Source organism: Trachinotus anak, unplaced genomic scaffold, assembly GCF_046630095.1.
Source record: "Trachinotus anak isolate AG129_WGS33_773 ecotype Australia unplaced genomic scaffold, CSIRO_AGI_Tana_v1 ptg000008l, whole genome shotgun sequence".
NCBI classification, from domain to species: Eukaryota; Metazoa; Chordata; class Actinopteri; order Carangiformes; family Carangidae; genus Trachinotus; species Trachinotus anak.
The window spans coordinates 21661566-21884143 of record NW_027273859.1 but is presented as its reverse complement, the minus strand read 5'-3'; the positions used below and the strand labels follow the sequence as shown (position 1 = coordinate 21884143).

The following is a 222578-nucleotide window of genomic DNA, read 5'->3' as shown; positions in this document are numbered from 1 at the left end:
ATAACTCCCATCAGGCCTCCATGGACCTGACCCACCTGATAAACGCATTGGGATAATTATGGCAACACATCATGATTCAGAAGGAAGAATAATCTATGAGTATTTAAATATTATAGTTAAAAAAAAAAAAGTGGCCCCCATACCATAGCATAACACCCGTCGTTGCAGAGAATCACGATGTCGATAGGACTGGTGTGATTGGCGACACAGATGCCTCCTTTTTTGGGTTTATTTTCCCTGTGAAGCCACAAAGTCAGAATCAGGCTATAAGGCTACTTCTGATTTTTGTTATAAAGGTACAAGGGGAGCGGGTTCACCCACCTGTTGTGATAGCAGATAGCAGCAGAGAGTCCTCGAGCGCAGATCCTGTAGCACATGACATGGACCCATTCACTCAGCCAAGACTTAATCCTAAAAATCAACATAAGCAAACAAGCACAACTGAGGGGGCAGCCAGCATGAAAGTGTTTAAAAAAAATATACACAAAATGATTATTTTTGGACTAGGTATATGTTCTGGTCACCTTGAATTTGGAAGCAATCCAACTGTAGACGTTCCTATTACCAGCCAGCTCAAGCCAATGCAGGCCAGTGTTATCCTGGAGAGAGGATCACATTCAGTTTTTAAAAAAATTAAAAAATAAATAAAAATAATAATAAATGAAATCAACTTTGACTGAATAAAAAAAAAAAACTAGACACATGTAAGTGTAGCAACGTTATTCACTGAAGCTAATAAAACTCAATGGGCAGAGATGAACATATGGTCTTTGGTGCATAAAATGCATATAATCCATTTCATTTAACAGATTTAATTTTTGTATTTTTAGGGATATTTTCATGACATTAACCTCTTCCTCCTTCACACCTTGCTTTTTTCAGTACGCTTCACTCTCAGCTCAAATGTAAACATTATTGTTTTTACCAGGACAAAGTACTCAAGCTCAGCCTCTTGACATTATTTCTGCCTCTGTATGACTAGAACTGACTAACAGCTCGATGTTGCAGTGAGCTGGTGTACCTGAGCGGGGCGAGGATGCAGTATCTCACAATGATGCCGAGGCCGTAAACCAGTGTCAACCTCAGACTGATGTACTGGAAGTCGTTGTTGGTGCGAGTGAGTAAGTTCCAGGACACCAGCTCCTCTGAAGAGAACCGCTGGGTCACCTTCGTTTCAAAAAATGAAACCAGATCACTTAACAAGATCATTTATTTCCACTGACATAACATAATTGTGTTCTCGCTGATAAAATTAAGATGTACCTCATCCTCTACAATGCTCTCAATTCCTTTCCGGCTGAAATAAAAACAGTCACTAAGTGTAAAATCACCACCCACTGGTGGCTTGGGGCGACTGCGTCTAAGTTCCTCTAACTCTTTCTCCATGGAGCCATCTTCCCTCTGGATAAGACCTGATTCACACACACACACACACAAAGACACACACACAGACACAGACACACAGTAAATTCTGAGAAGAATCATAGTCTGCAAAACAATCTGGTTAGAAGACAAAAGGGTTTGAGTCACCAGAAGAAAAAGCAAAGTTCATTCAGGAATGTAGGGATGTGTTTCTTTGAAGGACAGGAACTCTGCATCACACACACATACACACACACACACACACACACACACACAAACACACACACACACACATATACTGTACTGTAAATATAAAATTAATACTGTTATAAATGGCTGTCAATCTCATGACATACCAGCACTGATCAGAGACCAGATGGGATATTTCATGAATAGTTCTCAGCAGAAACTTTCCATGAAGCTTTCCAACAACAACTCATCTAAAACTTTGACCTCAGATACATAACAATATCTCAAGAGCAGTCCTAAGTGATGAGGACTGCAGCTGCCCATCCAACAGGTCTCAGAACAGTTCAGAGTTGGTCTCACCTTAGACTCCACATTATCTGATAACTCAGAGGGCAAAGTCCAAAACCTTAAGTAACAAACTCTGCATTCAATATTCGATTAAAATGTTTCGAGCACAGTCCTCTTTATCTCTGTTATGAAGCCCTTTCACTTCTTGTATTCGTCCTCCACATTTAAAAAAAAACACTTACATACTTTGAACTTTGCAGAGGCCACATTTTGCTGACATGACCTACATCTTGATGGGCTACACCAGGAGATACCACCCTGAGCAGCTTAGTCCCTGATAAAAAGTTGTGTAATTGCGTCTTGTGAGATAAGCAGAGCTTGCAGAGAAACTTCACCTTGTTACCTAATACATAAAAACTTCTCAGGTTAACTGAGTCCCGGTGCCAGACAGAGACTGCTGTAACTCCTGTAGCAGAGAAATAAACCTTCCATGTAAGGTCATGGTGCTATTATCCTGTTAGCGTTTATCTGTCTGCGAAAAAGTAAACAGTCTTCATTCAACGTCTAAATCAATTACTCCTTTAAAACCGGGCAATATCATTGCAACATACCCACCCAGACGTGTAATAAAGTAAGTTATGTAATCCAGTATTACAGCTCAACACGTATGTGTCACTAAAACCCCATCTTTCACAATAAAGGATATGACAATATCTTCTCTTTAGAAGAGCCCTTTTTTAATTTAGTTTAGATCTATCTATCTATCTATCTATCTATCTGTCTATCTATCTGTCTATCTATCTGTCTGTCTATTTCTCACCATTAGATGCAGAGGCTTTCAGTGTGTCATCTGCGTTTGCCTTCTGTATCTTCAGAGTAGCCCACTGCAGAGGAGCACAGACAGGAGACATTCATGGTCATGTCTTACATGGATGTGGATGAGAATCTGAATATTTGCACGGTGGGATCATCTGTCGGAGGAATCTGAATGACAGTACCTCTAAGGTTTTGACCAGGATGGACATGTAGGTCTCAGAGATGCCCAGTGAGAAGCCGAACATGGCTGGGATCATGATGAGGCTGATGATGAGGTACAGCCAAATCTTCAGAGCCCAGAGGGCCGCTGCCCAGAAATCCTCCATCTCCACCTTATTCCCTGAGGTAGGCTATACGAGTGCAGCCCTGTGGCTCAGATGTAGTGCAGTCCTGTATGTAATGAAAAAAGGTGTTATCTGCTGTCACTATTGTCAATACGAAAAAGATTAAGCCACACTGTGTCAGGCTGTTGGTCAGCATTTGAAGGTCAACAGAAACAACAATGACAAAGGGGGGAAACTAATGTAGAAAAACATTGTGGTTCATTTAATCAGGAGTTAAGTCTCAACAGGTCACAGTACACTTCACACACACACACACACACACACACACACTGACACAGAGCACATACACACTGAGGATCAGTACCACATGCACTCCCTCCAACATAAACAAACCCATGAATAACCAAACTATGACAGGGCTTTCCTATAATAACTACAAGACTGCGAACAATACCGCATTATTTCTTTCAGGTGTCTACAATAGAAGCGCCTTTGTTTCCAGGTTACACCGACTCTCCTTACCTGTCAAACTTCAGTCCATGTCCTTAACTTCCTGAGGAACAACTCAAATGAGTGAGGGAGCGAAAACACGCCCGTTTACAACTGGTACAAAGTTCACGGAGGTGAACCCGGCAGCGCCTCCTCTGCACCGAGAGGGAAACGCAGACACGTAGACGCGGGACGGATTCCAGCAGCTCGACAGTCCCGCTGTGGTGGGGGAAATACTTGGCTCAGCTTCCCACAGGATACTCTGGACACTGAAACCTATACTCGTTGCTAAAGCATGAAGAGCTTAGTCATTAATTAGAGCTTAGAATAATTACTGCATGAATTACAAAGTACATTAAAGCCTTAAAGTCTCAACTGAGTGGAAGGATTTGAACTTATATTTTTTTTTGTCTTATCTCTTCTGCTGTTCTCAGGTCCCTCTGGCAAAGGGGATCTTAATCTCAGTGGGACTGGCTGATTGAATTAAAAGTTAATAACACTAGAATGCAATCAAATGAAACAAAGTTTGGGCTTGTGCCTTGGAAATGGCAGAGTGGCAAAGGTCTTACAACAAGGTCCACGTAGTTTTCTGTGAGAGCAATTTGCTCTGAGTTAACACTATAAACTGGTGACGACCGCAGGATATGGCTGAAAGCTCCTGAAAAAGTCAAACTAGTGGTGAGATGTTTTTGGACAAAAAAATAAAAGTATATCTGTACTGAAAATAGAATAAAATAAAACATGTTACACTGGTGCTACAACAGTTTTTCATTGGACAACTTTTTTAAAATTATTATTATCTTGGTTCCTACAATAATTGTTAGTTTCTCTTGTCATTTGAGAGCAACAATCACTGACCCAGCTGCTAGAAGGCTGACCTGAAACTGGTGCGTTTTGGAAAACGGCTGTAATACAATGCCCCAAACCTCTCAGACCTGTTACTCACCACAACACAAGGAAGCCTTTATGAGGAATGCGGCCACAATCTCTCTGTGTTAAATCCTCTCTCTCCCACCTAAGACTAACAAAAGGTCCTGATTATTTTCCAGGTTGAGACATTTCACAGTCTGTTGCACATTACTGTAACGGGTTACTTCAGGGGGTCAGTTTGGGTAATGTCTCTGAGGATGGTAAAAGGGCAGCTCATTGTGGGATTGAACCTAATCCAGACACTTTTCTGGATCATAATCTGACTCCTTGGTAATACATGCATTTTCAAAAAGACAAACTGGCTGCCTGGCACAGTAACGTGCAGGAGTGTATGACGTATGATGATGCAATTCATGTCTAAAATCCATCCTCTCATCCAAATATATGTGATTACTTTGATTTAGCGAGATTGTTGTGAGCAATAAGGTGATAAATCTTCATCCACTGTTAGAGTAAAATAAAGAAATAAATAAATCAAATCGCCCATTCCTGCGATTTTTATATTCCAGATGTGTAGTAAAACACTTGCCAACAACACACTATTTGTCCTTTCATGTCAGGGTGTGTTGGTTCCTGTGAGGCAGGGTTTGTTAGTTCTCAAATAACAGTTTTTTTTTATCCTCAACAGCCCCAACACAAAGAGCTTACTGCTTTCTGTTTTATTGGGTCCTTTTGGAGGAAATACCCCAGTATGGTCCATTAGTGTTGTTACTGTTGCTTTCTCTTGTAGGGGAGGGAGAGGTTAGGTTAGGGTTGCCTTAGATCTACTCAAAGCTCATGTGTTGTAATCTGGCTGGAAATGTGGGCTATCGGTGGTTTGCTGAATTATTTTTTAGCGGATTCCTAAATCTTTCAAAATGACCTCCAAGCCAGATTCCTGAGACACTGAGAACATATATGTCATTATCCAGCAGGCTTTGCTGACCTTTGAAAAGCACTGCAAAAGATAAGTCTGTGGGAGGCCAGATATGTTTATTTATACAGACTTATTTTGTTCTCATGCAGCAAAGAAAGAAAGAAAGAAAGAAAGAAAGAAAGAAAGAAAGAAAGAAAGAAAGAAAGAAACATACATACATAGATACATAGATTTTTAGGTTAATGACTTCACTGCATTGTCTCCTCTGTGTCTCCAGTGGTATGAGACAACACAGGAGAGAATGTGTCATGTCTCTGTGTCCACTGAGTCACACACAAATCTATTCCAGGGATAAACATTAGACAACTGCACTACAACAATACTCACTAAGAGGGGGTTTCACCCTTCAGAGAATACACCTCAGAAAAGCCTTTAACCCTGAGCTACAGTATGCCATGGTCAGCAGGGAATTGAAATGTTCTGTGGAAATACATATATATATATATATATATATATATATATATGTATATGCTAAGTGAATACCTCAAGCAGCAGAAACCTGAGGTTGATGATGAAGAGGAGGATGACCCATCATGGAGGGACAAGCCCCTACATGGCATGTACCACCGAAAAATAGAAGAAGTGGCTGATATCAAGAAATCCTCCCATTGGCTGGAGAAAGCTGGACTAAAAGACAGCACAGAAGCACTAATCATGGCAGCACAAGAACAGGCACTCAGTATAAGATCAATAGGGGCCGGGGTCTACCACACCGGACAGGACCCCAGGTGCAGGCTGTGCAAAGACAGTTCAGCATATAAAGGCAGGGTGTAAGATGCAGGCAGGAACAGTGCACATGGAACGTCATAACCAAGTGGCTGGCATAGTGTACAGGAACACTAGTGTGGAAGACACCTCCTAAGGTGGTTGAGACCAAGCTAAGATCCTGTGAGACTTCCAGATCCAGACTGACAAACTGGTGATGGCTAACCAACCAGACATCGTGTTGGTCGACAAACTACAGAGGAAGGCAGTGGTGATGGATGTAGCAATCTGAAGCGACTGCAACATGAAGAAGAAGAAACACGAGAGGCTCGAGACGTACCAAGGGCTGAAAGAGGAGCTAGAAAAGATGTGGAGAGTAGAGGCAACAGTGGTACCTAGAGCTTGAGGAAGACACACCACCACCCCAGGAGGGCTGAGAGGGAGATATATATATATATATGTAAATATATTCATATATATATGAACACTTTTTCTTGAATTCACAAAACCCACAAACTGGAATTCAGTTCCTGGTTGTTTACAACCCGATATCAACTCTGTCAGCAAAAAGGCAGAACATGTCTGTGTAGAAATCATTGTTCAAAAGCTGCAGCAACAGCAATATGGAATGAATAAATATTTATCCTTTCACCTTAAATCAAACTTAAGAATGCCTGTGTTTGCACAGGGTTTGCCTATTGTTCGACTCTTAGAGATGTTTTGAGTCATGGTTTAAAGCGATCTGCATTGATGCTTACACAAAACAACTAATGCATTTCATTTAGAGTGGTGTTTAACTCACTTTTGCAAGTCTATGTCTTCTCGTGCACCTCCGTGCTGCCCTGTCTCATAACTCAGGTGATGAAGTCTTTTCTTCATCAGATCAGAGACATGGTTGTTAGATGAGAGAGGGAAGTGTGCAGTTTCGGTCATATCACCAAAAAGTAGCAAAACTAAACTTCTGGCCCAGCAAAGGTCCTCGGCCCATGTCTGGCCCGCACACTACCACCCAATTCCCCCCTGTAATTCAAACCCTGGCTGTAGTGTTGCACTATGCTATCCAACCATATGAAATTACTAAAAAACTACCATTACATCATGAAATATAACAGTCACTGGGGCCATTCTGGTGCATTATTTAAAACCACACATTTTGCCTACAATACTAAGGCTACATACAGTTCAGTAGTTTTAGTTTTTAATGCTGTACTTCTACTTATAATGGAGCAGGATTGCAACTTGCCAACTTGTGGTCGAGTTCAATGACACAGCTTCACAATAAAAGGGAGGACAACGCGATGCTGTCAGACACCTGTGCGCTTGACAAGCACTTGGTGCCTTTTACATTTTCAGCCTAATTAGACCATGGAGTGCATGGACAGTATGTGTTAGTCATTCTTCTGTATTTTCACAATATACAGACGTATGCACGGTGTTTGCAGGTGTTGAGACTGAACGCGAAGCTGCCATGAAATATGTCATTTTGGCCATGAAGGCTGAGGAAGTTTATGTTTTGCGCGTTTTATTTGCTTGTAAAGCAGTCCCGTTTGAGCGCTGCGATTCTATTCTCCCTCTCTGCAAATAGACCCAAGTAATTTGCTCATGCATTTTTTTCCCCCCTTTGGCAAAAGCAGTAAATTGTGGCGCATTAATTGCACAGCAGAAACTGACAAGTCTGGACAGAGACGAGGACGAGCTGCTTCTTCAAATCAATGGAGCTTCCTCCTCAGCAGCGCCGACTCCGCTCTGCTCCCCCTCACTCGCTCCTGCAAGGAAAGTAGCCACTGGCCCGAAGAAGAACACTCCTCCCCTCCTTCCCTCCGTGGAGCCGGAGCTCTCTCCCTCTTTTTAAACTATGATCTGGCTCCCAGTCCTTCCCGGTGCATGTAGTTTGCCTTCGTGAGGGGGAGATTTCTGAGCTTGTTCAATGTCATGACACAGTGCGGAGCGGGATCGAAGTGGTCGCCTCTAACGCCACTGGAGCTCCGGTGCCCAGGACTCTTTTGCAGGGCTTTGAGTTTGGTTACATGAAATATGCGATGTTCGCAGGAGTGCCCGGTTCTTTCTCTGCTGCTGCACTTTGTTTTCGTTTTGGCAGCCGGCCACGGAGAGCTCTCCGAGTCCGGCAGGCTCCTCTCCTTCTTTGCAGAGCGAGGTCAGTGTGGTGCAGTTGTTATAGAAGTTGCATTTCTGTGCATGTCTGGATTGCGTGCGCGATTGGGTGCATATTAATATCAGTGTGCTCTGAAGTTAAACATTTCAGGTGGACTCAATGCATCACAGCTGTGTGGGCCTCATTGTACTGTGTTGTATTGTACTGGGCTCTCCTCTGCAGGTCAGTTGTCTCCGTCAGAGTCAGATCTGTCCATTGTCCACCCGGAGAAAACCAACGCTGATGGGGAGTTCATCTCCCACTCTCTGTCTCACCACTTCACGGGTGGGAGAGTCAGGCGTGACCTGCGACCCCTTGCATTGGAGGGACAGGTTCACTATAAGGTCAACTACAAGGGTCGAGCTTTAATGTTCAATCTGACTGCAAACAATAACCTGGTTTCCAATGACTACATCCTGGAGAGGAGGAACGGCAGCGCCGACAGGACTGAGCATCGCCTCTCTGGGGGGAATTCCTGCCACCTCCTCGGCACCGTGGAAGCCTCGGATGTGCGAGGAACTGCTGCCATCAGCACCTGCAAGGGACTGGTAGGAAATCAAATTCAGTTATATCCATAACAGGGCAAAAAAATCTATGTTAACTTTAGTCTCATTCATCAGATTTACGCATGAAGCTTTTATGCAGAGTCCTCCTTCCTAAATCTACACTGAAGGTCATATCTCTTTGAGAAATATAGTTGCTTTTGGCAGAAAGGTTTTTTTTTTAATACACAGGAGAGAGGGGGGCATCACTCTGGGGGAGCTGGTGTGTGGTTTAGACAGTCTTAGGCTTTTTGAGCAAACCCTTACATCTGACAGTGCCCTTTCTGTTAGTTTGCCTTTCAAAGACTTCCTGACACTATTTGCAGAACGACTGTGCTGCAGACCCACTGACGGCTGCTGCCTTTCGGCCAACCATGAGACCCCTTTTGTCTTCTTTGTCTCTCAGATGTTTTTCCTCTTTACTTTCACCCTCACACATTGATTCATTCGCTGTCAGATCTGCAGAAATTCCCTGTAAGCCCCCCAATCTTGGACGTGCAGTGTTACTTTGTTCTATGCTATGATAGAGCTTCAGTAATTGATTTTGGCACATTTTTATAGACTGGAACAAGAAAGTTTGACATATGGAGAGACAGGAAATAGGGCCATACGTTTAGTTCAGAGATTTTTTTTTTTACTTTGGCTTTAATGTTTCTAATCAAATTGAGTTGTTAAACTACAAAAGAAAATATGACAGCTGGACAGCAGAAAGACGAGTGAGGGGCTCAACATATGAAGAATTTTAATTATAAAAAGAGATATGCACCATATGAAAATTTCTGGAGGGATTTCTGGGGCACTCACTGCTGCATATCTGACCTTTTAAGATCTTTATTCACCCACTAATAATCATTCAAAATACTTTACTCTGCATTTTCGAAAAAGCAACTGATTCATTTCATTTTCAGTTCTATAACAACCAAATAGGAAGAGGATGTGGAAAAGGAGGAACTTGGCGCCTCTGAAATGATGGGATGTGTCAGCTTTAGTCATGAAGAATGTTTCGGTGTTCATGTTTGATTGTGTCACAGCAGGAATGCCTCTTCTGCAGGGTCTTGCCTCCTGCTTCGCGGTTGTGCTTGTGCGGGTTGCACTGCCTCTTCCTGCCACATTTTGTAAATGCAGTTCATTTGTTACATCTGACTCAGACCAATAAGACCATGATGACAGCCATCCCTCCACTACCATCATTTATATCTGACCTACTTTACATGCTCTCAAGGAACCCTCAGTGGAAAATGTGTTATGTCATTGAAAAAGTCAATTTATCTACAACCTGCTGTGTTTAGAGTTTTTTTTTTCTTCTCTGCAATCCTGAATGCCCCAGTTTGTCCCTTCTCTCCAACCTACCAGGGAAACCACTGTGATTTATTGCCCCTGATTTTCTGTTCAGAGGTTTATAGCAGCTAAAACCACAGAGAAACCACTAAACACCAGACAGATGTGGGGAGGGAAACCCTGCCAGCTGCTGTGGAGGTCATTCACCCCCAGGGAACAGATGGAGATGGACTGCTGCAAAAAATGAAAACATGATCACTATTCATTTATGTAGAGTAAAACACAAGTTACTGAGGGCTAAATAAACAGGAAGCAGAAGGAATATACCAAACATTTATAGAGGCTTTGTAAAAAATTCAGGGGGTGTTTTTTGAAATAGAATCCAAAAATCTGAAAACTGAAAAATCCAGTTTGCAAAGTGATGTTATCAAATATCTTGTTTTGTTCAACCAATGGTCCAAAACCCAAAGATGTACATTATCTTACATACATACATACATACGTTTTTCACCTGATAAATGACTGAAAGGATTAATTCATTATCAAGAGAAGTTCCAATTAATTTTCTGTCAATAGACTAATTGATTAATTATGTCAATGTTGCAGCTGTACTTGGCACAGAGCAGGCAATGGAGCTGAATGATCCCATTTAAATGCTGTCGAAGCCACAGCATGGTCCCTGCTGCTACATTAACGTCTCTACATCCTGTCATGTTAACATCCAGCCTCTGGCTGCAAAAACAGTCACATTTGCTTAAATAAATACAGCTGTACTGCAATGAGCTATACTTTATTTACCTTGCATTGTGTCCTTACTAAGTTAACTTTACCTCACCTGTCTGCTGCACATGTGAAACTGTGTGGACAAGAGCGACTGTGTAGAGGTTGTTGTCACTGTCCTCTTTTCTTTCTGTGGGAAAAAACCTTCAGTTCAAGCAAAGCTGGAGCTTTCTCAGTGGAGTCTTTGTCAATCCCTGAGGCACAATACAAAGCAAGAACAAGCAAGTGCAAACCTATTATATTGGTATTTTCCTCACTGAAATGCATGTTTCTTCTCACTATGCAGATGAAAAATGATAATGTCTTTGACCTCTGCAGCAGAAATTAGCTTGCAGGCAGGATTATCTTGTGAAAAAAAAAAAAAAAAAAAAAACTTAAATAAGGGCAGTGAAACCTGTAATCATAAAGAAACAGTTGTTTAAAAATAAATGCAGGTTTGTTTGGTAGAAAATTGTTGTGATTAATCATATTGCAGTAATGAGCACCATCCGCCCCCACCTCTCCTTCTGTCCCACTAATCACTACTGAGGCCACAGGCAGTGTAACAGCAGAGACTTTATTCCAGACCCAGTTGGCCAGCACTGCAAAGCCCACAGAAGCAGGAAACAAAGGTAAAGCAGTTCCACATGGCAGATGTATTTGGACACAGACCGGTGTTATGGTAACCTCCCCTGGCTCTGGCACCTCACACCCAAACATGCTTCCTCTTGGTCAGAGGAGGGGGATTAATGGAGAGGAGGAGAAGGGCAGGAGGTGATGGAGGGAGAAGAGGTGGCAAAAGTGCAACGTTAACTCCAGTCCGAGACTGTTTCAGCTGGCAGACCAGTCAGGATTTAGAGCAAAAACTGTGCCAGCGTAATCCCCTGTTTTTATTCTGGAGGGAAACAAAGTCCTAGTTTGTATTCTCTGAAGTTGCCTTTGTTGGTTGAGCACAGACATCTGACAGGATCGGCACATGGTAATTTAAGGATCAGAAGTAACACCGTAACCATCCTGTACAAGCAAAGCCTTGCAGGCTGCATTGCACAGTAGGTCTGCATTTGGTATGCAGATCATACAGATCACGCAGAGCAGTGGTCTGCATGTTTGGATGGGCCTCACTGTAGCATTCCTTCCTGGTCGATCTGCACTTCCACCGCCTGCTTTTCTCTGCCGGGACTCAACTTGGCTTAGTTTAACACTGAGGAAAACATATAGGAGACAACTGGGAGAAATGATAACAGAGAATATGATCATATCTCTTCATACAATGTGTGTTTTGTCCTGCAGGGAGATGATGCAAATGCAAAAACAAACCTTACCCCTGTCAAATAGAGTGTGTGTGGATGAGACACAGAGCAACAGTGAAATCAGCTGAGTGTTTTCTGAGCAGGACCTGTGGGAAACTTCCCCAGCTGACCGTACACATATCAGTTTGCGTGCTTTGTGGATGAGTCCACCACGGCTCTGGGACCTCTGGCTGAGGGCCACGCTCTGAGATAGTGCTGGAGAACCCTTTCTCAACACTCAATTTAATCTGAGTTTACACAGAAATAATCAGACTTCAGAAGAGAGCATTTGTTTAGCATTGGCAATGTTAATGTTGTTCTCATGGTGGTTTTACATGGACAAACAAGCCCGGGCAGTTTAGTTGAATCCTACGGGGTCTCTGTTCCAGTTGGCATACACACTCTGTCTCATTTTACAAGATTCTTTGCAACAGGTGGAGTTATGTAGTCGTTCCAAAGGAGGTGTTACCTCAGATTTGTACTTTCTGAACTCCCTGAATGGGGAAACAGGATACCCAATCAGAGCCCTGCAGATTGCTGAATGAATGTGGTCGCAGAAGCTTTTTTTTTTTTTTTTTTCTCCCAAGAAACACATGTAAAACTTGTCAGAAAGCACAGTGGTGTGTAACTGCAGTAGACAGCAGGGCAGACCCTTGGAAGCACAACTGGCCAAACTGTATGGCCTGAGTATGGCCTGATTTTTCACATCTGCCTTTGGCTGATCAGAATTCCAAGAATCAGATGCAGCACTCGTATTCTAAGAATTCATCATGTTGGTTTTGTTTGACTCAATGCATCTGCATATTCAGTGATTTTTTTTTCAATTGTGTGTTATCACCTGCATGTGCATGAACATTTTAACATCTAAAAATATTGCTGAAGAAAAATAAATGATTTTTTTTTCTCTTTGCTCAATTGTACTTGAAGCAGACCTTCCTTCTCCCATCTGCTTGGCTCTTGAAAGGATTATATATCCCTCTGTCATTCCCTCCTTTTGCAAGTTGGTTCAGCGAGAGAGGGAGGGGTTCATCGCCGAACAGTCTGGGCTTGTTTGGACGCAAATCCCACATACACACACACACACACACACACACATATAGTCACCTTAATGAAGACAACTTGCAAACAGTGAGCTGGAGGTGGAACATTCATAACGTGTGTGTCTACAAGGAGCAGTCAGGGGTTTGACAGGAGCCTCTCTCGCGTGTCTGCATGCATGCATTTGTTTTCATGTAGGTGTATTTGCATTGTGTGTGAGGGCGCGTATCTAGGCACTTGTCTACGTGTGTGTTCACAAGCACACCTCAATCAGCAAGTGCACAGCCTGCACCAGTAAGAACATGCATGGCATACTTAGGAAAAAGTGGTTGTGTTGCTGCTGCAGCAGACGGAGAATGTGCCTCAGGGAAGGAGAAAAGTTCATATTCAGATCTGTTGACTAATGATGGATTCCACCACGATGGAAATCACTGAGGAGTGACCTTTTCAGCAGGCTTTATGAGGGAACATCTACCCTCTTACCTTTTATGTGTTGGAATTATTGAAGCACTACAATTTTTGGTGATTTGTTGGCCCTCATAAATGTTACAACAGAAAAGCGTGCTGGTTAGTAGGCTGCTACTTTTCTGCTTTAGTCACAGCCTGAGAATGTGCAATGTGAGAGACTTAAAGCTGTGTTAGGAAATATTTTGGGATAAGAAATAATCTTTTTAATTTTAATTAAAGCTTGGAGCTGTGACTGAGTAGAATGTCACGTCCCTAATAACGGAGACAATATAGATTTGCTCTGTTTTACAGATGTAGTTTTCTGTCTTTTCAGTGCACAGGGAGTTAACTTATGAAAACCTAAACTTGTTCTTTCCCATCTCAATGTATATTCATCTGTGTCATTTTTTTTTTCCTCAGAGAGGCTTCTTCTCGCTGCCAGAAGGACAGTATTTCATCGAACCTGTCCAGAAATCTGCTGATGATCCTGCAGGGACTCCAGAGCCCCACATCGTTTATCCAAGAGTTACAACAGAAGGTCACAGAAAAAAACGCAGCCTTGAGTCCAAGGAGACACCCAGCCCCTGTGGAGTTCAAGGTGTGTATCTGAAATTGTGTGTCTATGTGTACTGTGCTGCAGGTGTTTGCAAGTGCGCACACGTGAGCATTTTTCTCAGTCTGCGCCTGTGTCAAGTAAGGATAAGCCACAAGCGCGCGCCAAGTGATGTCTTCCATTATCCACGCTTTAGATGCTCCAAGTGACTCTGTCCAGGTGGAGAGGGAGAGGGAGGAGTGGGAGAGGGAGCAGCAGACGGGGGAGGGGCGGGCTCAGTCCCGCTCTCAGCGCTCAGTCAGCAGAGAGCGGTGGGTGGAGACCATGGTGGTGGCCGACTCCAAACTCATCGAATACCACGGCAGTGATAATGTGGAGTCCTACATCTTCACCATCATGAACATGGTGAAGGCTTAGAGTTGACATGTGGTTTCACTTTTTACATTTGCTCTCATCCATTTGCAGTTTCTGCACAACTGCCAAAGTCCTTAGTTGTGAATGATCTTTATGTTTACAGGTGGCAGGAATCTTTCATGATGCCAGTATTGGGAATGCCATCCATGTGATCTTGGTGCGCCTCATTTTGCTGCAGGGAGAAGAGGTAACCCTTACCCAGAAGAAGTACTTTATGACATTTCGATGGCTATAAAAATTTTAAATGTGGAACAACAGAAGCAAATGCTCATCTATGAAGTGGTCAACAAGAACCCAATGGACCGGCCACAAGAATGATCCAAATATTGTCAGATCACACTGCAAACCTTGTTTACAACATGTTGCATTGTGTATACTTATTTTGAAACTTAAGTTTCCTCCTTTTCTCGGCTTGTATCATAAGGAATAGCAGACCTGTTGGCATGTCGTCATAGGAAAAGCACAGATGTAACTGCTAACCTTCCACCTGTGTTTTTAACTGCTTCGACAAGTCAAAATGTCAGCTGTGAAAAAGCTGTGTTCCGTCAGCAGCAGGTGTGTAATTGACACCTGCTCACAAAGGAAAGTGAATGAAAGTGAATGAAAGTGAACCGTTCACGTTGTAAGTCATGCGTGGCGGGCCCCTGCTGGAAAAGTCCTCAAAGTGAAGACGATGAATCTGTACGGCTACGTAACCGACACTGCACTAAAAAGTCCCCTGTGAAAGACCAAAAAAACAACAGAAATGGAACAATTTTCTTCAGGGTTAAAAATAACCATGCTTAAAAATGTCAGAGCTTAAAAAAAGAATATGCCAAAAATGTGCAGAATGATATTTCTGACTGTGCTGTTTGTTGTAGAAAGGGCTGAAGATTGTTCACCATGCAGACAGCACGCTGGCCAGTTTCTGTGCTTGGCAGAAAAACCTCAATCCTCAGAGCGACACACACCCTGCTCACCATGACGTGGCTGTGCTGGTCACCAGGCAGGTCACACATACACACACACACACACACACAGTATATACTGTATCTGTTGATCTGTTGGTCAGCAATTTAATTAGATAACTTATTACTATACTACTATAATTTACTAAAGGATAAATTGTATGCTCTGCTGTTAGCCCCTTGTGAAGATACAGCATGTGCACACTTAATTTGCATTTTTAACCCCCCCCCCCCCCCCCCCCAGGAAAGACATCTGTGCAGGCATGAACCAGCCCTGTGAGACCCTCGGTCTGTCTCACCTGTCCGGAATGTGTCAACCGCACCGCAGCTGCAACATCAATGAGGATTCAGGGTTACCTGTCGCCTTCACCGTCGCTCATGAAATGGGCCACAGGTTTGTGTGTGTGTGTGTGTGTGTGTGTGTGTGTGTGAGACCTGCATAATGGAATATCGTAACAATGGGCTATGTGACAAAGAAAGCATCTTGTTCCCATGATCTGTTACTATAGAGGAATGTACAGTTGTGTTATTAAATCTCCTCGCATTAGCGCATCTGCCCATTAGTGGTTTGTCTGTAGGCAAATAATGGCTAGTATCTAGTGTCTAGACATAAAAAAACACATTGATACTTGAGAGGACTGGTGTGGTGTGGGTGTAGATAATTTAGACACAGATTTATTTTTAGCTTTGGATTTCTGTGACACAAAAAAAAAACATTTTTTTATTTACTGCCATTTTTCTCTGCTTTGATGAGTTGTAGCTTTGTTGCCAGTTCAATCAGAAGACACCAGTTTACAATTATAAAGTCTTGGCAAGAGTTGGTGCAGCTGCTGATTATGAGGACTGTATGACTGAACAGTCCACACTATGTTACTAATAAAATTCATAAATTGTGCAGAAACCTTCACAATATCCTCTTTGGGCAAGAAATTCAAGTACTTTTCTGCTTTGCAGGAAATGAGGTAAGACATGCACAAAGAAAAGTCATCCAGTGACCTAATTCAGATGTGGACACAAATGTATTACTTACAAGTATCAAAGGATTGGGACACACTGATGTTGAATTCGACTGAGATTGACAGTGTGCAAGACCTGAAGGCCTCCACCGTGGCAGCCTATACTTGTAAAGCTTTCCTCTGTGTAATGATAATGTAATAATCAGTCACACTGGTTGTGTTTTTGAGTGCAGCTTTGGAATTCACCATGATGGCCAGGGGAATGACTGTGAACTGGAAGGGAGACACCCGTTCATCATGTCCAGACAGCTGATGTATGACAGCTCGCCCCTCACTTGGTCTTCCTGCTCCAAAGAATACATCACACGCTTCCTTGAGTACGTCTGAACTCGTGCACTATTCTAAAGCCATTAATGATAACATATAATACGTAAAAACTGATTTCCTCTGTGGGGAACACAAACTGTGTTGGGGTTGTGAAAACATTATCAAAATGAGGGAGATGACAAGTGGATACGCTGGTGCAGATTTGAATGGAGGCTTTGAAGATGATCCAAAGAACACAATGGGTGTGGTGCGTGCTGCAATAAAAGACAGTTATAAAAACACTGATGTGTAGCAAACCGCCACGAGCCATGTTTTTTTAAAAGAGCAACAAAGAACAGAAGTGCAAAATAAGCTGAACAGGCCCAAAGATAATCCAGCACAGTGACAGAAGCAGAGCCTGAAGGAGCTGCACAACTATCTGCAAATGTTTGCTTTGACTCATTATTTTCTATTGAACTATGTCAATGATGAATTCAAGAATTCCTCTCTGACAACAACAATTTCACCTCGAGCTCCTGCAGAGTCAGAGGTCAGAGCTCGTGTGTGTTGAACTCCGACCTGTGAATCTGCATATTTTGCGATTAGAACATTTGCCTCTTCACAAGGAAGTTTTTCTGGTCTTTTTTCACCATCCTACTTACTGTAACACTGAGAGACTCCAAAGTCCACTCTAAGAGAAAACGGTTAGCATGTTCCCTGGCATGTTTTGACATGACATCAAGTTTGTGTAGGTGTTTTTTTTATTTTATTTTATTTTATTTTGCTAAATGTTCAAAGCATGTTTGTCTGCCTTAGTCGTGGATGGGGATTCTGCCTGGATGACCGTCCCTCCAAGAGGGACCTAACCACCCCACTGGCTCGCCTCGGTGTCCGCTACACCACACACCACCAGTGCCAGCTCCAGTATGGCCCCAATGCGACCTTCTGCCCCGAGGTTGATGTGAGTATCATTCACCTGAGCGCCAACTGAAAGCTGAATCTCAGAAATCTTTTAGAAAATAATCTTTTCTATCGTTTTGTGTCTGTCTTTCAGAACGTTTGCCAGATTCTTTGGTGTTCAGTGAACGGCTCCTGTCGCTCCAAACTGGACTCACCCATAGATGGCACTCGCTGTGGACCAGAGAAGGTGGATGGTGCCGGTTGCTTTGTCTTGTTAGGGTTTGGGTTTCATTTCCCTGGGGAAGGAAATGGTTAGCACTGCGGATATGAGTGTGATGCTGGCGCAGAGTCTTGAGTATTAAATGTATCATATAACCAGTGTTATTTGAGTGACCTTATGAGCCTTTTCTCCTTCAGTGGTGTATCTCAGGAGAGTGTGTCATTGTGGGAAAGCTCCCGGAGACGGTGAATGGAGGCTGGGGTCAGTGGAGTACCTGGTCTCACTGCTCCAGGACGTGTGGTACAGGTGTGCAGTCAGCGGATAGGGAATGTAACAATCCGAAGTAAGAGCACATATGAACTCTTTGCTCCCACTTTTGCTGTTTTATGTTTCAATCATTGTCAAGTCTTTAACAAATGGCGACCCGAAGCAAAACTGATCACCTGGTTGATTCAAAGTGTTTCGCTGTTTTTTCTACAGACCAGAGTTTGGAGGCAAGTACTGCACTGGAGAAAGGAAACGTTATCGGACCTGTAACACAAAACCCTGCCAGAATAATAAACCTACCTTTCGAGAGATGCTGTGCAGTGAGTTTGACACCGTGGCCTACCACAATGAGTTCTACCAGTGGATTCCTGTGACCAACCCATGTAAGTGGTCAAAGCCTCAAATGTAGAGCTTGATACCGCAGACAGACAAACAGCTGCGGGTATTTACTCCTCAGCAGTTGTGTGCGTCACCCAACAGAGGGCAGCATTTACACTGGAAAGGCATCAGTGATGCAACGTCTCTGTCTCAGTGGGGGCAAAAAACATTACAGTACTGCGGTTGCTGTCCATGCTGAAGTTCTGTTTGGGTCAATTCATGTGTTCAAATGAGCCGGCAGTGATTTCAACACTGTTATATATAACGCAATATATATTCTGTCACAAAATAAATGTAATTTTAATTTGATCATGTGTGAAAAGAGAGGAAACAAAACAAAAATGAGCTCCATCTTTGAGGTTCCCAAGACAGTTTGACTTGACATAAGTAAAACTTTACTCATACTCATCATTCAGTTAAACGGAAAATTCCCTTCCCCCCCCATCTCACAACCGTCTTCAGTAAATCCCTGCGAGCTGCACTGTCGACCAGTCAATGAGTATTTTTCGGAGAAGATGTTCGACACTGTGACTGATGGAACGCCGTGCTTCATGAACAACAAGTCCAGAAACATCTGCGTCAACGGAGTGTGCAAGGTAGTGTGGCTGGGTAAGAGACTAAATGAGGCTGGAGGGGGTTGTATAGTGGGGCAGGGGATGAGACGTGCTGCAGTGTAACTACAGTAAAATAGAGGCAGGAGATTTTCTGTGTGAACCTCCATCTTATGTTAACACGGTAACATAAGTGTGTTTGTCTGTGGTTGTATTGTTATGTTTGTGTGTGTTTTGTCTGTAGGAAGTAGGCTGTGACTATGGCATTGACTCAAACGCCGTGGAGGATCGTTGCGGAGTGTGTTTGGGTGATGGCATGAGCTGTGAGACGGTCTACAAGTCATTTGATGAAGCGGAAGGCTTTGGTGAGTTCAACACAAAGGATATTGGAGCAGCTGGAAACAAATTCAGTTATTGAGACATAAGAAATGACATAATTCTAAAATTGTAGTAACACAAAACAGACAACCTCTTAATGGGAAAAAGACTTTGATGTGATGCACCAGAGTAGTGTGAAAAAACACATAATTCAGATTTATGTCTGCAGACTGAAAGTCATTTCAGGACAGTTCATTAGCATTACGCCATTGTGTTGTTTCTTTGTTGTCATGGCAGCCTTCTTGTCCACACCGTGCAGCTGTTTGTTCTGCTGTACTTGGCTGGTGTAGTGTGTGTGTGTGTGTGTGTGTGTGTGTGTGTGTGTGTGTGTGTGTGTGTGTGTGTGTGTGTGTGTGTGTGTGTGTGTGTGTGCGCAGGCTCATGTTTGCATTTGTGTAAAGATACACGTCTTTGGCTGACTTTGCTATGCTTGGAAAAGTGTAACTCACCCGCTGAATCAACATACCATGAAGACAGATTAATAGAGAAAGAGGCTCTAAAACAATAAAACCGTCCCTCCTTTCTCCCCTTCTCCCTCTTTCTGTGTGTGTTTGCCCCACACAGCATCCTTTCCAGATAACCAGCCCAGATGTGTAAGACTTCAAAAGGCTCAGACCAGGGGAAAACCTCCCCCCTCCTTTGCACAAACACAGAAACACACACACCTTCCCACAAACATCATTAAACTCCAGAGACCCACTCATAGCTGCTTTCGTCCTCCCCCATCCACACACAATAAAAAACAGAGACAGGGCAGTGCCCCCCACGCCGAATATACACACGTACACTCACACACATACACACATGCCAACCGCCCCCACAGACTGAGCCCACCCTCTATTAAAGATCAGAGAGAAACTGTCTGGTAGTCTGGATGTGAGTGTGGCAGCAGCCATGGTGGCCCATCCATTACCTCGCTGTGACTCTCACTCCCCTCCCGACTCTCCCAGGGTACATGGACGTGGGGGTGATACCTGAGGGGGCGCGGGACATCCTGGTAAAGGAAGTAGAGGAGGCAGGTAACTTCCTGGCTCTGAGAAGTGAGTCGTCGGAGGAGTATTTCCTCAATGGCAACTTCATCATCCAGTGGAACGGGGAGTACGAGGCCGGTGGGACAACGTTCTACTATGAACGCAGCGGGAACATGGAGAACCTCACAGCTCCAGGACCCACCAAAGAGCCAATCATGCTCCAGGTAGGCCAACATACTACAGAGGCTGACTGTGTTTAAAGGGAGGGAGGGAGGGGATTCATTTTCAGTTATAAATGTTTCAGTAATGTGAGATGTATAGAAGCAATTTGTATTATTTCCCAGTGTCATTGTAGAGTGATTTTAACCAATCAGAGACAGAGAAGAGGGACAGACTTGGTTGGATAGCCAACCAATCTAAATGTGCATGTTTTCCAAATGAGCTTATACACTTGAGTCAGTGAATGAGTCTAAACAAAAGTAGACATGTTTCAAAGACTGTATGAGAGTATGAAATATTTGTCTTTATCATATGTCTTTGTGTGATTGTCAAATATGTAACACTGACAGTCCAAATATAATATTTCGTGTGGTTGTCCAGTTGCTGTTCCAGGAGAAGAACCCGGGTCTAAAGTATGAGTACACCATTAGAAAGCCCAAAGAGACAGGAAATGAGATCATCGAACCCATTTACAGTTGGAGACACGGGGCGTGGACAGACTGCAGCACCACCTGTGGCTTAGGTTGGTGTTGCATTTGATAAAAAACACTATCCTATAAATGTGCAACTTGGAGGATTTCAGTGACAGTGGAGTTATGACCTGGCCGTCTGCTTTCTGACTTCCTGTCTGTTTCAGGTGAGCAGTACCAGCCCGTGCGGTGTTTTGAGGTGGATGTGGGCGTAGTGGATGAGTCGCTGTGTGACCAAGAGAGCCGTCCGAAGGACAGACACAGAAAGTGCAAGACAATGGATTGTCCTGCAAGGTACTTACTCTCAAATTCCCATCGACTGTTTTTCTGTCACTGTCAGTGTTATAATGACCTCAAAACATGTTGCACTGTGGATTTAGTTTTATAAATATGTTTTCATGATCAGTGCATGTTGATCAAGTTGTAATATTTGCAATTGACCAGGTTATCTAACCAGCTACTGTAGATACCCATACACTATTATGGCTGGTTTCAAAGCAGAGGTCATTTCACTGCCACATTGTTGCAAGTGAGACTGAGTTCTCTCCGCTTTACCCTGGCTTTCACTGTAATGAGGAATAGCAAACATTCACTTGCTGACATTGTCATCTTTAGGGCTGGGTATGGTCTCTCAGTACCTTTTCAGTCATTGTGTTAGTAGGACATATTAAAAAGTTTTAAGTACAGAAGGTTGACATTGACGGCCCGCTCAGATTTCTAGTCCTACTTACTCTCTGATCACATACTGTAGTTCCTGATTTAAATCAACATTTTGCCACATTTATTTAGACAATGTAAAATTGGCAGTTTAGGAAATTGCTGTACAATTGCTTGGGTTTTGACAACATCTAACATTTTAGAAATTTAGCCTCTTTTGGTGAATGAAAGATTTAGTCGGGATACTCTGGTAACATATTTGCAACACTATTAAACATTCTCAAATGGTACCCATCCCTGTTCAAAGACAGCAATCTTATCCGCTTACCATGTGGTCGCCATTTATTTTTTGAATGCCAACAAATCACTTCTATCAGCAACCCTCTTTTCCTGTCCACCCCCCCTCCCTCAGGTGGTGGGTCGGGGGTTGGCAGCAGTGCACAGCCACCTGTGGATCAGACGGCGTGAGAAAGCGAACAGTGCTCTGTGTCCGTACAGTTTCAGGGGAGGAGAGGGTGCTCCACCCCGTGGAGTGTAAGCATCTCCTTAAACCCAAACCTGTGGTGCCGTGCAACAGAGATGTCCCCTGTGGACAGGACTGGGCGGTCGGGAACTGGGAAGAGGTAAACCTTCTTTTTTCTGATGTCTATTTTATTTTCTTCAAAGCCTTTATCTTCTTGACTTAAGTCAGTCCTCAGTCTTCCTTGCATTTGTCTCCTTCACCTTGATACCTTCTTTTATTTCTTAGTCAATGTTTTAATTGTGTTCTGTATTTTTCTTTGCAGTGCCCGGTCACATGTGGAGGAGGGGTTCGTTCACGTACAGTCACGTGTGCAGTAGCACTTAAAAAGACCTGTGATCTCTCAACCAAACCTCGATCCAGATCACTGTGTGGCCTGCAGAGCTGCCCTAACTCAAGTCTACGTAGGCGACCTGGGCCTCCCCCTAAATACCGGCGCATTTACCCACCTAAGAGCCACCCCACCAAGCATCCTGGTTCACCTACCAGGGCTCCCACGAGCACCACAGCTGCACCCACGGCTGCCATCACCGTGAGGAAGAAAACTACTACCAAAGAAACTACAACTGCTTTCATCCCTACCACCACCACACCCCTTTCAACCCCCGAAACCACAATCCCCGAAATCATAGACACAGATGATTATGAGTTCAATGTTGTAGTGAGGAAAAATGGAGACAAGAGAGGGAAAGTTTTCCCCTCTAAACCCAAGGAAAAGAACAAGAAAGTAACTGATGTGGAAAAGGAAAACATGGAAGGAGAGGAGGGAAGTACGCCGAATGTGGGGGTGTACACTCCAGGATATGATTATGTTGTTGAGGACAGGACGACAGAAGAGGAGGCGATTATTGACCTGGATGTTTTCACCACAGCTACGTCACTCAGAAATCCCCTTAAATCAACCACTTTACAGACAAGTCTGCCAACCATGCGCACAACCAGAACACCCACCACAACTACCTACTCCACCCCACACACCAGCACTGAAACATGGGTGAAGACCACTCACCACTTATCCAACCCCCACACCAGTCCATACAGCCACTGGACACACAGGGTTCCCTTCACCCCTCCCACATACAAGAGCCACTCAGCCCCTTCGAACATTGGCTTCTACACAACTCAAGCTCCCGCCACAGCTGCAAGAAAACTCTTCACCACTGCAGCATCACCCCAGCCAACAGTGAAGATTATTAAACAGAAGAAACCTGCCGTAACACCCAAGAAAAATGGTTCTGCTTCTCGTGGTAAAAAGCCCTCTTCACGGTCCAAAGGCAGTCGCTCCAAGAGCCAAAACCAGCAGCCAGAAAGTCCCATGAGCGGCTCCACCAGTGGCCAAAGTAACCTGATGGCCAGACAACCAGTCAGCATGGATGTAATCTGGGTTGTAGGAAACTGGAGCGAGGTGGGTGCCAACGTTTTGTATTCTCTAAAGTACCATGCCAGTAAATTGACTTGTTTTAGCCGTTTAACTACAAGCTTGACATTAAAACTTTGAAAATTCACCATGAAGTTTAAATTTTTGTTTACATGGAAATAGAGTCACCAGTGGGGACTGAAAACTCTCCTCAGATGCCCACATTTGGAGAATTGTCAAAAAGCATCAATAAGCAAACATGGATGTTAGGAAAATAATATCAGTTTTTCATCAGAAGGATGGACATCATTGAATTCACTAAAAGAATTTTTAAAACTTTGATTTTTGACTTTGATCAGGCTGGTTGTTGTTCTGTTGATTCCTAAAACATCTACTTTATAATATTATTGCCTTACATGTCACTTTAATTAGTGCACACATAAGATAAGTTAAGATAAGATAATATTGGAGAAATGTATAGTGTTACAGCAGCAAAGCGGACAGTACAAAAAAGAACTGTCAACAACAAATTCAAAAAATGTAAAAAGGCTAAATAACAAATAGTAATACAGTATGTATAAATCAGATATTTAAATATAGTAAAAATAGGAGCAGATAAGGAATATTGCACTATTGGTGTTTGTTAATTACTGCAAGTGAGTTTGTCAGATTTTAAACCCATAAATCCAATCTGAGTTTTAACCCTTGCTTCCCCAGTGTTCGACAACATGTGGGATTGGCGCGATATGGCGAACAGTGTTGTGCAGCTCCCAGAATGATGAGGACTGTGCCAGCATGAAGAAACCTGAGCCTGCTCGTACATGTCAGCTCCAGCCCTGCGCCACCTGGCAAAGCGGCACCTGGAGCAAGGTGAGTAACGTTACATTTCCTCCGGTCACTAAATCTGATAATTACACTTATTACTTGTTAATTACACTTAATTACAATTCTGCTGTCATGTTTCCTGATGATGAAATGGATTTGTCCTCACAAGTCATGCATTTCTGAGCCAATCATTGCACTGTGATAATAAATCCACAGTGTCCAGATGACTGTGCAGTGGTGGGAAGGAGGTACCGTGATGTCCAGTGTGTCGATTCTCAGAGCAAACGTACCCTCAGACCTTTCCACTGTCAGGCTGTGTCCAGCAGACCCCTCAGCACCTTGACCTGCCCACACAGGCCTTGTATGAACTGGAGTGTATCACCCTGGGGACCGGTATGAGCATTATACACATTAAATCTCTATATATCACACTTTTTTAATACATTTTCACAGCATTAGAGTGATACATGTTTATATTAATATGCATGTTTATTTTCTGTCTTACTTCAAGTGGTATCCAGCCATGCAGACAACTTTTTGGTCTTTTTTTTTTTTTTTTTTGGGATAACCACCTTTGAGATCTCTGCCATCAACATTTATGTAATTTGGTGGAGTTAAGCCTTTAATATTGAAAATTATCACTGTCATTAAATTGCCTAATTTTTGAACCTTCTGAGAACTAATTTTCTGTATATGGGGATGATTTGTTTTTCATTTACATACATTCTGGATATAGATTTCATCACATTTTACTAACCCTTTCCACTAATTATTGCTTCTCTGTTGCAAGCTGTAGCCTCTACAACATTACAATGACAATCGAGGCTATTTCACATCCAAGTCCACAAATTTATGAATGTTGTCATATATATGTCCTATACTACACAGACACAGATGTAGGGAAATAAAATGTTGTCCTAATCTCAGCGAAAAGATTCAAGATTCACTTTAGTTGTCATTTCTCTGGGTATTTGCATACACAGAAAGAAAACAAAAGAGTGTTTCTCATCAGCATAGTGCAGTGCAATTAAAAAGGCACAAATAAATAAAGTTAAGGCATAGATAAATAAAGTTAAAATACAATCAATCAAACGTTCAGACACACCTTTAGCAGCCAAGCTCACAAACCATTTAAAAAAGTGGATACCTACCTGAAGTCCGTGTGTTTTCCTCAGTGCTCTGGCAGCTGTGGTGAAGGCATCAGGGAGCGACTGGTGTACTGTCCCCAGCCTCATCGCTGTAGCACCACACTGAGGCCGGACCACACACAGCCGTGCAGTCTAAAGCCCTGTGCTCAGTGGAAGACTGAGGACTGGGAGGAGGTCAGTCACACCCGATCAAGATTTCCTTTAAGCTTTGAGGGTTTTTCTAAAACGTTGCTCGCAATGAATAAGACTTAAAATAGTCCTAGAAGTGGACTTAATTTTGGCTGTGTGTGTGTGTTGTGTATGACTTCACAGTGCTCTGTGAGTTGTGGTGGGGGCCAGCAGCAGCGTCAGGTCAGTTGTGTGAGTGACCAAGATTTGGCTGTGATACCAAACAGCCTCTGTGAGAAGATTTCCAAACCAGAAACCCTCAGGAAGTGCAATACGCAGGAATGCAAGACCAACACAGGTTTGCACCACTTAACACTCAATCTGTCTTTCTGTTTCTTTGGCTTAGTGGAAGATTTGAAAATTCAAATTCACCATCCGCGCACACACATGCAATTTCATTACTTTACAGTATGCCTTTTTTGTGTGACACACCTCTTGGTTAAATCACTCTAAATAAACTTGACCTCACATATTTTCTGTATTTCATGTTGCTTCTCATGCAGGTCCAGTGTGCAGGAAGAACACTATGTCCTCCCGCTTCTGCGACAAGCTGAAGCTGCTGGGTCGCTGCTCTCTCAGGTCGGTCCAAAGACAGTGTTGTGTCACCTGTGGGCCGTAGCCGGGGTTACGCACGCGCACACACCACAGTAACACTTACTGTATCCTCATGCAATACTGGCATAAAGCCAAGCCATCCACAGACTGATACGTCCAAACCAAAGTGCTAGTGACCACAGCACGACAACAAGCACAGCTTAATCAACACAAACAAACCTGGGTCGACCTAGATTATTTTATAATTATTTTTCTCCACTTTTTCTAATGAAAAATTTTTGCTCAGAGGCATTAAAACAGTGAGCAAGAGAACAAGCCAAAAACACTGGTGATGAGTACACATTTGGACTGTAACAAATGTCAGAGCTTAATGTTCATAAAGTCGTGTTGAGGTGAGCAGAAATGCTTATTGACTTAAATTCATAGTTCCTTTATAGAAATAAATTTGGTGAATTTTTTGCAATAATTCGGTCAAAACCCTGTTAAAAATCATTCCAAAATTACAAATGAAAATAATCAAGAAGCACAATTCAATGATACAAGACCTTGTCCTTCACAGTTGTGATGAATTGGATTTTAATACAAAGTACAATATGCACATTCTTTATTCAATAAAAAAAAAAAAAAATGACCTACTGTACAAATCTCTCTGGGCCAAAGGTGCTTTTATAAGTCGAGGTGCTGATGACGATTCACAGCTCAACAGTTTAGATACCAGCTCTATTGTTCTTTCAAAGTGAATTCTGAAAACAGAATGTAAATAAAGATTTTTTTTGTGACCTCTTTATTAAATTAATCGTAATGATGATCTGTGTTTTTTACTCTTACGATATATTTTGTTTTTTTTTTTTAGCTTGAATTGTGTTTTGTCCTCAGAGCTGGCACTGTGTGTTTACATTATTCTGGGTACGTGTTTTTGCTTTAGTCATTTTTGTTTTACAGTTGTCAGTGATTTAAAAGAAAAAAAAAAGTCAGCTGCAGAACCTTCGCAGCTTTCCAGCTGAACCTGTGGTGCTCCTCCTCTGGTGTTAGATTGACCAATGAGAAAGAGGTGTTGCAGGTCATCCCTCTCAGGTCCCTCTAAAGATGGCCGCTATGTTTGTATGATATTGTACAGGCATTGCCGTTGTCATTGTATCCGGTGCGTCACCGTGACTGATTCGTCCTTCACATGTCTCCATCATTAAATGTTATGGTAAAGATGTTTGTGACAACACTAGCTGAGACACGAAATAAAAATGTCTTTTCATATTTGTACTTGTGTGTATGATGCATGTAAGGTAGTCTGGGTCATTTCCACCAATCAATCCCAATATTTTCATTCATGTTTCATATTGCAATACTCACAGCCACAGTGTTGCTTGAATACCACAGTAATAACAGTGTACATAAGAATATGAACATGTCACATTAGCTGGGAAATCATACCTGTCTTTGCATCGTGCTCTTCTGCTTTATGACCTCTTATGTTAACAAGGTCATTCTCGCCTTAGAGTGCCAGGTGCTGCTGGATGTGTAACACCGGAGTCAGCAGCACCAGGCTCTGTTTCAGGAATCAGGTTCAGCTGGCCCCGATTTCCCAGGCTCCACTGTGCCTGATTACTTGACACGGACGAACGCTGGCCTGCTCCGCACACCCTGCTGCCGTCATTCAAGCCACAGACTGAGAGTTAGTCAGCAGTAATGGAAGGAAGTAACAAGTAACACAACACTGTGTCAGTGTGTTCTGAAAACCGGCAGTACGTGTGTGTGTTATCATGACGGAGCAAACACCATCCAGTTGTATCACCTAACAACATCTCTCGTTCTGTTATGTCATTGTGTGTTGCTTAATTTGTAGAGTTGTGCAATGGAAAGAAGCAGTCGAGCTCAGAAAGTGCCTGAAAATATATATTTTTTTAATCTAAGACTCTGACTTGATGGTGGCCTCAGTCCTGTGAGCAGTGAGGCTGTATGAACCTAATTAGTTTTATAGTTTATTTGTGATTTAACATTTCCCAACCTGTGTTCTACAAACATTTTGTACATTTCCTGTTTGAATCCTGGATGAAGTACAGTCAACAAAGCAGGCAGAATTTTTTTTTTCAATAGTTCATTCAAATCAAAACATCACAGCGTGGATGTCAGTGTGCAAAGAGCAACTGAACTGGCATTACTAAATTTTCAAAACAACATAAGTGGTTGATGACTGGTGCTTTTTTAAAAAGGGCAAACCTGACCATAGAAATTACTCTTAACAGCTTGTGTAACACAATTCAACTGTTCTAAAGCCAAACAATAGTGGTTTTGGATTCAACTGTTGAATGTTTACTTCATTATTAGTAGATTTTCCAGACGTTCTCTGCACAGTGCCAACAGTAGCAAACAGATGTTGCCTCCAGAACCTCCAGAGAATAAAGGTTAGAGCATGTCTGATTGGCAGATAAGTGGTAAATATAAAATGCAACAACGTGACAACTGTTAAAGGTTAAGGTTTGTAGGTATTACACAAGTTGATTCTATTTCTGACTAAAAGGTTCTCAGATTCAGGAGGATTTCCACTGACAACCTGGACTTATAAGAAAATCAAACCACCAAATTGCTGTCGTACAGTTGCTCTGTGAACACAGAAAAAGTGTAGGAAGCAGTTTAGGTAAACATTGGGCTTAGGGGGAGTGTGAAGCTTCATAGCACAATGCAAAATTCTCATTTGTGGGCAAATAATAGCTATTTAGCTATTATATATATTTATAATATATGTTGTAATATAGCTATATAGCTTTTGCTATTTATAATATATTATCCCATGGTTTCATCTGATTATTACAATCTTTGATACAGTTTGATACACTTTTATTGACTGCCATAGCACATTTTTCATCCGTTCTGTTGTCAGGAGTCATGAATAAAAGTATCTGATGCTTATTCTTAGGGATGGGCAATTTGGAAACAATCCTTGCTACAAGTGCAGTAGCAATGTACATCATGAAGTAATACATTCTCTGTAAAACCACTTGACAAATTGTGACTGGATAAAGTAACCAGATGTCTGCTTTTGGCTAGTTCATCAAATAAATATATGACAATACAAAATACTTAATGATACTAATGCAAAAATACTAAAAAATCCACTGCTGCCATAAAGCAGTCCTGCTCATTAACTTACAACTTTTTCTGCAACACCTAACACAGCCAGAGATATTAAAGAGACGGCTGTCATGGTATAAACAGTATGACTGTGATGGTTGACAAATACAGTATCGTTACTGCATTGTCATCTCATGTTGCCCTGAGAAATACAGAGCACAGTTCAGTGTGGAGCAGTTGATCCAATGTCTGACCTGTAAGTAAATTCCACTACCCTGCTGAAACTGACACTCAGCAGAGGAGGATGATGTAAGTGCCTGTCAGGACAGGGTAGATAACATGACAAATATCTATTGATCACTGAAAAAGCAGGAAACAGCAACCTCATCTAGTAGGTTACCAGACACCCCCCCCAACACCACGGCCAGGAACACATTAAATATTTACATTTGATGACCAACAGAAAAAGGAGGCCTCGAGTGCCACGCCAAGCCCACGTTTGGAAGTTCTCTCTTTGGGACAAGAGGTAACACATTTTCCTGTGATCTGTGAAAAACTTTAAAGAACCATTAAAAGAGGATGTTAGTTTAATCTGGCTACTTACCCCTCAAGTCCCAGTTTAAACCCAGAGAGAGGCTGAAGGAAGAAGGCAGTGGAGCGTCATGCATGCACCAACTGGCTGTTAGTTTGGAGGAACAAGTCCAGTCTGGTGGCTCTCATCTGGACCCCATCAGGTTGTATGTCCCCAGGCAGTCAGACTGGCATCTCTGTACCAGGCCTGTTCCTTTATTAAAGCCTCGGCCTCCTTTGACCCAGCACACACAGTGTGGGCCCCAGGGAATGCAGACAAAGACACACACATGGTTCCCATAGGTCAGTTTGGTTGTTTGTGAGTTGTGCGTTTGATTCCCTCGTAGACCACATACAGCTCTGAGCTTTAGTAACTCAGAGTGAGGTGCTTTTCTTCGTAGAACATCTGCCTAATGATAGTGTACCAAAAGGGAGGGGCCAAGCAAAATCAGAGACACATGACACGAATAAGTTGAATTTCCACAGTTCAACTTGCTATGTGATACAGTATGTTAGCAGACAGAAGGAGAGATTGTGTGGTAGTGGATCCACCTGCTGCCACAAGGACTGGGATTAAGCGAACTCAGGGACACAGGCCACAATTTCACTTCAGTATCAAACCAAAGCTAATAATGATTCACTTGGTGTTCTGCACTTTATAACAAAAGCTTCAGATGTGAGATTCTGTCTACAAAATGCCTTCTGTGTTGGAATAAATGTAATAGTTTCAGTCCAATGCTAACATCCCCATTCAACCGGTTTCGGCTTTGATAAATACACTGGATGATTCAACCCAATCCCAGCTCATGAAAGCTATGTCATTGTTGGCTACGCTAAACATTTTTTACTCAAGCAGGTCTTTATTTAGAAAATAAAGTCATGATACACAGGAAGTGATGCATTTTATGCTGGTGGGCAGCAGCTGTTTAAAAAGAGGAAACTGTCTAGTTAGTACGAAAAACAACACAGTCATGGCTTTGTGGGAGGAGAAAACGATACCAAAGAAAGTCAGTCTTTTTCAACAGAAAGAAAACTTGTCAGTTATGGTATTTTGCTTGTGTGATTCTGTTCAACAATCTTTTTTTTCAAAGTGTCTTTTTATAACCAGGGTTACAAAACACCACACAGGTGCACATAAAATACAACAAGACTTCAGAGAAAATAGAGAAATATAAATTATAAAGTAACAAATAATAAAAATACTATTCAGTGCAGGTGGGTTTAGTACTTTACCTCCAAGTTACAGTGCTGTCCAGATATGATGAGATTACCTCTACCCGTAACACTGCTTCTTTTAAAGTGTCTTAAGAGATCATTTTTACAGACAGGCTTTTACATTCAATATCAAACATGCATATTCTTCATCCAGTGACCAAGAAGCTGCAGTTTGCCTGTTCATTTCACCTTGTTCCTGTGTCTGAATGTGATTTTTTTTTTTTTAAATGTGATCACATAAATAATGAGTTAAGCTCAGTACTGTCACAGTCTACACACCTGAATACAACCAAAACAGCACCTGATGGTTTTACTGCTTTCTCAAAGACAAGATGTGGGGGAAAAAAAGCATTTTCTTCTTGGGAAACTCACTTCCATTACACACTAAAAGGAATAGAAGGAACCTTTCCATGTGTTTCGCCTTGATTCATTTTTCTTCTTGGCAATTGGAACTGTGTGAAATCAAATCTCCGCTGACGCATATAAATTTCCGGTATTTGACTTTTCGTTGCTTTTATTGTAATGATGTTTTTGTTTTTGAGAATAGTGTAAGAACCCAGCTAGAGCCACAGCCTGTAGGGAGGGATCAGAAGCACATTGGTCTGTTCTATTGCCTATTGTTTTGAACTTTGAAATGCAATTCAGGGAGATAGATCTATAAAGATACACTAAATTCTAAAGCTATAGAGCTGGGAAGAAGATGAGACCATCTCCAGACCCTTCAAATCTCACTTATATTGAGTTTAGGAGAAAAAACACAGGCACAGTTACGTTCACAAAGAATTTGCTCCTTGGCCTCTAGAGAAATCCTACAAAATCTGTCTGTCAGCATCATTGCAGGCCTACATCCCTCTGAGGCACCTACAGAGGACATTACTGTTTTAGTGGTGAGAACACTAAGAGCTGAGTCTGCTCTGAACCATGATCTGAGAATTTGGCTCATGCCTTTAATGCCAAACTCAAACTTGACGCATAAAAGTGGTCTTAGGTGTCAGTGAAAGAATGTCACAGTCTGGGAGCTCTCTGCTTGGTGAAAGAATAGAGCTTTATTGCATGCAATTGTCCAGTGAACAAAAATAAATAAATACACTGACAAATGAAGGATGTCCAACTTAACAAGGTATTTTACCAAGTATTTACCCAAAAAATGTTATTTTTCTTAAACGTATTTCAGAAATCTGGATTATTTGAAGATGTCACCAAAATTAGGTGCTGGAAATTAGTCAGTTTATTTAACCTAAGTGGGAGATATCTGGATTAAATATTAGGACTCTATGATTAAATGGGTTAAAAACATTGTGCAGAGGTTGCAGACAAATAGTAGACATTTGAAATATTAAATAAGGAAGTAAAAAATCATGTTGGTCCCCAAACTTTAAAGTTATAAACCTTTAATAACGTTGGAGAAATCACAGTGCACAAGCCCAGTGCCATTTAGGTGAGGTGGATCATTTTAGTGAAGCATGTAATCCTGAAAAACTTATCACACTGTTATAATCAATATAAATGATGCCTGCTCCTTCCAGCCCCTCAGCAGCTCCCTCTGCACAGATTCAGGCTATCACAGTGGGAAGGGACACCGCAAAGGAAGCGCTGATAAGATTACTTTGTTTGTATCCCCAGATAAACCCAAGCCAAGACCAGAGTTAAGACAAGACTGTTCTGGCCATAGATCGTTGACAGACATTAAAGCAGGCACTAAAAACTAGGACTTAAGGGAAGGAAAACAGGGAACAGGACAGATCCTGACATTAAAGACACGAGGATCAGGGAAAATAGATAAGACTGCCAGCAGCACATTTTGTTTATTACACTGGCGTGGATGCTGACCATCCCTAATATTTTGCACGTTCAGTGCACATACTGTACATTGTTGGCTAGTCCACTATGACATTGTCCATCCTGTGCCTGCCACTTGCCTTGAGGAGTGAATGATGCATGGTCCATAAGACAGAGTCTCATTGGCTGAAGTCCACTCAGACACCTGAGTCACAGAGGAAGGCGGAGGTCTGGTGAGTGAAACTGGAGAGCTTCATTGCATTACAGCGCTGCAGGAGAGATAACACACTACGATAAAGTGCCTCGAGGGAAAGAGAGAGGCCTTAGCAAGATGGCCATGATAAGGCAGCATGCAGACTGGAACCGGTAATAGTAACTTAATATGATTTTTATCTGAAGAGACAGAGGAGGATGGCCACTTGTCAGGATTATCACACCTTAATGACAAACAAGTGGGTCCATTTCAATTTGTGATATTTATCTCCCTCACCCTCAACCATACGGGCAGATGAATGTACTGGATAAGAAAAATTCACATGATAGACTGGGACCCCTTTTTTTGCAACCCTAACACAACCACTCTTTGATTAACCAATGAAGCAATCATCACAGTAATCTGTAGCCATGGAGACTAATCCAATACTACCAGACTGCCTCACCCTGTCCTGCAGCATCTATTCAGATAAACCCTGGTATCACCTCTCACCCACCCTCATAAGTTAGATCTGCTTGTAAGTAGGCAAAACACACACACACACAAGCACACACATATGCAGAGCAGTACTTGCTCCCATATGTGTGAGGGGAAGTTGAGTAAAGGAGGGAGGGATCAAATAACTAACAGAGTCACAGAGCTACACACAACACACAGTCATTCTGTGTGATCAGCCTTCAGGTGAGGAGATCACCACAGAAATCTTCATATCAAGAGAAGCAGAGGAATAATTCTGAATTAATCCCGAGACGGAGAGAAAGCCCAGCCCATACTGTTACCTTGATGCGGTGTGAAGGTGGAGTCATTTAGGGTGAGAGAGAGAGAGAGAGAGAGAGAGGGAGGGAGGGAGAGAGATGAGGAGAGAGCAAGAGGAGCAGGGGCAACAGAAGAAGACATGGATTATCTGACATGCGCCTGGATTGACCAGCGTTCCTCTTTAAATCTTGAATCCTGTTTTCCTCCTCAGAGCGAAATCTGAAAATGCTTTCCTGTACATGTGGAGCGTAGCAGCTATCGGACAGGTAGATTGTGTGCTGCATTTCTTTTCATTTCACTGGAACTAAGGAATTATTTTCACAGATGTCAAACTTTCTACCTGGATATCAGTGAACTTTATATTTTCTTTTCTTAAATTGCGCAACTGCCTGGAAATGCAAGGGTGACACTGGAGCAGCCAAGAATAATTTCACAAACAATTTAGAAACAATTAGGAAGAAAATGTAAAAAAACAGGCTTGTTACTGGAATGAATGTGTATTGATTTTTTTTACGTAGTCTTTGTTGATTCCAACTGATTTATTTTTGCATAAAAGACTTTTATGGCAGACGTTCTAATCAGCAGCCTAAAACCTTTCAATATCTGAGAAGAGAAACAGTGGAGCTCAGCCTGAAGCACAGTGACTAGTTGAACGGTCTTTACAATAATTCAAAGGGAAATCTAAGAATTTCATACAGGTGCTAAATAGGTTGGACTCTTCAGGGGGACCATCTCTCCCGGCCTGGACTGTGGAGGGCTCCCCTCCCTGCCCTCCCAGCCTATCCTCGCCCCCAGCAGCATGTCCCAGGCTCTGAGGCTGCCTCTAGTCCTCCGCACAGCACACTACCATGATCAGATGGGCTGCTGGAGGGAGTAAGGCTGCCTCTGCCTCGTCCTGCTCCAGGGCTGGGTTAGGGGCTCGTTCTAGTTCTGGAACCAACTCCAGACTTAGGTCATCAGCACTGCTTTCCTCACTGTCTTTGCCTGTCCTGCTGGCTCTGGTGGTTTTCTCCTCTTCCCTACCCGGGGCGTCCTGCCATCAGCTCCGCAGAGAAAGACTGAGGCTTGCCAACCCGCAAACTCTCAGAGTTCCACTGAACATCTCAGAGACTGAGCTCGTCTCCAGGCCCAGGGCCACTGGGGGTCCCCTGGGCAGGACTGGGGGACCACAGGGTAGGCATGTGCGCAGCTACAATCATCTGCAAGGGGATATACGGAGGAGGAAGCTGTTCTCTTTCCAGAAGTTCTTCCTGAGGATTGATAAGAATGGAACAGTCAGTGGAACCAAGAGCAAGGATGACCCCTTCAGTAAGTAACTCAATGACTATATAAATGTAAAAAAGAAAACCAGTTACCAAATTAAACCAGAAACAAAGTGGGTCTAAGCCACTCTTATGTCAGCAAAAGTTAAAGGTATCCAAACCTGTAAAAGGAGTTTACTTTTCAAGTTGCCAGTGCAAAGTAAAGGTTTTTAGTCTCTACAACCAAACCTTCTGACCTTTCTTCTGACCTTGTTTGCATTATGAGGCATTTGGATATTACAGATAACAAAAAAGCACCTGTTGATTGTTTTGAGTCAGCAACATTTCTGGCACCAAGAGACCTTGCGCATTTCTAATCTAAGAAATCAGCCATTCATGCCCCTCTTACCCAAAAGAAGTTACTAACAGCAACAAAAATACATCAATTGCATGTATTAATACACAGCACGGCTAAATCATTGAATTTATATTAAAAACCATAATTCTTCGCCAGCCTATTTATGGGTTAGTGTTTTGAATGAAACATTCCCGATTAGAGTCGTCTTTTTGTTTTAAACCAGACATCCCTATGATATCTCTCCTGTCCAAACACTCAGCACAATGGTGGTAGCTCTCAGATTGCTTAAAAAGGAGCAGGGGCAGATAACCCAGCCATTATCAGTCAGTCTTCACAGCCCAGGGTAAACAGCAGTGATAACAACCAGAGAAGAACAGGGCTGGAGCGGGGGGGGGGGGGCATGGTTGTCAGTCTCATTGATGCTTTTAGACCCTCTCTGCCTCTCTGTGTGTCTGCGCCTGTGTCTCTCTCACTCTCCCACTCAGATTGCCCGCCTGCAAGCCAGCAAATTACATGTCCTCAGTCAAAAATCAGACGTTTGTTTAAAGCAGTTTGACGTGGTCACTTGGAGAAACACGTCTTTAAAGTGATTGCATGTTGTATGTTTCGGCATATCAGTCAGTCGAATAGCGTTCTCATTAGTGTCCCAGCGTTCCCACTAAGCTACGTGTGTGTGCCTATCAGCCAGCGGGCACTCACATGCTCCAGTGGGTGTGTGATCATATAGCAGCCAACGACGACACATGTGCTCACTTATTACTGACAAACACACACGCGCACACACACATACACACACAATTACTGTATACATCTCTCGCCTTCTCCCATGCTCTTTTTCCTCCTCTGTCTCTCTCTTAGCGATCCCATAGTGAGTGTGTATGGAACCTTTTAATGTTCCTCTTGGGAGTGCTAAACCACACATTCAATCAAAGTGACTTAGGGGAAATGGCACAGGGAGGCAAAATGTCAGGGGAGATGTTTGTTTTGACAAGGTCACGACAGAAGCAGCTTTATTTACTGACCATATTACACTTTGATGCCTTTACTGCCGCTGTTGTTAGCAGTTTCTTTTAAGTTGTAAAACTGAAGCGGTGTGAGGAAGTTTGCCTCAGTTTATCATAATAGTGGTCTGTGTGAATTCCCCCTGAAGTTTATGTATGTTTGGAAGATGATTTACCCCCTCTGTCTGCTTTTTCCGCCGACTCACAAATTCACACTTTTGGAAGTGTGTTGCCTTTTTTCAAAAGTCAGTTGGAGTAAGCATGACCTGAGCATCAGGGAGGGAGGTGAAAGAGAGATTCTCTAGAGGTACAAGTTCATGAATGACATGGCTGAACATCATAGTGGCCACATCAAAGACATGTGTCTTCAGTATCAATGGTGGTGCCATCAAAAAGCTGTGTCCTGCGGGGCTCTGGGGACACTGTGTGTGGATTATGTGCTCTCATATCAGGTTCACATGGTAAAGGATACTACACAACAGCGGCTTCAGTCTTTGCTCTGGCCCCTGGGGCTAGACATGATCCCAGGACTGACATCTTTTGTAGACCTCTGATGATCCCTTGAAGTGACAAAATGTTTTCTTTATTAATGCGATGAGCAGTGGAGAACAGCTTGCCTTTTCTTGAGGCAGACGTTGCGAGGCAAAGACACACTGCATCTAAATTTTATGATCAGTTTATTAATATATATGTCATACTTTGTCTCAGAGGTGTATGAGATGTGGAGGCTTTGGTTTTAGGTGCTGCCTGTGGCCCTGCGAGGACCCGGCTCACTGTCTGTTAAAGAACCGGTATCCAGCCTCCCACAGATTTACGGGGATGCCAGCGCAAAACTGTCCCACATGGCTTTCCAACCCGCTGGGAGCCTGTGCTGAGGTTACAGAGAGGCAGAGAGAAATGGATGGAGATTATGTTAAAGTCAGCTAAGTAGCTATCTGCACGGCCTAAGTACGCAATTAAAATATCTATGATTCACAGCTGAGTTGTCTTAAAGACAACTAGCAGCTCTGAGTGACTGGTGAGTTATTGCTAAATAGGATTCAGGATTCAAGGCTTGGCGGTAAAAGGGTTTGGTTAATTAGCCACGGCTGTGTTGGTGTGAGAGGGTGAGTCTGTCAAGATCGAGTGTGTGTGTGTGTGTGTGTGTGTGTGTAGTTGTGTCAGGCCACTATTTGTGTTTCTGTGCTGTAGGGGCCAGGCATTTGTGCAAGATGCTTCTGGACATGGCTAAAGAAGTGTATATAGTATATATGAATACATGTGTAAGTGTGTGTCTGTGCACGTTCATCTCCTTTAATCAAAGCAGTGGCCTTTTACGAGGCAAAAAAAAAAAAGAAAAAGGAAAAACAGATGGCGCTCTTATGTAGGTTTGAGGAGAGAGATGTATAGCTTTTCTCAGAGGTGGGGAAGAGCCTGGATATCCCCTCTATGTAAATACACTCAGTGTGGTCCTTATCAAGTGTTATTACTATATATCCTGATTTACGCCTCACTCCACTCCATTTTTCTCCACAGGAACGGTACCAGTCGAAATTTACATTTGAGCTTATTTGCCCAAGTGTTATTGTGAGCAGACTTGAACATCCAAGAAGCAAAGTAAAGAGAGAGAAAGAATAACAATACAAGCTGCAAAGCACATGCTTTTTTGGCATCCCACTGTGGAAAAACCACCTTTAATTCTCACTGGCATTGTGTGCCTCCATTCCACAACCAACGCACCATTTACTGTTGTAACTCCAAACAGAGCGTATCAAATAAGCCACACATTAGGAAAAAGCAACCAGCATGCAAAAGAAAATCTGCTGTCTCCCCACGTAAACAGCTGAACCTGGCTGGCTCACTTTAAGCAACATTTTACAGGAGTGGTTTGAAGAATTGACCCCATACAACGCACCACTATCACCTTTAAGGCGTAATGTTGTAATCTTGAGGAAGCGAGATGAAAAGCATATTCTCTGTTTTGCCATTTTCCCATATTTGCAGCCATAAGCTCATTACTCTCCACCTCTGGGCCAAGCTGAGCATTCATTCATCAGAGAACAGTGAATGGAGATTTTGTAGTTTCACAGCCAGGTTGAGTTTGTAAGTTGTCTGCAAGTGCACATTCACCTGCTACAGCATTAACCATGTGTGTGCATGTGTGTGCGTGCATGTGTATGTGTGTGTGTATGTGTGTGTGTGCGTGCGTGTGTGTGTGTGTGTGTATATACAACCTGTCTCGCCCCTGCCTCCGGTGGCTGACTTTGATCAGTGATCATTACAGCCTTTCTAATCCTCACTCCACCCCCAGTCTCACTGTCATGGCTCCTCTGTCCTCCTCTGTTCTCCTTCCTTTCATCCCTCCCATGTTTACAGAGCAGCCAGAGACTGCCATAGATTGTCTTACATCCTCACTCCATACCCGACACCCGATCCTATACAGAAACCAGCTCCTCTCAGATCTTCAATGGCCGTTGTGTCACAGTCCCCACCACCGCCTTGCCGCATCAGACCTCACTGCCCCAAGGTGCCACTGTTTGAACTAGAAACTGATACAGTCAAGACCTCACAGACGAGGAAAGAAGCTGCTGTATTTTTATGAGAGGGATTGTTCTTTGGGGGCACACCTGCATCCTCCACTGTCCACTCATGTGCGAGGCTGGCAACTTCAGAGGCCCCCCAGCCACCAGAGAGTGGGTCTGACAGCAGAGCAGGCTGCCGCACAAACAGTCATCAGGCAGAGGAGGGACTGCTGATCTGATCAAAGGATGTCGTCGACTCTCTGGAGTTCACACCCCCACGCCAATGTGTGTGTGTGTGTGTGTGTGTGTGTGTGTGTGTACACATATGTGTGCTTATCAGGATAAAATAACGACAGCTCACAGGAAGTGTGGAAAGGAAGTCAGGGAGGGAGGCATGAAATCAAACATGCCATGGGAACCGGGATGGTTCACTCACACACACGCACACACACACCAGAATAAGATGAGACGAGTGGGTTCTGTGGTCAAAGGACACATTAGGAAGTTATATCTCTCTGACCTCTGATACTGAGACCACACAAATAACCACAGCTGTCTGTAGCAAAAGCATGCCCTTGTTAACTGGCGTATAAATTAGCCTCTGTAATAGCCTGTGAGAAACCTGAATTATTTGTATAGGGACTTGGAAACCTAAATACCAAACAGAACATAAACAACCTGAGAATCTCTGTGGTATCCACCTATTAATTTTCAGACTAAATGGCCTTTGCAGCTGGAATCTGTTACACAGGTGTAGGTTGTAAAGGAACTTTATAATATCACTGAAATGATAAATGTGCTCAAACAGTAATTGTGACCTTACACAGAATCCCTACACCGCATGTTCCCACATGGAAATGTCCTAAATGAGAATGCAGGCACATTGCTATTCATTATCCTGTCACGTACGTGAAATAAAAATGTATGGAGTTACTCCAGTCTGTATCTAGGCAAAGATGATGAGACACATGATATAACCTCCTTTTTGCTGAATCCTAGGTATCCTGGAGATCACATCAGTGGACGTGGGAGTGGTGGCCATCAAAGGGCTGAACAGCAGCTACTATCTGGCTATCAGCAGGAAAGGAGACCTGTACGGAGCGGTTAGTATCCGAGTCAGGGGTCAATCTGGATGCTCAAGAGAGAGAGATAGTGTTAGATTCTTCTGTTCTTATCAAAGGAGGCCCTATCTTTATTTCACTGCGCACAAACCAGGCCAGTGCACACAAGTGAACTGTGCAATTTTCAAAGTGTACACTAGGTTCTACAAAAAGCACTCAAAGTAAAACATTCAATGTAGATTAAGAAGGAGTAAATAAACATGGGACCATGTGCAACCGCAATGGATTTGCACGAGAAAATGATCTGTGTTTTGCCTGAACCTCAGACGTCGGGGTTAGAACACTGAAACATGATACGTACTGTAAATCTGTTTTTTCCAGAAAGAGTTTGGCGTCGACTGCACCCTGAAGGAGCGGATTGAGGAGAACGGCTATAACACGTATGCATCAGCTGAGTGGAGGAACAAGAAGCGGCAGATGTTTGTGGGTCTAAATGTCCACGGGAAGCCGCTCAAAGGGAAGAAAACCCGCAGAAAGAACACGGCCACCCACTTCCTTCCAATTATGGTGTGAGCTGAAGAGCTCGACAGGAGGGGGGAAGAGTATGCAGCACTGGACAGAGAGGTTTTCAATACTGAAACGCTGTAAAATAAAGACATTCACTGGGAAATCTCTCATTTGGAAACAAGGCACTAACACTGTTAAACATAACATATGGTCTCTGCTCCTGAACTTTGATTGAGATCACGCTCTTCATTCCGTGGGAGAAGGTGATATCTGTGTTTTCTGTGGCACGGGATTCAATATTTATCCTTTTTTTTTTCTGTGCCAAACAGTTTGCAACTGGAGTATGTGTGTGTAAGGTGGACAACACACTGACACTGTCCCAGCTAATGAACAGTAGTAGATGCAGAAGTATCTCATGAAGTTATTTATAATCTATATTCTCCTGTGAGACATTAAGGGGAGAGATAGAACATGGCTACAGGAAGATGAGGGAAGTTTATCATGACAGCATTAAATAATAGAGGATCCCACACATTTAAAGCAAATGTTTGATACTTAACCACTGTGTTTTGACTGTATTGTAATGATTTATTTATTTTGTGAAATATTTAACTGGAGGGGAACACTTACAAGGCAAGCATTCCTTTGCATGCTTTACTTTTTATAGGATCTATTATGTGAAAATAAAATTACCATTTTCTCCTCTGCAACGTAGTGGTCTTTCTTTACTGGTGTTGAGGTGCAGGGGTTTTTGCACAAGCACTGAGACACCCTGGTGAACGTTCAGGTCATGGTAAGTCTTTTCTTATCTGGGTCTCTGAGGTAGGAAAGGACAAAAGGCAACCATTAATGCCTAGCCAGATATTCCATGTGGCAACCATTGCACTAATGATTAGTTCCCAAACAAACGGGAAACATACAAGACCAACCACAAGAAAATAGGGGGGGAGGTAACTTCCTTGGTATGGCATGTAGATTCTGACATCACTTGCTAATATCACCACATTACTGTGGAGCTGCAACATTCCCCGATTGCTGCGGGCCTTGCATAGTAAAGATAGCTGCTAAAACACCTGCTGATATAAAAAAAAAAAAAAAAAGACACATACAGCTTTGAATGTTAGTCTGCATTAATACTGCCTATAATGGGGTTTCACTGCAGGGCCTTGGAAGAGGATCTGAATGTGTGTGAGGGAAGAAATGTGAATGAGGGAGAGAGATATGACCTGTGTCTGACCACCCACTTCCCTCAGCAATCATCTACAAACACACTAATCAATGACAGCTGCCTTGATGCCAGATCAAAAGACCACGGGGAGAACATTAACACCACAGGCTTCCGGGCTTCATGTTCTCTTATCCCGCATCTCTGAACATCCATCTCAAGACAGGCATGAAAAATTGGGAGAGTGGAGGAAGACAGGGAGGCGGGAGAAGGACTGGAAATTCATCCAAGTTGGCCTGTGAGTGCGGTTAAAAAAGTTCTCTGAATCATAGGAATCCAGAGTAGAGGAAAGCTTTTGCTTTAATATATAGTATATTGTCTTTTAATAGCTGTTTAAGGAATCAGGGCAACAATAGATTCATACTGAGGAATGCAACAGTGCATTCCACCAGAACGGTCAGGGCCAGCGGCAACATATGGAATACTTTCTAAAACTTTCTAATTTCACAAGCATGTCTGCACCGAACACATCACTGTTTACTACAGTTGCTCTGCTCTCTAGTGATTGTGCAACGTGTATGGCTGTTGCAACTTTGAGGCCACATTCTTAAGTACGATAAATCTTGCTCAGTTAAATCTTACCTAAGACGAAAGATTCGGAAGTTCAACTGATAGTGTTTGTGTGCAGTTTTTCCAATGGCTTTAGTTAAATAAATTTAGATGTTTTCTTTCTGTTTTTTTTTGTTTGTTTGTTTGTTTGTTTTGGAAATGTTTTAATGTTTTGTTTTTCTTTGTCTTAACTCATTTCTAATTAGGTTAAAAGTTACCAAAAAAGACTTAGCATATCAGAGGGAGGAGAAACCACAACACATTCAGTAGCACTGATTTGTTTTTAATCACTCTAATGAAACAGCCAATAAATCACCAGAGATATACATGATGTGAACTGACGAATATTAGCCTCATAGTAATCTAGTCCAAAGGCATTTGTCATCCAGTGCATTTGCAAGACTTGTGAATGTTTGAACTCTCTCCAAGACACGGGCATCAGGGGGAAAAACAGCAATAACTGAAAATAGGGGCAGTAATCTTTTATCAAAGTGGGTCTCTGCATTTCTGGCTCGGGAATTCTCTGTGGCATAATGTGATCCAGCTTTGGGAAACAAGTGGAAAATGACTGGAGGCTAAAACAACTAATGAATACTTACACTGAGAGGTCTGGTGCAACACATGTTTGTAGTGGGCAGCTACTGAGAGAGCTCGGGGAGAGAGGCACGTCTGAGGGGGTTACACAGGTTCAGAGTCTTCTCTGGGAATGTGTCTGATATATCCGTTAAATGTAATTATCCAACCTTTGGTCCTTTAATAAATATCTTAGAAGAATATGAGGTTATTTAACCAGACACCTACTGCCTGACCCCACAAATAGAGCAGCAGCCAACACTGAGGACACTGAGGTCACATCCTCAATATTTTGGGGAGGATGGTGATTTAAAAAAGTAAACCACATAGGCTTTTTAATGCATAAAGAGACACGTTGTTTTTTTTTTTCTCTAAATGTGACTGAAGCCAAAAAAAGTTAAACTAAAATAAAATCAAGAGATTAAGTATTTTTCTACCAGAATTCCTGTTTTTTGAAACAGCATTTAGTAGGTCAATTCATAAATACTACTGAACACTTCAATCAATGAATATAATGTGAACAGATATAACTCACAGATTTTTCATGTGGGTGCGATTGTGCTGAAGGACTTTGGACTCATGACCTAATTTCCGAAATCCCACCCAGTAACTTACGCTGAATGATAGTCAGCAGCCAAATGTTTCAGTATTCCCATTTTTTGCTTCTTTATACTTCTATTCCACTATATCTTAATCCTAAAAATATTATACTTTTGAAATCATTAACTACAACCATAAAATGCTTTTTATACATGGAAACTTCATAATAATAATAATAAAATAAAACAATTAGTGATAATGTAACAACCACAGGGGCATTTGTTTTTCATGGCGAGTGCTTTAAGTTTTGATATTTTAAGTAAAATTTTATACCAATACTAATAATGCTATACTTTTAGGGGTGGTATTTTTTTTTTATTATTGAGATGCTCAGAGGGGCAGAATCTTATACTTTATTGTATGAAATATTAGTTTTCTTTGACCTATGTCATATTATTATTATTATTTTTATTTATTATTTTATTTTTTTTGTTTTTTTTTTGTTTTTGTTTTTTTTTGTTTTGTTGCAGTAAAGGGAACAATGAATGTGAAAGGATAAAAAGATACAAGAAAAAGTTACCCTTACCTATCATGAAGAATATAAAAAAAATACTTCACCCTTTTACCTACAAAGGAATACATTTCTACATTTATTTAAGTGAATACTCTTACCACCGCTGATGATAACCTGATGTATTTTGCAGCGGCTCCACGGATGTTTTGGCCTTCAGAGCTTCCACTCCGCGCCACCAGAGGGAGGCAGTTCTATTCTGAGCTCAAACGCTGTCATCGATAATCACCGACGGCGAGTTTGTTGTTAAAGGAAGTGGCCAAAAAAAAGTTGTGTATAAACTGTGATACTACCCGATCGAGGAAAAGCCACCATGAAAGAGAGATAGGGCGTGTTTTGCAATTGCCGCTGCTCAAAAGATAAAAAAATAAATAAAAAAAAACAGCAGCTGACACGGCGAGCAGCATTTCTTCATCTTTTTCAGATGCTGCTTAGAGAGTAGAGCCTGACAGTCATGAACCAGAATTTCGACCGAGCTCCAGGAGCAGGGAGAACCCGCAATCTTCCAGCAGACTCCGGGGTCATGTCTACCGCCAGGGACGGGGACACCAGAAGCACCACGCTTTTCAACCAAAGGGAACCGCTGAGACAGCCGCGAACATCCCCGCCTTTTGCCGAAAACAACATTAGCACAACCAACGACATGGTTGGTGGAGGTAGGGAGCTGTTAACTAGCTAACGCCAACAATAACGGAGCTAATCTGAGTAGCTAGCGTTACTTTTAGAGTCCATTACACGAAACTTAAATGGCGCAGTGTTTTCCTCAGTATAAAAGTATCCACAAAAAAATAATAAAAAAATAATAATAATAAATAAATGTTCAGGTTGTTTAGTTCCTCTGAGAAGCGTAGAGGTTTACTCGCTTAACCTGGGCTGAGTCTGGAGCTTTCATTAGCAAGCTAGCTGCTAAATGCCATTAATGTTAGCTAACCTTAATATTTTGGCGTTGCGACGTGCACCTGTTGGATTGTTATTTCATGTGAGGTAGCGCTGCATCTAAATAAAGCTCCCACTCGGATGTCACATAGTTGACTAGTTACGTGCCACAGTTAAGGTTGTCTTACTCAGCTAAAACCTGAATTTCGCCACAGCTAACTTGTATTAGCAATGCACAGCAAAGGGGAAGAATCAGTTTCCTTTTCAGATCTGATGCAGTGGCTGTCGTTCAGGAATCGGAAAGGGGTTGGAGATATCACACATTTGGTTTCGATTCAGTGCCAAGTAAAACCATGGGCAGGATGCTCGATATCAATACCGATATCTATACCTTTTATTATTAAAACAGCTAATATGCTGTCATGTAATGGAGGAAATTGTGTCATGATTTATTAGCTAAATGCATCATTAACAGGCTACTTCTGATATATTTTAATTTGTAAAACATAACACACAGCTCTCAGTGGTATATAACAAATGTTCGTTATGTGAATATTCTCAACTAATAGAGATGATTGCTGCACATATATGCACACCATAGCAGCAGAGATGCAAATATTGCAGCAGTAAGAAGAGTTTTCATGTGTCTTGACATTTGAGATTTGTCTTGACATGTAGTGGATCTTTTTTTTTTTGTGGTATTGATCCTGCTGAAAACCAGACTTCACAACAGTAGTATCAGTACTTTCAGGATTGATCCAGCCACCCCAAGTGTATGGTAGAAAAGTACCAGAGAGATAGTTTAAAAAAAAAAAAGTTGTTATTATTATTATTATTAAAAATGTATTCTTTAGCCATCAGCTGCTAAACTCTCTATCAGAATGAGTCCATGTGACGCGTGTGATCTTCCAAAGGCCTGTTCCATGTAACACACACCAATATTGTAACAATAAAACTATGTCATGGTCAAAACCATGTGATTACATGATCAGGTCTGAAAAGCACAACCAGTTTTTAACTGCAAGTCTCCAAAAAGTACATCAGTATCAGCCAATATTGGTAAAAAATGTTGGATGTTGGTATTTGCTCCTGAAAACCATATCACTCCATTGCTACACTTCATAGCCAGCCTGATTTTGAATTATATTCATGTATATATTCAATTCTGTGCTCTAACTGCAAACCAGTTTCCCTCTGGGATAATAAAGTTAATCAGTATTTCTCTTACTGTTCTTACCGTCATCAAACCCCATGAAAAAAGTAGTAACCGGCAATTAACTGATTCGGAAAACAAGCGCTGTCTGTGTATCCAAAGCCTAGTATAGCTTTCTCCTCTGTGCCACAGACGTCATTATAGTCCAAAGACTATAAAAAAAAACACATCAGTGAGCTACATCATCATCCCTGGATGACATGTTCTATCTTTACCATGAACTTGGAAGTTTATTTTGAGTCGAGCTCACATACATCTAATTGCTCAGAGCTCAGCTGTTTTGTTTATTTGCTGAGCCTTTTTGAAAAGAAGATTCATGTGACCCATTTTTTAAGATTTGTGTTTTTGGTTTTAATTATTGTTAGTAACAGAAGAATTTTACCTATGTGGTATGAATATTTTCATAAATAAGATGAGCTTGAGAACATCTTTCCTCTTCCTTTTTCAGACTGTAAAAGACAAAGCAAACCCCAACAAAGTGCAAATACCAACAGTATGTCTGCCTCCAAAGACTATAACGAAGTGGATTCTTTGGTCATGTCATCAAAGCTTTCAGCCAGTGCTCCAGAGTTTGTCCCTTCTGGAATTATCCCGTATGAAGTAAGAGGAATTTTTACATTATCATTACACTTACCTGGACAGTGTTACTTTTTAAAGAGTTTTTAAACATTATATGTTCATTGTTCTGGTAATATGTCTGCTTTTAGTGTCCAAGTAGTCAGAGTCCAAAACTATGTCAGTATTGCTTCCATCATTATGGTTGTAAAGATCAGAATATCATGTGAATTTAGTTTATGGATAATGTTATTCATTAATGGTTCTGCTATGGAAACCATGACAAAGTGCTCTGGATTTTTTTTCCATTTTGTTTTTAATGTTTTGTGTTTTTGTGTGTGTGTGTGTGTGTGTGTGTGTGTGTGTGTGTGTTTGTGTTTGTGTAGGACCCTACTTGTGATGACAGTGATATTTATTACGGTGAACCAACTTTGGCTGACATGGTCACAGACTTTCTTGGCCACCTGAGCTCCTCACCAGGGTCCTTTGAGTCGGATGTCGAATACATAACTGGCATACTCAATAACTGGGTTACTACTGAAGAGTTGTTGCAGGAGCTGGTGGAACTGATATACACACAGGTAAAAAAGGAGATACACATCCAGTCCTCTTTTTGTTCTTTGTTTAAATATGTAATAGCAATTTTTTAAACCAAACCTGTCTAAGCACAGCATACATATTAAATATAATATACATGCACTTACACACAGTTGTAAAGTTGTGTAAGTACCCCACTGGGTATTGAGTTTTCTTTTCATTGCAGTCCACTGCCATTCCAAACTTCTCTTACACGGGTGCCAGACTCTGTAACTACCTGTCCAAACACCTGTCTATCAGCCCACCAAGGGGCAACTTTCGTCAGCTGCTTTTGAAAAGGTGATTTTTTTAAATTTATTTTTTGAATGTCTTTTTTCACTGCATTTATGTATCATTCATTCAAATTCAAATTGCCTTTTAAAAAGTAAGACTGTCGTCTGCTGCAGGTGTCAAAAAGAATATGAACAAAGGGATGTAGCTGTTCGAGGAGACGCAGACACTCAAAAGAAATTCCACTCTTTTGTTCTCTTTCTGGGAGAGCTCTATCTGCACTTGGAGGTAAGATGTCACGCTCATTTGCCTGGTGTGGTGATGTATGTGAGGTTTTCTTTTAAACAGCATTATCATTCCAGAAATTGAATTTTCAATTTATTAATTTCACTACACATACCACATGCTTCTTTTTTGGAGCCATTATTGAGTTGACATTTATGTCATTGTGATTTGATTTGATGTTTGTTTAGGTAAAGAGTGCAAAAGGACAGCCAAACAGAGCAGAGGTCCTCCTCACTGCTCTGAAAGAGCTGATGATCAGTCTGTTCTCCAATCCTGTGGATGCAAACCTCATCTGCGCTGTCAAACTGCTTAAGGTTTCAAATCTCAAATGGACACATTTACAGATTTAAATTGTAAGCTTTCCAGGTAATTTTATCGTCAAGGGAGGTAATGAGAATGTGTTTGAATTTAAAGCTTACAGGCTCTGTCCTGGATGATGCATGGAAAGACAGTGAACAAGCACACATGGAAGAACTGATTCACAGAATAGAAATTATACTACTGGACGCCGCCTGCAGCAGGTGTGTATATCACTATGGTTCTTCATGTGCAGCCGACACTCAAGGGGTATGCTTGAGCTAACTCCCAGTTTCAAAAGACTGAAACTGCATACAAAAGTGCATGGGGTTTTAGCTTTTTAACATTGGCGCACACACACACACACACACACACACAGGGCATAGGGAACATGTTCCATCTTCTGAAAGACAAGCATTAACAGTGAAAAGGCTGTTAAAGTTAAGATTGTGATTTGAGCATTTTCCTCCTCAGGGATGTCAGACAGATGCTTCTGAAACTTGTGGAGCTGAGATCCAGTGACTGGGGCAGAGTCCGTGCTGCTCCAGCAGCTAGCAATGCCACACCAGACAACGACCCCAACTACTTCATGGTGAGTGTTAACTGTAGTGTGCTCCCCATTTTTCTTCTTCTTCTTTTATTTTACATTTTTTAACAGTCCCTGTATTTCTGTATTTCCTCTCAGAATGAGCCTACTTTCTACACAGAAGATGGGACACCTTTTACAGCAGCAGACCCAGGTGAGGCTACACAAACATCTCCATGCTCTATGGTGATAATAAAAGAAAACATTAAAATAATGTAAAATGGTTTCGGTAGGGTCAGAAATGGATTAATCATCTTTATAGACAGTATTGTAAGTTGTGCTGCCCTCTTTTTTTTGTGAAACCTTTCCTAGATTTGAAGCCTGTTATCATCTTAGTGAATAATGTAATGTTAAATATATCTATATTGCAATCATTTGGAAAAAAAATCACCATGCTTATTTATATTAGTTGTGCCCAGTCGATTTTGGAGGTATGTTCTTTTTTTTTAAACTATGATATAATTCAAAATAGAACCAGTGTTTATAGAAATATACTTCTCATTTGTACGTACTCATAAGCATTATTTCTTTTAAACATTAGCACAAAACAAACATACTAGTAATAAAATGGGCGAGTCAACTGTCATCATTCATGAACATTTCCTCACTATTTTAGACTCATGTTTTGATTTGACTCATTGTGGCTACTGTCGTTTGCCAAGTCACTGAATAAGTCATTTACATGCTCGTAAAAATCAGATTACTCCCACTTTGAACGGAAATAACAATGTTGCAACCTGTCGTGTGCCTGAATGTCCATCTCTCTGCTTTTACAGAATATGCAGAGAAATACCAAGAGATCCTGGACAGACAGGACTATTTCCATGATATTTATGGTGAAAATGGAAATGAAGTGTAAGTACACATTGTAGAGATTAAAGATCAAACATGCTTTTCTTATAGGTCAAAGCCAACAGAGCTTGATGTTTGTCACTATGGATACCATTCAAAGATATAACCGCCCCATCTTATGTAGTTTCTTCCTTATATTAAAAAAGTAGAGTGAGATGGGCAACATCCTCAGAATAAGGAAAAAAATCTCATGTTATGCTGTTAGATGTCAGAAGAAAAATGCAAAGAATAGAACACAAAGTTGTCAGAGATGCTTCATTGAAGCTAAACACAGATGTTTATGGCTGCAATCCATTGAACAGACACACTGGAATGATGAAATCTTTGCTGTTCATCACACACAAAGGCGAAATCAATGATGTTGTTATTAATGATAAATTTGTAACAGCGCCGATGCCACAAAGCTGCCATTCTCTGTTTCATGGTGGTAAACACCACTGACCAACGTTAGCAATATTAGCCTGTAAGTAGAAGACAGTTTTACTCAGTATTTATTCAAGCATTTAACGAATGAATGGGCCATATGGTAATCTTTTATCAGTGATGTATGACATTTACTTTACACTATGACTCAAAACAAACTTAGGGAAGCCTTGGGACCACATCAGCGCATTGTTCAAGTATTCACTTATTTAACCTCTCTTCTGCTGGCAAACCATTGAAATAATTGGAGAAGGCATCAAGTTGATCCACATTGCTATGTTCTAAACTGACACCGCTAGCTGTCACTTTGTGCCACTAGTTCAAAACACATCATCGCTGTTAGTCTGACCTTCAAAATAATTCCACCCAAACAAGTTACTGACTGGTTTAATGAGTTCTTTCTTTTAATAATTTTTTTTATTGATTTTGTTAGCAAACTAAAGCATCTACAGTAGAAATAAACTAATAATCTGAGTGGAAAACAAAGATGTTTGTAAAGCATTAATATAATAATCCATTCTCCTGCTTGGACACAGAAGCCAAATGTTTCTGTCAATTAAATTTTTTTATATTAAAAACATATTTAAGATGTATTACATGTATTCAGGATAAAGTGGAACTAATTTCAGTATTCTTTGCATTTTGAAGATGAGATTTTCTGTTAATAGACTGATGTTATAGTTATTATCTGGGTTACTCATCACTAGTTTATGGTTTTATGTAAAGCAGTAGAAGTTCATCAGTACCACTGTGCTGGCACATTGTCTGTCATGTGACTACATAGCGGCTTCACACAGGTCATATGACCACCACTAACCCATTGGCCCCTGAGCTTGGCAAATGTGTATGACTGGCCCACAATGCAACAGGGTCGACCATGGCCTCGGATTCAGTTTAGTCAGCAGTTGGGTGTGAAAGAGGGCTTAACTTGCTCCTGTCCCCCCTTCAGAACTGTGTGTGTGTGTCTGTGTGTCTGTGAGCTTGTGTTTTTGTGTGTCTGTGCATTGTGTATCTGTGTATTAGTTACAGAAATCAATTATATTGAGGAACACATTTGTCTTAAAGGTCTAAAAAGGAGCCTCTAAATCCCTTGTTCTGTTGTGTTCACAGATACGACTTCGAGGATGAGATGGAGCCTGAGATTGAAGAAGCTTTTGAGACTTTTTGTTTAGAATCAGAGAGGAAACGACAACAATGACGTGACAGTGAAAAATCTGTGAGACTCAACAGGCACATACTGTAATTTTCCCACTCAACTTGCTGGAATGTTGAAAAGCAAAGGAAACTAGGAGAAGATAGGTTCAAACTTTAATTTTACTGCAAACAAGCATTTTAACAAAAAGCTGTTTATAGTTGCACTTCTGACACTTTTTTCTGTCAGTGTTGCTTAGAAAATGGGGACAATCAATGGGATAATTGTTCAAAATGTTGAAGTATGAAGACCTTTCTGGACATGGAAGTTTTCTCTTTGTTGTTTTGAATTCTTTCATTTACGCCTGAACTAAACACCAAGAGGGAAATAGTGTGCTGTGGATTTTTTTAGAGTTATTTTCTGAAAGGTGGATAAGTTTAATCAAATTGTGTGCACAATTTGTTAGATTATAATTAATAACCCCATGCCATGGTAGTTAAAGGCCAAACAACTCAAATCAATGTCAGAGATGCATCATCTTTATGTGAAACGCACTGTAGATGGGTGAGGTAGTTGTTTTTATTACATACCTACATAAAATGCATACACAGCCTACATTACAACTGTCGTTACATTGTGTCTTTGGTCAGGTTGCCAATATTAATTACTTTATTCAAGGCTATTCACTTGTCAATCTGGCTGCAGTTCATTTAAGTGGTCAGAAACTCTGTGAAAGGCTGAGCAGTTTAGAAAATGAGTTATAGCACGAACATGAACAAATATTTTAATTCAGTCACAAACTGGGACAAAAGAACTTTTTTAACATTTCTTTTGGGGGGTAAAGTCAACATTTTAAGAAATTTAAGTCCACAATTTCCAGTCTTGATAATGCTGTGCATCTAAATCCATTTTATTTTCTGAATGTAGCTTTGAATATCTACTCATCTTGCAGTTTGCAGCAGTCAGTGTGGTACTTGGTAACTGAACTGGAAAAAGGATTAATTATTATCCCTGAAAGACTAAAAGACTGTTTATCAGCAATCCATGGAACCCATAAAAAAGGAATGTTGTTCAATAGTTTGTAAATATTATTTATAGTACATTGTTTGCCTGCAATAAATTCTTTATAATGTGACATCGTATTTGCTGGATTTGTGTGTGACCCATGCTGTATTTACTACAGCTAAAATAATTTGACATAAAGTGAGCTAAGATACAATTATACTTAGTCGGCAGTTTATAGGTCATCAGAACAGCTTAATACAAATATGATGGATAATAATTAAGCTTATAATTTTGAGTTTTTAGTGATTATGGTCGAATAAGATTTGAGACTTTACTTAGTGGTGGTGTTGTATTGGACTGCATTACATTCAGATGTATTCCTAACATTCTGTCCCCTCACACCCCCTAATATATGTAAATTGGGGTGAGCGAAATATTCAAAACATACTTCAATATAGAAATTATGCTCAATACAACATTTTCACAGTAACCTGACTTGAATTATCGCCTGATTTACTTCTGAATGTTTTAACAGTGAATATGATTAAAGTGATCATTCTGTCCATCCAGTTGTTACTACCTATGCTTGATCTAGTTCCACCATTTTCTCCACTCAGATTCAAACATCTATCTTCTCTTCATGTGACTCTGAATTGAGCAATGCTGTGTAAAAAATAAGGTGAAGCATACTGTATTTCTGAATAAATGTAAGAGTCACTGGGTGATATTCCTCACGCAAGAAAAAGCACATTTTGCTTAGGACCACTGAAAATATTCAGGACAAATAATCTGACCCTGCTACAAACTTCAAGCGGATAACAAGTAAGAATCATCAGATTTTATTTTGAAAGTAACCTAGTCTGTTCTACTTCCTTCTGCTTTGTAACCAATACATAAATGTCCAAACAAATAAGTGCATATCTGTAGTTTACAAAATTGGATTAGATCAAATCACACTCATACTTTGCAACACCGCCTGCTGTTAACACAACTCTCTACCAAACTTCAGAAATGTGCATTGTATCTTGAGAATAACTAGAATAAACATAAACATCATTTTTCAGATGAATGGAATTTACAGATCTTTGAAAGAATTGTGCAGAGCTACTCCTATTTGCTGATTCATAGTAAACCAGTAGGCTACATGAAAAGAAAAGGCTGATTTAATTCACGGGTTTCAGGCAGTCAAACTGTTCTGTCAGCCGTTGTGTTGTGTATTGTGCAAACTTTGACTATTGTATGTTTTTGCCATGCCAGTAAGTGCTGAGCTATGAGCTGTGGCAAGGAATATTTATACAAGTATGCTTAAAAATGTACATGTATAGTTTCTTAATTGATCACATATTTTGGTTTTACACCGTAACTGCTCTGTAGTTTTCTGCCATCCAACTATATGAACTTTGTAGTGGATGAAAATTGATGGTTAAGGTTCGCCAAAAGTCAACTCACATCACTAACCCAGAGATCAAAAATGTTTAAAATACCAGGTAATATATATATATATATATATATATATGTATATATGTATATATAAACGTAATAACAAGTACTGTAATTGTTTCAAATTCCCACAAACCAACATCAGATGGAAGGATGGTGAGAGAAGCATTTTAGAATCTGTAGATTTTATGAGCCTTTGCCACCATCTGGTGACCAAGTTGAGTAATGTTATAAAAGTCCGCAGTCATTCCCTGTAAAGAAACTTCATCAGTGATTAAACCCAGGAATTTGATACTTAACTAACTTTTCATTCAAATCTGTCTTTATTTTTAGCTTTCGTCAATGTTTCAAATAAAGGACTTTAAATGAAGCGTTTTTCCATTTGAGTGAAGGATTAAAGAAACCACCACTGGTTTTAGATTTCTGTCACGTTGCTTTGTGTTACAAACAACGTGACAGCGACCCTAATACTTTATACGTTCAGTTTCAGCAGAGAAAAACACATCAAGTCAGTTTATTGTAGCAGCTATGGACTGATTGAAAACAGGATGGTGACCAGCTCTGTTTTTCTCGGCCTTTGTTTTCCCAAAGAGCCCAAGCATTAAAAATGACAACCTCGCATCTCAGCTATGCCTCTCTTACCACCACGTCCTTCTATTAACCATCACACCATTTTTTTTAACTGCACAAGGCCATGCAAGCTTCTTCCCTTCCCCCAGTTCATTTTCCATATAAAGAAAAGATAAGGAAGTTCTTTGTCATGTCAGAAATGTGTAACGTGTGTCCAGAATGGCCTTGCTCGGTGGTTTCCTTAATCGAGAGGAAAATTACAGTCATGCTATGTAATTCTCTTAACCTCAATTCCACACCACAGATATTTTTTAATGCTACAATGAAACTGTTCTTTTGTGCTTTGTAACTCTCAGCACCAACATACCTCATATTGAAATTGTAAGACGTTTGAGTTACCTTTAAGAACATTGCATGCAGTCTATAAATCTTTCATGTCTGTCAGGCGTGCGGTTAACTGAGGCGTCCTGGTGACACAGTGATAAAGGTTACATGGTTTTAAACCACTACAATCCTGGCTCGAGCCGTGTTGGGGACGTTTTTCTGCATGTCACCCTGCTCTCACAGAGTGTCAAAAATAAATATCAGTCATGCAAAACTACTTGAAGCAAGGTAGCGCACTTTAATGTGGTTGTCCCATTCTATATTAAATGCAAGATATCATGTAGTTAACAAACTGTTGCATTGTACTTCAGGCTAAAAAGCCTTGTAGTGAGCTTTAAGTAAATGATTAACATCTGCCAGTTGTTACTACTGTAAACGAAAAACCAGACCCACAAGTCTTTAACAGATTCATCTCCAACAAGTATTAGTATCACTTATCTAGAATGAGGTATTCTCATCATGTATTGTTCTGCTGTAAATTTTATATATCCAGTCTTTTCATTCTTTGGGAAAACAGAAACAACTAATGAATTTGCATGGCAGTGCATTTTGAGCCTGTGTGTGTATGTGTCACACATAAGGCTGCCGGACATGAACACTGCACAAGGCTGATATCTTAAATGGGAAACCACTGGATGCCAGTCCATGACTTGCAAAAGATAATGCATCCTCTTCCTCATATTTACAAAAAAAACTGTACTCTTCACTTTTTGTGCTTCTGCAGCATTTAAGGTTTGTTAGAATCGTCTCAAGCCAGGAAATGTACCCGTGCAAGTCCAACAGAGCCTCTACACAGGTTGAAATAAAGTCTCTGCTCATGTGACAGGGTGGTAACTTCACCCACAAGTGGCAGTACCACCGTGTCTGCGTGCAGTCATTGACTCGTGAGCCCCTCTGAGCCTGCTGGATGTGACTGTCTGGCTCACAATGCAGCAGGGCAAACCAGGGCCTTAGATTCCCATTGGTCAGCAGATGGGTGTGAAAGAGGGATTAGCTGCATGCTACAATCCACTCAGCCAGAAGTTTGTGTGTGTGTTTCTGTATTCATGTCTCTCCATTATACTGTATAATGTGGTTTTTTAACGTGCTCATCAGAAACAAAAGTCCTGAAAGAGCAATACGTTTCTTCATTCATTCATTCTTCATCTTCAACACACACAAATTTTACTATTGGTGATACAGAACCTAAGACGGAAGATGTGTTTGGAAACCATTTCCTTCCTTCCCAGACAACCACTTTGGTTTGGGAAAATCTAAGAAAATTTCTTTTACAATTTTTTGATGGGACATTTTATTAAAAGTGTGATTTCTGTTTTTGGTCATTAAATTTGTTGTTTCCATGGTGAGTGATGTTTCTGAAATGACTCATACTGGAACAAACAAGGAGCGGACAATAACATTAATATCTGTGTTAATGTAATACCACTGGCCTGTGATAAAGAGTACATTTTATGAGGCTTGTTTGTAGGCTTAGGGTTAGTTCCGTTAGCTTGTGGGTAGCCTGCTGAGTTTGTAATTCTTTGTACCAGGGAGGTGTCGATTCAACTCTGTGATAATTCTTGAGGTTGCAGTTTTGTGGTGGTGATGTATTGTACACAGAAAAAATCCATCATGCAGCAGCACAACCTCACTATGAACTCTTTTAATTCTAGTTCTCTTGTGGACAGTAGTTTAATGAAATCTGTTTTGTGGATCATCTACACAAACAGAGACAAAAAAAAATGAAAGTGTATGTTGCTGTTTTATTTTTCATGTCTGTGAGGTCCACAAAAAAAGTCATAGCACAGGAGTAGTGGTAGAACTCTCAGAGATGGATTTCTCAAAACCTGAAGACATTGTCAAAACAAAACTATCTCTATGACTGTGTGGCTCACCAAATATCTTTTTATGATGTGGGTCAGAAGACAAAACTTAAAATAAACAGTAAAAAGACAAAGGCTCGTCCTGTGATTATAAATGGTCTCCGACCCTCCAGACCAACTTCAAATGATTCATGTTCCTCCTCAGAGGGGATTTTTAATGACGCGTCCATGCTGCGCCACTATTCAGGGGCCTGACAGGAAAATACACCGTTGCTGTTTCCAGATCCTTCCTTAGATTGTTCAGCATGATTTCACCAAGTACGCTGCCTAAAACTCTCTGCACTTTTATCAGTGAAATAACGTGTACAGATGAAGACATGCAGTGTCTTGTTGAAAGGAGAGGACTGAATGGTTTGGTCTCTCAAAGCAGATATTGTCAACACAAATACATATATATATAAAAAACCAAAAACAAATAAACAAAAAAAAAAAAACTTGCTTTTTCCAGGAACTACTCAGCATTACACAACACAAATGTTTCAACTTCTCAAGGTGCTCTGCCTCATCAGATGACTTACACACGAATCATGATGGCACAACCAGAGGAGTGGGCGAAGGGACTCAGCAGCTGAATAAAGTGGTGCATTGTGTCTTCCAGGCTACCCAAAAAAACAGTGAATCAGCTTTACAGAAACACAAGGCTGAGGGTTATGAGTCTGTGGCCTGCTTGCTTCAGTGTATCATTTACTGCTAATTTATATTTCAGCCTCCAAGACCTCAGCCAATAACGGTGAAGAAGTCTTATTAAACAGTTTTTATAAGTCCTGAACGAGGTCTGCATTTGCCTCATGACTCCTCGCAGTGCTTCTCTTCAATGCAGACATTTAAAGGCTGATTTTGAAGATAAGTGAGAGCTTTGATATGAGCTAGATTTGATATGAGCTAACTGGGAGGGTGGAGAAAGGAAACGCTGTTCAACTCATATTTGTTGTTAGACAGCAAGTTCATCGCTCCAGTAGAGCTGCTCACTGTCCGGCAGATCGGACTCAGGTTGAACTGCTCTGCTTTCAGATGTAACTGTGTGAATGCTATCATGGCATTCCTGCCAAAGACATTTTGTCCAAAATTGTAGAAGCAGACACTGAGATATGCTGACTTCCGCTCCCTTGTATCTGTCAAGTTCAAAAAACACTAGATCCTACGTTTCCCATAATGCAGCCAAGAGTTCAAATTCCACAACCTCAGCTCACAAAGCAGCCTTTCTGTTAAAAGCCTGTAGCAAAGAAGACGTCATCAGGGTTTTTTTCTCAGACTTCCTCCAGAGCCACAGAAGACAGAGGCTGAGTCACACGTCCATTGATTGCTAAACCGATATTTATTTGTAAAATCAGTGAGATTCCCTTTGATGACAACTCACCAAACAATATGACATCAGAGGATGCAATAACCACCTGGGTATTTGAGCAACATCCACAAGCTGTTGTAAAGCAGAATGTTGATAATAAAACCACTCATTGACAATGAAATGTTTCAAATCTTTCAATATCCTGCCCATTTGTTTTACAGTCTCTCTAACATTTTCCAATGAGAAGTCTTACATCACTGTTGTCCTGTAAAAAAAAAAACAACTTAGGTCATTCTTTAAAAATATCTCATCATAGACTTTCTATTGTTTGGGCTTCTCTTTACAGACTCTTGATACATGTCCTTCTAGTCTCAGCTATTACTCTGAAATGACAGGGTTCAGGGAGATGGGAGATGAGACAAGTCTCAGACTGTTAACTCTTTATTGATGATGTCTTTTTGACATCTGGCAATTTGAGTGTTGTTTTGTCTACTTATGATGTGGCTCTGGGATGACGATTAAAAGAGATTTAAATGAAGGCTGATGGGTGTGGACTTGTTTTGCACGCCACCCTCCTTCTTTTTGAATCTTACATTTGCTTCTATTCGAACTTAGAACTTCACTTTATTTTTAAGATTTCAACCTTCACCTTAAAGCATCAAATGGTCTGGATATTAAACTTGAGAGGACATTCGTCTGTCTGAGCCTCCTTTTTTCAAATCCTCTGCCCGCTAATAACTGAGTTTGGTCGATTTCCAAAACTTCCACTTCTATCAGCCATACTTCATCACAGGCTTCACTTCACACCCTTTGACAATACTTGGCTCAAAGTTTGTCTCGGCAGGTAAGAGGAAGGGCTCAAGTCCTTATTTGGAAAGTCTGTCCGGTGCGTCACCGCTGACTGAAGTGCGGCGGCTTCATTTAGACTAATCTCCTCATACAAATGGAATAAAGTCGACGATGGCGTACGTCTGGGGGAATATCTTCTTCACTATAATAGTCATTAGTAAGTAACCAACCTCTTTTTGGACTTTGAACTTGTTATTTCCACTGTTAGCCTTGCGACGCTGTGCTCTCACCCTGAGAGTTAAAAAGGTTGAAAGCATCTAGCAGCGGTTTTATATTGTTTTCATAAGACTGGCGTGGGTAAAGATCATTGAAGTCATTCTTTACAGCTTGGAAAGTGACTGTTACATGTTTCCACGCACTTTAAACCCACCTGAAGCTGAGTGCGAACTGACTGTCTGGTAGGCACCTGCCTGGTAGTGCTCTTGTTTTGAATTAGATTTCACATCATTCCGCAGGTATTCCTCATCTACTATTAGATGAATGCAACCCAGGTGGATTAGATGAGACCCGATTTGTTGTTTTGCTGTTTGCCATGTGGCTCATAGTGGAGAAAAGTCACAAAAATGGTGTTGCTGGCTGTCTCCTCTGTATAAAAAGTGGAAGCTTTCAAGCAGCCGCCAGAGACTTTTAATTGTTCTCGTATATGCACACACTTCCTATTTGTGATATGAGAGAAAACATTAATATGTTATGGGGTTCACAGAGCCCCTGCAGGTAAACAGGCGTGGCAGGAGGCAGTGCTGGAGAAGGTCTCCTGGGTCCAGTAGCCATCCACATTCCTCTGCCTGCTGATTGCTGGCTGAGAGCAGAGCTCTGCCTGTACAGGCTTGTGGGTCTACTATTGCAGATAGTCACAGGTAGACGAGCAAATTCCATGTCCTGAGGGGGTTCAGAGGGCTGTGTTTGAAGATGAATTGTCTCTATGGAGAAAAAACACTATTCCACAATGATCAATGTCCATGAACGTGATCGTCATCTCTTCATAGATAGTATGACCTTCATGTGTTGCAAAGCTTTTTCAGTGTGGAACCCCGGCTTCGTGAGTCAAGCTGATATGGTTTTTAAAACATTCGACTCTGTGTCAACAACCAGCTGACACCAAAGAGGAAGCAGAGTGATGATGACAATTTTGTTTTAAACCTATAGAGACACAAATACAAAAATGAAAAATAATGAGCATATACAGTTATTGGCAATGTTTACAGTAGGTGCAACTGCTTTGACAGGTTCATTATTACTGTCAAAGAGAATGATATGATGTTGTTAAGATGCTGTTATAAACTATCAGTATCACTGTCATCTAACCTGAGCTTTCTCCCCCACCAGCTGACAGAGTCTGGCAATCACAGACCTTCAACGTCGGCACTGCAGGTGCCAAAATTTTCAGTGGTCCAGCAGTGGAGGAGTTTGGCTACACAGTCCTGCAAACGACAAACCATGAAGGCAAATGGTATGAATGGCGAATGGTTTTGTTCAATGGGATGGTCATTTTAATCAGTGTGTCCGTTGCTGCAAACAGATGACGAGGTCACAGTTTTGGTGTAAAGAGTGCACCGGAATGCACCGTTTCTAATGCATATGACAGTGACAGTAAATGTGAGCTTGATCTTGAAGGGAGTGTAACAGTGTGGAGTGTTGTTAACATGCCTCCGAATACCTACCTAAACATTGCGGCTGACTTTTCCTGTTGCACAACCATGAGGTTGTTTGTGTTTTTGTGGTTAGCATACCTATGTTAGCATTTACTGCACCAATGTGCCTCACAAAGCATGACGTCCAACATTTTGTCTAATTCTTGAATAAGTTTTTTTTTCAATGTCCTCCAAATCCTCTCATTTACAAAACTGTGAGGAAATACATTTTCTCATTTGCACTTGCAACTGATAAATATAGCAAGCCTGATACTGTCTGTTACTGACATTGATATTTTATTAATTTTATTGGTCTAATTCTACTGACAAGTTGATTTTGCAATTCTTATAACACCATCCTGGTTAAATTCCTGCAATACTGTAGTCCCAAAAAAACCCTAAGTGCTTTGTTTTGTCTGACCTGCTACAATCTGTGAGTGTGTCACAAACCTATGTTTAAAGTGTCTTGTGTCTTACCTCACTAATTTAGTTAAACAGTAACTGAACTCCTCAGAGATGTCTGGATGTCGTACACTCTGAGTCACACTCTCATAGAGTAACTCATGTCTGGAGGAGTGTCCCGTTTGTGTAACCGGGGGAGGCGTACAGTGTCTGATAACTGTCTCTGACTGTACTGTATATTCCACAGCAGCATCCATGAGAAACCAACAGTGACACATCCTGTTTCCTGTCTAAATCAGCTTTACCGCCAGCCAGCAACATGTAAACTTTGTGATTTCAAAATAATCTGGGATTTTAAATGGATATTTTTTTGTGTGAACTTGTAGAGTCTTGTTTGCTGTTTCTGAGGAAGTAAAAAAAAAAGATATGACCGTCTTGTTGGTACATTCTCAGAATAAGATAACACAGATTTAAAATGATAAAGGCTGATAGGACGTGTACATATAGTAGTAAAATGACTCTGAATGAAAATTAGTGTTAGCTATAACATGTTGTCATCTGTAGATAATTCTGTACTCATTTTCCAATAAATTGAACTGCTGCATGTGCAGGTGGTCACACACTGCGCACAAAAACATTCAGACATGCCTCTTATGGTGGGTGTTTATGAGAGTGAGGAGAAGATGGATATTGTTGTTCTCTGTAGGCTCCTGGTCGGCGCTCCTTGGAGTGGGTTCAGTCGCAACAAGAAGGGGGATGTTTACAAGTGTCCAGTCACTGGGTCCAGAAACAGCTGTGACAAGCTCAATCTTCAAGGTAAGATTTTGTGTTGTGCTGTTTAACTTTTGACCTCTCTTCCTCCCTGACATTGGCCATGTACTTCAAAAAGCCTAAACACAACTGAAAAGATGTGGCATCTTTAAAAAAAAAAAAACATCCAGGATGTCCCCAGACATTTGGCTTTTTCCTGTTTTGAAAATTTCAAAATTGATACAAATAACAGAAGTGTATAGCAACGCATGTGTCTTATTCATACTATGAGGTTATGATAATTGTACACATTGTGTAAGTTCCAGATTTAACAACTACAGTCTGCACTCAAGTGTTGTTTTTGCCACTTTATTTACAGATTCTGTCAGTATTCCAGATGTTAGAAACATCAATGACAACATGTCTCTGGGTTTGACCCTCACCCGGATGCCTGCAGTCAATGGTTTGATGGTATGTGTGTGTGTGTACACATCTTTCTCTGGTTGTGTGGACATTTTGGTAAGGGCAATGGGGGCTAGAGAATGTATTTGGTCAACTAATATAAGAAAAGTGTGTGTGTGTGTGTGTGTGTGTGTGTGTGTGTGTGTCTGTGTTTTCACACAAAAGACAGGAAGTAAATCATGTTAGTTCAGAAACTTGGATTGTATGGAACTATGGTCATGAACTGATTAATTCATGACTTCCTTTAAAATTTACATTAAGGTCTTATTTTTAGGTGGCAGGAAGTATGTAAAGTGCTTAAAGTAAACTTACTGTTGCAGCAGGAAGTGCCAGCCTTGTAGTTTACTAAATGAAACACCATCCACTGAATGCTGTTGAAGGTTCCACTCTGCTGTTATATCCCATCAGAAGCCCTTTAATATGAGTCAAGTTAAATTTGCAACAATTAAACACAGACACAGGAGCTTTCTCTGAGATTTTAAAGGCAGTGACAAACTTGAACGTTCATTACATCTCTTCTTCTGTGTTCATCTAATACAGACGTGCGGCCCTCTTTGGGGACAGCTGTGTGGAACTCAAGACTTCTACCCTGGAATATGTACAAAAATGACCCCGCTCTTTAAGCCTCAACCTGCCTTCTCTCCTGCCGTCCAGAGTAAGACGCTTTTATGTGATTATGGATGTTTTAAGTTGTGCAGAGTTAAGTATCTTTCAGACAGAATTTTCCTTTAAAGACACGTGTCAGTTAATGTCAGAAGTGCATCACAGTGACATTCAGTCTGTCTATAAGTCTGTCAGTATTGATACAGTTGAGTTAAAGAACTGCTTTGAAAAATGTTCCTTCAGGTACAATCATGTGCTTGTGGGAAAAAAGTGACATTAATGATTATAGAGTTTCCTTAAAAATAAAATGGCCATGTTTCAATTAATGTTTCCATTAGTCGGTGTTAATTATATGTCTTCTGGGTTCAATTATTTTTTATTTATTTATTTTTTTGTCTCTGTGGTTGACAACATGCTGCTCTGCATTTTAACTGCTACTCTCAAACTCTGAAAATTGGAGATCTCTTGCTTGCAGCTCTTTAAGCACATTATACATTATATAAAATTAACAAATAAATAATGGCCACTAATGATTACAAGTTTAAAGTCTGCAAAATGTATGTATGTTCTACTGTATTGGCCAGTGGCTGCATGGAAGGTAGAAAAAATAACTTCAGAAAACGGTCAGCAGTAATGTAAAGTGTCCCCTCTCATGATGTTTCTAGCATGTGGAGGGCCTATGGACATTGTGATTGTTTTGGACGGCTCCAACAGCATTTATCCCTGGCAACCAATGACCCATTTCCTCCAGAAACTAATACCTGCACTCGACATCGGGCCCAAAAGCACGCAGGTAACGTCACGTCTCATCTGCCGTAACTGGAAACGAAATTAATTAAAAGATTAATAATAATTAATTAATAATAGTTAAAATTAATAATTTAGATTCCTAATTCAGCTTGTTACCTTATTGTACTGTTTTTTCATTACATCAGGTCAGCGTCATACAGTACGGCGTTGATCCCAAGTTTGAATTCAAACTAAACCAGTTTACAACCAAAGAGGAAGCGATCGCTGCAGCGTCCAGAATCACACAAATGTATGGCACTTTAACCAATACCTTCAATGCAATCCAGTATGCCAGGTGGGTGCTGCAGCATTACTGACTTTTATAAATATGTAGATATCTATGAATCCTTTTATTTATTTGGGTCTTTGTTTTCTTGTTTATCTTGTTATTAGTTGATTGTCTGTTTAACTGTTTTATTATTACCTGACTAGGTGTAGTTGTCCCTTACTTATAAACTAAAAAGCTGTATTTTAACATTTAATTTCTTGCAATACTAATATCTTTCTATTAAAATAAATATTATCATTATAATAGTATTTGTGGCATATTCACACTTTTGTCACTAATTTATTTATTAGAACATTTAAAAGTGGAACTTGTGTTTGCTTGTCTTCAGTCAGTGGGGTTTCAATCAAGGCAACGGTGGCCGACCAGGCGCTGCCAAGGTCATGGTTGTTGTCACTGATGGAGAGTCTCATGACGAGCATTTAAGAGACAAAGTCATCGCAGATTGTGAGAGACAAGGCATCACCCGCTTTGGTATCGCTGTAAGTGATCGAAAGATTTGAGGCCCACTTCTGTTTCTCATTACCATATTTGAGCAGAATGACTGTACAATTGCAATACCATGCTTTTCTTTTTCTTTGTGCCACTGTTATTACCTGTCACTCTCTCTTTACAATCCTGATTTTGTTCCGGTGATTTCTCCTTTTTTCCTAGGTCTTGGGTTATTACATTAGAAACAACAAAAACACAGAAAACCTCATAAAAGAAATCAAATCCATTGCCAGTTTACCTACAGAGAAGTACTTCTTCAATGTGTCTGAAGAGGCAGCTCTCTCAACCATCGCTGGAACATTGGGGGACCGCATCTTCAACATCGAGGGTACAAATTAATTCTTTACCCTCCCTGATGTTGAACTTGACACTGCATGTTGATTCATACACTTTTCAACTAAACTCCTCCAGGCATGTCACAGCGTGTCTGTCACAGTTGAACATTCAAAGGAATGAGAAAAAGAAAATCCCTTCAACTGATCTGTTCCTCTGTTTCTGATTCTGGTGTTTACATGATGGTGTGTTCCCACAAGGCACTGGAAAAGGGGGTGACAACTTCAAAATGGAGATGTCCCAAGTCGGATTCAGTGCCCACTACTCCAGCCAACAGGTACAAAGTGCTGCCTTGTACGCTCCTAAAACTATCAATCCTGACACAATTAGTTCACATGTTTCAATGCTTCAAAAATGTGGAGGGCTGTGTCTTGCTGTGCACATGAGTGACAGAAAGACCAGTTTGAAGGCTTATTAGATGCCAAGGTATGAAACAGGGATTTTTACTTCTTTCAGAAATAACTTTGCGAATCTGAAAAGTTATCACAATATTCTTCTCCAAAATGTCCATAATGGCAAAAAAGGAGAAGGAATTTAGATCATTTTCACAGGGTACATGCTACAGTAAATGTATTGTACCCGTTTTGTAGTCTTGCATGTATTTGGCCGAAGCAGTGTGTTGATGTAAACAAAAATTGAGCACATACATTTTTGCCAGAGTATTCTTCATTTTGTATCTGTTGTTACTCTGTTAATCTATCACTCATCACACACAAAGTGATTCTGAGACACTACAGGGTCAACAGTGTAAAAACACTGATGCATCCACCAGACATTGTTAGGTGTGAACGCTTCACATACAGACATTTACACCACTAACCACCAGTTTGAAGTGACAAACAGTACCAACCCAATGTTCTCACTGAACAGTTTTTTTACCGCCATCTGACCATGACCTTAAGCAATTTCCTTTACCATCCTTTATGGTAACATTGCTGGGAAACTCCGTAGAGCAACTTGAACAAATATGTTGGTGGTTTCAGTCTGCTCAGTCTGTTACCCAGATCAAAAATGTACATGCTTTAATCTACAGTAGTATGTCTATGGGCTCTGTTGACTGGTCTTGTGCCTATGCTGTTTAAGGATGTAATGATGCTGGGAGCAGTGGGAGCCTACTCATGGAGCGGGACTGTCGTACATCAGACAGGGTCAAATGTAAACATACTCCCTTTCTCAGCCTTTGAGGGGACTCTTCAAGACAGAAACCACAGCTCGTTGTTGGGTAGGCATTTACACTTTACTCTATCATCAGTTTCTATTATGTTACTTTAAATCTTTACAGGAATGTAAGGGAATGATGGCTGATATCAAATGCTTTCAGTCAGCTTGTGATGTGAGGGTAAACCCTACAGCCTCAGTAGAAATGTTCACATTCTGGGCAACAGAGGCTGATGCATAGTGTTTCAAACCAATTCACTATCTCAGCAGAACTGTGCAGGTGTGGTAAATATCTGTGGTGATTTCAAGTGGAAGCTGTGTTGTGAAATTTCCAGCTTCTAGCCAACCACCTCTTTCGTCATGCGCTATTCTGTGAAGTGGAAGATCATAGAAAAATGATGGCATAATCTATAATGGCCATTTTTATTGCCAAAGTCATTTTACCTTGTAGGAGAGGATACAGAATTAAAGGCAAAATATGTTTCCTTTGTCATAATAACTTAAATATGGAAATGAACCCACCTCATGTGACTTTTTAACATTTTCAGTGCTTTTAACATTATTCAGAGGTAACGTACCCATACCATATCCTCCTTTTCCTGTCCAGGTTATATATTTCATTATTATTTACACGCAGCTGAACATCTATGATTGTACCTGTGATCATTTTTAGAATAATTGTGGTAAAACTGTTAAAATGAACTTAAATATGTTTTTTAGAGAATCCATAAACTTAATTCTATTATAAAAGTTTTTGCGAAGAAAAATGACGAAGTGCTTACCACGGATTTTATGCAATGATTGATTCTTTGACAATGTGTTACACTGGCTGGTCTAAAGAAGAAATGTGTGTGTAGGATTCAGGGGGATCTGTTGGCAGAAATGGAGGCACTTTCATTACTGTATAATCACCTGAAACTAAGAATCATTGTGTTTTCGTTAGCTTAGAATGAGCCCTTCATATCTACATTGGAAGTGGGTCCTCTTCTACAGAGCCCACCATGTTGCTACCATGTTTCTAGCTTCAAGGATCATTTAGGCCACATGCTTCATATACATCATGATTTGTTCACTTTCATTGCGCTTAATCACATTTTTCTTTTGTTGATAAACCAAATTTTCCACCTCAGCCAAGTGCAATTTTTTTTGTGTCATTTCACGATTCTTTTTGAAAATCTGCCATTTCCACTGAAGTTTTTAAATTTGCAAATTGAAAATGTGCACGGACAGGTGGATGGGCAGTACATAGAGTGTAGTGAAATCACTTAATTCCCAGTGTAGCTCCAACCAACGTATGTCTGACTTGAGGTCTAAGTTGCCAGAGTAACAGAGTAGGTGTGCAAAACTGTTTTTAAGTACAGTGCTCAGTAAATATACTTAGTTACAATCCATCACTGTTCAGGTGAGAAGATGTCAACTGGTAAATGTTTTACTTGTGGGCATTTCCAGGTTACTCTGTCACCACACTGACCGATGGGTCTACACTATACTTTGTGGCCGGTGCACCTCGATCCAACCACTCTGGACAAGTTATCGTCTACACTGTCAACGCTCAGAAGCAATCTGCTATCATAGACTCTGAAAGAGGGAAACAGGTACTGACATTAGAGGATATGTTATTCACATTTTTGTTGTTCACATGTGTTGTGTAACCTGACAACCAAATTGAACTCATCATCAGTAAACAGGTGGCAATTGTTGTTTTAGATAGGGTCATACTTTGGAAGTGTCTTGTGCTCCCTGGACGTGGACAAAGACGGGGTGACAGACCTCCTACTGGTTGGTGCGCCCATGTTCATGAGCGAGCTGAAGAAAGAGGAGGGCAGGGTCTATCTCTTCTCTGTCACCAAGGTAAAAGAAGTTTCACTTCCTTTGATAACATTTTGTGGTCTGGATTTCCTGAGCACCAATGCATAAGAGAGTCATTGTCACTCTTCAGACTGGCAAATGAAAAGACATTCTGTATTAATACATTTCATGATTTAGAAAGTGGACCACTATAAGAAAAGTCAAAGAGATATTCTCAAAGATGATGTATTTATCCCTTTTTTCGTAAAATGACGTGGATTTAATTTATTATTAAGTTTAAAGCAACTGTAGCATGATATTTAGTTCTACCAGGCTCATACTTTCTCTGTCTTACTATTTGAAGGGTATACTGAATGAGCAGGGATTCCTCAATGGTCCACCCCCAACTGAAAACGCACGATTTGGGATGGCTATCTCCGCCATTCCTGACCTGGACCTGGATGGTTACAATGATGTTGTAGTTGGAGCTCCTCTAGAGGACAAACAAAGAGGCATCATTTACATCTACAACGGCAACAAGAGGACATTAAACAAAGAGTTCTCACAGGTACGGAGAGAGACAGTTCATTTAAAGTCTGACAGATGGTCAACGTTTGGTTCTGGTGGTGCTGTTTAAACAATTAATGAATTCAAATTAATGTTTGTCTTTCAAATTAGACATACTGTAGATCATATTTGGTCGATTCACCTTTTTCAGAGAATCCTTGGCTCCAAACTGGATCCTCAATTGCAGTATTTTGGAAGGTCCCTAGATAGCTACAAAGATCTGAATGAAGATACACTCCCAGACATCTCAGTTGGTGCCTATGGCAAAGTGGTGCAGCTCTGGTGAGTAAAGCCAGGACAATATGTGGAAACAATAAATATAACCCATGATAAACTGAAGGATTGGTAGTGGAGTGAGTTATGTAATGATTTACTACATTATATTACTTTTATCAACTTTAGTCAATGAGCACATTATTTTTATTTCTGGCAAGCTGATAATATTTTGAAATGACACATTTCTTTCAGGTCCCGGGGTGTGGCATTTGTCACAGCTAAAGCTTCTTTCAACCCGGATAAAATCAACATTTTCAACAAACCCTGTGACATAAATGGGCGCAAGCTTTCATGTTTCAACACCAACCTCTGTTTCAGTGCTGAATTCAGGCCTAAGAATCCTGTTGGACCCATTGGTATGTAAACTCACTTTACTTCAAGTAATAGTTTTGTATTTTGGCAATCATGTTGGGAATTTGTGATCAGTCTGGTTGTTTCCCCTGTTTCTGGTCTTGATGCTAAGCTAAGCTAACTGGCTACAGGCTTTATAGTACTATAGATTTGTGTAGAGACATGACAGTGGTTTCAAATTTCTCGTCTAACTCTCAGCAACAAATGCAAATAAGCCTATTTCCCAAAATGGCAAACTGTTGCAAAAAGGCATTCAAATCCCATCCTGATCATTTTCAAGAAAAAAAAAATTGTATTGTGCACAGATTTCATCTTAATCTTCATCTTAATCTCTTCTAGATATATCCTATACTTTGACTCTGGACGCTGATTTACAGGCTTCACGAGTGACGTCAAGAGGAATGTTTACAAAAAACAATGAACGCTCCCTCACAGAAAAGGCAAAAATATCATCTACACCCCTGTGTCGGGACTACCAGGTTTATGTTCAGGTAACAGATGAAATTCACGTGTTTGTTTTTTTTTAATGATTCAGTTGTGTGCAGGCATCAAAGAAGACCATTACTGACTGTTTTTACATGAGCACCTTTATAAGGCTTGTGTGTATATTGCTTTGTATTTTTTTGGAAAAAAAGACGTGAAGTATTTTGAAAATTATCTCTTGATTTGTTCATATATGATTTCTTCAACAGGAGACTCCAGACTTTGTCAATTCCCTCAGTCTGAAAGTGGAAATCGAGCAGCAGAATCCAGATGTGAATCCTGTCCTCGATATGTTTTCTCCAAGGGCCTCGCAGTTCTTTGTAAGTGACTGACACAGTATGTGAATCTTTGACGTCTTTGGTCTCCAGGGATCCACCGGAAACATATCTGGTGATGGAAGACTTTAAACGTACTTGTTATTTTGCAGAGGTGCACAGTCATTTAAAATGACATGTTGCTCCTGTGATAATTACTGGCTTTCAAAACTAAAGTGTTTCAGTAAGTCACGCAGGTTTTGCAGACATACACATTACATGGTTTCCCAAAAACCAAGTTAAAGTTTGCTCCATGCAGTAAAAATATAGTAAGTTTCATTTATGTTATGTTTTTCCAATTCTATAGAGATTATAGGAGAATAGATGTCATTTGAAAAGTTGTCTTTGAAGAATAAAACAGCATGATGTGCTGAATTCGCTGCTCTGTTATTGTTTCAGATCCCCTTCACAAAAGACTGTGGCCCTGATGACGTGTGCATCAGTGACCTGGTGCTGAGCGTGAAGACAGACTCAAAGGTGTCCAGGTAAGAATCACTGACCTGTCTCAAGTGTACAGTACGTTGTACGTGATGTCATACTTGCTGTGCATTACATGTACAATATATACAGTATCATAAGTGCAGTGAACTTTTTTGAAGTAAAGACGAGAGAAAATGTGAGATGGTGTCTTCTGTGTAAAGAGTTCTGTTGTTCATTTGAAGTTGAAAGTAAAAATAATACTGTGTGACAGAACAAGCTTGGGCAAGACTGTGTCTGTCTTTACTAAGCTCATTTGGGAAGTGCTGATACGTGGTTGCGTTGAAGGCCCTGAAAAAACAATTTTCTCAACCAGTTTTTGATAGAAGCAATGAGGCCTTACAGTTCATACAGATTAAACTTTTAGCCAATTACAGCAGTTTTGGTTGTTTCACATGAGAGATTTATGTACCTCTGTGTTTTTATCTGTGCTCTGCTCACTGGTTTGAGTTGGGTGGGGTTTTGTTGAAAACCCTTATGTATGTCTGTGGAGCAGTCAGATTTTAATAGTATTTGAATCAGATTTGATGAGTCAAATGTCATCAAACCACACCCACACCGTCCTGATGAAATGACTGAGTGGTTTCTGTGTTAAATGCTTTATAGATACATTACAACCTAAAAATGTTTTTTTTTCTGAATTTTAACTTTGAGTGTCGCTTATTTATTCATAAATATTTAATCTTATAAAGAAATCACCGATTCTTAGATGTGATGTTAAACAGATTTTTACAGTCAAAGTCAGTGACTATAATGATAAATTCCCAATTAATCGGCCTCTTTTTAAATATTTCTGCTGTCATGGTACATCGTGGTACATATTCTTAGCCTCTGGGGGGTTGCACTAAACTGACCTGCTTATATTAGAGGACTGGTAAACTGGGTAATCCTCTATTTACTGTTATTCCCTGGTAACTCCCAACAACCATTGCATAATTTTCTATTTTCTCTGCTTCATGAGTCTGTCTTAATTGTTAATAGCTGCACAAATTAGAGATTTCCAGTTTAAACAACAAATTCAAAGCCCATAAAATGGTGAGGTCAGATGTGAGAGAGAATTAACCCAGATGAAAGGATATGAACAAGGGTTTTACAGAGGCCATTCAACACTGGAAGTGCTTTCCCACATTTAGACAACATTTGATCACATGTGGTTTTTGCAGCTGCTGTCGATTTTCGTTTTTGTAGACATGGCTTGTTCTGCCAGTTTTTGTGCTTCTTCATCTTAAGGAAGGCCCTAACATTCATGTCAATACTGTACTGAACATTTCAAGTGGAGGTAGATGCATCTAGGTAACTCCAGGTTTAGATACTGTCTCCCCTGTATTTATAGATGTCAAGGAAAAGAAGAGAAAGACCAACAGTCTTTTAAACAGTATGAATCAACTACTAGGGAAACTAGGGAAAAGATAACTTCAACCTCCCCTTTGGTCAATTAGACAGTACTCATATTTTAATCTGTGACCTACACAGGTTAGACCACATGAATGCAGAGGACATTAATCTGAACTCTTATGTTGCAGCTCAGCTCCGGTTCTGGTCAGTGCTAATAACCGAGAACTGTCGTTCGAAGTCGTGGTGAAGAATAAAAAGGAGAACGCATACAACACTCAGGTCTTGGTCGCGTACTCCAGCAACCTCTACTACTCCTCCGTCTTTCCTCCAGTGAGTGAAAAAGAGTTTTCACTCTGAAATGTTGACATGATGCTACTGTGAAAAAGTCATATCACCAAATCTGTCATCCACTGAATGAATACATCATCATCAATTTATCAAACACATTTTTTTTCAAGAGTTAAGAGTCCTTTAAGTGTAAAGGAATATTTTCAGTTTTTCCATATGTGCAGGTGAATAGTTGTTTGAATAACATTAAAAACACTTTCAGCCTCATTGTAATGCATTGCTAGTGTAATTAACTAATTAACACAACAGTTCTGCTCTGCTCTGATCTATAAACTGACAGACAGAAGGAGTCAAGTGCACCTCAACGCAAACACAAACTGTTGCTTGCCAAGTTGGATACCCAGCATTAAAAAAAGATGAAGAGGTAAGTGCAAAATAAAAACATTTCTCTACTTGTGACCTGTTTTGTTTTGGTTTTATGCAAGTTTCTTTTCTCAACCAGTTACAGGAGGTAATACTAAACATGTTATTTCATTACAGATGAAATTTCGGATCAATTTTGAATACAGTCTCGATCAGTTGCAGAACCGAGCTGAGGTGAAATTTGAGGCCAAGAGGTATTCTGATTTAAATAGAAATGAAATTTAAAAAATAGCCTCTTAAATAAAATTATTGACAATGAATAATGTTCTTTTTTTCTTTACAGTGACGGTAAAGAGGAAAGACCTGCAGACAACAATTGGGACATATCCATTCCTGTTCAGTATGATGCAGGGATTGTTTTATCCAGGTGATTTTACTTTTTGTTACCTTAACAGTATTTTCTATCATTTAAGTCCTACAGTGTAAAATTCACGGATGATGATGGCAAATTCATTAAAGTGTTACCTTTTATGGTGTCATTGTCCTAGGCAGTCAAATATCAATTTCTACGTGGCAAATTCTACTGATCGGGTTGTAACTACGGTGAAAACTCTAGATGACATCGGTCCGGAGTTTAACTTTACTGTGAAGGTGCAGTAAATGAATCAGTCTCTTAAATGTCATAATTTAATTCTATTTTTACGTTATAAGCTATCTATTAAAACTGATTGTTTTTAAAGGTTTCAACAAGTAGCTTCCCGGTCAGCCTCCTGTATCTGACCATTGCTCTGCCTATGACCACTGAAGGTGGAAATCCGATCCTCTATGTTACCAAAGTGGACACACAAGCAGTAAGTACTTTGTTACAAAACACCAGCAACCGTTTTATCTGATAAATGTCCTCGCTGAAACCAAATCTGCAATTTATAGTAGTATTTACATAACTCACTTTCAAAGAGTTCTTCACTTATGTACAGTGTCCATAGCCTCTATAAATCTGTATCTCCAGTGTCGGGCTGTGTAAAATATCTTTTACTGTATGACATGAGACTTCTCCACCTGTAGGGAGGTTCTGTCAGCTGTGATTCAAGCGGCCTGGTTAATCCTCTGAAGATCGGCGTGAAAGACCACAAAGCGTCTTTTTCTGAGGAGAACCTCAAAGCCGTGGAGAAACTGGTCAGTTACTTACTTCTCTCTCAATGTTCTTGTTTCTCAAGAGGCATCTTCTAAAGCAGCATTTTCACTTGTAGCTCAGATAAGCTAGTGATGCACAAATTTTAAATTATGTGTACACAGTGCACACAAGGTACCTTAAGTATATTTTTCAATATGTAAAATAGTAGCATGATTGAGTATTTTGCGCCTGTGATTTTTATCATATTATTATTGTGAATTTGGGGTTTGATGCATAAATTAGCTTTATAGTTTTTTGAAGTTATATGAATCATAAAATTACAAACTGTATGTAGAAATGTTCAATTTTTTTATTTTATGTTGAATATTTTTAAACAATACTTTATTTTGATTAATATTGTAATTATTTATATGCCTTTTTTAAAACAAATAATCCAGATACAGAAGATATTATGTAATATGAAATCATAGTTGTGCTGAAATTTAATGTTGTCTACTGATTTCCTGTTTTGTTTTTTTTAACTGACAGGACTGCGAGAGTGCAAAATGCAAGTATATGAAATGCGTCCTCAAAGACACTGAAGTTAAGAGTGACTACTTTGTGAAAGTTAAAACAAGGATCTGGAGCGGCACATTTATTTCGGTAAATATATTCAAAAAAACTTTTTATAATACTGGTTGTCTTGTCTGTGTTTATTACCGTTAATTTTCTTCTTTCAATGCTCTGATTTGTATACATTTTGTGATGACAGGCCGCCTATCAGACCATTGAGCTGACCTCCACTGTCAATGTTGAGACCTCCGACCCCGATCTGCTCCTCATCGGCCTCAACCAGCTTCCAGTAAGATCACGTTTCAACATCTGGATTTGGTGCCTCACATAAAGAAATAAAGGAGACTTATGATATTGATTTTACCTGTAACTTAGAACAACTTTGAAGTTCCAGTTTCTTTTAAACACTTGCTGTGGCTATATTCTGTTCTCTAATGCAATACCTATACCAAAACATGAGAAACCATGTGAGAATATTCTACACTAGGAAAAAAAAAAACTTTAACTTTAATCATTCCATTGCAAGAGCATGACATTTCCCAATGTTTTTAATCAAACCTAATGGGTATAGTGTGATGTGTGAAGTGCATTTATTTTTGTTTGTCATGCCACCTCTGTCCTGCTGCTGTCCAGGTGGTGGTGACGATCAGTAAACCAGGAGAGAAAGGTGATGTTCCAGTGGGAGTGATAGTTGGCAGCGTCATTGCTGGGCTGCTGCTGCTGGCTCTGGCGGTTGGACTACTGTGGAAGGTAAGTGTTTGTCTACGCTTTGGTGAAGATCGTTTCAGCTTGCAGAGGAGCATCAGTAAATTATTTATATAGCTTAGGTCATGTCCAATGAGTATTTTTAAACATTAGCATTTCACCTCTGCCAAGGTCAGTGAGATCTGTTTACCTAGAAATGTGTAGCTTTAGAAGGAAAAAAACTATACAGTGTATTTATAGTGTGTTTGTGTGTGTGTATGTGTGTGTGTGTGTATTACTGACAACATACACTGCAAACTCTATTGATTCTGTGTTTTGTATCAAATATTATAACTGATATGACAACTGTGTTTGAACTTGATCTGTTCACTTCCCAGTTTGGGTTTTTCAAGAGGAAGTACCAGCAGCTCCAGAGGGAGGCTGATGAAGACGGGCAGAGTCATGCACATGTGGATGAAGTGCTGTGAACTGAAGAGAAACCTGCAGCCTTCTCTCTCCATTGCATTGTTTCCAGTGTGGATGCTGGTACTTCTCACTGGTTCTTGTAAGGTGCAAGTGGACTGTAGCTCAATCACTGGAAATTGGGCATTTTAATGAAATGGAAGCTGTTCCATTTGTGGATAACTGGGATAACTTTTTGCTTTGTGGACTGTACATTGACTATTTGCTGTCATGCACCGACTTTGATTGAATATAAAAACTATTTTTTCCCAACATGACAGAACCATACATGATATTTAGGGTTTAGATGACATTATCCATTTGGATGCAAATGTTGCCTTCTTGAGATTTACACTGTAAAAGCATGTCATTTCTGCATGCCAATTTTTTTGACAAACTCTGGGAACATGATTGACAAATAACAGCTTCTGTCAGAGACATCTTATCATCATTTGTCAAAACTATAGGCATTCAGTCTGTGCTTGAACTGCCTTATGATCCACTGTCACCTCTGGCACTCAGGACTTGGACTCTTGCTATTTGACTATTGAGATCAGTAGTTAAAATGCAAAAAACAAATAATCCTGGAAAGAGTGAAACATGTCATTACTCTGTTTCTTTGTATTTGTACTGTAAATACTGTAAGATAAAATTATGATTCTTTCTTATCGGGTTTTTTTTTTAATAAATGAAGAGATAAGAGGTAATATGGGCACATGGGACAGCTACTTCTGTTGTTTTTGTTTTTTAGTGGTACGCATCTGTCAGGTGTAAATATTTTTGCAGCATATTGTTTACAGCTGCAGTTGACCATTATTCTCATAAGTGAATAATTTGCTTATTATTATTTGAATGGTTTTTCCTGTTAAATATCAGAGGAGTTTTTAGAAATCGCTGTCACGGTTTCTCAGGCTCATTTTAAATTGGTTGTTTTGTCCAACATATAAACATTGCTGTCGTATAACACAAAAAAAAGCAGTTTGAACCAGCAAATGTTTTTAATTGCAGGTTAATTTTCTAATTGATTAATTGACTAATTAATTAAATTAACATTTTATATCTGTTGGGACACATCGCCTTACACCACCAAAACACAGTGTGCAGATACTGTTCATTACACAGGTTTGTTTACTAATTGCTAAAAGCTGCAACTAAGTAAATTTAAATATGCCCGGTCTGTACCTTTGTTTCCTGCAGCAGGAAGTTTATGAGGAGTTAGATCAAGGTTAATCCTGCAGGATCTTAATGTGTATTGGCACAGCTTTGCCACAAGATGGCAGCATGATATAACTGACACGTTGGCAATGATCATTAATTCCCTTCTGCTCTGTTGATTATTTGAACACTCCACCCCACTATCAATTAATATATCATGATTATGACCCATCTTGCATTGAGTTTCTGTTGTCCTCTCTGGCGTTGTCTCTCTTCTCCTCTCCTCTCCTCTCCTCTCCTCTCCTCTCCTCTCCTCTCCTCTCTCCGACCCTACCAGGAACCCTACTTGGACCACTTCCTTCCACACATCACTACAATTACATTTTTCCCTCCTCTCACATTTTTGACTGTCATGTTCTCCCACAGTCAGGTTAGTCTGTCCCTTGACTGCTTTGGAATGTGTTTCTGAATATTTTCCCTTTGAATAAGCCAAACCCAGCGCCCAGCACAACCTTTAGCGTTCGTTTCTTTGGATCTGATGAGGTGAAATCTGCCATTTGTCTCTCATAAGTAGCATGTTTATTGGGATCCTGGGCTTGGGTCCCTCTTGCTTGAGGGAATATATAGATGTTGATAAATGATTGGACTGGTCTGTTCCACGATTACTCATGCACCACAGTGTTGTGAAACAGCCTTTGGATTCTATGTATATGTGTACAGGGAGCAATGTTGAAATAGTTGCTGAAATGAGATACAGAGGAAATGTTTGAACACCTTTGTAAATACATCCCATTGGGCTTTTCTGCAGATGATTGGCAGCTGTAGCCAAACAACTGACCCATGTCACAGTGGGATGATTACTCACAAATTGCTGCAATGTTCTTGTGAATCAGAATTGATGTCATAACACATAATTTAATAACAACTTGCCTTTTTTTTTGCACTTAGTAAAACCTGTAGCGTTACCAAAGTCTTGCCTGTAATCCTCACTGGTGGTTTCAGTATAAAATTTTTTAAGAACTTGACAAATGACTGAGGAGTTGGCTTGATGGAGGCCAGCTCCTGAAGTTTTCATTGGTTTTAATTGTTAATAAAAACATAAACATTATTGTCACATGTATTGAAGGAGCTGTAGCCACACAGAATTACTGCCTGGAGTCTGGATCAAATTAAAGCAGAATAAATGTCACTGTGTGTGTGCAACCAATCAATGCCAGCTCATAATCTGTGGCAGTGATTTTACTTCGAGTCACAAATAGCTTTAATCAGTACTAATCATCCGTTGCATTGGTCTGTTTGAACCAAATTCAGCCCAGGGACAGGGAGCACTGGTTGTCCCTCTGCCGATGCCATTAATGGCTTCAGGACAAGAGCCAACACTTTAAAGTTGATACAGCAGGGCAGAGATGTACTTGCATGTCAGGAAGTGTTTTGGAAACTTCAACTCTTCAAAGACTCTGATCTCGCAAATCATACAACACACTGAGTGATTTGTCGACCATAACTCAACATCGGGTGAACCCTTTCAGATTTGTTGAAAGAGGGAAATGTCACAAATGCATTTAAATTTAAAATGGCCTAAATGGCCATTTCCGCTTATTTGACAGACATGTAATTGTTGTGACATTTGTCAGATTCTTGTTTCACTACAAGAGATGTGTGGGCAACATGGACATGGACAAAAGAGAAATCCTCCTCATGTGTGGCATTTATGTGTGAGTCTAGTGTAAATGTCTCCATCGGACAGATCCTTTTGTTGTTGACAGACACCTTGTCCTCTTCCAATTAGGTGAACGTTTTCAGATTTCATGATGCTGCGTTATTAACTCTAAATCAATTAGATCAGCCTTTTCTGCTGAGGTACAGTTTGTGGCGATTCCTTCATATTATTAAGAAACAATGTCAGTAGAAAGATAAAATGTAACTAAAAGAATATTTGCCACCATAGGATCAAAAATAGCTGGTAATTGCTGGAGATAATGGTTAAAATATTTGTTTTAGCTCCATGTTCCAGATATTTGGGGCCATTTGTATTGATTGAATTTGATTGCATCATTGATTATGTGTATTCCAACTGCTGCTTCTCATCATGATTTAAAGCAGGTAATGAGTGATGTGGTGGCTGATTAAAGTTTAAAAGTGGGTCCTGTAATTTGAGGCGCAACTGATTTTTTTGCTCCTCTCCTGACTCCTCTTCTTCAGCACAGCTGTTGGATCTGTGCTCCAACACTGGATCACAAAAAGGGCACACCATAAATAAGACAGCATGAAGCTGTCTTACGCACCAGCAAAGTTAGTCATGCACTAGAAATCAAACTGTCTTATTTAATGAATAACATGTAGCAGATATGATTTCAACTTGTATTAATCTGTGTGATGATCTTTTTCATGGTTAAGCATGTTTATGTTGTTATAAAACCTCTGTTACCTGTGTATCAGCTAAATATTGTTTACAATATCATTAATAATTATTACCCAGTGCTGTTTGGAATGAAAATACATTAACAATAATTGTAGCCTAAACCTTAGATGAACACAACACAAACTGCAAAAAATGAGAAAATGTGGAACTAATATTTTAGGATCATATTTGTTGTGAAAGCCTCCTACATAAACTGACACAAGACAATTACATTAGCTCAGCCACTCTTCCACATCTGCATGTGTATGAATATTGTAGAGTTTTTCGATTGGATGTACTCTCATGTTTTGTATATGAACGACACTAAAGTGGTGTTTGGCTGGAATGAAACAAAGAGATCAAGGTGTCTACTCCATGTCCTGACAGATGATGAACTCCCTGGTGTCTGATTCGCGCTTCAGACACTTTGCTCTTTGCACCGGAGAGCTGTAACCAGAGTTCCGCTGAAGAGGTCGCGCAAGGACTTCTGAAGGAGTCCATCCTGTGCGTCTGTGAGGGGAGAGCTGTGCGTACGTGTGGAGGTGTGTGTGCATGTGTGTGTGTTTGTGTGTGTGTGTGTGTGAGTGTGCGTGTGTGAGAGTGTGTGTTTCATTCAATGAAACGCAACACCCGCTCCTCTGTCTGAAGCCTCCTCGGAAACAGGTTTGATTATATTTAAAAGCTTGACCCGGGAGAGAAACCCAAACAACTGTCTGTTCTAATATTAGCAGTGCGGCTGCGGACTACTATGAATTCTATTATTGTCTGGGCTGGGATATATTCCAAAAGGCAACTCTCATCAAAAGATTTACACTGTTGCCTGCAGTTGGTGGAAAAAATATCAGTTACCGCCAAGTAGCCTAGTACTCTTAATTTGAAGGACTGATGGAATGCCCGCATAGGTATGTTGGCTGAGGGCCTGTTTGATTATACAGCAATAAAAGTCTTGATATACGAATAAAATTATATATTATTATTATTATTATTGTTATTATTATTACGATTATTATTATTATTATTATTATTATTGCCTTGTAGGCGCATACCCAAGCCATGCGTAAAAACGAGTTGTCCACTTCAACCTGATATGATGTGATGAAAATACTAAAACGATTAAAGTGAAACACTAATAACAGTATTCTCCATCAAAACCAAATTCATATCAACTGCCACATTTTTGATTTCCCGTGTTTTTACTTTGTTTGACTGCGAAGCTGCAAAATTCCCAAGTTTGATGTTTTATTTACGAACCCAGACTTACAGATTTCTTTAATTGCTGTGGCGAGAGAAAGTTGCTTGTAACGATGTCACCTGATTAGGATTGAAAAAAAACTTTGGTAAGAAAAAAAAAAAAAAAAATCTCCCCACCCCCACAGAAGAGGAGACCGCCCACCAGAGACAGTCAACCCGAGACCCCTTATAGATTTAAAAAGAGAGGCTGCATTCTCAGACTGACACTTATTCAACACTGCCACCTTAAGCAGATTACTTTTGCGCTGCCTGTGTCAAATACGTGGTTCACTTTGCCTCTCCATCATGTTTAGGATGCTGAAACACCACCTCCACCCGGGCATTTTTCTCTTCTTCATATGGCTTTGTCACCTCATGGAACATCAAAAAGTTCAAGGTAAGCGTCTCTTCATCAATTTTCTTCTCTGCTCTGCGTTTCTGGAAAACTTCGACCGCTGTCAGACGCAAAAACGCGCACGGCTGTCGGCTGCTTGCTTTCAGCCGACAAACTTTTCAAAGTGAGCACCCCTTTTTTTCTCCCCGCTGGTAAAACTCCCTCCACATCAGACAGTGGGTGCGTAAAGTCTCCATAAAACAGGTGCCATATGGGACACCTCAAAGTGAGAGTATATGGCAAGTTTTGCAGCGTTCGCCAGACGCACACTTACACCGCCACGCCGTGTTGGTGGCAGCGTCAGCTTCCCACAATATCTGAGCATATTCTGATACTTTTGTATGAGCCTTTACTGTCTCACGGTGTTGTCGTCTAACCTGGAGCAAACTTCTGAATGTCCACTCTGAGTTTATGGGCGTGTTATCTATTATTTTACCGCACGCAACCATTCAGCATTGTGTGCAAAATTGCCTTTTTTGCAATAGTCTTCTTTTGTTATGATAAAAGAATATTGAATAAAACTGCAGACTTTTGCACCTATCGGTCTTTGTTTGGGATCTTATAGTTGAAATAGATACAATGGAATAATGTCTTCAATTTAAGAAACACACCAGTTCATGAACACTTCATGTCATGTGTGTCTGTGTCGGTTTGTCTGGAATATTTTTGTGCCATAGACTTAGGATAACGATTCAGTTTTTTATTTGCATATGTTTAAAATGAACTTTACTCTGGTTTCTTGATAAACAGGCGTTGTTTGGTGGGTGTATGTCTGGGATATTGTTCTGAGACGTTGGAGACGGTGGTGTGTTTAGCCTTGTTACCTAAAGACCGTGGTTTTCAGAGGGAGATTGGCTGCTATGTCTAGACGCTCCACTTTCTGTCCAGTGATAACAAGGAGACCCTGGGAATAAAGAACAACCCCCCCTCCAAAGATTCTTATTACTTTTTTGGTTTGTGGCTGCATTGTAAGGGCTGTCAGTCACTGATGGGATAGGCAAGTGTTAACAGTCTCGCAAAAAGAAAAAAGAAAAAAATCAGACAAAATACTGCCGGGAGGGCGAAAGGGGAGGGAGGGAGCGTCTCGGATAATACAGGCTGCGTGAGTGTCTAGTGCGTCTGGGTCAGCGCTTTCAGGCGTTCAACATGCGACAATCGAGGTTTTCTTGTTTTTTTTCTGTTTACAGCTGGGAACTGCTGGTTGCAGCAGGGGAAGAACGGGAGGTGCCAGGTGCTCTACATGCCGGGAATGAGCAGGGAGGAGTGCTGTCGTAGTGGAAGACTGGGGACGTCCTGGACCGAGGAGGACGTCCCTAACAGCACACTCTTTAGGTGGATGATCTTCAATGGCGGAGCCCCCAATTGCATACCTTGCAAAGGTGGAGGTGCACTCATTTCCCTTCGTTTTCTCATAATAAAACACCCCCAGTCATTTCGTGTCATAAATCCTAGTGGTGATTTACGCAGACCAAAGTGCGTAAATGATCTCTTTAGTGTGTGCTTTATGCGCCAGAGTGATTTTACGCACAGGGCCAAGCGCCTCACCAGCATCACTTAACACAGACCTTTTATTTTAGAAACCTGTGATAATGTTGACTGTGGGCCTGGAAAGAGGTGCAAGATGAACAGAAGAAGTAAGCCGCGCTGCGTGTGCGCACCAGACTGCTCCAACATCACCTGGAAAGGACCAGTCTGCGGCTCAGATGGAAAGACCTACAAAGACGAATGCGCACTGCTGAAGGCGAAATGTAAAGGCCACCCCGACCTGGACGTGCAGTACCAGGGAAAGTGCAAGAGTAAGTAAATACCATCTTCAATTCTGCCCACTTGTCAGATTCTTAGAGCTGCATGTGCCAAGAATCCAACGGTTTGGTCTCATTTTTCTTTTATTTCGTGTCAGTTTGAACAAAATCTTCCGATTTCTTTGTCTCGACAGAAACGTGCCGTGACGTCTTGTGCCCCGGCAGCTCCACATGCGTCGTGGACCAGACAAATAACGCATATTGTGTGACGTGTAATCGGATTTGCCCCGAGGTGACGTCGCCTGAGCAGTACCTGTGTGGAAACGACGGGATCATCTATGCCAGTGCGTGTCACCTGAGAAGAGCTACCTGTCTCCTCGGCAGATCTATTGGAGTGGCGTATGAGGGAAAATGCATCAGTAAGTCTGCAGCTAGAGAAGTGAGAGCCTGAGACTTTGCTCCCTGTGCAGCGCCTCCAGCCACTGACTTAGAATAGTATTGGAGTGCATTTTCTTCCTGGCCAGCTCTGCAGTTTTTCACTGTTCATTTTTGCCAACATTCCACTGAGGAGGGGGTCTTAGAGAGAGAGCGAGAGCGAGAGCGAGAGAGAGAGCTTGGTAGTTGCTTGTGTTTGCTCAAGAAATGATAGACATCTTATTATTTCCTGATGTTGGCAGCACTATCCCATATGGGAGAGAGGGAAGGAGAGGGGGAGGGAGAAAGAGAGCAAAACAGGGGAGTGCTGGGGGCCATGAAGACATGCTTCAAGTTAATATTTGAGTCAGATGGATTCTTATCCAGATAGCAGTCAATCTAAGTCATGTAGACTTAAAAAATGCTAATTAAAACATTACTTTTTGTTCCCTGCCACAAGACCTTAGCCTATAAAATGGGATTTCGTTTTTATTCCTAGCTTAGTTCTTCAAAAACTCAGCAGTCATCTGATCCTGCTTGAAAGGAACTCATGATAATCCATCTAATCAAAGATTTCCTCTGTGCTGATTTCTTCCTCTTTCCTTACAGAGGCCAAGTCGTGTGAGGACATCCAGTGCAGTGCAGGGAAAAAGTGTCTGTGGGATGCTCGAATGAGCCGAGGCCGCTGCTCGCTGTGTGACGAGACCTGTCCGGAGAGCAGGACGGACGAGGCGGTGTGCGCCAGCGACAACACCACATATCCCAGTGAATGTGCCATGAAGCAAGCTGCTTGTTCTATGGGTGTGCTGCTGGAAGTCAAGCACTCGGGATCTTGCAACTGTAAGTAAATAACAAAAAGCAAAATATGAAAAAAAAAAATCAAACAAAACACATCCACCCTACTCTCTCCAAGCAAAAGACAATATTCCATGTTGCTTTCCCAACAAAACCTCCCCCTGAAAGTGCCCCCCACCCCAACTTTCCCCAAACTCCCACCCCTGCCACACCACCAAGCACAGCTTAAGCAAGCAGAAAGGACTTGGGAATGGAAGAACTTGCATGACATTGTCTATGTCGCTGGCTTTTGTTCTTGTGTTCTTGTTTTTTTTATTTTATTTTACTTTTTTTTTTCAATTCTTCTGCAAAACAAAATAACAGGAAGGTGAATGAAAAAACACGATTCTATAACAGCAGACTATATCCAAGAGTCTGGGAAAAGCTAACTTCATTAAACTAATACTAAAGGAGACTAATTTTGTTTGCAGTGGAACAATCCTGATATTTAAAACTAGTTTATGGCCATGCTCGTGACCTGCAGGAGCAGGTTGCCTTAAATCTCACGCAGGTTTTTTAATCAGTAACAGTTTATTTTTATGATAGTGGTCATATATTTACAGCTTGTAAATTCCGTGGTCACATTGCTAATTTCATAGGAATGGTGTATTTGTATTGTTTTTCTTTTTGTTGCTTTTTGGCTGTAATCAATCAATTCAAAATGCACTGCCTCTTGTGACATACACCACACTGCCAACATGTCCATAAGAACATATATACTCATATGATGTGCATAAGGTGATTGTAACATTGGTGCCATGTTAGTGATAATGACGATGGACGTTCACGTTGTCACTCACGTAGACTACCTATCTGCAGACCAGAGCGAGCCATCCATGCGCTCACCAACCTGGGGCATAAACCATCAAAATTTGAACAATAGCCTCAAGGAAGTATCAAATTTACATTCCAAGTCGCAATGTAGAAGAATGTCTCCTTGTTAGTTTCTTTCTCCTGACTGAATACCTTAATGTGATGTGCCTAAGGTATGCAATGGAATCCAAGGGACCAACTTTATGATCACCTCATGAGCTAAATATAAATGTGATACTTTACAGTGTGCAGGATAAGCAGAAGAAGCTTGTAGAACCATGCTCTCTTACTTCTCATCTCTTCATCAGGAGAAAAGTTAACATTTATCAGCTAACTTTTATTGTCTGTGCTGTTTCCAGTGAATGTGTTGTCTACCAGAATATGTATCATAAATTACAAATCCATTTGGATTGATGAGGGACTGCCTGTTTTTTTTTTTTTTTTTTCCTTTTCTTTTTGTATTGTCACTCTTGCTCTTGCTTGTGTGCTTTTTTTATGTGTCCGATGTAAATCTCTTCTGTAAAAAGAAAAGAAAATACCTCAGAACTGTGTTGATGATCTCTGACCTGCTTGCTAAGTCCAGGCTGTGACACAGAGTCCTCCCTCCCTGTAAGTTTGAGCCAGAAGCTAAAATCATAATCAGAGCAAAGAAACTAGCAAATCCAAGAACACAAGAGCACTTTTCTGTGTTATGTGTGTCTGCTTTCAGGAATCTGCCCAAAAGAGACCCGAGCCACTGGAACCATCAGCCCCAGTGCCCCCCATACCCGCCAACCAATCCCCCCTCCCCACCCACTTGTAACCCCCCTCCCCTCCCTTCAACCTCCCATCCACCCCTCTTCTCCACCATCCTACTTTTTTCCACTTGTTGCAGCCCTGACATGCTAGATTATGTAAATGGCAGTTGCATAATTGGGGATGCCACAGTAATTGTTGATGCCAAGTCACACAGACCCTTCCACACACACACACACACACACACACACACACACACACACATATACAGATGCAATGCACACACACACATAAATAGCAACATATATACACGAATACATATATTAAAAAAAAAATGAAGGCTGTGTGCCAGTGGCTTTGCTGTGAGATCTTTTTTTTGAGAACATTCAGTGATATTCTGCGCTGTTGCGGTCCATATTCATACAACAGCTACCATATATTCTCCCATATAGCCATTACAGAAGACCAGGAGGAGGATGAGGAAGATGAGGACTCAGACTACATGGCCTATGTCCATTTATCTTCTATACTGGATGGATAGGCTCCCATCACTAGGGGAACAGTCCTAGGGCAAGGAATCATGTCCATACTGTACATTATGTGTATGCTTATTTATTTTTTAAAGAAAAAGGAAGTATACATATAGTTCAGTCTGCTAGATGTTTATTTATACTTTTTTGTGTTTTATAATTTATACATTTACAATGTCAGGCTTACTATCTACCATGATATATTGTGTTACCACTCGTTTCCTTCTTTTTGTTGTTGTCCCTTTTACTTTTTTTTATCATGAAGAAATATATTTGTCCAAAGAGAAGCAGTGTTATTTATTTGTCATGTTACCGTGTAAGTATAAGTCCTCTACAAGCTGTAAATTGCATTCCCTGAGCTGTAAAAATCTGCTTGTTTCTGTCAAATCTCTATCACAGATGTTTATGTCACAAATACGTAAATGCATGTTTAGGCTGTGTGTTTATTTATTGGGAATATATCAATCATTTTATGTACATAAAGTGTTTCCGGTTTGTTTACAACTCATAATAACTGACCAAAGGGATTCTCTCAATGGTTTCGCAAAAGAGCATTGAATGCAACACAGCAGTGATAAAATGGATGAAACGATGAAATAGAAGAGAAAAAAAAGAGCCATTTGTTTTTTCTTTTCTTATTCTTTGGTTATTCCTCTGTTTCAACCCTTTAGATTTGTTTCCATATGGAGTCGACAACTTTAGACGTCATTCAATAGCATTTATTTTGTCTCACCACATTAGAGCAGAGGTAAGGTTTGGATGATACTTGATTATTTTGGAAACAATGTGCCATTAACATTTGTGTGCTGTCTTCTTGCCAATGTGTTCCATATTGCTCTCGCAGAGCTAAGATAGGACTAACGTACTGCAGTACTCTACACTATATCAGACTTCATCACTTTGTTTCTTTTTTGTTTTGTTGTTTTTTTTTTTTCTCAGAATGCATTTTTATTTCAAACATCACAAGAGAAATACAAAATTCTGTTATGAATATATAGTTTTGTATTTTTTATGTAAATGTCATATGTACATACAAAGTTTGATGGTATTTGTACAGATATGAAGAGTGAAACAATAAAAGTTTTTTTCCTTATGCTTTTTCTCACTCTGCTGTATTATTGATTCGTGAATAACATGGAGTTAAACATAATGTCAGTGCATGTGTTTAATTCAAAGGAGAAGTTGGAACAGTATATGGTTTGGTAATTTACAAATCTGTTTACACTATGGAATCAATCCTTTCAAACAGCGAACTGGATTTCAACTCATCCATTGGGATAAGATATTCAATTTGTTCAGATTAGCCAAGTCAACATTCCTCTCCACTTGATTATTTTATTCATGAACATTTTCTGAAATGATAGGGTAGAAACTTTACTGTATCATGTTATGTATTGGTCTTGCTACAGAGAATTATATATGCCCTGAAAAAAGGATCTGTGTTGACCACCTCTAATACCCTACAGCGTGTTTCATTAAACACTGAATCAATATACAAATAACTTAGCATTTTGTAGAATGTTAAGTACAGCAAATAAGTGTTTTATCCCGACAATAATTCCATAAAATGTGCATTTACATTAATATGACATGTATATGTATGTATATAATTTCATAAATTAGTTGAAACATCAAAGGGAAGGGAAACTCATTAAAACCATTTAGAGAGGAACAGCAACATGGGAAGGCGTGTTGAAATGTTTGACAAGCAACTGAGTTTAATCAGCTTCTGAGTTATGTTTGATCCACACTTTAGTCAAACCTAAGTTTAAAAGCTGTGGAGCATACTGATAATTTTATAAAGCAAAACAGAAGAATTAAAAAGGGGAAATATAAGCTTTTGAGAGGACGAAACCATTTCTTGGCTCCAAAAGCAAATTCCTCTTGATGTGCTGAGCTTCTTTCCGTTAACACCCACATTATCGTTATTTGTGATGTGAAACAAACATCAGTGGCGTGAATAGACGCTAGATGTGTCTGGACATGTTTCGCTGCTGGTGACACATCCCTGTAAAGTAATTTTAGTAGCTGGCATCAGTCCTCCATCTCTCTACCAGCTGTCTCCGTCACCAGCTCGTACTGTTTGTTCCTTCGCGTTTGCCGTACGTCATTGTTGACAACAGTCATGGCGTCCTCAATGTCACTTCTCGGCTTGGGACGTTTAACTGTGATCAATGCAGCTTCTAAAGTGTTCCTGAATCCTATCAGGTAATTCCATGTTGGTTGTTTATTTGTTTTATATACATGCGTGTTACTCTGAGTCATTTTGTGTGAAATCTTAACTTCCAAGTTGGCTAAAGACAAAGCAAGAAGGCCGTGAGTCTGGCATGTCACAGGCTAGCAAGTGAATGTAAGCTAACTAGCGTTAAAGCTTAAATCACGTAAATAAAGCATGTTAAAACTTACTGCTCTTTATTGGGCACATGGTTTGAGTTAATACACTTGCTACGTTCTTGCTCACATATTTAAAGTGATTAGGCGCTTAGCAAACTTCAGTGTTATCCCGTGTCCTTACAGCAGTCGGCTAGCAAGCTAATTAGCTAAGACTGGGACTAGCAAGTCTGGGCAGAAATCGGTTAGAGAACCACCGCAGTTAAACGTTGTTCACTGCTCCACACATGTTCTGCATACCATTATTAATATTATTCTGCCAGATGAGGAAAGTAATTTGATAACAGACCTCATCGGAAAAATGTTTTGACACTATTATTATTATAATTATTATTATTATTATTAACTCATTGTGGGCTTTTCAAAAATAGTCGTTAGTTGCAGACTTACAATGATATGATAGAAGATACTGATTCAAAAATAAAACTGTTTTATTTTGTAAGGGTGACTCTGCTGTAACTGTGTGTGTGTGTTTGTGTGAGACAAAGAGACAGCAGTTTGTATAAGATGGCATTATTTATCTTAATGGATTATGATCTATTCAGCTGTATTGGTGCATGAGGAAGCAAATTATGTTGTTTTTTGGATAGAGATATTTGTCTGCCAAGGTCTCTCAACACTGTTGAATATTTCCTTTAAAAATGAATGCAATATGGCTTTTTGTCAGATGAACAGATTCCTCAAATAGTGATGATTGGGGAAAAGCAGCCAGAGGTTTTTCATACTCAGTTATTCGCAACCTGAGAACATTTGTCACATTCCACATGATGGCTTTTCTTTTCAGCTTTTATGATTAGACATTGGCTTCATCATGCAGAAGATGAGATCAATCGCTAATAGATGACAGGTTGGATTGCATTGCTTAGCCAAGAGATACATGGTGTTCTCCAAGTGAAAATTCAGTTGAAAACCAGCAATTGTTTCATCATCTAAATGTGAATTGATAAAGACACTGATGATAAGAAAGGGATGTCTTGCTTAGACAGTGTTGGCGAGTTTGACTAATTTGAGAAACAAAACAAAATGAAACAAAAATTGTTTATCACAGTATGGAAAAAGACCGATTAATAGATAAAAAGAAAAAGAAAAAACAAACAAATAAAAAAAAAAATTGTTGCACATGGTTCCCTAATTTAAAGAGTTAAAACATATTACCTGAGGCTTTAACTAAAAGATATTTGTATTATTGATTGATAAATTATTTTTTTACCTTTTAAGTAAATATGTGCCATATCAAGGAAGCAAGTGTGTGATCAGAACAGAAACCTCCAAACTTCCCAACAATAAATTTTTAATTCCAAAGTCAAAAGGAGATAACCGCTGTCATTTATCAAGCTGAAATAAACAAATATTTCACATTTTTGCTTTGGATTAAAACTTGGTAAATGACTATAACTAGTATTCTGGTATAAGATCAGAATCTCCTTATTTTCCATTGACTGATCTCTTGATGAAGTCATTTCAGCACAGAAATTAATTCTTGCCCCTCAGATACAGTTGTATCTTTTTATAAATATTTATTTCATAAAAAGTGTTTTACACCACAAACCATAGTTGTGTTGGTCACAATGGTGTCATTGATTTTTTTTTTTTATTTAAATTTTTTTACCTCCTCCTGTTTTAATTGAAATATAAGACAGTTGGGGGAAATTCTGAGTGTAAAAATCATACATTTGAAATGAATAAAAGTGTGATTATGCTGGCATTATCTGCACTGTGGTTATCTGGAATAGCCCTTCCCTGCCCGAGCTATGATGGCACAGAGCTGTTTTGTGACAGGACATGGCTGCACATTCACAAAGAGCTACACAGTCCTCGCCTGTCAGTTGACCACAGCCAACATTAAGCACGTCCTGTCATTAGGATGAGAGCGACAGTCTGCCAGAGATTCACCAGACAGAACTAATATGTGGCGGGGGTGGGTGGGTGGGTGGGGGGGGGGTGTTCGCTCCTGGTCCCTTCTTTTTCACTGCATCCTTGCCTCATCGCTTCCTCCAAGATAGTCAGTGTTTGCAGAGTGTAACTTGTTCGTCATTCACCTCTTTGTTGCCTGTCTGCCTTTGGCGGTTTGTGCTCTGCGTGTAATGTCTATCTAATGGTTTTCAGGTCTACAGGCACATCAACATCGAGGCTGGCAGAGAAACCAGGACAAGACACGCAACTTATTACGGTTGATGAGAAATTGGTAAGGATCCCTCTCTCTTCAACGTGACACAGGAATTGGTGTTTGTCTGATCTGCAGTCCTCCAATTACTTTCCTGGAAAATTTGTTAAAAAACTCACCTAACTCACTGCCAAAGAGAGTTTGTAATAGACAGTAGGCTTTTGTAACAATATGATGGTAATGGCAAATGTCATCATTGGTAGTTCTGTTTGTGCTCACAGCGCTCATTTATCCTCTTTTCGCACTCCTCCCTACCTTTGATGACAAGTTATTAAAAGACATTACTGCAACTACCAATAATTTACTAAATGGAGTCTAGTCTTTTTTTTTTTTGGTCCACCTCATTTATATCAGCGAGGATACACCACATATTAAAAACATTTCTCAGTATATTGCAATATTATTTAACAGTAACACAAAGATAAACCATGTAACTGAATCAGCACCTCTCTCATTTTCAACAAAACTCAAACATTTTAACCTTGTGTAACATTCAGCTTTTGGTTTAATATTTTCACTTATATTCTTATGAAGCAAACACATTCAGAAATCATTTGAAATCACTTACACATTTCCAGCTCCGTTTTAAAAGTTATATATACAAGCTATGTCCTCTAGAGACAGTGACCTTCAGCAAAGATCAGAGGAAAATGAAGATGTGGGTGGAAATCTCTAGGTGCCTCCAAATTAGATTTTATTTTTCTTTAGGGTTCAGTGAGTGTATTATAGGATTATGTTTTTTTGTACTAGTATTTAGTATTAGTATTTGATCACTATATTGTTTTCATAATCTATGGCCTTGTAACAATAGCGTAATTACTAATATCCACCAATACAATAGTAAGAGTGAGGGTATTGTGGATCTAAGTATGTTTGTATTGTAACTTCAATTTGTGCTGAACATTAAACCTAAATCCAGTGTTTCAGTGACAGATTACTGGCAGCCATCATTCACAGTAACACCAGTGTTGTGATTACGTTTAGAGCCTTCTGTGGTCACACACCTACCTATATTAAAGAGCTACTGCAGCAATGTAAATTTCAGGTCCTCTGATCAGGGTTTTTATTGGCTGTTCCTCAGTCCTGGCTCCAGACAAAAGCTAAAGTCTAGCTCCTAAACTTTGGACCTTTCTCCTATTGGATTTAAGATGTTTGGATACTGTAGACATTTTTAAAAAGCAACTAAAGACCCATTTGGTTAGACCGACTTTTGTTTAATTTGTTCTGTTTTTTGTTTTTATTTGTCATTTTTGTTCTTTCATTGTGAAGCACTTTGTGACATATGCTCTTGAAAGGTGCTATATAAAAATTACTTACAGTGATTTATTTTGTTCTTTCTGAGATGTGGAAGCTTTGAAGCTGGTTGATTTACATGTTGCTTGGTCTATGTTGACATGACATAGCTTCCATACTGTACATGTCTAATCCAGTTATGTTTAGTCCTCTGCTTTGTAAAGTGTCAACACTTTTAAATTAGAGCACACACATTTCAGTTAGTTATCTGTACTCTATTGTCTTCATTTGTAGCTAACATTTGTTAACTTAATGGTCATTTGTTACTCATGTTATTTCAGTTCTAGTAACTAACACCCAGCAGAATGTTTTTGTCTAGAATTATTTGTATTCTTCATATTAGTGTTGTAGCTGTTCTGTTGTACTGTATATGCTCCTTAAAGATGAAAATATGATCGAAAGAGGAGCCCACTGATTTAGTGTTGCCCTCCTGTAGCATTGTTGGACTCATCATTGAGAGAGAGAGAAAAAGAAAGTACAAAAAAAATGACCAAAACTGATGCAGCAGAACCATAATTACAGTATTTTTTTATTCCATGAAATTTTTGTTCTTGTCAAAAGTTGGAAACTAAAGAGCATTTTTTCACATTTTTTATTACTTTTTGTACTGGTTACATGTAAATGTGGCCAAGAAATCATCTTTCTCCAGGAACATTTTGCTGGAAATATCACCGCTTCTCCAATCCAATTCCCGGGTTGCGAAACTAGGTTTCACAGTTTCTTATATACATTATGTTGAATGTATTAAAGTAACTGCAGAAACCCAACTGTAACCTGATTAAGTGCATGTACATGAAGCTAAAATGCTGCATTTTTCTCTTTTAGCCTTGCAGTTAGAGACTACATCTGTGGCTGTCTTTCATGACTTTCTATGAGCAGTCAATACACTTGTCAACTGGACAGCACAGCTCCTTGAAGAGCAGGTTTCAGCTAAAGATACGTAATCTAAGCTAGATCACGGGTCAACGGGTGACTAAGAAGTCACTGTTGAGAATGACGTTTTCTTTAAATTATGTGGTAAAGCTGTATTTATATTTCATCAGACAGGGTCTTTGGTGCCCCCTCTCATTTAGTGCCAAAGCACAGTCTGAGCAGTGATGAGCGTTAATTCGAAGCGTCTGAGACTTGCAATGTCCCAACTGTAAAAAAACAAAGAGGGATCTTTGAAGTAAATGCTTTGTCATTAAAAGACGAAGGAGATAGAAGATAACGGAGAAAAGGGGAGTTTGGGGAGAATGTGGGAGTCTGTTGTGGACTTGTTTTGTGGGGGGGGGGTTGCTGTGTGTGGGCAGCGTCAGTGCGCTTTTGTCCCAGACTGAGGCTGACCATACTGGCAGACAAACCTTTGGCTGGGCGGAGTGTCTGTCTCTGTCCTCTCAGTAGGGGCCACTGAGAGGAACAGCAGAGGAGAGGAAAAAGGGCCTCTAAAAATGGGGAGGGGGTGAAAGAAAAGAAGCTTGCATGGAAAAAAGTTTGTGAGACACCCTGAGACTCACGAAAAAGACAGTGGCCACTTCAGTGTTGCCGGCCACAGAGGTTCCTTTGTGGCGTGCTGTTGCTGGCGGCGGCGGGAAGTACTCTAATGCTTACCCAGACAGGCCAAAAAGAGAGGCCTCAGCTGTTTACAGTACAGTGGTCTCTGTCTCACATGGAAGAGGGCAACGAGAGCACTCTCCCTTTTGGGCATTCAGCGCATGTCATCACGCTAGTCATTCATCAAGCTGTCAATAAGTGTGAATTGCGTTCTGGTTAGACCAATCAAACAAAGGTCTCAATCCACTGAGAGGTTATGCCAGGTTCGCACGCTGTCGAGCAGCCCGGGGAGAAAGTGGTGTGCCACTTGTTGTGTGGTGAACATTTCTGAATAACCTCATTTAGATGAGGTTGCATTTTGGCCAGTGGAAATTATATTTTGAATTCACTCCAAAAACTGTGTCTGACAATATTTGCGTGACTCTCATTATCTTGTCCTTAGTTCTCGTCTGTCCAAAAAATGCAAACCTTACAGGAAGTTGTGTCTCTACAGTTTGTTTGGCCATCTCCATTACAGACAAATTTAGGCTCTGAAGGGCATGGATCTCCTGCAGGTCATGAACTACATGAACTAATCCAGCCAAGAGGATTTTTTATGGATTCTGTTAACAATTTTACTGCAGGCTGCAGACAGACACATAACAAGCAACTGTTTTGATGGCTGATTGGTCATTAAGGTGGCTATAATCAATATTTTTATAATAACAATGGGTCAGATTACTATCTGTAATGTGATTGCAGTTGTGAATCCATAGAGAATTATCACCTGACTCTATATTTCTGAGCTTTATTGCATCTTTTAGCTTATTGTTTTGGTTTTCTGACCCACTGTGTGCTACCTGCACAGCACGAACAGTAGACAGACAGTAAGTTACTAGCTGATGAACTTAGTAGAGCATTTATCAGTGACGTGTATTTCCTGCAGGAGTTAGTAGGGACAGAAACGAGAGCTAAAAGGCTGTTTCCACTGCCCCCAAGTGGGCAGAAAATTCAGTTATTTCAGGTGAAAAGACATTTTTCAAGCAAAAATGCCCAAAATTTCCTCATTCTTGCTTCTAAGAATAAGGATTTGCTGCCTCTTCTTTGAGCTTTTAACTCGTGGTCGTAAAAAGCAATTTGATGTCGTCACCTATTTTTCGAAGATTTATTGACCAAACAATGTATTGATTATCAAGACTGTGTAATCTGCAGATTTAATAATGAAAACAATTACTTGCTGTTGTTAGTGCAAGTCTTGACTGTTTTCATTTCATTCCATGTATTTAAAAGCTCCCAAAAATGAAAAACCTTCCTTAAGTTTGAGATTTTCATGAGCAAGTCTGTGAAGGCATTGTCTGAATTACGGAAAAGGAGGCGAATAAAAAGACCTGCGTGATGGAGCTCCAGTGCCCAAAGCTGTTCCCTAGAGTGCCCATGCCGACCTGCTTTTGTTTGTAATTGCTGTTTGATTAAGCATGCTGGGCAACTCCCAGGGTCCAGCTGGCTGGCCACTGATACACAGCTTCACACGTAATGTCTGCGATCTCCCTTGATTAGAGTCAGACCTTTTGCTCCACTCCCTCGCCCCGTGCAGAAACAACTGCAGTGATAACCTTAGCAGCTGCTTCAGTATGCGATAAAACAATATCCCCTACTTATGCTCGAGTGTCTCAGTGTCTGCTCCTGCTACAGCCATGGCCAAGTGCACCCCCCCTCTCCACATAAAGACAACACCATAATCTTAAAGCGCTTGTGAAGCCTTGTTATAGAGTTCTCTAAAGGCACTAGGGTTTTATGAGACAGAGGAGGACAGTTATTCAAGTGTGGGAAGCTGAGGTGGAAGGAGGGAGGAAGACGGGGAGAGGAGGAGAGTATTAAATTGGTGGGCACATTTGATGCTTGGCAGGTTGAGTTTGCTAATCTGAAATCTTTGGTTTCTTGCAAATTTGGAGCCCAGCTCTTTCTTGGCAAGTAACATCACATCTGGACAAAAGATGTGGGGTTTGAGTGGGGCAAGGTAGCTGAGTCTGAAGGCAGGTTGTCAGTTGTTTTTAAGACCTAGATTAAAATCAGATTGAAAGGTCCTGAATCTGTCAGTCAAGATTTGTCATGCAGAGATATCATAAAATTCCCTGATACAGAAATCGCACTGAGGGAGCTGGTGAACACAAGATCCTCTCAGTGTATCATTAGGGCTGTTTAATCAGCCATGCCATTTTGCTTAGTGTCACTTGAGAGCTCAATATCCATAGAATAAAATGTGTTTTCAGAGTGTCTTTGGCCAAAGTACTCTCAGCTACTGCAACCTTAAACAGGTATTTGCTTTCACATTTGGAAATTGCCAGAACGTCAGCGTGTAGGACGATGAATACTCAGAATCACTCTAAAAACGCAGCTATCCCAACTATGAGGATAAATTTAGCACAAGCAGTTTAAGTCTGCAGTACAGGGGTGTATATTCCCTAAGCCTGTCTAGCCTCAGACACTGAGTGACCTACAGTGGAGCAGACCACATTCACCACCCCACCCCCCTTCCTCTCCCTCTCATCCTCCTCTCCCACCCTTCCTCCCTCCTTCCCACATAGACAACTTAAGTGTCTGTTTTGTCTGGTTGCCCTTTCATACGGCGCGCTTATGCAAAAAATCTCTCGGCTCAAGTTTGGAGTAGTGGGTCAGAGGAAGTTGGTCTTTGAAGAGTGCCAGACAAGAGGCTTTATTATGTATCATCCACTAAATAGTATTTCATTCATTAACACTCTCTTCCATAGAGACTAAGCCTCTTAAGAGGACTTCTCAGCCCTGTCAGCGCCAAGTAGTTTTAGGAAGTATCTAGCTGCAAAGTGTTTTGTTTGCAGAGCGGTTAAAAAAATAAAGGTTTGCTACTTCTGTTTCCCTACTCTTCCATTTATTCATTGGTTGGAAGCTAGCAGCTCTTTTTCTAATGTGCTGCACTTGGTTTTGGTGTCTTACACGATCATAAGTCTGGGTTCGAATGATTTTTTGTCTTTCCATCTGTTTGTTGTCGTAACATCACAACAAAAAGCTAACGTAATCATTTTTAAACATAATTTATGTTTCATTTTGAATTTCACCACATAACGTGTAGTAGAGCTGAATCTAATAGTTAATGAATTCATTCATTTTAATTTACTAGCCTGAAGATCAATCATGGATAGCGGATTCTTCTGGTTTCAGATTTTCAAACCTAATTTTTTGTTTTTACTTGTCTGTGTACTGGCCACATTTTACTATTTGCTGACATACTATGGACCAAAAGATTAAACAATTATTTATTATGTAAATAATTGGTAGATTAAACGAAGTGAAAATAATTAGTTACTGCCGTAATGTGCACTGCTAAAAAAAATTGTAGAAAATGTTAAAATAGCAACAAACATCTCAAGTTTCCTGATCCAGAGTCTTCATGTTGCTTGTTTTGTCCATGAACTCAAAGATTTTCAGTTTATATGATATAAAACAAGGAAAAGCAGCAAAACTGCAATGTTTGGCATTTGTGCTTGATAAATCATCGCAGCATTTTACATATGAAAAAACATTTTTTTGAGATGCTGTACAACACACAAACAAACAAGTGTGTCTGCATCCCACATATTCATAAATGACCTCCTCCTCTACCCCCTCTTTCCAGTCCGCGGCGGTATGTGTAATGTGAGATTCGAGATGACCCTCACGCCAGCTGCTTCTTGTTCTCCAGAGCTTAACCACTCCCACACATGAGCAAGCAACATAATATTTGTTTCTTTTAGAGACGCCCCCTATGTCCAATCAGTAATTGGCACGCTTTTTCCACTTCAAAGACGTCGGAAGGTGGGAACCGGCGGAGGCTGATGAGTGAGGCTCTTGGTCTGGGTGTGGGCTGGAGAGTTGGGGGTTAAGGGTGATGTGTTTAGGCTTTCACCACATGCTGACTCAACATGATTCAGTTTGGCTGACCTTATGACCCCTCCTGGCTGCCGGGCTGCAGTTTTGGCATACGGGTGTTCGTGCTATGATAGGCTGGACCGTACTTGTGTGAGGACTGTCACGGTGTCCTCCCTTACCCATAATGAGGTGGTAGTGATGGTCCAAGTGTTTTGTCTGAGTCAGTCATGCACGGACATCCTTTGTTTGTTTATTTGTTTGTTTATTTGGTTGCTGTACTAACAGGAAAATTCACTCTGTGCCTTAGTTAAGATTTGTAAACCCTAACAAGTCTTAAAAATAGGACTGCCGTTACTAATGTGTTTATACAAGGTGGCCCTGGTGTGGACTATTTTACTAAGATTAGAAGATGCATATGTCTGAAGCGATTGTATTCATGATTAATCTGTTGATATTTTATTGATTGTTTAGTTTGTCTATAAAATGTCAGCTATAAAGAGAAAAACATCTTGAAATGTCTTGTTCTGTGTAGCCAACAAACACAATCAGTTCATAATAACATCAAACAAAGAAAATCAAGCCAGACCACTAAGTGTGCTGTGTTTTTGATTCATTATCAATTATTACCACAAAGGGCATAAGTAATTAATATTTAATGAGCAAAATGATTAGTAAAATAGTCAGTTACTCAATTGACACATAATGAAATGGCAACTACTTTGATACTTGATTAATTTTAGTCCCTTTTTAAGCAAAAATGATTATTTAGCTCAGATTCTTTGTAGCTCTAATCATTTATTAAAATTGGTGGCAGTTAAGTCTCTGATCAAGTTATTGTACAGTCAAGCACTAGTCTGATTATGAATGGTTATTTATTAAAATCCATTGTGCAAAGTAACAGTGTTGATTCCACAATTAGTTTCAATACAGTACCTTCATGTTTTGTCCAAGTCTTTGCTCTGCACTTTATTGGAGAGTTGATCATTTTTACAACTAATAATTGAGTCAGAATCATTGTAAGAACAGATGTTAATTTCCTTTTATGGTTTCCTTAAGTTTAAAATAGTCTTTCTCTTTCTCTAAAAGGGAACAAAGGGAGTATCAAATGATTGAGTAAAAAAGACAGAGCTATTCGGTTAACTAAGTGACTGAACAGTAATGTGTTCCTTACACTCACTTCTTTTCAAGCCCTTGTCTACATTTTGCCATATCCCATGATGCTCCAAGTCCCCCAGTATGAAACACAATACAGAACTCCTCATGCTTAAAAAAATCATCTGTATTGTATTGTTTTCTAAAGATGCATCAAAAGTAATGTCTGATTTTAATTTTTTTTTTTTTTTTTTTGGGGGGGGGGTTACTTTCTTATTGACAAACCACTTTCAATGGTACATTACATTTATTCTCTTGTCACAGATAATACCCTTTACAGATATGCATGACATACCACAGAAATCTTTCAGCTTTTCTTTCATTTGGACCAGATCTGCAAATGATATGAGACAAAATAGAGACCATTCTTTATATCACTGAGCAGGCAAAACAAAACAAAAAAATGCAACCTCATTTATTTGAACATGTGCAAACAGACATTGCTGGTATACAGTGCATTCAGAAAGTATTCAGACCCATTCACTTGTTTCACAAATTTGTTATGTTGCAGCATGTCCATTTTTCCCCCTTTGAAATAAGTATTCAAACCCTTCACTCAGTACTCAGTCGAAGCACCTTTGGCAGCGATTACAGTCTTGAGTCTTCTTGGGTATGACATGACAAGCTTTGCACACCTGGATTTGTGGATTTTCTGCCGTTCCTCTCTGCAGATCCTCTCAAGCTGTGTCAGGTTGGATGGTGACCGTTGGTGGACAGCTATTTTCAGGTCTCTTCAGAGATGTCCGATTGGGTTCAAGTCAGGGCTCTGGCTGAGCCACTCAAGGACATTCACAGAGTCCTTAAGCCGCTCCTGTGATTTCTTTGCTATGTACTTAAAGTCATTGTCCTGTTGGAAGGTAAACCTTTGGCGCACTCTAAGGTCCTGTGTGCTCAGGACCAGATACCAGGAAGGATATCTCTGTACTTTGCTTGATTCAGCTTTCCGTCAACACCAACCAGTGTCCCTGCCCCTGTTGCTGAAAAACACCCCCACCAGTGTTGGGATGGTATTGGGCAGGTGATGAGCGGTGCCTTTTTTCCACGAGACATGATGCTGTGAATGGAGTGTCAGACAGTTTCATCTTGATTTCATCAGACCAGATAATCTAGTTTCTCACAGTCAGAGAGTCATTAAGGTGCTTTTTTTGCAAACTCCAAGCAGCTTTCATGTGTCTTTCACTGAGGACAGGCTTTAATCTGGCCACTCGACACTAAAGCCAGGAACGGTGGAGTGCTGCAGTGATGGTTGTCCTTCTGGAAGTTTCTTCTATCTCCACACTGGATCTCTGGGATAACAGCCAGAGCGACCATCCCATTCTTGGTCACCTCTCTTTCCAAGGCCCTTCTCCCCTGATTGTTCAGTTTCGTCAGGCAGCCAGCTCTGCTTGTGAGGCCACTGTGTTCACCTTTTTTTTTTGTAGGCTTACTCTGAGGTGGAGTAAGGCAGACAGTGTAGAAACATCTCAAAGATGTGAAAAAAAATGAAAGGTACCTGAGCAAAATTTTAAAATCCATCCATCCATCCATCCATCTAAAATGATTAAAATGTGAAAAAAAAAGAATGGGTCTCACTACTTTCTGAATGCACTGCATTATTTTGTAACCTGACCACTGCATTTCTAGTCTTTACCCTGCAAACTTTCCGGGGTTGTCTCGTAGTATATCCCAACTGCACTCCAAGGAGAGTATTTTGTTGTTTTGGTACCTGACGCAGTACGCACCACCAATGCAGTCTCTTACATTTTTTGGACACAAGGCAGCTTTTTTTCTGAATGCCCACCAACGTGAACCAATGTTAGACAGAAGAAAGAAGTGAAACAAAATGGCAGCCAGGCTCCTCAATTTTTCTTGAGGTTCTGAAGTCGATTTTAAGTGGAGAGAAATTCATACCAGGATGGAAAAGACCTGTTTCATTCACAATAATCTGAATACAATCAATTTCACAAATATTTCATTTAGAGGCATTTTGTATCTCACCTCCCCCCAAGGAAAACTATATCCTTTATACTTTTATTTTTGATATCTCATTGTTTCCTACAGTTTTTCCTCACTTAAGCACATTTAGATTTTCTCTCTTGTTTACCCCGAAATCTTTCATCCCAGATCTCTGTTGGAGCATTAGGGGTACCAGCTTTCAGCATTCTGGTGGGCCCAGTGGCCCCACAGCGACAAGCCCCTATGCTCTTTATTTGGCACGTAGCCTGGAGGTGTCAGAATTATCGACACGCTTTCACGTGACGGAGACTTTGCCAGCCTTTTTCCCCCCTTTCTTAAGCCCTGCATTCTGTCTGCCCAGCCAGGTATTGTAGGGCCCCGTGAAGGCCCTGTGAATAGTGTCAAACTTGATAGTTCTCATTTTGCTTCCTGTACATGGCAGAAGAAAAAGTGCCCACCGTGTGGGTTTTCCTTTTGTGATGGCCCTCTCTAGTCTTCCTGGGAACACACCACATTCCAGCCACAATCATTCCCTTTGTGAATCTGGGTATTGTGGGTGAGTCTGTTATGCCAATAACCCTCCTAGCTTTCAGTGTAATGCGTGCAAGTATCATAGAAGTCTAGACTCGTATTTTTTGCAAACAATGCCAGATAATGAGCAGTGTGTTTTCAGTGATTTGGCAGAGTTTTTGTTTTGACATATCCTCCCTCATTCATGAAGGACCTTTTGTGCTCATCCACGCCTAAGATGTGATTTAAGGTCTGCTACATCTGGACAAATTATGGCACCACTTTACCATACATGGGCCTCATGTGTCAGTTATGGTTTATGTAACACACATACGCGTAACCATAGTCTGGTCTGCTAATCCCAAGGGTATAATTTTTAATGCGTCTCGGAGAGGGATTTTCGTGCATCTATCCCCTTGAACAGACCAGACAACAGAACTGCTAAATATTTCTGACTGCAAATTTTATTTATCTCAACTCAAAAGATATTTGTACATGATTTTTTCCCCCAGTTCACAATTCAGAATTTGTTATGATAGGTTTTTGTAAACAGTTTTGATCGGAGGAGGTTTTTCTTACCCCTTGTTTTTGGCGTACAGCTCTTTCAAACATTATCCGTTAGGATTAAAATGTTTATCCCGCTGAAAGAAAAAAAAAATTAAAACACTTTTAATTACCTGCAGAAAAAAAACCTGGCATCTCATTTTGTTGCTCTCTCACACTGTCTTGTGTATGATTGTGTCATGAACTGTCCACCATAACCCCCTTTGGGTGAAGGGAACATGTTTTCCTCTTCTCTGTGACAAGAGCGAATTGTTAAGGTTAAGTAGATAGGGCAGCCGGAAATAATTACCGAGCACTTGTGAAGTTTTTTTCCCCCCCTTTTGTTCGTCTTTTCCCTTTCATTTTAACAATCTTTTCAATGTGCAGATCTTGTTTATCATTAAATTCAGTCTGCTCTTGCCTCTTAGCATGGCAAAAGATATTTCACTGAAACAAGCAATAGTTAAGCAACTGGACCTGTAATTTCTTAGGCTTAAATACCATTGGAAACTCCTTTTGCCCAAGGAAAGGCGGGCTTTTGTGTGGAGTTCATGCAAAACGACCCCCTTTCTACAAATCAACTGGCAGATGACAGACAATGATGAAAATTTGATTCTTTGAAGTTGTAATGGCCATTGAAATGTGTAAAATTCTTGTATTGAAAGGAGAGCACCCTGGAAAGCCCTCAGTCTTGGGTGGCTGCTGCCTGCATGCTGGGAGGTTCGTCTGTGTTTTGTCGCCGACTTCCCATTGCTTGTTTGCTAATTCCCTGAAGAATCGGACCAGATCCTTGATAGCAGCTTGAAGGGGCTCCAGTTGCTCAGGAATATGCATTTAGTACGCCCTAAAGGCCCCTCCTCCTCCTCTTGTCGCGCTGGCCTACTTTCTGATGGTCTGGAATAAATCACCTCAAGTATTAGGCATTAATTTCATCCACCTCAATGCAAAAGAGTATGAATAACAGCATCAAGATGGCTATTATATTCTTCTTATTCGGTTTTCTTTTTTGTCCTTTGAATCCATGATTGATTTTTCCACATATTTAAGTTACGGCTTTGTGTTTTTCTTTTTTACAGTGCTGTTATTCAGTTACACTAAAATCGTGCACAAATTTAAAGTCTAAATAACAAAAATGTGAATTATTGAACTGAAGCCTGATAAAAGTCCTCAGCCCATTAAACACTGATGGACATTTACAAGCTCCACATAAAAAAAATAAAGAAAATCACAGCAAATTTGTGACGGGTTAAATCTCAGGAAAGATTGAAATGCAGTTGTAAGAGTCGAGCTGGCAGAGACAAAAATGCCCACAGAGTGATCATCAGACCACAGAAACAATAAAAAGACTATCCAAACTTTTAGTTTATTTTACAGTGCCTATAAAAAGTGTTCATTCTGGATTGTTCATATTTTATTGTTTTTCTGACACTGAAGATGCATTTGAGCTTTTTTTGACCCCGATGTTTGAAGGTGAAAATAAATCTCTACCGACTGATGTGAAGCACAAAAATGTAAAACACAAAGCAGTTGATTACCTAAATACTTTTTATAGCCACTGAACATTTTCCTAACCCCGTTTGTTTCTGACAATAAGAAGATGCTGTCACAGCTTAAAGTTGTATTTTAAGTTGTATATAACACCTGCGAGCTAGCTTTCAGATGACCCGTCTCAACAAACACACACGCATATATCTTTTCACAAACCCTTATTGTTCGCAGGGGAAGAAAAAGACGTCAGTCACCAAGTCAAATGAAAGTCAGAATGGCTGTTGAGGACCACAGGCTGGTTTGCAACCAGAAACATGTCAATTAGTTATTTTCAGACGTGTGATAGCATAAAGAAGAAGCTTTGTTTTGACTGCTCAGTTGAACCCTCTTCTAAGTTCAATCTTACACTGATTATTTCTCTACAAGTCAATTACTTTATACACATTTAATTTAGTTTTTAAAATTTTAATTCAGTTGTTCACCTGCATGTCTGCAAATCAGTACCTGGAGCAGTACTCACATCAAATCAGCAATAACCTGTTTGTAACATTGGATTAGAGTGGCAATGATTAGGCGATTGACAGAAAATTAATCAGCAGCTACTTTCCTAATTGATTCATCTTTTTAATCCTTTGTCAAGCAAAAATGCCAAATGTTTGCCAGTTCCAGCTTCACAGATCAGATAATTTCTCCTCGACATGTGATCATAAACTGAATTGATTGTGCGTTATTAAATCCATCATTAAATAACAGAAGAAATGTGATGCATCACTGTGGGCTGTGGAAAATTATTACTGTTCAACAGTTTCTGATATTTTTGGGATAAAGCAATTCATTGATGAGATAATCAGATTAATCAATAATGTAAAATAATTGTTAGCTTCAGCTCTACATGGGATTGTTATTAAATGAAAGAAAAAAAAAAAAAGGTCAAACTATTATAGGACCTTTTGATAAATTGGTTTAGGAAAGCTTTAGTATATTTAGGCCTGAATTGTTTTAATTCCTGCTGTTCTTCAGTCTGACATTAACTTGACCCCTGTTATTTACCGTAGAATGTGCTTCTGTCTGTCTGTCTTTAGGACATCACCCCTGTGACAGGGGTCCCAGAGGAGCACATCAAGACACGCAAGGTTCACATATTTGTACCCTCTAAATCAGCCATGCAGTCAGGAATCAACAGCACCAAAAAGTGGAAGATGGACTTTGACACCAGAGAGCGCTGGGAGAACCCGCTGATGGGCTGGGCCTCAACGTAAGAATATCTCCAGCCCCTACCTGCAGCACATAAAATGAAATTATATGAATTTTTTTCCTTTTGGCTCTTCTGTGTTGCGGTTATACTTTTTTCATAATTATATTAACAGGAAAATGATGAGTTTACATTACTTTTAGAAATGGTTAAACTCACAAATGGGCCTCAAAGGATTTCATGGTCATCCTCTATCCTTGGATAATGTTTTTATATTTTGGATCATAAAATGTTTCTTATGCTATTTACCATTGTGTGGCATCTCTTTCTCTTTCTGCCTTTCAGGGCTGATCCCTTATCCAACATGGTGCTTTCTTTCTCCTCCAAGGAAGATGCCATTGCTTTTGCTGAGAAAAATGGTACGAAATCTAAGAATTTTCCCAGATTTTAGATAGACCTTAACACTTGAAACAAAATGTTTGCGTAAAACCTCATATAGAAGTGAATACAGTGACTCCAATAATCATGGACAATCAGTTCAGGGTTAAAAATTAGGTAACGTGGTAATGACACACACAGTCGCTTGGAGTTTTACCAAAATGTAATCACTGGAATGAGAATAAGTGCAATTTTAAATGAACACGGTATAAGTAACATTTTTTAGTTACAATTAGATGTATCAGTGATACCATATAGTAAGTTATTGTTGTTAGTAGGAGGATTGTGACTGTTGACGGGGTTGCCAGTTTTGTTTGCGATGACATTGGAGAGTGATGTGATTGGTGCAGGATTGACTAGATTTAATGTGGATCAATGTGCACTTTGATCAAATAGAGTCAGTTATAGCATCGCATAACACAAAGCATCAGTGGGACACTTGAACATCCTGAGTGGTTACTGAAAGCTTTTGTTTTATTTTTTGTTTATTTTAAACAGGCATTTCAATTATATAAAGAATATGCAATAAATAACATTTTTGAAACCAGGTATGAAAATCTGAATAACAGATTTATCCCTCTGAATGTGATGTCCTGCAGTGTATTCTCAACAACAAATAAATCACTGATCAGATTTTTGAAGATGAACTCAACTCTTTTTGCCAAAGACTAGCAGAGATCATCACACTCTCTGGATCTTGACAAAATCATATTTTTTAAAATGTTGACAGCTTATTGAACTTTTCAGACCAGGATTGTCATCATCTGATGGTGATAGTAAAATAGCAAAGGTTAAAATGACTTTATTGCATTAAAAACAAATCGAGTAATAAAACATTAAGGGAATACGTTTGATGGGCCAACAGGACTATGTGAAACAGTCCTCTGTTACTTAGAGTTAAACATGGCTCTCTGTCGAGCAATGCTCAGCAGAGAGTTCACTTTGAATCAGAGAACTGAACCATCTGGGAAAGTTTGTTGAAACTAAGCAAAGAAACTGGCTTACTCTGTTTATTGCACCATGAAAGCGATTAGTGCAGTTCTGACTACACACAGCCTGTTGATGTCTACAAAACACCTCATTGTGGTTGGAGCTCAGCCAAAGTGAACATACGTGACGCTCTCGCCCCCATCACTTACTCTGATGATGATGTTTGTGCTTCAGGTTGGAGCTACGATATAACAGAGAAGAGGAGCTCAAAGCCCCGAGTGAAATCCTACGGCGCAAACTTTTCTTGGGACAAGAGGACCAGGAGGTCCGCTAAGTAAACTGAAGACACACATCTGTTAGTTGGCTTGACCTCAGCGTGTCCCACAGCAGACCTGTATCATTCTTGTCAATAAATGCATAATTATATATGTTTAAACCAAACATTTGGGTCATTATCGCTTTTATTCTTCAAGCATTCACCTCATTACTGACTACCTAGCATAGTGTACTCGATTAATGAAGTGTTTGTCCTGAGTTGAGTTGAGCAACTGCAAAACAAAGGGCAACATATTATTACAATTAGGACCTGTTTAAACACAGGAATAAATATCTCTGTGGGCCAAAACCAGTGACATTTTTCCTGCGTGAGTGTATGTTTCCATCCTGTTACCTGAATTGTTTCAGTGCTTAGTGAGCTGCACAACGGGAAAATAAATAAAAAGGAACAACATGTTTGTTTTGTCAGAGCAACAGGTTAAAACTGAAAAATATTGAGTTACTATGATGTACAACAAAGAAAAGCAGCAGAGTCCTCACAGAGGAGAAGCTAGAACTGCTTGTAAAATAACTTGAAACGTTTGATTGAATTTCAAAATAGCTGCCACTCAACTGATGCCAAGTCAACTTCATTAAGCTCTACATACCAGCATAAGAAAAACAGTTAAAAGTAATGGTGGTGGCAGGTTCAAAAGAGTCTAACCATCCTTTTCACACATCCCGGGTTTATAGCCCGATTCCAAATGGTGAAGAAAATAGTCAGACTTGTAATGCAGGAGAATTAGTGCGCTTGTGATGTGGACATATTTTATGTGAAGCATGTGCTGATTTCCATTTTTGGTTTGATTAAAAAAAACAAAATTTCTCAATAAGCCAATAATAAAGTCAGCTATGTAACTGCCTTCCTGCTCCCTGGTGAGATAAAGTTCAGGTCTTTGGAAAAGCCATAAATTCCTTGAAATGCCCAGATATTCACACTTGGCAGTGTACTTGCCAGCGCTTGTTTGTGGTCTTTGTGTTCAGTAAACAGTGGTGTTACTCTGCGACGAGTCCCGAACTGCGTGACTGCACTGATATTCACACACCAATCATGGGCGCCTAATTGATATAACCCTTCGTTAATTAACGCACTGCATTGCAAATCCTTCACAGCCTTGTGCTTGCTATTTATTTTGTTCTGTCGCTTGGCACATCAAAAGTGCAGATCTGATATGAGCGTAATGGTCCATCTGAACGGCAGGACATGAATGACAGCATGTGTTGCTTTCCCCCTTTGAAATCCCCCCGGAGAGAAGCAGCGGGGAAAAATGCTTTTGGCACAACTTTGGATCATAAAAGTTGAAAGCATTCCGCCCGTCTTGGCCTATAAGCATAATAATGTACGTGAAAAGAGAGAGGCTGCGCAGTGGCATTGTTCAAAATCCTCGTTACAATGCAAACATCAGTGATACAACAGCTCTGATTAGTCAGGACATAAACATTGGCTTAAAGTGTTTGATAACACACTAAGTCCTGATATTTCAATAGCTATAAAAACAATGATATCTAGTGTTGGCAGCAAAAAGAATCGTTTGCGAGGATGCATATCACAATTAATGTAAACTATAATTTCATATCTAGACTTTTAGTCTAGTTTATTTGTATTTAGTTCAGTATCGCCATATGTAAAGTGTTGGTACAAGTGGTATTAGTGGTATCATACCAAGCAGGTATTTAGATTTTCCTGGTGTTTTAGATAATATTTGTCTCTGCAATCTGAGATACAGTGGAGGTGATTCTGTTTGTGGCGCTCACACCATGGAACAAAGACAGTGACAAAGACTCAACAGCAATATCTCCTCCCAAGATCATTGTCACTGTTACTTTGACAGAATCTACAGACTTTGCCATGAAAAAAAAAATGTTCCCAAAGAAAAATAAGACTTGAGATCAGAGGAGCTAATACAGTATTTTTCACAAGGTGCAATGCAACACGAAAAGCAGTCCATAATCCTACAAAGCAGCTCAGCAGGATGCTATGATTTACATTGGAATAAAAGAAAAAAATAATTTTCTAGCCTGATATCTCAGTTTGATATACTTGATATTTCTTATTCAAGTCCTGGTATAATCAGATGACAGATTTACAGAACTCCACATGTCGCGCCATGGTTCTGTGCAGTTAAATTGTCAAATTTCCGCCTGCTGACCTTTTTTAAAGTTATTTTTTTCAGGCTGTTTTGTCCTTATTATGGCTGCAGTGACAGAGCGGCAGGGAAATCGAGGACCCCAAACTTTTGCCTACTGGTGATGCCAGTTGTGGAGGTTGCTGTGTTCAAGGTCAAAGCTCAATTAAGTTGAACTTTGGCTGGGAAATCGACATAGTGAGTGAAAGGCTGGGACAGTGATTACAAAAAGAGATATATACTTATGCTCAACTTTTTAAAAAGTGATTTTCCAACATTGTGAGCCCCACAAACTGAGTCGCATTTAGCTCCACTGCATTGAGGTGGCTATTTATTTATTTTCATCGATAAACAAGATGATTTTTTTTTTTTTTTTTTTTTAGATGCAAACAAAAGTAGCAAGCTAGCTAATCAGCTAACTAACAGGATTAAAAGAGACAGTTATATTCACAGGTAATAACTCCAAACTGCATACAGCATTTTTATTTACACAGCGTTTAGACTGTGTATGTGCTGAGCTGATTTGGAGACCATACAGCTACAACTGCATACACATACAGTGTAGCACCTGCTCATTATTACAGTTTTTTTAATAGTGTTTTCAGTCACTAACAGAGTCATAATGTTTTATTATTTTATGGCTTAAGTAATAATTGGTCTCACCAGCTGGAAGATGCAATAAAAAAAAAACTCCAGCAAGTGATGCTGAAACAAACCACAATCTGTGTTACACTTCATTCAATCATGTGTTCAAATTTTATAGTGCTAAAAAGGGAAATGTGGCTCCCAGACACAAAAATTCTCTTAAAATAATAAATTGAAATTATGCAACATAGTGTTCAGATAGCAAAAGAATTCATGTAGGAGTCCTGTGTTTTCCATTGGGGAAGAAATCTTAATCCATCAAGAATTGTTTTTATTTTCTGTTTTGAAGAGAGCTCAGCAAAAGAAAAAAAAAAAAACCTCTTACACTCTGCTGACCACTGCACTGTCGAGCCCTGTGTCCTGCGTCAACTCAGCGGCTGGGGAGGTGACCTGACGTGAAAGTTTAAGTTTGGACGCATGCCAAAATGTTATTTGTTAATGGTGCTTCTCTAAATTACACACACCTACACTCACGCAAACACTTTCTGGCCCTCGATGACCCCAAGGATCATCGCTGCCTGTGGTGGCTCACCACTGTGAACTCCCCAACCCAGGCGATGAGGCACGCAACCCTGCTCATCTGCAGCCAAAGACCTGTTTCCCTGTTTCCCTGTTTCTGTTTGTGTGTGTGTGTGTGGGGGGGTTCAGCCCACAGTGGGGACTAGAGCTTGTTTTGAAGGGCACAGATCACAGATTGATGATGATTTCTGGTTATCCAAACAAAACCTCATAGCAACTCTGAAGAGAACCGATTTATCTAAAGTCTGCTGTTTATTATTCTTGCATCATTTATTATCTTCTGTACAGTGAGACAACAAAAACAGCTACACCATATCATCACCTCAGATTTTGATATATGGGTTTTGTTTATTTTTCAAATTTTTATAAAATGAGGTTTTTACAAAATTAATAACAACAATCTTTCAAACTTTGCTAAAGGGGTCAGTTCACTGCGGAACACGTCTTCTACACAACAGCTGAGATTTCAATGAGAAAGTTGAAAAATGAATGTTGGTGAGTTTTTTGGATGTGGACACAAATACCGGCTCTGCTGCACTTTTTCAAAATAACTGTTGTTTGACTTTGTCAACATCACAAAGGTTTCTAATAGCAACTGCTGACTAAAGCGCAGAATACAAGACTGCATAGAGTTACAGAAGCTCGTGGAACAGAGGCTAGCCCGGATGTGACGTCAGTTCTCTGGCAAAGCTCCATGGTCAGGACGTGTGTTTTATCATCACTCGTCAAAGTGCAGTGCCCTTTAAAAATGTGCCAGTGGATAGTTTAGATTAGTTAGGGAGTAATTTACAAACTGAAAAAGCAATGTTATGTGACGCCACCAATGACATCAGTTTATGTTAGGATTAGGGTCTCGACAACTGCTCATCCAAAGGACTTCACAGTCAACACTGCACTTCCTCAGGTCCTCAGTAATACGCCCGCCAAGTTTGAAGTCAATCGGATGAGGGGTTGTAGATAAAATCAAGTCCAGACAGATGGACAGACAGATAGAGATTTTATTAGTCAGATATTTTTATGGGTTTTTTTGTTTTTTTGGGGGTTTTTTTTACCTGAGAAAAATAAAAAGAAATGAGCAGCTGAAATATGAAGGGGTGACATTCTCACATTCTCCTCAGTCTGTCTCTCCTGTTGCTGCTCAGCGGACGTCCCCCCAGCCCCTCTGAATCAGCCTGGTTCACATACACAAGATTAAGTAGCAAAAGTGACATCCAAGACCAATCGGGCCACCCAAGAGAACCGCACCCAGCGGAAAGGCTGTCAGAGCCCCCTTTTGCAACATTAATCTTCAAGCTTCTCCTGCACTGCCAACTCACATCTCCTTCAAACAGGACAGGGAGGGAGAAAACTGAACTTTTCCCTCCCTGAAGGTTTTCTCCTCTCCATCAATTAACTCTTTGGGGGACAATTCATCGTCACCCACCATGTGCCAGACAACTTCAAACACTGGCAAAATGAATTACTTTTCCAGACATTTGCCTCCATGCTGGTGACAGCCGTGGCCGCAGGCATTATGTTTTCAGGTTGTCCGTCCGTCTCATTCTCGTGAACGCGATATCTCAGTAACGCCTCGAGGGAATTTCTTCAAATGTAGCACAAACGTTCACTTGCACTCAAAGATGAACTGATTAGATTTTGATGGTCAAAGGTCAAGGTCACTGTGACCTCACAAAACCTATTTAAATTTTTTTTTAATTCAAGAATTTGATTATGAAATTATACAAAATTTCTAATAGCATAAAATGATGACGTCATTACATTTTATATCCCTAAGGTCAAAGGTCAACTAAGCTGTGACATCATAATGCAAAAATATTATATAACAATTCAGGAGCAGAAGGGGGGATTGCGACCCTATTTCCTGCATCTTGACTGGTTGGCAGAGGCACACAACAGGTGGTAATTCTAGTTAAAACATGCCTTTAATTTAGCAACAAGGATATTAGTGTGGATGTTAAAAACAGCGAGTGTCAAATCTGCCATTTGAACACTGAACATATGTAGCCATAACACTGTTCACAAACCTGCAAGCTTTGCCTATCTTCCCTGGATCTCTGGGTGATGCCGGAGATACCTGAATACCACAGGTGGAGGTGGTGCAGGTCCTCCGTCATTGCTGCGATAAGGTCGATCCTTGAGGCATCCCTCAGGTCATTCCCACTGCGGCAGATGACTGGTCAAAGAATGGGAGAGGGCCCGTCCTCCTCAGACCACCCCCGCCAAACCAATTCGATGTAGATACGATCGAGACACTGTTGTTTGCCATGGTGTCTGTAGCTCTCTGGGCTCCATGCCAGACGTAGCTGTCCCCAGTGATCCGGCTCTTGGCTGGATGGAAAAAACACTGTAATGGAGAGAAATGTATCATTAGAAAAACACAAAAGAAACAACACTGTTATCAGATGAGCTGCACATAGTTATCTGAAAATACATTATACTCTGTGTGAGATCATTATATAAAACAAATCATATTTTGTAAGCTCATTTTATTGTGGACTACAAGTACATATATTTACGGTCAATATACGGTCCCACTATTAGGCTCAATTTTGGGGAACTGTGAAGCTGCTATAAAATCATATACATACTGTGGCTTATTTGATTATTTCACAGGAGAGATTTCTGTCCCTTTTTTTCTCTGTTCCCCTAAACTGGTTGAAAGTGGGAGTGGGGACTAAGATGGAAAAAGGTGATGTCACATATATTGGTGCACTAATCAAGATTTATCAGCTGATGACTGTTGGTCAGTTGGTCCCTGATCAATCAAACTGCCTAAAGATGTTATATAGAGATTAGAATAGTCTTTCAAGGAAAGTGAATGTGAAGGGCCTGGTTATTAGTCAATTCACATTTTGCTTTGGTATTGAAATTGTGATAGTGGTGGCTGCACTCTAGGTCTGACTTAGATCTGATACAACTATGTGATCGGGTAATTAAGTCCCAATCATTATTTGCAATTCTGCTTCTGTAAAAGAATCAGCATCAGAGCAAAACTTACTATTATTTCTAAAATGATGGTTCTATTTTAGTCAATTATTATTTGAATAGAGTTTTAAATAAAGTTACAATTTGGACCTGTTGGCACAGATTATTATTCAGTTGAAATTAGGAATTTTAATTGGTCAAAAAGTATTCATTAAAAATCTACAGTTATTTTATTGTGAAAATATTTTCACTCCTGATTTGAAATTTAGGCAAAAATGATACTCTGAGAAGAGCTAATTAACTCTTTGGTGTAAACTTGTTGGTCGGTGAGTCACCCTCTGGCAGGTTAAATGAGTGGACGTATTTCTTCTTCTGGGTTTCTCCTGTTGGCCAATCCTGTTAGAGGTTGTTTAGGCTCAGTCCTCAGAAAGACAGTAAACAGAGAGGAAGCACTGCCGTGTGATCCCAAAACATTGGAATGGATACAAACAGGAATTATCAAAACTATAGAAAAACATTTAAGAGCTGACTTCTTTGAAGCCACGGTTTTATTTAAACTTGTACTTCATCAGTGTTGCAGGTGTTGAGACGACTTTTTTTTTCTGCTTCATGTCAAAATAAGAACGTTTCAGACTAAATAATTGTCTCTAAATTTTCACAAACTTTTGCATAAACTACATTGTGGTTTATTAGGAAATTACCTCCTCAAATAAGATTCAGGTTTGTCAACATTAAATGGCAAATACATGTACTGTATATGCCACTGGTTACTGTAAAAGTATAGAAAGACTCAGAACTTGACGAATTGCTCAGCACGCTCCTTCCAGCTAACCTCTCTAAGCCAACTAGTCTCTTACTTGACCTTTCTGACATTTAACCCTAATCCTCTACACCTTAAACACTATTTCTGGCTGCAGATTATTCCTGCCATCCAGCCCGTGTTTGTGTCTGCAGCCTGCTTCTCCAGCAGAGCTGAATCATCTCAGCACCATCTCTGTTTTGATGGTTCACTCACATCTTATTTGTGACTGACTTTGCAGTTTCCTGGGTGAGTCAGGATGCGTTTCATCATCGCTTTAAGGGCAACGTTAAATTTGCACCGGACCAAATATGGTTCCGGTAGTGATTAAACTGCTCCGTGCCAAAACTTTGGTAAAACACAGGTGTTCTCTCTCTGCGCAGCGACCGTGTTTACTAGATTGTCCCTGTGAAAGACTCACTTTTTCTCCTTTTTCGCTTTCACACGGAACGTTTGTATTTTGAGAGCTGCAAGCTGCCCACATAGTGTCGTCACTGGAGCTGCTTTCCCCGTAAACTGTTTGGATTCAATGAGCTAATCCACCTACAGTGTTTGGCTCGGTGCCACACAGCACACCAAACAGACCATAATGTATAAAAAGCAAAAATTTACAGGCAACAATTAAATATTTATTATACATTAGTGACTGGTTAATCACCTGTGGATTCTTACGAAACATCCAGCGCGTCGGCTCATTGTAGGAGTTATCAGAGGCCAAGTCTCATTAAAACTACCTTCAAAGAGAGTGAATGAGGTAAATGTTGCTTCTTGTTGGTGTGAAAACGATGTCACTTGGGACAAAGCTTTAAATTTAATTTCAGTTTGTCTCATAGAAAAGATTCCCTTCAGTCAGATCTGTCTTTCCTGATGCTTGTACTTCATGTTAATATTAATTGAAAGCTGGCGTCTGCAGTATCTGAACATCTGACCACCTTCTCAGAGTGCAGCCAAACCACAGCTGTACTCTGCACGCGTTCATCTGACTCTCCTGCAGAGAGGGGCAGTGCATGTCAGAGCCCTCCCCTCTGTTAATCCCTGTTTTCCAGAGTCGTGACAGTAAATTCCACAAAAAGGATGCTCAAAGCGTCATGTCTGTCCGTCTTCAAAGACTTATGACAAGAGAGAGAGTCACTAGTAAAAAGCGAAAAGTCTGATAGCCATCAGTGTGATGGGGACTCCAGTAAACGGACCGCTGAGTCTAGACCACTCGAGACGGGCATGTTAAGGTCATGCTCATAAAAGTCCCCTAGACACTGTGCTCCTTACAGGCCTGGAGGGGAGCAGGAATCACCTGCACAGATGGGTCAGGAGCTGCTACATTGCGAGCTGCTACTGTGCCCCTATCACACAGCCTGAGAGAGCAATAGGCTGCATATTTGGTACATCGTGAATCAGGCTCCGTGTCAAATAACTCACAGTAGACTAAACTGAGCTGTGTGTGGTAGGTACAGAGGGCAGGGCAGTCATCTTCAAAACAGTGGACTGCAAGGTGACAGAGGTGTCATCGTAAAGAAGGATTTCAGACAGAGAAGGAAGTTGAACTGCTGTGGTTTTGTTTTGCAGCATGGAAATAAATCTGTAACTGGACTGGACGATCTTGAAAGGAAGATTTTTTAAATAGTTCCCCCATATTTTGACTTAAACATGCAACAGATCCTTCAGTGGCCACCACTAATTGACCTTTTGAAGGAATGCAACGCCTTCTCCTTGAGTGACATTTGCTTTTAGCGGCTCCTGTGGGATGGGGCGGTGGACTGGTGGAAGGCGATAGCGGGGGAGATCCTCTGGAGATAAACCGCCATGCCCCCTGTCCCTCAGACAACAAAGAAAGTGAGTGATGTTTGTCTGAAAACCAAGAGCTGCGATCCCTCTTGTTTTGATGTGTGGGCCACCTGGGATGCGGGTCTCCATCAGCACTCAGGCCGAGGAGAGAGGAAGAGAAACAGGACTCACACAGATCTCGTCCCCAGGACAAACAATCTGAGTGACAAGCCTGCTGGAATCCCACGGAAGTCACCCGACAGACGAGGCATTCAAACACACAGAAAAAACAAGAGGCGTTTAGGTGGCCTCAAAGGGCCAGAGTAGAATTGCACGGCATGGGTTCCTCAGTTTTTCAAGGACAAAAGTCTGAGCGTTTTAAGTCCTTTAATATCTGAACATACACAGGATCCCTGCGAGGATCAGATCATTTTCTTCTTGTCTCAAACTCACAAACAGTTAAAAGATGTTGAGGTGCCAAACATGAGAGATAACGCTGACCTCAGCTGTGAATTCACAGGTTGGAAGGTTTTTAAGGCAGCGGTGGAATATTTACTAAGTTTGAGGTACTTGTACTTTACTCGAGTGTGTCCATTTTATACTTTACTACTGCATTACTTGTCCACAACATACAAATGATATGTAAAATATATTACCTCATAAAATATGCGTTGTTATAGACTGAACTACCCAACAGTATATTAAGTAATTAAATTAGCTTTTATAATCTAATATAATAATATCACACAACAAGAGTCATCACGCTGCCTAATGGGGACTTTTGCTTATGATATTGTACATGTTGCTGCTAATACTTCTGTCCTTCTACTTGAATGCAGTACTTTGACATGTAGTAATTTCACTTTGAGGTGTTGCTACTTTTACTTCAGGATCTGAATACTTCTGCTACTCTGTAAAGACAGAAACCCTGTCAGTTTAGAGATTATTTGTTGAATGATCAACACGTTGAACACACTTTAAGTTTGCAACAGCGATCTGCAGCATGTGGCAAATTATGTCTTATCATTTAATAATGTTTTCATTACTCTGATGTGGGAAAACTAAAGAAAAAGAGAGATCCAGAAGCTCTGCATAGGATAAAAAGACAGAAAATCAAACTCAGATCACAGTCACCTGTGAAAGTTCACATTCACTAAGATTTACCTGCTGTGGATCAGTTGCACGGGGGAGTTTTTCAGACTCTAATCCGTGAAGATCCCTGTTCATAAATCTGAGGCTGTGGATGAAGTTTGGAGGGTAGAGCTCACAAGTTTCAGCAGGCCAAATCTGTTCCAGGAATAGACACATTTGTGAGGGTTTCTGCATTCTTACATTTAACAGAAACAAATGTGAAGAGATAATGAGAAAGTCTGAGCTACCAGCCCTGCTATGAAAAAGGCCTTTCTTGTCCAAACAGGATTGATTGGAAAGACACGACAGCTTGTTTGGTGCCCAATATCCTCAATTTCCACTTCTGATTAAATGACTTAAATACATTCAGACTAACTTAATATACTCAGATGTGCTTGTGTATCATGATCTTTACATCAGACGTAATGAAAAAGGCAGCTACATCATGTTTAATCTAAATTCAATTAAGGGTTAAACTCAAGTTCAAAAGTTTTGTATTAATTAGCTGTAATAACGATTGTGGCGTGTTGCTGCAGAGTGTATTCACTCACTGCTTGGCAGGGCTGTAACTCATTGACATTCTATCATGTTTGATGGATTATTTTGTTTTACTGCTTGACCACAAACCTGCAGGATTCCTCCACCTTCACATTCAGCGTGAGGAAGGTCGGCTCTGAGGAATCTCCTGCTGCACATCTGAAAACACAAAGCTGATAAAAAAAGAAGAAAAAAAACACCTGTTAGAGTATCTTCAATATCAAATAACTGTTGACAACTTTGAAAGTACAACAAACAGTGAAACCATTTGATTTTGTATGTTGAGAAGAAAAAAAGTCTCTGTCAGGGAAGGCTTTGAAAAATTTCAAAAATATTTAACAGGATTTTTCTTTTTGCTGTAGTGCACCAGGCACATTATGGGCTTTTGGAAGTGTTTTTAACATTAGTATAATGGTCAAATAATCTTTAGATTCTACAAAACAAGCTTTATGTTGATTTAAAATAAACTGTTTGGGCTTAATTGGAAAGTCCCAACCAGATTGGTGGTAAAATTAAATAAATCCAAATATGTGGAGTGACACCAGTTGGAACGAAGCGCTGCACAATTTGTGACTCTTTGGAACAATCGTCTCACATATCTGGAACTGATTATTAGGTCCAGGGAACATTTCCTCACTAGCTTACATCATATTGATGCATTTCCGTCATTTGTGTTTGTTTTTCAAATGGGGTGTGTGTGAGTGTGTGTGAGAGTCATGAAGGCAAGAGAGTGTTGAAACAAAGAGGAAACACCTCGAATGAACCCAGAGATCCTGTCTGATGACTGACTGGCATCTCGCTCTCACACATACACACATGCAACATGAGTGAAAGCAGCATCAAGGGGCTGATTTCTGTGCTGCGTCACTGCTCGACAATCCTGAGGAGGAGAGCAGTTTTTTTTTTTGTGGGAGCAGCCCCTCGCTGTGAGGGGCCGGGAATGTGGGGTGACCTGCGTGGAGCACCAGCTGTGGGAGGCAGAGCAGGGGTACAAGGCCCAGATGGATATCAGGGCAACATCTGTTCCACCTCCTAGCAGGGTCTTATCAGCAGAAATGCTGCCACACACACTGGATGGGAGAAGACAGAGAGAAATGGGCATTCTTTGCAGAGTTTAAGAAAACATGCCTGCTTTTGTTTGTCTTGTAAACAAAAGTTAGGTTCCCCGTCGGGTCGCGCATTTGCATTTCACAAAGCTCATACAACAAATTTCCTTTACAGTAATGCTTCCCGACCAAAAGGGCCAATGCAATTGAGACAGTAAAATTCCAATAACTTTGTTTTATATAAATGAGTCCCACTGTACTCTGTATTTTGTCAAACCAAAAATAAATAAATAAAAATAATACATGTGATTTTACTCATTTTCAGTCTGCACAGCTAAACCTGCAGCTGCTTGAATGAACCAGTTTACTTTAGAAATGTGTCCCAAGATATGTCATGTAACATTTAATTTGATACTGTCAATACTTTTCTTGTTTTTGTGTAACAGCTATTGTTTTTGGCAGGCACGCTGTGTGTGGATTTATCAAACACTGTGCGTAGTATATCAAAGAGCTTCTGCTTTAGTGTAGTTTGGGAGTCATACTGAGGTCATGCTGAAAAAGGTAAAATGTGAGGATAATATTTTTTTAAAAACCCACATGGCTCCTTTCATTCTGGAGTCAGTCTGCTTCCTACACTGTAAAATCCTGAGTGTTGATTTTCAGTCCTGAAGTCTTACACTGAACACAGCCCATGTTGAAATCCACTCCACACGTGATGGAAGATTTCCTGTCTTTTCATTGACTTGGATGCGTGTGTACTAAACAGAGTGTAACCAAGTTGTAAATGCAGACACCCGATACTGACGTGAATGCAGCGCTCTTGATGTCAGGAAATCAAAACCCAAAAGACAAACAATAAACTATGATGGAGGCGGTGGCTTGGAGCATTAAATAATTGGTTGCGGTTGGCAGGTTTGCACTCTACTGAGTCTTGGAAGCTCACTTTGTTTTGTGCAGGGTCTTACTCAGTTATTCTCTAAATTGCATTTTTGCATGTTTCACCCTTTTGTTACAAAACACACCTTCACTTTATATTGCTGCCAACAATTAGGCTTGTCACAGTTTCTTTTGGGATTTCTGTTAGTGTTTTTCCTCCCTTCCAGGCAGCCATTAATTACCATTCATTTCAGTGAATTATAAAAATCAACTTGCACAGACTTGAATGTTTCTTGAGATACTGTATCCATCAAAGTAAACATCAGGTCTCCACTAAAGTTGCTTGGTAATACAACTGTGAGCACAGACTGATCAGAGAAGTCTGGAGTATATCATCACACAACATCAATAACATAACTTCTTGACTGGGTCTGTCGCCAACGAGGACAAGACAAGAAAAACTCCCACAACACTGCAGCTAGACACCAGCAATTACACAGGTAGAGCAGGTAAAGGTTCAGTGAGGATGGAGAGGACTGGCTGCATCTTTTTCATGGGATTAAAATCAACTGTACAGACAGAAAGAGAGGGTGAGGAGGGAAAAAAAGAGAGAGAGAGAGATAGTGAGAGAGAGAGAGGTCCCCTGTCTCTCCCTTTTTTCTCCTGGGAGGGCTGTTTCACTAAGGTTCTGGCCTCTTCCCTTCCCAAAGGGCACCCTGGATGCCCATGCCGAGGGAGGGCTGCTTTGGCGTGACCAAAGGGAAGCAGAGCGAGCAAGAGAGAGACAGAGAAATGGAGAGAACCCGAGAGAAAAAAAAAACTGTAAGGAGAGAGAGATAGAAAACAGAGAGAAAGTGAGAGCGACAGGAAGAAAAAAGGGGAGTGAGACAAGCGCAGCAGCCCATGGTTTGTCTCAGGGCTGCAGCAGCTTCCAGAGCTGGTGTGCAGCAGACTGAAGAGAAGCACGTCTGCCCCAGAGGCAGAGACTGGAAAACAGGATCAAAGAGTCGCCAGGGCAACCTGCATGACACACATTGTATTAAAGCCACACGGTTAATTTGAAGGAGAGGGAAGAAGGGCAAAAGGAGAAAAAAGGGGAGGCAGAGGTAGCACAGAGTAAAGTATATTTATCAAGAACTCCTGTCTCACTTGGTTAACTTTCCACTCAGAACTTTCTTCAGCTGCTCCACTTTGACTCTGAGCATTTTTTTGTTTTTTAAACTTTGGCTCGACCTCCACTGGTTCATCTGCGTTTCTCTGATTATCTTCCAGCGTCTCAGATTTCGACCTTAAATCAAAAATCAGAGACATTGTAAAGAAAATGTTTCCAGAAACATGGACAAACATTCAACTCATCACACATTTCATACAAATACATGAGGTATGAATATCACATTATACAGATATTTATTTAAACCAGACCTAAACCCTAGTCTCTAAATTCATACCTGGTCTAAATTAATTTCTGTTTTTTACAAACAGATGAAACATGACAAACATGAGCTACACTGTTCACCAGTTTTTCATCATTCGTCGTTTAGTGATAATACAGAAAATATTTGTACTGTTTAACAAACCTACAAACTGCCATCCATACCAAGATTAAAGGGTTACATATTAAAAAACATTATGGCATTCAATGTGACACTCAGAGATATAATATATTAAACAGTTTACTACAACATTTTAATAAGCAAAAGTAATCAAGATGTAAATAACAACTGAGACAATATTAAATTTTTAAAACTTTAATTGCCATTTTAGACAAAACGCATGATTGAAAAAACCAAAACATACAAAAAACCAAACAAACCCAAAACAAAAGAACAAAATAGACTGCAGCAAATGTTTTAAAACCTATGGGTCAGCAGATGATACACACAGTGTGGCATTGGAATAACCTCTCCTAGTTGAAAGATTTATTTTGCATTCAAGCAGCTGAATGCACTGATCCATCTAGACTGTAAAAACTACCTGGCAGATCTCAGGTCAGGTACAAAAAGTGATTAAATCTCTAAAAACCTGACAAAATACTGAACATACCAACAACAAAAATGCAAAGCACACGAGAAGGAGGTGTGAACTTTATCCATTACTGAAGTACATCCTTGGGAACAAGCACACACCTGTGGCACAATGAATGCGACTCATTTCAGACGTTTGGAGTCCACACGAGGGCAGCCAGGCTGAAAGATGGCATCTGGGATAAAAACCCCACTGAGCAGTAATGGGGACAGGGAGCGGAGCTGATGTGGAGGGGCAGTGTTGGTTGGAATGGGTTGGGATGAGTTGGGGCGGGGGTCCACGATAAACAGCAGACAGGGAGGGGTCTTCACAGACAGTTGGAAGGCATTAGGGTGTCGGACAGGGACTTGTCAGATGCAGCTGTTGCTGTGGCTGATTGATAGAGTTTGTATTCCACCCTGACGGGAGACTGGAGTCGCTCGCCAGTGTTGAGAGGCATTATGTCAAATTCAAAAGGAAAAAAAAATACAGAAAAAATGCAGAAAAACAAAAACAAATATTACGTTTGCTTAACACTGAAATGAAACTAAATCCATCATGTCTCTACCCTGTGGCTACACCCAGCCCGGTCAATTATCGCTGGTTTTTTTTTCGTTTTTTTTTTTCGTTTTGGTCTTTGATTTGAAAGAATTCATAAGTGTGGTATGATATATAAAAAATCTGAACGTAGCTCTACGAGGTTAGCATACAGAGCTATAAAATATATCCTAAGTTGCACATTTATAAAAAGCATTCAGACTTGTTCTCACATTCTCCAAATGGACTCACGTCTCCATAAAGTCACCTAGCACTTAGTCACATGATAAGTAGAACTTGTGTATGGCGGCACAGGAGGGTACACAGCAATATGCTTGTCTGCATATACATAATACTCCAAGAGATACTCAGACTACACTACTCAGATTAGATATTCAGACACGGTGTGACGCACCGATATGTAACTATCGTACATAACACAAGGCTTTGGACTATGCACTCCAACCACACAACGACATTCGTTGTTACTGAGTCAAAAGGAGAAGCACACTTGACAGCCATACAGTACTTCTCAGTGGAAAGGATATCAACAGTGCCCACTCAAACATCCTGTAAAGTAATTAGTGGAGATGTTAAACATATCTACAGACAACCTGGGCTCCACTTTGTGTGACGGTATGTGTTTGAGTGTGTGTGTCTGTGTGTAAGTGTGTGTGTGTGTGTGTTAGTGTCCAATGATGACTAAAGGAATGCCATACGTCCCAAATGCCACTGGTTTAATCACAATGGCACAGACAGTAGTAAACAAGATTTCCATTTCTGGCAAAGTTCAATGATTTTTCATGACAAACTGTTTTACATCAGGGGGGTTTAATGGCAGCTCTCCTCTGTCAGGTTGTAGTGGTTGACTGTTGACTGTGCACACTCTTCAAATTTGAAAAATGAGACCGCAGTGAAGGGTAACATACAATACACATCTCAAAGAGAGAGGCCAGCATCTGCTGTATTTTCTTATGTGTACATGTTTTGGTCTGTGCATGAGTGTGTGAACATGGGCACCAGCAGGATGTGGTGTTTCCTTGACGTTAGCCGCTAATGTCTCTGCATTAGCAGTGTTAGCATCATATCCTTGCAGGCTCTGTTTCTTTGTCCTCCAACAGGTTAATGAACTGACCAAAGCTCTCCTTCACCGCCTCCATGTTGTCGGTGGTGCTGCCCTCCAAGATCCAGCGCTTCCCTCGGGCCAGCGGCTCCAGCTCAAAGTACTTCTTGATCTGTGGGCAACAGAGAATGTGGTCAGTGTCAATCCACACACTCAGAAATTATCACATTCAGTAATTAAGTAGGAATAATGGCTCCTGTTTTCACACATTTACATAGGTGCAAACATTTAAAGATCAGCAGTTGTATTAGAACATCTTCATTCATTCATTCAAATAGTGACTCAAAAAAAAATTAAATAAAAGCAACAACACCCGTCTCAAACCATGTGCCATTTACAGCAAATCGTCTGCAGATTTTTATTATTAAACAAACATTACAACAGATGATTTTACTGGTCATCTATTACCTTGTGCTTTAGTAATGAGCAAGGTTGCAAATCTGCTAAAATTTTAACATGTTTTTAGACAGTATGATTCAGCCAATTAGAAATTAAGAAGACCCAGGTCTATCAGTTTAAGAAAAGCCCTGGTTTTAATGTTGCATCCCAGTTTTCAGAGACCACACAATGTCCCCTCTGAGACTAAGAACATTAAAAACGAAAAAAGAAGATCCCTGTGTATCATCACCATCCTCACCAGTAGTTTTCCGTGCACAACGTGTTTTCTTCAAATAATCACTTACAAATACATGGTAAAAAAACAATTCAAACACAGATTTGCACCTGAATGCAACCAAACGTACTGCAGTAAAACAGAACAAACCTACATGAAATAAAACAGTCTTCTTATCTGAGAAATATGTGGCTTGTTGGTTTGGCACTGTTCTTTGTAACAGTTGATTATAAAGTTCATATGTTGGCTTTTGGCAGCTCATGACAGTGGGGGTGCGGTGAGGTCGGGGGGAGAACCAGAACCAGCTGTTACGTAAAAACAAATCTCAACAGAGAGAAACAATGTCTTAGACCTCCACTGAAGGTGCTGCAGGTTGTTAGGCTTTCTGACATTTTTAAGCTGAGAGTAATGGAAGCAATTTCGTTTGCCCGATGTGAACGAAGTTCAGCCATCGCCTCCTGTTTGTCTGATAGGGAGTGAAGAATGTACAAAGACAAATGTGTTCTGTCAGCAGCCCTGAAGGACAAAAAACAAAAACAAAAAAAAATATTAAAATGCCACTAATGTCGTAGATGCAATAAAATTACAATTTAACTCCACATATACTTTAGTCAGTTTCACACTCAGATTGACAAATTTGTGTTTGTAAAGCAAACACGGAGTTATCAGTATATGAGTATTCATACTTCCTTTAAAAAGGTGATACATTTCAAGGGCTTTTTATGCATTCATCTTTACTTGTTAAAATAAAAAGATCTTGAAACTAAATTCCCAAAGTAGATTTTTTTTTCTTGCATTTTTCTACCAATTATTGTAATCTGGTTTTCACAGTAGTTATTTGTTAAAGGACACAGGCTGGAAAGTGGAAATTCTACAATTACTACAGAAATACCAATGCTGTGAAGACATTTAAAACATTACATGACTTAAGTTATCGATTTTAATCTGTTTAGCGTTCAGATTCTGATATTTCTACATTTTTCTGCAAATATAAAACAAAGACTGTTGATTGAACAGATTCTTGAATATAAATTGCAGATAACCTCAGTATTCTGAAAGCAACACAAGAACACAAATAGATTTGAGCACCCTGTAAACACCACCAAATCCACACAGGTGCCCGTCACACAGTCAAATGACTTTTCAACTTCAAGTGAAATTGCCTTTGTCTAGACCGTGCTGGGCTGTCTAGCTGTGCCATGGTGTGTGGCATGAAGAGGATGGGGAGGAGGAGAAGGAGGCGGAGGAGGGGGGTATTCTTTGTGTCTGATCAAATCCAGCCAGCCATGCCAGTGAGTGGGAGAGTGAGCGTTGTCTCTGCCCCCCTGAGCCGAGTCTCTGTCCGGGTGTAATGTGAGTTTAATGACAGATTAAGTCACCTCAGCCGCGTTTGGCTCAGAGGCCTGGCTAGAAAGCCGAGCGGACCCAAACAGTGTTAACAAATCTGTCTGGGTAACTTGAGCTGCCCTAGTCCAGCCTGTAGCCCCAGACCTAGACTGCAGACGATGCGGCTGGCTGCCTGTCTGGCTGACTGGCTCAATTGACTGCCTGTAGCCAAGGCCCTCTTCTGGAAGACTCTGGCCCCTGCACTGGCAGACAGTCAAAAGGCCAGCAGTGACCTCTGTGCAAGTGCAGACAGGCTAAAGCTTCTCTCACTTCCCCTCCTTGCCTCGCAGACCAACAGAACACACCCAGGGGCATCTCACAGTGCAGCAAATGCCTTCTTTAGTACTATGCAACAGACAACTGATCTTACCAACGACACCAGATGACTTATTAAGTTTTCAGTACAGCTTTACAGCTGTGCACTCGTAATAACATGAGTAGTCTGAGATACTCAAGGATCCCCCATATACTTTATACCTCGTTGATATGAACACTTTCATACCGACCACATTTCACTGACAGGGCACATTCAATCCAGAGATTTTAATCACACAACAGGCGGAGAAGATACATCGCCAAAAACACTGTCTCAGTGTAACATGACTGAAGGAACCCCATGACCTAACAGTTGGGTGCATCCACATTGGCAGTCAACAGTGTGGCCCAAACCTTTCTCTGAGATTAAGTCCTCCTAAGCACACTTATGCTTGCTTAAGGAATTGCGTGAGGCAGTGGGAAGGGTAAGCCACACAAGACGTGGGTTGCCAGATGGCTCCTAGGATGACCACTGGGTCAGCCAGTCTAGCTTCTTCTAGGTCATACAGAGCAGGGGCCTCGCCTTGTGCATGGGAGAAAGCGGCTTATACATGCATGAGGGTGTCAAAAAATCTTTAATCACCTGTGTCTGTGTCAACTGTATTCCCGCTGCTGGAATCCAGCCATGTTAGCCACTGGGGTAAACTGTTGAGGGGAGAGCCATAAAACTCAGGAAAGCAGAACTCTTTGGCGACAGGCCTGAATAATTACAGTGACTTCTGAGTCTGACCAGTTGTGCAGAGTGGACGATGCAATGACTGAGAACTTGCATGGGCTGGATTTTTATAATATATATATATTTTTTTTTACAGACAATAATATTAAACATTACTGTATGATTCAGTTGCCCAAACTGATAATGATCTTTCTTTCAGGGTGGAGATGCATGATTTATATATGCAAACCTCAAAAGTCAACAAAATTACTTAATCCATTTTATTGAATGAGATTTAATTGGAGATCTGGCATACTATACATTGGTGAGTGTTTTCTCCTTTAAATATGAAAAGATGAGATCTGTTTTACAAGGTTTCTAAGCTAACAGTAACACAAACAGTGCTGCAAAATTATGCAGGAGGCTCCTTCAGTGAGCACAAGCTTGCTGCAAAACTACAGGGAGTGCCACAGGGACAGCGTTGCAACATAGTTTTAGTGTGCAAACTCCTGGGCGTCAGCAGGGAGAAATCTAATGGCAAGACAAACACCTTCTCAATTAATTCTGGATGCCGAACTCTGTGATGCAGGCATGGAGGCTGAAGACCTTCAGGTGGATCGACTGAACTACTTAAAAGAACACCAAAGAACACCACAACTCTGCCTTAAGTGGCTAATTTATCTTTGTGTAACAAATGGTCAAATTATTTTTTTTTAATTTCATTTTTTTCATTTTAATATGAAAAAATCTATCTGACATGGTCATGCACAAAGAAGGTAAACATTTTAGTGGAAAACATTTTTTACAAATAATTGCTTGCAGTTGTTTTTAATAGTTGCTTCCATTTAGAAATATACAAATGAGACTTGATGATAAACTGATGAAGGAAGATGTAAATTAATGTTGAAGTGTGCAACTGATGAGGGAGAGGGACAATTTGGTCAGGGTGGGGGTGGGGTGTGTGTGTGTGTGTGTGTGTATATATATATATATATACACACACACACACACACACACACACCCCTTTTTATATATATATATATATATATATATATATATATATATATATATATATAAAAAGGAATTTCTAGGTACATTTCTTTACTGGCTGTTCAGTATCTAGGCTATTTGTGGGACAGAAACTTAAATAAACTTGACCTACAAGACTGTAAGCTTCCTATAGAAAGAACATTTCTTTTCTAACTTTTGTCTTACATTTCTTTTTTTTTTTGAGAAAATGAGTCTGGTGTAAATGTCTTTTCATTAACAATATATCATAAGGTTTGACAATTTGTGACCCAGTGTCTGCCGAGAGTTGCTGCACAGCTAGTCAGCTAAGCTTAAGCTGCGACCCTGGCACTACTTCAGGCTCCTTAAGAGAGCGGATGGGCATGCACAGCACGTGCACCCAGCTGCTCCCTGACCTATGCCAGATTACTACATGTGATGGTCACTATTGGTATCATGCCAAGTCAAGAGGATATCCTGGCAGAATAAAAACAGCTTTGGCGGCTGTCTCCGGCCACCAGCAGCCCTGCTCTGGCTTCCTGACCAACTAAACACACCAGGGAGGCAGACAGAGGCAAAAAAAAAAAGAGAAAGATGCCTGAGCCAAGTTCTAGTCATGGAGGTGCATGATGTTGGCTGTTGAGAATATATGTGAGAACACCCCCTGACAAATTTATATCCATCACAAATTTATATCCTCTGTTGCACAGTGGTGTTCCGTTTAAAAATAAATTTGAGGATTCAAACTAGAAAGCAGGTGGTATTGTGCTCAAATGTCTATCTTCTTAAATTAGAAGCTTTATTGAAAGAACAAACAAACAAACAAACTAAAAAATCTTAAAATCAATTACAATCTAAGCTGAAGTAAAAAATAAAAACTACTTCCTCATTTTTTTGAATCATTGTTAGAGCTGCATCACTAGCTCACTCACGCTCAGATTCACACCTATAGGCAGTTGGATCCAGACTGACTCTGTACTTCTCTGTCAAGGTGCCCAGCAGTACAGCTATTAGAGATACACAGTGTAGGAATTCAATAATAGTTAAGCTAGAGGTTGACATGTTGATTGTCATACCATCAGGAGGATAAAAATAAAATAAAATAATAATGATTAAAAAAAAAACAGCTCCAAAGATGACAAATCGTCTATTTAATATTTATTTAAATTGTTGAGAAAGACTGAGAGAGAGAGAAACTGACTTTATGACAAGAAATATCAAAAACTCAAAAACTGCCTTTGTGCAAACAATGTCACAGACAAAACACCAGTAACTATTCTCTACCTGCTGGCATACTGCCTAATTTTTTGTTTTATTACCATGTCTGTCCATCTTTGTCACTTTGTTTACTGTTTAAGTAAGCTCAACCTAAACAAGGGTTCAATAATAAAAAAACTGAAATGCTGCCAAATACAACCAACCTTTGCCACATTGTTTGCAATGGTGACTTATCAACTTCAAAACTGAAGTTATTTTTCATGGAACATTCTCATTAATTTATCTACGCCCTGTAGGTTTCTTATAGTAATTTTTGCTGTTGAGTCTGTGCTGAGTAATTCAGGTTACGTGCCTTTCTCTCAAGGGTGTAATGGCAGAGGTCCAAGATAACAGAGTACACTCAGTAAGCATGCCATGTTCAGGATCTTTTTGATAAAAAGATTGCTGTGGTTCAACGGTCTTGCGCTATGCACACATATTTGGGAAATCTAAAGTCACTTTTAGCATTCTTGCAGAAGTTAACAGCAAAGCCAGATGTAACAGAGGCACGTTTGCATGATACACTCCTACAGCAGATCGGTATCGTAAAAGAAAGTTAAATGACTGCTGTCAACTCTCAATTTCTCATCTAGGGAAAGTTTTTTTTGTCAAGTCTGGCTCTTGCAGCTGCCTCAGGTTCCAAAAGTCTGAGAAAAATATCAAAACTAAATTCAATGATATCAAATAATACTAATAATCTATTCCTGTTTAAGTAATAAGATCATATAAAGACGAACAGGAAATGTTCACTTGAGAAGATTTTGCCTTTTAGCCATGTTTAAAAAAGCCAAAACATAAAGAGACGCTGATAAAAAGAACTGCTCCAACAGATAAGTTATTCATCAAACATTGCTTTCCTCTAGGCAACTATCAACATTTCTCTGTAGAGCAAAGAGAGCTTTACTCAATAAACTCATTGGAGAAGTAATGATTTCAACCTTGAGCTTTTCATTTGGATTGAAAGCATGTGTGCATAAAGTGACCTCTGAAAAAGGAAGGAGAAAGTGGCACAAAGGGGTTTTTGGACCCCACTGTATATATTAATTCAGAAGGGAATTTTTAATATTATGTTAGCTTTAAAATAACTGTGCCTCACAAAATGGAAGATCTGGCCTCCAATGCCATTGTCCCAATATGTACCATGACCACATGTCTATCGCGCTTCACTGTCATGTGTCAAAACCTCACCTCACAAGTAAGTTATAATACTGGAGAAGGAAGCATTAGGGGGTCTCTGAACTAGGGAAAGTGGCATGCTCAAATATCCAAGACAATCAATTACACCATCCCTTGACATGTTGGCCCCTGTGAAGATATCAGTCACTTGAAAAGTGGCCCACACTGGCGACTGCATTGAAATGGGAGGGTAATGTGAGATCCACTTACCATCTAATAGATATGCCTCTGTTTGCTTTTCCGGGTTACCTAAAGAGTCTAAAGACATGAGAAAGCCCTGAGGTCTCCAAGAGGGGAACACTTGGGAAGCCTGTGAAAAAACAAACATTGCACCACAAACTGTGGGAGGTGTCAAGTGAAACAGCCCACTGGCCAGTAAGTAAAACCTAAAGCCTATTTAAAAAAAGGCTTTAATACCTTGGGCAATGGAGCCACGGTTTTGCATCTGAGGGGATTACTGTAGGTATATACAACCTGATAACCTGTTAAGTGAAAGTATTAGCTGTAGGTGAGGCACATAAGACTACCACCTTTGTTTCCAAATTGCATGAAGTGATAACTTCAGGACCCCCCTCTGAACATTGTTGGGATAGCTAGCAGGTGGCACAGTACAGAGTGGGACGTATAAATAGCTCAGCATGGCCCCTGTGCCAAATGTTACCCCATCCCATGTCTGTAACAATTTGTGTATGTATTCGCACTCACATCCTTGTGGGAGTTGTCATTGTTCACCAACACTGTAGTGGGCACTGTGGACAAATCTACAGCAAGCACACAGGAGGGTTGCTCTTGAAATCAACAAAGGCAGGAAAAGCTGAACTCGCTGTCTCTAAAAGTCTCACAATGGCTGCATGGTGCCATTGTACAGCATGTGTTGTTGTCTTCTACTTGATTCCTTTATATTAATGTCTTTAAAAATGGATTAGCTATCTGATGGCGGGCACATTTTTGAGGGAGGCAGAGGATGTAGCAATCAGCCCAGGAGTAGCAAAGACCAACAAGCCAATCATCACTCAGGAGTGGTGCAGCTGGCACACTTGAAGACCTTAATGTTTTCAAATTTTGTAATTGCAACACTAGCCTGAATTACATAATTGTGGTGGTGCCCACCAGAGTCCTAAGACCCATGTAGAACCATGCAGCAGGTATTACAAGAAAATTCCGAAGAAAAATACGAACAGAAATTTAAATGAACCCACACAAAGACAATAAACCTTAAGTCCAAACAGAGAGGGAGCAAGAGAAAGACAGAAAGATATAGTCTTTCAGTTTAGTTCTTTCATTTGCTATGGAAATGTCCCAGGCATAGCAAGCACATAAAAGCATTGAGGCCACCCTGGAACTAAGCCATAGCTTCAGAACTGTTGGACCAGGGGATTCAGCAGGCAACAAATTAAGACTTAAGTCCCCATGTCACAGTGCAAAAAGTGAGCTGCATTTAGATTTACTGTCCCGTTCCACTCATATGGGACCATGGATCTCCCCTAGGCTCAGCTCAGTGCAGGTTCAAAGTTATTCACTTGCGGTACAATTCTCTTCAAAGCCAACTGACCACTGCCAGATCAGAGCCATCCTCAGAGGCGCTGTAAATCTAAGCAAGACTGCACAGGGGACATTCTTGCCGACCCTTTCAATGTGCTCCTTGGAACAATGCTATTGCACTTAAGAGCCTACACAGTGATAATGTCCTTTCCATATAGGCAGCAATTCTGAAAATATATCTAAAAGATGTGCCTGACAAGGTTCCCATTTGGACAATGAGCAGGTTTATCTTTTTTGCTTTGTTTTTACAAGCAGATTATTTTTATTTTTCTTGCAGCATATCAAATGACTTCCAAACACACTGGCTGCTGTTACCTAGGTAAATGATCCATGCTTCAAGTCTGGTAGTGACAACAGCAGATGCAGTCTGCATTTGCAGAACACACATTCAAACATACTTAAATGCTGGGGGATTAGGGCTGCGTGATAATTAAGTGTTTATCTACTTTTGGCAAAATCAAACTGTGCTGATATGATCTTATTATATTATTATCCTACTAATTGTTTTTTTAATATTTTTCAAATTAATAATTCTGAACAAACTGTTACAAAACAAAACTAAAGCATTGTTTTACATGTGTAGAGTGAAAGTAAAGTTTATTGCTTTGGACATCAGTTTGATTATTTTATTTTAAATTGCAAACATCCTTATCAGTATTGTGACAAAGACTTCAACCATATTGCCTGGCTCTACTGATTAGTTATCAGAACAATCTAGGAACAGATGAGCAATTGGACCCTCAGAAACGGGCACATAAAACAAGCAAAGGGCACATTTGCCCAAAGTGCCAGTAGTTTCTGTTATACATCTCAAAATACAATTATCTTGGGGTCGGGACCCTTAAAAAGATCAAGGACTGAAGGTGAGAAACCTGGTGTAGTTTCAGTCTTAAAGCATGAATGACATTTTCTATAGTTAGAGTGGAGGTTGGGGGCAGAGGGGAAGGAAACCATCCATCCTCTCATGTAGGTTGGAACATAACTGGCAGGTTCAGTAGCTGGGACATGGCCCCTTCACCATGGGTTGACCTATAGGACACTAAGAAAAGTCTGTGAGGGCAGACTATGTGGGATGTGAGGGTAGTTGGGGGGTGGGGTGCCCATGTTTGCCTTGCGTTATTACAGATTTACAGTAACTCAATTTATGAAAGGCCAAGAGCTTTTTGACAAGGAACATCTGGTCTGTGAGACTTGAGCGGGTGAGCTGGCGTCTTGCCCATGCTCCCTGCTGCAGAGGCCAATGTGCCAGCACCTTCCCTTGAGCCCGCCCTCCTCCTTCTTGTGAAGAAGGCCGCCTTGCTGAAGCAGCCCACACAGAGGGCCCTCAAAGCCCAGGAGGTCCATCACAAGCCACCCCCCTCCTCCAAGACCCCCCTAGTGGGACCCTCCACCCCTTTCACTCTGAGGCCCTCCTTTCACGCTCCAGTCCTGACAGTTGACCAGCTTGAAAGCTGCAGAAGGCCCCCGCTTTAGCACACAGCACGCGGCATTACAATCAAAGTGCTCCCCCTCTGCAAAAGATTTAAACCATGCGTCAAGTTGGAGTCTGCACACACACACACACGCACACACACACCCACACACACGTTCACCTTCTCTCACATTGACAAACAGAGACACACATATACCATGGGACCATCATATTGGAAAATCAAGGTTCCTTGGTTTTCTTATCTTTTCCGCCTTGCATACCTTCTCCTATTCCTAATCATGACTACATCGTCACATTGCTTCTTTGTGTGTATGTGCACGTATACATATTTGTGTGTGTTCTCTAATTAATCACAGAGAGGTTTCTTACAGTGGATCGCAACAGAGCAGACAAATGAGGCAAAAGACTAATCAAAAAGCTTGTTTGGTCAGGAAACAGAACATACATTACATGCACCTTTTCCAGCTGTTTCAAATGAAGTTACTAAATCACTGTACAAACAAGCGAAATTAGTTAAATCTACACATCAGTGGTTTCTTTGTGTACAGTATATGGATAGTTACAGTGATCCCTGGGCTCAGCATCAAAAATGAGATTTGATGTACTTTAGGAAATGTGTTTATTTTTATGCACTATTAAATCCCTCTGTTACAAAACTGCTTCTGACTGGTTTAAATCATTACCAGGAAATCAGGAGTGTACAGCCAAAGCTGTGGCCCAGCCCAAGCAACAGCTGCCCCAGCCACAGCACTAACAAACATTTTCATACCACAACTGTCAAGGATGAAAGCTGTCCCATGTGATCTTTCTTTTTCAGTCAATTGTGCATAAACTCAATAATGACCATCAACAGTGAGGTATTTGAGAAAGGAAGAACAAAGGAGACTGAAACAGAAGTTTTCCCTTGTCACCTCTGAAGAGCCTGGATGAAACTTTTGTATAATTTTGCCATTCCATCAAGGAAACTTAAAAAAAACAAAAAAACATTAGTCATTTTGAGTTTTGTCAAAAGGGTAAGTTTCTATGGATGAAAAACTCGGTGGTAGAAAACCCCCAGAGATTCCCAGCGTTTGATCCCTGTGAGTCAGCAATGGAACCTGGGGGTCAAATCACATGCTGAATAGGCTTTCGGAAGTCTTGTCCTGGCTAGTGGCGGCCGGTCGTCCGACCCTGCTTGACCAGCAGACAAAGGGAGGGCACTGACTACAATTGGGATGGGGGGGATTCTTTTCTCCTCCAATGGAAAGTCCGTTCCTGAATAGGGTCTGGCTGACTGAATTGCGTTCCACACTGATTTTGAGAGTGAGGACCCACTGGGGTCAGGGTTCAGCATAATTTGACGCGGGCTGTGGGAAAAGGCGAGCACGATGCCCGCACAACCTGCCGACTGCCCTCTCACCCACGGTGCCCCTTAACCTCCCAAAGGGACAGACCACCAGCCCAGGGATGACAGGATGAGAAAGGCTGTATGGGTGGGAAAAGGAAAGAAAGCGGAGATGAAGGTGGGAGGGAGGGCTGCGCTAGCAGGATAGACAAAGATGTGAGAGAGATAAACCATCAAAGAAACGAGAAGTTTCTAAGTAGCTTCACATATTGCGCTCCGAAGCTCTAGCACACATTCTCTAGAGGGTAATCAATATGTGCAGCTTGACTAGTTTTCCAACCCTCATCTCCCAAGGTGGGATGGATGAAGCACTAGGTCTGTGAGATTTCTCCTGGCACTGAGGGTCTGCAGTCTTTCTGAGTGTAATCACTCACACACCATGCGTGCAAGCAGAGGTTAATAGGTGCTTGGAAGTCTATGCTACAGTACATCTAAAAGTGTCTTGCCATTCATGAAAGAGTCATACATTTACTAGCTAAAACATCTGGACTCAAAACAACCTCCTGAGAAGTGTAGCTTAACATCAGGGCCACCTAGAAAGTTTGCATGGAAATATGATTATACATTTTTCAGTCGTCCACACTCTGACTTTCCTTGCAAGCACTTTCTGGTCATCATCAGGAGGAGTGACAACTATACTGCCATTTCCTTTCATTCCTCTAATTGTAAGAGGATACGATAACCAGACAGGAGTCAGGCATTTTGTTTCTTATACAAAATGCAAAGATGCTGCCACCACTGAGGCAATTTTCTGTTGCCCTGCTTGTTTCGAAACAGAAAACGTTCCACAGATATCACAGACTTTGTGGGATGGGAGACTGATTATGTGAACTTTGTTTCAACAATCCCTCCACACCAACAAGAAGCACTGCTGATACCTGTGGCATCAGTCGCGTTACCCTGAGGTTACAGAAATAGTCAAGAACTGCAAATTTGACAGGATTTATTGGTCTGAACTGTCTTTAAAAAATAGCTGCATTAGGTTACACGGTTAAATGGTTAAGTCACACAATGAAGAGCAGTGACAGTTTAAGTGTAATATAAGATTGAAAGGCAATCTCTGACATTTAAAGATAGTTTAATTGTGACAGTTAATGCTGGAAAATCAAGCTGTCTATGTTTTAACAGAGTCATGGAAGTGCACATGGCGTGGCCACGTGCTGCTTTACATGGAATGTCACACTTTGGGGTGCCATACAGTACACCTCATCAACTGACAGGAGGGGACCAAGAACACACTCACAAACCACACTGAATCTTCTGCAGTTTGTATGAATTGTTTGCAAACATCTCTGTGTAAAATAAAATCCTTCATTAAGCGTGATGTAGGAAATATACAGTTTCATCTTCATTACTCACAGTTTAGAAAACAATATACTGACAAGAATAATGTGGTGTTTTTCTCAGCGCAAATAAAACCTGAGAACTGTGGACTGCCACAAACTGTGCTTCATATTTCTGTCAGCAGATCATACTGTAAGTTTCCTGACCAAATGATTTGTTTGTGCAATGTAAAATAAAATAAACCACAATTATGACAAGCATGCGTAAAGAAAATCAGTTAATTGCTACTGGCGTCCAAAACAGGAAGTTAAAAATTACTCATAAAACTGAACATCAAAAGCGTAACAGGCAGTGGAATGGGAAGCTCACTCTGGCACTGGCACTTGTATTTTATTTATCTGGAGAAAATGTGCCCTCATTTAAAAGGCCAACACCTTGTAAAAAAAAAAGGGCCAACTGGACAGATTCATCTTGATTATATGTAAAAAGTAGAACAGTATCATTCATTTTGTACATAAAAATTATGCATCAGATATTATTATAGTGATTCAGACCTGTTACGTCCGTGAATATTCTACACATTATCCCAGTGAAAACCTCTTTCATGCTGTCATGATGTCCAGGGCAACTTGAGCTTGGCTTTCAGTACGTTGTTATATTGCGGTCAATATGTTTATATAATGTGGCCAAAGAGCCGTTTTGCACTTGACTAGAAATGAGGGACAGAGCTCAGCAAGGTCACCTGCTCCTCATCCGTTTTTCCACTGTAGCCAGCAACTCACAAGTCGGGGGTTGGGGAGGGGAGTTGGGGGTGGGGAGGGTTGGTTGCTGACCGGCTTCAGTCTAGACGGCTCAATACGCAGTTGACTTTTTAAACCCGCTTGTCTGGAAAAAGAGCAGACGTGAGGTAAGAGGGGGGTGAGCTGCAGCAGAGAGGTGGTGGTGCATTTTGGCTGCCACAGCCAGCAGGATATGCTCACTACGAGCAAGCAGCGAGAGAGGGGATGAGAGAAAAAGGGAAAGAGCGGAGGAGAGAAAGGGAGACAGTGAGAAAGGGATACAGTGAGGCAGAGAGAGAGAGAGAGAGAGAGAGAGAGAGAGAGAGAGAGAGTGAGAGAGAGAGAGAGAGAGAGAGAGAGAGACGCTATCGGAGGGAGCCATCCGAGTTGTGGCTGTGGCTCCATTGTCAAGGTCAGCGAGTCGCGGAGTAAAAAGTCACGCCACCTGACCCCCCTCCCACTCCGCCTGTCTGCTTTCCTGCTGTTCATCCCTTGTCCTCCCCCTCAGTACCTCCATCAGTCTCGTCTGCTCACTCAGCACACACGGTGAGAGAATCTAATCTCAGTGATTGCACAAATATTCTCATCGTCATCATACAAAAAGTATTTTACAATTTCCCAACTCGAAGCAATTTGATAGGTACATTACAGCATAAGCAAAAACAAAAAAAAAATACCCAGCTGCCTGTTTGACATCTGAATGCTTCCCTTCCCCTTGTAAAACAGACTGTCAATTCCCATGTCTACGAAATAACTATGGTGGTCTCTGCTGATCATGTGTCTAAACTCTGCACCAGAGATATTTATGCAGGAGCAGGACTTTTAAGGTTTAGAGCACATTCATCTTCATTTGGCATCTTGCAGAAAGGTTTTAATGGGAAATTAGCAGAATATGAAAAGAATGTCTGTTTGAAATGCTGACTGCACTCGATTTGCAGTTTCATTAGTCCCAATCTCTGGCAGTCTAGCTGACAAAAATTATTTGACATTGCACAATGATCTCATCTTTACAAGACTGGCAATGAGCCCTTTTTGAAGTTCTCTTAATTATTTTTCTGCAGACAGTAAAAGAAAGATGAAATTGGCTCACTTTTAATTTTGCAACATTACTTAACTCTCTTAAGGCAAAAGCAACCCACTGAAGGATACTAACATCTGCTGAATCATTTGACCGGGCTGCAGCAATCCGTTACTGATTGTCTGATGGGTCTGAATGTTTACTACTGATGATTAAATCTAAACGAAAAGACTAAAAAAGGTTATAGCTCATAGACTGCCCTTATGATGATTAAGTACTGACCGGAGCTTATTTCAGGGATGAGGTAAGTGAAAAAACAAAGGGCAAGCCAACGCAACGGTGACATGCTGTGCAGCAATAAGCATAGCATCACTTTTGTTGTGAGCGTCAGTGTTTACAGACTAGCTGAGGTGAGCAAACATGCCCTCGTCCAAGCCTTTTAATATCACCAGCCTCAGTCAGGCTGCAACAATCAAAACAAGCTAAGGGAGGACAGAACATACCCATCAGGACCCATCACGACTTGTGTAATGACGTCAGTCAATGAACATGAACTTTTAATTCCGGAGATTTTTAAGAATGTGTTGTAATGCTGTTTGTATATGTTAATGTGTGGCTGGATGTGATCTGTTGTGTGTCTTGTTTTGGTTCTCATTTCCTCTGCTGTACTCAGGTCTCTCCAGCAAAAGAGAAAAGAGAAAGAGAAACCTCCTTTTTTGTTTTTGCAAGTAACAGACCATTTCTCTGACAACATTATGAACTAAATCTCTAAAAACAAATTTAAATGTCAAAGGAAGCTGCTACTGGCAAAATTTTATAAACTCCTGCTAAAAAGGAATTAACAGAAGGGAGGATTTGCAAAAAAAAAAAAAAACTTGAAAACCTCAAAAACTAGATATCACACAACATTCTTATTGGTGACTAATGTAAAACTTTCATCCTGTTGATTATTCTAAATGAGCTGGCAATAATTAGACATTTCCACTCAGTAATGACGCAAGTGTAAGGTATTGTAAGGGTGATATTTACAAGTTAGTTAGAACCATTTGGTAACAGAGTTGCTCACGCTGTTGTTTCCTTCTTAAGGTTCATTGATTGGCCCTTACCTGTGCCTCATCGTCTACACAACCAATCAGCAGCCACTGGGGAATTTAGAGCCACCAGCGTCACAGGCCACAATGACACACACACCATGTGCCAGACGTTTGACGAAAGTTTCAGACACTGGGCACCACATGAGTCACTGAGCACAGCCACCACCCAATGTGTGCCAAGACCTGCAAGTTCACCATGTGCAAAATGTGACAGAGGACAGTGGTTGACTAGCCACTTCCGTCTTGGACTATTCCCAACAAACTTTGATCAAAAGTTATCATTGCACTTTCTGCAATGTTTAGTGACTGCAATGAACACTGAAAATGGAATTACGGTCCCAGCTACATGAGCTATCCAAAACCAGTGTGCATCCAATGTGATTTCTTTGGGGTAGCTTCTGAGCTTATAGATTTTTTTTTTTTTTTTAAGTAATTTCAAATTTTTTTCTCTGGACCCCCAAGCTATAGCATCCATCAAAAATATTGTGTTATTAACTATTTATGAATAAATTAGCTTCTAAATCAAAACTTCTGAATGGATAGAATTCACACCTGTTTAGGTGGATAACAACCAAGCTCTTTGGCAGATTAAAGTAGAATCCTGTTGGTTTTGAATGAAGTCAACAGTTCAGATGAATTTCATACGAGTCTGATAAAGCTTTTTTTTCTACAATTCCACGGTTACCAAGCGCATATATATATATATATATATATATATATATATATATATATATATATATATATATATATATATGTTTGCTTGCCACAGTTTAAGACTCAGTGACGAATCATATCAAAATTCACAACTTTAACAAATTATGATCATAACTGCCAGATCATTTTTCAGACAATTATTAGGACCCACTCACATTTGGATCACATTAATGCATCATAGATTGCGTAGAAATAGGGCAGGCAAGACTCAGCCTGTGCTGACCTCCATAAGTTGTGCAGGGTAGGACACGCTGCAACACATTACGTACTTGGCAGCGTAACTACTTAAATGATACATGCTGACAACTTCTGAACTAAGTCATGGCTAAAAGCAAGTGGTCTATGGGACGTAACATTCAAATAGCCATCTGGATGTCTACCACCTGTCGAGGGTGAGTAAGAACACTGGCTAGAAAAGGGATGCGTCATATTTCAAACAAAAGTTAATTAAAACTTAACAAAGTTAATTTTGTTTGTTAAGTTTGTCCATGACTACAATAGTTAAGGAGCATTTCCGATCAATCTACCACCAGCAATTCACCATTCAAGCTCCGAATTTCTCTATCATCTGTCTATGAATCTATTCACCCAGCTATCATCTACCATCTCTACCTTTCTAGACCTTAAGTCTGATCTCCATTTATGCACAGAATGACATTCATTACTCTGATGCAACTAGACAAATGTTTAAACAGCCAGATGATGTAAGTCTTGACAGTATGTAATATGATATATTTTGTGACATACAGTTCTAATAACACTGTAGTTCTGTAATTGCTTGTAGGAGGAAATCCAAAAACGTATGCATCTGCCCCCACTGATAAAACATCAAGGAGATTTTTGGGACTCATAAATCAGACATGAAAATCAGCCATTGTTTAATGACGGCGCTTTTCCACAGACAGAATAACAGAAAAAACCCACAATATTTATCTTTAAAAGGTTTGTGACTTCCTGCCGTTCATAATCCATATGTAGAAATGTAAATGGCTACACAGTCTCAGGCCTACAGCTACAATCCGGAAAATTAGGTAAGATTTGTCTTTTAATAAATTACAATATGAATTTAACATAATAGTAACATAAGTAATTTCCAGTGTTGCAACATACACGTTGCAAACCAAAACAAATAGGACATATTTAGTGACTTCTTACAGCGAGTGCAATTAATTTTTTAAGGCAAGAGAACTCATCAACATGTTTGAGACAGAGCGCAGCGCTCTGTGTGTTAAGAATATCTTTTACAATGCTCAAACTCTTGTAGCTGGCACACAAGCAGCGAGCGCACAGAGTCAAGTCTGTGTTTTCTTTGAGTGAGGGTGAAGGAGGACATGAGACATGTGTGCGAGCTGTCACACTCGCAGACAGGCAGAGAGAGAGACAAACAGTCCACTCCGGGAGATAATTTTGAATAAAACGTGGGTGAATCACCATGAAAGCAGGAACAACAGTGATTATTATTAGATGTTAGAATTTCTGGTTAAAAACACAGAAGTCCGATACAAGCTGCTGGAACTGATATTTAGATCTATGAGTCATCATACCGCTAACCTTCAGTATACACAGCTCTGTTTTCTCAGTCCCAATTTCTAAGAAACTGCGGGGTTTCCCTGACCTACAGTTAGAACAAAGACATGAAATAAAGTAAAATAAAAAATAATGCAGTGACAACATGGGTTTGTGTTTTGTTGTTATTGATTTAATTTGTTTTCTGGACAGCACAAAATATGTATGTGTTTGGTAGTTTGTTTTGTGCAGGAGTGCTATAACTCCACCTGATTATAAGACATTTTATTACCATGCTTGGCTGAGTTTGATTCATGTTTCTTACAAAACAGGAAACAAATGTTGTGGAGCTGAGACTCTGCCCAGGATTTGTTGAATAAATGGAACTACAGACTGATTTTTGAGTTCTTTTCTAGTTTGGAAGTTTGGATATTGCTAAAGCATTGAATTTTCATGAAGTTGTTTCAATATCATCATAAATATGTGAAAAGCATGGTTTGCAAACTTTGCACTTAACTTGCACATCTCAAGAACAAAGATGAACCAGGCATGAGTATTACAATAATCAAGATACCCAAGCAACATTTGTAAAATTCCTCGCTACTTGTATGCAGAACCTACTGCAGAAACATCAAACAATGTAGTGATTTTAAAACGTGTATTCCCAATTATTTTTTATTTTTTATTTTTTTGCATTTCATGCTGAAATTGCATCATTAAATAATGAGAAGGGAGAGCGAGCACATGATGACGGCGAGAAATGTCTTGTTGTATTCTTCTCTTTTAATGAATGGGTGAGTCAAACAAATGTCTAAACTATAAGAGATAATTATACAATCACTTCATTGAGATTTCCGTTAGGAACACAAGCTGTCACTGACTGTCAGAGCTGTGCTGGGAAGCTCAAACTCATTATCACCAATCCATATGATCTTGGAAACTTGTTTAAACAAACATCCTGAATGTGTATAAAAAAAGAAAACAGGGAAGCTGTCTTTGACATATTAAAATAAGGCTGTACTAATCCTTTTTAACTAGCGTTGAACCAGTTTACAGAAAACACTAACTGACTACAGTCAGGATGTTAAATGGACAACACTTCTATTGAATGACTCATCAGATTAAGACATTCGAGGTAATGAAATGCCTCTGAGCGCAGAGGTTATCAGTTGGAGGGCATTCTACATATAGCTGTGTAACATTTACAGTACCTATTACCTAATAAGTAACAGAAGTGAGAGCCTTGAGAAACAGTTCTTCTCTAGTGTTATCGACAAATTACCTTCAAATGATTAAGTGAAGCCGTCACCATGGTGAATAAATGAGTACATTTTGCATGAGAGTCAAATGAACATAAATTATCAAATCAAAGTCAAATCAAATCAAAGTGGATAAAGCATAGTTGCTGAGTGAGCATTGTTGTGGTCATTGGACCTGTTCCAAAACTTTGCAGTGGCTTGTTTAGTTGTGCAAAGAGCTGTTCATTTTCATTGTCGGGCTGCCTCTCCATTGCTTTCATCTTACTTTATTGAGGCCCCTTTAGGTCTGTCTGTTCAGACCAGTTGGACTGAACACAAGTACTACAGGGGTATCACCTGCATCTTTTTCACAGTTCCAAACACTGCTGAAAATATATACGTCTCAACAAGACGCTTTGTGGTGAAGTGACTCCACTGGAGGTGTGAGCATAACTGTTTGGTGTGCATGTCAAGTAAACAATGACGACCCCAAACTCCCATGCATCACTTCTAAAGGCCTCAATTACAAGAGATTATTACACATAAACGTTTCCGTTGAACATGCCATTGTGCGGATGTATACAGTTTTCAACAGTAATTGTGAGAGCTGGAATGCCATCCTCTCCATTGTCAATGAATGGCAGTTTATTCCCACAGGTAAAAACAGATTTTGTCTTTCCACAGGCTAGGATTACCAAAGAAAAGAGCAAATTATGCAGTAAATTTTGTATAGAGGAAAGCCCCTTCTGCATAACAGACACTAAATGACTAATTTGAACAGAATAGAAAGGAGGAAGAAAGATATTAACATCTGGCTCCGTACATTAAAAAATAAAAGATTTCTGGTCTTTCTCCAAGAATAAAGCAAAGGATATGCATCCTGTGCGTGAATCTGCATCCAAATCCACATCCTTAGAAAGCGGAACTACCTCAGCCTTCATCTGGAGGCTATGACACAGCTACCTCTTAAACCCCCAAAATCATTTGATTCACTTCCAGACAGTAAGTGCCCAAAACTAATCAGCAGAAACAGAGTGTTCTGAGAGGATGTCAGCGCTGAGGACTGGTCATGCCGCAGGGTGCAGACATTAGGCAGACTCCCTGCAAGCTAAACCACGCAGGGTCATTCTGGTCATATCACATCAAGGACCTTTAACATTTCACCATTAGCCCCCATTAGGTTTTAGCAGGCTTAGTCATATCCCTAAACATTTCCTTCATTCCCTTGCAATTGCTGGTTAAACCTGAGGGACAGTGACTAGACTTCATGAGGGACATAACGTGCCATGTGCAAGGAGGATTCATGCAGGGATACAGATCTACTGATCTAACGTAAACTGCTTTTGTAATTTGGTGTTACGTAAAAAATGTTTTACTCAGATATAATGAAGTTAACATTTATATGTGCCTGCTTCCAAAATTGCCTCCACTCTGCCATCAAACACCAAAAACAAGCCATACTACCGGCCCACAATTCCTTCACGGTATAATACAACATGGCACACTGGGGGAAATGCTTTAAATCGGTGCTCACGTATCCACAACGATAAAAAAGGATGAAAGGTGGTTTTGCAAATCTGGTACATGCCAGTGGTACAGAGACAATTATATGCTATGCCCACAGTTTAAGAGGCAAAATTGACAACAATTACCACCACCCACTTGGAGACTAGAAAGAACAATGTTCTGTGTGGGAAACGAGACAGATTTTCTTTTATATTTGCACTTAGCAGCAGGACAAATAGCATAGTGAGCATGACAAAACATGTGCTACCAAAAACACACACACATTATTAGGATTTGATGTACATTAAAGAACCTCAGCAATACTTTGAAGACATTTTAGATGAGGGAGTGATTTTTAAAGAACAAAGCTCACCTTAAAATGATACTTAATATTTAAAACACCCATGCAGCCGAAACAGGATAAATTTTCACATCTTTAGCAAATTTACTGTGAAGCTTAGTTTCATGTAGTCTTGTAGGCTGGGGCCAGCCAAAAAAAAAAAAAAAAAAAATTCCACATACAATTACTTCAAAAGGGTTCAAAAAGGTCACATGGTCAGATAAAGATTTAAGATCACTTGGATTTAACTGAGTATTTACAGTTATTTAACAAAAGATCATTAATTTTTTACATTTACTTCAGTTGTTTCACAAAATATAAAACAAATATAGAGCCACACAATTAAACTTGCTGTGTGTTAGGGGACTACTAACTGCAATGTTTCCAGTACATACAGACTTTGGTTTCTGGGTGAATCTGTCTGTCAAGTAATAATTTTGCTCCTTTAATTTAAAAACAACCACTAGATAAACAGGTTGGATCATAGTGTTTTGTGTATACAGGCAAACAGTTGGATCAAACACACCGTCAGAGCTGGGTTACAATAGATTTTCTCCAGCCTTTCTTGTCTGAGTTAGAAGGTGTTTCCATATAAGAGTAGGACAGAGGTTCAGGTGTAGGCCCCCAGGCTCGACTAATCCTCCTTGAAGTGCCCGTCCCATTAGACCATGTAATCAGGAATGTGCTGCAAAGCAGGTGTGTTAATAATGCTTATTAAACAAACGCCCGTTTACTGCTGTCTGCTTTGGATACCTGATGTTGGTGATGTCATGACAGACTTGAGATGGGAGGGAGAGAGGAGGAGGTAAGGTTAGTGAGGAGTATTTTCACAGACTGGCGAGTCCAGACAGAGAGGCAGAGCGAAAATAGCTCAAGGGGCAAACAAGGTAACCTTTTTCAAAAGACGCTTCAGGGGGTGTCTGCCAAGTCCCACACAATACTGTCTGCAGTGAATGTCTGTGTTGCAGTTGTATTGCACTACAGAACAAAATACCTTAAAATGTCTGGGTGCATCTTCTTAAGGCAGATCAAATCTACTGAAACAGTCCAAAGCTGCTTATCTGAGTGCCAAAAACACATCGCCACCTGATGTGTAACTTCATATCTTCCTCGCAAAGGACTGATTTTGCTCAGGGATTGTGATGTTGTTAAAACCCTTACATCTGGAATTACCTCTGAATCCAAACTGGCCTGAAAATGAACCCTACCTGTGTTTCCTCTTCTGCACCACTCTACTGTAGGTTACCTCTTACTACTCTCTACATGAAAACAGTTTAAATACAGAATGCAACAATCTCCCCAAAACAAAAGGTAAGTGAATGGCTGCTTATCTATTACAACAAATTATGATGATGTGCATGCAAACAGATTATAGGACATAAAAAGTACAAAGAAAGTAAAAAGCATTGCTTTGCTACTTTAATATCACATTATTGCAGTACCTAAAGTTGTATGTAATATTGTGTAATATTGTGCAGAACCAAAGCCCACTTTTGACCATGAACTACCATACTATTATCAATCATTTCGTTGAATTGTGGAATCACATGCACTCATTAGTCTGCAAAGGGAACGATATCAAAGCAGTTCATGGATTCTTTTCAAACGCTGTCATTATAGCTGATTGTTCACCACTACCATTATTCCTTTTTGCTTTTTGTCCTCACTACTGTCTGTCTCATTTTTTCTGTAGTACAGTAGTTTAGGCCATTTTTATCACCTGTAATGATACACTTCAGGGACAGATCAAGTACACTTGGATCAATGTCAATATAGGCCTATATGTGATGAGATCATAATGCACATATGGAGGAATGCAGACCCCACCCTCCCTGCTGGTGCCCTGGATTAAGCCAGGCACATAAACATGTTGTACTGAGGTCACGGACATTTCTTGTGTTCATGACATCATAACCACAGAATAAGCCATGAACACCTAGTACGGGGCTATAATCAGATCTCCTACATGGTAACTGTTGTCAGGAATAAGGCCGAGAGAATAACACTTCCCAATTTACTTGAAAGATGAGTATATCCCTTACAGGACATCTCCATGATTCAGTGTGAGGGCCCCTGTTGTTTGGGAGGGGTGAGGGGGTGGCTGTATTACAAGTCTGGACACATCCATGCCAGCCAGGACATCCCCATGAAGGGGCCACTTGGTTCTAAAAGTGGAGAGAGATGGGGCACGAGGATCAAACGGCCAGTTGTTTACAAGATGTTTGTCCACTAACATAGATAAAAACTTCCCAGACAGGAAAGCAGGTGCTTGGTCTTGCACTGAGAAGAACATCAGGGGAAGAAAAAAAGACAAGATGATGAATAAGGAGAGAAGAAAAGCCAAGAATGTGGCCCATTTTTTAAAACCACATTCCACTTCATGATGGTTTATTTTATTACTGGGTTGATTAAAAAGTCTGTGTCTGGACACAAAGACTATTGATCTGGTTATGTTAGGTCTTCGAAGATGCCAGAGATGTGATGTTAAATAAAATTAGGGTTTTACTGAAGTCACTGTAAAAAATAAATGATAGATGTGTCTTTGATTGTTGAAATATATCCCGGGTCTTGATACTATTGCAATGTTTAAGTATCACCCACTTGTTAAGGAAGTGATATGAGTCCAAAAAACAAACTAAAAGAAAAAAAGCACAGAAATGACTGAGGTGAATGATGTGTAGAAGCAGAAGTGGTGGATTTAAGTGCTACAAAGTGACTGGCCATGCCCTCTCTTTGTATCCTAAGGCCAGAGTGCATCCTCTATGAGTCCCCTGACGTGCTCAGGCCTCATTCATGGGTAATGTACCAGACAGAGCAGATTACTCCCCTTTCTTCATTCTCTCTGCTCAGCCGAGGAAGCCCTCCCGGCCCATGCCTTTTCGCCCACTTTCTCTGTTGTCACGTATGTCAAGTTGACAGAGATGCCACCAGAGACCCTTAACTTGGAAAGTTAAAATGTGACGTATAACATATCTAGAAAAGAATTTTAGTATGTGGTATTTTTCTCACAAAAAGTCTAATAAATGTGGGGAACATCAGTTCCAAAATGTCTGTACACTGGGATCAAACATTGTGTTACCTGAGGTCGTGGTCATTAACACGGAGAACAAATAAGTCAGTGCAATTCAATTCAACCCATTGTTTAAAAAAAATCATAGTAACAAATCTTGCTCAAATGAAACAGGATAGAACTGATTTCCCATGAGTGTCATCTGTTCATTTGTTCTTTTTTTGTAACGTCTGCCTATTGCTCCTCTGAGTGAACAGTTCGGCATCAGACATTCTTTGAAGTTATGGTCACAACCAGATCTCTGAGGCTGAGTAATTGCCATCACTGACCTGTGTTTTTTTTTAAGTCCTTCAAGAGAAATCTGAAGCGTTCCATGTTTCCTCAGCACTGAGATCAGTGCTGGGAGCCTATGCAGTGTTTACATACACTCACTCATCCATCTTGCACACAACAGTGATAGAGGAGTGTTGTGCAATGAGGCATTCACGTCTAGTCCATGGCCTATTTGTCCCCAATGAGCAGTGGCTGCTCTAATGCAAATAGCTGAAAACAAAATCTATTTATTACTTGTTTCTTGACTCACTTGAGTAAGAAATACCACTTCTGTAAAAACTGAAAAAATAATTTTCACATTGATAACTTATAGGATAATGTTGAATGAAAGTTACAATTGTTATTAGGTAAGAGTAATGATACAGGACATATTTCTTGTTTTTCCTGAAAAATCTTGGAATTTATGTATATACAGTATGCATGCATTTTGAATATATAAAGTCTAAAGACCAGGTGAGTAAATTGTGAAAGTGTTACTTTATATTAGTGGGTGTATTCTAAGGATAGAGGAGAAGAGACAAACAGTATTTTCTTGATTTGGAGAATGGTAAAATTACAAAATAAAACAGATACAATATGCAGTAATGTTTGTGTAATACTCGGCTCATCCTTACTAACAAATGTAAAATGTTACTGTGAGAAATCAATTTAGTAATTTCAAAAGATAATTATGTTCTACAATAAGCACAACTGAAGACAATCAGTCTTTTTAGTTTGTACTTACGACATAAGACCTTAATACCCTTGGCATTAGTATGGGTGTATTTCATATTTTTTATCTGGATCTATGGATCATATATCTAAAGAAGATAAAAATTACATTATGATATGAACTAATAACTCAATATACCTATTGACAGCCTCAACATCACAAAGCATTACACCAAATTGTGATGAAAATGTAAAAGCAAAGCAAAAAAAAAAAAAAAAGGTCGCCTTAGCAACAAGCAGTATTGGAAGCAATGAAGGCACATGAGAAACTTGCATCAAGACAACAAAAAAGTAAAGCAGATATTGACAGAAATGGTAGAATTTATGGTGCTGGATGACAACCCTTGTCTGAGGTTGAGGATGTTTGCACAATGAACATTTTGAGCCTTACTACATTTTATCATGCAACAACCACAATGGTGTTTATACATCACGGTTTAATGAAAAAACTGAAAACACCACCATTGTATCACTTATCTACAATTTATATGTTAGTGAATCTGATTAGGAGATTTTTCAGCCACAGTGATATTGCCTTTGATTGTGGAATATACTGTGTAATAGCTTCATGATCAAGTAGCCACACAGATGGTGCCTTCTCAGGACCCTTTACCACTGACTTAGACATTGGCACTGTCAGAAACTCCGGCAGACAGAGTGAAAGAAAGCAAAAGAAAGAGAAGAGCTGGCATATGAGTAAGGTCCACAGGTTTGGCATCCAGTGGGGCTGGCAGAAACACAGCTAAAGATGGCTGAGTGCATTCCCAGCCCTGGCAGAACAAATGGAACTGTTGTTTGGGTTCAGAGGAGCTGGCCCTCAGAAAGGACACCGCAGGGGGGAGGTGGAGGGTGGGCAGGCCAGACAGGGACAGACGAGGACACTGGAGCAGGGTGGCAGGGTTGCATGGCTCACACCACCCACATCAGCTCCAACAAACAGCATCGAACTGTTCCCAGAGGGGAAAGTTTGTGGAGAAAAAAAAGGGCACACTTGGTGGAAGTCACAACTTAAATACAAAATATATTGTACTGTATACTAAATCATGAAATGTATTACTGAAATGAAAGAGGCACAAATATGATGGAAAGATGGAAATTTTTCTTGGCATTTAAACTGTATAGCTGCTGTAACATCAAAGAGACCATGAACCTCGGGTTGGTCAGTTAATTGAGTTTAAAATGTTGTGAATTTAAGAGATTATTCAAGCTTAAATTATCTGCTAGGGTAATACTGCTATAGTTTTTTTGTCTGTCTTGCTGTCTTCTTGCTCATCTCTCAAGCACTTTGGGAGGGTAATCCAGATGACAAGAGCAGAGGAAGAGCATCTCATGTGATCCTGACAACCCAGGGGACTCATCTGTAATCCAGCATGATTAAGACACAAATCGCACTGGAACAGTGAAACCGCTCAATGCAGCATGCACTACAAACATTGATGATTAGGCCTTGACATGTGTGTGGGGATGACTTAGGAGAAAAGGACTGATGCTGGCCGACTTTAAGTAGCAGTTCGGGAGAGAAGGAGACTACTGAGGTTGGAAGTCAGCAGCTCAGATCCTCTCTGTTATGGATCTCTTAGTCAAAATAGTTTAAGGGACTAAACTCACAACAACACAGTCATTGCGTAAATCTTTGCAGTTTAAAGATATGTGACTGCTGTATTTAAATCCATCACAGACTGAAAATAATAGAAATGGGAAAGTGTCCACTGATCTGCTAAGGATTTTTCTCTTTTTCCTGGTTCTTTTTCTGTTGTAATCATGATCATTTTGGAGCAATTGTCAAATGGTATCAATGTCATTTTTCTGGTTGGTACAGTCTCCAAAGCAGTCTTCCTTCCTGCTCTGACTCCGAGAAGCATTGCTCACATACCCAGTCTGCTGCCAGTCGTCACTACTCCTTCTTACTATAACCACACAACTTGAACAAGTATAAGCATTGATGTGGAAAAAAATAAGTAATTCTGTTCTCTCCTGTGAGAGTAAAATAACTTGGGAAAAAATCTGCCTTGTCTATTCTTGTTCACAAAACCACCTCCCTGCTCACGTTTTTTACTGGTCTGTGTGAAAACTGAGACATGATCACAATGTGGACAGAATGCAGACAACACAACACAAATGAAGTGTGTAAACACAAGTGGTGTGGTTGGATTAATGATTATACAAATAGTATATCCAGACGCAGATCACAATTTAGTCCCAAGGGTGTGTGGGCTCCATGTGTACTGGCCAGATGAAAACAAAAAACACATGCAAGTGGACCACACTGAAATTCTTTCTAAATATAGGAACGTTTCTAATTATTTGTAATGAAAACCTACATTACGCAATGCTACCCAACCTATTCACCAAGTGGAAAAGATGTGAGAACTGGTTAATGGCATACACACTCAGTAAGTAGAAAGCAGTAGTCAGTATGGGTCAGTAAACCCTTTAGCATGATATGTTATCTCACTTGAAGAATGTTTGAGATAATGCTGCGGCTTTAATCATACCCAGGCAGGCTTGTGGTGCTCAAGACACCTGGCTTCAAAATCCTGTCGGTCACATCTCCATTTTTGGTAGACATTTTTCAGAGCCATTAAATGTGCCTTGCTGTGTGTCTGCAGACAGGGTGGCCATGGCTGTTTACCAGCTCTGGCTCGGGCATGAGACTGAAAGAATGCTGTTTTGGGCAAAAGACTGTTCATCAGAAATCCTAGTGATATTTGGTTAAGAAGGCAAACATTGGTTTTTGTGCCAAATCCATCTTATTTAACTTTTTGCTACTGTATTAATACAGTATTATGACAGTTTAATACCGCTTCTGCATTTAAAGTCCAGTTGTATAGATCATTGACCTTTATTGAGTCAACAAGTGCAAGCATGTGGACGGGTGCTTACTGCTAAATTTCAGAAACATTAAAATCTGGCAGATATCTACCATTAATCTGCTCCATCTTCTTTTCATGTTTGGCTTTAAAAAATTCAGGATGGTTCAATGAACATGTGCTTGGGAGCTGTCAGTAATACTCATCTTGCATATTTTTTGCCACTGCACTTTGTAAATATAATTTATAGCTCCATAATTAAGCTTTGACAGGGCTGAAAAGCAGAAAACCTTTAAGGAAGAGAAACAGGAAATCTGAACCACAATCACTCTGACAACTGAACAAGGCAGGTCTGAATTATACCAGACAGAGTTAGCGTTCCCTACCAGACCACCGTTTGAGCCTTCATGAGGAATAGATTTTATTTGTGTCATTAGAAACTCTCTAGTCGACATTGTCATCAAAAATGATTTAGCAAACTTTTTCAAATGCAGGCCTCCAATCTTAAGTAACACTGCAGAGCTTGCCTTATCTGCTGATGGGCCTAAACTCTAATGTTTGAGATGCTAGCAGTGCAACAAGGTGTCAGTGCAATGTTTGTATTTCCAATTCTCCCATCTGCTTATTGTTAACAACAAACTAACACATGAGTTAGTGTACTGGGCCTCACAGGCATATTCATCTTAGACTAAGCTGTTTTTTATCATTATTTTTTTCCTATTATAGAAAAGGTTTTGGAATTATTTTGAGTTAAAATAGCTTCTAAAGAAACTGATTCAAAATACAGATGATATATATCCATAAATATGAAATCATTCAGCAACCAGGTTTGAAGACAAATGCTAAACCACCACTGAGCTTAACTGCTAAATAAATTCTCAGTGATTAGATATGCGAGATGTTTTGTAGCTGTAATTAAAACAAAAATAGTGTCTTCAGGATACATTGATATGTATAATCAGAGAAAAGCTGCTTTTGCAAGCGGCTCCTTTTTTTCACTGACAAGCAGTACAAATTAACTCTCATTACCACGTGTCCCTGCTGTGTGGTATGATTACATTACCGACAGATGTGCACACAACTTTATGAATCCAAAAAATTTACAGGTGTGCAAAACCTGCACACGAGCCTAAACATCTGCTTGCCTCTACATCCAACATCAGCTGTCCCTTTGACAGCTACAACAGGTAAAGCCATATACAGTTGCTATACCTGCTTGCCAATGCAGATGAGCACCTCCCACGTAACTACCTCACTCCCAACCTCCCTCTTGGCAGAGCATACCAATTTCCACCTGGATGGTCTTCAACTATGTGCCAAGAGGATATCACGGCAGCTCCATATCCTCTGTGTGACAGTGTAATTCCCTCTGCCCTGCAGCAATGTCTGCAAAACTCAGACAGTTTACATGTTCATGTAGCTACATTGCACTGGGGAAGAGTGCCTTGCCAAGTATTCTGTGCATTCATTTAATTTCTGGCACACATTGTTTAACCCCTCCAACATGAGCTGTCACAGGTGTAACAAAGTCAAAGGGGAGGTGTGTTTGATCTTTATTTCAATTCAGCATATGACAGCAAAACTCAACACTCTTGACTGATTGTTGAGTCCTCTGCTTTGTTACATTTTAATATTATTCTTTGCTTTCGATTTGAGTGGAAATACTTCATTTTTGTGCTGAGCAGCACTGACTATACTAAAAGGATACAGGGTACAGGGATGTATCAAGTTCCAGACATTATTCAACCCAGGTATGCAGAAAAAAAATCTGCTATAATTAGGTAATATTGTATTTCACACTTGATTTAAGTACAAAGGAAAGTAGTAAAATACATTTCAATCACTTTGGTTCAACATTTAATTAAATCTTCTCAAACACAAGCAAGAAACCTCAGATCACTGACAGTTGAAGTTTTTTTTATCTGGGATGAAATGCCACGTTTTCAATCAAATACAGTAAATTCCAATAAGCCACATCATTATTATTTCACATTGCAAAACCCTCTGACTAAGTATAGTAGAATAACTTGGGAGTATAATACCACCTACATCGTAAAAGCTGTTAAATGAATGCATGAGATCAACTAAAAACACACTCATGATTCTCACTCAGACTCCATGATTGGCATGCGAGTCATTCCAACTCAGTGGAGTAACTTACTGTTTGGGTTCTGGGTTGCCCCCTATCGGAAAAGTCAATCTGTCCCTGTATATCTGTAAAGTTGAAGAGAACTGATGAGACAAAGTTAAGTGGTGTGTACATGCATGTGTATATTTGCATGCTGGCATTGCTAGAAAACGTGTCTGAATGCCAATCAGGTTGCCTTACAGGACTCAGAAAAGGTCCCAGTTCACCTGATGTCAAGCTGGATTAGCAACAAGCTCTGGATCATGAAACTAAAGGCATGCATAATATTTGTCAATGTTTCACAGTGATCAGAAGACTATGTTTCATATGGTTTAGAAAATATGCCAAGTTACAGTCAGATGACTGGATGTTGACATGTATGGATACACATGGATTATAAATAACTTATGTACCAGGGTCAGAATGCTTTCATTAAAATCTTGATCCTCATATAATTTTTGGAGCCTGTTTACAATATCAACCAAAGTATACGTGGCTGTCCCAAAATATACATAAAATTACTAATTATTACTACATCTTTAAACATTTACATGGCTGTCAGACTTTGTTTGTTTCTGCAGTGTGTGTCAGTTTGTCACACAGCATTTCCCTTTCATGTCTACATTGTCTAAAGCCAACTGAATGTCTTTAGCTCAAATACAGACAGACAGACAATCCTGCACAAGGTTTTCTGAGTGCTCTGTGAAAACCTTTAAGAAGTTCCCAGACAGTATGAAAATTGACTAAAGGATTTTTGAAAATAGGATGTTACAGCCAGTGAGTGAGCTTGACACAACTAACAAACAGCTGAAGCAACAAACACAGGCATATGTTCAGTGGTTTTTTAAACCGATTCTCCATCGTAAACAGCCAACACCAAGCGCCCCCCACCACCACCACCACCCCCACCCTCCACCCCAAGCTAAGGCTATCAGACAACTAAAGCTGCAAAAGTAAAATGACCTGGTGACTGTTAAAGCCCTTGAGAGAGTTTCTGTCTGGTTTCTGGGCTCATCTATCAATCCTGAGACTGGATTATATACACTCCAGTTTTCCACAGACCAAAGCACATGTCAAAGTCAGTCAGATGCACACAAGTGGTGGTCTGTGGCAAGGTCAGTTTTATAGATGTTTGTGTGCTTAATTTCAGAATTCATTTTGTAAATAAAAAAGTCGACATTAATAACTAACAAAAATTTAATAATTTACATAATAATTAATTAATTTAATAATTAAATCCACAAAAAATATTGTAAAAATTGATCCATTATTCAAGGAGAAATTATTAGTTTCAGCCACAACCTGAATAATGTTATTTTCATTTTAGTTTTACTCTAATTTCTGATGTCTGATAGGACCCAGTGGGTGCATCCTCCAGTTCTTGTCTCCCTTCCTCTTCCCTCTCCACACACAGACTGAATACAGCACTGTGGTCCTGCCCTCCTGGTCTGCAGGTCAGCGGATGCACCGATTACCCGCAAGTCCTTGACACAAGACAAATCTGAGCGCTTTCATCTGTGTCGGTGGGTTGCCCCTCAAAGCCTTGTTACAGGATTGGCGCTCGCCAATTAGCACAATTAGCTTTTGGCAAGCTGCTGGGGGTGTCACATGGCACCAGCTTTGCGCTGATGGTACCTGACAAGCCAGCAGATCAGTCATGTCTGCCATCACAGGGGGTAAGTTGGTCACTGGGTGGGATGAACAGGAAAATGAAGATATAGCTAGATTAAAACATAGATATGCATGTACCTACACTGTTCACTGACAAAGATAGCACACAAAAAATATTTTTCTGAAGCATTTAGGGATTACTCAACAATATTTTTAAATTCAGAACCACGCAGCAATAGAAAAAACATGCCAATCCTGATGTGAATATTAGTTAATAATGAAAAAGGCAACTGAGGAAAAACCAACACAAATGCAGAATGAAACCAAAGCACAAGCAGATGGTCTAATAAGATAAGTGACAAACATTTCAGACATTTCAGACATTGCAGTCATTGCGGTACAGGTGACAGAAAGTCTTGAGGAAGTGTCGGTCATGTGATGGATCTGTTAAGTTTTTCTCTTGGTTTTTACACAAGTACATACTCATACATCCAAAGTTGTTATTTTGTCTTTTTAAGTCAGGAGAGAATTTGTTTGTGAGGCCTGGATCCCTTAATGTTTTATCCAGAATGCCCTGTTGAGGGGCTCTGATGTCACAGTCTTTTGAAGAGATGAAAAACATTTACAAATAAAGTGGCTTTATGGGGGGAAATCCAACCCAAGCAAGGGTTCCCTGCCTTTTCAGAGAAAAAAATGTACATGGGTACAGTTTAGGAGGAGGACATCTGGAGGTGGTTGTGCCATGAAGGAATGCAGACGCTAAAACACAAGCTTCGGACAGAGTGGAGAGCATCATTATGTCAATGCGAGTGTGTCTAATCTAAGTGTGTACAGTATTCTCAATACAGTATATTCATGTGAATCGGATAGTGGCCTCAGACTTATGGACCCCATTGTATGTAGGAAATAAGCTTAGAAAAAAAATACACCAACAACTGCTGCGGGCCGACAAACACAGTCTTACTACATGCAATATGCTGCAACAACTCTGACAGACCAGTTTATGATCAGGGCCCATGACAGCTGATTACAGCCCTGGTGACTTAACAAAACATTCTCCATCTCTATGAACAGCTGACAGGAAATCATGAAAGCCAAGAACTAAAGAATCATCATCCTCAATGGTGCTGAGCTCAATTAAAAGGATCCCTAATCCTTAATCTGAGTTCCAAATAAAGCACCACAAAAAGAGAAGGACCACCAGAAATGCCCCAATGGACATCAATCATAAACATGAGGACTGACAATAATGACGTACAGGAAGAGATGGTATACCCACAGTATTTTGATAGAGGAAGGTTAACAGAGATGGATAATCAGGTCAAAACCAGCCATGTTTGGTGATCACTGCGTTCAAAGTCTGAAAGTAAAAAAGCCTTCATTCTATTTCTCTTACGATCTCTTGATATGTGTAAAATATATAAAAGGCTATATGAGAGGCTAGAGCTGTCCATCAGTTCCTCATCACTGATACAACAGTGCTAGCTAGTCTAGCACACCTACCAAGTACAGCTATGTATAAAAACACATGCAATGCCAATGGCCTGGATACAATTGATGTGCTGATAAAAGAGCTCCAGACGATGGGCAGAGAGATAAGCAGAAGGGGAGGTCTGGGGCACTGAGATTCCGCTACAATACCGTTCTCATTTGCAGCTTTGTGTTTCCTTGGCCCTCTCACTTTTCTTAGACTCATCAGAGTAATCTCTGCGCCTGGCTACACTGAGTATCTTAGGTAACACTGCTTGAGATCAGTATCTCCTCTCAAAACAAGAAGCCAGGAAGTATTCTGTCTGTCATTATCACAATTCACCAAGCACTGTGGTTTTCCTCTTCACATCAGATCCATTCTTTATGGTTTCCTTCCCAGGGATTTTGTGTAACTTCGTTTTTTAAACCTTTCCAGCTGAGGATAGTAAAGGAGAGGGAGACCACAGCATCTGTGTATGTGTGTCTGTGTGTGGTGTATTCGGACTGCAGCTGCATTCTTGAAGGTGAGCAGTGAATTGACCACATAACACCATGGTGTGTGGGGGGAAGTGTGACACAACGAGGGAGGGAGATTATGGTGGAAAGGTTTGTTGATGTAAAACACAACTGTTTGATTTCCAAGGGTGCGCGCATGCATAAATAAGCACATCCGCACAGCTGCTCATCGATGGGCGTGTTGGAGCAACACACCTTGTCTGACAACACTCGGGCACATCTGGAGGTCTCGAAGAAGAGACAAGTTAAAAGAGCAACTTAATTATCTGGCCTGAATACTAAAGACACTAAAATGAAAACATTCCCATGTCTTCTTCTCTTCATTCTTCCTGTCATGATGTTTCTTCTCCTAACAAAACAGGTAAATGTTTGCGATCCACATGAAAGCCTCCAAATTAAAAGTGCACCAAACGCCTTATCATCAATTGTTAATTGCACTGAAGAGCAGTTACAAATAAAGGAAAACACAGTGACATCAATAAACTGCATTGCAAAACTGTGTTTATGTCAGTGAAACAAAAATCAAAGGAAGGAGGCTGCAAATTCAATCTTTTCTCAGAAGTCATTATGTACAAACCTGGTTTCAAAATAACTTTGTGTGAGTTAGTCCTGTAATCAAATCAAATGGACCACCTGAAACAGTCATCTGCTCCAACCCTTGGGTGTTTTGGATGTTAATCCGGTGAAATGATTTTAAACTAAGCAGACTGCTTGCAAAATAAGTCATAAACAGTGACCTCATTCAATATCTGGTTGAGGAAAGAGTGTGTTCAAAACGCACTGTACTCTTGATCCCCTTATTGTCCTTTTCTCAAAGTTGCAGTTGACTCACTGTTTTCAGCTGTTTTTTCCATCAATAATTCAAGATGATTGGAAAATCTTTTGGCCAAATACATTCAAGTCCATGATACATACTTACTTTTAATATCATTGTCTCAAATAACATTGAAGGCTAAGCCACATGTCCTTTCCCTGTCACTCCTGCGTTTTCTTGAACAAATATCCTAACTCCAATAAACATTTTGATATTGGGTGGCTGCTGGATTTGGTTTGGCCTTAAATATATTTCAGTTGACAATACAAGATGCCTTGGAATCACACCAAAAGAACTGGCCATTGTATACAGTTTTTCATTGCATGATAGACACAGAAGCTCGAGCTGCTACTTATAGACCCCATATACACTTAGTCACCAAATTTGTCTGTGGCAGATATATCAGCTATATGAGATCAAAAATGCTAAGTGTAAATACATCCTAACAAACACTGAAATTAGACGTCTGGAGGGGGGTTTAAGAAGCATCCCTGCTAGATGATGAAAAGGTGTGAATGCATCCATCTCCAAAGTGCATCTCCAATATTCACTCCCTCCATAGTGTAACAACATCAGAAAGAAGTCTGTGGACATAGCCACTCACTGTCTGATTTTTGTTAATGCATCCATGATTTGCCGCCTCTGTCCTTATAATAAGCGCAGCTAGAGTAAACATGAGTTTGTGTGGTTAGTTTAGCTAATGCTAACTAAACTATTGTCAGTCATCAGTCACCAAACAGCTTCAGGTGCATTAACACCTCCTTCTGAACTGGAGGCCAACCCTGATTTTACAAGGGCAACTGTAAAAAAAAAAAAGAGTTTGAGTGCATATCCAGCAGTAATCCACATGGATCTATTAGTCAAACTGTGCTTTGAGAGGCTTTAGATCATTGACAAGAAGAGATGAAATGGAGAATCATTTTTAACATTTCTAAAAGAATACATTTCAGGAATAAGTAAATCCACAACTCTTAAGGACCTAAATTATTGACTAAATTCCACACAGTTCATTGTCAAGTAGCACCATAATGAGGATACTGAGAATACTAATGGTTAAGTGTATGGGGTAGTTCAATTACGGTGCAGATGCATGTGAAATGGTGCAATCTGGTTGCCTTGTCACAACATTCGGTTTGAGCCCTGAAGACAGAGACAGCATTATCCTCTTATTGTCATGGAGAGTAGAGGCTTGGAGACTTGAGGCACAAAGGCTGGAGGAAAGTTAGCCTTAAATCTTCTTTGGGGATAGAGTTAGACATTTGCATTGATGGAAGAACATCCTCAGAGACAGGCTTCATGTTCAGCCATTGGGGTTAAGATAGAAAATCACCTTTATGCCAGCTGGATATCAATGACTTCACTTGTACATATTTTTGTGCCCTTTTTGTTTTATCAAGTATAATGATACTACAACTACAACTACTAACAATAATAACAACAACAATAATAATATATATTTTTTGCAGCTCAAAGTGCTTTGAAAGGAAATAACAAAAAAGGGGGAAAGTAGGAGAGGAGACATATTTTATGATGTAGGTCAGGCTACACCACAAATTGCACATCAAAAACTCAGAACAGAAGAGTACAGAACAGACAGGCGTGTGCTAGACAACAAAGCCTTATCTGCATCTCTTTGAGCATTGGTGATCTAGACCTATATAAACTTTGATGGTGAAATTTACTGGGGTGTGTCTGTGGTTAAGCAGGAAGAAAAATAAAAGCAGTTTATACTAAGTTCCATATATCAAGTTTGCATACACTTGAGCATGTGCACACATGTGTATCCACGCACCTTCCAGGTTAATTACACGGCTATATATCCACTCAAGCAGAAAAACACCCCCATCACTTTCCCCACAGCATCCTCACTCTCATGGTAGTTCCCAGTCAACATCCACCCCGTCACCCTTCCTCAAAAAAATCCTTGAGGAGGTCAACTGAGAGATTAAGAGCCTTCAAATGGGGTCATGGAGATCAATGATCAAACAGAGAACCAGGCCCAGCCCCCATGCCCCCACTCCACCCACTTTATTTCAGGAAGCTTGATAATAGAGACAAAAAGACTGGCTAACAATTACTTCCCTGCACCATGACCCAACCACCCTCTTTATCTCTGGCAGTGGCCTCACCTATAGCTGTCACTGACAGTTCCACCAATCAGTGATCAGAACATCTCCATTAACTGGGTGTGAACCTCAGAAAAAAGAGTGGGCTCTGGTCAGCTTGTATTCACAAAATTACTGACACTGATGAAATGACAGGATCCAACAATAAAATAAAATACTGTCTGCAAAATGCAATACTAATGTTTTATCACAATGTTGGTCCATATATATTGAATTTCAAAGAGATGTCAAATTATTAGACAAGTGTAGAAACTAAAGGAAAATTATAAAATGACATATCAAAGTACCACTCTTCACCCTTCGGGTCCCTTAATTCTAAGTTTTGGTAAAACCATGCAATCACACCTGTCGTACAGTGATCTAGTCCATTTTTACTGCTGTGCAAATGCTCTCTGATTTCAGTTCTGTGAATCACACATGCACTGGTCAAATGAGACGTCTTACATTGGAAGAACAATTTGTTGGTTGTGGGTTTTCCATCACCGTGTGAGTCACATTCCTGTGGACCACAGGAGAACAGAAAGTGGCTGCAGAGCTGTGGGGTTGGTCAAGTTGTTCCCTCCGGAAAAACTTGCCTTCCAGTGAGTTATAGGTTTTCATCTGCTGGAGTGGGTTCAACATTTTAAGAGGTAAAAGCGCGCATACTTTTATTGGGAGTTTAAAGGTGAGGCAGAAAAAAGAGGAAAGGGAAAGAGATCAAAGATTAAATAACACAATAGTTTGCCAGATCATAAAGGAATTACCCAGTGGGTGCATGTATTACATAAAGCAATGTATACAGCACTCTATGATATTGGTATTTGTACCATTTGTCACTAGGGCTACACATTTCTGACAGAAAGTTCTCAGAGGCAAGCCACTGTTAGAGTTTATAGCCACTATTTCATCACAATGTGCGGAGAGGAATTGTGTGTCACTTTGGGAGTAAGCACAGCCAGGCAGATGAATTAATGCTAAAAAAAGCAAGAAAAGGAAGTGGTGAAAGTGAGAGAGGGCAGGGATTAAAAACTTCCTGTCTGTGGTGCTTTATCAATGGAACTGATAGTATTCTGACACTGTAGTTGTGGGACAAGAGGAGAGAAAGTGAACATTTATCAAGAAACTGGCATCCTCTCTTTTACACAACTTAAATTTAAAAGAGATAAAAACACAATGGTCATGACAGATCCAAATTTGAACACAATCTGATTTACCTTTTCCCTGTAACAGCTGGAATCCAACTGATGCCTTATGTGACAAAAATGTTATGAAGAAAGTGCTGAATAAAGATAATAGAGAAGAAAATAAAGGATGTAAAAATTAGAAAACAGCATCCAACATAAAACGAATGTGAACATGTAAATGAAGGGTTAAATTTAAGGCAACTGGCCAACAGTGACTTCATCTATGCAGTGCAGATGCAAAGTCTCACTTCACCACTCATCAGATGGCATTTCAGGATATGTGTAATGCTTTCTTTCACTGTCTATCACCCCCCCCCCCCCAGTGTGTGTAAGTGTGTCTCTGACACATTCATACAGCGTGTAAGTGTTACAACATAGAATATAGATATGTTGTCTCCATCTATATATCTACTTATAATTGATAGGCCACAGCACCTGGTGACAGCAGCCCTCACAGTGGGATTTCCACTCTGTGCTCCATTGGCATAATCATCTTCTCATTCACCAACTGCACTTAAACAATTATATCAACTTATAGCTGGGATAAAGCAATAAAAAAAAGGAAAAAAAAGAATGTATATTGATAATCTACAGTTTAACACATGGTGAGGAAAGCTTCTGGGCAAGCACAGTGGTGGTTTACAGTAGACCTCAACCTCTGAGAGGCTTGTTTATGCAGGCCTTGACAACAAATGAGGAGAGGTTCTCAGCTTGCCTTGCGATTGTGTCAACAACGGTCAAAAACAGCCAAGGCAAAACATTGTTTCTGTGAGGAAAATTATTCTATTTAGGATCAGCTGAAGGCAGAAAACATGGCATATATGAAACAAACAATGTCTCTATCAATGTGCCCCTGTGTGTCTGAGTGTATGTGTGTGTCTGCCTGTCTGTTTCTGTCAAAACATGGCAAATTGATGATTAATGATTGTTTGCATCCTGGTTGGTGAGGAGGTTAAAATTTGTCACTGTCTCCATTCTGCTTCTTGGTACAGTTGTCTTGATTTTCCAGAAAAATGAGGCAAAATGTTTAAAAACACAATTAAACAATCAACACCAACTTTCTCTGATTCACTTTATTGTTTTTTCCGGTGGGATACAGAAAATGCTCTGCAAGTGTATGACGCATTTGAGTGGCTGCTTGTCTGTGCTGTGTAACTTTGTCACAATGTATAAGCCACATCAGATTAAGCTTTGGTACACTGAAAACAGATGTGCTCCAATTCATACCAGGCATTGTTTTCCTCACAGTGGAATAAAGCATAAAGGGACTGTTCAAGCTGGACTGACTTGAGTTTGAGTGTTTGTGCGAAATGAGTCAGGGACTGAAAGTGTGAAGGAGAAGAGAAAGAAAGAAAGAAAAATCAAGTGTGAGGGGGTGCTTTTCCCGTTCAGTCATCTGGGGAATTTGACCACATCGTTTTAGTGCTTCTGTCTTCAATTTTGGAGGCGAGCCGCATCATGGTTCTCAAGGTTAGATATTGCAGCCTCCCCCTTCTTCCTGTTCACAGTATTTTTTCATTATCTGCGACTTTTCTGTATTCTCTCCCCGTTTCCACACAAACCAGCTCTACCCCCCTTTTCTTTCTCCTCCTCTCTGTGACTCACTCCTGAGCGCCATTGTTTTTCCACTCCTTGTGCAGTGTATCATTACTTTCTTTCTGTCTACTATCTCTTCCTCTGATAACACAAGCACCAATAGAACTAAAAAGACTTCTACCTCTGTCCACAACACTGACAGCATTTTCTAAAACAAGAGCCCCTCGTGGACGCAGTCCATTAGGTCCAGCCATCCAAACAGACGTGCTTTGTTGAGGTGTTAGATCAACAGGGTGACCTCCCCTCCACTCCTCCCCAGCTTCCTTGGGCCCCCCAACGGCAGGAGATTGATGTCAACAAGGAATTTTGTCCCACGTTTCCTTCTACCTCCTCCAGACCCACCCTGATCCTGAAAACACTTGCACCAGCACAGAGGGCCCCAGTGAGGCCTTAACAGGCCCGGTGAGCTGTATTACCCCACCACCACCTTCTCTCACCCCTCACTCTAGCATTGCCAGAAACACCTTTAGTCACTAACATGACACCGTAAACAAGGTCTGCCCCAGAAAACAGCACTAGCAGTTGCAAGTATGTGTGTGTGTTAAGGAAATGAGCCACCTTGTTCTGTCAACAGAGTGGTTGCTGTGAGTAGAAAGCCAACATGGAGACGTCATTTGTGTATAGTGTCATCGCCAGAGGAGCTGCCAATAGAATTCAGACCAACTAAATTTGGTCTTGTTTCATGGGTGGTGCTTGCCAAACATACACAAGAAGCAAGAACCTGCAAGGCAGCTGCTGTCTTTGGAGGTTTACAGAGTTTAAATGTAAACTGCCACAGAAGTCAGGGGTCTGCAGCGGGACGTTTGCAAAATCAAATACATGTTCCAATAAACCCCGCATCAATACATAATTTCATTCATCTGTGGGCCTAATCTAATTTTGCAATCATAGATCACATACAGACCTTCAGAGACACATTACATGGCTTCCTCTACAGGCCTCCATCCATGGTTGTAACATTATACACCATGTAATGACTGTCAAGGGAATGTGCATTTTCATATTTACATATGGGATCCTTTTAAATGTCATATGCGACATTTGAAATGATTTGAGAACATTAATGTCATTTGCAAGTGAGACTTGTGATGACAAAAACATCAAAACAAATGATGAAACAAGGAGTTAAATGAAGATATTGTGCCTCAGAATATTCCTACTTAGAAAAATTAACAATTTTTACCATGAACACCAATATCCATGTTGTTGACAAGATTAAGCTCCTTAATTTAAACATCATTATATGTGTATTTCATTTTAAGGATTTTATACTTTGGTTACAGCTTAAAATCTCAATCAGAGAGCTATGTATCACATTATGTGTACATCCCCGGTGTTTTATGTATAACCTTTTAATTTTAACTTTATATTATATTCCACTGCAGTTTGTCATTCTGGATTATTTCAGAGGTCGACAACTCAAAAATAATGCAACTCTACCAATATGTTTTTGTGTTTACAAGCTTAGAAATTTGCAAGTACAAAGTAAGTTACTCTTTATGGATGATTTTGTTGCTTTTTTTTAACGCCAAGCAATTAGATTTTTGTTGGTAGGGGTTTTCTCTTATGAGCCCAGACATACTTCGGGAAAACAAAGAGAATGAAGACAGCCCCTTCAAACCAGTGAAGAGGAAAACTGTGGCAAGACCTGAAGCATTATATCCATGCATCACATATGGTATATACAAAACCTTATGTATGACTTCTTGTTTTAATTTAGAGTGACCTGTTGAATAAACATTTAGACATGCTTAAATCGTTTAAACATTTCAAAGGATAACTAAAGATGTGACCAGACTGAGTTTTCCAGAGGAAATTGTTACGGTGGATCAAAGGTTATGACTCTAGTTGAAAATGTTATTTTCAGCGTGTAACAGAACTTGAACATTATTACAACCTTTACCCGGGAAAACATTTATGATTTCTTTTCTCTAATGTAGTTAGCTATTTTAACAAAATATGTTTTCAGATGAATTGGCTACACAATATAAAGGCCAGTATATCAGGAGAGGATTGTTTCTACTTCACAATGTAATATTGCCAGAATTATTAGCTTCCACTTTAATTTACCATTTATTACAGTTGAAATCTATGGTTGGTGGTTGATGGTTGAGAAACAAAAAAACATTCTCCTTCTCTACAATGTACAGTGTTTGTATACTTGCTTTCTCCTCACCTGGTGAGGACCAAACAAACAGTGCAAAGCTTGTATAAAGCAAAAGTTTCAGTGAAGTAGCTCCACTGCCCCAAGGCATCTCAGAGCAATGTGCACTGACCCTTAGTAGGAGTTGCTTACTTAGGAAAAAGCTAATGGAAATTCTAATAAATAATGAAAACACAAATAGCATACTGGATATATATGGCATCTTATATGAGAACTAAAGGCAACATGTACATGTGTGATTATTTGGGTCTTGTGAAAAAAGACAAGGCTGTATGACTGATGTAGCCTGTATTGATGTGGGAGCTAGGAAAGACTCCTTGGAGGACAGATGCTTTAAGTTTTCGACAAGCTGAAAATGACTGTTAAGTGCAATAGATGACATTAACTATGTTAACCTACTTTCCTTGGGTTTAAAAAAACAGGTATCTGGAAATATAAAAAACATTACTTATGCTTCATTGCATGTCTTAAATTCTTAATGATAACTGTGTTGTATATATGACTGTGAATTCACAGTATGTATATATGACATATATACATGTCATATAATATCCCTAATCCTAACCCCTCAGAAAATCCGCTAAAGCAGCTATGCAACTACTTCAATCGGAGAGATAATTCATAGTGCAAGCACACATACTCTAGATAACCTCAATAAATGAGTGATACTGTATGTGATAAGTGTTTTCAGAAATGCAGCTGGACACACTGCACATAGCCTGACACTTTCAAGGTTCACTCTGGGGCCTTCCTGCCATGCTTCCAGCAGCCCTGCTTCTGAGGATGATAACGTTTTAGAAATAGGAAGTGGCATATCTTTAGTTGTGCTTTTATCCTCAGCTGAAGAGACACACTGCACTTACACTGGAACAGCAAGGCCAGTGCTAAGAGTAGTTTGCCACCTGTCTGTGTCATGCACCTTGGTACTTTTAGTGTAACTTTCATTTAATATTAAGCATCTCAGCTCTACAGTAGACCATTTTGACAACCTTTATTAATAAGAAATATGAAGACATAAATATTCTCAAACTTCCTGGACATAAACCATACTGAAGTTAGGGGCTTAATGTGAAGTAGAGCAACACAAAGCTTAGACATTTAAATTTTCTTTCTGTGAAATTTTTTAACCCTCTGAAATATTTACAGGATGCTATCTGTGATCAAGGCACAGAAATTTAGATATATCGTCATCAAAGTACCCCATGGAAACACACAAAACCACTTTCAATAAATAAGTACTTTCTAAGAAGTTAGTTGTGTGATCTTCACGGTTCTATACCTGCTTTACATCTGCATCAGTATGCTGTATAAAATTTTTCACAGGACAATGTGAAATATACTTATCTTAATATGCAGTTCCAGTCAAAGGTTTTTTTTGTTGAAATTTCAGCAGTTCAAAAATAGTGAATAACCTTAAATGGTACAAAGTGGTAGAGGTAAATGTCATGTAAATCCACAGAAATCATAGAAAAGGTTTTTTTTTCAGGGATGAAGAAATTGGTCAACTTGCTTTCCTGCGTATTGGAAGTAAATGAAGCCTTGAAAGTTAATGCAAACAGTTTCTACAGGTGCCCCAACTTTTATTGATGACCTACAAACCCCCTATCTGTACAAATGCAGTGTTGGAACAAACTGTTCTCTCTCAAAATGCACACTTCCATATTTACACTTGCTGTTTTGAGATCACAGTGACATGTATAGCAACATGCAGTGCACTTTAAGTACTGGGATAGTGAGCTCAAAACGGCAAAAAAAAAAAGAGTGTATAACAAGGGACAATTCTGACCTTTTTTGGCAAATTTTGGCAGCAATAATCACAGTCAAATGTTGCGATTGTCATTTCTGTTAAATGCACAACAGCAGTGTTTGATTTGAGACAACAATACCCTGTTGAAATTCATGCACTGAGTCAATGAGTATACTGTGTACATAGTGTACTACATGTGTACACAAGGAATTATCTGATTTCAGGCACAGCATAAGTCACCCTCTGATGCATTATTAGGACTATACTGTGCTGTAGGAAGTAGCACTGTATATTGCTATCAGAATGGTGTGAAAAAGGCAAGTGACAAAGGAAGACAGATTGTCCGGTTAGGGGTTCATCCTACAGCGAGATAATGACCCAAAACATGAGAAGAAAAGAATTCATGGAGCTGGTTTGGGATGAACTGGAGAGAAGGCGAAAGCAAGGCAGACTATAAGTGCAGTACAGTTGAGGCAGCAGTGTTAGGACAAACCCTCTGAACTATGTTTCATTTCCATTGTTGAAAGAATGCCATGAGGGTGTTCAGCTGCTAAATGAGTCAGAAATTTAGACTGAATTTAGGTTTTAAGATTCCATGATTCCTCTTTTTTTTATCTCAATTGTTTATTTGTTCTATGCTATAATTTCAGAGTATACTGAAACATTACAATGTGTAAATTTCAGTAACAACTGGAAAAATGAAGATGCTCTAAAAGGTTTGACTAGTAGTGTATGTGTCCAAGATGCAAAGTGGTGGAAGCTCCCCTAAACTGAACTAAAACCAATATCATGGGAACTGAAAATAAACTCCCAGAAGAGATCCCTATGGATGTTGAGCAAATGTTTGGTTAACATATAGAGGGTTTGGCCTCTTGCACTCTCCAGTAGTTGAGCAGGTTAACTGTTTCCACATTTATTCTATTTTACTTTTGAAATTGTGATATGTGATATGAGCCTTAATGTAAGCGCATGTATGACTGATGCAGAAAAAGTGCAACAGTGCAGACAAATAAATAAATATACTTTTATTAATGAGCACAAGCAAGGGTTATTATTTTGTTCATGAGCTCCATACAGAACAGAAAAAGTATGAGAGGAGGTGGTGTATACGGTTTCTTTCATAGCTGGTTTTAAAATTTTGTTTTATCTTAGCAGACTACTCATGAGTCACTGAACACTAAACTCCTTCAGTGACACAACCATGAGTCAGATGATAACATGCACACACGGGCATGGTAACACTCATAATGACCATTTAATTCCAAACAGACAAATGTATTTCAAAGAATATTCACACACTTTGAAAACCATGCCAAATAACCCATTGCTGAGTTCAGTGCTATGAGTGCAACAACCTAGAGACCCTTGAGTGTCTTGGACTGTCAATGGAATCAAATTGATGAATTTAAAATGTTTTCACCCCTGACAGCAGACTTCAAATGCTTATGTAAAGACTTAAGAAATCACCATCTCATTACATTACATTACATATGCTCATTTAACAGATGCTTTTATCCTAAGTGACTTTCATGTGAGGGACAATACTAAAGCTTCAGTGCAGTAGGAGACCTTGGTATAACTAAGGTACTAAGTACAATATCTATTAAATAAGTGCAAGGAGACCAGGTAAGGAAGTGCATAGTAAGTCCTCGTTAGGTGTGTTAGGGTTTTAGGAGAGGAGATGCTCTCGAAAGAGATGAGTCTTCAAGAGATTCTTGAAGACAGAGAGGGATGTCCTTGCTTGTCATAAATGACAAAATAGAATGTATGAGTGTGGGTTTTAGCCTTTTTTGTAACAAAGAAGAAATTGATATTAGCTCTATTACAATTGGAAATGAGAAACTACAACAATCTGCACGTATGGGTTTCTTTTAATGTGTTAAATAAAGTGCATGTATGACTGATACAGAAAGAGTGTGACAGTGCAGACAAATAAATGCAAAATGGACAACATTGAGAGTGAACAAATTACCAAATGCTCAATTATGTTTAGCTGGTAGAAGCAGGCACAGTACTGAAACAACTCCATCAGTAATAACATCAGCTACATCAGCCAACCTGATCGACTCACTTTACACAAGTCATTCATTATGAACTGAAGTAGCCCTCCTAACATGGTGCAAAAAAGGCCTTTAGGCGACATCCATCTCACCCCTCCGTCCCCATAAGCCAGTCTCACGTGTCATCAGTGTTTGCAAACAGTTCAGAAAAGTCAATACTTCCAGAGACTGATGCAATGATGGGTCAAATATAGCAGAGGACACATCATGCTAAGTCCAGTAGGAAAGTGCGGGCAGTTCACAGACTGGATTAATTGGTTACGTTATGAGGGCCAACAAAGGGACCGGTGTTGTCGGACTTAAAGCAAGCAGGTACCATTTAAAATATCAATAAGATAAGTGGGCTTCCATGACTAAAGCACAAGTGCTCAAGTACAACCAATCCCTACTAATGAGCTAAACTAAGTTAAACAGATTCAGGTGGAGTCAGAGGTTTATCTAAAATGCATTCAGCTTGGGTCACAACAGAATCTGGTTTAGAACTTCTCTCACCATCTTTTCCCACTGCAGAATTCAGATCACTGAAGAGCAGCAGTACTGGTGGTCTAGGCTAAGAAATGCAGATGGTCCTCTCTCCAGGCTTCCATCTTAGTTATCCTTCAGAAACATTAAGTAGGCCTCTGCAGATGATGCATGTGTATACTTTTGTGTGTGTCTGTGGGGGTGATTTTTGTAAGTGAGCAGGAAAGTGAGGTTCCAGGTTTTTGAAACATGAGTGAGTGCTGCACAGGGAATGCTAGCCATAACATCCTACTCAGAGAGGCTCTTTCTGTGAGGGACACTGTAGTGGTAGAGCATGGCTAGCAAAGAGAAAGACAGAGAGACAGAGAGAGAGAGACAGAGCGAGCGTGCAAGAGAGGAGGGGGGAGAGAGATCGAGTGAGCGTGAGAGAGAGAGAGAGAGAGAGAGAGAGAGAGAGAGAGAGAGAGAGAGAGAGAGAGAGAGAGAGAGAGAGAGAGAGAGAGAGAGAGAGAGAGAGAGAGAGAGAGAGAGAGAGAGAGCGAGAAAGAGAGAGAGATGGAACAGACAGACTACCCTATTTGTGCTGTATTTAATTCCTGCCTCCACCAGCAGTGATTAATTCTGTCCTGAAGGGAGGTGGTGACATGACGTACTACTCCTCATGGCTACTACATGACTATCTTCTAACTATTACAGCCTGTCTGTTGGTGGAGTAGCAAAAGGATCAATTCAAGACAAAAGAAAAAACGCTAACTATTTGTACTCATGGGGTTTTGCATTGGCCAGTGCTGGTAAGATGCTCACTTAGAAGTACATTACCTCCTATTCTGTCAATATAGAAGAGCTAAAGCTTCTCAGCACAATATGGATTCAGCTGTCCTAAAGAGAACTCAGTCAAAAATATGGATGGGACCAAAGTGAGAATTGAAATTAAATGGCGCAATTAAAATATTTTGTAGCTGTAACACATTTTCTAAAGTGAGATCCTGATATGTTTCCTAAGATAATCTAGACCATATAGGCTAATTGTCAGATATTAACAATTCATATTTTAGTTTTCAAGATTAAATGCCAAACATTGATCTGCCAAACAGCAAGACACAATATAATCTATGCCTTGAAAAGTGGGAAAACATACAGGCAAACACTGTGTTCCAGAGCCCAAAAGCTGTTTCATGGACCATTTACCAAGAAGGATAAAAAGCAAGCATCTTGGAAGCACATGCCCTGTGTGTTCCCTAAGCCTGTGAAACAGATGAATATTACAAAATGTGAGCTGAGATTGGAAAATCCTGCTACATTGAAAAAAAATAAATAAATAATCAGAATCCCCACTGATGATGGCCAATTGTTATGTCAGATATTTGTGTTAAATATTACTTTTTTTTTACTGCTGGTACAATTGCTTGTTGATAATACTGTAGCTGTTAAAAATAATAGACAATCATGCTGGGACTAGAGTATTTAAAGGAGAGACCATGCTAAAGGATTAATTGCATTTTGAACAATTCTGCAAACTTGGATACAGAAGAAGTTTCACCACAACAAAATAAGAATTAAAGTATTACAGCAATGCCCGTTGAGAATAAACAAATCAACAGTTTTAGTAGCAAACAGACATTTTTAGATCATGATAGCAGCAGCCCAGACATCTTTCTACCCAGAATGTCATCCAGATCCAGAGGCGGTCCCAGGTCAGGTGGAATATGAAATCCCCCTAGCGTGACTTTACCCAGTTTGTCTGCTCTGAGCTGGATGTGCCAGAAAACTTCCACAAAGAGGTGTCCGGACATTATATTACCAACTTAACTGAGCAGTGGTTCCTCCAAGCATTTTCTGGATGTTCAATCTCCTTAATCTTGTCCCTGAAGGTGAGCCAAGGCACCCTGCTAGAGAAATGCATTTCTTCCACCTCATTTCTGGAGTGAAGTTAAGAAATCTGCTCCACTGTTCCACAATCAGGGTGGAATTTGCATTAATGATCTTGTATCTGTTGTTCAACAACTGGCTGAAGCCTCATTTCCAGCACCTTGGCTTAAGATTTCCACAGGAGGATAAGCAGTTTAATATCACACTAACTGAGGAACACTGTGTCGCAACACTGAAGATATGTGTCAACCAAGACAGCCCAACAACATTCAGAGTCTTTTGTCTTAAAACTTTGCATACTCCACAGAGGGTATTTCTGTCGAGTTTGTGAGTTTCTCAATGCGTTCCTCTACACAGCAAAGTAATATCCCCAGGTGAGCTAAGCAATCCTCCTCCCCTGCTAAGAAACCCCCATTCCTCATCAGACGGTTTGCCCAAACCTTGTAGAGGCCAACTTAAAGTCTGTCTTCACAAACTCCCCAAACTCCTTCCATACTCAAGCTTTTGCTTCTGCAACAACAAAAGCTGCAGTCCTTGTTGTGAACTCCAGATTCTTGTCTGCTGATTCAGAACTCCCTAGGGCAAACCAAGCCTGAAAAAACGTACTTCTTCAGCTTCACAACATACTTCAATGTCCTCAAGCAGGAAATCAGGCCACCCCCTTGACAAGCACCGAAACCCCTCGTCACAACTCCTAGAATACCCATCAGCAATGGGGGCTTTCACCATGACACCCTTGGGTATCATGTCCGCCACCTCCACAATAATTCTAGCAGAGGTAAGAGTCAGAGACTTTGTGCAAAGGGGCTTCGGTGCCAGATAACATTTAGGTTCAGTGGTTTTTGCACAAGCAATAGTTCTGCCACCACTTTATCTGAGTCACAAACAGGTGTTGATCAGTGGACATCACTTACTGTATGCTCGATGTGGTGTTCATTATGGACAGCCCAGGACTAGCACAGAAGTATAATAACAAAAACCCTACTCAGGTTCACATTAGGCAGGGTATCCTGCCCCCTCATGGCCTCTCAATTATTACCCATACGAGCGTAGAAGTCCCTATGCTAAACCATGGAGTCCCCCTTTGAGCACACACAGAGCCACTAAAAAGGCTGGAAACATAAGCAGCATTCAGGGCCTTTCCCCCAGCAACATGTTGGAAGGTTATCACTACCATCACTACTAGTATTTGGTGCATCTCACCCTGGTCTACTCTGTAACAGGAGAACTGAGTCCAGGAGTTCAATTCCAAAGCCAGTTTTGTACATATAGATGAATCCAACATTATCAAGTGGTTACACCAAACCTTTCATGGGGTTGACTCACATGGCATAGCCCTGTGTTATCTGTTGGGGCAGAACCTCACTATGTCCGGTTGGGATTTGCCTGCAAGCTCTTGTTCAAGGCCTGGCTGCAGGTGGGGGCCTTGGTTTCCGTATTTTGGATGAGGTTTCTCTTTTCCCAAAACACCACTTTATTGAGAACCTTTGATCGCTCCTAGTTTGGCCCCTCACCAGGGAGCAATTTGCCTTGGGAGACCTGACCTGGGTCACACCACTCTCAGGTTCACAGGGGCACAAACGCAACCACCGCTAGTAGTGAACTAGTCTTATAAGTCTGTTAAAGTCGGATATCAAATTAAGAGACTGACAAAATTATAAAAATGCTGAAGATGCACGATAGTTAGATCTCAACCCTGAAACCAGCCATTTAGACATTTAAACAATCATAACAGGCCCCATAACAGAGCCACCCATGCATATATTATCTACTGGTAAGTATGTTTCAGTACAATTAATAAATGCAGAACTGCTATTTCCGATCGACACAGAGATGTTATGTTTTACGAATACGTGGAAGATGCAGTGTTTACCTGTGAAAAAATGAAGTTAGAGATGCATGGGATGGAATAAATAAACAACAATGTAAACAGGTTAGGTCACCTGGTTTGGCGTCCTTGCAGCAGGCTTGTCCTGGTGGTTGGCAAGGATGAGAAAAGGCAGTGTGCAGAGCTGTGGGTGCTGCAGGGCCGAGTGGAGCTCATTCCGTGCTGCCTCAAGGTCTTCATCTGATGACGCGCTGTCCAAAACAAAGACTACACCCTGTGACCCCTGGTAGTAACGACTCCAATATTTCTTGATGTTGTCAGCTCCTGTAGACAGATGGGATGCCATTAAAGGTGTAATAGATGATTTTACTGCTGTCATATGAAAAACAATAGCAACCAACAGAAATACCTATAGCTTCTGTAGAAGAAAGCTGTGCATCATCAAAAACTACATCGATATTGTCAAGTTTGTTAATGGACTTGCTCCAGGAAAAAAAATTATTAGCGATAAATCTGATCTGAGAATATATTATTATACATGTGAAACTGCAGAAACACAATTCCATCCTGTAAGAATAATAAGCACCAATTAAAATAATTCAATCTAGGTAGAAGGATTTTTCTTAACTTCTATTGTACTTTGTTCAAATCAGCATATTGGAATTTATGTATCACAGCCTCAGTAACCAAGAACATTAAGATATTTTCCCGGTTAAACAGACATAAAAAAATAAAATAAAATAAAAAAAAATATCAAGCTAATGCTGCTGTAATGTGTTGGGTGATGTTCATTCATTTGAGGAAAAATATTTATGTTATATTCAATTCTAAAAGTCAAACATCTACAGTATTTCTCCCTTGTTTTGTGTAAAGCTTTTTTCTTTTTTTTGGTATAAAGTTCAAACTACCTCTTTGTAGGATTGGTAGGACCTTATTCAGCCCCAACAACTGCCTTGACCATAACCTTAGTCATTTTCACCTGAAGCAAAACATTACCATGTGATTATTAGAGCTTAATGGGGCTAGTTCATTGACTGGGACTTATCCTTGACAGGCCAATTAAGGACAATAAATTCCCTGTAAAATCTCCAGCAACCATGTCCCTCAACACAAACTCTGGCTTAATGTCTTGTCTGTAAACTGGACACCAACAGTACTCAGACTCTGGAAATGCTCACCATCTACAACCTTTTCTCTTGCCCAGCAGAAAGCAGACATGAAAAACGCTCATTACACTGCTCTTCAGTGCATGCAAAAAAATAAATAAAAAAAATCAGTGCTTCTTAAGGTCAGGAATGACTGCCTGATGACAGCTGCTGCTGTCGCCCTATATTCAGTGACGCTGACATATTCACTCAACACCACAAACCATGATATGCTAGTCATATCCTCCATGTTACTCATGCTCCTTTAGCATTGGCACATCTTGTGACAATCGTAATCCATCCATTGTAACTGACTGAACCCAAGTCGGCCATGGTTGCCAATCTCTCTTAACGAGGAAACTGCAAACTTTCAAGCCAACAGGAGTTTTAAACTCCAAAGACAGATTTAAGGTGGAATGTCACTTTCAGTATAACATAGCTCATCTTTTCTATGGAAAAAAAAATACACAAAATCACAGTATCTTGAAAAAAGAAACTGTGCAGAACTTAGATATTTCTTTATTAAGATGTTCAATTAAGGCAAGATTTAGGGGGGGTTGTTTACAACTCCAGCCATTTAATGCAAAGTGCAGTCTTGCAGTACACCTGCATTTTGCCACCAAAGTCCCTTTCCCATCTCGAATATGCCACAAATATTTATATTTTGCTAATATAAAAAAACCTACCTCATGCTCTTACACTTTGATTACATTTAATTAACTAAGCTGCATGCTGTCCTTTCCACAGCATGTTTTCCATTAAATTGCTCTAGATGTTTGTTCTACAAGCTCACCAAACTTGTCAACACCGTATACACACAACTACAATGGGTCCTATCACATTGCATACGCAAGAACATGCATTTGCTTTTAGAGGATGTACTTTCTCTGGTTAAAATTAGCCTCCTCCGTCTGGTGAGGTTACTTCCTTTGCAATCTTGTGAACTGTTGTTTTGTTATTGTTGCTCATAGTAAGGTAACTGCCAAGAAGTGACGAACTGTGAAGCTGGCAAATGTTTAAACATCACGAAGTGCTCTCAGTGACATTTACCTCCTCCCCTCATGTTCTCCTTCCCTTCCTTCTTGCCTCCCCCACTCTTTCTACTCACACCTCTCACTGGAGTGGAAAGCTATCAGACAAAGTGGCACTTGAGAGATTGACTAGGAAGTTTCTCTCATCTTTGCCTGGAAATAGTGGAATGTCCATCAAGTCTCATTGGATCTCGTTGGCAACTTCTGCCATCTATTGGTCTAACAGGAGGATTTCCAAACATGACGTCATGATTCTTGGGGATGCTGGCAGCTCCCCACATATCCTTATTAATGAAATAAGTGCACCATGAGTAAGACCTCATTCCTTTGCTTGTTTTTCTCACTTCCTTTCCACCCTTCTGCCCCTTAACACTTGTGTAAAAATCCTCCATATAGCTTGTAATTATAAAAAAAAAACAAAAACATGTTACATCTTACTATATATTCCACTCAAATGTAATAAGCCACAAGTCAACAGTGCAGCACATAAGGTAAAAAATAGCATGTCAGTGAAAGTCATGTCTCTGACTGACCCTGTCAAGTACTGACTCATCAGTTGGAAGACTGCCTAAATTAAGTGAACACATAAACGGAAATATGAATGAACTTCTTGTGCTGAGCTCATTAAAAGCATCACATAGTTAAGTCTAATCTTCTTCTATGCCTTCTGGTTGAATGCACCTGAAGGCAACTGAAAAGTTCAAGATTTGCAATTACATATGTGTATTGTACCTTTGCTCCCTAACCTTCTCTTGTCCATTTCTAACTTAAGTTACAACTCATACCTCCCAGAATGTTTGTATACCCTCCATGCTATGATTTCAACATTTCTGACAATTTTACAATGTTAAAAAAAAAAAAAAAAATCACATTATATCAGTCTATGATATCCAAATAACTCTGTGGGATTAAACTGATAGAGATTTAAAGAAAACACCTTGACTGGTACACCCTTCCCTCTTTCTCTCTCCCAACCAAGCAAGACTTTTTCAACTTCTTTAGCAGATGAAGCTGAAACAAACAGTGTAGTTACTTATTCCATGTACTGAATACAATACACATTTATGCGTGGTTTGAGGTCTTAATGAGTCAATTGTATGTATATGTGCTATATGCGTGCTTAGTAGACATTTGATGATTCATTGCATATGCAAATCCAACTGCTATAACTGCTGTTATGTCAAACACTTAGCAGGGTACCACTCATTACTGAGGCAGACAACTCTCCCTGTCCAGAAAACATTTCTTATGATTCATTTTCTGTTGTGTTGTCAGCACTTTGTGCTTTTGAATCATGCCAAATAAAGCTTAAAGTAGTAGTTTTTGGAGAAGAGACAACTGGCCTCTATTTTGTTAACTGTTAACTAAGTTATTTTTCCATCAAAAACGACAAACATTACTAGTGAGTATATGGACTGTTACTTGGGCTATTTTATAATACCACCTTTGGCTTTAGGAAATTGTAACAGTCTTTTTCACTATTTTCTGACATTCTAGACCAAATGATTATGATGACTTGATTTATCAAGAAACCAGTCAATGGATACTGAAAACAATAATAAGCTGCTTCCCAGTTTTATGTTTGTGTTAAATGATGAAATACTACAAAATAGAGACAGTAGTACATTCTATAACTTATTTACTTAATTATAAGAAAACCCAAGTATCCTGTTTCAACTTGCAAGGACTAAGACACTCTCTTGTTGTGGTGTATTTGATTAAATCTACTTAGGCAAAGTTTGGTTCTGTTAATGAACTGAAGGTTTTCAGAGATACTATTTGAGACAAAAAGTTAAGCTGAAAAAATGTGAAAATGTGGAGAGGAACAGTACATTTTAAGTTTCTGTAGAGGTCATGATGCTGATAGTGCAGGTAGAGAAGAGAATGGGGAAAGCAGACATCTGCTGGTTATACAAACACAAGTGGCAACAACGTTCCAGTGATCGGGTTACCTTTTTTTTTTTTTCGACCAAAGTGTGGCTATGAGTTACTAAACCAAACTTGGAGGCAAACGTCAGTAAAACATAAGTAAACAATTAGACAGCAAAAATTAAAAGCAGATAGTCTTGTGCTTATTCAGATTCACTTTCAGTTATGTTTGATGGCTGATGTTTCTGAATTCTTCTCCAAATTTAAACAGCTTGTGATGGTCTATATTTCAAAAATGAGTCAACATAGTTTAAAGCTATTACCCTATATCTTTGTTTGGTCAAAATTAGGCTACTGTTGAGGCTTGTTCTGTTTGTTGTTGGGTTTCAATGCAGGTATAGTTTCAGTTTCACAGTCATTTTCTTATGCATTTCTGCCTCCTATCGTTCACACGTTTGCCATCTTTTACCTTGAACAAAACGCAAACATGTTGCTAATCAGGTCTTTTTTCACTCTTGGAAGTTGAAAGACTGAAAGCAACCCTCTTTGAAGTCACTCTAACAAAAAGCAGACAGTGTTTTTTCCCTGCACAAAATAGCTACAATACAGTGATGGGAGGGAGCACTGGGACTAGTGAGGGAGGCCTGTAGTAATAAAGTTTGCTTATGTCATTGGGGAATGAGCTGGGGCTGGAGCTAGAGTGAGGTGGAAAACACTTCAACTGTTGATACACCCATCCACCTGCAGTCTCAGCAGTGTCTGTTTTTAAGTAAACAGTTCCTGTGTGAGGCCTAGCTCGAAACACGCATCAGTCCCTCTCATTTATGCACATAACTGACAAAGCTGGTTTAGAGAAATGCAGCAACTCTGAATATTACAGATAAACAAGTTGTGTTATTGTATGTAAGTAATTTAAGTATATATCAGAAGACCCCTCTTCTCCATCAGGTGAGCAATTTCTGTCATGTGCCTCTGTGACTGGCACAGCTGTTTATAGTCATAGACAAGTACTGTGTCTGGTTGAAAATGTAATAATTATCTTCGCCACACCCTTGCTATTTGTATTACACTTAATCCGACCCTCTTGAACATATAGCCTGCTGTATAGCCTTATATGAACATCAAATTGAATACTGGTTAGATTTTGTTTTGCACTTTAAAATCTTAATGAGCTGTGTATTATAGTGCATCAACAAAAAAACCCAACATCAAATAAGGTAATATCCACGAATGAGGCCTAAAATAGAGATCAGTTACATTGCTGTCCTCAGAACCCCAACATCAGAACAGTCTGCAACTGCCAGCATCTGCAAATGACAATTTACAAATTATATCACTTTTCGTCAGGTCCTTTCCCGTGCAAAGGAAAAGCTTCCCTGCTGGGCAAAGTAACACACACTGTGGTCCTGTTTGATAGAAATAAGAACCACATGGGGTCTGCAATGACTACGATGTAGTGGTTTTGTTCTGAGACGTGCTCACATACTTCCTTTGCCTGTTGGTGGTCACAGACAAGTGGTAAAGCTTCTGTGATGTTCTTGAATCCTGCTCGCCTTTCCGCGTGTTCACTCCATAGCTACATGATGGACCAATAATGGATGAAAAGATGAACTCTGTACATGTACCAGGAATGACAGTAACAAATTCAAATTTACACAAATCTATCACATTCAGTTCATGTACCACATTTATATGTTTATATGCTCATCTACAAATAAAAGCATATAATACCTAAATTGGGACTTTGAAGGGAACCTCTTTTACTATAAATTATCTTATTTCCAGGATACTGGAATATAGAAAAGTATTGGAAACCCTGTCACAAATACTGTCTAAACAAGAATACTGCATGTGCAAATATCTATCATTCCACTTCAAATCAAAAGCCTCAACCCACAGTCACAACAGTAAAGAACAACAGCAACGGGTGGTGATTATTAGGACCACTTCTTTATCAGCTGTCAATGCGTGGCATGAATGCACACTGTGAAATGGCCCGTCTAGACTTGACGTCATGTCACTGTCGAGACATATACGCACACATTCACACACTCATCCCACACTTAATAGATTCCTCCCTGTGTCCCCAGAGGTGCCCTTCCCACCTAATCCCCACACCTGGCACCAGCTGGGTAAAAAATGCTTTCTGGACTAAGATCATTAGATGCTAAATTCTCAGTGTCAACAAAATGAAAAGCCTTTGTTACACGTCATTCGAGCAAGCACAAAGAGCTTTCATTTTACAATGTTGCATTTGCTGCAGTGTTGCTGCAAAAGTATCCACCTCTTCGTGCTGGACATATTTTACTGAAAATCCTCATCATCCTCTCAGAGAATTAATTTAATTCCTGATTAAATTTTCAAAGGACTTGAGAGAAAGTCAGCACCATACAGGTGACATTGCTGCACTACGTAAGTATTTTGATAAGTGGAAATGATAGAGCATAAGAAGATTTCCTCTCTCAACACTTTCTATTATTGAACACTAGCTTTTACCATTCTCATACTTTTTTCTCTGAGAGAATACAGGCTCTGTAGTGAGACCACACAGTTTGTCTTTTAGTGTACACATGTGTTTGAATTTTACAAATAGTCTGCTGTTCAGCTGTGGAAACCAAATTATTTGGACATATTTATTGCAGTTTAAGCTTCAGTCAGACTTTGGATTTAATTATGTCACAGCTGTCACACCGATACTTTCCCTGTTTCAAATTTTTGTCAGACACATGCATTAATATCTGTTGTCTGTATACATGACCAAGAATAGGGTTTCTCCAGGAAAAATGTAGCTGCATTAAACAGGTTTTTCTTCTTTTCCTTTATTCCTATTAACTGAATTGGGATTCTTGCTTACAATAACCAGGTTACATACAAGCATGAAAACACACTAAATGAAAAGACAGGCAGGTCCTGTCTGATAGTGACTTTAAGGCAGTGCCCCTTTATCAAGGCCAGACAATATGTTCAAATCAATAAGCAAAGAAAGCTTCACAGAGGGCGTGAAGGCGGAAAGAGAGTTAAAAGAGACACAAAGACACTGTCACAAAAAACTAAATCTAGAAGCAATAGAAGGAAGAAGGTATGGGAGGCAGAAAGGAAGGAAGAAAACAGACAGAAACCAGAGGTGAAGATGAGAAAGAGAACAAATGAAAACAAGATGGCAGGGACCTCAATGACAAATGCATGAGTGAGACACACGTATAGCCCAGTCTGAATCATTACAGACATCATACATCAGGGTTGCCTGCACATAAGCTGCTTTGTGCCTCTGGTTTAAAGGACAGCTTGCACTTACAACAATTTGGCCCAGTGCACTCAAGGCAGGGTGAGTTAAAAATGCATTACCCAGCTTAACAACAATACAAGTTACAGCTGTGAGTCAACTACACTTACATGGGTTCATAGCCTGCAAAAATTTTAATGACAGAGAAAACTGGCTCCCAAGCCATCTCCATTAATGACTTCCGTCTGGCCAACGATCTGAATGAGTTCTACTGCCGCTTTGAAAGACAGTGGGACAAGCCTGACACTAACCTCCACATCAGAGCCACATCAGAACCCCCCTCCTCCTCCTCTACCAAAGGAACGTCTCTCTCTATCCTGGAGAGAGATGTCAACAGGCTTTTTAAGAAGCAGAACCCCCGCAAAGCAGCCGGTCCTGACTCTGTCTCTCCATCATCCCTGAAGCACTGTGCTGATCAGCTGTCTCCAGTGTTCACAGACATCTTCAACACCTCACTGGAGATCTGCCACGTGCCAGCCTGCTTCAAATCCTCCACCATCATCCCTGTCCCCAAAAAACCAAGGCCCACAGGACTAAATGACTATAGACCCATTGCCCTGACCTCTGTGGTCATGAAATCATTTGAGCGTCTTGTCCTGTCCCACCTCAAATCCATCACTGACCCACTCCTGGACCCCCTGCAGTTCGCCTACAGAGCCAACAGGTCTGTAGACGACGCCGTCAATATGGCTCTCCACTTCATCCTCCAGCACCTGGACTCCTCAGGGACCTATGCCAGGATCCTGTTTGTGGACTTCAGCTCTGCCTTCAACACCATCATCCCGGCTCTGCTGCAGGACAAGCTCTCCCAGCTGAGCGTGCCTGACTCCACCTGCAGGTGGATCACCGACTTCCTGTCTGACAGGAGGCAGCACGTGAAGCTAGGAAAGCACGTGTCTGACTCCCAGACCATCAGCACTGGATCCCCACAAGGCTGCGTTCTTTCTCCTCTGCTCTTCTCCCTGTACACCAACACCTGCACCTCCAGCCATCAGTCTGTCAAGCTCCTGAAGTTTGCAGACGACACCACTCTCATTGGACTCATCTCTGATGGCGATGAGTCTGCCTACAGGTGGGAGACTGAGCGTCTGGTGACCTGGTGCAGGCAGAACAACCTAGAGCTAAACGCTCTGAAGACAGTGGAAATGATAGTGGACTTCAGGAAGAGCCCAGCCCCACCCACCCCCATCTCCCTGTGTGACTCCCCCGTGGCTACCGTGGAGCATTTTCGCTTCTTGGGAACCACCATCACACAGGATCTCAAATGGGAGCTAAACATCAGCTCCCTCATCAAAAAAGCTCAGCAGAGGATGTATTTCCTGAGGCAGCTGAAGAAGTTCAACCTGCCAAGGACTATGATGGTGAACTTCTACACCTCCATCATTGAGTCCATCCTCACCTCCTCCATCACCATCTGGTACGCTGCTGCCACGGAGAGGGACAATAACAGACTGCAGCGTATCATCCACTCTGCTGAGAAGGTGATTGGCTGCAATCTTCCATCCCTCCAGGACCTGTACGCCTCAAGGACTCTGAGGCGTGCAGGGAAGATTGTAGCTGACTCCTCCCACCCTGGACACAAACTCTTTGAGACACTCCCCTCTGGCAGGAGGCTGCGGTCCTTCAGGACCAAAACCTCTCGCCACAAAAATAGCTTCTTCCCATCTGCTATTAGCCTTATCAACAAGGCTAGAGAGCCCCACTGTTGCTGATCAATTGCACCAATCACCAGAAAAAATTCCTTGTATGTGAAAACATACTTGGCAATAAAACTGATTCTGATTCTGATTCTGATTCTGATTCTGAAGTGCCAAGTAAGGTTCACTTCTTTGTGCCTTAAATGTTCTTTCCAACCTCCAGCACTTTGGGTCACCTGCATAAGACTTGATTTACCTTTCATACTGTAAAGGGAGAATACCTCATTGACATTCAATGGGCTTTCCGATGGGAGAGGAAGGAAATACATGGGAAGTGCTTCACTTCTTCAAACATGCTTCTTCCCTTGCCTTAGTCAAGGCTGAGTGAAGAGAACAAGCCACAAAGGTATTGTGTAAAACAAGTTTTTTGGGGTCAGGAATACTGATGTCTGTGCGTCACATCTTGTATCATTTTTCTGCATCATTGATGCAGTGCAAAATAACATAAAACTAAACCAGCCATGTTTGCTTGTTTTAAAGCCATAGGGAAAGGAGAGAAAAAAAGAATAGTGACAGAAATGGGTAGTGTGGAGTAAGGTACAAATCGTGCAGAAAGGGGCTGCTTTAATCAGAAAATGCTCGTTATGAAAACTCACCGGTGGAACATAATGCAAGCGCACCAACTCTCTCTGACTCTACATTTACGTCATTTACATTTGGAAGAAGTGTGTGCCTTCACTCTGCCAAACAATAGGGCTACATGTCAACAACTCACCTCAGACAGAAACCAAAATTCGATACTGTGCTGCACATAAAAAGTAGTCACTAGAGGCGTCAAAACACTGTGTGCTTGTTTTCAACCTCTTCAACCCATCCATAACGGATGGCACCATAAATCGCTCAGATTCTTGTCCTCTGTGTGTATTTACAAGAAAAGGAGCAGGGTAGTAAGGGTCCAGGCAGGGGGGCAAAGAGAAAAAGAGAACAGATTTCATCATCCTTTTCTGTGGTAGCAGCCTATACTAACTTCCCTAAATCAAACGTGTCATCCGTGGAACCAGTGTTTTTCCAACCACAATAATGTCCCATCAGACTGGCTTTGACCCAATCCAGAAAAACCTCCTTTGAAAACCCCCTAATGCGCTCTGTCCAAATTTGGTAGCACCCTCGTTGGTGGTCCCCCGGTGCCTCTTTGTGTGTGTGTGTTAGAGAGGGACAGAGGGAGAGTATGTGTTTGTGTGTGTGTGCTTTTTTTCATCTTTTCAGGAGCAAGTTGGGTGAGCCTTCAAAATATGCACTGCACCTGTCATGTGCCCATAGTGCGCACAAAACAACATAAATTATTTTAACTCTCAACAAAACAATACATTTTCTTGTGTCACCAACTTGCTTGTAGAAGGGATAGTACTGATGTATCCTTCTCTTAAGGCTCCTTTAAGACCTGGAGGCCTCCCATTGCATCTGGTCTGTTTACGTATCTCTACTTCAAGATCCCTCATCTGTGCTTATTAAACGGCTTCCTCGAGTGCTGTACATTTCCAGGAATAACAGGCTGCAGATTGTACAGCCACTTCAAAAACAAGGTCAAAACAAACATGCTGTTGCATCCTTAGTGTACACAGTTATTTGTGTAAACAGTTAATATTAAGAGATGAGATGATATCAGAACAAGTTTTATTATGTAAAAGGAACAACATTAGATGTTTGTAACAGTGCAAATCTGAACATTTGTATAGTTTAAATTTGAGATTTTGAGCCAAGCAGCTGCTTTAATTAACAGAGGATCAAAACACCCCAACCACACAAGACAGTGTGACAATTTGGTGGTCATGAATTTCATTCACAAATGATGTTTGTTACTTTACCTAAAGAGGTGCTGTTAGTTTAATGAGTACAGTAATATAATAAAATAAACTATTATAACATTTTTTGTATGTTTCCTAATATGTTAAGATGCAAATAAACAGATGTTCAGTAATATCTAACTTTTTTTTGTCTGTTCTGTGTTTTTAACACAGTTTTCCAAACATAAACCACATTCAGATACCCACTGAAGTTTGCTAATTAACCTGTCTGGGCTGGCCCACAAGAAGATATCATTGCTTGGCCACTTTATTTCACCTAAGACACAATCACTCACAGATTCACACTGTGGCAAAAAAGTAAGTTGTCAAGAAAGCTTTACTGAGGCTGGCCATGTATTTCTTACCTCCAAGTTCTTTTACATTCAAGATGGCATTTGGAAATGGCACTGCTTTGATGCTGAAACCTGAGAGGAGAAAAATGAAAATCCATCATTGTAGTGACATGAAGAAATTGAGTGTGTGTGTATATGTGTGGAAGGCAAATGTTAGGAGAGAGTCAACTTTTAGGAATGTTGGCTGAGTTGCTTTTTAATAGTGAGTAAATGACTAAAAAATATCTGACTTAAAAAAATGCACTTTTTCATTTTAGTCTTCCCAGGATATTTAGTGTACCTTCTGCAAACCACCAGCTGGTGAACACAAAGAGGACTGTCAACATGCTTGTGTTGTAAAAGAAATAACACTTTGTGTGGTCCGGGCTAGCAAAACAGAAAAACAAGAAAAGCTAAACAGAAAAGTGTTTTGTTCTATATTGCAGTTTGACGAGGACTGGCCTAGTGACTAAAGTGCTACCATGTATTATGTGGTTTGTTTCTGTGGTTGCATACAGTGGAAAATAGTAAAGAATTCCACTACAGTAAGAGATTTAAAGTTGCTCAGATTATGTGAAATTGTCTTGGGGATTCCTTTCCTGGTAACATTCAAAAGGAGGAGGAGAGATGGGGGACACAACTGATTATAATTTTCTTAACATCTGAATTAACTGTTAAATGTGGGTTTTAAGCACATTACAACAGTGCAAAATCATGAAGCAAGAAGTGGGGAGGGGGCCACAGGAGACTTCCCCCTCATTGTTCTTCATGATCTTCCCTCTGTAGATGTTGGCAGATGCAGACAGTGCTGACAGCTAAATCTCATTTCAGAGAAGTTGACTAAAATCTCTGCTAAGATAAGTAATCAGCATATTTTATCTATTAAGGCCTACTCAGCGGCATGCACAGACAGGTGTTCACTACCTTGAACCACTGCCTGCCACAGACACATGCACACTGGTGGTTGCCGACAGCACATTTGGGAATTGTTTTATATTTAGTTCTACTGGTGAAAGTGCACAATGACTAAACCTAAAATGGGATTTCTGCAACAGCTCAAAGCTGACTGCTGACAAAGCCAGGGGAGGAAAGAAGAATGTCAGTGTCCTTGAGGGATTGCATTGCGTATATGGAAAGCAGAGCTTTGACTACCAGAAGAATGATGTACTAACCCTAAAGCCTCTTCTTCTGGACATACTTAACACCAGCCTCTCACTTTACTAAAAGAAGAAGGTGAGTATTGCTAGTAAGATATAGCAGAGTGTTTCTGGCATGAGCGCTGGCAGTTTGAAAAACATACTGAAGACATGCTTCCCCCTATTGGCGAGCAGTAATACCTGGATAATATCATCTTCCTGTGATTCTAATCCGGAGGACAACTTGTTCCTGAAACATGAAAGCATTTCAGAAGCTTGGAAAGCTTGGAAAGCTTGCACGGACAAATGTGAGAGAAGAGAGATGTGTATATCTGTGGAGGGAATGAGCTTCTATTTAAGGACACATTTTTTCTCTGAAAATATGCCATCTTTGCCACTGATCCGTATGTTATGTGCATTTACCTGTTGTAGGAACGATGCCGTCGCTGCCCTCACTACAGAGGCGTGAGAGCAGGCTGGTCTTTCCAGCACCTGTCAGGCCAATGCACACCACATCATACTCTGGTCTTGGTGGTGGGGGTCCTTTACAGCACAGTGCCCGGAAACACTAAAAACAAACAAAACAATAAATGCATTGGAAAATAAATCAAATACACCTGGGGAAGATAGGGTAGAGATCTGCATTTGGAATCACAACAACTTCTGCTACCTTTAAAATGAATTGTGTCTGTCTAACTGACAGACGATTCCCATGGGCATTATAGCTGTCTTCATATGATGAAGAATTAAACTCCACGACATGTCAAAAATAGGTCTCGTCTTTGATACAATTCCAGAGGAACGAAATGTTTAACCATTTTCCACCAGAGAGAAAAAAAATTACTGAGTGATGACAAAAAATAAAACCACGAGATGTTTGACTTGAGTGATGTAATATAATCATGTCATAAAGAGTAAAATTCTACATGTAAAAAGGATGTGAAAGGAAAAAGGAGTGTTAGATGCATGCATCTAAGTACTGGCGCAACATGTTTTTGTCTGCAGTGTGTGGACCCTGTCTGATTGGGCCCTTATGGCGGCCAGAGGCAGACCTGTCACTCCATGAATCACGGCCTGGGACTGAGGGCCTGCTGTGAGACATTAAGGAGCAAATGCAGTGTGAACCGTGAATGAGATCTTTAAACTTGTGTGGAGAGATCAGTATCCAAAACTAAAAAGAGATCTCTTTTATTAGCAAGACAGGAACCAGTCTGGACAAGGCAGGGCAGACACAGACACTTTCCCATCTACAATATCACATTTCAGGTGGAAGAACATCAACACAACATTGCTTACTGCTCATGTCAGGGGACGACCCTGTTCAACACACTGCTACTCTGTTCAATCAAAGACTCTGACAGGAGGAAAAACACACACAGTGTACATGAACTGCTGCACATCTGTGTGCACATTCTCCAGGTGTGCTTGGGCATGCCATTTAAAAGTATACCTCAGCAGGGAGAAGCAGATATAAACAAATGAGAAGATAAACAAATATTCTGTATCAACAGTCAATAATATTTGGCAAATGTTCAAGATATAGATTCAGTTCAAGACTGAATGAAAACATATTGAAAATGTGATTTTACCTGCAGCTCACATCTTGTTTTGAGATTTATGAAGCAGAATGCACAAGCATTTTCCTCAGACTAGCAGTGACTGTTACGAGACACAACCATTGCTTCTTTCAAATTGGAGGGAACCAGAGAGCAGCAAAAAGTGTTTCAGGCTCAACTCTTCTGCAGACCCCCAGACATAAGTGACCACCAGGGTCAGTTTTCAGAGCCGTGCCAAAACAGAGCTGCTGTTTGATGGAGATGTGGGGAATCTGCTTCAACAGAACCAGACGTTGGCTGAGCAACCCGACCCCCCCGACTCCTTGGTGAACCCGCCAGTCTGCTCAAACAGGAAACATTCTCCTCTTCCAGAAAAACGGTAAGATCAGAAACACACGCGTGTCAGATGGGGGAACACGTGTAAAAACTTGGTTTGATGAGGTCATTCTATTCTCTTTCGTGCTCTCTTTGCCCCTCTACCCCCACTTACCTTCCCTGAAGCAACATGTAAAGAATTCTGTAGAAGGTGAAATCTGCCCTTCAGCTGTCAATCCTCCATGCTGTCAGATAAAGAGAGGTGAATAACTGGAGTAGCTATGAAGTTGCTATGATTTGGATGATTGTTATTTATTTACCCCTTATAAAATTGTTACTAGACCAGGTGTACATGACTAAGAAGGCAACAAAGAAGGCTGCTGCCTTATTGGGAATGTGGGAGCAGACTGCCAACATCTCTCCCTCCACATACAGTGCAGATTTTACCACACTTACCAGAGGAGCATCCAGGGCCTGACCCTGGTGTCCCCATGTGCACAGTGGCCCCTGTGAGAGAGAATGATGGGAGCTCCCACCTCTGGCCCTCTTTGACAGCACAAGATTGACGAGGAGAGTTTGGTCAAAAGGCTCACAGAAGAAAAATAAATATGTCCAAAGGCCTTTGCTTACCTCAAGACATGCCCCCTCCCTGACAACTACACACTCAATGATCTCAGAGTCAGTGTGCTGTGTCACTGAGACTGAGAGCTCAAATAAGACTGTCCTATGATGACTACCTCCATAAGTCGCCAAGGCATCCAGACAAACAGCTGAGATTAAAACTGGAAACTGAATTGAGCATACACAGTCAACAGTTCCCCCTTTTTTTTTGAGTGATTAACACAACGTGGAAGTAACTGAGTTATAAAAGTAATCTCACATGTACTGTCACACAGAGAAACATGTGCCTATGGAGGCTTTTCAGCTTTACTTCCTTATTTATTAAGGCTACCATTAATCTACTACTATGAGGCCACCTGTGCAATCTTTAAGAAAAACAAATAAAACCTTGCCAGTCACTGCGAAAACACTCTCAATAAAAAGTCTGCCATTCCTAGACTTTATCGATTGGTTGCCTCTTATACGATTGGACATGTTTTAATTGTGCTTCACTGAAAGACCTGGCGAGACATTACCTCACTGTTGTTGTGAAAGCTGATTAGCTAGGCTTTATGTAAATGGGAAATGCTGCCGAAAATAAATATCACTAAAGACATAGCCAGGCTGCATTTTTTCAGATTAAATGTCTCCTCAAAAGATGCATGACAGAAAGAAGGAAAAAACAGCCCCCCCAGCCTCCAATTTGAAAAAGATGTCAAGAAATTTAATGGGTGACATAACTGGGTCTCCTGGCAGCAGACCAGAGCTCAAGCACACAGGAACAGGAGCTGAAGACACTAATGCTGGTCCACCAGTGATTGTGTAAGGATAGGTCAGGGCAGCTCCATGACACTACAGATGCTGAACTTAACAGCATTTAGCCTTGTGTAAATGACGAAGGAGCCAATATTTAGAGACATCAATGCTATGACAAGAAAATAATTGCCACAGTTCCTTTTTCTCCAGTGTTTTCCTTCAAACTATTCTCATAGTCATGCCACATGCCATTCAACATGGAGCCTGCTGACCTCAAGTGACCATCAGCTGATTTGTATACTGTCACTTATTCATGGATATTTGGACAGTATATATGTATGGAAAAAGATTAAGACACAGGGTTCAACCGCTACAAACAGGGGTTCAGTTGGAGTTGAAACATTCAGAGGAAAAGAGTTTTGTCAGTGAGTCATAACCCATGGTGTTGCAAATTCACCTGACGTAGTTGGACAGAACGGGAGCCAGGCTCTTTTTAGAAAACCACTTTGTATTTTTAGAGGTAATAAATGTGGGTTAGAGGGAGCCGCTACCATTGCAGCAGACTAGTTCATGTTTCACTCTCGTACTCTCTGGCTACTGTCAAGACACCGCAGAGCAGGAAAATGGGCAGTGGCATGACAGCATGTTCCAAACTGAGGCACCCCAACAAGCTTTCAGTTTCCTTGAACTGGTTTTCTCCTTGCTTCGGTTGTGAAATAAAAACTAAACATTAGGGTCGTCAAAGGATACATGTAGTGTATGTCCTAAAAATGTTCCTTTTGATATTCTCTGCCTAAATGGCAAGAAAGATATGCTGCATGTAGGTGCACTTTCATTTTCTGCCTTGGAACATACCTAAATGCTAATAGTAACAGAACACCAGTACCGTTTCCTCACAGTTCTAAAACAACAGGTGTGCAGCATCAACTAATGCTGTTGCTGGAATACTCATTACAACCACATAATTAAACCATTGCCTTGCCCAGAAAACATTAGCAGTCTTTCAGGATCATTAGGATCATTGCATCGTATTCTGTTTATCCAGATGTTTGGCACATTATCCATACATTACATTTACTCAATTAGACGCTTTTATCCAAAGTGAGGGATATTACATGACATAACAACACAAACGTAACAAATTCCACACTTATACAGAACTTCTTTGGTAAGTTAGTTTGGAGAGAACAATAACATCACACAGAAATACAGTAAGAAAGACATTTAACTCCATGGACACTTCAGCCAGTGAGTCATTCAAAAAAATTCCAAAAATACTAAACATAAATACTAAACATGTCACAAAACATGAATCATGAAGAAAAGTATTAACAAGAGTGTATAGTGAACAAGTCATATGAATTTTCCATCTGATCTAATGGTAGAGCCATACAAACAATATGAAATAGTTTGAAGTGCTGGAGGAAGTAGATAGAATACAGACACTTTAAAGACAAAAAAGTATGGAAAAATTGAGAAGAGATAGTTCATCAGTGATAAATCAATGATGGACCTCTCTCATCAGCATCATTATTGCTAATGGAAAAGTCCAATAGGCAGGATGACAAGGCATACACATAAGTTGCAGGGTGTTCAGTGGGTGGAAATTATCATCACCTGAACTGGGCTCACATCCCGCAGTGGGTCATGTCCTTGCCTGTGGTGCAGCACACTTCCTCTTGAAAGGTAGAATACACATCAACTGATATGCTTGAACTGTTTGCACTCGGCCCAGCGATGGTGCTAATGAGTGCAATAATGCCTATTAAAAACTCTGGTATCATATTAAGCTCTAGGCATTTCCAATACTTGGGCACACCAAAAAGCAAGCCATGACTTCCTCCTTAGCTGCCAACGTACACAAGCAGGGTATCATGATTTCCTGACAACAGTGGAGCTAGCAAAGGAAAGAGGAGGAGGGAGGAGAAAAGGGAAAGGACATCCGAGACACTGGTCTCTGGGAGTCACAGCCACCGTAGACAGACACAGGACACAGACGGGCAAGCAAGCCGTTTTTATTTTTCCAGACCAAGTGTCGGGACAACACTTGTGTGCAGGGCTCACGCCTGACCTTTGGAAATGACAGTCCTTTATATGGGCGTCCCGACGGAGGAGCGGCGCTAACAGATATGTGTGTAATACACACCAGCTACAGTCATAACACAGGCCTACAAAATCAGGGGTAAGCAAAGGGCTGGAGCAGAGAAGGGCATGCAGGAAGGCAGTCAGTCAGGGATAGAAGGAAGGATAGAGGGGAGTATGAGAGGTGAGGCGGGTGTGCGGGCAAAGGGGGGATGGAAGGGGCACATTCATTCATCCTCATTCATCTTCTCCCCCCTTCAGTTGTTGTTGTTATTTGCCGCTTTGAAGCTGGATGGGGGGTTCACGGTGGGACACAGTGTGGTTCAGTACAGTGAGGGAAGGGGGTGTGTGGGGCACACTGCATGCCATTCTCGTTAAGGGGTGAGAGAGACATGCTAGACACACAAGGCTGCTCACTGGACCCTTCCCATGCTAAGCTGTTACCGCGCCAACCACAGACAGCTTCAGGCCTGGGTCCCCGCCACTACCTCATCAAACCACCCACCACCCTTTATCCTGCTTCATAACATAACAAATATTTCAGACTAAGATGTTTGGTTACTCAAGTCCTCCTGATGTTTTGAGAACACCTCCTCTACCAGCCCTGTAACCACTGCCACCATTCGCCTCTCATGACAGCACATTTTCTTCCCTGAGGGCGCAGGCGAGATGATACTGGAGGCACGATGCCTGTCACTACAGGCATGATTGAGTGGTTTCTTAAAACCTTAATTGCAAGATAAAACAAACAAAATGCGGATTTGGCAGTGAGCTTTGTGACATGCTTTCAACTGTAGCCGTGGGTGATGAAATACAAGATTTACTGCACTTCAAAAATGATGGCCAACTAAGGACACTAAACAGGTGCCATTCATTACCCCCGCATCAGAAATAGATCCCTGTACAAACACAAACACCTACACACACACACACACACACACACACACTGAACAGTGCACTTGAACATATGGGGGATACGCGTCACTCCCTTTCCATGTCTCAACAATGCACATGCTGTTGTGTGGAATGTTTTTGATGCGTTGAATGATAAATATGTTTATTGTTGACTTCAACAGCTTAAAACGAGATATCACAGACACTGACTGGACTGAAATGACAGACATACAGCAATAATAAGATGACCCTGTTTGCACCAACTCAACATCCCATCTGGTGAAGTAGACCGTGTCTTACTTAAGTCGGCAAAACAACCCACAACCCATTATGCCTGTGTGGCTGTGTGTGTAGGGAAGGCCCTGTTTTAAAGCTGATTTGCTTGTCACTGTTTTGCAGGCACATCATCCCCTTATTCTGAAGCAACATCCACTCTCTCTCTCTCTCCCCCTCTCTCTCTCCCATCACCCCCGCTACCCAATTCATTCATCCCACTTCTGTCTGTCTGGCCCTCGTTTCAGAGCTCAAACACTCTTGCCCTGACGCTAAGGTGTCTGGACAAGGAAACAAGCTGGAACACACACACACACACCGAGGCACACACAAAAATCCACAGAGTGAAGTTAGAGCGCCCCCCAGCTTTCTGCTGGAGCACACTGCATCAATTGCACTGCATTACTGTAACTCATTACTGTAACTTAATTCAAACAGTCAAACAAAAAAGTAAAACAAAATGAGCAAAATACGCTACGTCAAATAGCTATAAAACAGTTACATATTACATTTGCAGCAGGTCACACCTAAGTTCTATAATTAATAAATGAACCACAGGACTGAGGAACTAGGCCTAAAATACCAAGACATTTCCACAAGAATCTGCTTAGTCATATGAAAAACAGTGTTCCAAAAACAAAACAGAAAAACTGATGAGTACCGCCTGCTATTTAGGAGCAGAGTTGGAGTTTCATCTGATTCAACAAGGTGATGTGACCAACTGACCGTCTGGAGGAGAAAGTCCACTTTTAAAGACAACCAAGACAGGTCTAGACTATGGGGGAAGATTTTTGAACAAAAGACTACAGCACCCTCTGCTCCCCCCATTCCCCTTCTCTTCTCCTTCTCAGTAAGCAACCCCAGTGCTGGCCTTCTCCTATCTGGCCTGACATGGTAGCTTGTGACCCTGCGTGGTTGAGGAGGAGACCAGATCAAAGGCAGAGGAGCAGCCTTGGAAAAACATTTGGGCTGAGAATGGACGGGATATCTGTCAGGAAGCCTTTCCCACTGGGCTCACTAGTGCTAGGGCCCATGGATCGGGTTACCACCCAAAAACTCCAACATGAAAGAGAGGGCGACGCTAATCCACATACATGGGGCTCTGTTTCTGTACTCCACTTGCACTCCACCACCACTACCAATAATGTTTCCCTTCTTCCCCTCTGGTCCTCACCCTCTAAACTCAGTATCTGTGTCACCCCCAAACTACACCACCCAAGCTTCTCTGCACCACCACCTCACCCTCCTCCTCAACCCTTCACCCCAAAAACACTCAAGCTTCATCACAGAGGATTAACAGGAAACCCTGACACAACCCATTGTTAAGGAAGCAGAGGGGGCTTGGGTGGTTTTGCCACTTGGGTTGTGATGCTTTTAGAGAGGAAGGCTGGGGGACTAGGTGGCCTCAGCCTTCGTAATAACCTCCCTGACGTACAAACACAACCGCTTCCACAATGTCTCCTCCCAGTTGCATAGACAAGGCTTGGTGGTAGCCAAGAGCTGTTCAGTGGCAATGAGCGGGGTCTAAGAAAAGAAGGATGGAGAGAGAAAGAGATTGGGGCAGAGGAGGGTGCATTTGTAGGAATGAGTGGGATAAAGGGAGTGCTCAGGATGAGGATGGCATATATGTGTATGTGTGTGGCACGGGGGTGGTGGGTGGGTGTCAGTGCTGTAAATCTTGATGTCACTGACAGGAAGACTGTTGCGGACCATTACCATAAATCTGACAAACGCTAATTTGATGGGAGGCTGTATCTGTCTGGTCAGGGACCAGTCTAGACGGTCCTATTGAGGGGTCCTACAGCGTAGCCCTGTTTGTTTCAAACACCATCTGGATGTGGCAGTAAGTGCCCGCTGCTATGGTTCACATACACACACACACACACACACACACACACACACACACACACACACACACACACACATACACATACACATACAGACACACAAACACAAAGTGCACCATTCCAAAAGCCCTTGCAAAGGCTTTGACCTTTATGTTGCCTGAACAATACCATGAATTATTTTTTTTCATGGAAGGACAATATATTCCTGTATCACTCCAGGCAGATCCTAGACAACAGGTTACCAATCTCAAGGTGCAATGATCAACACTCCTGTACAATGAAGACCTTTATTAAAGCTTACATTGATAATTAAAATATACAGCAGAATATATCTGAATAGCACCACAGAGTGCAGAGTAGTATGTAGAAGTGAAACAAAATGACAAAATAGTTCCTTTTTTAATCAGCTTTTCTTTATTGTAAAGCATGGTACTTCTCCACTTTGGCACCTACACTCTGTACTGCATATGATTCACACTATTTACCTCAGGGACAGACTAATGGTATGTTGTGACCCATTTGAACTTCATGAAAAAATTGCAGCTCCTGCATTTGGATATTGCATCAGGCCATATAGTGATTTTGATAATAATTTGATTAATTATTCAGCCCTATTTTGTATTATCCATAACTCTCTCTCTTTAAAGTCTGTATTAAGAATTATGTTTGCTCAAATTCAAAATTGCTGTTGCCCAGATTTTTGTATCCTGATGCTTTTATGTCTGATGACAGTGTTAGTTTTTTCCTTACTTTTCATGTTTATTGTCTAAATCTTGTGCTTAGTAGAACTAAAATATTTTATTTTTTGAGTTACCGCCCTTTTATTGTAAAAAGAAAAAAAAAAAAAAACGTATTCCCCCTCTCAACAAGGAGCACAAGAGTTCACCTGAGGAGAACCTGGGACAGATCCAAGAGCTCTGGTGGGTTCAGCCAGCACTTCACAGGCTCCATGTTTGTCCCATTCAGAGGGGCCACAGCACAGATTGGGGTTGAACAATGTTTCCCTGCAATTTATCATGTACACTTTGTTGATGAGGGGATATTTGTAGATTTGTAAGAAACAAAGTTCATAACCTTTAGGTCCTTCTACCACCCCATCCACACACACACACCAAATAAAACTGAAACTTTAACAGCATGAAAGGCAGAAAGGGAAGCAAAAGAAGTTAGGATAAATGAGGATGTGTTTTCAAAGTATGACATTAGTCACACAGAGGGAGCTCACTAATATGATAGGTAGAAGATGAAATAGGTTTGATGGGTAAGATATTGATAGGAGAAATAGAATCCAAGCAGCAGGTCTACTAGACATGCTGAGGCGACTCAGGGGCTGCAGCTTTTTCCCCCTGGCACATTTATCTGTCTGGAGCCTACCTTTGAGCTACTGTGTGTTTCACGACATTTACTGGAAAAGTACATTAGGTAGAGAATGAGAGGGACAGCATTAAGGGGCCCACCCACAGGACTGTTTTCATGTTACCCTGTTTTTGTAAAAGAAAGCAAGAGGCTGAGGTGGTGGCAAGGCAGCTGCATTCACAGACAGAAGACACCTTTGCTCCATGGGATATCCGGAGGGTAGATAGGGGGGCCAATTGAGGGGTTGAAGGGGTACCACTGGGTGCCATTACGGTATATAAATCTTGTAATTGGGAAGGGTGATTAGCTTGGGTGCATTAGCATACGGCGGCGGCAAAAACTTTGGTTTCCTGGGCACAGTGTAGGGCAAAAAGATGTTTTTCCGCACCCATATAGAGGATCAAAGCTTGAGGGGCCCCCTTTTGAAGGCCCTGAAACCAGTGTGCAAGAACCAAGGGGGGTGGGGGGGGTGGCCCCATCTCATAGACATAAAAAGGGTGGGTGGATGGGGAGGGTACTTGTCCCACTTACATCAGTTATAGCACATATTCATACAGCATCTATCGACGACAAACTCAATTTTTGATAAAAACAAATCTTAGGGCCCCCAGTCTTCCTGAAACAAGTGTGGGAAAGTTTCAAGCTTCTGGACATTGTCCTTAAATGTGAAAGACCCCTTCCCATCAACAATTTCTAGGCCCCTTTGAGACAAAAAAAAAAAACCTGATGGGGACCAACCGAACAATAAATCTGTTTTTATACATTGTGTGGTAGCCTAGAATTAGGTTGATGAGAGGGGGTGGGGTGGGTTGGAAAAGCCTTTTCAATGCAAACAGATTCTCACAGGATATGGGAAATCTGATTCTTTAATAGAGTGAACAATTCCGCACATCACATCATAGAAACAAGGCTGGGCCACAGTGATTATTCATAACATCCCCAATGACCTCGTTGAACACGTCAAAGTGTGCGGAATAAGAGGGAGGAGTAGAGAAAAGCTTTCTTTGGCAGTCTATGACAAACTATAGACATGAGAGAGAATCCCTCTGTTCTACAAACCCTGAACGGGGATGGTAGATAGGCCTCTGGAGGCTTTTAAGACCAACAAAATGGAAAAACCATTAATAGGAGTGAACTACTGACAGTGACGCCAAGAGGAGAACAGAGGGACATTTTCAGGAAGAGAACTGTCATGACCCTTGAGTATTGATAGACATTACGGGAGCACCAAATGGTTTCAGCAGCATAAGAAGAACTTAGTCATAACACATTAAAGATGGCTGGATCCTGGAGGAGTGACAATTACAGTGCTGTGATGTTTTACAACTTCTTATAACAGATGGCTTTTGTCTACTTATTGTAAGGTCTGCTGGTGTCTTAAAATCTTTGCTCAAACAACTGTGAAAAAACATTTACTTTTGTTTTTTTTGTTTTTTTTTTTACTATTCACATCCTTTCCATATTTTACAGGTGATTCAGGGATGTACGGTTGTATTTAGGTGAAACGTTATAAATGCACAACTGCTTCAGTGTGTCTTACCAGATCAGGAAAAACTTTTCAGTGTCTTGTGCCCAGTTGAGCTGTGTCTGTGTCCAGATGAGAAAGCTTCCACTTTGCCTTAAGTCTATGGGAAACTCTGACGTTACCAAACAGCAAAACACACTCTTGCATATGGCAATATAACTATAGTGAGGGACAGTAGAATGGTTTTTAGTACCATGCCTTGGCTTTAGACTTCAGCCAGCACATTTCCTTTGAATATGACTGGGTCTGGGAGATGTGCTATACTCCCAAAAAATTTTAGTAGGCAGTTCATTAATGTAGTCATAAACATCTATGTATTACACTTTACTATGTAATTACATGCTTCCCTGATTCCCTTGGAAAGTCTGTGTCCATGGTATACTTTGGTGTGAACAGGTGTGTGAGGTCTGAGACATTATAGTGAAAAAATTTACCTTGCGTCCAGGTTATTCAATATTTGATTACGGTATGTGGAAATTAAAACAAATCAATTTTAACTCTCCTTAGTCTATTAGGCTGTAAATGGAGAAAGGAATAACATTATATTTACAATGATGATTATCTACCTGTATAACAGCATTCACAAAAGTTGGTAATCTCATACCTAAAATTTGATTTTGATTCATGAAATTGATTAATTTTAGCTCAAAAACTAAAAATTTTTTTCTATTAATCTTCCTTCAAATTCTAATAATATAATGATATGGTGTAAAAGTAGTTCCACAAGATTTTATTATTAAAAAGAAGAAATGCAGCAAATAGCTTGTATAAAGGGATAGCAGCCATATGCTAAGACGTCTGAGAGTGTTTAAGAGTTTTTTCCACAACAGATAAGCACCAGCCACAGCCCTCTGCAACAACACACCTCCAGTTTACACACTGTTGTTGTTTTGTTGTTTTAATGGCCAAAAGTGGGTGATGCTGCTCTCCACTAATAACAGACTTAGACATGTCACCCAAATACAACTTGTTCCTCACAGACAGCACTATCACTAAGATATAAACTGAAGTGTAATCCGAGAGGCCGTGTTCTCTTTAGTTGCACACTATATGCTATAGGCCTAGATTTATAACATGATTGAGGGTACTTGACCCACATGTACTTTGTAAATGGTCTTTTGGCAAATACTCACAAAGGAATATGACATTTGTATTGTTGCTACATGTTGCTTTAAAACATAATACATTGAATATTGCTATCTCATGCTTTATGCCTTTGGTCTTAAAAACACACGCACACAGTTAATGACATCAGGCTACGTTAGTGGGAGGTCAATTTATCTTAACTGTAGCTTTCCCTCTTACTGTATGATTAACATTTTGCAGAAAAAAGATTACAGCCTGTGATAGAACTTGCCATTACTAAGAATTCTTTTGGTAAACAGGTCCACAAAATAGAAACAACATGTGCAAGGTTCTCTGGAACAGAGTAAATTACGTTATCTGTCACTGTTACACAACTCTGCTCTCAAATGTGCTTGTGTTATCAGAGAGAACTAAGTGACTGTGCATATTCCTCACATCAAAAACTAATAATGAGGGATGTGTGCCAAAGCCAAACATCTGGTGGTTCTTTGGCTCTGAGAAATCGCAGGTCGTTCTGTGCCATAACCTCTTCCATTGAGCATGAATCTTTGAGACTTTGGGGCGTTTCAGCGCGTTTGTCGGAAGTTAACCAGACACATTGTTTTAACCTTTGCTGGAGGAGCCTCTGTCTCATTCCCAGGGGCTGGCTGTGTAAAAGGGTCAATGACTTCAATAGGCCTTCATTAAGCACAGTTAGTGTCAACAGTTAATTATGCAAATTAGGAGACCCCTCATGTGGTTTGTGGGTCCCTGGCCTCCCCCTTTCATTGCAGCCTCACACACACAAAAAAGTACCACCCTACAGACACACACACACACACACACACACACACACACACACACACACACACACACACACACACACACACACACACCATATAGCACATACATTCACTTACACAGACTGTATGCCTTTCATGCATTACTTTTCCTCCTCACTCATTTCTTGTCAGGAATCAAAAATGGAGTGTTACGGTGCCGATACATAAATGGAGGCCAGTGAGGCCCCTGAGGTCTCCAGTGGCTTTTCTTGCCATCAAAGAACCTCCGGAAGGTTCTTGCTGGGTGAAGCTGAAAGCCCACTAAGTTCTCCTCATCAAGACCAGGGAGTGGGGGGTATCTGAGCCCCCTCAAAAACAAAATGGAGAAAAAAACCTGCATCAAAACAGTCAATTAGGCAAAAATGCATGACAGCCAAATTCGAGCATTGTTTCTGTGATGGTAATGACAGGCCTTTCGCTCCTCTGCCTCTTCCACACATCTGATGTCTGCGGCCCCCTGATTTTCAAAGGCTGGGAAGCCATCAGTAATTAATAATCACACGCTTTGGGCCCCTCAGTTGTGACTGGCGGATTCTTTGTAGGGCCAGCCTCAAAAACCGCAAATCCACTTTCACCTACCCTTACTCACCCCATCGTGTTTGTGTCAATCTCCCTGGAAAATGCCTCTATCACTGCCTGCTGCTTGGTTCAGGTACACTGTTTATCCAACATTTAAGAGGGTCCTCTCCATTGTAGGGAATCATGGGCGCCAATTTTAACCAGCTCCCCCTCCATCACCCTCAATCTAAACCCGTTCACCTCCCACTAATTGTAGAGAGACAGGGTTGTTGGGGGTTTGAGGGGTGGCCAGATAAAATGGCCACTGTTGTGAGTGAAAACCGGTCAAACACCACCCTGAGAACTGTTTACACACCAAATTTGCTTTTGGATTGCTCTCGATTGTTATTTTATTTTCCTTAGCTCTTTTCCCTACAAAGCAAACTTCTCAAAAACAGTCTTACAGTGCTTATGTAATAATAAATCAGAACCAGATTGTGGTCTTCACAGGTCCAAACCTACCCAAGTAAAGTTCTGAAAACAGGGCTCTAGTCCCTCAATTTGTGACACAGGTGTCATATTTTCTTTTGATACAGGCAAGAAGCCACAGTAGTCTATTCCTGAATCATGGTAGGGGAGATGCTGTAATGCCAAACTGGGTGATGATGCCGGCATTTTCATTTGGATCATCCAGTGACATGCTTACACAGGCAATTCCAAAATTAATGCTAAATATGTGCTTAGTCTAATATCTGGGTGTTATATAGGGCATATCCATATGCAACTGGCATGCGAAGAAGACTGAGCTTTGGCCAGGAGACAGAAAGGGTCAGTGCAGTTCAGCTGCCCCTAAGTGACCTGTATGTGTGTATGCATTGCAGTCAGAAAGTAGTGGAACGTTTACATGTTTTTCATCATTTTTGGCTGAATACTCCAGCACATCAGATTTGAAATAAAACACAACTATGAGGTTACAGTACTGAGTCATGTAGTGTTAAAAACTTGTAGCCACCTTTATACACAGTAAACCAAAGATGTAGGACAATGCATCAGGACACCAATCCAAAACATCAAACGAGGCATAAAAAAGGGATTGGAAAAGGGTGTTTTTCATACAGGCAAAACTGGAGCTCTCTTGATTGGCCAACTCAGTTGCCTATCCTTACTCGCTGACGTGCTGAAGAAACTGATGGTATGGTAAAAAGCTGTTACAACAAGACCAAAGTGAAGGGGGCTGCAGAACAGACCTGCCAGATCATCACCAGGGAAGATAACGAGTGTCTACAAAGGATCTGTAACCACATATTTAATATGATAACTTTATGTTTCTGTTAACTGTCCAATTATTTTATGTCCCCTAGAAATGGGACGGTATGTATGAAAAGGACTATGATTCATACACTGATGTGCCTGTAAACACCCTCAAATTATAAAGTTGAAAGTCAGCACTTTAACCTCATGGTCTTCATTTTATTTCAAATCCAGTGGGTGCTTGAGTACAAAGCCTACACCACAAAACATGTGTCACTGTCCTAATACTTTCCAACTGCAGTGTACATGTGTGTAAAAGATGGTGTAGATAGAAAAGGCTATGGACTGAATCAGGAAAACGTGTGCAGGCTACCACTAGACAAACTGTACGACTAAATCCCACACAGGGAGCGTTTGACTTAAGCCAATGGACTCCACATGTCTTTCCTACTTCAAAGGGGACAAAAACGTATCACATCTTACAAACCCATCTTCCTTCTTTACAAAGACAGGGCATAGAACCCAAAATATGATACTAATATGAGCCAGCTAACTATTTAACTGCCTGACACAACAGCTGATTCATTTTCCAGAGTGAAATACAGAGATATGCTTGAAATGCCAACTGGAAGGTATCAAAAGCATGGGGAAAAGACCAGGAGTATAATCACTATCATTCAGGGTGTACCGCATGTAATCATTTCTTCACCGAGTCCATCCTGAGTGCATGTTTGCTCTGCATTATCCTGACACCTACTGGATGGCCAAACACTATCAATGTCTCACTGACTTAATTATTAGGCAGTGTTGTGAAACCACATTGCAGAGTGTCAACAGTTAAATCACAACTACTTTGCTGATCTGATGAACACACCGAGCTAAATTGTGATTCTAGTACCATAGAACAGAAAGAGTGGCAAATAAAAAAATACGCAAGAGCTGCCACAGTTAATCAATGTCAGTGTTACCCATTATAACATCATTATGCAAACAATGATGGTAAATGACAAAATAAATAATTACAGAGAAGATAAACACCATGTGAGACTGAGCTGAGCCTGCTGTGATCCAGAAAGACCATAAGACAAGGACTGCACATGACTAACAAAATCATACTGTACTAAAAGAGGAGATGGACACCAGGCAAACAGGAGACAGGCACACACACACATACAGAGAGAGAGAGAGAGCGAGAGAGAGAGAGCCAAGGCTGATGGACAGATGTGCATATGGCAGTATTGCGCAAAGGAGCTTTCATAAACGACTGAGCACAGAGGGAAACGTTTACTTAGTCAGAGACAGGAAAGAACAGACAAGAGGCCAACTGTGCCATGATCCATCACAGGCATACCTATGACACTGTACAGTGCAACCTGATTCAGCGGTAGCCTAAGTCCTTCCTGAGGCCTGCCTCTCCACAGGGAGAGAATCTAGCCTATCTATTGTGGATCAATGTGTATGGTAGGGGACTGGGAAAATATTTGCATGTCAGGAAGTACTACAGAGATCTAGAGAAACTAGCTTGAAAGAAAGCACCTGATGTTAACCTGCCATGAAAAGGCACAGGAGATTCAAGGTCTTTCTAATTTTTAATGGATTTCAGACTGCAGAGCCTAAGTAATCTTAAATTCAAGTTGAGCCTTGAAAGTGTTATTCAGAGAAAAAAAAAAGTTATTATCAAGGTATTGTCATGTCTTTCTTGAAGTACTCACCTTTGTGAAATCCCCGTGTAAAGTAAATATGGCGAAGGCAATTGAGTTTATGAGAGGTATCAAGGACAGGAGAAGAAAGGGCACAACAAAATACCCACAGGTTAATGGTTTAAATAGAGTCAGGGGCAAATCCCTCCAGTATGTTATTATCAATGACGCAGAGGGTTTTAAAACATTTTATGTGTTTTTGGTTCCTGTCATGTTAGTTGTAAAAGAGTGAAAACTGCAAACAATAAAAAAAGCTAAAACAAAAGACAGTGATTTTTCATCAGACAAACGTAGCTTTGTATTCCATTACATATTGCCTCAACTCCCGCAAAAAAAAAAAAAAAAAAAAAAACACTTTCAGTTTGCCCTTAACCACCCAGATCCTCTTATGACCATGACAGTTAATGGCTCTTAAAACAAACCACATTAAGTATGTGATGTAAAATATTTATCAAAACATTTAAGGAATTTCCTTTACTGGAAACCTCAATTGACCACTTGAACACATATAGCACATAGCATATTGTATTGCTTTGCATTGTATGTATTAAGCCTTGTATTCAATGGCCTATGTTGATCTAATACCAATAAGACATTTAAAAGTCCATTCTCACAAAGCTGAATTCAGGGCTGTGTGTTGTTAGTCACCAAGGTAAAGTGCAGTGTATTAAAGTCATGTATTTGACACACTAGTCACTAAAAAATGAGTGACTATTTCAGATGATTTTTTTTTTCTTTTTTTTTTTAAACAAACCTCTGTAGCAATTTTGCAGCTGAGCCGATGAGTTGATCAGTGACTGCATGGCTCCACCCAGAGGACACAAGAGTGAATTTAATGGAGTGAAACTGGAACCACAAACTTACAAATGGAATTTAATTTTTTATTATCTGTATCAGTTCATAATGAAAATGATCCTTATTTTTACATACTTTAAAAACAACTGTTAGGCTTCCCTACTGTACAAATAAGCAAACCATTGAGATTTTCAACTACACAAGCCCAGGTTGCATTACACATGTTGGATCCAGCATCTCATGTGTGGGCATTTCCTGTTTTTCTCGGCAGTCTGAAGATTTTCACTTTTGCTCTGATAAATTGAGCTGGGCATTTGTGTTGGTTTTTCATTTCAGACTAAATGATTGATCCAAAACTTGATAGATTAAATAGTGATGAAAACAACAATTAGTTGGACAGTGAATTGAAGTCCACTCTCCAGTCTGCATTCATCATCTGCTGTCATTCGTGTCCTAAGATGTGTCTGTCGGGATATTAGACTATTCTTCAAGAAGAGCAATTTCAAACATTTTGACAGATGAGGGGATTTAGAAACCAAATGTACAATCTTTGCTAAACTACATACCAAAGGAGCTCTGTGAACAGTAGATACATTCATTTTGAAAGACAGGTAAGACATAAAGACACTGCTGAATTTCTCCAGTTACATTTAAGGGGGAATTATCATTCTAGAAAAAAGGAATACCATGAGAATAATAAGTATTTGAACAGATGAGGACAGCGAGTCCTCACTTAGGTCTGATTTCTTTCTCACAACATAATTATGAAGAACAATTATGGAGTTAAATGACACAAGCGCAAAAGATGGATGCCAATACAAGATATGAAAGTTATTATGGAATTAAAGCATCTTTTTTTCTCCAAACAAGATCTCAATGTAGAAAGGTGGAAAATGACTTATCTGGCCAGTAATTTTCCATGTAAACTTTAAAGGTGCAAGTTTTGTGCTTCTTACATCATGCGTATTAGTTGTGGAGTTAATCACCCTTGACACAGCAAGCGTTCTACTAGCTTTAGGCTCTTTTCCTATCTCTACTTCACAATTGATAAACATTCATGGTAACTGTATATGTGTATAACTCAGAGTTTACACACCTTTCAATGTGAATCTGAACACATCTTGAATTCCAGCGAGGTGAGCTGCAACCTCTCTTCCTCTGTGAGAAGACTGTTCTGTATTTTTCTCACAGAAAACAGCATAGCATCCCTTTTAATCACTTCAAGATACACTTATATGGACTTGTTTTTAAGTAACTGTTTCTGATGTTTTAAAGCTGTGTTGTTGCAGTTAGCCTTCATTAGTTGTTTTTGTGTTGTTATATCTTACATTAAAATGCTGTGTTAACTTCGTAAACCACCTTGTTGCAATAAGGAAAAACTTTGATCCATTTGTCTCAAAAGCAGCAGTAATATGGCTATAAACCACTTTAACTCTTTTAGCTCATAATTGCCTTGTGGTCCTTGTGGTCCTCTGAAAACTAACACAGAAAAACGATGACTGCCAGATGTCTTAACTTTGAAAAATAATTGTCAAACACCGCTCATAATTAATTCTGACTTGTCTGTCTTACTGCTTTGTAAAAGTGGACTAGTTGCAACAAAGATTAAGTCCTTTGTCATGTGGTAGTGCCAATATTTGTGTGTGCCCTGTATTAAAAAAACACCACTAAATTCCTGTGTTAAATTTAAAGGGAAAGGCAGCTAGAACTGAAGTTTTTGTTGAATGAGTCCTCAGAACAAGTATCCAGTGTCCTTTAAACAACAATCTAGAAGCATCTCAATTAGAAGATACATGACAAAGATGAGTAAAACCACATACTAAGGCGGAGCTCTCATGATTGTTTCTATCAGCAACAACAGTGTTGGTTCAGTAACAACAGAGGGCGCCATCAGTCTTTCTTCAAATCAGCAGCTCACTCAAAGATAGGAAGCATGTCCTGACACAGCCAGTTCCCCACTTCAATTACAATGCTGTGAAGCATATCTTAAGTATGTAAAGAAGTTCAAGAAGTTGATCATGGATAGAACCAGTTTGGAAGATTTAGATCCCCATGTGACCTTAGAACTGATCCTGATTCAGCAATGTTGTAACTGTAAGTGTTATTTTACAAGCCATAAGAGATTATGGAAAAAGACTGCTGATTAGAGCTCAGTTGGCCTGTTGTGATTCGCTCATACAGCTTCATCCGTTATACAGGAGCGGTGCCTCCACAGGAGTTTGAGTCATTCTACAGAAATTTTCATCCTCTGACTTCCAGCAGAGTTGCTTTAACGTTTCCACATAGTGAAAACAAAGATTAAGTACACAATGGCCAAGTGAAAACGTGCTGTCTCATTATGATCTACAGAGCTCACACTGTGCTACATTTTATTAATCCAACATGCTCTATTTTTTCTTTTCTTAAACGGCTGTTTCTTTTTGAAAGAGGCACGTACTGTAGGAAAAAAAAAAAGTTCATGTCAAGTGAGGGAGATACAAAGAGAAATAGTTGAAAGGTGAACAAAAATCTAGTCTTAAAATGTACATCTTTCAAATTATACCGACCTATACATATGAGAATACTGAACAATGAAATAACATGACTGTTATGTATTCTAAGCAGCGGTGTTGCTAGGTATTGTTTCACATTTTTTTGAGACTATTGCTTATTTAATACCGAAGTCTCATTATCAATTTTGGAACACTAGTTCTGTTGATACTTTACTTTAAGGAGTTGTTATGTTTTCCTACAAAAGCCTTTTTTTCCCATCTGAAAAAAGAACAAATATCTTAATTTTTAAATGTTTTCTAAAAACACTGCCCTACAACAACTTTGCCTCACAAACTAACAAATCTATTATTTAAATCAATAAATATATACACTACGAGTAATTTTCAGTAGTTGACAGTTTTTGATGCTCAGCAGTAGAAGCACATTTAAGCATCAATCCTAGCCACTCAGACAATAAACAAGCATTTAAGATTGAGTCTGCAGCATGTAGACAGAGTGAAAATACTGTCAGTACAGATTTTACCTTTACCTCTGAATTACAAATACATTAAGAAAGATACTTATAGTTTACAAAATGGTTTAATGTGGGTGTATGCATCTGGGAATGTCCATAGAAATATCTACAATGCCCACATCACTTTTTGTCACACTTCCTCCACATAAGGACAAAAATATCTGCTCTCATTGAAAAAATTGGAAAAGGAAACCTCTTTATATGGGATTGAATCTTTCTCTGATCACTCATATCAAAGAGGATTACATGTGGGGGTGGAATGGGCCTCAGTGGGCACAGTATATGTGTGGTAACATAACATTGTTTATTATTTTCATCTTATTGGACAGACAGTTAAGAGATTCAGAAGCTCCTTCTCAACAGTTATGGAATTCACAAACCTATGAAAAAACATTGTTTAAAAAGTTTATGTGACCTGATTATGTTCTTGTGGCATCACAGTGACTTATTTAATTACTTGTGCTGAACAAGGGGGGATGCCTACTTTATGCAGCTGCAAAATAGAGCTGTCAGAAATAGTAACTGGAGCATGGTTTGCACCCATATCATAATTAGGAGGCCCTCAGAGATTGCACTGACTGCATTGCTGATAGGCACTGTGAAACATTAGGTGGAGAATTGTGCCTGGCAATATTCACCTGAAGCCTCTATTAGAATGAGTGCTATTGAGTAGGTATCATTTGTAGATATAATTTTCCAAACAAACCATTTCATGTAGCTTCATATTACTGCAACTCTTCCTGTGTTCCGAGTATCACAGTTTCACAGAAACACTTAAAGCATATGTGCACTCCAAGTGTCCTTTGCATTTTTGTAGTTATCACAGGTAAATTTTGATTCATTCTAGTTGCTCAGTTGCTTAGTTGCGCTAAGCAGCAGCTGTTTTCCCAGGAGGCCTACAAGAGGGGTTAACCTATCCTGAAGACACACATCCATAGAATTTTGTTGTTTTTTAACTTATGACAAATTAGTGTAGGTTGTTCATAGGGCTTCATTCCATTTCCCAAATACAATTTTACCCCATGGATCAGATCTGCCAATGGACCAATAGACATTAAACACTCAAAATGAAAGAGATGTGAAGCGTCTTCCAAAGGGATCTGTGACTTAACTCAAGTAGGTGAGCATGTGCAGAGGTTTACAGATATTCCAAATATAGGAAGTAAACAGAAAGAACATTCACTGTTTTTGTTCATATTGAATTCCTTTCTAAATGGTACAATTCAATCAAGTTCTTTAAATATTATTCTGACTTGACCCTCAGTGAACTGGAGGTTGGCTGGATTGCAAATTAATGCAAAACGGGCTTTACAAAACCACAATGAACTAACCTTTTATCAAATCTTTTTTCTTTTATTTTCCTTTTCCTATTTACACTGAATACAAGACCTTAAATAGACTTTTGTGAGAAACTGTCATACTTGGTGACAGGCATAGCACAATGAACTGAATCTCTAATCTATAGATTAAGGTATGTTTTAAAGACTGCAGTTTTTAACTTATATAATTCACTTGAACCAAGAAATTGTGAGCTGTATGATAACTAACTGTAAGGTTTTATCTGAATGGAGTTCAGATTCTAAGACTGAGCATGAAACCTTTGGCATATCAGTTAGATAAGTCACTATCATTTCAGCTGTTTAACCTAAGATAGTTACTCTTACATAATGCATTTCAAGATCATAAAAAGTTGGACAGCTGTGATTTGATTAAAAAAAAAAAAAATGTCTGACAGAATCTTTTAAATACAAAGCTCCAACTATTTTAATGGAAACAAGATAAATGAAACAAAGTTATCTAAATGAAATACATTTTCCCTCAACGGCTCTTGATGTCACAAAAAATACTAACAACTGCAGCTACAAACACAAATGACAAGTATTCATCCTGCAGTATTCACTGGAACCTGACCCCAAGCACTGGAAAAACTTTCTCACGTTGAATCAATATCCGTTTCTGTGGAAAAGTTCCAAGATAAAAATGTGCAGTACACCAAACATCCCTTTAGAAAACAGCTATGATGACAGAATTTTGGTTCACATCTGCCAGCTACAAGTAGTTAGATTAAATAACAATCAAAAACAAACAGACAAAACATGTATTTTCCAACATTTAATCATATTCAACTGAAACCTTCTGCTACTTTGAAGACTGATAATCACAAACATGGACACCAGCACTTATCAAGAGACAGGGGAGTATGATTCGTTTACTGTCTTTAAGCCTACAGCTACAAATGATTTTCATGGCTGAGAAACATTAAAATGGCAGGGATAATCACCCATTGTGTTTTTTAAGCTAATTACTTTTCAGAAGGATACGAAAAAGATTTCAATGTTCGATTTGTGGCAAATAAACAACTGCCACTTCCAAAGTTAAGCTCATGCATAGAAGTAGGACAAGCTGATGTAACACTGACATACTTTATGACAATTAAACCAAATGCATTAATATTGAATTGCTGTTCAGCTGGATCAAGATCTTTACACCACTTACACTTGTAGACTACAGTATTACAATTAGTGCAGCTAATAATTATTTCAATTACCACTTCATCAGATATTTTTCAAAACTTTAAATGAATAGAAGAATGATTATGAAAAGAATTTGTGAGGGGAACAGGGACAAAAGGACCAGTTCCTGTTGCTTGTGCAGACGTAGTCTCAGTCGGCATTTAGAAAAATCTGAATTCACTTGGTTTGGGGACTAACAATTACTGGTAGCCAAAAAAGAGAGATAGTAGAAAGAAAGAGGCCCCTTTGGCTTGGATTACCAAAGGAATTTGCAGCCCACTCATGTATTTCAATGTCTTGTGGATAAGCATATTACAATATGTGCTTCAGGCCAAAGCTTGGTGTGAAGACAGGTCCCTGTTGTGTCATTGGGACAAAGACTATTGTATAACAAAAAGACGCTTAAAGGCGTCTCACAACAAAAGCCTACAGGGAGAGATCTCAGATTCAAGGGCAATATAAGAGAGGCCTCTGAAAATACAGTAATATAAAGTAATAAAGTCTGTGGTTAACCCAAATTCAGGACATTTTCACTTTTTATCCTACAACATAAAATATGTACATTTTTTAAGCTTTTTATTGATACAAAGGTAATATATATTTCTTGTTTTTATTTCTGTCTGGTTTAACAGACCATAACAAAGCGGTTCACTAGCATAAAATCATCAATTATTTTTTAGATGTTCAGGATAAAATGTTGATCCCAAAGGGTAATGTGTTTTCAAATCATCCCAGTGTTGTTATAGCTACAGTGCCATGTTCATAGCTTCGGGACTTTAAACATAAGTATGAAAGATTTACATGCATTGTCAATGTTCTGTTTTACTCACTGTTGAATTACAAACTGTAACAAAAAGAAAGTAAACTGGACTTATAAGTAAGTTATGCATTAGACAGAGTATTAGCAAGATTAGATTTTGGCTACCATTAAGCCTGGGTGCATCTAAACAATCACATTTTTTATGCCATTATGCCAGTTTTGCCACCAGAACTAAATAAACCACATCCTACCGCCAGAAGCTGTGTTGTGTTATGTGTAATTTCTCTGGTTGATAATACGAAGTTTTCATTCCTAATTAACAGCTCCTCAGTTTACATGTGCCCAAAGAGACAGAACTCAACCAGAAGAGGTGTCAGTTATTTTATAATATTTATTTCAGCAACTTAAACATGCTTGTTTTGGACACACCTAATTATCCATGCTTCTATCCTGCTTCCATGACTAGCTGACACTGTTTGCTTGCCCATCACTCGACCTCTATATCAGAATTTGTTTCTTTTGTTCATTTTGTGTTCAGTGCTTCCCTGGGTTCGAAAATCAAATTGATATTCTGACTGCTAAAATGTGGGTGCAGCTTCACTGAATAGGAACTACAGGAACTACAGTCCACAAAACTACAACTGTAGTACAACTTGATGGCAAGACTACTGCATAACACAAGCAACAAAAAGGATGTGGTCCTAAAAAAATCTGCTCCAAGTTCCTAATATACATACACAAAGGCCTAAGGTGGTATCGCCCTGCTCTGTCAGCCAATACATCTCCAACAGGAAGTTATTCTTTATTGTTTCCCAAACAACCAGAGCCAAATTCCTTCCCAAAATGTCCTTGAAGCAACAAAACAAACCGGTAAGGACCGGCTGCCAGGTTTTAGGAAACAGTACTCGATAGTGGGTGGGTGACCCTAGGTGATCCCTCAATGCTCATCCCAACTGGCCCTGTGGTTATTTTCAAGTGTGGGATATTCACGGCCCAGGATGGGGCAATGGCTGCTCCCATCCTGCCTTTCAAAAGGACGGAAGCAGGTTAGAAATGTATGGTGCTTACACACTGTGAGAAAAAGAATATATTTACTTTTCAAAAATGTTTCTATGACATAAAGGACATTACAAAAACAATAACTCTTTGAGATTAATGAGTTTTAAGGGATTAAAAAATAACTTAAACCCATTATCGCACTGAATTCCAAAGGTCTAACTAAGCTCAGAGAAACTTTAGGACAATTTGAAATAAGTGAAAAATAAATACAAAACCTATTCCATGTTAATATTTTAGCAAAGCCATTGTCGTACTTTATGCTATACTTGATGAATAACATATAGTTAACACAATTCTGAAAAAAAAAATAAAAACATCATATTCATTTTCAGATCTAGGTTTTCTAGGTTCATGTTAAAATCAGTGAGATAAAGTGTTAACAAGATAAGTGGATTAGAGCCAATGTCTGAGATAACTCAAGATAAGTCAGCTAAAATACCTCTTCCTGAAAACAGGAAGCCTTTTTTTCAAACATCAAATATACGTTGGGATTTTCCTCTAAAAATGCAATTGGAATTTCTTCCTAAATGTGATCTGCAGAATTCTTTTTGAAACTACTCTGACAATGAGAGGTTGTGTATTTAGACTTTAAACACAAATGTGTGTCACCAATTTAAACATTTCACAAAGTAGTGCACCACTGAAGGTTGTCTCTACTTTAAATTATATACAAACAAGAGTTAATTCAGGGGTTTTTTGTGATGCTGTTATTGTTCACACAAATCAGATATTTGCCTTTTCGCTTTCTTCTCTTACAGAATGGGTAAAGCTCAGATTAATCACACAACAGAGGCTGTGCTGGTACAAGGCGTCTCGCTCATTGACACTTTGGATGTCTTAGTGTCAGGGGCATCAATGTAGTTCCTCCCGGATGAGGTGCTATCTCCCTAATCACTAATATTGCGCATACGACAGATTATTAGATCATAAAAGTACAACTCTATTTTGTATGTTCTTAACTGATAATGATGGCAAATGTATGCACATATATATATATATATATATATATATATACACACACATATACACATACACATACATACATACATACATACATACATACATACATACATACATACATACATACATACATACATAGTGCTTTTCTGCCTTAACAGACAAAGTGCTTTACAATTTGCCTCTTGCTCACATTCACACATGGAGCTGCCAGCAATGCACTGGCCTATCCATCAGGAGTGGATTCAGTTAGGATTCACTTTCTGGCTCAAGGACACTTCAACATGTAAGTGATATTAATACATTATCTGTCTATTTATCACATAACTGAAATTTCAACCCATTTCCAACATAACTTAAATTATATTTTTATAAGTTATTGCAATTTACAAAACTAGCCTGGATGGCACACACCTATTTAAAATGATGTAGCACACTGGATAACCCTTTGCCATTTTAATAGAAAGTGAAGTGTAGCCTTGTTTTTGACAGTTTGCATGCATATTGTATTGCAAATGAAACTGTCACATCAGAAACTTAATATCACAGCACAGAGAGCACCATGGTCAATCATTTCTTCTTTCCCACTTTTACACTCAAGAAGGGGTCTATTTGAACTTTGAAGCCATTTGGATTGTCTGTTAACTATTTGAAACCATGCAGACCACTGCTAAAAAGAACTGTCCTGTTATTAAGTTGCAAGCTGGGTTGAACTTTTACTATTCTGTTATAATACTGAATAAAGATGAAAATCCCCAGTCAAGCTCCAAGTCAAATAGATTTAAACCAATTTAAAATTGTAAAAGGAGCAAGGACACCTGATATGATAACAATCACAACCCCAAACGAATATATGTGTGAAAAACACAGAAGGAGGTGGCTAATCACTGATGAGTGAAGACAAACACAGGCCAGTGGTAACAGGAAAACAGAAAGCCCTATGTAGTGACACAGCACAGACACACAGGAGACAACGGTTCCAAAAGAAGGAACAAAACACCCTCACAACTCTCTGACTACTCAGGTGCCAAATACAGCCTTCAGCAAGAGAATGATAAATGTACCACGTAAAACTAAGGGAGAAAATGGTACTCTGAAAAAAAGTGTATAGCAGACTTTTCTCTTTTGGACAGTAATGTTCAAGCGCATAGCAGTAATCTGTATAGCAGTTATTTTCCTGCAGTGATGCTTTAACTCGAAATACTTTGTTTTGGCTGATCTAATTACTTGTCCATATTGTTTATTAGTTAATACATGCCAAGTTATATAATCAAAAATAACTGAATCACTCATAAACTCAAAACTGACTTTATATGGTAAACAGGATGCAGGTGTTACCACTGTGGTGGCAACTGCACAAAACACAAAAGTTAAAAAAAAAAAATTTAAGTATTGCAAAAATGTTGAGGTGTTTCTGCCATGTATCTTCATTTACAAAAATGGGGTGGACAAAATAATGGATACACCTGTCAGTACAATACAATACATCCCAAACTGCAGCCTCCGCAATGGCCACACAAGTTGAATCAACAACTCTCTAAAACTCTTAACATCATAACCTTCATGAAGGTAGGATTTACTGCAGGACTGTTGTTTTAGACTGCATAAGTTTTAGCTGGGTGTATCTAATAAACAAGCATTATGCCGGACTGCATGTTGTTTAATCAGGTGGTGTTTGGATCCCAAATGATATTACTGATTCTTAGGTTACATTAAAAAAAAAAATTAATTACAGCTTCTGATCAACTTTCACCTTAGTCCAATAAAAAGAATTTCTCTAGAGCTGACAGTTCAGTGGCTGTTTGTCTCTGTATGTCAGCCCTGTGATAGACTGGCGACCTGTCCAGGATGTACCCCACCCTCGCCAAATGTCACCTTGGATTGGCTCCAGCCCCCCGCAACCCGGTTCAGATAAGAGGTATAGAAAATGGATGGAGGGATGGACGACAGTTCAATCTAGTTCCCTTTTGTTCAACCAGTCCTGCACAGAGGTGATGCTGCATCATGTTGACTTAGTTATGTAGGGCTCCAGTGTGCATTTTAACTTCACTTAGGTAATTCGCAGTGTGCACACTATGTCAGGTTTCTTTCCAAATTAAGTGTGAACTAGCCTTGAGACTCTTGTTCTAAATGATGTGGTCTGGGCCTGGGGGTTTGTCGGAGCCAGCAAGTCAGTGGAGCAGCCATTTTCCACTCCATTAATAACATAATGAGGTGACCACGAAGTGCCTAATACGATCACTTAGACCTTTCATGGTTAAGGCACCCTGCAAAGACAAGGTTCAAAGAGCAGCAGCTATTGTACCCGTAGCACACAGTCAATTATGCTGGAGCACCTGCTCTTACCAAGAAGTTAAACAAACTCCACATGCAGCTTTGAAGTAAAATTTTGTGTTAGAAATGTATGCATAAAGGATATTCTATAAGGAATACTTATTTGAACTTAAAGTGATAGTTCAGGTTATTTGACATGGGGTTGTGTGAGGTTGTCATGCATAGTTAGCAGTAGGTTCATATCAGCGCACTACCAGTTCGGAGAACAGCAAGGAACTGACAGTGGGCCAGCAGGAAAAAACGTGATTTAGACACTGTAGCCACAAGGTAGCTGAGTGAATCAGAAAAGGCAAAACTTCACTTAGTTTTGACAGGAAGATAGAAAGCACTGAAAATATTCTAAATGAAGCATATATATCAACGAATATCAGATATCAGACGTTAGCAGTATGCTGCACTAACTCTGGGCAGGGGCTGATTGGACAGGAGGAACAGCGGGTCGTCCACTAATTGGAAAGTCAGTGGTTTTACTCCTAGTACTTCAAAGTGTCCTCAAGCAAGATACTGAACCCCAAATTTCCCCCGATGTATCATGGGTGTTCATCAGTAAAACAGTGCTATACGTGTAGAAAAAAACACTGTATGAGTGTGGTTTCCAATGAAAAGACTAGAAAAGCGCAGAGCAGCCCATTTTACCATTTAATAATTTCTTCTGACTTAAGAGGACAGGCTCTTCGTTTCAGGCGAGGTGATGGGCGTCCACTATGAAACCCTGCGGCAAACCCTGCTGGGCCAACAGTTATAACAGTAGCAAGGGGAATGGGTCGGTATGTTGGAATATTGGAAACATAGCAACAGTGTAATTTTCATTAAAAAAAAAAACATAATGTCTGCTTCTCAGCAGATAGGAAGTTAGAAAGGTAAGAAAAGATGGCAAGTGCAAACATGTCGGTTGCTGCAATGTGGTAGGATTCTGGGGTTAAACTGAATGATACAAGAGAGCTGGCAAACTTCCAATTAAGTGGTAAGTAATAAATGTTGTTACAGTTTGATAGGCATTACTCACACAGCAATTATATTGACCGATAAGAAGTAGTGTAGTATTGGTAAAGGTTAAACATGCTTTCTCTTTTGATATTTTCAGTGTGTACAGTATGAGTGGGTGACTTTACAGAGAACAATCAGCAGGAACATGGGGGAGTCATGGGAGTGTCAAAAACCCGGAGGTTATATCCAGTCATAACAAGATTGCTGTTCATACAGAGCTGGAACAGAGCTAGAGACAATATGCCTGAATAGCCAAGCATAAAGTAAATCTGGTGCAAAATGATTGATAATGTTAATTCACGTGTAATTAATGTTAATTAGGCCACTGCAAAGAAAAAAACCTTTTCTTGGTTTTCCCAGCATCACTAACACTGATAAGATCGAATGTCTATCACTAAATGCTGAAGTTTTAGGCACAGAAGTTGGTTATAAATTTGTATTGCATACATGTAACAGCACTTTAAATATATCACAACATTCCTCTCCCATGGCATCACACATGTTGAGGTTGGATTTTGCACACTGCTGTATAGGATATTGTGGTGACTCAGCAGGGGCTTGAATCTCAATGCCCAAAGGCCAATAAAAACAATCACTTCCTTTGAGCTTCTCCATGGTAGCCTTATACTTATATTGATTCCCATTTAAAGCACTCACTAAACCCACAGTATATCTTAGTGAAGGGCTGAAAACTGACTAAAAACATCCAAGGGGGATTTCACCTTCTTGTCATATGCATGCAATGCACTAATCTCAACGTTTCAAGTGAGTTTAAAGATTATCTTTTTTTTTTTTTTTTTTATTTAATTAAGATTTTATGTTAATTTGTTGTTATATCATAGGGGACATTCTTGGGGGCTTTATTCTGTTACACACCACAGCATGACATGCACAAAATGTTGTACTCTTGTTCTTGCTTGTTTACCTCATACCTAGTTAACTAAACTACAACATAATTAGGATGTACAAATGATTCATGCTACAAGGCCACTTAGGGCTTCAACTAACAATTACATTAATTTCTAATATTACCCAAACCTCAAAATATTCACTTGAGCCTTCTGTGTCATATTCCACAGCTGGAATGCGGCGTGTCCAGTAGATGTTATGGGCACAACAATTTGTTAAACCTCCACTAAAAATAGTGGAGCAGCATTATTATCAGCCTTAAAAATCTTACACATCTTGAGAATTTTTTTTCCACCATAACTTAAACCATCTTGTGTCATGATCAATCCTGCTCTGGTCTGTGCTCACCATGTAGCTGTGGACAGTGTTGAATACATCTGCCTACATGACCCTCAAAACACCATAGAAGACTTGAATAGGAGAATCAGTTCCAATAAACCTAATACCTATCTGCTGTATTTCCACTCATTCAATACCTGTATGGCTGAAAAGATGAGTCATGAATGTGATAAACTATCAAAAGTGCATCATGTGAATCAAGCAAAGGCTTAATGTTAAACACCCCTATTTCAAAAAAACACTCTCTGTTGATGTTCATTGAAAAAACATCACCAGCTAGTCAGAGAATAACAGGGAACCTGACAATATGTCACCAGCCGTGGTTAAAATACAACTGCCAAAAACTCATGATGACAGCAATTTGCCATAAAGTTACATTCTACTCAAAAATATAAACTAATGAAGGTTAGTGTACATTTCAGATAATTATTAAACAGCTAAATATCACAGTGTTAATTAACATTAATATTAAATCAATCTCTCAAATAACAATAACAATAACAACAAGAAAAATAAAACTTAAACAATATTTCCTCTTTGATCTCTGCAGCATAAAATTCATGGATCCATTCATAAGTGCACTGTGCTTAAGACTGCCTGAAGTACAACCACTGACCAAGCCAGTTGGATGGAGCAGCAATAAAACAACACCATAATGTATCTCAAAGACAGCTTGTTCTCTGTAGGTTTAATTAACATCACAGTACTGACATCCACCTGCTCCACCTTAATATTATGTTGACACCCACTTGAATAAAACAGAGCACACCCTCCATTCAGTGACCAAGCAACAGTGAAATACCAGCCACTGTTGCCTGGTCAGTATCTGTTTCAAACATAACAAGAAAAGATTAAACCATCCCACACACACAACACACCACATCCCTAACGTTCTCTAACAGACAGACAGCAGCATGTATGCATTTTCTTACCGTGTAAAGCCCAATCCTGCACAAGGCAAGGGAGAGCTGCATGTGCTCCGACATTGTGCTCAGCAACAAGCGTAACCCCCGGCAACAAACAAGCCAAGCCTCTGGAGTAAGTAAATGGATGGAGGAGGATCAGGAGTAGCTGAGCACAACAGTGTCAGGTCAACAACATGAGTCCAGCTCTTTACTGTCTCACTGTCAGTAGTCCATATCCACAAGCCATTTTTGTTTCAAGTCTGAGCTCAACAGACGGGGTTTTGATGATCAGTGCTGAAGGTTGCCTTGTGTTTACTCCACGTATTCATTCACAGAAAGACAAAACTATTGCCACGAGGATCAGTGGACAGACACAAGCTTGAGATTAGTTTGTGAGAATCTCTCTCTCTCCACAGAGATTAAAGGCTCAGTGACAACTAGGGATACAGAATAAGACTGCAAATTGGATTACTCACCATTACACACCCACACACTATTCCCATACTGTACGCAAAGCTTCATGAAGTATGAAAACCACTGCTCTCTATGCATGGAGGAGGATGAAGGGATCGACCACTTGAGTCTTACAGTGGCCATGGGGATCTCAATCACTGTTGTGGGATGCTTTGTCAGAAGTCTGCCTGTTCAGGGAGAACTGTGAGTCATGTTCAAACAGCTCATTTTGGTCAGCTCAGCTGTCTAGTAATAGTTGCTGCCACCACCTGTTGACAAATTGTACTTATAATATGAAGTGGCAAGAAAAAGTATGTGAAAACTTTGGAATGACCTCGTTTTCTGCATTGACTGGTCTTAAAATTTGATTTGATCTTCATCTATGTCAGTCAAGTATAGACGAATATAATGTGCAGTTACATTTTTTTGTGTATTTATTGAACACAGCCATTAAACATTCACAGTGCTTGTGGAAAAAGTAAGAATTCACTGTTTATTTACTACAATAAAAACATATGAGCCATAGATGTGCATCAAAAAATATTAAATACCAAATAAAGTTGATTCTATAGCCATCAATTAAACTAACTGGTAATTGTTTTATTTTAGTGTTCTAGTGACAAACACATGCATCTTTGTTTATCCTATATTTTACTAGTCAAGGATGTCACACACTGTCCCCGATGTCAACACACAAACAACTTGTCCAGATTTTTGCTCAAAACACAATCTCAAAGTGGCTCAAACCCACACCTCCAATCCTAACTCATTAGACTCCAGGTTTCCTAACTCCTGACTCCAATTAGCTTTTGTTAATGCCATTAGCCAAGGGGTCACATTTTTCCAACCTACACTGTGAATGCTGGAATGATGTTTTTAATATAGACAAGACCAATACAATAATGTGTGTGTTATAAGTTAAAATAGATTGTGTTTGTTGTTTGTGGTGAGGTGATTCCAAAGGACTCACTTTTTCGAGCCACTGTAGAGTACTTAACTGTAATGCAATGAGGCTAAAACTGCTTAACTGCTAAAATTTTTGAAGAATGCAAACAACAAAAGACTGCATGCAATACATTAAATATTAACTTTGCCTACACACAAACTTCATTCATGTTCAAATTCCACTTAGTAGTATTGTAGTAATGTAGTTATGTATCACATAACTGTGACTTTCTTGGTTGAAATCAAGGAAAATAACTTTTGTGACAAATCAACTTTCTTTCCCTAAAAAAGTATATATTCTTTTGTAGTGCAACACCTCATTTAACAAGGCAGCAGATAATAGTTCTATGTTAGCTCATTCAGTCTGACTGTAGGTCAGCAAGGCAGTGTTTTCTCAAAGACTTGAGTCACTCCGATTATCAAACTGCATTTGTTTATGGCTTTTATGGACCCATCTGACAGCTCTTCAAATAAAATAAGAGCATAATAAAAACCACTGACAACAAATCCCTCCATTTATCCATGGCCTTCATATTTGTTTTTCTATTGAGGAAAAACTTTGTAGGGCCCAACACAATGAGATTATGGTTATGTCCTGAGAGAAAGTAAAGGAAACAAAATGCAATAAAAATACAAAAACTGTTGTCTCTAATGCCTAATGCCTCTTTAGAGCAGTGGTCCATCAACCTATGTGGATGTCAATATAGAGGAACTCAAGTGCCTATGCTTGATCATGCTCAAAGCATTATGAAACCCCATAAATATTCCCTTATCTTCAACAGCAACACTGATTTTGCTCCAGCCCAAGATGCTGACTCACTAGCACTCTCCACAGACACAAAGGAATCACTGCAGTGAGCTATCTAGTATACACTAACACCTGGCTGACAAACTGCTTTTAGGTTTAAATCAAGGACAGAAGTTCAGGAATGCTGTTCTGCTCCTTAGAAAGGTATTTCACATACAGCTGGAGGCTATGCACTTTAAATAAAAGAAGGTTTGACTGACCAAACTTAAATATCAATCCACATTCATTCAAAGTAAAACCAGTAAATGATTAGCCTAATATTTGTAAACATATCTTGTGAGATGGTGGTGGTGTTGCTGCTCTTATCTTTGTAAAATAAGTCATTTTTGTTTGCCTTAGAAAAGAGTTTGGCAGTGACCTCTGCCTGCATCAGCAATGTGTGTAACACGGTCAGATAGAGGACAAAATTTAGAGGAAAAGTAACACCAGCCTTGTATCCCATAGGCTAACAAGCTGCATTCATATGCTGCCAAGAACTTCTCATCAGCTCTACTTCCTGTGTTACAGTGGTGAGATGTCAATCTGCTAAAGCCTGCTATGTGCCCTTGGACAGGAGATCTGCACTAAAATACAGTTGTTGGCCAAAAACACACACAGACAATTCATTTTCATAAGGGTGTGGTCCTAGTGCTGGTTAGATAAACAACAGCATGACTATTTTAAATATTATTCCAAAATGTTGCACACTGTATGTTGTATTGTAACATACATAGATTTCTTAACAGCAACACTGATGGAACAAATATGCTCTGAGCTATTAATTTCTGTAAACTACTGGCATTAAGTACTAAAACGTACCAATTTATAATGATTTTTTAAAAAATTATGAAGACTACTTCTTCATAATGTAATTTTAATGCTCTAAAAAAAATGATGTCCAATACTGGCATTCTGTGTGAGTTACAGATGTTTTAATTATATCTTCACATATTTATCTACTAAAATATGTTAATCCTGCCTAAATAGGAGCTTGCAGAGAGAAGACAAATAATTATTTTTATTTAAATATTCATAACATTTCTGGACACAATTAATCCTGATAATGCTGCTTGTTTTTCATGTGATGGAGATTGGTAAATGACACTTGTTTATTAACAAGCATCATACCTGCTCAGATTTGAATCAAAATAGAGCTTTCCAGTATCCACTGCCACTTTCAACATCCAATCAGCCAAACCAGGCCACATTAAAGTTTGTGTGCTGTTCCACTCTACATACAACTACACAAAAGAGAAATAAAGAGGTTAAAGAGTGAACAGGTGGCAGACAGCATGGGTAATCATTTCAAACCAACTGAAAACAGGTGTTTGGTAGACATTTTGGCTTGACAAATCTATTGATAGTAATGACAGCTGAGAAAAAATACCTTCACAGTTGATAGTTACTGTATACCTGTTATCTAAAATGTTCACCATCTCTCCAAAAAATGTAATAATAAGCCTGCTCATCATGTGAACAGCAAGTCTGCTTTTTCCAAAGTGCAATTAAAAGTTTTGGTCTAAGCATTATGTAGCTACGTTATGCATAATCTAGCAAAGAAAATGGTTTAGTTATCAGGAGGCATTTCCTCTGTCACTAGTTATTCATTCACAACTGCAGATGGAAAACTACATGAATTAGTGTTTTTGACATCTTTCTAATTTAAGTATGATGCAGACACAAATACACATTTCCACCACTCAAGGTGAAATATGTCAAGTGTTCAGCAACAAAATGCATTGAATTCAAATAAAATGAAATATTCAGTGCAACTGTTGAATTGAAATCAATGGATGATAATAAAATTAGACAAATAATCTGCCTTTTTTATGCAGCACTTCCTTCCTGAAGCTTGAAAAACATGACCATTTAGCTTTTTTTCCCAAAAAAAACATTTTTTTCCCTCCAGTTTATTCATACTGAACATATGCCAGATTAGTAGAGGCGCAGGCCAGCCTATTAGCAGATGAGGCTCTGTTCTCTTATCAGTCACACCCATTATTATCATATGGTTTGAGGTCAGTCCCTGATGGTTGTTATCACTAATTCTTTGGCACAATTTAAATTCCACAAAAACAATTTTGTGTTTGTCTTCGTCAAGGGCAGAGCTACAAAAACAACCTGAATGTCAGTGCACCTGAGGATTTAGTGTGTAGCAGAAATAAGTAACTGGATATCATAGCCAAATGTTGTGTATGATTTACAAAAAAAAAGGCTACAGTCTGTGAATTTACCAACAGCCATAACTGAACGCAAATAATGCAGTGAAGTGAGTTTACATAAGATTGTGCACTCATAACAATGTGACAGGCAATAACAGAACGTAAAAGTGTTTGGTACAGTAAAACCTCAGAATAATTCTGCATGCTGTTGTTTGAGTTAACAATCTTAACAATACAGCCACAGCTCGGTTTTCTCTGTGTGATGTCACTCACAACACTTTCACTGTGTCCTGTCTGCTGAATTCTGCAACAAGTTAGGATCCAAGAGTTGGCCACACAGTGCACTTGTAATTTGGTAAGGCTGTGTCATAGCAACAGCTAGCACCAAATTCCTCTGTCGGTGCACTACGCTGACCAGGCAAGTGTACGGTCCCTCATGCTAAAGCTCCCAGCTGAAACAGAATCCAACATGAGCCAGATTTCACATGTACTACAGTCATAAGTCAAACCACTATTATTACCCAGCAATGTGCAATAATTATGTGCTTCCATTCCTGTTCATCCCAACTCCACTTATAGGCCAAATATTTTCTAAACCCTAACCTAAAGGCATGAAGAGGACATAAGACTAGCATATTTCATTAAAGGTTTAGTGAGAAGTGTCTATTGATTTATGGGAAAGAGAAAGCAACATAGTTTTGACCTGGGTTTTGTGCCAGGTCTCCAGTGTTGCACAGCAGGAAAGGAGGCCCTGCGCCTATTGAGTGCCTGACCTCTGAGGACAGCCAAGCACTTTGCTCCAACAGTCCACAGAGTTACAGCTGTGCTTTCCACAGAAAGCTGTTTGTCACAGAAAATCTTAAATCCTCCAAGCGTGTAAGCTGTTTTTTTCCCCTCTAAATATGTACACAAATCTTAAATATGCTTAAGGTATGTTCATATTTCAAATCTCACTAAAACATATTGAGATTGTGCCTTACTGCACTTTGCCACAATTGGTCTCAAATTATCTTAAGTGAAGTGAATAAAGGCCGTCCTGTTCTTGCAGCATATCAAGCGGAGAAGAAAGAGAGCTTAGGGAGAAATTGATTTCATTCATTTCATGTCACGAGTATGCTCTTTTTGACAACAATACCCCTTGTGTTTACCTTTGGTACCAACAACTTTCATTTGATATTTATGTTTCCAGAATAACTCATGTGCACCATGAATGTGCCAAACTGGTCCCCTTTTGTTCCCCACAAAATGTGTCACACCAAGGCCAGAAGCCACAGAAAGGCTAGATATTAATCAGTTTGTATTGATTATAGCACAGTTGTTCTGGTGCCAGTTGCTGGATAGGACTTTGATATCCTGACTCAAGAAATGTCACAGTGAAGCAAAAGTTCAAAGTTTCTTTTAGGTCCACATCTTGGGAGGCCCATTATAAACAAGCTGATAACACTGGGTGGGCAAGTTCCTCTGCATTTCACAGTCACTCTGTCCCCCCTTGTGAAATGACAGCACAATGTCTGTGTATTCTTTTTTTTCCTCTGGCTTTATAAATTCCCAGGGAAAGCCTTCAGTTACAGCTTCCTCTCCATTGTTGCACTGTTTCAGCAGCACCAATCCCATCCCTACAATGTGGGCAAAGGCCCAAAAACCATAATCTCCCAGGCCAAAGCAGGTACATTGGTCTGAACTGTAAATATTCTTTTGGTCACAGGTATTAAAAAAAATATGCAAGGGACTAATATCTCAAACCAGTGCAGTTTGAGATTGTCTTACGCCCAGTGACATTTTGACTCCAAGTGGCCTCATCCAATACATATTGCAGCTTTATCCTCAGCAGAAACAGTGTTTTCTGAAAAAACAACAGCTTCATGCCACATTACATAGCTAACAGTACTTGAAGGGTGTAGCTAGTTGGCTAGTTCTTGTTTCACATGTAAACAGATCGGGGGTTTGGGTCAACCAGTTACACCTAGCTCCCACTGGGCTGGCAGGCAAAAGCTACAAGCTACAGATGGTACATTAGCATAAAACAACAACCGGTACTCTTCATTATTGATAGTTACACACCTGAGTGGCATCATTGTCTGATCAGGAGCCCAACTGGCAAGAAACCAAACGTTAGAACCAGTCTTTGCTGTTGAAATGACATTTCGATGCATTTACTCACCAGATAATCCATGTACTATCGTTGACCAGTCACAGCAACACGAACTGGCTTCGTAGTAATCCCGTTTTTGCTCCAACGAGTCCAAAATTTAATGGGTTTTGACCACACGTCGCTTTGTATTCCCCGCCTTTCGACAGCCACAGCAAAATAAAAAACTAGCCTTCGCTGCGTTTACAAGCAGGAATTTTTCGCCGTCTTCTTCGCTAATGAGACAAGTTTCAACACAGCAGCGAGTGAGTTTGTTTAAAACGACCAGCGCCGCTCCTTTCCTGCGTGTTTTTCTGAATAAATAGCCCTTCGTCCGCCGGCTGACTTCCAGTTTTTATCACACAATATCAGTTGAGTGTTTGGTTGAGGAAACTAGCGAAGCCTACACCGCTACGTCACGCACGTCGTTTTGCGCACGTAGCGTGGTCACATGACCAAACACATGGAGGCTATTTTCATTCTGACTGGGAGTCGGTTCTTATAATACATCCATGGAGTCGATGCTCAAGCGGTCTGGCTGTTGAAATGAACTTTTTCTGCGTTTAAAGTCGGTATTCCCGAACATCGGACATATAAATCTGGATTCCAGAGATAATTTTTGGTCTGGTGTTTTCACTGCGATCACTATTATCATTCATACAGTAACAGATAGTCTCTCTCACGTTGTCCCTTGGAGGATCCTTATCAGTGATGTAATACTCATGTTCAGATCTACAGGGTTAAATCGTAAATTACTGCAGAGATGGCTCAGCTGTAGCAGTGAGACAGAATTTACAGATGTTGTATATCAGATATAACGATAATAATACCGTAGAAAAAATAAAATTAGATTTTTTAATTTAATTGCGTCTATTTTCCCTTTTGAACAACTCCAACAGATTAAAGAATCCGACTATGTCTAACCAATGTTGTAGTATAACTGCAGTTTTCCACAGCATTATCAAGTTTGAAGCAACACAAAATGCAACAGCCTCTGACATAATACCTTGCACAATCCATAATGAATGAAAGGGGATGACACAGTAAGTACAAACACAGTTCAAAGTCAAAGACTGGTTTCTTTGAAGCACGTAGGCCTCACTACAGATGTTACAGAGGCGTGGATAAAGGAAAGCATGTGCACATGTCAGATGAATAAAAAACCCTGTCATATGTTAATCTGTGTCAAGTGTCAGAACAGCATTTGAGCCATCCTAGATTCAATTAGTCTATACTTTACTGTACATTTTGTGCAGTCTGTCATCCTCATAGGAATCTAGAAGAAATTCAACACTAATCTGACTTTCACTCCTCCTACTAGCTTCTCCAACAGTCAGCACATAAAACCCTATTTAGGGCAGGAAAAGCCATTATATCTGAAATGGAACAAATTAACAGGACAAAAACGAGCAAGAATTATCTAGTTGAGAGCAAACACTCGGCCCAGACAAAGCAATTATGTGATATCATCATGATTAGAAGAACAGTATAAATCACAAGTCTGCTAATGTGATGCAAGCTGCATACTGAAGTAATTCCTGCTCCCTGGAGACCACACTCCTCCTCAATATTTCATGTGCTGTGCTGTAAAGAAAATCTTCCTGAACACAGTGAAGAGGAAGGTAAACTGGATGTCCTCTGCACATTTCAGACACGTATGGAGACTGTTGAGAAGACTCATATAAACATTTAATTCAATAATCAGAACATGGTAAGAGAAATGTGTAAACTGAATATTCTCTTCGCTACAACACATTACCCAGTCAAACATGAGAGGAGAGACCTCTAGTGGCCTGTGGGAATATGATGGTTGAGGGTCCACCACTGCATATTACATTCATTTGGTAGAGGCCTTTGTCCAAAACATGACACGTTTTCCCACACACACATCTGGAGCAATACGTGGTTCAGTGTCCTGCTCAAGGGAACCTCAACATATGGTCAAGGGGAGCCCGAGACCACCAGTCCTATGGTTAATGCCCAACCTGCCCTACCTACTGAGCTTCAGCCTCCTCCGTAATTTACATAATTATACAGCAACACAATAGCACATTGGAGGTCACATTTAACATCGAATGAAAAGCCATTGCTTAAATTTCAGTAAACATTTTTTAGCAGCAATAAGACACAAAAAAGCTAAGTATTAGGTGCACACTTTAAAGATGTGATTTTTTTTTCTCATTAATGATTTGGACCAAGTTCTTTCATCATTAGATTTTTGTTGTTAATATTATTTTTACTAGTAAGAAGTTCATAAGCCTCCTCTCTGAAAAAAAAAGTCCAGAAATAGTCACAAGGGGGCAGTGTCTACTAGAGTAAAGGGCACACCATCATTGTGGAAATGGAAATGGTCCCCTTGTGAAAAAAACAAGCTCAGTTGGGACAACGTTTTGGTTTCATTAGTCTATAGTAAAAAATAAAAAATAAAATAAAAAAAGAAAACATCCAGTTAAGGACTTTTTGTTACTCTTGAGGGCTTGAACCTCAACCTCAGGCTTGAATGGTCACTCCCAAAGTCTGAAAACAGAGAGGTGAATTTAGTCAGAATCCAATAATTTATGTGGATAATCTACATACTTAAATATTGTTAATTAAAATGTCCAAAAGATTAGAATATTTATAGGGCTTTCTCTGGGAATATTTAGGAAGCACAGTGTGTAAAAGCCCATGAAACAGCATATAGACTGTGAGACACTAAAACTGTTCATTTAAAGCAATGGTTATGAGTCAGTTAGCAGCTCCATGTGCTAGGTTTCATTGCAGTTTATATAGGCTGCCAACCTTTTGAAGTCAGCTGTGTCCTTACTGCACAATTAGAGCATTAAAATGATTTTTCCAAACTATTCCATATAAATGATCAAATTACACTTTATCAGTGCAAAAATATACTTTTTTAATCTCCTTTAAGAGAACAGCTGCACATTTGAATTAGGTTTAAACACATGAGGTCTAATTTTAAGAAACTGGCTATAGAGCTAATACAACCTGAATAGCACAGTTTGGGGCAATTCCTGTCAAAAGTGTCTGCTATTTCCTGTTAATTAAGGAACACCACATCGGCAACTTCAGTGCATCTCATCAATAAACCACTCCACCCAAAACAAACTCTCCCACCGGAAAAAGGTTTAAAATATTCAAAATAACCGGGAGAAATTTCCTGTCTTATTGTGTCTTCATTGTGCCCATGTTGCCTTGCTGTAACAAGAATTTCCTCCTGCAGGATCTGAACCGAACTGAACTGCTCTCTTATGAATAACAATTATTTGCTGGGCATAACAAACTAACATCCATCACACCACCACAGGGATTTTTGTAGAGCTGCAATGATTAGTCCATAAATCGATTTGCCTGCTTATGTATTCAATTGATGTGTTTGTCTATTTTCACATCACTGATTTATAAATCATTGATTAAATTCCACTGAATTTAAAAATAGACGTAAGTGACTCTGCCACTCAGTCCTGAACTAATAAGGATATGTGTGTTGAGTATGCAAACCAGCCAGAATGATGTCAGCATTTTTTTAGATGACATTCCTTTCAGATGATGGAAAATGACAAAAAGTTGGCAACGTCCCAGGTTAACGTGACATGCAGTCTACATCAGTTGTATTCTCATGTCAAACTGGTCTAAACTGAGTC

General features: G+C 40.1%; 8 protein-coding genes and 1 long non-coding RNA gene across 12 annotated transcripts in view; 6 read left to right on the top strand and 3 right to left on the bottom strand.

The window, feature by feature from the left end:
• Positions 1-3601, bottom strand: part of agpat9l (1-acylglycerol-3-phosphate O-acyltransferase 9, like) — a 5810-nt gene extending 2209 nt beyond the window's left edge. The window contains exons 1-9 of the mRNA XM_071483486.1: positions 3462-3601; positions 2838-3045; positions 2660-2723; positions 1264-1412; positions 1022-1167; positions 525-599; positions 322-411; positions 144-237; positions 1-35 (exon numbers count right to left, since the gene is read on the bottom strand). The exon at positions 1-35 is cut by the window's left edge and continues 81 nt beyond it. Of these exons, the coding sequence (XP_071339587.1) occupies positions 1-35; positions 144-237; positions 322-411; positions 525-599; positions 1022-1167; positions 1264-1412; positions 2660-2723; positions 2838-2981 (797 nt within the window). The 5' untranslated portion in view covers positions 2982-3045; positions 3462-3601. The remainder of the gene's footprint in view (positions 36-143; positions 238-321; positions 412-524; positions 600-1021; positions 1168-1263; positions 1413-2659; positions 2724-2837; positions 3046-3461) is intronic.
• A 4110-nt stretch (positions 3602-7711) lies between these two features.
• On the top strand, positions 7712-27495 carry LOC139624402 (A disintegrin and metalloproteinase with thrombospondin motifs 12-like). Its single transcript, XM_071483485.1, has 24 exons — positions 7712-8134; positions 8315-8679; positions 13905-14082; positions 14234-14442; positions 14555-14638; positions 15312-15436; positions 15643-15792; positions 16588-16731; positions 17477-17621; positions 17715-17807; positions 17978-18123; positions 18261-18430; positions 18888-19021; positions 19221-19341; positions 20305-20549; positions 20926-21067; positions 21182-21308; positions 22084-22294; positions 22457-23596; positions 24266-24418; positions 24590-24766; positions 25549-25695; positions 25834-25987; positions 26193-27495. Exons 1-24 carry the CDS (start codon positions 8014-8016, stop codon positions 26306-26308), a joined length of 4797 nt encoding a protein of 1598 aa, XP_071339586.1. The 5' UTR covers positions 7712-8013; the 3' UTR covers positions 26309-27495.
• A 7197-nt stretch (positions 27496-34692) lies between these two features.
• Positions 34693-40579, top strand: LOC139624399 (fibroblast growth factor 10-like). Its single transcript, XM_071483484.1, has 3 exons — positions 34693-35152; positions 39945-40048; positions 40388-40579. The coding sequence occupies exons 1-3, from the start codon at positions 34693-34695 to the stop codon at positions 40577-40579; spliced, it is 756 nt and encodes a 251-aa protein (XP_071339585.1).
• Positions 34960-44214, bottom strand: LOC139624400 (uncharacterized). Of its 2 annotated transcripts, XR_011691655.1 has the most exons (5): positions 44073-44214; positions 41207-41330; positions 40368-40648; positions 39924-40080; positions 34960-35094 (listed from the first exon to the last, which is right to left on the bottom strand). It is a non-coding gene; the product is annotated as an uncharacterized lncRNA (long non-coding RNA). The 2 variants fall into 2 exon arrangements; XR_011691654.1 differs by having other exon boundaries at positions 39924-40648.
• Positions 44215-44247: 33 nt separating this feature from the next.
• paip1 (poly(A) binding protein interacting protein 1) lies at positions 44248-52132 on the top strand. The gene is made up of 11 exons (XM_071483483.1): positions 44248-44627; positions 46509-46660; positions 47002-47196; positions 47379-47491; positions 47599-47710; positions 47896-48021; positions 48122-48228; positions 48479-48596; positions 48690-48744; positions 49367-49445; positions 50976-52132. Exons 1-11 carry the CDS (start codon positions 44426-44428, stop codon positions 51061-51063), a joined length of 1347 nt encoding a protein of 448 aa, XP_071339584.1. The 5' UTR covers positions 44248-44425; the 3' UTR covers positions 51064-52132.
• A 6152-nt stretch (positions 52133-58284) lies between these two features.
• On the top strand, positions 58285-75092 carry itga2.2 (integrin, alpha 2 (CD49B, alpha 2 subunit of VLA-2 receptor), tandem duplicate 2). The gene is made up of 30 exons (XM_071483482.1): positions 58285-58549; positions 59719-59842; positions 61132-61241; positions 61555-61646; positions 62178-62292; positions 62906-63033; positions 63176-63324; positions 63647-63797; positions 63970-64135; positions 64341-64417; positions 65224-65362; positions 66748-66893; positions 67006-67149; positions 67451-67654; positions 67805-67935; positions 68122-68285; positions 68620-68771; positions 68973-69083; positions 69477-69562; positions 71078-71219; positions 71518-71601; positions 71718-71794; positions 71884-71967; positions 72089-72191; positions 72281-72391; positions 72606-72716; positions 73204-73317; positions 73427-73516; positions 73861-73977; positions 74310-75092. The coding sequence occupies exons 1-30, from the start codon at positions 58504-58506 to the stop codon at positions 74397-74399; spliced, it is 3558 nt and encodes a 1185-aa protein (XP_071339583.1). The 5' UTR covers positions 58285-58503; the 3' UTR covers positions 74400-75092.
• A 3427-nt stretch (positions 75093-78519) lies between these two features.
• fsta (follistatin a) lies at positions 78520-85714 on the top strand. 3 transcript variants are annotated; one of them, XM_071483480.1, is made up of 7 exons: positions 78520-78592; positions 79474-79556; positions 80741-80938; positions 81131-81349; positions 81490-81714; positions 82319-82549; positions 84544-85714. In XM_071483480.1, the coding sequence occupies exons 2-7, from the start codon at positions 79475-79477 to the stop codon at positions 84630-84632; spliced, it is 1044 nt and encodes a 347-aa protein (XP_071339581.1). In that variant the 5' UTR covers positions 78520-78592; position 79474; the 3' UTR covers positions 84633-85714. The 3 variants fall into 3 exon arrangements, with proteins under 3 accessions (XP_071339581.1, XP_071339578.1, XP_071339580.1); XM_071483477.1 differs by lacking the exon at positions 78520-78592 and having other exon boundaries at positions 79342-79556; XM_071483479.1 differs by lacking the exon at positions 78520-78592 and having other exon boundaries at positions 79343-79556; positions 80741-80932.
• A 956-nt stretch (positions 85715-86670) lies between these two features.
• On the top strand, positions 86671-104492 carry ndufs4 (NADH:ubiquinone oxidoreductase subunit S4). The gene is made up of 5 exons (XM_071483481.1): positions 86671-86829; positions 89119-89197; positions 102574-102746; positions 103029-103102; positions 104286-104492. The coding sequence occupies exons 1-5, from the start codon at positions 86747-86749 to the stop codon at positions 104387-104389; spliced, it is 513 nt and encodes a 170-aa protein (XP_071339582.1). The 5' UTR covers positions 86671-86746; the 3' UTR covers positions 104390-104492.
• Positions 104493-118463: 13971 nt separating this feature from the next.
• LOC139624393 (ADP-ribosylation factor-like protein 15) lies at positions 118464-219369 on the bottom strand. The gene is made up of 5 exons (XM_071483476.1): positions 218971-219369; positions 181761-181905; positions 180235-180294; positions 169176-169384; positions 118464-120507 (listed from the first exon to the last, which is right to left on the bottom strand). The coding sequence occupies exons 1-5, from the start codon at positions 218980-218982 to the stop codon at positions 120355-120357; spliced, it is 579 nt and encodes a 192-aa protein (XP_071339577.1). The 5' UTR covers positions 218983-219369; the 3' UTR covers positions 118464-120354.
• Between the last annotated feature and the right edge of the window lie 3209 nt (positions 219370-222578).

Coding starts and splice junctions, on each gene's coding strand:
- fsta (XM_071483477.1), top strand. CDS start 79,466: ATGTTTAGGATGCTGAAACACCACCTCCACCCGGGCATTTTTCTCTTC. Junction 80,939..81,130: donor CATACCTTGCAAAGGTGGAG/GTGCACTCATTT, acceptor CTTTTATTTTAG/AAACCTGTGATAATGTTGAC. Junction 82,550..84,543: donor GCACTCGGGATCTTGCAACT/GTAAGTAAATAA, acceptor TCTCCCATATAG/CCATTACAGAAGACCAGGAG.
- itga2.2 (XM_071483482.1), top strand. CDS start 58,504: ATGGCGTACGTCTGGGGGAATATCTTCTTCACTATAATAGTCATTA. Junction 64,418..65,223: donor CCCACTACTCCAGCCAACAG/GTACAAAGTGCT, acceptor ATGCTGTTTAAG/GATGTAATGATGCTGGGAGC. Junction 71,220..71,517: donor ACTCCTCCGTCTTTCCTCCA/GTGAGTGAAAAA, acceptor ATAAACTGACAG/ACAGAAGGAGTCAAGTGCAC.
- LOC139624402 (XM_071483485.1), top strand. CDS start 8,014: ATGCGATGTTCGCAGGAGTGCCCGGTTCTTTCTCTGCTGCTGCACTTT. Junction 21,068..21,181: donor CAGCACCACCTGTGGCTTAG/GTTGGTGTTGCA, acceptor TGTCTGTTTCAG/GTGAGCAGTACCAGCCCGTG. Junction 24,767..25,548: donor GTGTATCACCCTGGGGACCG/GTATGAGCATTA, acceptor TGTTTTCCTCAG/TGCTCTGGCAGCTGTGGTGA.
- ndufs4 (XM_071483481.1), top strand. CDS start 86,747: ATGGCGTCCTCAATGTCACTTCTCGGCTTGGGACGTTTAACTGTGATC. Junction 89,198..102,573: donor TTACGGTTGATGAGAAATTG/GTAAGGATCCCT, acceptor GTCTGTCTTTAG/GACATCACCCCTGTGACAGG. Junction 103,103..104,285: donor TGCTTTTGCTGAGAAAAATG/GTACGAAATCTA, acceptor TTTGTGCTTCAG/GTTGGAGCTACGATATAACA.
- paip1 (XM_071483483.1), top strand. CDS start 44,426: ATGAACCAGAATTTCGACCGAGCTCCAGGAGCAGGGAGAACCCGCAAT. Junction 48,597..48,689: donor ACGACCCCAACTACTTCATG/GTGAGTGTTAAC, acceptor ATTTCCTCTCAG/AATGAGCCTACTTTCTACAC. Junction 48,745..49,366: donor TTTTACAGCAGCAGACCCAG/GTGAGGCTACAC, acceptor CTGCTTTTACAG/AATATGCAGAGAAATACCAA.
- LOC139624393 (XM_071483476.1), bottom strand. Junction 180,295..181,760: donor CGGCATCGTTCCTACAACAG/GTAAATGCACAT, acceptor TTCTCCTCTCAG/GTTTCAGCATCAAAGCAGTG. Junction 169,385..180,234: donor GAATGTAAAAGAACTTGGAG/GTAAGAAATACA, acceptor ATCTGTCTACAG/GAGCTGACAACATCAAGAAA.
- LOC139624399 (XM_071483484.1), top strand. CDS start 34,693: ATGATCAGATGGGCTGCTGGAGGGAGTAAGGCTGCCTCTGCCTCGTCC. Junction 35,153..39,944: donor GAGCAAGGATGACCCCTTCA/GTAAGTAACTCA, acceptor GCTGAATCCTAG/GTATCCTGGAGATCACATCA. Junction 40,049..40,387: donor AAGGAGACCTGTACGGAGCG/GTTAGTATCCGA, acceptor TGTTTTTTCCAG/AAAGAGTTTGGCGTCGACTG.